Source organism: Erinaceus europaeus, chromosome 3 (genome assembly GCF_950295315.1).
Source record: "Erinaceus europaeus chromosome 3, mEriEur2.1, whole genome shotgun sequence".
Classification (NCBI taxonomy): Eukaryota; Metazoa; Chordata; class Mammalia; order Eulipotyphla; family Erinaceidae; genus Erinaceus; species Erinaceus europaeus.
In genome coordinates, this window is record NC_080164.1 from 179,676,685 (window position 1) to 179,965,042 (window position 288,358).

The 288,358-nt window shown below is 42.7% G+C and overlaps 2 protein-coding genes across 8 annotated transcripts; both read left to right on the forward strand.

Annotated features, from left to right (window-relative positions):
• The first annotated feature begins 8,312 nt into the window (after window positions 1-8,312).
• Window positions 8,313-12,766, forward strand: NKX3-2 (NK3 homeobox 2). The gene is made up of 2 exons (XM_007528107.2): window positions 8,313-9,094; window positions 10,604-12,766. The coding sequence occupies exons 1-2, from the start codon at window positions 8,695-8,697 to the stop codon at window positions 11,140-11,142; spliced, it is 939 nt and encodes a 312-aa protein (XP_007528169.1). The 5' UTR covers window positions 8,313-8,694; the 3' UTR covers window positions 11,143-12,766.
• Window positions 12,767-74,281: 61,515 nt separating this feature from the next.
• On the forward strand, window positions 74,282-216,081 carry RAB28 (RAB28, member RAS oncogene family). Of its 7 annotated transcripts, XM_007528106.3 has the most exons (8): window positions 74,282-74,609; window positions 79,985-80,081; window positions 86,523-86,611; window positions 96,967-97,096; window positions 143,406-143,509; window positions 147,320-147,397; window positions 152,892-152,988; window positions 154,203-155,146. In XM_007528106.3, exons 1-7 carry the CDS (start codon window positions 74,535-74,537, stop codon window positions 152,979-152,981), a joined length of 663 nt encoding a protein of 220 aa, XP_007528168.1. In that variant the 5' UTR covers window positions 74,282-74,534; the 3' UTR covers window positions 152,982-152,988; window positions 154,203-155,146. The 7 variants fall into 7 exon arrangements, with proteins under 7 accessions (XP_007528168.1, XP_060044314.1, XP_060044313.1 ...); XM_060188331.1 differs by lacking the exons at window positions 152,892-152,988; window positions 154,203-155,146 and adding an exon at window positions 215,172-216,081; XM_060188330.1 differs by lacking the exons at window positions 152,892-152,988; window positions 154,203-155,146 and adding an exon at window positions 191,289-191,357.
• The last annotated feature ends 72,277 nt before the right edge of the window (window positions 216,082-288,358 follow it).

Below are 288,358 nucleotides of genomic sequence, written 5' to 3' on the forward strand. Positions count from 1 at the left end.
ATACTTTGTTCATATTTGGGAGCTACTCTCTGTCCTAATTCAGCTTTCTAGTCCTATTCTCAATTCTGACACCATCTTCCCAGACAGTACTTTTAGTGCACCTGCATGTTAACTATTGAGCTCAAGAAAAAATTATTAGAGTCACAGGCCACATGGAACATACCTAAAATACACTTCCTAGCTTCTTCCCACACAAAGACCACTAGTTTCATTTGCTCTATTCCTACTTTTGGGTTCCTGTTCATTGAACAATTTGCTTTATATCTTACTGCCATTCAGTGACCAAGTTGCAGATACTACCATGATGCCATCCTGACCTTTCCGGGCAGACAAGAAGACTTCACCAATGTGTCCTGGAACCCCACCTTCCCAGAGCCCTGCCCCACTAGGGAAAGACAGAAACAGGCTGGGGACATGGATCCACCTGCCAATGCTCATGCCCAGTAGAGAAGTAATTCAAGAAGCCAGACCCTCTACCTTCTAAACCCCCAAAAGATCTTTGGTCCATGCTCCCAGAAGGATAAAGAACAAGGAAGCTTCCAATGGAGGGGATGGGACACACAAAACTGGTGGGAAATGTATAGAGTTGGACCCCTGTTGTCTTACAAACTTGTTAGTCATTATTAAATCACCAATAAAATTTTTTAAAAAGAAAGAAATGGAGAGGATTTCTATTGGCTCCAATAAAGCATGTGCCTCACAGCTTATAGAGTAGCTTGCCCTGGGGCCTTAGTGATGGCTCACAGGAGGAAGCAAATATGAACAAGGAGGTAAGCGGGGAAGTTCTCTGGTTCCTCCCAACACCCACACACTCACATGTACACAGCTGTTGCACTCATATTCTGTTCCATCTTCCCCCTCTTTCCTAAGCCCTTGAAGGAGAGGGAGCCTTCAGTGGAGGATCTGGACTGTGTCTGGTTGAGGTTTTTTTTTTTTTAATGGAACACCTCCACTATTAGATCACCAACAACGTGAGACTGTGGAAATATAAAACCAGGAGCCAAAATGTTGGGGTTTGTGAATTTTTTTAACTTCAATCCGAGCTCCACACCCGCAGGGCTGCCCGCTAGGTGGCGCTCGTCCTCCACTGTAATCGAACAGGCTCACCAGTCCGTCCACAAGAGGTGATGGCCAAACCTATTTTATTTTATTTTATTTTATTTTATTTTATTTTATTTTATTTTATTTTATTTTATTTTATTTTATTTTATTTTATTTTATTTTATTTTATTTTATTTTATTTTTATTTTTATTTTATTCTTTGCAGGTGAAAACAACTAAACACCAGAGCCAGAGTGTCTTCTGTAAGGTCCGTTCGCTGCGTCGCAGGGCTTTGAGGAAAACCCAGGTTCCCACTTTCGGAGCCATCACCGAGGTGACCCTCCTCCTCACATGGGTTAATTTACTGATCTGACTAATCACCGTGCATCTCCTTCTGTGTAAGGAGGGCCAGGTTTAGACCTGAAGGTCTTTGTCATCAAGTGCACAGAACAGAAAAAAAACATTAAAAATCTTCCCGTTGTGGTCCGAGAGGTGGCGCAGTGGATAAAGTATCGGACTCTTAAGCATGAGATCCTGAGTTCAATCTCTGGCAGCACATGTACCAGAGTGATGTCTGGCTCTTTCTCTCTCCTATGTTTCTCATTAATAAACAAATAAAAATTTTTTTAAATCTTCCCGTTTGGGGCCGGATGGTGGCGCACGTGGTTGAGTGCACATGTTACAATGAGCAAGGACCTAGGTTCAAGCCCCCAGTCTCCACCTGCAGGAGGAAAGCTTCACGAGTGGAGAAGCAGTGTTGTAGGTGTCTGTCTTTCACCCTCTCTTAACTCCCCATTCCCTCTCGATTTCTGACTGTCTTTATCCAATAAATAAATAAAGATAATTTAAAAAATTTAAATAAAAATCTGGCTGGTAGATTAAAGTATGTATAATCTTTCCATTTGCCCACTTGGGTTCTCTTTCAAGTTCCAGGATCCTTTTCTTTCTTTCTTTCTTTCTTTCTTTCTTTCTTTCTTTTTTTAATGTTTATTTATTCCCTTTTGTTACCCTTTTTATGGTTGTAGTTATTATTATTGTTATAGATGTCATCATTGTTGCATAGGACAGAGAGAAATGGAGAGAGGAAGAGAAGACAGAGAGGGGGAGAGAAAGACAGGCACCTGCAGACCTGCTTCACCGCCTGTGAAGCGACTCCCCTGCAGGTGGGGAGCCGGGGGCTCCATCGGGGATCCCTACCACCGACTCCCTCCAGGTTCCTTTTCTAATGGAGGAGCAGCAAGTGGGTGAGGACACAAAGTTTAAGGAAAGTTTGTAGAGGTTTATAGGGATGAAAACAAACAAACAAACAAAAGGGCCAGGCAGTGGTTCACCTGGTTGTGAGCACATATTACATTATGCAAGGACCCAGGTTCAAGCTCCAGCTCCCCACTTGCAGAGGGAAAGTTTTGCAAGTGGTGAAGCAATGTTGCAGGTGTCTCTCTGTCTCTCTATCTCTATCTCCCCTTCCCTCTCAATTTCTGACTGTCTCTATCCAATAAATAAAAACAATTTTTTAAAAAAGGGAGTCAGGTGGTAGTGCAGTGGGTTAAGTGCAGGTGGTGCAAAGCAAGGACGGGCATAAGGATCCCGGTTCGAGCCCCTGACTCCCCACCTGCATGGGAGTCGCTTCACAAGAGGTAAAGCAGGTCTGAGGGTCTCTATCTTTCTCTCCCTCTCTCTGTCTTCCCCTCCTCTTTCCATTTCTCTCTGTCCTATCCAACAAGGATGACATCAATAGTAACTACAACAATAAAACAACAAGGGCAACAAAAGGGAATAGATAAATAAATAAAATTTTTTTTTAAAAAAACCTACCTGGGTTGAGATCAAAGTTTCCTGGTCTACCCTTTGCCTGACTCTATTTCTACTTTGCTGTAATTCTTTTTTAATGTTTTTTTTTATGTTTTATGTGTTTTAATGACAGTGAAAGATAGAGGAGGAGATGGGAGGAGAGAGAGAAGGGGGACAGGAAGAGAAAGAGAGGAAGGGAAAGGGAGAGGGGGACAGGAAGAGAGGAAGAGAGAGAGGAAAGACAAACAAGAACACTGCTTTGGTGCTTGTGGTGGTGCTGGGGACTGAACTCGGATCTTTAGAGTCTCAGGAGTGCATCTTCTGTAAAACCACTGTGCTGTCTCCTCAGCCCCTGCAGTGATTCTTAAGCCCTAGCTGTGGAAAATACAAGATGAAATGTGGTCTATTACTAGGGACTTCCAAAGATGAAGGTACGAAAGGATGGAGAGGGACAAAGGGAGAGGAGAGAGAGAATGATAATTTGGTGGAGGGTAAGGTGTGTAAATCAGCATTCCCCTAATTTACATTTATGTACATATGATTATTTATATTTATTACATATAAGAGAGAGAAAGTTTTGCATGCAGTGGGGGTGGAAGAGAGTGCACATTACATACAATGCACAAGGATTCCAGTTCAAGTCACTGACCCCCCCCACCTGCAGTGGGGGAAGCAGGTCTGGAGATGTCTTTTCTCCCTCTCTATCTCCCCCATTCCCTCTCAATTTCTCTCTGTTTCTATGAAATAAATAATAAATAAATAATCTAAAAAAAATGACAAAATAAAATTCACTGAGCTCCTTCAACTGTAAATGGGAGGGAGAGGCGTAGTAATATTTGCTACACAGCACTCCTTTGAGGGCCTGGAGATAAAACGGTAGAGCCAGTGGAAGCTCCTGCCACTTGTCTGTGGGTGACACTGATTTAGCCACTGATTTAGTACCTTCCAGCCTGACTGATAAACTAGCAGCAGCAGGGATGAGCGGGGAGTATTCTGGGGTGGATGTCCACAAGTTCCAGCCAGTCCTTTCTGCCTTTTAGAGTTTCCTTTGAGCAGTCAGCTGACCATCCTGCAAGATCTTCTTTTCAGGTGATTTTCTGTGTCTCTCTTTACAGAAAACTGAAAAATGCAAAGTGCTTCATATCTGACTCAAAGCAAGAAAATATCCAACAAAAAGGGCCAGGCAGTGGCATATCTGGTTGAGTGCACACATTACAGTGCAGAAGGACCTGGGTTCAAGCCCCTGCTTCCCATCTGCAGGGGGAAAGCCTCATGAGTAGTCAAGCAGGTCTGCAGGCATTTCTCGTTCACTCTCATTCCCCCTTCCCTCTCCTTTTCTTTCTTCTTCTACCCCAAAATAAATAAAGTTGGGGGGGAAGATTTTTTAAAAAAGAAAAGTCCACGGGTGGAGGGTAGATAGCATAATGGTTATGTAAAGAGACTCTCACGCCTGAGGCTCCAGAGTCCCAGGTTCAATCCCTCCACACCTCCATAAGCCAGAGCTGAATAGTGCTCTGGTAATAAATAAATAAAATTAAAACTCCAGTGACAAAGAACCTGAGGGCTTTTAGCAGAATTGAGGTTTTCAGAGGAGCTGGAGGGGAAGGGGAAGGGAAGGTGTGTAGGGAGCCAGGGGGAGCTGGAAGGTGGAAAAGGTTTCAGTGCAAGTCTAGGTGGTGGCAAAGGTACCTCTAAAACCTTTGCAGCTCTGTACAACACACAAGAACCAGGGTCTGGACTCAAGGCCAGGGATCACCTGCAGGGGTGATGCTTCCTAAGTGGTGAAGAAAGTATTGCCGGTCTCTCTCTCTCTCTCTCTCTCTCTCTGTCTCTCTACCTTTCCCTCTCCCTCTCCCTCTCTCTCTTTCTTCCTCCTTGCTTTCCCCTCTCCCTCGCTACCTCCTTCTTGCTTTCTCAATTTCTTTATTATCAAATAAATAAATAAATAAGTAGTCGGTTAAAAATATGCACTGTTAAATTAACTATTTATTTAATGAGAGGGAGAGAGAGACCAGAGAGCATTGCTCAGTTCTGGCTTATGGTCGTGCTGGGGACTGAACCTGGGACATGGCGGGAGGGGGGTGTCTCAGGTATGAAAGTCTTTTTGCATAGCTATTATTCTATCTCCCCACCCTGTACAGTTAAATTAAATATCAGCAGCCACTGTCAGGGCTTCTGTCCGGTTCTGTTGGGCCTGAGACTCGCGCCTGCAGAAGCGCGCGAGCCTCCCGCGGCCAGGATGCTGTGGGAGCCTGGGGTGCAAGCAGCGTCTCTGGGGCTGCGGGACCAGAACCCGGTCAGTCCCCGCGCAGTCTCGCCTCCACCCGCACCGATTCCCTTCCCAAGGGCTGGGGGCCGCGGTCGGGGGGAGGCAGGTGACCACAATCCAGTCCACGGTCTCATGGAGCGTCGCTCCGCAGGGCGGCCCCTGGGGCGCTCCCTCCTGCTAAGCAGGGCTCCCACCCCTCAGACCCAGGCGGCTGGGGGCCCAGAGGTGCCTCGTGCGATGGGGGGGGGGATGGGGATGGGGCTCGGGTTTTCTGGGGACACGTCCCAGCCTGTGCACCGAATTGCGGGCGAGCCAGAAGACCCTCGAATCCCCCAGACTCCCGGACTCCCTCCTCCCCACTTCACCCCAAGCAGTGGGAGCTTCAGAACCTTGAGGGGCACAAAGGACTCCAGGAGGAGGTGGAAGGAGGGATCGAAACACGAGAAGAGGAGAGGAGAGGAGAGGAGAGGAGAGGAGAGGAGAGGAGAGGAGAGGAGAGGAGAGGAGAGGAGAGGGAGGAGAGGAGAGGAGAGGAGAGGAGAGGAGAGGAGAGAGAGGAGAAGAGAGGAGAGGAGAGGAGAGGAGAAGAGAGGAGAGGAGAGGAGAGGAGAGGAGAGGGAGGAGAGGAGAGGAGAGGAGAGGAGAGGAGAGGAGAGGAGAGGGAGGAGAGGAGAAGAGAGAAGGTGTTGAGATGGAGATGGAAGAGACAGAGGAGAAAAGAGAAAGGGAGAAGAGAAAGAAGGAGGAGAAGAGAAAAAAAGAATAGGTAGGGAAGAAGAAGAAAAGGGAAAATGGAGGAGAGATCGAGGAGAAGGAAAAGGAGAAGGGGAGGAGGAAAGGGAGAGGAGGGAGGAAAGAAGGAAGGAAGAAAGAGGAGGAAGGAAGGAGAAGGAATAGAAGGAGGGAAAGGAGAAGTGGAGGAGGAAGTCGAAGGAAGGATGGAGGAAGGAGGAGGAGGAGAAGGAGGGAGAAGGAGGAGGTAGGGAGAAAGGAAGAAGGAAGGAGGAGGAAGGAGGAGGCATAGGGGTTGGGGGGAGGCAAGTACCCTCCCGGAGCGAGGACCAAGGCGGCCCAGGTGAGGCGGCCCCCGGCTCCCAGCCGCCGGGCCTCTCCGGGGCTCAGGGGATGGCCCCCTCCGGCTCCCCGCTCCCCCGGCCCAGGCCGCCAGGAAGCTGCACTCACCCCTCGAGACTCGGCCGCGGGTCCCCAAGCCTGCGCGGCCCACCAGACGCTTGTGGGAGCGGCTTCCGCTGGCAGCTCCAGGCCGCAGGTCCTCCCCGCCCGCCCCGGGCTCCGCGGCCTCCCCCAGGAGACGCCCAGCAACCCCGAAGGGCCGCGGAGAGGCCGGGAGATTCCACCAGCTCCGGGTCCTCGCAGTGTACCTGCTCGAGTTCTGGAGAACTTGTATCTAATAAGTCAGTGGCAAGGGGTGTATCTTGCTGTCATTTGGGAATAATGATAATAATAATATTCATTAATAATAATAATTTATTCTCTTTGTGTTGACAGACTGGGGCCCTCCTGGCACACCTGCCCACTTTTCAAGGGACCTGTCCCAGGTCCTTCTCGCCCTGCAGGAACGGGGAGAGGGGACTCGGGAGCAGCACGGAACGAAACACCCGGTTCCTTCCCCCTCTCCACCCCCTCTCTGCGCCAGGAGACTCCAGCCCCTTACCCTGTCCCGGTCTGATGCCGAATTTAAATAGTTTTCCATCAAAAACGGACGTGATGGCAAAGCGCTGTTAAGTTTTTTTTTTGTGTTTTGGGGTTTTCTTTTGTTTGTTTTGTTTTGTTTTGTTTTTGCAAGAGTGAAATTCCTACACACACACACACACACACACACACATATACTGGGGTGCAGATCAGGCAGTTTATATGGGGCCAGACGCGTCCTGTACAGTCAGTCCAACATCCGAGCAGATATTGATGAACTGTTCTTCCTCGGAGCAAAAGAAGTTGAAGTGGTGGTTCTATTTCTCTCTTTGTTGGGGAGCAAGAAAGCCACCCGGGTGGCGTGACTTGACTGAAGGACACCGAAAATACTCTCCCCCCCCCCCAAGAAACTTTTTTTAATCGTCACTCCTTATATTTATGTAAGAGTTCGAATGTGTGATGGGTATTAACATTAAACAGCTTGTGAAATCAAGGAGGGGGCAGTAAATGTCTTGAAGAACAAATGACAAGTAACACATATGCCCTCACTGTGTGTGTTCCTTAGTTTGTCTCCTATTAAACACAACCCAGTATTTCTTGTTGTAAATTCGAAGTCGTTTCTAGGGTCATTCTCAGATGTTCTTTTCAACAAACCCAACCCTTCCTAATCTTAATCAAGGCTCTCTCAAAGAACACTTGGGTGTTGCGGAGACAGCATAATGGTAATGCAAAAAGACCTTCATGTCTGAGGCACCAAAGGTCCCAGGTTCAATCCCCAGCACTACCCTAAACCAGAGCTAAGCAGCGCCTGGGTCTTTCTACTCTCTCTCTGTGTGTGTGTGTGTGTGTGTGTGTGTGTTTCTCTGTATTTCTCACATTAATAATAATAATTTTTTAATTTCAAAAAAAGAGAAAGAGGACATTTTAAACTTTTTTTAAAAATTGTTTTTCCTGGTGTCTAATTTAACAACTCCAACTCAATCCAGCAACGACCACGCCGGAGAAATTATCGTATTTGGAGAACCCCTCTCAGGCATGCCTTCCAATTCCTCCCTCCTGGCCGTTTGGTTCTAACCCTACCAAAGTTTCCTTGTCGACTCCTCTCTACAAGTAGAATCACCTCCAGCACCGCGGAGAAAAAGACCAACTATTTCTAGCGGGCTCTGAATTCACTGCTTGTGGTGGCGGAAGCCCGGACAGGGTCCCAGGCGGTGTGGGGTTGCCTCGTAGCGATGACGGGGAGGGAAGGGGTCCCCAAAGCCCGAGACCCGTTATCTCGCCTTCTCTCTTCTGCGGAGTCTCAAGCAGCTGACCCCACCGAGGCCCAGGGCAGAGGCTGGGGGAGCGTCGGGGCGGGCGGGGCAGTGCGCAGTGCTGGGCGGGGCTGAAGAAGCCTTAAGCCCGGCCCCCCAACTCCGGGTTCTCCGCAGTCACGGTCACCGGCCAATCGAGGGCCGAGGGCGTAGGTCCGCCCCCGAGGAGGCGCGTCCTGCGGCTGTCACTCAGCACCCAGCATTGACCCCCGAGCTGGCTGGGAGCGACGGGGGGGTGGGGGGGCGCGGCGGAGCGCCGCGGAAGGAAAGAGACAGGAGATAGATAAAACCCGGGCTGGGGCGAACTGGGGGGACCCCGTGCCCCTCGGCATCCAGCGCTTCCGCGCCAGGAGGGAGCGCAATCCGGCGGTCCGGCTGGAGGCAGCGGCGCTGGAGAGCTGGGAGCCCGGGCGCGCTGGACAGCACTGCGGTGGCCCGGGGGACCCCACGGCCCCTCCTTTTTCCGCGCCCCGCCTGGGGGGCAGCCCCCGACCCGCCTCCCCGGCCCTGGGAGATGAGCCTATCGGGCTGAGCAGGGAGCAGAACGCGCCCGGCGCGGGGGCTGCGGGCGAGGGGCCTCGGAAGTGGGGGGCTGCGCCTGAGTGGGGTGCAGGGCCCGCGGCGCAGATGGCCGTGCGCGGTGCCGCCACCCTGACGCCCTTCTCCATCCAAGCCATCCTCAACAAGAAGGAGCAGCCCCCGCCCGACGGCCGGCCGCTCCAGGGGGGGACCGGGGGGCCCGGGGCTTCGGGCTGTTGGCGGCTGTGCAGGGCGGCGCGGGGGGGCGCCGAGGACCCGTTGCGGGGGTCCCCGGGGGTCCCCGGGCCGGGAGCGGGCTGCTGGGACTCGGACTCGGCGCTAAGCGAGGACCAGGATTGCGGGCGGCGCTGCGCGGCCGGGCGGGGGTGCGGTTCGGCCGGGGTGGCCCTGGGCCTGGGGGCGCCCGCCTGCGAGCTGCCCGCCGCTCCCGAACTGGAGGAGGACGCCGCGGGCCCGAGCGACAGCGACATGTCGGCCAGCGTCTCAGGTTGGCGGCGGGCAGAGCCGGGGCTGGGGGACTTGGGGAGGCTGGGTCTGCGTCCCGGGATCCCCGAGACAGGCTCGGACCCTAGGCCGGGCACCCTGGCGGGGGCCGCACCGAGCCCCGGGGGGACTGGCTCCACGGGCGGGGCCGGGGGAGCTGGGGCCTCGCGCGCTCCCTTGGCCAGGCTTTGAGAGTCTCCAAGTCTGGAGGAAGGGGACAGTGGGGTGCCCTGGGAATGAGAGGCACCGAGGAGAAGGCAGAGTGGGGGGCCCAGGGCACCTGGGGGGGGGGCGAGAAGAAGACAGAGAGTGGGGGGGCTCGGGAACCCTTGGGGAAGGCGAGGAGAAGGCAGGGAGTGGGAAGCCCTGACTCCGCGAGTGTCCTTGCCCTGAGGGGACTGCCCCCCGAAAACGCTAGCGATGAGGCCAAGATCCGGTTGAGCGCTCGCGAAGCGGGGCTGCGGGAGAGGGGTGCCTCGGGCGGGCTGAGCCTCCGAAGCGGGGATGGCGGAGCAGCGCAGGAAAGGGGGTGTTCTGGGCTCTGGGGACCCGGCTCCGAAAGTCAGAGGCAGGCAGCGGGCGCTGTGTCCAGAACTGCCCGGCCAGGGGCTGCCCGGCCAGGCTTGCAGAGCAGACTCGACTCAGTTTCTTCAGAAGCTCGCCCGAGGTGCGCTTGGCTGAGCGCAGCCGCGGAGCTGGAGGCAAAGCCCGGGTCCTGCACGGAGGCTGGGCTGGGGTCCTGCCCGAGGGGAGGAGGGCTCTTAGGTTCCGGGCCGGTTGGTCGTTTGTTCTGAAAGGTACCCCATGCCAGCCCTTGAGTGTGGCGGTGGTGGTGGTGGCAGGGGGGACCCTAGGCACACGGTACGGAGCAGAGGCTGAGCGCTTGACTTCTCTGCTTGGGTGCCACGGAGAGGAGGCCAGACGGGTTCCAGAAGGGGTACCCTCTCCTTGGGAAAGAGAATGAGAAGTGCTCACCTGAGCCTGGGCACACGAATGAACGGCGCAGACAAGGGTGGCTGGGGGTGGAGGCCCCCTCGCAACCTTTTCGCCCCGGGGTTGGGTCCCCCTCCTGCCTTTCTGTACAAGGGAAACGGGTGTGAGGTGAGGACTCTCCGGGCGTTTTTTTCTTGGGGGGGGGGGTGTGAACTCAAGGAGGGAGGTGAAAATGTACTCGGGTACCCCTAGGACTCGTCGCGGGGCCCCAGAAGGTTGGCCCGGGTGCTGTGGTCTGGAGCCCCGCATAGCCAAAGGAAATTCGGGAGACCAGAGAGGGCAGGGCGCAGGCTCGGAGACACACAGCGCTGAGACTATGCCGGTTCCTGGCTGGGGTGGCGGAAGGGCGGGGGATAGACACTCGCTGGAGACGGGTTCTGAGACAGGGAGAGCCGGCCCTTCGAAGGGTATTTCGGCTCCTTCCACCCTTCCTCCAAGGTAAGGCCAGGACCCTCGCTCCCCTCGGGAGTTGACCATCTACTGTTTCTCTCCACCCCACCCCCCGCACTTGGGGCCGCAGGTGACCGCAGCCCGCGGCCAGAAGACGATGGCATAGTCCCTGGGGGCTCCCGAGTGCCCGCGTTGTGCAGCAACCCCCAGGACTGCGACGGCGAGGGCGGCAAGCCAGCCGGCTGCGCGAAAGAGGAGGAGTCACCCGCGGCGCCCAAGCCCCGCAAGAAGCGGTCGCGGGCCGCCTTCTCACACGCCCAAGTGTTCGAGCTGGAGCGTCGCTTCAACCACCAGCGCTACCTGTCTGGGCCCGAGCGCGCAGACCTGGCCGCATCGCTCAAACTCACCGAGACGCAAGTGAAAATCTGGTTCCAGAACCGGCGATACAAGACCAAGCGCCGGCAGATGGCCGCGGACCTGCTGGCCTCTGCGCCCGCCGCCAAGAAGGTGGCGGTCAAGGTGCTGGTCCGAGACGACCAGAGACAGTACCTGCCCGGCGAGGTGCTGCGGCCGGCGTCGCTGCTGCCCCTGCAACCCTCCTATTACTACCCCTACTACTGCCTCCCGGCCTGGGCCCTGTCCACCTGCGCCGCGGCAGGCACCCAGTGAGAGGCAGTACCCTAAGTGGGGAACCCACCCACCTACACCAGCTCCCCAGAGGATGCCTCCCCCCAGGACGTGCGACCTAGTGGGCGAGCCTGTCCAGAGGAGGTGCCTCGTAACAATTCCAATACAACCCACCTTATAATAGCCTAGGGGACTGGGGGAGGGTTGCGAGGGTGTGTGTGTGGTGGGGGGTCTTGCTCCCCCTGGCACCTGCTTGGAAGCCCTGCGACTCTATTTATTACTGCGATGTCGTCTGATGAGGATCGTGGCCGCTTCTCCCCTCCCACCACCTCAAGGAAGCAAACTCCTGGAGCACACATTGCCTGAAGCCTACTCACCCTCAAGCCCACCCTGTCCAGAATCCTCAGGCCCTCCAGGAGCCGCGAACGCTAGGCCACGTTAGTTCATGGTATCCATGCTGCTGTTCTATGTGTATCTACATAACTGTGCAGGGGGCGGAGGGGGTGCTTTTGGTAACAAGTGTACAGACTGCGGGGTACCCTGGCAGCCCCCCTTCTCGAAAGAGCTCCCAGGCCAGGGGTAGATGGGGATGCAGAGGGTTCCCCCCCTCTCCTCGCTTGTCAGAGCTCCAGTGGGGACTCCTAACTGGGTGAAGAATGTACAGAGAAGGGGTACAGGGAAAGATAGCTTCCCACCCCATCTTCCCTCTGGAAGGCTGCTCAGGACCAGCGACCCACTGGGACCCCCAACAGCAGGAGGGAACAGCACCCCCTCCCCCAGCCCTCCCCCCAAATCTCCCTTTGTTTCTTTTTTATTTGTAAAGGAGGTTTGAAAACGTGTAGCACTTTCCAGTTGTTTGTATTCAAATGACGGTTATTTTTGTATTCAATGTGAATATTCCTCCCCACCAGCCTGACTTCTTTCCTGTCCCTCTCCTGCATTTCCCACCCTTTGGGGCCCCCTTTTCTCGGGTCTCTGGGTGAATCCTGCCACCTTGACCCCTGCCCACCTCGTCCAAGACAGATGCTTCTGATGACCTGTCCATCCCTCCGCCTCTGGTCTCCCTGGAGGCACCTGCACTCAGCTAGGGCGTTGACTTTGAAACAGATTTGTGAAGTTTGGAAGCTCTAATTTTTTCTCCTTTCCTTCCTTTAATTTATAAACGTTTAGTTTAACCCGCCGTGTTGGACGCTCTGTGTTTTCTCTGGGCCTCTTTCTGTCTGGCTTTGGGGGAGGCCATGACAGGGTCACTGTTTGGAAACAGGGGGGCCCTGTTTCCAAACTTGCTTGGCCCCAGATGGGGAGGAGGGAAGGCTGAGAACCCAAGAGACAACACTTAAACCCGCACCTCTCAGGGGGATCTGTTTCAGGAACCCTGTGGGAGGCAGTTATAAGCACATTCCACTAATCGGAGCAAGAACTTAGAACTTTCTTTTTCATATTTCTATCAATATCTATTTCTCTCCCTCTCTGCCTCCCCCCTCTGATTTCCAAGTCCAAGCAGCCATTTTCATTAACCCCACCCAAGTCAGCAGGACCCCCCCCCAACCACCAACAAACTCTCTGCTTTCGATTTTGCCAGCCATTCTCTGAGAGATTCTGGTGTTATTTCGCGTTTATTTCATTTGGAGAATAGACCAAACTAAAATAAAATAAAATAAAGTTATTGCTGACATTCCAAAGTGATTGGGAGCAAATAAGGCTTAGTGAGTTGTCTCCCAGGGAAGGTCCCCGATGGGTAACGAAGGTGCTGGACCGATATTAAGATAGCTTGGCTTCCTGGGCAGAATCAGGGGTGTTTGTTGTCCCCTTTTACAGAAGAAGACTCCCTTCCTGCATCTCCAGACACTCCAGAAAGTCAAACATCCTGGGCCACAACACCAAAACTGAGGCCTCGGTCTGGTCGGGAACTCTCTAAACCCATGCGGGGCTACTTTCAATTTCACCCAGAGGGGAAGGGCCAGTTAGTCTACTTCCTTCCCAGTCCCTACCATCTCCAACCTTGGAAGCCCCCACCCGAGCCCCATCTCAAGGCTTCTGAACCCCAAAGACCTCAGGCTGCTGCTGCCCCTCTGGGGTGAGAGGACATTGATTTTCAAGCAGTGGTTTGGGAAACCACCTCTGCAAAAAGCTGAGAAAAAGTAGAGGCTGTGTTGGGTAGACACACCCTCACTCCCCAAGCCTACCTAAAACCAAAATGGTTCCATCGGTCATTTTGTTTCTTTTTGACATCTTTAATGATTCCAGAAACATTGTACAATTAGCCTGGATGTTTTTTCCGTGCAGAAAATCACAGTTCAAGGGTTCCTGAAAATGCTAGAATGTTTCTCTCCCCCCTTCTCTCATGCTGAGTTTTTTCTTTTCTTTGGGGAGGGGGGAGCGAAATTTGTTCCCCTCCCTTTCTGAAACTATTGTCTGTGACCAAGTCCTAAGTGGATAGTTCTCTTTCCATGCGGGTTTGGAAGCCAGAGAACTGAGCAGTGGGCTGGCTGTCACTCCTGCCTGTCTCCCCCTCACTGGTGCTCTGACTTGGACCTATTTTGCTGAGTTGGATCCAGAAGCCTAGGAAAAATGATTTGGCCGATTCAGTTGGACCTGCATTCCTGCTTTTGCTCTGATGTACTCCGAGGGAGCCTTGAGATCCAATTCAGGAGCAAGGTTGCCTCCCCAGACTTCCCGCTGCCTTCCTTGTTTCAAGACTTCATCTACAGGGCCAAAAAAACAAGGCTGCTCTGTGGGGAAAAAAAAATCTCTATTTCCCCCCCACCACCACCCCCTTCCAGAGTTATCACCGGGGCTCAGTGCCTGCATTATGAATCCACTGCTTTTGGCAACCATTTTTCCCCCCATTTTATTGGATGGGACAGAGAGAAATTGAGAGAGGAGGGGAAGACAGAAAGGTAGAGGCAGAGAGAGACCTGCAGACCTGCTTCACAGCTTGTGAAGTGTCCTGCTACAGGTAGGGAACAGGGACTCAAACCCAGATCCTTGTACAGGTCCTTGTGATATATATATATAATTTTTTGCCTCAGGGTTAGTGCCTGCACTATGAATCCACTGCTCCTGGGGGCTATTTTTTCCCTTTTATTGCCCTTGTTGTTTATCATTGTTGTTATTGTTGTTGCTGATGTTGTCATTGTTGTTGGATAGGACAGAGAGAAATGGAGAGAGGAGGAGGGGAAGATAGAGAGGGGGAGAGAAAGATAGAGACCTGCAGACCTGCTTCACCGCCTGTGAAGTATACTCTGTGTGCCACCCTGTCCCTCCATTTCCTTTTCCATCCCCATCCCTTCACATTCCCCTGCTCCTTTTTTAAAAGAGCAGAAACAGCTCAGCCCTAGGCCTGGTTTCTGCTCAATGGCATCTGTCCTCCCTCCCTGTGCACCAGAGCTCCACTGATCCCACCTCTCCAGCACCAGCCCTTCAAAACTCAGACCCTGGTCTCCCTCATTTCTCAGCCTCCAGTGGACAAAGCTACCCTCTGAGGTCAGCGGGCTCTGGGTTCTTCTACCCTTCGTCTTAATACTCTCAGAGCTGAACTTGGGAATTGTGGTGTCCAAGTCTTAGAAGAGATAATGCTAGGTAGGAAGAGTGCCTGGGAAAGGGACAGGGTTGTGATTCTCTTACCTCTCAGCCCCAAGGACTCAAGCTTAGTCACTTTGAATCTGACTACTTTGGGTAGACTGAGGGCTGGGGAGAGAGCACCCAAGATCTGAGGCCCATTTCCCTGTCCCACCATAAGCCGGAGCTGAACCCGTGGTAAAGATAAATAAATGAATAAATAAATAAATCTTTAAAAATAAAAGTGTATATTTGGGAGCTGTATCTTGCCAGGTTGGAGAGAAAGAAAGAGATGGAGGGATGGAGACCACCCAACTCCCAGGGCCTTGAATGATTCTAAGCTGTTGTCAATCCAAGCCACTAGGTTTGAGTAGGCACCCTAGGAGTGCCAAGGGGTGGGGCTGGGGAGTATTCCTTGTCAGAAAACAAATGACTTCTGGGTGCTTGCTGCTCTTTCATGTTGGAAAGGAGAAAGGAGCAGATCTGACTTTAGGATTCCAGAAGGGATCCACCACTTCATCTCTGCACTGTGTGGCGGTCAGTGTGTCCAGAACCCTGCAGGCTAGACCACCTCCCCCCTTCATGGGGAAGTAGGGTGCACTTACAGCAACTAAAACACCTCACAGAAAAAAAAAATAATAACCTCACCCAGGGCCCCCACTGGCGTGCTTGAGGACAAGGTTCCGTGGACTCCCAGCGGGCGATTAGGCCAACACTCTACCCAGGCTTTGTCTGGAGCTGGCCAAGAAAAAGCACAGTCTAGTTTCCCTAGTCCGTGAAACTCAACTTGACTTACAGAAAAGCCTCCCGCTTTGGGGGGAAACCACCACCACAGAGAAGAGGGCTTGGGTAACCTGAGGCAACAGAGGCTCAGAAAGGAAAGACATGGGATGGGGGTGGGGGGTGCTACGATGGGGTTTCAGAAGCTGCTTTGGCCTGGAGGCTGAGAGGAAACAAGTGGAGTTTGGATCGAGTCAGGGAGTCCTAGAAAGGTAGTAAAAACTGTATACCTAGGACTAGCCTAATGACAACCTCTCCATTCGTTTGTCTGACATGTTGTTTACAAACAAATATTCCAGAATCCTGTCCCATAGACTTACTTCATTAGCCCAGTGGACCTCTAATTTATTGGAATAAAAACTGAAACTCAAGTGTCATGAGCCGTTTGAGAGGCTGAATCTGGATTGTCCAAAGCTCAGACATTTTTCTTTATCCACCCCACCACTCACACTTTTTTGTCTCTGGGGGGATAACATAACCAGCCTCAGCTAGCTGGCCAGTCTCCTGACCAATGGACATTTAAAATGAATCAAGACCAAAGCACACGGTTGCAAAACTAGAATCGTGCTCTATTGTAAAGCGTTACATCATTCCGTAGTTACTCGGAGAAGTTATTCACCAGGAATAAGGTTCCACTTATTAAAGCATTTATAAAAGATTGAGTCCCCAGGCACTGTGATGGAGGGTGGTCCACAATGAGGTCGAAAGCAAGCTGAACAACGAAATTCATAGAGACCTATTAGGTGTGTCTCCCAGTACGAAAAATGTCAAACCTCTAAAGCCAAGCAAGTTAGAGAACCGTGCAAACAAACAGCCACAGAGCTCACCCTGAAGGAGGGGAGGGGGAAACCTTCCTAAGCTCGCTGCTCCACTGCTCCGGACTAGGAAAGGCATAGGGTTCTGGTGGACCCAGGGGTGGGGGGGTGGGGGGGTGTCTAGCTGGGCGAAGAACACTTCTTTCTCTGTTCTTGTCAAGTTCAAAGGATTAACTTCCCATAACTGCTGGAGAAGGGACAGTCACCTTCACCCTGCCTTTGAGTAAGTACACTTGCTTCATCCAGTGCACACACATTTTGCACTGATGTGCATGACACACTCTTCCGACCAATATTCACACACACACACACACACACACACACACACACACACACACACACACACACCTGCCTTTCTCAAGCACCCTGCTTTTTCTCCCACCATGCCCCCACTCACAGTCCAGCACCCTTAGGGGTCTCTGCAGTTGTAATTTGAACTCTCTGGCCAGAGGCTCCATTCTAAGGTGGAAGGAACCCTTAAGGCTTCTGGGTGAGTTCTTCCTGTCCCCAGCAGGGCCCCCCATGATATTCAACTTGGGCCTCCTACCAAGGCATTGCTGCAGGCTGTTTGTCCCAGTGCTAGAGGGGGGTGCTCTGGGCCTTCCTTCCTTCCTTTCATTTATTTTCTTCTCTCTTTCTTTCTTTCTTTCTTTCTTTCTTTCTTCTTTTTTTAACCAGAGCACTGCTTAGCTCTAGCTTATGGTAGTGGGGGTGGGGTGGGGGGGTTTGAACCTGGGACTTTGGAGCCTCAGGCATGAGAATCTCTTTGCATAACTATTATGCTATCTACTCTCACCGTCTTCTTTTTTTATTTCTTTCTATCTTCTTTTCTTCCTTCATTCCCCTTTCTCTTCCTTTCTTTGCTTTGCTTTTGTTTCTTTCTTTTTTTAAAATTGTGAGATGCTTCTTAAGACTCCTCCTGGGTCTTGTTTGATTTGCAATCAACTCTGGCTTAGTTTAGAGTGGGTCATTTCCTCCTGAATAGCTTTTTTTTTTTTTTGAGGCAGGGTGAAGTCCTTATTATTCTGGTGTGTGTGTGTGTGTGTGTGTGTGTGTGTTTAAAAAGACTTGAGTTCCCCCAAGTTGCCACCCCACAGGCCAAGCTCTTTTGAAAAGCCCAGCATTTCCTCGGGGCCAGCTGGTGGTACATCCGGTTGAGTGCACATATTACAGTGCTGAGGACCCAGGTTTAAGCCCCTGGCCCCCACTTGCAGGGGAAAGTTTTTTGAGTGGTGAAGCAGGGCTTCAGGTGTCTTTCTTTCTTTCTCTCTATCTCCCCCTAGCCTCTTGATTTCTGGATGTCTTTATCCAACAAATAAAGATAATTGAAAAATTAAAACAGATATGAAGATCTCTCCCCTCCCCTCCCCTCACCTCTAGACTCTGGTAAAAGGAGACCTGTGCTCCAGAAAGTACCCTGCCCTTAGACGGAAAACATTAACAAACAACAATGATGGTGATGACCTTTCAAGTACTTTCTGTCCTGTTTCCTGCCAGAAGAACAAGGGTGTGCATTCACAGTTAAGCCAGTGCAAACAGAGCTGCTTATTTCTTTAAATATTTTTTTACTATCTTTATTTATATTTTTTGATAGAGACAGCCAGAAATTGAGAGGGAAGGTGGAGACAGAGAAGGATAGAGACAGAGACACCTGTAGCCCTGCTTCACCACTTGCAAAGCATTTCCACTGCAGGTGGGGACTGGGGACTTGAACCCAGGTCTTTGCACATCGTAACATGTGTATTAACCAAGTACACCACCCCACCCCTTTTCCCCCCTAAAGATTATTTATTTGTTTATTATTAAGGTAGGAGGAGAGAAAGAACCGGACATCACTTTGGTACATGTGCTGCTGGGGATCAAACTCAGGATCTCATGCTTGAGAAACTAATTTTTTATCCACTGTGCCACCTCCTGGACCACCAGAGCTGCTTATTTCAATAAGCCTGTTGACATTTTTTTTGAATGGCTCCAACACACTAAGCCCCCAGGGTGGCTTTGCCTTGAGAGCATATACTTAGCTGCCTGGAGTCTGAGTTCTCAGAGGACATCCACTGGTCTGGTCCTAAATGTGTCCCAGGATTGCCTTTAAAGGCTCAAGGGACCCAAAGGTGTGGGTTTTGTCCTGCCTGACCATACTTTTGTTTGTTGGTTCGCCCTTAGCAAGGATGGAAATCCAAGGATTCAAAAGCCAAGTATTAACCTTCCACACCTGCACAGGTGTCACTGTACCAGCAAGTCCACGTGATTACCATCACTCCTGGACAGGCTGCAGGTGTGAAATCAGGATGATTCACGTCCAGGAACTATCCTTTCTTTCTTTCTTTCTTCCTTCCTTCCTTCCTTCTTTCCTTCCTTCTTTCCTTCCTTCTTTCCTTCCTTCCTTCCTTCCTTCCTTCCTTCCTTCCTTCCTTCCTTCCTTCCTTTCTTATTGGATAGAGGCAGAGAGAAATTGAGAGGGGAGGAGGAGATAGAGAATGAGAAGGCAGAGAGACCCCTGCAGCGAGGCTTGAACATGGGTCCTTGTGCACTGTAGTGTGTGTGCTTAACCAGGTGTGCCACCTCCTGGCCGTGACACCCCCCACCCTTTTGCTCTGGAAAGAATGAGGGGTTGAGTCAAACATCCTTGCCCTCACTCTGTTGTGGAAAAGGAAGCTAAATGCCCACATACAAAGTGGCCAGGAGAACTAGGAAACCAAGGGGCTGGGTGGTGGTGCACCTGTCTTTGCACATGCATTACAGTGCACAAGGATCCAGCTTTGCAGGGCAAAGCTGAGCCATGAAGCAGTGCTGCAAGTGTTTCTCTCCCTTTCTATCCCCATTCCCTCTAAATTTCTCCCTGTCCTATCAAATAAAAAGTGCTTTTTAAAAAATAGATGAGAGAGATTGAAGAAGACAACATAATGGTGCTGTGAAAGACTTTCATACCTGGGGTTTTGAGGTGCCAGGTTCAATCCCCAAAACCACTACCAGCCAGAGCTGAGCAGTGTTAATTCTCTCTATCTTTTTATTTATTTAATTTATTTATTCCCTTTTGTTGCCCTTGTTGTTTTACTGTTGCAGTTATTATTGTTGTTGACGATGATGTCATTGTTGTTGGATAGGACAGAGAGAAATGGAGAGAGGAGGGGAAGACAGAGAGTGGGAGAGAAAGATAGATACCTGCAGACTTTCTTCATCACCTGTGAAGCTACTCCCCAGTAGGTGGGAAGCAGGGGGGCTTGAACTGGGATCCTTATGCAGGTCCTTGATCTTTAGGCCACTTAACCCACTGCCCTACCACCTGACTCCCTCTCTTTTTCATTAATAATAAATAAATAATATATTTAACAAAGGAGCAAGATATCACAGAGTCGTGACCTTCAAGGACATAAGGCAGGTGAAATAGAAAGCAAAAGGAAATGATTGGCATGATCAATTCAGCTGCGTCTCCTAGATATGAATTTTCAGTTCTCAGGCTTTCACCAAAGATCTTTACAAACAGGAACATCCTATGTCTGTTCCATCACCCATTCCTGGTCACTGGTCACTCATCACGTGATAACTGGCACTGATCTACACTGGGCTCTGATGTCTCTGAGGACTTCTGGGAAGGTCCCAACATGACGCCAGCACCCAGCGTGAACCTGTATTAGTCTGAAATCCTTCCACATCTATCAGTAGTATTCCTGGAAGGGCACCTGGATGAAGACTGGGATTCATCAGCTCTACGTCTGTCTCGTTCCACACTGAGTCCCAGGAGAGCCCTTCCAAGTGTTTCATCCTCCCTCAAGGGCCTGGCAGGCTTCAGGGTCAAATGTCTGGTTCTCAGGATCAGATATATCTTGGTGCCTCAGCCTTGTACTGGTTTGTGAGCAAACACCACAGAACTTCTAGTTTTTCAAAACCTTTTTAAAATTTTTCTTTTTATTTATTTATTCCCTTTTGTTGCCCTTGTTGTTTTTTTATTGTTGCAATTATTGTTATTGATGTCGTCATTGTTGGATAGGACAGAGAGAAACTGAGAGAGGAGAGAAAGACAGAGAGGGGGAGAGAAAGATAGACACCTGCAGACCTGCTTCACCGCCAGTGAATCGACTCCCCTGCAAGTGGGGAGCCAGGGGCTAGGACCACCTGCATTGTGCTTTGTGCCACCTGCATTTAACCTGCTGTGCTACCGCCCGACGCCCCCTACCTTTTTCAAGTTTTATTATTGGATACAGATGAAGAGAAATTGAAAGTGGAGAGAATGACAGAGAGGGAGAAAGACAGAGAGACACTGGCAAACCTGCTTCACTGCTTGAGTGAAGCTTCCCCCCTGCAGGTGGGAAGGCTGGCCTTGGACCCAGGCCCTTATGCACTGTAATGTGGGCATTTAACTGGGTGTACCACCTCCTGCCCCCCACTACAGAGCTTTTAGATCATTGTGTGTGTGATCCCGGGCTCTGGGATTTTGTCTGGTGGGGGTGGTGCCTACTTCACAGCTTTCTGGCCTTTGGGCAGACCTCTTGAGGGGATCATCCTGGGTTTCTCTGTTGGAATCATGAAGGCACCCAGGTTGGCTGGGAAACCAAGGGAGATCATAAGAGAACAGAGCCCTTTGGAGCTGGGGCTTGGCACTATTTATTTGCAAGTCTGCAGGATTTAGGAAGGGGGAAGAAATGAGTCCCTCACCACACTCTATCAGGGAAGCATCAATGCCTTTTAAGGTTTTAAATCTGGAGAGACAGCATTAAGGTGATGCAAAAAGATTCTCATGTCTGAGGCTCTGAAGTCAAAGGTTCAGTCCCCTGAATCACCATAAGACAGAGCTGTGCAGTGCTCTGGTAAAAATAAATAAATAAAAGGGATATTTTAAATCTTATTATTGTTATTATTTTAAATAAACTGCAGCCTGCTGTCCTGCTCTGATGGCTGGAGCAGGCAGTGGCAGTGAGGCAGATATCTCAGCTCCCAGCCCCCTCTTCCTTCCTAGGACGATGTATAGAGGACTCTCCTCCAAGCATGTTAATATTCCAAGTTCTCCCCTCCTCCATTTTCAGAGACCTTGGCTCTCTTTTTAAGCACCCAATGCCAGGCAAGCTACTTAGCTCCCCTTTGTCCCTTTAATTCTGAAGTGTCTCTCTACTCCTTCCCAGACCATATCTGATCTCATTTAATCTTTTTCAAAAATATTTATTTATTCCCTTTTGTTGTTTTATTGTTGTAGTTATTATTGTTGTCGTCTTTGTTGGATAGGACAAAGAGAAATGGAGAGAGGAGGGGAAGACAGAGAGGGGGAGAGAAAGACAGACACCTGCAGACCTGCTTCACCTCTTGTGAAGTGACTGCCTGGCAGGTGGGGAGGCGCTACAGCCTGACCCCCTCTCATTTAATCTTTTAAAGGAACCTTCTCTCCTGCCAGAAGTGGGTGAGATTATCTCACCTTTGCAGAGGAGGGACCAAAGCTCAGAGAGGTCAAGTGAGTAGAGCAAAGTCACACAGCTTGCTAGCGACCAACAGGGAACTGGCCCCTGGAGGCAGTTAGGACTTCAAAGCTTGAAGAAGTCTAGTGAACTACTCCTGTCCAAGACCATGGGGTCTGGGCGGTGGGGGTGGGGAAAGAAACAGGGCTCCACCCCAGGGCCCAGCAGCGGTATTCACTCTCTGGCTGTCTCCATTAAGAAAACACCGGCTGGGAGCCCGGGTCTGCCTCCTCCTGGGGTCCCCTCTTGGCCCCCCGAAGGCGAGGCCTGTATATTTGTAGTTTGATTCCGCCCGTCAAGGCTAATTTCTCCCCACGACTTAATGGACTGGGCTTGACGTGTGTAATGATCGCTAATCACAGACATTATTTTCGCCAGTGCCCAGACATGTTCCAGTTGTTGTGACAGATCGCGTTTCAGCCGTAATGACGGAAAATTACCATTTCTAATTCTCCGGTTTTTGACACCTAAATCCACAGACCATATGTGGCAGCGGGAAGCCGGGGTCCCGCGGTCCCCAGTCCAGAGAAGCGCCTCCTCTCCGCTCCCCTCACTCACTCTGCTGCACCCATCTGGGAGGAGCTGGAGGGCCCTGGGGTGCCCCCCACCCCACCCAGATGATCACTTCGCCTTCCTGCCGCTTCCTCCAACCCCAGCGCCCTCCCCCACCCCAGTCTACAAAGGCTTGGAGCCGGCCTCAAAGAGGAGGCCCTTTCCTTTCCCTTCCTTTCTTTCCTTTCCTTTCCTTTCCTTTCCCTTCCTTTCCTTCCCTTCCCTTTCCTTTCCCTTCCTTTCCTTTCCTTTCCCTTCCCTTCCCTTCCCTTCCTTTCCTTTCCTTTCCTTTCCTTTCCTTTCCTTTCCTTTCCTTTCCTTTCCTTTCCTTTCCTTACCTTTCCTTTCCTTTCCTTTCCTTTCCTTTCCTTTCCTTTCCTTTCCTTTCCTTTCCTTTCCTTTCCTTTCCTTTCCTTCCCTTCCCTTCCCTTCCCTTCCCTTCCCTTCCCTTCCTTTCCCTTCCCTTCCCTTTCCTTCCTCTCCTCTCTTCTCCTCTCCTCTCCTCTCCTCTCCTCTCCTCTCCTCTCCTCTCCTCTCCTCTCCTCTCCTCTCCTCTCCTCTCCTTTCCTCCTCTCCTCTCCTCTCCTCTCCTCTCCTCTCCTCTCCTCTCCTCTCTCCCCCTCCCTTCCCTCCCCTCCCCTCTCCTCCCCTTCCCTTCCCTTCCCTTCCCTTCATTTCTCTTTTCTTCCCTTCCTTTCCCTTTCTGTTCCTTCCTTTTCCTTCCCTTCCCCTCCCTTTTTCCTTTTTTACTCTTCTCTTTCCTTTCTCTTCCTTCCTTCCTTCCTTCCTCCTTTTTTCTTCTTGCTCTCATCCTTTCTTTTCCCTTCTTTCTCTTTCTTTCCCCCCCTCTATTTCTTTCTCTCTTTTTTCTTTTCTTCCCCCCAGGGACCCATTTTACAGCTGGGGACTAGAAGGGGCAAAACAAGTTTTTAAAAAAGGGGGTATGTGTATGTGTGTGTGTGTGTGTGTGTGTGTGTCCAACTTGTCCACAGTCTTGCTGCTGGTCACTGGAGGACTTGAATTGATTGATTGATTGATTGATTCAGAGTCATTCAGGAGTTCCCAGCACCCAAAAGAAGTCACTTGATGTGTAATTTTATTTAATTATTTCTTCAAACTTTATTTTATTTGACAGGACAGAGAGAAATTGAGAGGGAAGGTGGATAGAGGAAAGAGTGAAGGAGAGGCAGAGAGACACCTGCAGGCCTGCTTCACCACTTGTAAAGCTTCTCTTCTTGCAGGTGGGGACTGAAGACTTTAACCCTGGTCCTCGTGCATGGTGACCTGTGCACTTAACCAGGAACACTACCATCTGACCCCTTGATATGTCATTTTGTGCACAGCCTCAAATCCATCCAGGAGTGAAAATGGGGGGTGGGGAGTTGGGGGGGTGATTAAGGATAGCAATGAGCATAGATAAGTGTGGACAAAGAGCAGATAGGAGTTCAGGTCCAGAGCGGCCAAGGAAGTTGCCTGGGGGCACAGGGTGGTTGGGGCTGGGGTCTAAGCTGGGGTCAAAGGTGATGCAGAACCCACAGAAACTGGGTTTGGCTTATCATCTCCCCCTTTTGTTTTTGCTGGGAAATTGGGTCCATTAGAAGAAAGTGGGATCCAGATTCCCAAGTTTGTGCCTTGCTCACTTCAGAGACCCAGGGCCCCAGCCAGCCCCAGTATATTTGCTTATAAACCCACTTCTCCTGCCACAGCACTTCCAGGAGTGGATCTGGAGATCCACAAGGGGGGTGGGGACACACAGGGCTTCACAATGCATGCTCCTCAGTTTGCCCCAAGCTCTCGTTCTATGGAAACATCATAACCCACGGCAAGAAAAGTGTCTGCTCACAAGTGACCATCCCTGCCTTGGGACAGTGTCCCAGAGCCTTGGCAGCATGGTCTGTAGGTTTGAGGTTTCAGTACTCCTCCTTGATGGAAGTGGCTGGGAGCTTTGGAGGCCTCCAGAGTCTCAAAAAGTACCAGGGCTTCCACCTCTCCTCCCCAGTCACACCTCAGCTTGTCCCTACTCCTGACAAGGCTGCTGGCAGGACTCTGCAGTTGTTAAGGGGTGTGGCCCCACCCTCAGGTAAGGGACCCCATCTTCCCTGGAGAGTACAGGTGATCTGAGCTGATCCCAGTCTCTGCTGAGTGACTGGGGACCAGTGAGTCCTCTTTGCCCAAAAAGGAGTGCTGTTTGAGATTCAGGGTTCTTCACAGAGATTGCCCACCCGGGAGGGAGGGAGAGCTAGAGCACAGAAATGGGGAATCCAGGCCCCAGGGGTGCCAGGCTCCTTCTCCACCCCACAGGCTGTGCACCAAGCCTCATCCTGGCTTCTCCGTGCCATGGAATGTGGAATCCAGCGGTGTCGCTTGTGCAAGCCCCACAGTCAACAAACCAGGGGCCCCATCCCTGGCTGGCCACTGGATTGTTATTTTGACTCAAAAGTCTTGGAAGATGGGAGTGCAGGGGTGGGAAGAACCTGCAGCCAGCATGTGGCCACCTGGAGAATGCTGATGTGGTGGAGCCCTTGGCAGCACTGGCCACAGCTCACTCTGAGTGGGGCTTTGTGGGGGGGACAGAGAGAGGTCTCTGGGCGAGCGACTGTCTCCAGAAGTGAAGAAAGTGGAGGCTCCCACTGAGGGAGACTGAAGATACCTTGCTTTCAGGAGACAACAGAAGTCTGGTCTGCTCATATCTCCTGTGGTGATATATATATATATATATATATATATATATATATATATATATGATTTAATAATGATTAACAAGATTGTAAGAAAACAGGGGTACAATTCTATACAGTTCCCACAAGAGTTTTATGTCCCAGCCCCTCCAATGGAACCTTCCATATTCTTTATCCTTCTGGGAGTATTGACCGAATATTTTAAAATCTTATTTATAACATAGAAATATTAACAAGAGTATAGGATAAGAGAGATACTCTGCTATCTACTCCCCTCCCTTGATAGCTTCCTTATTCTTTATCCCTCTGAGAGTATGGACCCAGGATCCCTACCCTACTAGGGACCACAATTGTTTATGGGGTGCAGAAAGTGGGAGGTCTGGTTTCTGTAACTGCTTCTCCACTGCACATGGTATTGGCAGGTGGATCCATACCCCACAGCCTGTTTCTCTCTTTCCCTAATGGTGCAGGACTCTGAGGAGGTGAGGTTCCAGGACACTTTGGTGAGGTTATCTGCTCCCTGGTGGGTTTTGATGCCAAAGAGGGTCTTGCCCTGCTCAGTTCTGGTGTTTCTGCTCCTTGGTAAATCAGAGATAAAGGGATACCCTTCTTGCCATGTTTATCTACTAAGGCACAAAAGGAAGTTGTTTGTTAAAACATTCGGTAGAGGGGCTGGGCCGTCACTCACACATTCCCAAGCTAAAGGACCCAGGTCCAGACCTCAGGTCCCCCCACCTGCAGGGTAGAAAGCCTAATGATCAGGGAAGCAGTGCTACAAGTGTCTCTTTCACCCTCTCTCTCTCCCTTTTCCCCTTTCATTTTCTCTCTGTCCTGTCAAATAAAATAAATAAATATTAAACTATTTAAAACATTGAATTTAATAACAAAAAAGAATCTCAGTAGATTGAACCAAGAGCACTAGGATATATGTAGAGCTCAAAGGTGGCAGAGAGCCTCCCACCCCAACCAGGCCTTGTCTTTCTGATTCTGAGCATAGTTCTCAACCCCAGACCCTTAAGAGCTGCATGCGAAGCTGAGGCCAAGTCTGGGGGCAGTGAGTGACCCTCCTGTCTTCCAGAGGCTCCTGAAAACTTGTAACACACAGGGAAGCCCCATCAGAGGTCTTGTTCCATGAGAGTTGGAAGCTAGATCATGGTGTGGAGTACAAATTTCTATATACATATATACGGGAGAGAATCATTTGCAACCAGCTCTGCACCACCCCCCCCTTTACCAACCCCAAGACCTTCTCACGCACGGAGCTTTGCTAGGTGTTTTAAGTCCCTTAAAGTTCCCAAGAAACTTAGAATAGTGACAGGCAGTGGTAATAAGCTTCCCACCGCTTTGCCCAGTATATAGGACCCAACAAGACATGGTGGTAGTTGTTTCTAACCCCACCCCCACCCAGCCCTGTCTCCTGTGCAAAGGAGCTCCAGGTCTGTATTTGGGTTTCAAGAGTCAATAGAAGTCCTGTGACATTCTAGAACATGAAGAACCCTGCAAAGAATTTTTGTTAAGCGTGACCCTTGGAAAAGTGGCCAGTATGTCAGCATCATCTCTGTGACTTCCTGCCAAGTTGAAATGAATTTCTGCTTGAGTAAAATGAGAAAAAGACACCTAAAGCATGTATCTCACTATCTAACAGTCCACATTAGATATTGCCAGCCTGTAGTCCTTTAAGTGGCAAGAAGGAGATGACCACACTTGTGACTGAGGGACAAAGACTTCAGGAATGGTGTGTTCAGTCTGACAAGCCCAGTGGCTTATGGCATGGGGGTTTCTGAGCCTACCTCTCTGAGCCAGCTGTCACGGTTTGGAAAAAACCATTTCCTGGTAAGAAGGCTTGGTGTCTGAGCACTTTTGAAGGCTGATCTGGCAGGAAAGGCTGTCTCTTCCCTTAGACTGAGTGTATGATCCCTGGGGAGGAAAGGAAGTTGGGAAGGAGGGAAGGTAGAAGGGAAGAGAAGGGAGGGAGGAAGGAAGGGAGGGTGAGAGAGACTGCAGACTGAACTACTAGGCCAAAGGGCAAAATGTTATGCAAATGTGTGAATGTATAATTCCCTAGGTGTGTGTGTGTGTGTGTGTGTGTGTGTGTGTGTAAGGGGGAGGGAGACCACATGAAGTGAGATACATGCTTTAAGTATATTTAAGTGTATACATGCTTTAAAGTCTGATTAGGGAAGCCATGTAGTGGCATATCCTGTAGAGTGTGAATGTTACAGTGTATAAGGACGCGGGTTCAAGCCCTTGGTTCCCACTTGCAGGGGGAAGCTTCATGCCATGTGTGCTTAACCTGCTGCTCTACCCCCATGCCCCTAGTAGTGAAGCAGTGCTGCAGGTGTTCCCCCCCCCCAACTCCTTTCCCCTCTGTCTTATACAAAATAAGTTTTGTTTTTTTAAAAAAATTATCTTTTAAGTAAAAGACTCTGGGGTAAGAGGAGGCCTCAGATCCTGGAACATGATAGCAGAGGAGGTTGAATTATTATATGGAAACTTGAGAAATGTTGCACATGTACAAACGATTGTATTTTACTGTAAGCCATTAATCTCCCAATAAATAAATTAAAATATGTCTTCTAAAATAAAGTCTGTTTAGGAAGTGAGGTAGGCTTGCTTTCTATTTAGTCCTCCATAAATACCTTTTTGGGAATGAGTGCTGATCAGACATCCTGATTATTCTCTCGTCTAAAAAATATAATATTTATTTATTTATTTATTGGCTAGGGACAGAGAAATCAAGAGGGAAGAGGGGAGACAGAAAAAGAGAAACAGAGACACCTGCAGCACTGCTTCACTGCTTGTAGAAGTTCTCCCCTGCAGGTTGGGAGAAGGGGATTTGAACCCAGGTCCATTTGCATGGCACTTTGTGTACTCAGCTAGGTGCACCACCACCTTGTCCCAAAGAGAGGAGTCTGTACTTCTGTCTTGTCTATCTTCCCTCCCCCATTCTCTCTCTCCTCTTCTCTCTTTTCCTTCTCCTCTCTTCTCCTTCTCCTTCTCCTTCTCCCTCTCCTCTCCTCTCCTCTCCTCTCCTCCCCTCCCCTTCCCTCTCTTTCCCTCCTTCCCCCACCCTCAGAGCACAGGTCAGCTCTGGCTTATATTGGTGCCCAGGATTGAACTTGATACCTCAGAGAGTCTTTTGCAAAAACCACAATGCTGCCTCCCCTCCCCCACCCATTCTCTCCTTCTGAGCACGTGCCAGATGTCTGCCAGGCACCACAAGGGCCCCAGCCTCCCGCACCTGTTTTGTTCATTTAGAACCAGAGCGTGTGAACATTGAAATCTTTTCTCCTGGAAAATATCCAGGAGATATCTTTTCTTCTGGAGCCCCACTGTTCTTGGGGCTCCCTAGAGGGGGTGAGTTCCTTGGGTGGGGTGAAGGAGGTGGTGTCTCCAGGCTGCCATGGAGGGCCTGGGAGTTCTTCAAGAGTTAAGTAGTTAAGTTTCTTTGTCTTTGGAGAGGGCTGGGCACCTACAAAGGGAGTGCTGGCTTCTTCTGAGCTGTCCCACTCTGCACCCCTCTCCTCTGAGCAGTTGGGGACCCCCTGCAGCATTGAAGCCAGATGGGGGTGATTGCTGACACAGGCGCATGGTGAGTGATCTGTGCCTAAGAAACCACCTGTCACATCCATTCTATGAGGGAAATATCCAGCTTAACCCTATTTTATGGCTCAGAGGACTGAGGTGAAGCTGTAGGGGAAGGGAAGCTCGGTTGGTAGAGTACAGGACTTTCCTGTCTCAGGCTCCTTGTACCCTTTCTGGTGCTAGATCTGCTGGAGAGGTAATCTGACCTGGACTTCACCTTCTCCCTCCTCCCCTCCTCCTCTCCTCCCTCCTTCTCTTCTTCCTCCTCTTCCTCCTCTTTCTTCTTCTTCCTCTTCCTTTTTTCCCTCCTCCTCTCTCTCATGTGGAACTATTTCATATGAAGAAAATAAAGTAAAATAAAATCTTTAAAAAATAACATAAAACTAAAAGAAAAGATTTTTTATGAAATGGGAATATATATATAAAAATATAGACAGATAGTTGTAGAAATAACAGTATATGTGACCTTGGGAGAACCACTGCAGTTTCCAATGAAAAGAGTGGAGACACGGAACTCTGGTGATGGGAATGGTGTGGAGTGATACCCTTGTTATCTTATAATCTTGTAAATCAATACTACATCAATAATAATAGAAAAAGAAAAGACTTTTGTGCCTGAGGCTCTGGGGTCCCAGGTTCAGTCCCTCTGCACCATCGTAAACAAGAGCTGAGCATTGCTCTGGTCTCTCAGTCTCTCCTTTCTCTCTCTCCTCTTTATATCTTTCTTTCACTGAAAAATAATACATGAGGTTTTTTTTTTAGAAGAATATAGGACTGAGGTAACAAAGAACTGAGCGTCTCTTTAGGCCTGCAGTCCAGCCAGCGATGAGGTGTGAGGTTGAACTCTGCTACCACACCCTTAACCTCACATCTAGGCTGCTTTCTGTTGTGTCTCCAGGGACCAAAGCGACCGGTTCTCTGAATATTCGTGCAAAGAGGGGGACAGTGTGACTGTCACCTACTGCTCCAGGTGACACCAACCCCCAATGCTATGTGCCTTTGGGTGCCAGCATGGTGTGTGTGTGCGCGTGCGCGTGCGCGTGCGTGCGTGTGTGTGTGTGTGTGTGTGTGTGTGTGTGTGTGTGTGTGTGTGTGTGAATTAACCACCCCAGCTGTTCCCCTGATGTAGACCAAGGTGTAATTGAATTCAGCTTCTCCAATCCCTGCAGACGCTGATTTCCTTGAGTTTCTGGGGGTGCTTCAATCTCAAGGCCACCTCCTTACTTCTGGTCCCTTTTCCTCAGACACAAGGTGACCAGTTCAATGTTCTGGGGCAGGTGTGTGAAGGTGGGTTTTCTAGGGTGGATGGCTGAGGGGTACAGGCAGGGTAGGAGGAGGGTGGCCCTGGATTGGGGAATGTACCCTCCCGGGATGGGATGGGGCAGGGGCCTCAGACAGCTCAGGGCTGCGATGAGGGGAAGTTGAGGGGTGCAGCCCCAGCTGTGGGGGAGGGTGCCTGCCCCTCCATGCAGGCACAGTGGAGCCAGAGCCCCCCTCCCCCATCTTCTATCCAGATTGAGTCTCCTCTGCCCTTCCTTTGCACCACGCTAACTATTGCCTTTCTTGGGGAATCAGCAGTGGGGTTGGGGGTGGTCAGATGGAGGCACTAGCTGGTCAGAGTACGAGGGAAAGGGTGGATTTATCAAATCCAGGCATTGGGGAATCCTAGGTGAGCAAGGGGCTTTGGAAACCCTCAATCAAAACCAATGATGTCTCCTTCCCTGAAGAGATGGGGTGCTTGCAAAATGAACTCGCTGTGGTTGGAATCTGAGCCCAGAAAACCTCGGATTTAGCCAGGGTGTGTGCGCCCTCAGTGTGCGCCTCACACAGTGGAGTGGTCCCTGTGGCTCTAGGGGTTTGGGACCGCCCAGGGAGACTGCTGGAGGGCTGGAGTGAGGGCTGAAGGGTGGGGGCCTGCCCTCGGAGGAAGTGACAGTTTAGTAATTGAGTCAGGCCTGACACCAGAACTCTGGTTTTATTTTATTTTATTTAATTTTATATGGTGGTTCTAGAGACTGAACCTAGGACTCTAGAGCCTTAGCCATGAAAATCTTTCTGCATCAGCATTATGCTAATTCCTTTGCACTTTGCATTCACTTTGATTGTGTTTATATATATATTATTTATTTATTGTGTATTTATTGGATAGAGACAGAGATTAAGGGGGAAAGGAGAAATAGAGAGGGGGAGGGAGATGGAGAAAGACAAGATAGAGAGGGAAGGGGGGAGACAGAGAGAGAGAGACCTGCATCACAGGCTTCACCTTTTGTGTGTGAAGCTTTATTCCCTACAGGTAGGGACCAGGGGCTTGAACTGGGTACTTAAGTGTAGTAATGTGCACAGTCAACCAGGTGCACCACTGCCTGGGGGGGTCCCCCATTTTAATTACTATTATTATTTTTTAAAATACATGATAAACTTTATTAGAGACTTGCACTCCTTACTCAAGTGGTGGAACCATTTCACTTTTGTCACTAGCAGGGTAGGCTAGTGAAAGATGTTCTACATGTATGGTGTAGAAAGCTTTTTAAATTCATTTTAATTATTTTAAAGACATGTTTCTTTGTTTAATGGGAAAAGAAAGAAGACAGGAGAGTGAGAGGGAGGGGGTGAGTGCCTCAATTCATCCTGAGACCAGAGCATTGTTCTATTTGTGCTGGGGAGGGAGGATCGAACCTGGGGCCTCAGATTTACAAACATGTGCTCTAACTGCTGAACCACCTTACGGAGGGTAGGACCTTGCATCACGGCTGAATCTGAAGTATCAAGTCATGGCCTGGAGACAGGAGGGGTGGAATCAGGAGGAATGGAGTACAGAGTGGCTCAGCCAACCTTGCCCCATGCCTCCCCCACCCCAGGCTTTATTGGGGTTGGGGGGGTTCCCCAGGCATTGGCAGGAGTCTTTGCAGCTGCCTCGTGGAGACAAAAAATCCTTTGCCAGTTTAGGGAGTGGGAGGTTGGGAGGGTGGGGGTGGAGGGCTGCCTCGCAGCTGGGGAACGTGGGGGGTCGGGCTTTTTCTAACTCAGGTCTTGGGGAGGTTTGCCCCCAAGTGCTGGCACGAGTTCGTGGAGAACTGGGGTGCTGTTTCCTTTCAGCAAGGCTTGTGTGGGGGGGTCACATCAGGCTTTCCAGGCCCACGAGTTCGCACCCTACGGGGCTGCCAGGAGAACCACCTGTGAAGGCCTCTGGCGAGGGCCAAGCTGAACCCACACTAGGAAGGCGCCCTGCACCAGCGCCCAGCTCCAGGCCCTCCTCTGGCCGGTTCCTTTGGGTGCAGGGCAGTGGAGCTGTCAGAGGTTCACAAGGAAGCAGTGTCTGCTGGCCTCATCTCTCCAGGTGAGTTATTTGCGGTGACTTATTTCCTTCCCCGCACAGGAAGCCCCTGAGCTTCCATCTCACCACCTTTTTCTTTCCTTCTCCCTTTCGCTTACATGCATCAGGGAAATGGATGGAAAAACATCTTGGGGACTTTAGGCTCTCCTAGAAAAACAAGACTAACCCAGACCTCACAAGTCAGAGTGACAACTTTAAAATTCAGCTGCCCACTCCGCACCACCCCTTATTCAAATTGAAGATTCCAACGTGCTTGGACTTGCAAATCCCTGACTGATTTCAGGCTCTTCTACTGAGACCACAGACGTGAGGTTGAGAAAGGGTAGGAAATGTGAAATGATCGCTCAGACAGATCTGGAGTCTTCTCCCACCCCTTCTCCCCTTCCTTTTTTTTTTTTTTCCTGGGTGATCGTGCTGAATTTGAACGTTGTGTGTCAATGTATTGACTTTTCAGGGGGTGGGCAGGGGAAGAATATGAAACTAAAGAAACGCATTAAGAATGCCATGTGCATTTTCCTTGATTCGTCGTCATTACTCCTTGGTTTCTTTTACGTGGAATTCCATATAAAATATAAGCAATTTATATGAAAGTTTTGCAATGTTCCACTAACCAAAAATTCAGGAATGAAACAATTAAGGAGCACATACGGCCGTATTAATGACCCCACCTTGCACATGAAGCTGCGTGTTGGACATGGCATGTTTTCATTACTACATGAGCTGTTAAATGTATAAAGTAGGTACATTTGCGGGCACATTAACACACTATGAGAACTTGAACTTGTTCATTTCCTGGCTTTTATAGGCCTGCTTGAACTGTATGGGTTTGCTTTACACATGCTCACAGGCTCTGAACTCCCATTGACTTCTGCTGGACCAGCCTCTTGGGCAGAAGAGCAGAAAGTGGCAGGGTTCTGTCAAAACTGCCCAGATCCAGCCTAGTATCTACCTAGCATGAACTGCACCCCACCATGGCCTTGCCCCTGGGGTCTGCTTGTCCTTCTTCCTTCCTTTCTTTCTTCCTTCCTTTCTTTCTTTCTTCCTTCCTTCCTTCCTTCCTTTCTTTCTCTCTTTCTTCTTCTTTTTTTAAATATTTATTTTCACTTTTGTTGCCCTTGTTTTTTTATTGTTGTAGTTATCATTGTTGTTATTGATGTTGTTGTTGTTGGATAGGACAGAAAGAAATGGAGAGAGATGGGGAAGACAGAGAGGGGGAGAGAAAGACACCTGCAGACCTGCTTCACCGTCTGTGAATCGACTCCCCTGCAGGTGGGTAGCTGGGGGCTCGAACTAGGATCTTTAGGCCAGCCCTTGCTCTTTATGCCACGTGCCCTTAACCTGCTGTGCTACTGCCCAACTCCCTGCTTGTCTTTCTGAGACCATTTGTCTTCTCAGAAACTAGCATGGAATGTCTACCATTGCATTGGAGGTATGGCCTCTTTTTTTCTCCTGTCCTTCCTCCTCCCCTCATTCTTTCCTTCCATTCCTCTTGTCCCTCCTCCTCCTCTTCCTCTTTCTTCTCCTCCTGGGTTGCCTGGACTGCCCTCCCAACTTAATCTTACAAAAGACAGTGACAGAATACTCTTTCCAACTGTCTTTCTCAATGCAAACAAATTGAAAACAATTCTCACCCCTCCTCCCCCACCCCCCTAAAAGCCACCTGTGACTTTTATCTTAGGTTTCTGTGCCCCTTCATTCCCAATGATTGAAAATCGTTTTACTGTATAAAATATTGTGGATGTGTGATTTCACAGTGTCAGGCTATTTTTAAAAAACCTTCCTCCTTTTTATTTTTTTAAAATATTTTATTTATTGCATAGAGAGAAACTGAAATGAGGAGTAGTGAGATGGAGAGGGAGAGAAACAAAGAGACACCTGCAAGTGCTTCACCGCTCTTGAAGCTTTCTCCCTACAGGTGGGGACCAGGAGCTTGAACCTGTCTCCTAGTGTATGGGAACATGTATGCTCAATTGGACATAGTGTACTACCAGCCAGCCCCTCCTGTTTACTTCTGTTTACTTTTTCATTCACGGAAAGAGAGAGGGGAGGTGAGAGAGAGAGCAAAAGAGAGATGGAAGAAGGAGAAGGAGGAGGAGGAGAGGAAGTGGGGGGGGAGGGTGGGGGAGGTGGAAGATAGTATAGTATCAAAGCTTCTTTTAGTGCTGTGGAGGCTGGCCTCAGATCAGGCAGCACACATGACAAAGCCTGCTGTACAGGTGAGTTATTTTTCTGATCCCTCTGAAAATAATTTTTTATTTCCTTTTGTTGCCCTTGTTGTTTTATTGTTGTAGTTATTGTTGTTGTTGCTATTGATGTCGTCATTGTTGGATAGGACAGAGAGACATGGAGAGAGAAGGGGAAGACAGAGAAGGGGAGAGAAAGACAGACACCTGCAGACCTGCTTCACCACTTGTGAAGTGACTTCCCTGCAGGTGGGGAGCCCGGGGTTCGAACCAGGATCCTTACTCTGGTCCTTGTGTTTTGCGCCACATGCACTTAACCTGCTGCACTACTGCCTGACTCCCTGAAAATAATTTTAAAAAAGATAGTTATATCTCAAGAAATGAGCTACTCAGCAAAGAACTGGTGGTTGGTATAGAAATAAGTGTAATGGATTTTTAAAAAAAATATTTATTTTCCCTTTTGTTTCCCTTGTTATTTTTTTTATTGTTGTTGTAGTTATTGTTGTTACTGATGTTGTCATTGTTGGATAGGACAGAGAGAAATGGAGAGAGGAGGGGAAGACAGAGAGGGGAAGAGAAAGATAGAGACCTGCAGACCTGCTTCATAGCCTGTGAAGCAACTCCCCTGCAGGTGGGGAGCCAGAGGCCTACAACCGGGATCCTTATGCCAGTCCTTGCACTTTGTGCCACATGCGCTTAACCCTCTGCGCTAGTGTAATGGATTTTCATTATTACCATTTAATTTTTTTTACTCTATTGGGGCAGTGGCACACTCACTTAGGCATACAAGCATACATATTACTAAGTACAAGGACCCCTGTTCAAGCCCCCTGCTCCCCACCTGCAGGGGGTCTGCTTCACAAGCAGTGATACAGGTCTGCAGGTGTCTGTCTTTCTCTCCTTTCTATTTTGCCATCCTCTCTCAATTTCTCTTTGTCTTATCTAATAAAAATTAAAAAAAAAACTTTATTATTTTATTTGATAGGACAGAGAGAAACTGAGAGGGGAAAAGGAATGTAGAGATAGAGATAGATAGATAGATAGATAGATAGATAGATAGATAGATAGATAGATAGATAGATGATACATAGATAGATGGGGGAGAGAGAAATTGAAAGATACTTGTAGCCCTGCTTCATCACTCATGAAGCTTCCCTCTTGTAGATGGGGAGTGGGGGCTTGAACCCAGCCCATATAAACTTATTTAAAAGTTTTTTCCTTTTCTTTTTTTCTGACTGATTAATTAATTTTTATTTATTATTGAAGAGAGAAATTGAGAGGGGAGGGGGAGATTGAGAGGGAAAGAGACAGAGAGACACCTGCAGCCCTGCTTCACCACTTGGGAAGCTTTCCCCCTGCAGGTGGGGATGTAGGGCTTGAACCTGGGACCTTGTGCACTGTAACATATGTGCTTTAATCAGGTGTCCCACCACCCACTCCCCCAACTTTTATAATCCAAATTTTGTTGTTGATGTTGCCAGAGTTTCACTGCTCCTACCTAGCTACTTCAGTCTGAAAGAGAAACCGAGACAGAAAGTCAGATGGAGAGAGGAAGCAACGCCACAGCACCAAAATTTCCCCCGAAGGCCAGGCTCAAAACTGAGTTTTGGACCTGGGAAAGCAGACACCCTCCTAGGTGAGCTATCTTGCTGGACCTAGAATAAAATAAACAGATCTGGGTCTGATGGTTGTTGCAGTGTAAGAGAACTAGTTTACATTACCGATACGGAGAAAAAAAATGATGCAACTGTGAAGGCAGCTGAGTACTTGCATGAGGCCCTGGGTTTAAGCCATGGCACTGCATATGTGCTCTGGGCTCTCTCTCTCTCTCTCTCTCTGTCACACACACACACACACACACACACACACACACACGCACAAATAAAATCTTTTAAAATGTTCTTTGTCTCTGGGGTATATAGCATAACATACAAAGAGACTCTTTAAAATTTTCATCTATTTTTATATTTTTACCAGAGCACTTCTCAGCTCTGGTTTATGGTGGTGCAAGGATTGAACCTGGAACTTAAGAGCCTCAGGCATTAGAGTTTCTTTGCATAACCGTTGTGCTGTCTACCCCAGCCCCTGCAAAGAGACTCTTAAGCCTGAGGCCCCAAAGTTCCAAATTCAGTCCCCTTCATCACCATAAACCAGAGCTGAGATGTGCTCTGGTAAAAACAAAACAAAAAAAATAAACAAACAAAAATGTTGCTTTGAATTTTTTTGTCATATATATATATATTTTTTTTTTCATTTTTAGCCTCCAGGGTTATCTCTGGTACTCCATGCCAGCATTATGAATTCACTGCTCCTGGAGGCCATTGTTTTCCAATTTTATTGGATAGGACAGAGGGAAATTGAGAATATAGGGGGAGATAGAGAGAGAGAGGCAGAAAGGCACCCGAGGACCTGCTTTACCACTTGTGAAGTGATTCTTCTGTAGGTGGGGAGCCAGGGGCTTGAACCGGTGTCCTAGCTCGGGTCCTTGCACTTAGTACTATGTGCACTTAACGCAGTGAGCCACCCACCGCCCAGCCCCCTACTTTTTATTTTTTTACCAATAAAAAATGTAACAAGTGGTCCGTGAGGTGGCAGAGTGATAAAGCACTGGACTCTCAAGCATGAGGTCCTGAGTTCGATCCCTGGCAGCACATGTGCCAGAATGATGTCTGGTTCTTTCTCTCTTCCTATCTTCCTCATAAATAAATAAATAAAAATCTTTTTAAAAAAGTAACAAAAGGGTGGGGAAGACAGCATCATGATTATGCAAAAGACTCTCCTGTGTGAGGCTTGGAGGTCCTTTCTGTTTCACCATAAACCAGAGCAAAGTAGGGCTCTAGTGTCTCCCTTTTTCTAATAAGTAAACTATTTTTTTTAATGTAGCAAAAAAGTAGCTTATTCAAATCTGAAATTAGAATGAAGAGCAAGCTGTGAGAATCCTTCTTCATAGCAGAGTAGTGAAAGAAAACTTCAAGTCAGCTCCAAAATAAATCTGAAAAGAAAATACATTTAAATTGTATTTGCTTTACATTTCAAGCATCAGAAGAAATAGCATCACTTTTTTTTTTTTTGTAAGTTGGTGAAAAAATTTAAAGACAAGTGAAAAAAGTGATTGGTCATTTCAGTGTCCTCTTTACAGGAGCAGACAGCTAGACATTTTTGTGGGGGTAAAACCTGGCTATTTCTTTTAGTTGTGGGAAACAGACATTTGAATAATCCAGGTTTCACTTGTATCCAGTGGTGTGGGCAGTCTTCGGGGGATACACTGAAACTTGAGCTGAGTATTGATAATACTTTAAGAAATTTGACTGGACATTTGGTTTTTGTTATCTTAAAAAACTATTGCACTTAATAATCATTAAAAAAAAGTGATAGTAAGCATGGAGCTAGAAAGTTATCTTCCTTGAGACCTTGCACAGATTATTTCCTTCCTTTCTTATTCTTTCTCTGTTTCTTTTTTCTTTCTCTCTCTCTTTTTTAATTTCTTTTAAAAAATTATTTATTTATTTATTTTCCCTTTTATTGTCCTTGTTTTTTTAATTGTTGTAGTAGTAGTTGTTGTTATTGATGTCGTTGTTGTTGGGTAGGAAAGAGAGAAATAGAGAGAGGAGGGGCAGACAGAGAAGGAGAAAGAAAGACAGACACCTGCAGACCTACTTCACCTCCTGTGAAGTGACTCCCCTGCAGGTGGGGAGCCTGGGCTCAAACCCAGATTCTTAACCAGTCCCTGCGCTTTGCGCCACTTGCGCTTAACCCACTGCACTACTGCCTGAATCCCTCTTTCTCTCTTATCAAAGTTTTTGATATTATTTTCACTTACTGGATGAGAATATCAAGACATAGAAAATAAAAGTAACTTCCTTACAGTCACACAGACAGTAAATGGTATAACTGAGTTCAGTTAACTTGAAAATTCCATTTTTTAGCCACCATGCTAAGCTACATCTCTTTGGTGACATGATTAGCATATTTTACCATACAGACTTAAATTCATGGGGCCTTGTAATTAAAAAAAAAGCTTTACTAGCTAAAATGATTCAGGTTGAATTAATAGGATTGGTTATGAACTTAGACTTCAAGGAAAATTCACTGGTTTTTAAGAAGGTGGTCTTATTTGAGAGACCTAGAATTGTTTCACTTTACTGTTCTGTTTTGAAAAGTTAGTTTTTGGGTATGGACATGCCAGTAAAGGAAGAAATGTAAGGAATGGCCCAGCTGGAAAGCAGAGGAAGTCCACTGGGGAAGTTAATATGCATATCAATTTCATATCAGATAATTTCATATGTCTGAGAGATCCCCATGGCCTCTTTCTGTTGAAAACATTTTTTTTAAACACTTGTTTGCTAAAAAGTGAAACTCCAAGGTCCAAATTCCCTGACTTGTGTACTGAAGATACTTAGATATTTTTCTTCCTCTGAGTGTTAAGAAGAGCTGTGAATTGATCCTTGAGAAAAATTCCTTCTATTTCCAAGTCTGCCAATGCAGAATTTTCATAAAGGATAGTAGACTGAGGAAATTCAGCTTCTTTTTACTATGCAAATGTAAAAAAAAACAAAAACAAACAAACAAAAACCCTCCTCAAAGCAAAATTTTGAAACAGGAGAAATGTTTCTCCACTTTGGAAACATATGTTCCTTTTGGTGTTGATACCTAAGTAAGTTTCAGTTTATTCTTTCTTATTGTGGGATACTGATTTTTTTTCTCCCAACCCAAGAATGATATTATGTAAAGAAAATTGAGAAGTTCAATTACAATCTCCAGTTCTCTCAAATTGAAATAAATTGCCATCAAGGTTTGGAATTTTAAATTTAATCCTATATAGCCCTCCGGATTTAGAAATAGCAGAATTACTTTGTCGTGGAAGAGTCCGTATTTAAGTTTTTATAGAATGTGGTGGGTGTTGGCTCTGCAGGTTAATGTGCTGCCTTCTTAATAGGGAGTTATTGCTACTGCATTATCTGCCATAAGGCGGGCACTTGGAGTTGTTTTTCAGTGCCGTGAGCACTAATGAAGGCCAATTTCAAGCAATTTTCTGGCAGATTGCTGCTCAGCCCTGTCTGACTTGTAATTCCAACACTTACGCCAGGCAGTGAGAGGTTAGTAAATACAATTATATTCATATTGATGTTATTTTAGTTCCTGAGAGTTTGGTTATCTTGGCGGCAACCGGTCAATTAATATTGACCCGGTAACTGTCAATGCCCACATTACACCAGTGAACCTCACATTGAAACAGACATTGAGACCCAGTAAGAAAGGGGTGAGTCGATGTTATTCATGCCCAACCTGAGCTTGCTCTAAGCTGATGAAGGAGGGCAAAAGATCCTCTTCCACTCCCCCCCCCCACCCCTGCCTTGCCTTCAATCTATATATTAGTGGCATTTATCTTGGTTATATTGCTCCTTGCTGTAATAATTTATAGCGCCTATTACTTGGAGAGGTGAAGTTATTCTTCTCTCTTGTACATGTTATTTCTGTCCACATTTTTCTGAGCAAGGTCTTTTTTTCTTCTTTTTCTTTGCAGGATGGCCTTATTAGCATAGGACTGTGGATGGTAGGAACTGAGAAAATTCATGCACGGGCTAGCTCCTGATCTTTGCACAGTGAAAACTCTGAGGGTCCTGCTAGCTCAGTGACTTCATTACTAGGAAAATAACAGAGAAAAGAGGACTTTTACACAGTCTCCTGTCATTTGGCAGCCCCTCAGCCATTTTCAGGTTTCACTTTTCATTTTCAAAACAAAATTTCGGAGGCCACCTTCCAAACCATTCAGCTCACTTTTGGCAACTGAAAAAGAAAAATGAAGCATTAATTGCTTTTGAAAACTTAGCAAGAAAGGTGACTGTATTACTGAACGTAATCTTCCATAGGACTTAATTGGGCATAATGTAATATTTTATACCCGCCAATGCCATGAGTGCAAAAGGAAAGAAGTTCCCAGAGGGGAAAAAGTTAAATAATCTTAAGGACAATGCTTAAAAGATAATTTTATAAAGTAGAATATGTTCTCTCTGTCTCCTAACTTTGAATTATGTAACCTCATGTGAAAGGAGATGCAAGTTTAAGGAGAGGAAGGAGACTTAAGGATATCTAATTTGCAGTAAAAGCCAGTCCACTGATATTTGTAAATTTTTATACAGTTTTTGAACTGTACAATAGAGATCTATTGTAGAGTTCATTTATTAAAAACTATTTCTGTGGGACTTGTATTAAAAAGAAACTCAATGGGGCATACTATACAAATTTTGATATTTGAGGGCAGTTACTTTTTTCTTTTTATTATTATTTATTTTTTTTAAAAATATTTATTTATGTTCCCTTTTGTTGCCCTTGATGTTTTTCATTATTGTTGTTGTTATTGATGTCATGGCTGGATAGGACAGACAGAAATGGAGAGAGGAGGGGAAGACAGAGAGGGGGAGAGAAAGACAGACACTTGCAGACCTGCTTCACCACGTGTGAAGTGACTCCCCTGCAGGTGGGGAGCCGGGGTCTTGAACAGGGATCTTTATTCTGGTCCTTGCGCTTTGTGCCACATACGCGTATCCCACTGTGCTTCTGCTCAACTCCCTATTTATTTTTTAACCAGAACACTGCTCAGCTCTGGCTAATGGTGGTACAGGGGATTGGATGTGGGACCTTGAAACCTCAGGCATGAGAGAGTCTCTTTGCATAACCATTATACTATTTACCCCAACCCTCACTTTTTCATTTCCAAATCTTAATACTCATATCAACAATTTTCTTTTTTAATTTTTTTATTTATAAAAAGGAAATATTGACTAAACCATAGGATAAGAGGGGTACACCAGAGCTCTGTATCCCTTCCCCTCCCCTGATAGCTTTTCTATTTTTTAACCCTCTAGGAGTCTGGACCCAAGGTCATTGTGGGATGCAGAAGGTGGAAGGTCTGGCTTCTGGAATTGCTTCCCTGCTGAACATGGGCATTGACAGGTGGATCCATACTCCCAGCCTGCCCCTCTCTTTCCATAGTGGGGAAGGGCTCTGGGGAAGCGGAGCTCCAGGACACATTGGTGGGGTCGTCTGTTCAGGGAAGTCCAGTTGGCATCATGCTGGCATCTGGAATCTGGTGGTTGACAAGAGAGTTAACATACAAAGCCAAACAAATTGTTGACCAATCATGGATCTAAAGGCTGGAATAGTGCAGATGAAGAGTTGGGGGGAGGGTTCCTCTGTTTTATAGATAGCTAGTAGGCTTCATATCAACATTTTAAAGTGCTCTCTTTTATATGGATGCCACAATGATGGAGGTGATCCAAGTAAACTTTAGAATAAGTCATAGTGTTTTGCTGAATAATTTAGTTTTTTCCCATTTAAATAGTGGGAAAATAAATTGGGAAGAACATTTTACTTAGGACTCTTTTCTCCAGCTAGTATTTTGACTTACATGCAAACAAACAACAACATCAACAGCAAAAACTTAAGACTTTGAAATACTCAGAAGTGATTTTTCTTTTCTTTCCTCTCCTCATCTTTTCTTATTCTTCTTTTTTTTTTTTTTTTAACAAATGCAATGAGTATTTTTTTGGTGCTCACTTGAAAAGGTCATATTCAGACTGTAAGCATGCCTGCAACTTGAAGAGATTTTTATTAACATATGACCTTTATAAAATCCCAAGAGCATCCCTCTTCCTCATAGAGTTTCTCTGTGTATTTCTTTGTATGTGAGAAATAAGGAAGTATGTGTGATTTACTACTATTAAGAAACTTTATGAACAGGCTTTCTCAGATTTCCCCCTTGGAAGCCATTAGATAATCTGTTTTTGCAATACTGAGTCAAACATTGGATTTAATATTCCTTTGCAGAACAGACCACATCATCATAGGATTCTTAGCCATCTCATAATTTTCAGAGGTGTCTGAAATCCATGCACGTTTTCTCCAGTGCTGGTTTTCCTAAAGTCACAATCTTTCATTCCGGTCTCGAAAGCAAACAAACAAACAAACAAAAAATGTTACCCAAGATACACATCAAACATGCATTAAAGGCATTTCCTACTCTATGGTTTTTTTTTTATTATCCCTCTACCGTACCACCCACCAGTATTGTGGATTTAAGAGAGTGGATATAATTGAGTAAGTAAATTACCCCAAGCCTAGGCAGCGGCAACAGACACCTAGCCATTTCTGGGTTCTAATGTTCTTGTATTAGCACATTAAGACAAGCAGAAAGGGGGCTCTTAATTATGCTCTGCTTTATGGGAGCCCAATAAATTCCTTTTGCTGACCTTGTTGCAAACTCAATGGTGTTTTTGTGCAGTGTTGCATTAAGAGATATCAAAAGTCATTGACTGAGGGATTATTCTACGCATTTAAGGAACGTATGTGAGTAGGTTGTAATGAGCCCTTGGTATGACCAAATCTGCTCGTCTGCATTCGAGAAAGTACCAGTTATTCAGCTTTTCAGACTGACAGCTTGTAAATGTACATTTTATTAAATGCATAGCAATAAAAATTTGTAGGTTTCTGTCACTTTGAATTTTAGTGGCTTGAAATGAGGCCTCAAGCCTTTTAAATCACAGCAGGTAAAAGCAGAACTCTCAAGTATTCTGCATTTTAAAACTGGAGGTTTTTTTTTTTTTAAAGTTTGACTCTGTGCATTTACTCACATAATATCCTTTACAAGATTCAAGAATGGATGTGTTATGTCACTTAACAGGCCTGCATTTTCCACCGCCTTTCTATCACAGTTCACAAAGTGTTTCTCTCATAATCCTACGAGAGAAGGTAGTTGTGGTTAGTGAAGAAGATGTAAAAGACTAAGAGGGAACAAAAGGATAAAAAAATAGAGGAAAAGAAAATAGAGGTAAGAAAGACATTGAAAATAAGAAATACAGCATTTCACAACAACATCCATTGATGCTTTTTTTTTTTTTTTTGCCTCCAGGCTTATTGCTGGGACTCGGTGCCAGCACTATGAATCCACAGCTCCTGGAGGCCATTTTTCCCACTTCATTGCCCTTGTTGTTGTTGTTATTGTTCTTATTGCTATTGTTGTTGGACAGGACAGAGAGAAATTGGGGGGGGGGGCAGAGAAGGGAAGAGAAAGACAGATACCTACAGACCTGCCTCACAGCTTATGAAGCAGCCCCCCTGCAGGTGGGGAGCTGGGGCTTGAACCCGGATCCTTACGCTGGTCCTTGTGCTTTGCGCCACTACATGCGCTTAACCTGCTGTGCTACTGCTAGCCTCCTGATGCATTTTTTTTAAATTTTTAAAATTTATTTTAAAAAGGAGACATTAACTAAACCATAGGATAAGAGGGGTACAACTCGACACAGTTCCCACCACCAGATCTCCGTATCCCATCCCCTCCCCTGATAGCTTTCCTATTTTTTAACCCTCTGGGAGTATGGACCCAGGGTCATTGTGGGATGCAGAAGGTGGAAGGTCTGGCTTCTGTAATTGCTTCCTCACTGAACATGGGCGTTGACAGGTGAATCCATACTCCCAGCCTGCCTCTCTCTTTCCCTAGTAGGGTGGGGCTCCAGGGAAGCAGGGCTCCAGGACACATTGCTGGGGTTGTCTGTCCAGGGAAGTCTGGTCGGCATCATGCTGGCATCTGGAACCTGGCAGCTGAAAAGAGAGTTAACATACAAAGCCAAACAAATTGTTGAACAATCATGGACCTAAAGGCTGGAATCGTGCAGATGAAGTCCTGATGTATTTTTAAGCAAGTCATGCTGATGCTCATGGAATGATGGAGCAGGTATAGTCAAGTCAGAAAACAAACCTTTACTAATCAAATATCAAAGAGAATACAACTTTGGTTAACAACTGCAAAATCCTAGCTGGACGACTGAGAGCATGTGTAAACCAGTGCTCAGTTCCTTAACCAAAATGATCATTGGCTGTTCATTCAAGAAATGCCCAGTGCTAGATTTAAATAACACAACTGATTTCTGTGTTCTAATGCCATTGACAAAAGCATTTCCCCCTTATTTTAAAAAAAACTTTATTTTTATTATTGGATAGAGACAGTTTGGGGGGGAGATAGAGAGGGAGACAGAAAGGCACCTGCAGCCCTGTCTCACCACTTGTGAAGCTTTTCCCCTGCAGGTGGGACCAGGGGCTTGAAACTGGGTCCTGGTGCACTGTCATGTGATCGCTTAACCAGGTGCACCATGGCCTGCTCCCCATTTTTTTCCTTTCCTTTTTTGTTTTTAATTAGTGATTTAATCATGATTGGCAAGATTGTGGGATGGGGGGGGGTACAATTCCATACAATTCCCACCAACAGAGTTCCATATCCCATCCCCTCCATTGGAAGAGAATATTCCTCCCTCCATGTGATAATCTAGGATACCTTTCCTTCACATATTCAAACCCATGTTCTTTCGTTTTTTCCTTTTTCCTCCAGGGTTTACACTGGGTGTCAGCACAATGATTCCATTGCTCCTAGCAGCAATCACTCTATTGGAGAAAAGAAAACAAAGAATTTTTTTATTTTTCCATTCCTTTTGTTTCCTTTTATTTTATTCTATAGGACAGAGAGAAATTGAGAAGGGGAGGGTAGATAGAGAGGGAGAGAAAAATAGACACCTGCAGAGCTGCTTTACCCGTAGCTGGAACCCAGATCCTTCCATAGTATTATGTGCGATTAACTGGGTGTGCTGCTGCCCAGACCCTGAACCCCCCTGTTCTTTATCAAAGACTTGTGTGAATCAGTTAGTGTCCAGTAGAAGCTATTCCAATTTTCACAACTTTTGCTAAGGTTACATCTCCTGAAATGAAACTTTTATAAGGGATAGGGGACATAGTGGTTCAGTACCAGAGAGGTGGCTGTGTACTCATTATTTGCACGTGTGACGCCCAGGGTTTGACCCTTAGCACCAGCCTTGCTCTGGTCTAATCTCATAAAACAAACAAATCTTTAAAAATGAGAGGCGGGGGGGGGGGGGTGCGGGGGGGGGGGGAGTCAGGCGGTAGCGCAGCGGTTAAGCGCACGTGGCACAAAGCGCAAAGACAGGCGTAATAATCCGGGTTCGAGCTCCCGCTCCCCACCTGCGGGGGAGTCGCTTCACAGGCTGTGAAGCAGGTCTGCAGGTTTGTCTTTCTCTCCCCCTCTCTGTCTTCCCCTCCTCTCCACTTCTCTCTGTCTTATCTAACAACAACGACATCAGTAGTAACTACAAGAATAAAACAAGAAGGGCAACGAAAAGGGAAAATAAATATTTTTAAAAAATTAAAAAAAAGAGAGGCGGGGTGGGAATGGTCAGTCGCGCAGCAGGTTAAGCGCACATAGCACAAAGCACAAGCAAGGAGTAAGGATTCTGGTTGGAGCCGCCAGCTCCCCACCTGCGGTATGGATGGGGGAGGGGTAGCTTCACAAACAGTGAAGCAGGTCTACAGGTGTGTCTATCTTTCTCTCCTCCTCTCTGTCTTCTCCTCCTCTCTTGATTTCTCTCTATCCTATCCAGCAACAACAACTATAACAACAATAACAACCCCAACAAGGGCAACAAAATGGGAAAAATAGTTTCCAGGATCAGTGGATTCGTAGTGTTGGCACCAAGTCCCAGCCATAACCCCGGAGGAAAAAAAGAGAGGCATCCACTGTTGACAATATTTCTATTTCCGGTTTCTCACCTTTCCTGATTGCTGCAGCTGCCTCACAGCAGTGTTTTTGTAGATCACTGTTAGAGGAAAGGAGACACTTGAAGGAACTACTACAGTTTCCACTAGAGGGGATGGGGGACACAGAACTATGGTGGTGCAAACAGTGTTGAATCATATCCCCATTATTTCATAATTTATTATTATTATTTTTGTTTATTGAACAGGGATAGTCATAAATCAAGAGCAAGGTGGAGATAGAGGGAAAGAGACAGAGAGACATCTGCAACCCTGCTTCACCACTCATGAAGCTTCCCCCCCTGCATGCAGGTGGGGACTAGGGGCTTGAACCCAGGTCCTTGTGTTTGGTAACATGAGTGATCAACCATATGTTCCACTTATAATTTTATAAATCAATATCAAATCACTAATAAACATTAAAATAATAAAAAAAATACATGTAATAAAAAAAAGGAAAGGAGATGGAATAGAACTGGAGGTGAGGTCTTACACTCATGGACTGACTTTCTGAATTGGAATTTTGGCATTCATTCTTAGTCACCACATCTTAATCAGTTCCATATTTTTTTAAATTTTAAATTACAAGCAAAATATGCAGCTATTAAAAAAAACACATAAAGTGCATAAGACGAAAAGGATCTGCTTCTCCTCCTGCCCTCTCCTGCTCTCTCTCAATTCTAGAACCTTCCCAGTGGTCAGGGCTCATGTTTCTTTTTGTTGTTGTTGTTATTTATTTATTTATTTATTCCCTTTTGTTGTCCTTGTTGTTTTATTGCTGTAGTTATTATTGTTGTTGTTATTAATGTCAAGCCCTGCTTTCACCACTCGTGAAGCTTTTCGCCCTGCAGGTGGGGACCAGGGATTTGAACTTGAGTTCTTGAGCATCATAATGTGTGTCCTTAATCAGGTGTGCCACTGACTGCTCCCCACTCCCACCTCCAATTTGGGAATTCAAAGACTGGGTTCCTTACTTTGATTTTGGGGAACTTTGAGGCTGCCAATTATGTAGCAGTTCCAGAACATCTTGTAGGATGGCCCAGATCCTAGTTGCTCTCATGTTTAGCTTTTTCCTGTCTCCAATATGGACTTCCGTGCAGAGTGTCTCACCCGAGGACTCCCCAACTAATATTCTTCAGGCAGTTCTCTGACCCAGAGTCTGATTCTGGGGTATTCATTTCAAGACATCATATGACTTTTCCTATCTCACTTCTGCATGTGAACCTGGGAATTCAGAGGCAGGGCAAGAAATGTTCAGAAATGAAAAGTGTCAATGAGATCTGTCATTCCGGCAAGTTTTAGGTCTATGTCTAAAAACTTGAGACTAAGCTACAGAAATGGATGTTCAAAGGAAAACAGTCATGGAGTGCTGGGCTAGCATGAGGGTGTTTCTTCCCTGGCACGTGCTCTCTGGGTTGGAGAGAACTCTACCAGAGCTAAGCTGGGCTGCTGCTTACTTAGTGACGTGGGAGAGGAACCAGGTACTCGTGGCTGAGCGGGAACGCAATGAAATGCCTTTATTGATCAGAGACAATGTTTTTTATTTCCTTTTGTTGCCCTTGTTGTTTTTATTGTTGTTATTATTGATGTCATCATTGTTGGATAGGACAGAGAGAAACGGAAAGAGGAGGGGAAGACAGAGGGGGAGAGAAAGACAGACACCTGCAGACCTGCTTCACCATCTGTGAAGCAACTCCCCTGCAGGTGGTGAGACAACGCTTTTTATATATCTCTTTACCTGGAAGTGGCAAGTTGGTAAAAGAAATGGCTAGGAGAGGGGGTGGAGAAAAGAAAAGAGCAGTAACATAGAAAGCTTCCATAGCAGCTGTTGCGAAGGTTCTAACCAATGGGATAAGCCAATATCCTGCAGGCAGGGTGGGTCTCAGGCAAAACAGTGATTACGTAAATAGACCATGCCATCAGGCAATGCAGCAGGGGAGGGAGCTGGCATAATGCCCAACAATGGAGAAGAAGATACAGACATGAGAGTATTATCATCGTAGGACTGAACTTAGATTCACGGGCCTGAGTGGGAGCTGAACTCAAACACAATAGCACTGGTACTTAAATAGAATGAGATGAACAGATCTGTTTAGACCTGGCTAAAACAAAAATGGGAGAGTAATGTCTCTCAAATCCATTCTACTAGGGAGAACAAAGGCAAGACATTTTTTTTTCAAAGATTTTATTTATTCATGAAGAAGATAGGTAGAGAGAGAAAGAACCAGACATCACTCTGGTACATGTGCTGCCAGGGATTGAACTTGGGATCTCACACTTGAGAGTCCAATGTTTATCCACTGTGCCACCTCCTGGACCACAGGCAAGACATTTTATTTTTATTTTATTTTATGATTTTTATTAGTGATTTAATATTGATTTACAAAATTACATGTCAACAGGGATTTAATTCCCACCACCAGAGTTCTGAATCTGAAGTCCCTCCATTGCAAGCCACAGTATTTCTCCCAAGGTTGCAGATATGGGCCAGCCATCATCTCCACAACTGTCTACATTTGTACATGATTGCCCCCTTTTCTTCCAGGTCCAGTACTCTCTCCCCCTCCAAACTACACATAACTGTATTACTACATCTAAATGTCCCTCCCTTTTTTCTCTTCTTTCTCCAGGTCCTGATGGAAATAAGTCCTCTTATCCTCTTCCTCCTATCACTTCTCTCTTATTGGGAGTATGGATCCAAATTGTTTTGGGGGAGCAGAAGGTTCTGGCTTCTGTAATTGCTTCTCTGCTGGACATGGGCATTGGCAGGTGGATCCACACCCCCAGCCTGCTTCTGTCTTTCTCTAATGGGGTAGGGCTCTGGAGAGGGAGGTTCCAGACACATTGGTGAAGTCATCTGCCCAAAGAAGTCAGGACGGAATCATGGTAGCATCTACAACTTGGTATCTGGAAGGCGGCAGGACATAAAGTGAAACAAAAATGACTAATGAACCAAAAAGTAGTAACAGAGCAGATGAGATTAAAGATCTTAAAGTGGAAGAAAACTAGGAAGACCATTTTAGGCATATTTCTAAAGGCCCATGATTATAGTAGTTTTTGTTTGAGTTTGACAGCTAGGATGAAGTTTGATAAAACTATTGTTTGAGAAAAGGTTTCATGTCAGGTTGCATCGAACTCAACCAGAGCCAACCTGGGCTGCTGCTTACTCAGCGATGTGGGAGAGGAACCAGGAACTGAGCGGCTGAGCGGGAATGCAATGCAGTGCCTTTATTGATCAGAGAAAACACATTTATATCTTATGAAATGGAAGTGGCAGGTCAGAAAAGGAAATAGCTAGGAGAGGGGGTGGAGAGAAAAAAACAGCATGAAGGTAGCAAGCTTCCTTAGCAGCTGTTGCGAAGGTTCTAACCAGTGGGGATTAAACCAATACCCTGCAGGCAAGGTGGGTCTCAGGCAAAACAATGATTATGTAAATAGACCACAGCATCAAGCAATGCAGCATGGAGCAGGGGGGAGCTGGCATAATGCCCAGCAGTTTTAGAGTAAAAAAGGGCTAGAAAGTTGGATTTGGGCAATGAGTATCTACCATTCTTGAAAAAATTCTCTGGATAGAATTAACTATTTACTTTCATCCATCTGACCCAAGGTGCATGTATATATATATATTTGCATCAGAGCATATGTAAATACTGAGTCCTTATTGGTCTGAGCTCACAGTTCATGGTCACAGCTAGGAACATTGCAGGCTGCACTCATTTCAGGACCAGTCTTCCTCGAGTGGCAGGATATCCTAGCCTCCCTTTGGAGACGGGGGCAGTCCCTACCATCACTGCTTTATGGTGAGGACAAGGTCCTGGGAATGCCCACAAGAGGGCTTATGATGATGTTCCAAATGGAAATGACCAGTGGTGGTGCAGAGAGGGGACCACTAGAGGTCTAAGCCCAACATATTTGTGTGAGGATTCCAAGGATTCCCTAACTAGGGTCCCAGATGAGGAAGTAATGTGATCCTGACCAAAAGGGTCATTATTAAGTGAGGCAGTCTCTCAAGGAAGACATTTTATAGGTCTGGAAAATCAGGAGGAGGAACTTTGGGGGTGGGATTTACCTCACTTAGTATCAAGTGTGAGAGCCCAAGTTCAATCCCTGGCAGTACATATACTAGAGTGATGTCTGGTTCTTCCTCTCTCTCCACATATCTTCTTCATGAATAAATAAAATCTTTTTAAAAAATGGAGAAATGCAGAGAGGAGGGGAAGACATATAAAGGAAGAGAAAGACAGACACCTACAGACTTGCTTCACTGCCAGAGAAGTGACTCCCCTGAAGATGGGGAGCCAGGGGCTCCAACTGGTATCCTTACACTGGCCCTTGTGCTTTGTGCCACCTGTGCTTAACCCACCATACTACCTCCTGACTCCCAAGACTCATGTTTTTAGAAAAACTTTATTTTTATTTGATAGGACAGAGAGAAACTTAGAGGGAAGGGGGACAGAGAGAGACTCTTTCAGCCCTGCTTCTCTACTCATGAAGCTTCCCCCCCCCTACAGGTGGAGACCGGAGGCTTGAACTCAGAGGTCCTAGTGCACTATAATGTGTGCTCATAACCCGATACACTATTGCCCGGCTCCCAAGATATCCTTATAAATAAAGAAAATGTGGTACACATATACTAATCCATTTACCATAGTTTGTTTATGGTAAATAATGCTACAAGGAACATGGGAATATAGACGTCTTAGAATGTATTTCTTCATTGGCTTCGAATAAATTCTCAGAAGTGCAAAGAAGTAGAATGTAACTTGAGCTAGACTCAGGAATTTGCTTCTGGGAGCCAGGTGTGTTCCACACAACCGGATAACCAGAATAGGGTTAAGCTGTAGGAAAGACATGGGTCCTAGAAACCTAGTAGGAAGTCATAGTGCTGCTGTTGCTCTGGCTTTTTTTCTGTGCACATAGTTTATTCTCTGTGCTCTCTTTGGCTTGGCTTCATCTGTTTCCTTGTCCTGTCCTGGAAAACAGCCAAGCCTCAGCTCGCAGGCCTATATGACTGAAATTCCCTTTGCATGCAGAGATTAATTCTCTAACTGTGAATCTCAAAGTCCAAGTAACTCAGTGACTCAGACGGGTTCTGTTTGGTTCAGGGTCCATTCCACTGGAGGGGAGGGTGACAAGACATAGAACTTTGTGTGGGAGGATGCTTCAGTTGACTTTGAACTTCTTACCTCCAACCACAGGTCTTTCTGTCCTCTGCCTTTCTGATTTATTTCACATTTCGCATTCACAACAGTTTGGAGTTTGAACTTCAACATCTCCTTTTTAAAAACAAAATTGCATGTAAGTGTGTGTCTCACTGTTCTGTGGGCAAGTGTTTTGCAGACTTTGGATGTTGTAGATCTTATCTTCCAAAGAGGGTATCAGCCATGTTTTCTACCCTGCAGATTGTCTGCAGGATGTCTTTGCTGTTCTTTTAACACGTGGATTGCAGTTCTGCGTTCCCGGGCTAAATTTAGTGACTTACTGTAATCAATATAATGCAGCAGAAGAAACCATATGACTTTTGAAGCATCATCAGAAGAAACTTTGCAAGCCTTTGGCGATGTATTTTGTGATCACACTTGCTCAGAACACTCTCTCCAAGTAACACAGCCACTGTGTTGTAAGAAGCTCAAGCCACATTGAGAGGCTATATGACAATCTCAAGTCTCCAAGCCATCCTAGCACAGGATCCAAACACTGAATGAAGAAGCCTCAGGATAACTCCAGACTCAAGGAATTTGTGTTATTCCCACGCACTTGAGTCTCACCAGCTGTGACCCCAGACACTGCAGAGCAGAGACAGCCATCTTCTGCTGTGTGCTACTCAGATTCCTGATCTGCAGAATCCCTGAACACAATCACATGGCTGTTCAAGGGTTTGGGGTGATTTGTATTAAAGCAATCGTAATTGGAATAGTGGGCCATTACTCACTAATGGGTCCTACAACGAATTTAGAGGGAGCACTAGAATTACAAAGCATTTTTTTTTGCATTTTTCAGTCTTGACACCTTATATAAAAATGAACATTAGGTAAATTTGCTATTAAAAGTGGCCAAGCTCTATCACTGCAGGTTGGGAAGTTGTGCTTGTAAGATACAATTATTCAAATTAAATAGCCAGCAGAAAAGAGGGGTAGGGAAACCCACCATCTCAAGCGTGAGAGACTATGTCAGTGGAAATGAAGAGAAAGAAAGATAAGCACTTGTTATGGTATAGACTCTGTGGTATAGATAACCTGAATGGTAAGAGGAGTGTGTCTTAGATAGAATATGATGAGAAGGTCAAGTGGTGACTCACCTGGCTAAGCACACACATTACAGTGCACAAAGACCCAGGTTTAAGCACCTGGTCCTCACCTGCAGGGGGAAAGCTTAACGAGTGTTGAAGCAGGGTTGCTGGTGTCTTTCCCTTTCTGTTTCCCTTCCTCTCTCAGTTTCTCTCTGTCACTGTCCAATAACAATTGAACTTAAAGGGAGTTGGGCAGTAGTGCAGCGGGTTAAGTGCATGTGGCACAAAACACAATGACCCACGTAAGGATCCTGGTTCGAGCCCCCTGCTCCCCACCTGCAAGGGAGTCGCTTCACAGGCAGTGAAGCAGGTCTGCAGGTGTCTATCTTTCTCTCCCCCTCTCTGTCTTCCCCTCCTCTCTCCATTTCTCTCTGTCCTATCTAATAATGACGACATCAATAATAACTACAATAACAATAAAAAGCAAGGGCAACAAAAGGGAAAATAAATAAAATATAAAAAATATTGAAAATAAATAAATAAACTTAAAAAAAGATTTAAAAAAGACAAATCATAATATGATTGTGAACACTGATAAAAGGAAAGAATTTATAGCAGTTTTTAAAGAGGCCTCTGCAGGATATATTGGCATGGCTGAAAGCTCTGTCCCAATAACTTATCTAGTTAACTCTAGGCAATTACATCAAGAATCTAAAATTCAGTATTTTCTTTAAATTTTTTAAATATTTATTTATTTTCCCTTTTGTTGCCCTTGTTTTTTTATTGTTGTAGTTATTGTTTTTATTATTGATGCCATCGTTGTTAGATAGGACAGAGAGAAATGGAGAGAGGAGGGGAAGTCAGAGAGGAGAAGAGGAAGATAGACACCTGCAGACCTGCTTCACCACCTGTAAAATGACTCCCCTGCAGGTGGGGAGCTAGGGGCTTGAACTGGGATCCTTACACATGTCTGTGTGCTTTAGGCCATCTGTGCTTAACCCGCTGCTCTACCACCCAACTCCCTCCTCATGAGAGTTCTTGCATTCTTTTTCTTTTAGATGGGTAGATAACACACACACACACACACACACACACACACACATACACACACACATACACACATACCACATCACTCACCATCTATGGAGTTTACCTCAGTGCTGTGGCGTTCCAATATGGTGTCAAGCATGATCTCAAGCACGTAACTTCTCTACTGGGTGAGCTATGGCCAAGTCCCTGTGTTGATACTTTTATAATACATATAAATAATTGGGAAAATGAGTTGATTTGGTAAGCAGAATTCTAATCTGGTTTCCACATTTCTTCCCACTAGTGTACATACTCTGCATGTGACCGTATATATTTTTTTAAACTTTAAAAAAATTTTATTTGAAAGAAGTAATCTCAACCACATGCCATAACAAATCCACACATTTAATTTCCCAAGAAAAATGAGCAGTTAAAAAAAAAAGAAAGAAAAATGAGCAGTTTAAAAGAAATCTCTGAGCAGAAGGAAATAAAGCATCAAATAATCTGAAACTAAAAGGCATAATAAAGGAGGCATTAAATGACTATGGAACTATTAATACAGATTTGAACGGTATATGATTATGTTTAAAGAAGGAAAAGGCAAGTGTGCATTTACTAAAAACAATATATATATATATATACATATATATAATTGGTGTTTTATAAGAACAAAATATATTAACATAAACATCAAGATTTTTGCTATTGAAAAACAGAAATGACATAGATGGAAAAAGAATCAGGAATCAGAAGATAGGTTTAGGGTTTTTCTTTGTGTTTGTATGATTCTACACTTTCAGTGGGCACTTTTTTTCTTTTAAGTATCAGATATAGAGACTAAACAAGGGGTAGAGAGGCAATCACACACACACACACACACACACACACACACACACACACAAAATGCTATAGTACTGCTCTATCACCTATGAAGATTCTCCTGTGTATAGTGCTCCCATGTGATGCTTTGAACTGGGGTCCTAATATTTGGTAAAATGTGTACTCTATCAGGGGAACTATCTCCATGCACCATTTAAATAAAATTTTTTGGTGAAATAGAAAATTCATATTTTTTCTTTTTTTTAAAAATTTTTTATTTATAAAAAGGAAACATGGACTAAACCATAGTATCTCTCTTTCCCTAGTGGGGAAGGGCTCTGGGGAAGTTGAGCTCCAGGACACATTGGTGGGGTCATCTCTCCAGGGAAGTCTGGTCAGCATCATGCTAGCATCTGGAACTTGGTGGTTGAAAAGAGAGTTAATATACAAAGCCAAACAAATTGTTGACCAATCATGGACCTAAAGGCTGGAATAGTGCAGATGAAGAGTTGGGGGGGGGTCCTCCATTTTGTAGATAACTAGTAGGCATATTTTAGTTATATTCCAAAGGGCTTGTAGCTATAGTTTTTTAAAAAAATTTTTTTAGACCATGTCTCATTTTTCCTGAATGGGTCTTATCTCCATGTGCTCAGTGTGTTTTTAAAGCTTTCCAAGCCATCTGGTTAATTATCCATTTTAGAATTTGGCTAGAGAGCTATGTTCTTCTTCTAGCGTTTGCTCTTCTTCCGTAGCCAGGCAACAGCGTCAGGTTGAGCCTGATGTAAAGTTTCGAGACCTCCTTTGAATCTGGAGAGGTGGCAGTCGTTGACTATGTGGGTCATAGTCTGTCTGTAGCTGCAGGGGCAGTTCAGGTCGTCTCTGGCTCCGCAGCGATGGAACATAGCGGCGCACCGGCCATGTCCTGTTCGATAGCTATTGAGGAGGGCCCAATCATAACGAGCTAGGTCAAAGCCGGGTTGACGCTTGCAGGGGTCTGTGATAAGGTGTTTGTTTTTTACCTCAGCTGACTGCCAACTCTGTTTCCAAGAGACTGGAACAGAGAAGTTCAGTGTAGGCATAGGGGACCAGATTGGGTGACTAGACGTCAAGCGTTGGACAGGTTGGGCGAAGATATCCGCGTATATTGGCAGGTCCAGTCAAGCGTAGATGTGGGAAATGAACTTAGATGATGCCGCATCCCGACGAATATCTGGCGGGACGATGTTGCTAAGAACTGGCAGCCATGGAACCGGGGTGGAACGGATGGTTCCAGAAATTATCCTCATGGAGGAATATAATTTGGAATCGACCAAGTGGACATGGGGGCTACGGAGAGCTATGTAAAGCATATCTATCTATGGTTCCCAGAATCCATTCTTTTTTTTTCTCATTAAATAATTAAAAACATTACCTAACCTTCTATTCTGGAACACCTTGAAACTTCCAGGATTACTCAGAGTGTATAGGCAGTGATGGAGATTGTCTGCAGCACCTTTTGTCTGGGTGTGAATATGGGAGAGGGGTTGAATATAAAGAGCACAGATTACTTTATTGCTGTCAATGACTTCAAGACATGTGGTTGAAGCAACACCAGGACCCACTCTGTTTAAAAAGAGGTATTTGTTGGAGAGAGATTTTTTTTTCCTTTTTCTTTTTGCCCCTGAGCCTGAAATCTGATATGCCTGTGGATCCAAGTTATTGTCTATGAAGATGATATCATGGCTGGAAAAAGGACCAGAAAGCTGGATCAGGGAAGAGAGTAGCTCCCTAATATGGGAAAGGGGTATATATATTATTGACTGTAAACTGCATTGATTTGATGTGATCCAGGGCCCATAACCAGCTTAGGAGTCTATGTGACCTCTGCATACCTCTAGATCTGAGCTCACATTCTGTGGTCATGAGTAGGAACATTCCATGCTGCCCCAATATCGACCTATCTTCCTCAGGTGTAGCATAGAATATGTTGTCCATCCTCCCTTCAAAGGATGGAACATTCTCTACCATTGTTGATCCAAGTTGGGGGCAAGGTCCTATGGAGGCCCACAAAGGGGTCTATTGTGTTCTTCCTGATAGAAATGACCAGTAACAATGGAAAGGGATTTATTTGAGATCTAGGCCCATCATGTCTGTTTGGGAATCTCAGGACTCCCCGATTAGGGCCCCAGCTGATGGGGTGGCCTGAGAGTGACTAAAGAGTCATCATTAAAGTCTGCCAGTCTCTTGCACTTACTCAACATTTGCAGTTCTTGCTTTGGTAAGGACTTTTGGTTAGCTTTGGAGTGAGTGAGAGAACTGTAATAGGAAGTAGGTGAGGAGGGTATCTAAGTCTAAGTAGACACTATTTCATTATGAACTTGATACTGACTCACTATAGACTATTGTGTATTTTTGCTTTCAGGTATGTATTTTGCCCTACTTTATGGACATGTGAACACATGCTCTATCTTATGGGACATGGTCTATGTTTAGGTTTGGGGACTTTGTTAGGAAGTGAAACTCCTGGAATGGAATTAGAGAATACCACGAAAGGGAAGGTATCTCCTGAGTAATGAGGGTGAAGGGTGGACATTCTATGTCTGACACATGGACATTTTATGTCTGGACACAGTCTGAAGTGAAGCATACTGAGGTGGTACTCATTGCATTGATTAAGTTGGCATCGACGGCTGCAATATAACTTGGTATGACTTGAGAGAAGCATGCAGGAAAGTGAGCCCCACACCAGAGGTTCCAGGACTGGGGGACAATATAGGCTCTGTAGAGGAAGAGAGAAGTTCCTGCTGTCTTAGGGTTTAAGAATACAATAGATAGTTATTGCTATAAGCACATTATTTGGCAATTGGGTTAACTTTGAAAAATCCCTTTGTTAGCATTTGCTGTATCATACACACCATCACCATATTTTATGTCCTTTGACATTATTTGTATATAGCTATGTGACCAGTTGCTTCTGTTCTCCCTGAACTAAGCTTTTAAGAGAGTCAACATATCAAAGATCCATCCTATATATTAAAAAGACTCTGAGCTTTAAAAAGATTGAGACATTCAGTTTTTCCCCTCTTATATTACTTAAATAGTGATTTATATGACTAAATTTATAGAAGTGTACATAAACACCACTCCCACCAACAAAAGACTGTGTCCCATCCCATCCCCCATCCCCTCCCTCCCCCCTTGAAGTTGATCATCCATCTTCACCTTCAGCCCAGGGTGTTTACTTTGGTGCCCTACTCCAAATTTAGTCAGATCCTGCTTTGAGTTTCCCTTTCTGTTATTCTTTCTCAACTTCTGTTGATGAGTGGGATCATCCCATACTCATCTTTATCTTTCTGACTTAGCTCACTTAACATAATTCCTTCTAGCTCCATCCAAGATGGCTCAGAGAAGGTGGGTTTATTGTTCTTAAGAGCTGCATAGTATTCCATTGTGTATATAAACCACAGCTTTCTCAGCCACTCATCTGTTGTTGGGCACATGGGTTGCTTCCAGGTTTTAGCTATTATTAATTGTGCTGCTATGAACATAGGTGTACACACCTCTTTTTGGTTGGATGTTATGGAATCCTTGGAGTATATCCCCAAGAGAGGAATTACTGGGTCATATAGAAGGTCCATGTCTAGCCTTGTGAGAGTTCTCCAGACTGCTCTCCACAGAGGCTGGACCAATTTACATTCCCACCAGCAGTGCAGAAGGGTTCTTCTGTCCCTATAGACTCTCCAGCATTTGTTGCTGCTGTCCTTTTTGATGTATGCCATTCTTACAGGAGTGAGGTGATATCTCAATGTTGTCTTTATTTGCATTTCTCTGACAATCAGTGACCTGGAGCAATTTTTCATGTGTTTGTTAGCCTTTTGGATCTCTTCTGTAGTGAATATTCTGTTCATATCCTCTGCCCATTTTTGAATGGGGTCATTTGCTTTTTTGTTGCTAAGTTTGCTGAGCTCTTTGTATATTTTGGTTATTAGTCTCTTGTCTGATGTATGGCATGTGAAGATATTCTCCCATTCTGTGAGGGGTCTCTGTGTGATAGTTTCTTTGGCTATGCAGAAGCTTTTTAATTTGATGTAGTCCCATTGGTTTATTCTGCCTTAGTCTTCTTTGTACTTGGGTTTGTATCATCAAAGATGTCCTTGAGGTTTAGGTGGGAAAGTGTTACACCAATGTTTTCCTCTAAGTATTTGATAGTTTCTGGTCTAACATCCATGCCCTTGATCTATTTGGAGTTGATTTTTGTTTCTGATGAGATAATGTGGTTCAGTTTCTTTCTTCTGCATGTTTCAACCCAGTTTTCCCAACACCATTTATTGAAGAGAGCCTCCTTCCTCCATTTAATACTTTGGGCCACCTTATTAAAAATTAGATGTCCATAGGTGTGGGGGTTTAGTTCTGGGCTTTCAATTCTGTTCCACTGGTCTGTGTGCCTATTTTTGTTCCAGTACCAGGCTGTTTTGATGATGATGGCCTTATAATATGAGATCTGGGAGTGTGGTGCCTTCATTTCTGTTTCTTTTCCTCAAGATTGTTTTGGTGATTCTAGGTGTTTTCTAGTTCCAGATAAATGATTGTAGTTTTTGTTTTATTCTCTTAAAGAAGCTTGGTGGAAATCTGATGAGTATCACGTTAAATTTGTATATGGCTCTGGGGAGAATATTCATTTTGATGATATTTATTCCAATCCATGATAATCGGATGTCTTTCCAGTTCTTGGTATCAGTTTCTATTTCCTTGAATAGTGACTCATAGTTTTCAGTATACATGTCTTTCACTTCTTTAGTGAGCTTTATTCCTAGGTATTTTATTGATTTTGCTGCAGCAGTGAATGGGAGTGATTTCTGGATGTCTTCTTCTTCAGATTTAGTGTTTGCATAAAGAAATGCCGCTGATTTTTGTACATTGATTTTGTAGCTTGACACCTTGCTATATTGCCTAATAACTTCCAGTAGTTTTCTGCTGGATTCTTCAGGTTTTTCTATGTATACTATCATATCATCTGCAAATAGTGAGAGCTTTACTTCTTCCCTTCCAATATGTATTCCTTTGATTTATTTCTCTTGCTTGATAGCTATGGCAAGAACTTCCAATACTACATTGAAGAGTAATGGTGATAATGGACAGCCCTGTCTAGTCCCTGATCTGAGAGGGAATGCTTTCAGCTTCTGTCCATTGAGTATAATGTTGGCTATATGTTTGCTATATATGGATGCCACTATCATGAGGAATTTCCCATCTATTCCCATTTTTTATAGTGTTTTGAGCATGAATGGGTATTGGATTTTGTCAAAGGCTTTCTCTGCATCTATTGAGATGATCATGTGGTTTTTGGTTTTGCTTTTATTGGTGTGGTGAATAGCATTGATTGACTTATATATGTTGAATCAGCCCTGCATTTCTGGGATAAATCCCACTTGGTTGTGTTGAACAATCTTTCTGATATACTGCTGTATCTGGTTGGCCAGGATCTTGTTCAATATTTTGGCATGTATTTTCATCAGAGATATTGGTCTGTAGTTTTCCTTTTTTGTTGTGTTTCTATTTGCTTTTGGTATCAGGGTGATGTTGGCTTCATAGAAAGTGGAAGGAAGTGTTCCTGTTTCTTCAATCTTGTGGAAAAGCTTTAGAAGTATAGGTATTAACTGTTTCCTGAAGGTTTTGTAGAATTCATTTGTGAAGCCATCTGTTCTGGGAATTTTGTTATTGGGAAGATTCTTAATAAGTGTTTCGATTTCTTTGTCCATGATTGGTGCATGTAGGTTTTGTAGTTCTTCTTGGTTCAGTTTTGGAAGGTTATATGTGTTTAGGAATTCTTCCATTTCTTCCAGATTCTCTAGCTTGGTGGCATATAGTTCTTCATAGAAGTTTCACATGATTTTCTGGATTTCTGTGGTGTCAGTTATGATATCTCCTCTATTATTTACAATTCTATTTATTTGAGTTTTCTCTCTCTTTTTTTTTTCTTTTGTGAGTCTGGCCAGGGATTTGTAAATCTTGTTTAATTTTTCAAAGAACCAACATTTGGCTTCATTGATCTTTTATATGGTTCTCTTTTTTTCCACGTTGTTTATTTCTGCTCTAATTTTAGTGATTTCTGTTCTTCTCTGTTGCTTTAGGGTCCCTTTGTTCTTCCTCTTAAGGTGTTCAGTAAGGCAATTTATTTGAGCTTTTTCTTGTTCTCTAATATGTGATTGTATGGCTATGAATTTCCCTCTCAATACTGCTTTAGCTGTGTCCCAAATATTTTGATAGCTTGTGTCTTCATTTTCATTTGCTTCCAGGAACATTTGAATTTCTTGCTTGAGTGTCTCTCTGACCCTGCAGTTCTTTAGTAGTATGTTGTTGAGTTTAAAAATTATGTGACTTTTGGTAACTTTCTGTTTGTTGTTAAATGTTAGCTTTACTGCATTGTGGTCTGAGAAGATACCTGGACAGATTTCAATGCTCTTGAATTTGTTGATAATGTCTCTGTGGCCTAACATGTGGTCTATCCTTGAGGACGTGCTGTGTGGATTTGAAAAGAATGTGTATTTCAGTTTTGGGTGGTGAAGGACTCTGAAATTGTCCAGGAGGTCTAGACTGTCCATCTCTTCATTTAATTCTCTTGTTTCTTTGTTGATTCTCTGATTCATTGATCTGTCTAAGTGTGAGAGTGGGGTCAGCTTCAGAAATAATCAACAGATTTCCTTTCTTTTTCCTCCTGGCCTCCATTTTCTAACCCAAGAGTGAGCTATAGGACCCCTCCTTGGTGTCACACTTAGGACCCCTAATTCACCCTCCTGCTGATGGCCCAGTATCCTACCCTATCCAGAGAATCCTAGGTCACAAACTGCTGCTTGTTGGAGCTCATGCCTGCAGCTACCTCCAAGTCATCATCTTGGCTCTGCCCCCTCTGGTCTAAGCTTTTTCATACTTTTTTCTTTATGTCTATCAGGTTGTCCTTGCATCTTTTACTAAACTGCCCATCTTTCCTCATAGATTTGAAGTACTGTATTTACATGACCTAATTTTCTCACATAATTCTTGAATGTATTTTGTTTCTCATTACCTTATGCTGCTTCTGTTTATTTGTGAATAATATATTTTTTCTTTATACTTCCTAGTTGATTTAGTTGGTGCCTAGGAATACCATTATTTTTTTGTATGTTTACAATGTATCCAGCAACCTTGATGAGCTCTGTTTAATGCTATGAGTTTATTTGATTTTCATAGCTTTATAAAGTTGATAATATTATCTTTAGAGTTGGTTTTGTGTTTCCCTTTTATTTTTTCCACTTTTACTTTTAAAAATTAATTTAATAAAGATTGACAAGACCATAGGATAAGAGAGGTACAATTGGGAGTCAGGGGGTAGCGCAGTAGGTTAAGTGCATGTGTTGCAAAGCACAAGGACCAGTGTAAGGATCCCAGTTTGAGCCTCTGGCTCCCCACCTGCAGAGGGGTCACTTCAAGGATGGTGAAACAGGTCTGCAGGTGTCTATCTTTCTCTCCCCCTCTGTCTTCCTCTTTTCTCTCCGTTTCTCTCTGTCCTATCTAACAACAATGACATCAATAATAACTACAATAAAACAAGTAGACAAAAGGGAATATTTGCAGTCAGTACCCCCCGACACTTCATCTCCATTATTCCAACCTTTGGGTCCATGATTCTTCAACAATTTGTTTGGCTTTGTATGTTAACTCTCTTTTCAGCCACCAGGTTCCAGATGCCATCAGGATGCCGGCCAGGCTTCCCTGTACTGAAGACCCCACCAATGCGTCCTGGAGCTCCACTTCCTCAGAGACCCACCCTACTAGGGAAAGAGAGAGGCAGACTGGGAGTATGGATCAACCAGTCAACGCCCATGTTCAGAGGGGAAGCCAGACCTCCCACTTTCTGCAACCCACAGCGACCCTGGGTCCATGCTCCCAGAGGGATAGAGAATGGCAAAGCTATTGGGAAGGGGATGGGATATGGATATTGGGTGGAGGGAATTGTGTGGAGTTGTACCCCTCATCCTATGACTTGTTAATGTCTCCTTTCTTAAATAAATAAATTAAAATGGGGGAATAAATAAATAGAGAGGTACAATTCCCACTACCAGAGTTCCACATCCCATCCCATACAATGGACATCATCATCAACAACAATAATAATAACTACAACAACAATAAAAAACTAAGGGCAACAAAAAGAATGGTACTTAACTGGAATTAATTGATATATATGGCAGTTGAATGGTTGTCCCACAAAGGATATGCCCTTATCTTAATTCTGGATTTTTTTTATTAATGAGAAACATAGGAGGAGAAAGAAAGAACCAGACATCACTCTGGTACATGTGCTTCCGGGGATTGAACTCGGGACCTCATGCTTGAGAGTCCAATGCTTTATCAATTGCATCACTTCCCGGACCATAATTCTGGAAATTTTTAATGCAGTTGTACATAAGTTAAGAATCTCAAGATGAAGGCAGGGGAAAATAGCATACTGGTTATACAAAGAGACTTTCATGCTTGAGGCTCTGACGTTTTAGGTTCAATCCTCTGCTCCACCATAAACCAGAACTGATTAGTGCTCCTGTAATAAAAAGGAAAAAAAATCTCCATAGGAGATTATTCTAAACTGTGTAGGTGAACCCTATATCCAATGACAAGTGTCATTCCAAGAGGCATACAGAGGAGATGATACAGGGAGAAGAAAGTCACATGTTTAATTTATTGTTTTTCTTAGTCACAGACAAGAATTTTGCTGGGTTTTTTTTATATGTATTTTTTAAACAGGATCCCCACTCAGCTCTGGCATAGTGTGGTGCCTGGGATTGAACCTGGGATCTCAGAGCCTCCGACATAAAAGTCTGTTGCATCATAATTTTGTATTTATAAATATTTCCCTGGAACTAGAGAGTAAGTAACTAAGTAGTTCATATTCTTTGCCACACACCAGGCCCAGGCTTGGTCATCAGCACCTCAGAAGAGTACAACTGATGTAGAGTGACAATCATCATTATACAACTGATCTGAAGTGTCTCTCCCCCCACCCTCTGCCTCTTTAACTCAATGAAAAATTGAATGACTGAAAAATAAAATTGTGTATGTGTGAAGTTCAAAATCTGAACAAAAAATACATAATATACATATTAGATAGATATTTTCCTTTAAGTTGACTTTTTTCCTTGCAAATATCAGATAATATGATATCACAACCTAGTAATAGACGTATCCAGCAGTTCAGAAATTAAGTGCATTATCTAAACAAATTTATTTTTAAAATTTCTAGGGAGGTGGAGGGTGTGGTGAATATACACTGACCATGCAAAGCTGTGAAATCATACCCCTGAAATCTTATACTTTTGTAAAAGCTCTGTGAAGTCACGAATAAAAAGGAGAAAAACAGATTTCTAGGATAGCCATTAAAATGTCACTACTCTTTAAAAATATGAATCTTCTTCCACTTGGGTCACCAAGAAAGACTCTTCATGTCCATTCGCCACATGATAAATATATATTCTCAATGACATATAAGAAAACCGATTTTTCAGGGGGAGAGATCTGAAGTGGCGAAGCAGGAGTCTGTTAACACAAAGGGTCCTAGCCTGCAGCTCTGAGACCTGTAGTCTACCAGTCCCTGCAAGTACTTTGTTGTGACCTTAACTACTGGAGTTCAGTTTCAACATAATTGCAGCACAGCAAGGAGCCGCTTCTGGAAACCAGCTGTGTGATCAGAGATTCATTTATCAGGAGGATTATGGCCACAAACATTTTCTCTAGACTGTTGTGGCCATTTAAAGGAGGGAGAAAAAAAAAGAGGAGTCTGGGGAACTAATTAGGAAGGAGTGGTTCCCCTCTGAGTCTTGACCTTAACCCCACAGAGAAAAGTATGGGATTTACTTCACCAAAGTAAGGTAAGAACATAAATACTTGGCACAAATTCTCTGTGGCATGAGTTTCAGCAGGTAATGAGTTAGCCTGGTGGGCGGGGGTAGGGTGGGGGGGGCAGGTTAATAAACCCAAACAAAAACTTCTAAGATAGTGATTAAATTCAGCGTATCTTTATATACATTATCATGCACTTTCCATTACAAGAAGGTATTAATTTGAGTCTATGATGTGCATATTTAGAATATAATATGATAAACATGCTTTTTTGGGGGGGGGTCTTTGGAAAGTTTTGAATGAGTCTGGATGTCCCTCTCGAATGTCTTGCTACTATATTCGTTGTAATGCCTTCTCCAACTTTTGTTTTATGTTACATCTTCTCATTTTCTGTTTCTTTATTTTTATTTTATTATTATCCTTTAGTTTTAGTGAAAGAGAGAGACTAGAGCACTGCTTGGCTCTAGTTTATGGTGGTGCTGGGATTGAAGCTGGGACCTCAGAGCCTCAGGCATGAACACCTTTTGCATGCTGTGTCTCCAGCCCTAAATCTTATTTTCAGTTTGTGTATCACAAAGCTGAAGCTAAGTGATTTATTTAAGACCTTGGAGTTAGAAATACATACAACTGAAACCACACCCGTGTCTTATGGCTCTTATCTTATTCCACCATTCCCCTGTTGCATATCCTTAAATATGTTTATGTGACTCGGCAACGAGTTGTTAAGGAAGGGTGTGCCTTACATATCCCACAAATATATACAAAATTAAACTTTCTTTGAAACAAACTTTCTAGGCTTAGCCCGATTCAAAATAGCTCAAAATGTTTCCTATGTAGATGACAATTTTTTTAATAATTAAAAAAAATTTATTAGAGTCGGGCAGTAGCGCAGTGGGTTAAGCGCAGGTGGCGCAAAGCTCAAGGACCCTCGCAAGGAGCCCAGTTTTAGCTCCAGGCTCCCCACCTAAAGGGGAGTCGCTTCACGGAAGGTGAAGCAGGTCTGCAGGCGTCTATCTTTCTCTCCCCCTCTCTGTCTTCCCCTCCTCTCTCCATTTCTCTCTGTCCTATCTAAAATAAATAAATAAATAAATAAAATTATTTATTGGATAGAAACAGCCAGAAATCAAGAGGGTAGCGAGAGAAAGAGAGGGCGAGAGAAAGAGAGATACCTAAAACCACAGCTTCACAACTCATAAAGCTTTCCCCCTGCAGGTAGGGCTCTGAACATGCATACTCAGCCAGGGGCACCACCACCCGGGACCCTGGTTTTGATTTTTTCCCCCAGACTCATCTCTATTTCTTTACACATTTTGTGTCCATCCCCACATTTATTTATTTTCTATCTGGGCATTTCTTCTTTATTTTTATCACTCCTTTTAGGATCTTATGTACTGTCAAGCAATTAATATGAAATTAATTAAGATCTTGTGGTCTGGGAGGCAGCACAGTGGGTGATGTGTTGGACTCTTAAGTTTGAGTTTCTTACTTCAGTCCTACAGCATCACATGTGCCACCATGATGCTCTGGTTCTCCCCATTCCAAATAAAATAAAATAAAATAAAATAAATAGATGCTAAAGAGTAATTGAAGATCTGTTTCTTTTGTAATGTGTTAGATGACAGTGAGGAGAAGTTAAATAATTATGCCCAACTTCCTCAGCAGGTCTCTGGTTCATCATCAACACTTATAGAAAAATTGGGGTTGGTAATCTATTTACTTACAAAAGTAGTGCAACTTCTAGTCAAATGTGTTGCCTTTAAAGTATATGTCAGTCAGCATTCTCCAGAGAAGCACACATGCGTGTGTGGGGGAGGTGGTAAAAAGATTTTATTTATTTATTTATTTAAATATTTATTTATTTAAGAAAGGAGACATTAACAGAACCGTAGGATAGGAATTGTTCAAGTTGATTGTAGGAGACTGGGGGTCTGAGAACTCTGGAGTTTGAGGGCAGGCTGGCAGACTGGAAACACAGGCAGGATTTCTATGTTATAGCCTTGAGGTAGAATTTCTTCTTCTTCAGGAAACCTCAGTTTTTGAAAATTAGCCATCACACAGTGTGCAGTATTAATCCACGACTTTGGTGCTGAGTCTATATAAAATATTTTCACTGAATTCAGTGAAGTTAGTTTTTTTTTTTAAAGAAAACATTTCTCACATATCAAACCAAACTTTATCCATAGTCAAAAATCTTACTTACTCTTACTCTCTGTGCTTTCAATCACCTTCCAAAAACAATATTTGGAAAATATTAGCCTCATTGGCTTAACTCTGTAGCTTGCCTTGAAGATTTCTTTAGAGGGAAAACCACCAGAATATTTTTTTTATTCAAAAAGGGAGACATTATCAAAGCCATAGGATAAGAGGGGTACAACTCCACACAACTCCCACCACCAGATCTCCGTATCCCATCCCCTCCCCTGACAGCTTTCCTATTCTTTATCCTTCTGGGAGTATGGACCCAAGGTCATTGTGGGATGTAGAAGGTGGAAGGTCTGGCTTCTGTAATTGCCACTAGAATATTTTTACTATGTTTTTATATATAAAAAAAACTAGACAATGCAAACTGGACAGGATATACACAGCTCTGTGTTTACAGCTATATTATTATCAATAGTCAAGATATGAAAGCCACCTAAATGATCAATAAATGGTGACTGGATAAGGAAGTGATGGGATATAGAGGCAGTGGGACACTACTCTGTGATTCTATGAGATGAGAACGTATCGTTTGGAATCAAATAGATAGAACTGGAGGGGATTTTGCTTAATGAAATAAGCGACGAGGTAAAGGACAACTACCAGGTAGTTTTGCTCATACACAGAACATAAATGACTAAGATAAATAGAATTGAAAAAAAAAAGTAACAGACTATCTTGGAGCTTGTGAGAACTATGGTGGTTACGGAGGGGAAGGGGACATACAGGTCTTTGGTGAGGGTGCGGTGACTTACATTGACCACGTATGGTTGTGAAATTATACCCCTGGAATTTTATAAAACCGTGTTAAATCAATAATAAAAAGGGAGAAAATGAAATTAGATAATAGGCCTTGATACAGCATTTCTGTTGTACGAAACACTGTGTATCATCAGTAAAGTACTTCTTATACTGTAACCTCTTTATTTTTCAGTTTTTATTTATTGGATAGAGACAGCCAGAAATTAAGAAAGGGTAGGAGAGATGGAGAGGAAGAGAGAAAGTGAGACATCTACCGCCTTGCTTCACCACTTGCAAAGCTTTCCCCCTGCATGTGGGGATCCGGCCTCAGACTGCATGGGTTCCTGAGCACTGGAATGTGTGCTTAACCAGGTGCACCAGCGCCTGGCCCCTGTAATCTCTATGTTATAGGGGAAGCAGCTGAAATACAAAGAATTTGTCTACTTATTTATTTAGAGGAGAGTTGGGAAATTATTTGTATTTTGTCTCGTGTTTGATGTCATTTTATTTTTTAAATTTTTTTCTCTTTTTTATATTTATTTTCTCCCTTTTGTTGCCCTTGTTTTATTGTTGTAGTTATTATTGATTTTGTCGTTGTTGGATAGGACAGAGAGAAATGGAGACAGGAGTGGAAGACAAAGAGGGGGAGAGAAAGATAGACACCTGCAGACCTGCTTCACTGCCTGTGAAGCGACTCCCCTGTAGGTGGGGAGCGGGGGCTTGAACCGGGATCCTTATGCTGGTCCTTGCGCTTTGCACCACCTGTGTTTAACCCGCTGCGTTACCGCCCGACTCCTGTATGATGTCATTTAAAGTCATTGTATAAATGCTTTCATTTTGCTTCAGTTTTTCCTGTTATCATTGTCAGCTTTTTAAATTTTCTGTTCTAATGTTATCAGATAGGACAGAGAGAAATTGAGAGAGGTGTGGGAGATAGAGAAGGGGAGAGAAAGACAGACACCTGAAAACCTGCTACACCACTTGTGAAGCGTCCCTCCTACACGTGGGGAATGACGGCTTGAACCCAGGTCCTTGCAATGGTCAGGCCCTTTATTGTCATCTTTACAGGAACTTCTAAAACTACTGGACAAGATTTAGTAACACAAAATAAGCTTGTTCAAACTCCCCAAAGCAAGAATCACAAGACACATCAAAAGTTTTATATTAAACTGTTTTATAAAGGGTGGTTAAATATGCACCTACAGAAGAAAGCTTCAAGAGTGTTGAAAAGGTCTGCAGGGTCTCTCTCTCTATATATATATATCTCTTACCAGCTCTACTTTGCCCTCCCTTCTCAATTTCTATCTATTCTATAAAATAAAAAAAGAGACAGCAACAACAAAAGCAAAAATGGTCACCAGAAGCAGTGGATTCGTCCTGCAGGCATTGAGCCCCAGCAGTAACCCTGGTGGCAATAAAAATAAATTTAAAAAAGATAATAAAAAAGCATAGGGACTATCAAGTTAGGTTTGACTTTTTTCCCCTTTGTTTTTATTTGTGATTAATAGTGGGCTCTAAAATTGTCAAATTACAGGGAATATTTCCATACTGCATCCACCACCAAAGTTTCGTGTACCCATCCTTCTACCTCCCAAACATAGCACCATCATTCTCACAAAAATCTTAAAAACAGTTTGTTTGCTTCTCTTTTTTGTTTGTACTTTTTTTTTTGCAAGCTCATGTGTATCAGTTCTCTAAATTTCACACATGAGAGAAACCATACAGTAGTTGTCTTAGTTGTCTTTGACCTTGTTATTTATTTTACTAAGCAGCATCACCTCTGGTTCCATCTATTTTGTCTCAAGGGACACAAAATTTTCTTTTTTGATTGCAGAGTAGTATTCCATGGACTCGATACCCCATAACTTCTTTCTCCAGCCATCAATTGATGTTTTTTTCTTTCTTTCTTTCTTTCTTTCTTTCTTTCTTTCTTTCTTTCTTTCTTTCTTTCTTTTTCTTTCTTACTACTTTCACTCTTTGGCTATTGTGAATAATGCAGCTCCAACATAGGGGTGTTTATGTCCCTTCAAATTAGAGAAACACATAGAATTTACTTAAGGGAAGTCTTAACATGATTATAAATAAAACCCACATCTGGATCTAAGCCACTATTTAGCAATTCATCTACTTGTTGCCCTTGTTTTACTGTTGTAGTATTATTGTTGTTATTGATGTCGTCATAGTTGTTGGATAGGACAGAGAGAAATGGAGAGAGGAAGGGAAGACAGAGAGGGCGAGAGAAAGACACCTGCAGACCTGCTTTACTGCCTGTGGAAGGGATTTCCCTGCAGGTGGGGATCTGGGAGCTCGAACCAGGATCCTCATGCTGGTCCGGTCCTTGCGCTTTGCGCCACGTGTGCTTAGCCCACTGTGCTACCTACTGCCTGACTCCAGATATTGATTTGTTTTTACCGAAGCACTACTCAGCTCTGGCTAACAGTGATGCAAGGGGTTAAGCTTTGGTACCTCAGGCATGAAATTCTTTTTGCATAACCATTATGCTATCTCCCTGGCGCCTTATTTATTTTTCAAATAATAATGACCACAGCACTGAGAAGACTTTAAACACATTCTTGCCAGGAGATTTGACACACAGATGGCCAATAGGCACATGAAAAGATGATGATCACTAATCACTCCTATTTCTGAGTGTGGTGAACTCAACTATAGGTAATTTCCCCATAGTGGGGTAACTACAACTGCTTTCAAAATCAGAATAACAATTCATAGAACTAGTGCCACCCCCCCCCCCAATTTACTTTTTCAGAAATGTTATCTCAAGAGAAAAGTGACACTTTATAGTAGCATCTTAGTGGCTGGAATGTCTTAAACCTAAATTTTAGAAAGTAGATCACCTGGAAGTCCCAGTGGGCCATCAGTTTCTTTTCTTTTTAATATTTATTTATTCCTTTTTGTTGCCCTTGTTTTATTGTTGTAGTTATTGTTGTTGTTGATGTTGTCGTTGGATAGGACAGAGAGAAATGGAGAGAGGAGGCAAAGTCAGAGAGGGGGAGAGAAAGATAGACACCTGCAGACCTGCTTCACTGCTTGTGAAGCGATTCCCCTGCAGGTGGGGAGCCGGGGGCTCGAACCGGGATCCTTACTCAGGTCCTTGCACTTTGTGCCATGTGCGCTCAACCTGCTGTGCTACCACCCAACTCCTGGGCCATCAATTTCTTAAACTAAAGTTATAAATATAGACGTACATGATTAAAAAAAAACAATTTAAATTCCTTTTCAGTGTTTATTTTAACGAGGGGGGCGGCTAGAGCACTGCTCAGCTCTGGTTTACAGTGGTGCTGAGAACTAAACCTGGGACTGCAGAGCCTCAGGCATGAAAGTCTTTTGCAGAACCATTATACTGTATTCCCAGCCCTATATACATGCCTTAATGTGTATGCATCATAACATTAAACACAGGATAGAAACCACGTAGACACCAATAGCAGTGGGATTATCAAGAACTGCCACATTTCATGCTATGGATTTCTGCTTTGTACTCATTTCACAGTGGTTACGAGTACATGTGGTAACCAGAAACAAATGAGGACAAAAGAGTATTTCGCAGAGCTTGTTGTGTTGCAGAGTGGACCTGTGTAAAAACCAAGATTTTAGGAGCGGTCTCCTCTGTATGTCTTTGCACCACTTCTATCCCATGGATCCTGGGAATGAATGACTGTATATTCTATGCTGGCTTTTGAAGGTCAGGGAAATTTACAGTGCCAACGTTCCCACAACAGAGCCTCAAATAATTTTTTTCTGTTTGCACCACACCATCTATTTTTCAGAATGATTCCCCACATAGTACCTTATTTAAGCATGCCAGTCTTCCTGGTCAGTCCTGATAGGTCTGGTTTTCACAGCTGTGGAGGTGATTTGAGAACACTCCTGCTTTACCCATTTTGGGTTTTGTCTAGAGCTATGCTTTAGGAATCACTGAAGCACGTCTGAGCAATGAGGCAGAACCATGGACAGCTGGGAAGTTGCAGCTCACACTCTGCTACCAGTAAGGGAGGTACTTTTTGTTTTTCTTCTCTTTTCAAACAAAGACTCTAAGAGGTTTATGAAATTAACAAGTTTTCTATATCAGAGAGTTCTACTCATTAAAGTTTTCAACTGCTCACTGTAAAAACAACCTCAGGTCTTTTGTTTTTACTGTTGTCTTTTTATTTTTTTCTCCTCATGGTAATTCCTATTCAAACTTACAGTAAACACCATACAATATAGAAGTGAGTGACACAAATTGTGGTGGTTCTGGAAAAAAAACTCACTACTGTTCATGGCTACTATAACTTGGCAGATATTCTTGTGGATTCAATTTTACTATACATGTACTATAAGCTATAGATGTATATATCACTTTTAATTTAAGACAACCATACAGAAAATTGCATGACATCATGAGACCTTGTGAACGGCAAGACAGTAGACACAACCGTGTGAATTCAACCACCCAAGTAAGAAAAGAAAATCAAGAACCATCAGTTCTGCAAGAGTTCTCCACCAGCTCTGCTCTAGGCTCCTGTCCTTTCCTCTTCTACAGATGTTACCATGATTTTGATTTCTAAGGACAGAGAGTCTTCCTTCCTTCCTTCCTTCCTTCCTTCCTTCCTTCCTTCCTTCCTTTCTTTTTTTAAAAATGTTTTTTATTTGCCCTAGTTTTTTAATTGTTATTATAGTTATTGATGTTGTTGTTGTTGGATAGGACAGAGAGAAATGGAGAGAGGAGGGGAAGATAGAGAGGGAGAGAGAAAGATAGACACCTGCAGACCTGTGAAGCAACTCCCTTGCATGTGGGGAGCCAGGCTTGAACCGGGATCCTTGCGGTCCTTGCACTTTGCGCCACGTGTGCTTAACCCGCTGTGCTACCGCCCGACTCCCCCCCCCCTTCCTTCTTTCTTTCTTTTTCTTTCTTTCCCTTTACTTTATAGAATGGAGTGATGGAAGAGGAACATACTTGTATCTGGCTTATTTCATTCCACACATTGATGAGATTCTTCCATATCAGAACATGTAATAACTCATTCACTTTCATTACTACTTTTTTTTTTTTTTGCCTCCAGTGTTATCACTAGGGCTTGGTGCATGCACTGCGAATCCACTGCTCTTGGTAGCTGCTTTTCCCCCATTGTTGCTGCTGTTTTTGACAGGACAGAGAGAAATCGAAAGAGGAGGGGAAGATAGAGAAGGGGAGAGAAAGAGAGAGACACCTGCAGACCTCTCTCTCTCTCTTTTTTCTTTTCTTTCTCATCCTCCTCCCCTCCTCCTTCCCTTCTTTTGGAGAGCACTGCTTAGCTCTGGCTTATGATGGTGTAGGGGACTGAACCTGGACTTTGAGCCTCAGGCATAAGAGTCTCCTTATATAACCAGTATGCTACCCTCCCAATGAAGAAGCTAAGAACCAATTTATGAGGGCAGGTTTTTGGTATACCCAGTAGAGCAAACACTTTTGTGAGAGAGGAAGGGAAGACAGAGAGGGGGAGAGAAAGACACCTGCAGACCTGCTTCACTGCTTGTGAAGAAGCGACTCCCCTGCAGGTGGGGAGCTGGGGGCTTAAACTGGGATCCTTAACACCAGTCCTCGTGCTTTGTGCCATGTGCACCTAACCAGCTGCGCTACCGCCCTACTCCCCACAGTCAGCTAGTATTACAATGTTAGGATTTACCACACTCAGCTGAAAGTTTCAATCATGTTATTTATTGGACAGACAACAATTCTTAACTGCCTTTGACTCAAGGACCCTTCCATACTCCTTAACAGTTATTATGGGCTCCAAAGAGCTTTTGCTTATTGGATGATAGCTAGTGTTGCTACGTTTGATAAGGAGAAATCTTTACCACAGAATGATAAGCACATACTCCCCTTGCTGCTAGAACGAGAATGATACACACCATGTGCTCTCTGGAAGACTCCCCTGCATATCTATGAGGTAAGGAAGAAGAAGAAGTAGAACAGTAAAGCATTTGTCTGTTTTTTCCTCTTTCTTTCTTCCTTTCCTTTTTTCTTTTATAGAGACAGACAGAAATTGAGAGGGGAGAGGGAAAGAGAGAGACACCTGCATCACTGCTTTACTGCTTGTGAAGCTTCCCCCCTTACAGGTAGGGGCTGGGGACTTGAATCCGTGTCCTTGCACATGGCCATGTGTGCAGTCTACAAGGTGTGCCACTGCCCTGCCCTGTAAGTTATTTATTTTGTGCACTGAAAAAAAAATCCCACTGTCTCACTGCTCTTCTGAGATGTCTCTATTCTAGAGAAACTGTTAAGTCAGTGACTGCAGAGGCAAAAGAATAGAAAACAAAATTATATTAGAACTGAATTTGATTTGTGGCACTGTGGCCCTACATGTGCTAGAGTGATGTTGTGGTTAAGAAAAGAAAAAAGGAAGAAGAAGAAAAAAACAAACAGTGGCTTGCTAGGTGGCCCAGTGGGTGGAGCTCCAGAGTTGCAAGGATGAGATCGCCTTGTCTTCACTATGGATGTCAGAACGGTGCTGATTCTCTTTCCCCTCCTCATAAACAAAGCAAACCAGAACAAAACAAACAAACAAAAATCAACAACTCAGTTTTTCTATGAAGATTCCGTGCACAAGGTGATCACTCTTTTTGTCCTTTGCAAGCTCTTAAAGGAACCAGGGATACACTCTACAGCCTGGGCTTCACAGCTGCAGAAGCATCTCCACAACAGAAAGAAACCTTTGTCTCAGTGTTTGCACTATTTCCACAAACAGGTGAATCAATCTTTGCAAACTCTGCATAACAAGAACTCTCTAGCTGACACTGTCTATGACTTTTTTCCTCTTTCAGAGAGTGTCTCCCTTGTCTCTGCTAGAGAAATCACGTCTTCCTTTCTGTGCATGCAACCTACCTCCACTGACTCTCAAAAACTGAGAGCAACAAACACTTCAGAAGAGCGAGGTCAGCACTCAGGGAGCTCAGACCGTTCTCTCCACGTTGGAATCCTGTCTTTGCTCTGTGTATCTCTCCCATTAAGAAGTCCCTCTTTGAAAAGCTTCGCAGTCGTGATTCTTTCCTTTCCTTTCTCCTCTTCTCTTCTTTGGGGGGTGGTGGTGGTGGGGAATTAATGGTTTACAGTAAATGTGATTATTTTCAGTGGACAGTGTTATCATACAAATAGCTCAGCCTTCTCCTGGTCCCTCCAGAAGTCCACCCTTTTGAGTATGACTTGCTCCAGAATGGTGTTGGATCAAGGAGCCCTAAGCTTTCACAATCAGAGCAGGAAATCCAGGGTTTCAGAGGTCCACACAGGAGGAGATGCAGAGCTCCATCAATCTCCGTCCAGCTCGGGCAGCGATCCCCCCGCCCACCAAGCCTGGGTGGCTTCTCCGGGATGGGACCTCCCACGCCTGCACCCGCTTCGGGCCCCGCCCCCTCCCCTTGGTAACTGGCCTCCACAGCGCCACCGCAAGCCCCGCCCACAGCCGCGGGTTTCCATGGCAACCGAGACTCCGGCTCCAGCGTCACCCCCGCCCGGGCTGGTCCAATATCATTCGGGATTTTTTCGGGAGCTGAGTAGGGGCAACAGAATTTTGTGACATTTCGAAGAGCGACTCTAATGAGTTTATCCTGCGTAATTTGTATGACGCAATTGATTTCATTTCTCCGTCTCTGATAGGTGCTGCGAGGGTAGCGCAGAGTCCGGCCAGTTCGCCTGCATGACCTCCCCACATTTGTTCCACGAATGGTTTGTTCCGACGGGGAGGTCCACGGCCGGCGTTGATTGGCTGAGCGGAGGGGGCGCGCAAGCGACGTCATCCCCAGGAGGCGGGGCCTCCTGTATGGGGGGGCGGGAGGCGGGCAAGATGGCGTCCGGCGAGTAATTAGTCCCTGTTTCCTTCAGCGAACGCGGAGACTCCGGGGCGGGGGAGGGGGATCGTGCGCCTGTCCAGACGCCCTTCTTTCCCTCCTTCGCCCCCCCCCCCCCAGAGTCTCCCTCGTTCCCCCCGCCCCCGCCTCCCTCGCTGTGCTTCCAGGGGCCGGTGGTGGTGTGGGGGGAGGAGGCGGGCCTGGGCCCCGGGACACCATGTCGGACTCTGAGGACGAGAGCCAGGACCGGCAGCTCAAGATCGTCGTGCTGGGGGACGGCACCTCCGGGAAGGTCAGTCCCGAGCGGGCCCGGCAACCCCCCTCTCTGCCCCCCACAGCCTGCCCGCCCCCGGGGTGTGTAGAAGCCGGACCTGGAAGGGGCGATGGGTCCAGCCGGCCTGACGTTGGAAACAACAAAAATAAATAAAAATCAGAAATCACTTCCCCAACTCCTCCCGGCCTGCATCGCCAACTCCTTCCTTCTCCACCTTCTCTTCTTCCATGGCCTCCTTCCAGCATCCTCCCAGCTATCTGATCTCCCTCCCTCCCTCCCTTCACTTGAAATCCCCGCTACACTTATTTTATTTTCTATTAGTAATTTAATACCCATTTTTACAAACTTATAACAGGGGTGTAAGACCATCCCGCTGCCATCACCAGAGTTCTGCGTCCCCATTCCCTCCATTGGAAACAGCAGTGGTTCTCCCAAGGTCACAGATGTGGGGTTGGCTATTATTTCTATGACTTGTCTATTTGCTCATCTTTTCATTTCTTTCTCTTTCTCTTTCTCTCTGTGTCTTTTTTTTTTTTTTTTTTTGTACCAGAGCACTACCCAGTTCTGCCTTATGGTGGTGTGGGGCATTGAACCTGGGACTTGGGAGCCTCAGGCATGAGAATCTCTTTGCAGAATAACCATTATGCGGTCTATCCCCAGCCCACCCCCACTCCCATTTTGTTTTTGTCTTTATTTATCTTTCCTACAGCCCCGTCTGTCTTCTCTTCCATTTTAAGTCAAACCTGCAACAATTTCCTTTTTTTCCTCTTCTTTCTCGGGGTCCCGATGGGAGTTGGAGTTCAGAGCCCTCTGGTCATCTTCCCCCTAACATCCCTTCCCCCTCCCAGGAAGATGGACCCGAATTCTTTATGGGGAGCAGAAGGTGGGAGTTCTGGCTTCTGCAATTGCTTCCCCGCTGGACATGGACGTTGGCAGGTCGATCAACATGTCCCCAGCCTGTTTCTGTCTTCCCTGGCGGCGCAGGATCTGTTCTGGTTTTTTTTTTGTGCGTTGAGTAGTGCCGACGCCCCCTCTGCTCTGGCCGAGATCAGTGGATCTCAACAGCCCCCTCTCGCCAGGGGTTGGGGAGGGGAGAGGCACGAACAGGTGAGCTCCGTGCCCTGCAAGCACCCCCCCCCCCCACCTAGGTGCTGGAGGGGTCCCCTCATGCTCCCCCACCCAGGAGCTTACCTCTGGCCCGATGGATCCCGTGGGTGAACGATGGGGACCCCTCCAGCACCTAGATCGGGGTGCTTGTGAGTAGTGGGGACCCCTCCAGCACCTAGGTCGGGGTGCTTGTGAGCCATGGGGACCCCTCCAGCACCTAGATCGGGGTGCTTGTGAGTAGTGGGGACCCCTCCAGCACCTAGGTCGGGGTGCTTGTGAGCCGTGGGGACCCCTCCAGCACCTATAGGGGTCGGGTGCTTGTGAGCCGTGGGGACCCCTCCAGCACCTATAGGGGTCGGGTGCTTGTGAGCCATGGGGACCCCTCCAGCACCTAGGTCGGGTGTTTGCAGGGCAGAGCGCTCACCTGTTCGTGCTCCCCCCCCCATCCCCCTGGCGGGTGGGAGCTGCTGAGATCCACACGGGGCTCTCTGAAGCTGGTGGGTACCCCCCCCCCCCGCCCTTGCCACCTGCTTGCTGGTCTCTGTTCCTGGAGAGGCACCTGCCCGCTCAGGTGCTCAGCCAGCACAGCACAGCAGCTCTGGAGGTAGAGCTGCTAGCAGGGCGCCGGGACCCCCCTCCCCCTTAGCTGAGGGGACTGCATGGTGAGCGTGTGGGCAGGCGGACCCCGCTCACCTCTCAGTTGCAAACCCAGTCTTGTGGAATAAGCCTCACCCTGGACAGACTCTTTGCAGTCGGCCCAGGGGATCGCAGAGAGGCCACCGAACCCCTTTCAGGCCCCCCACCTCCTGTCAGATGAGCCCCTGCCCCGGTGTCCTCAGACTTTGTGATGCAGGGACCAGTTCTGTTGTGCTGGGGTGGGTGTTGCTGAATTCTGTCTCCTTTCCTCCTCCGGACTTCTTTTTCCCAGCCAGTCTTCAGAAACCAGGTTATTGTCCTTAGCAGTTTCCGGCTGCCCCCGCTGCTGCTTCCCGGGCCCGGGCCGGGATGCTGCTGGTCAGGTCTGGACCCCGGTGTCTGGACCCCGGTGTCGGTGTCTGGGCTCGGCAGCGGTGCTCCTGCTGGCTTTGCTGCTCAGACCCCTCACGCAAAGTTTGGGAAGAAAAAAGAAAATCTGTGAAATTCTCTCTTGCTTTCAGTACTTTGTCATGGATTTTTTAAAAAAAGTATTTGTAGAGGAAGGACTACTTCTTGCTCTCTGGTCACTTTTCAGCATTTTTGGGAAAAGCTGATATAATGAGAGTTTTTGTACCGTTAAAGCAAAAAAAAAAATAGTGGATGAATTGTTTGTAAACAAACGAGCACTGTTTCTAACGCTCTTATTCAGTGCAAATTTTAAGTTATATTTTTTCTCTAGATTTTCATTTTCTAATTTTTTTTTACAGGCTACTGAAAACTGAATTTACTTGCCATTTAGAGTTTTAATGCCCTATACAATGTATGCACTTGTTCAGACACAGCAATTACCCATTGTCTTACCTTCTGTAATAATTCCTTAAATTTTTCTTAATTTATTTTTTTCACTGTTTATCCATGGTTTTATGTGGATTAGCTGGGGTTTTTCTCCCCATAATTTTGTGTCTAGCTTCTTCATTTACACTACCTTGTATATTTCCCTCTTGTTAATTTAGTGTGAATGATTATAATTTTCATCTAATATTCTGTCTAGTATAGGACAAAGTGCAACTTCTCCCCTTCTGTATTGTTGAACTAGGAATTAAGATGGGCAAAATATGGTTATATAATTCTTTTACCTTTACTAATATACCTTATAAGCTTAAGAGCTTTTTCTGCCAGAAATTTCTAGACGCAAGCATCGGAGACATAACCTTTTATAAGCCCTTCACATGCTAATATGAATATAACACTTAAAATATTTTGATAGTTCTCCGTGTCTTATTCAGCGCTCCAATTATTGGCAGCTGTCAACAGCCCCTTTTCTTTCTGTCCTCTATGGCTTAAACCCCTCTTTAACTCTTATTTGTGTTCTGATTTAATTAGCTTTTTCTTTCTTTTTTTTAATTTATTAAGTCTAACTCAGGGCATTTTCCACACAAAGTTACAAAAGCCATGGCATGTTGAGATGATCTCTGACAGTTTTTTCTAAGACAAACTTAACTACCCCCCTCCCCCCCAAGTAACTCACTCCCTAAACCTTTTTTCCTCTTTGACTCATAGTTTTTTTTATTCCATATTTGAGATTTTTGAAGGCAAAATAGTCACTTTTGGGACGTCTTTTTTTTGTGATAGCAACTGTAGTGTGTTTAAACATTCTAAGCAGAAGTTCATTAAACAAAACTCTGAAGCATCACCTAAACATGTTTTAGATATGGTAAAGGGTTCATTTCATACTTGTTTAAGAACGGTAATGAATTATATACAGAGACTGATGAGGAACAGTTAAATGTCAAAGATGATATACAGGCCAGATCATTCATCACGCTGACTCAGTTTATCCTCTATTGACTTTTTATATTAAGTTGCCAGAAATGATATCAAGACCCATTTTAGTATCCTGTGTTCTCAGTGAACCTACATTTTGGACAGATTATTTCCTACTCCAGTTGGAAATTCTGGCTTTCTGTTTGCTTCAGAAGTGTGAACCTAAGGTTTCCAAAATCTGTTATTTCTGTCTCGGAGAAAAAGACCTGCTGATTTGTTTTTAATATTCACTAATTGAAAAATACTGACTGAGCATCTTAGAGTAAAATGAAGAATTCCCTCAAATGATATTATGTGTGCTTTGAGCTCCCGCTTGACTTAAAAGTGTTCCAGCCATCCATTTCTTAAACATTTTGAAATATCTGTATTTTATAGGGAGTGATCGTTATTTTTTCTCCAGAACTCTGGGTATCATTATAGATGATTTTGAGTTCTAAGTTAAACACGTTTCAGTGATGCCGTGCGAATAGGACTGAATGAAAAACAAAAGAGGCTTAAAAAGGAACGCTTCCCTTTTTAGAAATTCTGATCTCTCAGTCCTTTGACTATTGCTCCATGTTTCAAGGAAACCAGATAGATATATTCAGCATTTTCACTTAGATGCAGCTTGTTTCCTTTCCATTATCAGCAGAATAGTTTCTTTCTGTTAATACTCAGTGAATGTCTGACTGAATATTTTAGAAATTTTATTACAAATGCTGAATTTTTTAAATATTAGAGGAACTGGTGTTGGACTGTCCAATTACCACTTGTGCAATATGGTTCTTTTGCCAAAGGAAATTTGAAGTCTTTTTTTTTTTTTTCTTTAATGAAATTGACATTTGACCAAATTTTATTTTGCATTGCTGTGCTTATGTCATAATTATAATAAGCGATCTTGGAACTTTTAGCTTAAGTTTCATTATTTTATAAACAATTATTTTGATTTAACATAAAGGCCTTTTTTTTTTTTTCCCCTTTAGTCTGCCTTGAAGAATGTAAAAGCTTCATAAAGCCGCTTTCCTTATTTTGGGAGAATTTTTACAGATAATGAATGGCCCATCTAAAGTATTTAAGAAGCTTTTGTGGTACTGACTTATTTTAGTCATTACAGTAATGATATATATTTGACTTTGAGAATTAGTACTATAAAAATAGCAAAAGTGAGTTGTTTAAAAATGTACACTTAGATCTGTTCTAGTTATAATATACTTCTGACTTTCAAGCTTTATGGTTCTTGGATGGAACATATATATTTTTGCCTGACTTTATGTTATTCTTATTTAAATGATGCATATCAGTCGTTCCTTAGAGCCATGTTCATATAGAGAAAAATTACACACTTAAAAATGTCTTTCTTGTGAGGGAGTAAAAAGCTATGCATTCCTTTAATCAGACTTTTCTCCTCCTTTGTACTTACTGTGATTGAGGCTACACGCTACTCAGAATACTTGATCTCAGAATTAAACAAGAATTCTCAGAAATCTGTATTGATCTGGCATATATGAATTGGTAAGATTCAGATCTTTCATGATAACGTACTAGTTTTCTTTATTGGTAAACCTCAGTTTCTGACTTCCAGCTCGGAGAAGGACTCTCAATGAGGAGATGTAAAGAGATGAGAAGTGCTTTCCTGTTTCCAGGGATAGTTGCCTACAAGTGAAATCTACCTGGAGGAGACTTAGTCCCTCCTCCCGCATCTGAGTAGAACTGCTTAGAGTTGCTTGTTAGACTTAGAGTATCAATGTCAGGATTACTTAATCAGCTTCCAGTAGTCACATTACGCTTACATTTCTAAGACAGAAACGTTAGTTTGATATTCAGTGCATCATGTTTTTTCTCCCCAGACTTCCTTAGCTACCTATTTTGCTCAAGAGACCTTTGGGAAACAGTACAGACAAACCATAGGACTGGATTTCTTTTTGAAAAGGATAACATTGCCAGGTAAGAGACTAAAATGTCTTAACACAGAAAATTGTACAGCTCTTGCAATAAGAGACATTGGCTGACATGTGTAATTTGAGGGTCTCTTTTGCATGAAAACATTTGTGATCTGGGGGCCAGGCAGTAGCGCACCTAGTTGAGCACTCACATTACAGTGTGTGAGGACCCAGATTCAAGCCCCTGGTCCCCACCTGCAGGGGGGAAGCGTGATGAGTGATGAAAGAAGGCTGCAGGTGTCTCTCTGTCGCTTTAACTCTCTATCTCCCTCTCCCCTCTCAGTTTCTCTCTGTCTCTTTCCCTTTCTATCTCCCTCCCCCATCTCAAATTCAGTCTCTATCCAATAATAAAATAAAAATATTAAAAATATATGTGCTATCTGTAAATTTATCTTAGAGAGGTTAGCTTTCATCAGCCTCTGACATGAAGACACATTGTCCATGGTTCTAAGAAAAAAAGTTTATAACTCCCTCCCCCACCACCACTCACTACATTTTCTTTTGAGGAGAAGCAATTGTTGCTTATAAAATTCTGACAAGTTTTTTAAGAATTCAATTGCTATACAGTTACCAACAGATACTGCAGTAATGAAATTGCAAAGACTTGAAAGGATTATTTTTTAAAAGATCATTCTGGTTAGCTTCTGCTTCGGTTTTTTGTTTGTGAGAAAGTTGGAACAGAAGTATAATGTAACTGTGGAACTTCTGCACTCTAATATGTGAATGCTGTTTTATGCAAGGCAGCATGAAATTGCTGGCATTTAATAGACCACTAAAATTTAGGGTCCCTAGGCACTCATAAAAATACAGTTTGAGCATTCAAGATGTTTCAGTTCACCATGCAAAGAAACTATTTAGATGCCAGTTGCAGCACATTTTGTGGGAAATACAGGGAAATAATAACAAAAAAAGAGTGGTTTCTGTTTTAAGTTCGTTTCTGAACAATTGGGGCTTTAAAATATTCTGTCTTTAAATATTTAAAATATTTGTGACCAGAAAGTTGTATGCTTTAAGTATTTTATTAAATACTTTTTATCTTTTTATTTATTCCTGTTTTTTAATTTTTTAACATTATACTTACATTTATTTATTATTGGATAGAGACAGAGAAATTGAGATGGGAGGAGGGGATAGAGAGGGAAAGAGAGAGACACCTGTAGCGCTGCTTCACCACTTGTGAAACTTCTCTCCTGCAGGCGGGGACCAGGGGCTCGAACCTGGGTCCTTACCCTCTGCAGTGTGTGCATTCAACCAGGTGTGCCACCCCCTGGCCCCAGTGCTTTTTTTTTTTTTCTTTTTTCCCTTCCAGGGTTATTGCTGGGGCTCAGTGCCTGCACTACAAATCCACTGCTCCTGAAGGCCGTTTTTTTTCCATTTTTGTTGCCCTTGTTGCCCTTGTTGTTATGATTGTCATAGTCATTTGCTGTCCTTGTGCTTCACTGCTTGTGAAGTGACCCCCCCTGCAGGTGCTTCACACCATGTGCACTTAACCCACTGTGCTACCGCCAGGCCTCCTGGCCCCAATGCTTTTTATCTTGATGGACTTTATAGATGAGTCCCTTCCTTTCCATTTTGAGGAAGACACAGTTGAGTCGAAGCAGTTGCAAGTGTCTTGTCAGAGGCGTCCTGGAACGTGAGTGATCAGTGGGGAGGGGTGTGATAGATTCCAGTTGGAATATGTCAGCCCTCTGTCAGACTGCTCTCCATGGAAGCTCTCCAGCAACTAATGACAGTTTTTGGCAACTGAAGGTACTTTGCCTATCTCACTAGTAGTGGACTCTGGTAAATTAGGTGGTAGTCCTCATTCAGCAACCAGTGAGAATTAGCTGGGAGATAGAGCATGAGAAAAGAACTCTAATTCTGCATCACTAAGTTCTTGTTCAGCAAGAGGTTTAATAAGAAACATCTGAGTATTTTGCCTCATTTTAAAAATGGATCCAAATGTGAAAAATCTCATTTAACTTTTATTATCCTCATTTATGGACAGGCTACAGCATATTCAGGATATTTATAATAGTCACTGGCGGTACACATTCACAGGCTGAATACTGATTTTTGCACAAGTCTGCCCTCCCCCCCAAGCCGGCTGTTGTACAAAAAGCTTCAATAGAGTGTTCATTTACTACCTTTGTTGCTTCATCAACAAAAGGACCAATGTTTTGTATCGTTCATCTTTAATTTTTGTGGTTTAGCAGTTTGCTGTAAGGAGCAAACACCTATCCAGATGTTAAAGAAAGAAAAAAAATCTTAGGACTGAGTTTTATTTGCTATTTTATGAATGTGGTATATGTGCTGACTATTGATCTGTACTGCACGATACCACCAACTTCGAACATTTTTGATTTGAAGAATGTCTGTAGTATTTTTGAAATCTAAATGCATGTTGTATTTTTGCGTTAGAAAATCCTGAGTTTAAACAGTGACATTAGGAGTTGTCTATCGCTGAGGAATGTGTATTCTACTTTTCTTGATTAAATTTTTATTTTTATGGGCAGACCTGCAGAAAATTCTTTCTTTTTTTAAAAAATTATTTATTTATTTATTCATGAGAAAGATAGGAGGAGAGAAAGAACCAGACATCACTCTGGTACATGTGCAGCCACGGATCGAACTCAGGATCTCATGGTTGACAATTCAGTGCTTTATCCACTGCGCCACCTCCCGGACCACAATTACTTCTTTTTTTTAAAGGTAGTTGGTTTCATGCTACTTAATGGATTCAAAATTATGATTGTAATTTCCATGAGGAAAAATTATTTCAGTATACCTTGATTTTATATAACCAACTGGTACATTCAGAATAAGGTGAATCGATTCCAAAGTTCATAATACACTCTTTATATATTTTATTTTTAATTCATTAAAAGTGTCAAATGTGGTGTGCATATCTATTCCATTTGCTGAAACTTTATGGGTTAGTAGAGGAATATAGTATCTGCTCGTAGTTAGTCTAGTCAGTCTTCTGTCTGTCCATATTGTTAGGTGTAATCTGCATCCCATCCATCTATTCACAGTCTCTTCATGCAGGTTTTCAAGGTCAATACTTTGAAAATACTCATCCATTTTCACGATCCAGCATGCTGTATAGCCTGGATGCAGATTTGACTACTGAAAATAGTGTATCTGTTCGTCAGAGATTCTGCTGATAGAGCTTCTTAAGAGCCTTAGTCAAAATACTTCCAGGAAGTTTGCGGGTACAGTCCAGTAAACAATGTTCTGCTGTGAAAAGGATTTCTAAGTCTTCAGCACCAGAAGTGGGCAGACTTGTGTTTTTAGTTCCATCTTGACTATGCAGCACTTTAAAGGAAGGTTGACCAAGGCACCAAGAACACTTTCACAAGGTCACTGTTGAATCCTCTTGGTGGCTTTGATTCATACCAAAAGCAACGTATCTGTATTTTGTCACCTCATTTATTTTATTCTCCCTTTCTCCCCACTCAGAGGAGCAGGAACCTTACTGTCTTTATTTTCGATCAGATTGCTGACAATTCCCTTCATGGTCTTCATTAGCTACATTTTATGCTGTTTGGATCCTTGATTTTTAATTTTTTTCTAATTCCTATTTAAATGTTTGTATCATCTTGAGAATATATGAGGATGTTTGTTATATATCTGGAAAAAAACCTAAAATGAATAGTGATTTGAATTCCCTGTCTTTATGTGATTTTGTTCTTCAAATAGGGGAACCCTCAGTTATTTTCACTTGTATGTGTTAAGTATATGGAAGTTACAAAATATGTTTCTAGATACGTGAAATACCTGTAAGGCCAATATATAGGCCAGCTTTGTGTCATAGTGGGCTGACAGTAATGAATAGCAATGATCCGGAAGGGTCTTTTATATATATTTTAAGTAGTTAGCAGCAACATATGATGACTATGTACTAAGGTGCGGTTTTAGAAAGTACCCTAAACAAATGAATATAAATCTCTCAGATGGGGGACAATTGAAGAAATGGGTTCACATTTTTAAATGATTGTAGTCAGAACCTGAAAATGTGATGAAGGTCACATCTCTAAGTTTGTAGTGGCAATATTCACAACACTTAATGAATTCAGAGAGGATCTTACTGTCAGAACTTCAAAGGGCAAAAGCACTTGCTATTTTTTGAGATGAAGATAGTGTTGACTTTGAGGTGCATGGGATTAGATACCTTTAATTAAATGTTGCTTAAAATTTAATCCTAAAGCCATTAATGTTGTGGAGACCGAGTTTTTGGGATCAACCAATAAAATCTTTTGCAAGTCAAGTAATAAAGAATTCTGTAAGTAAACAAAATAGAACACTACCTGTTTATCCAGGATTGTCTAACTCTTCATTGAGACCTCTGCAAGTGACAGGCTAGCCTGCTTTTGAAAAGCTGTTTGATTGCAGACGGCATCATACGGGAATGACTCCAACTTCCACTTTTAAAAAGTGGGGCTTTAAGAAACTGGGTTCATGCAAGTTAAGTTGTTGAACAAGTCGTAGTGTGTGACATTTTGATCTTTGTATTCACAAAGCTTTAAGAACATTTTGGTCGTTATTTTGAGCTTTGAAAGCATGGATCTGTGGAATGAGGATGCACAGTAAACTTCAGTAGCTCTCATTAATGCTAATGGGAGTTCCTCCTGTCAACCCTCAGCTGGAAAGATTGTGATACAAACCCGGCACAACTTGGAGTTAAGGGTACAACTTAGCTGCTTAATTTGGTGTAGTGCTTCTTTTGCAGTTGCAAAATTAAATGGTGTGACCAGTATTCTTCAATTTTCATATTTTACATTGGTATAAAAGTCACATCTATTCATTTAATTCATTACTATTATTATTATTTTTACCAGAGCACTGCTTAGCTCTGGGTTGTGGTGGTAGGGGGAAATTGAATCTGGGACTGTTTGCGTAACCATTATGCTATGCACCTACCACCCCTAAAATGGTCTCTTCCTTTTTTTGTTTTTTACAGTAGGATGATTTTTTTTCCTTTTGTCTCTAAAGTCCTATTCTGAATTAATAGTTTGTAGATCATTTAGAAAGATAATGTGCTTTGTTGATGTGGAAGCTTATTTGAAAAGGTATTGATTGAAGCTTTGTCTCCCTTTGGAGAAAGCAGTAATTTGAAGGAGAAATAATTTTATGTGTTAAAGTGAAAAGCATATCAGATGAAGCCTTTGACATTTGTCTTCAAGTCTAACTGCATTGGTAATAGGAAATAGTGTAACTTGTAGACTTTTGCATCAACCAAATATTTTGTAAACTGGGAAAAAGAATTTATTAATTTTTTCACCAGCGATTTAACAGTGTTTTACAGAATTATATGATTCCAGGAGTATTTTCAGACTCACATGTTGCATGTAAGTCATTACCTTTCAGCAAAGCTCTCTGCTTACTTCCAAGCCTCCTTAGTTCTCACAAGTCCAGAGATATGTGTGTGTGTGTGTGTGTGTGTGTGTGTGTGTGTGTGTGTGTGTGTATGTGTGTGTTCAAGAAATGTTAAAGGTTGCCTTGTGAGTATTTTAGAATGCTTCTGTTGTGGTTGCATGGGAAGAAAACTTGTTACACCATTTTATGAAGACTTTGAAACATACAGTGTGTTTCAACAGGAAACAAGCAAGTGTGAATGAACACATCTTAGTATTTACTAACAAGTCCGTCTGTGTCCCATGTCAGCTCTGAAGAGGACTATCAAATAAATGTATAGGTGCTCCAGAGGTTATATTTGAAAATGTAGGTTTCTTTCTTTTTTTTTTTTTTTTTTTTTTATTATGTTCATCACTACCTACCCTAGTTGATAGTAGAAATGTTAAAATTTGAAATCATTTGAGCTGAAAGATTGGGTGCATTTTTTGTAGTCTATGTGAGTTTTCGAAGTTAGAGAATTTAGAACCTAGACCAAAAGTCATCTCACCGTGTACAATAGGAACAATTGGTGGAGAAAGTTCAATTTTAATTTTTCAGTTTTTTTTTTTTACCTGCCACACAATTAAGAAAAAAAATTTTTTTGTTGCCGGGATTTCACTGAGCTTTTTTTTTTTTTCAGAGAGAGAGAGACAGACACCAAAACAAGGAAGCTTCCTCCAGTATGGTGGGGTCCAGGCTCCAGCCTGGGTTGTGTGTATGACAATAGGTACGCTATCCAGTAAGCTATTTTGCTAATCCCTCAACCCCCTTTTTTTTTTAAAGCTCAAGAGGATTTATGAATTAGAACTTTATTTTGTTTTTATTTTGAATGTGATTCCTGTGGAAATGTGGTTAAGCTGTTAACCCACATTCTCCATTTTGGGGGCAACATTGTTTCATAAATTCAAATATATGACCATAAACATTAGCTGGAAGAATAAAAGGCAAATTAGCTGCAGAGTTTACATTGTGACTTGGTGTTTTGTGAAATTGTATCGTTATATTGATACTTCCTTTTTTTTTTTTTTGGTAACCTTATTTTATATCATAATTGTTATTTTTATTCTAGGAAACTTGAATGTTACCCTCCAAGTTTGGGACATAGGAGGACAGACAATAGGAGGGAAGATGTTGGATAAATATATCTATGGAGCACAGGTATAAGACATACATTCTCCGGTTATTCACGTTGAAAGTACTTTCTTTCTATTTTAGTCTCTCTCCCACTCACTTGACTCCTCCCCCCCCCCCATAGCCTAATTTTACAATTTGTGCTAATCCTTTGGTTTTATGCTGCCCAGGGTTTTAAAGAGATCATATTTGAAATGATTTGGGAGGAGGAACTACTGTCACTCTTGATAGATTTCATGTGTTTCTTCAAGCAGCGGCTAACTGAGGTGAAAAATGCTATTTCTTAGCTAGCTTGGTTATAGTGAATATTTTCAGATTACATAAAGTGAACAAATGTTTAGAAGGGGAGAATTCAATTTCATTTTAAGTTTTCAGGACAAAAGGCATTTATTTATATGCTTCAGTTTTTTGTGCTACAATCGAAATATTTCTAGTTCTTTCAATTTAGTAGGTATACCACCGTATTGTATCAGGGACTAAGTATGACTGTAGGCTTGACTAATTGTATATGTGAAGTACATTTAAGATTTACCATTATATATATCTATTCCAGAAGGAAAATATAGATAGTAAGAAATACTTGAATTATTGTTTAGCAAAAATTCTTTGGCAGTACAGATTGACACAGAAATAATTTGTAGGGTTTTCAATGAAATTATGGGACAATTAGGAAATATAAAAGCTAGTAAGATATTTTAAAAAGTTAATTTCTGACATGTCTTTTTTTTTTTTTTAATTTGCTTTCACTTCCAATGTCTCTTAAGTAAGACATTATTAATTTGCCATTGATTTACAGATATAAGGTCAGGGGTGCTGTTGTACACACGTGTAGGAACTTCCATGCACCGTCACCACCATTTTCAGTGTATTCCCGCTTTTAATTAGTATGAATTTTTCAGCTCATGAGGCATGGGGGGATAATCTTTTTTCTTCCTCTTTCTCTTCCTCCCCTTCATTCTCCTCCCTTCCTCCTCCCCTCCCTTTTTACTTCCCCTCCTTTCTTCCCCTTCTTTTTCCTCTTCCTCCTCCTCTTTCTTCTTCTTTTTTTTTTTTTTTTTTCCTTTTCCCAGAGCACTGCTCAGATCTGGCATATGGTGGTGCAGGGGAATGAACCTGGGACTTCAGACCCACATGCCTGAAAGTATTTTTGCACAACAATTATGCTGCCTTCCCCACCTGGGGATAATACTCTTTATTCTTATTTAGTTTTTTACTGGAGCTTCATGTCTTAAGTGGGAGAATCATAACCCGGATATATAGAATTATGTTGCTCATACAAAATGAATCTAGAAGATGAATCTTGTCAGTGAAGCTTGATACTTGCCAAATACTGTTGCCTTAATTTTGAGTGGGAAATAGATCTACATTTTTATTACATATTTAGAGAAGGACTAGGGAAACTCTTACGGTTCTGAATCATGGAGAAAGACCCTGGAGTTTTATTTTTTATATTATTTGTCTGTAGATAGATTTGGTTCTTAAAACTTTTTTTCTTTGTCTCCTGCAAAATTCATTTTGTGCATTTAACTTGTTACTTGTGACCAGATGACCTTTTTCTTTTAAAAGGTCCATCTTAGACTTTTTGTGTCTGGCTTGTCTGTTGTTTAATATTTTTCTGACTTAAATTGGCTAAATAGGCTTAAATTGGATATGAAACTAACAAAAAGTTGCTGTAGCCAGAGAGGTGGTTCAGCTGGTGGACACAGGCGATGCAAAGCTGAGGCCCCAGGTTGGATCTCTAGCACAGCCCATGGCCAGTGAGCTTGCTGGCCTTCCTCTGTCTCTCATTAAGAAAATAAATAATTGAAAAAAAATGATGCACAGAGATTTGTGGGGAGACAAGTCCTTGTTTCCCTCTCCTGGTTTGTAAAATGTGATTTGAAAATAGCACTCTTTTCCCCTCGTCATTAGAATCAATATTCAGAGGTCACAAGTTAGATATTCTTAAAAATGGAAATTAGGCTAGCCAGGTTTTTAATGATATTTAACTTAGTTTATGATTCAGAGTTATAACAGGAGAACAGGAAGACTATGCACCCCACCTTAGAAATAGAAAATTCAATGAATAAATCTTCACTTAGAATTTTGGAAAATATAATATTGACTTTTTTGATTGTTTTAATTTTTACCATCAGAATATTAAGAAATACATTATTTCTATAATGTGAATTTATTTGTTCGTCCAAAATTGAGATTTTGTACAAATTGTTGTTAATTTGAAATTCACGTAGTATGAAGCTGAGTATTAAATTATACAGCCAGTGGTACTGAATACATTTGGTGTGGTATGACCACTTCCCAGATTAGTGCTTTGTAGTGTGTATTTTATGCTGTTATGTAGCAACTTATATTCAGCAGTTCATGAGCAGATTTGTAGAAATTTGGAACATTTCTATCTTCTCAAGAGTACTTGAGTTTAGAAAATGTCTCTATTCTACTCTGATGTATATCTCATGTCTTGGAAGGAAGAGAATATCCCTTTCTTAGAATTTCTCATGTAAGGTTTCTATTTTGTCAAAATAAAAAAAGTTAATTTGAAAGCACATGTTAACTTTTTTTTCACCTTCATTTGATCCCTTCTATTGTTTAGATTTTACAGTTTCTGGGAATGTTAGTAATTTATCATCTGTTTTATCAACAGCATTGTAGTGCAGTCTTTCTGAGAAGTTCGTGGACATTTTTAGAAAGTTAACCCAGGAAGATGGAAAATCTGAGACGATGAAAATGAATTTCCATAAATTAGTGGTAATAGAGTAGACTTTCTCTGTAAAATACGCACATGGCATTTACCAGTATCTTTTGTTTAGGTATGTGTGGATTTTTTATTCAGACCAGAGACTCTCTGACTGGTATAGTTTGCTCTGATGAGAAAGAAGTGTTACTTTTTGAATTAAAAAAAAATCAGATAACACTTGAATATATTTAATTACAGTCTTGTGTATCTACTGTTTCTGGTGTTGTTGGGCATAATATGTGTTCATCAGCTCATAAATACTTTGAACTTCTGTGTGCTTATTATCATATAGAAATCTTTTATGACTAATGTTTTGATAGGCTATTCTGAGGGGATCCACATAATGTGCTGTATAGGGATTTATTTCAGATGCTCCAACTTTTGTGTTGTGTATAGAAAGAATTATACATATCTGGGATCTTAAGCTAGCGTGCTTTTTTAAAACCCAAGAAGAAGCTTACTGTAGGCGAGGAATTTACTTACATTAAAACACATCTGATTATTTTTCCCTCTTTCTGTTTTATTCTCAAGTAGTACTAGAGATTAACAATAGTCTATTGAATAGTGCTGGTTGAAACAAAATCGACTTGACACCCAAGAAAGAATTAATGAGTTATTTTGACAAGAACTAGTTCTAAGAATTAAAGTATGTCCTAGTTAAATTCCCAGATTTGAAATTAAGTTAAAATTTCCTAGGAGTCTTCAAAAAGATGTTCTAGGCTATTTTTCATCGTGGTTAGGAGCAAACACACAGCTCGTAGTGTTTAGTGCCCTGGACCCTGTGGCTAACAGAGGCTAATAACAGACCTCAGAGAAGGACTGGATGTTTCATTTTTGTAGCTCTTTCCATCCTGGAATCTAAGTGGTTTGCAAACACTGCCCTACTGAGCATAAACTCCAGCGAAGTGTAGTCATTTGTGAGGTAGAACATAACCACTATTGTGTGCCGGTGCCCCACACAGATGAGGCAGCCTGTGAGCCAACCCCCAGGAAAAGGATTCGGTGCCTCTGTGACAGCCAGGAGAGAGCACATCTCAAAGCTGGACCCCTAAGGCCCTGTGCTGTGCTCTGCTATGACTTTGGCCACTGGCTATTTGCCAGCTCACAAAGCTGATGATGCCTAGAGATTGCTTTTGCTTTACTGTTTCTTCTCACAAGTTGTACTTGCACTGCAGAGTAGATGCTAGGACTGTTCCATATCCTGCAAGATTTAGTTCAGGTCTATGTCAAAGCTAAGGAGGTTGTTTGTCAGAGAGAAAACTGAGCGTTTTGGGAATGGGCAAACTTTCCTTTTCAGGAGGGCCAACTTGTTTACCTCCCCTTTAAAACTGTAGAATTTACTGCACGAGATGCCTCACAAGGGTGTTAAGGGTTGCCGTCAGTGACTGCTCTTTCAAGCCTGCTACCACAGCACTGCAAGTGGCAACACTCTTGAATAGGGTCTGTATTGATAGCAGTCCATTCGGTTTAATGTCTCGCCACGCTTGTGAGATGTGGTGATAAGTGAAGTGGACGAGAGCAGAGTACTGTGTCCAGTAACAACACAGCATTTACTAACCGCCTCGAGGTTTACAAAGTGAAGGGGTGTAGTGCCCCCTGGGAACTGTAGTGGGGAAGTGAAGTCAAGGCTGAGAAGGTGGAGGGCGTTCTTTCTGGAAGAACTTGAAGATATTTTACAAGTACTCATGAAACTTGAAATCTGAATTTCCAAAAGTCAGGGCCAAAGATTTAGGATGAGGTGGAGTGTAAATTAGAGCAGGGGAGCACAAGACAGGGAATAGATTTCGGAGAAGGGGAAGGACAGACAGGTGCAAACAGCAGGTCAGGGCTGTGTGGTAAAGTGGTGATCCAGGAGATTGTCAGGAAACTGTATTTCCAGAGTTACTAGTAGATTCTTCTTACTGCAGTGGTTGTCAGGATGTGTTGCATTTCTGATTTTCTGAAAGGATTGTACTTTTTTTTTAATATTTATTTTATTCCCTTTTGTTGCCCTTGTTGTTTTATTGTTGTAGTTATTATTGTTGTTGTCGTTGTTGGATAGCACAGAGAGAAATGGAGAGAGGAGGGGAAGACAGAGAGGAGGAAAGAAAGATAGACACCTGCAGACCTGCTTCACCGCCTGTGAAGCGACTCCCCTGCAGGTGGGGAGCCGGGGTTCGAACCGGGATCCTTAGGCCAGTCCTTGTGCTTTGCGCCACCTGCGCTTAACCCGCTGTGCTACAGCCCGACTCCCTGTACTTTTTTTTTTTTTTAAATTTATTTATTCCCTTTTGTTGCCCTTGTTTTATTGTTGTAGTTACTATTGTTGTTATTGATGTCATTGTTATTGGATAGGACAGAGAGAAATGGAGAGCGTAGGGGAAGACAGAGGGGGGAGAGAGAGGTAGACACCTACAGACCTACTTCATGCCCTGTGAAGTGACTCCCTTGCAGGTGGGGAGCCGGGGGCTTGAACCGGGATCTTTACACGCCCGTCCTTGCACTTTGCACCACATGTGCTTAACCCACTGTGCTACTTGCCCATCTCCCAAGATTGTACTATTTATTTATAAAAAGGAAACACTGACAAAACCATAGGATAAGAGGGGTACAACTCCACACAATTCCCACCACCAGAACTCCGTATCCCATCCCCTCCCTTGATAGCTTTCCTATTCTTTAACCTACTGGGAGTTGTGACTGAGAAGATCTTAGTAATTTCCCTGGGGACTCAGAGATGTCTGAATAGATTGATGGAGTGAGGAACTTAAGGCATAGCTGATCCTTGTTTTGCAGGTTCAAGCTGATGGGCAAAGGACCTGAGAGTGAAAAGATGTTTGAGTGAGTCTTGGTAGCTTGTGTCTTTCAAAGACTTAGTTCATGCTCATTGGTGTTATTGAATTTTTGACCCAAAAGTATTCATCTTAGCCTTTACCACCCTTATTCAAGCTGTGGATCAGTAGTATTGGCTTATAACTCCTTTCTGATATTGATAATTTTTTTACTGGTTATGTATTTTAATAACACTATTACAGTGCGCAAGGAACCAGGTTTGAGCTCCCGGTCCCTACCAGAATCACTGTGTTCATCAGTGTCTTTAATATATACATTGAGTTTTTCTCTTTATTGTTATTTTTATTGGAAGGTTAATGGTTTGATATTGATAACCTGTGTATTTCTCCCCCTCTGGCCTAGATTACTGGTGTTTAACTTTTATTCTATAAACTAGATCAATTTAATACTGGCCACTGGGGATGATAGTAACGCTTTATTTGTATATACTCTGTCGTGTTCAACTCTTTAAACATGTCAAGATGAACATTTCATGTGTGAATTTTAGAGTTCCAAAATCTTAAGATTCAGTCACATCTTTGATGAAGTTTCAATTTATGGGTAAAACCACCTCCGCATTGCTTTGCAGCCATGGTTCTGACTCAGAATAATAAGAAACAGTTGCCAACAGTTGTGCAGTGTGCTAATTGTTAAGTAACTCTGTTTCACTCAGTCATTTAGACATGGCAAGTGTTTAAAGGTGGGGCACTTAGCATTGCTGAAGGCCAACCTGTAGGAGGGCCAGGATCACAGCCCTCCTTCAGTGCACTGGCTTCAGGGCAGAACTCCTTCAGCCCCTTCTGCTCTCCCACTCCTGCCAGCTGGAGGTGAGGTCACCAGACTGAAGATTAGTGTCCTTCCGAGGTCAGTCCTGGAGCATTATTCTTAGTAAGGGATGTTGGATTATGCTTATAGTTTGAAGTCGTTTTGTATCAGGCATTCTTTGAGAGCATTTACGAAGACAGAAACAAACGTCTGAGTTACCAGAATGATTCAGACAGTGACTCTGATGAAAAATCAGTGTATTGAATCTGAGAGTGATCTTAGGTACCATTCAACTTAGTGACCTCGCGTTCGAGGCAGACAACTTGAAGCCTGGAGAAGTGACTTGGGGGGAGTCGGGCTGTAGTGCAGCGGGCTAAGCGCAGGTGGCTCAAAGCACAAGGACCGGCATAAGGATCCCGGTTCAAACCCCGGCTCCCCACCTGCAGGGGAGTCGCTTCACAGGCGGTGAAGCAGGTCTGCAGGTGTCTATCTTTCTCTCCTCCTCTCTGTCTTCCCCTCCTCTCTCCATTTCTCTCTGTCCTATCCAACAACGACAACACAATAATAACTACAACAATAAAACAATAAGGGCAACAAAAGGGAATAAATAAATAAAATAAATATAAAAAAAAGAGAAGTGACTTGGGGTGGTTGTAGTTTAATTTCGGGGCATGCAGCAGGTGCATGACTAGTAATCCGAGAGCTTGGCAGAATCAGTTATTCGGCTTTCAGAAAAATTTGTGATCCAGTTGTTGTATTTCTTTATGACTCAAATTTTGATAAAAACTCAGGAATCATATTAAAAGCAGAGACATAATGTTCAGAATGCTTCTCTTACCTAGTATTTGGTCTCTTACGCATATTCTCTGTGCTGTTGGGGTTATTCTCACCACGCGTGAGGGTGCTGTGCTGCTGAACCTTTTCATTCTGTGCAGTGACAGTGATAGCTTGAACACAGCCAGAGGGTACTGTTTGCTTTATGGAAATTGGCACGGATACTAACCACACTCTGCCTTCCTCCTCCCCAGCCCAGCTGTGTCCCAAGCCACTTGATTACTATTTCTCAGTGTATCACTGACTGTGACCTCCGTGTTATAGACTTGTCTGTGTGTGGGTCAGACTTTGCTGTCAGGCAGCGAGTTTCCTGAGCTTTATACCTCTCTAAATCCCTGACACCCAAAACAATGCTTTGCACATAGTTGGCAAATAGATGCTCTAGAACAAATGAGTCCACTTTATATCCATTTAGTCTCTGATTAAATTCTGACTCTATCTATCCCTTATTTAGCCCCCCCCCCCCCCACACACACACCCTCTAGGCCCACATAGGCCTTTGCTGGGGGTTCATGCCTTTGTGATTCCAGGAAACTTTCTTTTTTTCCAGATAGAGGGTGTAAGACAGAGTTGGGGGGCGGAGAGATGAGAGATATCACAGTATTGTTCCATCTCTCGTGAAGCTGCCCCTTGGCATACTGCTTCTTGTCCCGGTTCCTCTCACAGGGCAAAGTGGGCCTTACTAGGTGGGGTGTCTCCATTGCTCTCCATCCTCCCCTCCCCGCCAGCTTTATCTATTTATTCATTTATTCACTTAGTAAACTGGGGCCTGCACACGTGCAGTTTCACTGCTCTGACCACTTTTTCATTCAGGCACAAAGGAGGACAGAGAGAGAGAGAGAGAGTAACTACAGCACAGCACCTAAGCTTCCTCCACCGCCACCACATCTCCCAGGCAGTTGCCCTCATGGCAGCACAGCACCCTATTCAGCAAGCGATCTCTCCAGCTCCTAGCCTGACCTCCGCTAAAATGAGAGAAGTGTCACCAGCCTTGCATGACTATGGTGAGGGTCCATGGACAGGTGTAGATATCTGTTTGGCACATAGTAGGTGCCTAAAAAGCAGTCAGCATTGCCCCGACATTGTTGTGTCCTGGGAGAAGGAGGTGTAAATGCTACTTGGGGTCGGCTTACCCAGTGTGGAGGGCTTTGCATTAAGTATTTGTGCACAGACTGGATGAGAATCAAGAATGCATATTCTTATTTTTGTGTGTGGACACATTTCTTCACACACAAAATAATGGGATATTAAAAGGAGGAGAATGGGACATAAGAGGCAGGAAGCAGTCCTTTTGTTTTATTTGGCTTTGCTCAGTCACTTATTACGGTATCATATCCAGTCTTATATAGCTCGTTTTAAAGAGGATGTCAAAAAGCTATATGCAGTGTATCCTGGGAAGAACCAACAACTATGATTAAAGTAGAGAAAATAAGTCCTTTGAGGCAAGTTTAAGGAATTGAGTTTATTTGTTCTGGAAAAAGAGATGGAAAAGGAGTTACTTAGCTGTCTTCAAATCCATGAAGGTTATTATAGGGAGGACACTCTCATGCTGTTCTCTTAATGCACAGAGGAGCAAGGGAAGAAATCAATTGATTTCATTTAAGGAAAATTGTGCTAAACACTGAAATTGACTATCAGGGGATGTCCTGGAATCTTCAGTTTGAAAAATGTCTAAAAAGAGAAGTGGCAGATGGCTAGTTTTGAGAGGTTTAAATGACCACATAAAAGAGGCTGGCAGAATTGAGCCTTCAGCTCTCTCCAGCCTGTGGTACACATTTGTCATAGTTATCATAACGTAACAGGCGTATCCCAGATATCTGATTAAGGGCCATTTAGTATGTGGTAAGACTATTCTCTAGTTTTCACCGTGTCTTAAATGTTGGGTTTATCTGCCTAAAATCATTCAGTATTTGTTGACAAGTGGTCATTTTATGAAGTTAGTTTATAAAACTAAAATATGCCTACTAGCTATCTACAGAATGGAGACCCCCTCCCCCCCAACTCTTCATCTGCACTAGTCCAGCCTTTAGGTTTATGATTAGTCAGCAACTTGTTTGGCTTTGTATGTTGACTCTCTTTTTTTTTTAATAATTTATTTCTTTATTGGGGAATTAATGTTTTACATTCAACAGTAACTACAATAGTTTGTACATGGATAACATTCCCCAGATTCCCATTTAATAATACAACCCCCACTATGTCATTCATCATCTTTCATGGACCTGTATTCTCCCCACCCACCCACCCACCCCAGAGTTGTATGTTGACTCTCTTTTCAGCCACCAGGTTCCAGATGCCAGCATGATGCCAACCAGACTTCCCTGGACAGACGACCCCACCAATGTGTCCTGCAGCCCCACTTACCCAGAGCCCCACCCCACTAGGGAAAGAGAGAGGCAGGCTGGGAGTATGGATCCACCTGTCAATGCCCATGTTCAGCGTGGAAGCAATTACAGAAGCCAGACCTTCCACCTTCTGCACCCCACAATGATCGTGGGTCCATGCTCCCAGAGGGATAAAGAATAGGAAAGCTGTCAGGGGAGGGGATGGGATATGGAGTTCTGGTGGTGGGAATTGTGTGGAGTTGTACTTCTCTTATCCTATGGTTTTTGTCAGTGTTTCCTTTTTTAAAAAAATTTTTTATTTATTCTCTTTTGTTGCCCTTGTTTTTTATTGTAGTTATTATTGTTGTTATTGATGTCATTGTTGTTGGCTAGAACAGAGAGAAATGGAGAGAGGAGGGGAAGACAGAGAGGGGGAGAGAAAGATAGACACCTGCAGACCTGCTTCACCGCCTGTGAGGCAACTCCCCTGCAGGTGGGGAGCTGGGGCCTCAAACCTGGAACCTTACACTGGTCCTTGTGCTTTGCGCCACATGCTCTTAACCTGCTGCGCTACCGCCCGACTCCCCAGTGTTTTCTTTTTATAAATAAATAAATAAATAAAAGGAAACAACACAGGATCAGGGTCGTGTGGTGATGCTGCAGTTGCACACAGATGTTACCAGGCACAAGGACCCAGGTTCAAAGCTCCTGCTCCCCCCCTGTAGGGGGGAAGCTTCATCAATAAATAGTAAAGCTGGTCTGCAGGTGTCTCTCTTTCTCCCTTTCAATTTCTCTATATTGAAAAAGAAAAAGAAACATGTATGTTTATACTCTGACTGTTTTTGAAGAGTATTCAGCATTACTGTACTTGTTAACATTGTATGTTACAAATATCCCTTAACTCTTTTTAATAGGGGATCATCTTGGTCTATGACATCACAAATTCTCAGAGTTTCGAGAATTTAGAAGACTGGTATACAGTGGTAAAGAAAGTGAGCGAGGAGTCAGAAACTCAGCCTCTGGTTGCCTTGGTGGGCAATAAAAGTAAGTTCTTCATGCTTATTTACGCACCGTCAAGTTTATGTGCCTATCTCGTAGCTTTATTCCTAAACAGAAAAAAGAAAATCATTGTTTAGAAACATCAGTAGATCCATTTTTCCTGAAGTAAGCAAATTGTGTAGGTAGCAAGTTCCTAAAGATATGTATCGCTTTTTTAAAAAATAATATTTAAAATTTATTATTAACAATTTGTTACAGGATTGTAAGATTACAGTGTCTGGTTCCACACCACACCCACCACCAAAGTTCTGTGTCCTCACCCTCCCAAAGAGAACAGCCAAACTTCTCACAAGTCTTACAGTTTACTTGCTTTTTGTTTGGAGGCTTTTTTTTTTTTTTTTTGGCAAGTTCATGTAAATCAGGTCTCTAGATTCCACATATGAGTGAAACCATCCGGTAGTTGTCTTTCATCTCTTTACTTATTTCACTAAACATCATCACCTCCAGTTCCATCCATTTTGTTCTAAAGGACACAATATCATCTTTTTTGGTTGTAGAGCAGTATTCTGTGGAATATATATTCCCCGTAACTTCTTTAGCCAGTCATGTGTTGATGGGCAGCTGCTGGAGAGGTTGCAGAGAAAAGGGAGCTCTGCTACACTGCTGGTGGGAAAGCAGACTGGTCCAGCCCGTTTGGAAGACTGCATGGAAAACCCTTAAACAAATGAAAATGGAAGTACCTTATGACCCAGCAATACCACTCTTACCAAACTAGTTAGAGGAGACATACGCACCCCTGTGTTCATAGCTGCATTATTCACAATAGCTAGAGCGGAAGCAGCCTAAGCGGCCATGAACAGATGACTGGCTAGAGGGGATATAGGGTGTATACTCCATGGAATCATACTCCGTATGGCTTTTGAATAACAGTTTTGATGCCATGTCTAACATAACTGCTCTGCTGCTCTGGCCAAATCCTGGCAAGGTAAGTTCAGTTCTGACATTGTGTGTTTGGTCTTCCTGTGGTCGAGGAAGCAGCGGGAGCCAGGGAGAACAGTAACACAGCTGCACATTTCCATGGCACTACACTGTGGCGTCAGCTCCGCCTCAGATTCTGAGAGAGACATTTCACTGACTGATCCCCCATTCTAGGGAAGGGAACAGTGTCTGTATGGAATTTTGTGTGCAGTGTTTCTTGTTCTCTCTCTCTGAAAATCCTTTAATGAGTTTTTGAGGTCTGTTCTGAAATACAGAATTTTTTTTTTTTTCTTCTGCTTCCAGGGTTATCTCTGGGGCTTGGTGCCTATACTGTGAATCCGCTGCTCCCCGAGGCCATTTTTTTTCTGTTGTTGTGGGACAGAGAGAGAAACTGAGAGAGGAGGGGAAGATAGAGAGGGGAGAGAGAATGATAGACAGCAGCAGACCTCTTCCGTTGTCCATGAAGCAACCACCCTGCAGGTGGGGAACCTTGATCCTTGCGCTGGTCCTCGGGCTTCGCACTGTGTGTGCACTTGAGCCAGTGAGCTACCTCCTGCCCCCCAGGATTTTCTTTCTTTCTTTTCTTTTTTCTTTTTTTTTTTTGGTGCATTGTCTTGAAGGAGGAATAGTGCTTGGTGAAAATGTTGGATAAGTAGTTTTGGAGATCTTTTGGGTTGTAGTATATAGTATATAAAAACTGTAGGGCTGTTAACTTAGTTCACAGTCTGTAGTTAACTAGAAAAGGAAAGCGGAGGGTTTTCAAATAGATGTCATGTCATGATATGAGCTAATCTTCACAGCTTATCTGAGGTCAGGAAAAGAGAACATGAATTCAAAGTGTACTATGGAAGATGTAGGCCAGCAACTACTTCCTGACTGCAAGCATTATTAAACCAGTACCCAGCATAATACCAAGAGAACTGCCTTCTCCAGAGGTCTGAGCAAGTCAGGGCCTTTTTAGGTGTGTGTGTGTGTGTGTGTGTGTGTGTGTGTGTGTGTGTGTGTGTGTCCTGTAATTGTTTAGGAAATAGGACTTCCTGAAGGACCAAACCAAGATTCCTGCAACCTGTGGTTTTGCACACTCAGATGAACATTTAATAAATCCAAGCCTTATTTTAACATCATTACCAAACAGGTGTGAATATCACGTCTCTGAAGAGCTAAAAGTATAAAATCACATACTGTCCAGAGAACAGTTTACTATTTCACAGTGTATGGCTTGGATAAAAGTAAATAGCCTTTGTGGTCTGGGTGGGAGGTGGCACAGTGGATAAAGCATTGGGTTCTCAAGCATGAGGTCCTGAGTTCAGTCCCCAGCAGCACATGTACCAGAGTGATGTCTGGCTCTTTTTCTCTTCCTGTCTTTCTCATAAATAAGTAAATAAATTCTTAAGTAACTTAAAGTAAATAGCTTTTTTTTTTTTTTAAACTTTAGTTAGATTTTGTTTCTCGTTCGGTGATTCTAATTGAGTGAATGGGTCACTTTTAAGTTTACCGAGCCCTCTGCTGTACATCCTGGGTTTGGATGCTGTGTTTGAGCGCAGCTTTGTAAGAGCCCACTTCTTAGTTGTCCCGTCACAAAAGTGTTGACTTAACATTACGATCACATTTGTGCCTTACTGGATGTTTCCCATCATCTTTTGGGAAATTATAGTGATGGCATGTGTGTGTGTTTGGGGGGGGGGTGTTGGGATTTGTTTTGAATTCTTTGAATATAATCTAACCACCATCTGGAGTAATGGTGTAATGGCATATAATCATATACATCATGCTGAGTGTTTATGCTATCGTGTGAGACATCTACCGTTGGTCACTGTCAGAGACAGGATATTAGACTAGAATGGACTATTGGACTATGCTGGCAGTACCACTCCTTGGTTTTAAAAACAAACATTTATATAAGCTATATGAATTTATGCAAAAAAGTCACGCAGTGTTATGTTTGAGATCTAATAGCATGAAAGTCAAGACATTTTTCTCTTTTGCCTTAGCTCTAACCTCTTTCTTGTGTGAATTCATGTAATGCTTTCTTTCAGGATGAGATCATATGAGAAAGTGCAGTCATCCAGAATGCTATATATTTAACGTGAAGAGATTATACATGAACACTTTCTTGGATATTATTTACTGCAGAATATGTCATAGGCCTGATTTCATGCGATTACATAGTGAAAGGTTTCACAATTTATGCTCCCAAGTTGATATTACATTAGTATAGTAATAATGTACTCATTTTCTTTCTAGAGGGAGATAATTATGTCAAAAAGCAAGGGAATTAGCAAATACTTTTTATATTGGTTCAAGGCAAAGCAGTATGGGTCACGATGGGAAGACATCTGAGACTGGATTATTATGCTCATTCCCTACTCATAGTCATCTTCTGTCTAATGCTGTCTTCCTTATTCGTCATTGGTGGCTGTTCTTTGCAACTTGAATAGAAAGCATTATGTGAAAAGTATGTGTGGGCTGTGGGAATTCTGGCAGCAACACCAACTCTGAGCTGAAGTAGAACAGAAAATCTCCATACAAAGTGTGTTTCTGTACACATAAGAAAGAATTCCTTCTGTGCTAAGAGTGTATAATTAGTAAATTGTAAAATCATTTCACTTTTATTAAAATATAGTCATCTCAGAAATTTGGGGTGAGGTTAGCTTTATTTAAAGGTGAATTGTGGGCTTCTTTTCATAAAGATTGAGTTTTATTATGTTTAAGTATAAGGGATAATTAGGATAAGTTAATGAGATGGCCAGTAGCTATAAACTCGCTTTAATGAAATGATTAATTATTTAATTACTTTAGCATGTGTGTTAAAAGCACATAATACTTAAGACAAAATGAATTTTATTCTGTATTCTGTTTTGAAAGATGACCACACTACTTAGTGTTGTTCTGCTGTTTTAGATTTTAAATGAGGTATTACGTTGTGGTTAAGATCATAGGACTTTGATTTTAGATAGGCTTTTCTTTTTTTTTTATTATTATTTATTTTCCCTTTTGTTGCCCTTGTTTTTTTCATTGTTATTGTTATTGATGTCCTTGTTGTTAGATAGGACAGAGAGAAATGGAGAGAGGAGGGGAAGACAGAGAGGGGGAGAGAAAGATAGACACCTGTAGACTTGCTTCACTGCCTGTGAAGCGACTCCCCTGCAGGTGGGGAGCCAGGGGCTGGAACTGGGATCTTTATGCCGGTCCTTGCGCTTCACGCCACGTGTGCTTAACGCACTGTGCTACCGCCCGACTCCCTAGATAGACTTTTCTTACAAGTCCATTTTTGCTCACTTAACAGCAGTGTCCTATGAGGACAGTTTCTATCTTTAGACCTCAATTTCTTCATCCGGAAATAAGGATCATATTTTTTCATCTGATGAAATTGTTTAACAAGTAAAGAGGATAATGCATGGAATGCACTTAACATGTGGTCTTACACTTAATATGTGCCCAACAACTATTAGTTGTTACTAACTATAATAGCCTTTTAACATTGCCAACTGTAGCTTTAATTTGAATGATCACACACTTCAAAGTAGTAGGACTGAAATAGATATTTTCACAAAAACGGTCTTGAGGGAAAGAGTCTAGAGAATTCCTGTGTCCCGACCTTAATCCACCCTCCCCTCTTTTCAGATCGATAGTTCTCATACTGGTGTTGGGTAGGGTGGTTCACTCAGCAAACATCCTTTTTTTCACCCCTGACCCAAATCACTTTATTATGTGTGTGTGTGGGGGGCGTAGTTAATGGTTTACAATACAGTTGTTGACATATGGGTACAATTCATCACCCCCACCCCCACCCCCCATGATGTGTGTGCGAAACGTTCTCACCCCCAACTCATGTCATTTTCTGCCATCATGCTCCAGGGCCTCTGAGGTCCCCTTTATCCTGTTCTTCCCCCTCACTCCCCAGATTTCTTTACTTTGGTATAGTTCACTGTACTACTCGGACTTTCACCCTGTTTTTCCCTTTCTAGCATTGTTCCTTAAGTTCCACCTGTGAATGAGATCATCTGGTATTTGTTCATCTCTTTGTGACTTCCCTCACTTAACACAATTCCCTCAGACTCCATTCAAAGTGGCGTAAAGGGAATGACTTCATTGTTAGCACCTGAGTAGTAGTCCTCCGTGTATATACACTACTTTCCTAGCCACTTATCTGTTGTTGGACATCTGGTTTGCTTCCAGATTTGGGCTACTGCAAATTGTGCTGCTATGAATATAGGTGTGCGGAGTTCTGTTTGGATAGGCGCCTCAGCTTCCTTCGGACATATCACCAGGAGAGGAATTGTTACGTCCATTTCTGGTGTTCTGAGAAATCTCTAGACTGTTCCTACAGGGCTTGGACCAATTTATATCTCCACTGGCAATATAGAGGAGTTCCTTTCTCTCCCATCCTTGTCGACACTTGTTTCAGTCTTTTCTAACTTAATGACATGCTCACAGGTATAAAGTGGTATCTCATTGTTGTCTTTTTTTTTTTTTTTTTTGCATTTCTCTGATCATAATGACTGTGAACATTTTTTCATATGTCTGTTGGCCTTCGATCTCTTCTTTGGTAAAGGTTCTGTTCATGTCCTCTCCCCATTTTTTTTAATTGTTTTTTTTTTTGTTGTTGTTGTTGCTGAGTTCTTTATAAACCCTTTAAAAATTTTTTCAAACTCTTTTTTTAAAATTTATTTATTTTTCCCTTTTGTTGCCCTTGTTGTCTTTTTATTGTTGTTGTAGTTATTGTTGTTGTTACTGACGTCGTCATTGTTGGCTATGACAGAGAGAAATGGAGAGAGGAGGGGAAGACAGAGAGAGAAAGAGATAGACACCTGCAGACCTGCTTCACCGCCTGTGAAGAGACTCCCCTGTAGGTGGGGAGCCGGAGGCTTGAACCGGGATTCTTCTGTCAGTCCTTGTGCTTTGCGCCAAGTGCGCTTAACCCGCTGCGCTACCGCCCGACTCCCTATAAAACCTTTTTATTTGTTTCTTATTGGTTAGAGACATAAATTGAGAGTGGAGGGAGAGATTGAGAAAGAGAGAGGTAAGAGGGACACCTGCAGCCCTGCTTAACCACTTGTGAAGCGTTCCCCCTGCAGGTGTGGACCAGGGGCTTGAACCCAGGTCCTTGTGCACTGTAATGTGTGCCCTTAACCAGGTCTGCCTCTCCCCCCCCCGTTTTTTTTTATATTTTGATTATTAGGCATTTGTCTGATCTGTGGTATCATAGGGAGTCTCTCAGTTTTGGTGGTGATTCCTTTTACTGTACAGAAGCTTTTCAGTTTGATGTAGGTCCTTTGATTTATTTTCATTTTTGTTTTGTTCAGAGTTAGACTTGAGTTGTTGAAGATGTTTTCAAATATGGAAACGTGTTCTGCCAGTGTTTCCCTCTAAGTATTTGATGGTATCTGGATTGACATTCAGATATTTCATCCATTTAGAGTTGACTTGTGCATGATGAAATATAGTGGTCCAGCTTCATTCTTCTGCATGTTTCTTATTTATTTATTTATTCCCTTTTGTTGCCCTTGTTGAAGTTATTGTTGTTGTTATTCATGTCGTCTTTGTTGGATAGGACAGAGAAAAATGGAGAGAGGAGGGGAAGACAGAGATGAGGAGAGAAAGACACCTGCAGACCTGCTTCACTGCCTGTGAAGTTACTCCCCTGCAGGTGGGGAGCCGGGGGCTCGAACCAGGATCCTTATGCCGGTCCTTGGGCTTCGCACCACGTGTGCTTAACCCGCTGTGCTACCACCCGACTCCCTCTTCTGCATGTTAATATCCAGTTTCTTCAACACCATTTGTTGAAGGGACTCTCTCTATTTAATGTTTTAGACCCCCTTGTCAAAAATCAGACGCCCATAGGGTTGATTGGGTGCCATTTATGGACTTTGAGTTTTCTTCCACTGGTCTGTGTGTCTGTTGTGTGTGCCACCCTACTCCAAAAGACCCAGCCACTCCTATGGTCGTCTTCCCATGAAAGGCACAGGCAGCTGCCCCACTTGGTGAACACCATCCCAGCCCAGTCATCTTACAAGGGAGTTTGGGAGTCCTTTGCGGGAATTCCACCCTTTGCAGCTGATAGATTTTGCAGAAGTGGGAGCAAACATTCTTCAGTTGCAGCTATGTGTTTTCAGCTAAACTGTGTTCATTTATAGAAAGACTGAGCCAAAGAGAGTTCTTCAGGAGACCTGCCAACCCACGTCTTGAGGTCTTTTTCGTTACCATCTTGTTTTCTAAAAATTTGACTGCCTTCGTTTTGCTGTGCCTGTTGATCTGTTGATATTAATATTAAACTTAATGTATATGTAGAAAAAATTAGTCCTTACGAATGAAGTACATTTACTTCCATATCCTCCAGGGAGAACTTTCTTTTCTCCCAGTGAGGTACAATTCAATCTCTGATGTGTAACTATCAAACTGGGAGAGGGTGAGTTACCTACTAACTCCTGGGATTTCACAACAGTTCTGCTGAAGTTTGAAGATGCTTGTAACACGTGGAGTGATCACCCAGAAACAATTCTGTCATCCTCTAAGGCAGCTTCTATGCTTCAGGTAGTTAAATCTCCCAGGGCTCGTGCCTGCTCTCATGACCTTTTTGGCCTCACCTCCCCAGCATGGGGCACTGTCATGTGACTAAGAGCGGACGGAGTCTCCATTTATGTCTGGTGGACCTGGACATACCACTGCTTACAAGAACTACTGCTGTGACCACCCCCCCCCCCCAGCTGTACTTCCTGCCTCCAGCTTTGCCCTTCCGCAATTCTGCTTCCAAGCGGGCAGCTGTATGATAGGAGTTTTCTGCTCAAGACACAATAGTGTGTTCTCATGACACTTATAAGTGAAGTCCAAACTAGTTATGCAAGTGTCCCACACAGTAGGTGATCTGCCTCCACCAGATTCTCATCTGCTATTGTTACGCGGGTGCCTGCTCACCTGTGTGAAGAAGGCACATTTCTCTATCTCTCTCTCTTTTTTTTTTTTTTTTGCGTCCAGGGTTATCGCTGGGACTCAGTGCCTGCACTACGAATCCACTGCCCCTGGAGGCTGCTTTTTCCCTTTTGTTGCCTTTGTTTATCATTGTTGTTATTGCTGTCATTGTTGTTGGATAGGACAGAGAGAAGTGGAAAGAGGAGGGAAAGACAGAGAGGAGGAGAGAAAGAAAGACACCTGCAGACCTGCTTCACCGCTTGTGAAGCAACCCCCCTGCAGGTGGGGAGCTGGGGGCTGGAACCGGGATCTTTACACCCGTCCTTGCACTTTGCACCTTGTGGGCTTAACCCACTGCATCACCGCCCAGCCCTCAAGTGTTGGTATGTTTCTAAATTCTGCTTATAAGACCTGTTTTGATCATCACATTAGGTTCCCTTGTATTACTTACGATGTGGTCTATTTACATAACCACTGTTTTACCTGGGTCCCGCCCTGCCTGCAGGGTATTGGTTTAATCCCCACTGGTTAGATGGAAGCTTTCTATGTTCTGTTCCTGGCTCTTTTTTTTGCTCCGCCCCCTCTCCTAGTCATTTCCTTTCCCTTGCCACTTCCGGTGAAGAGACGCATAAAAGGCGATGTATCTGATTAATAAACGAGATATTGCTTCCTAGCTCAGCCATGAGTCCCTGGTCGGCTCTCTACCGTCCATGAAGCTAGCCCAGCCTGGCAGATGGCACCTTGAACAGGGACTGGCACCTGAGAAGGCACATTTGTGTATCCTCCCCTCCCCATTTCTAGGGCATCCCAGCTTAACTTGCACATTACAGTTTCTTCTATTTGAACTGCCTCCTCCTTTGCTCTTTGTTTGACTGACTCTGTCTTGTCATTTGGACCTTGTCTTCAATGCCATCTCCTTGGTCCTATGAACTGAAGCCAGCTATTCTTTTTCTGCTGGTACATTCTGATTCAGTTGTGTGTTTAGTCATCTTTGTCACTTAATAATTCTTGTTTGTCTTCTCCCCCCCCCCAATGCTAACTATCTGAGCTGTATGAAAGCTAAGGACCACACCAGTTAGAGCAGTAGGTGAATGAAAAAATGAATTAATGAATGAGTACTATTGAAATTGGAAGTGTTTATGGCCCAGGATATATTCAGGGAAAATGAATATTTTCTTAATGAGGAAAAAAATAACAAACACAGATACAGGGAATGTGTGAGGTATTCTTCAGGCCACACTGGCCTGTTGTATTCCACTCTGGTGAATAATGCCAGCCGGAGAGTCTCTGGGATTATGCTGAAGTTTAGTATGCTGGGTCATGCTTGAGATAAAAGTTCACAGACTGAATGTTAGATTTTTAGATTAACTGTACAAGTTTTAGAAATGCCGGTGGAAACTTACACTTTTGACTTTTCATTAACATTTAATTTTTCTGTTCAATTAAAAAAGTCATAATCTGCACTGAAGTTTAATTTTTTATTCTGTGCTTCAGCGAAGGGTCAATTTGAAATGGACATTCAAGAATATTAATGCTTTTAAAGATTAGTTTTAGATTCAGTCCACATTTTACAACATGGCGTTTTGATTTGGCATTTTGTTATTTTCTGTCTTTAAGCTGTCCTGTCTGTTTCCCTACTATCTGATCCATCAGCTAGTTGCTCCCCTGACTAGCCAACATTCTCAGTTGGATGAATTGTAAACAGAAATTAACAGGGGTTGCATAGGAGCTGCCCTTGTCCTGATTTATAGCTTCTTAGTTAGTAGAGGGGTGGTGGTTATCAGTAACTTGTATTGGGGGTAGGAATTATCATGCTCTGGGATAGAATGGATAGATGAATGATTTCTGCTCTTAAAGATATTAACCAGATCCTTTCCCAAATAAAGACTAATAACTCAGATTTTTAAACAATCTTCATGACAGATGAGGGCATAGAGGAGAGTGCATCAACACTAATTAACACGGTTGAGTGTATATTCTTCCTAACAGTGACAGATTGTTCTTGGAGTACTATCTCTGGCCAGGAAGTGATGTTTTACACTGTGAGGGTCAAAGGTTACATTTTAATGTACCCTGTAAGTTGTGTTCCCTGAACTCCGTGGAAGTGTACTAGTAAAACAAGTAGATTTCAAGTTGAAATTTTTTTTCCTGTTGCTTTCAATGAAATTATCACCAGACCTGTAAAAGACTGGTCTTTATTTGCAGTAAAAAAGAAGTATAACTGGTTATATATACATGGCTTGAAAAACAAATACGAATGAATGTACTTGGTTATATACTATGACTTTTTATTCAAAAAATCCCTTTTTTATCTGGAGAATAGATATGTGAAACTATGACATAGGAAATCCCTATTTTGAAGGATGATATCATTTATAAAAGTTATCACCTACACTATTATAACAAAGTATACAAGTGAGTCATTATTATCAGTTTAAGAGAGCTTATACTTTATAAAACACAAGCAAAAACTCTTGAGAATCTCAAAAGTTCATTCTGTTTATACATTTTAGATTGAGACATTCTCCCCTGCCCACCCCCTTTTAATACTCTGGCTCTTTTTTTTTTGTTGTTGTTGTTGCTGTAGATAAAAGTAACCTTAGAATATCAGATCCAAGTCAGGTTTTTTTTTTTTTTTTTTTTCCAGATGGGTCTAATCTCTCTGTTTCTGTTGCTTTTTTTTTTTTCTCTTTACATATAAATTTGTCAAGCAGAGGTTTGATTATTTACTTACTGGGAGATGCTGGCAGCATTTTTGTGTGTCCAGTCAAGAGTATTGAATGCGTACACTTAAAGCTGTCTTTGATATGATACTTTACCCTCTTGCTGTACTTTCAGAACTTGCTGATAGATTTCAAGTTTGATTGGTTGAATATTTTTCCTCAAATTAGATGCATAAGTTTTCATTTGGATTGGTGTGGTAATTGATAACTGTTGGGGAAGAAAATGTCAGCTATGTGCTTTTTCATAATATTAATGCAGATTAATAGTTGTTGCAGTGATGTTATTGTGTCATTTTATAATTTATAATTTTATAATAATTTTAGCTGATTTCAAACAGTGTTGACAGTATTCCAGTTTATGTAGCCTAAGTAGGGTTTTGTGGTTTTATTTTGTTTGGGAGAAGTCCCATGAGCATTTTGGACATAATGTTTATAGATCTGGCCCATATTTCCTTTGTCATGATTATTGAATTTTTTCCTTTGTCCTTTGATTATTTCCTTTGTCAAGTTTATTGAATGCTAAAGGAGGCATAATTGGTCTTTTGTGATGGGACTCTGATCTTAAATATAAAAAGAATTTAAATATTACATTTATATAAAATATTAAAGAACACAGAAATAAACTGATTCCTTTGTAGGGAGGGGATTTGAGTTCTGCAGTTTAAACCCTTCTAATAATTCATTCTAATTTTATTTTTTCATTGGTTGTAGAACAAATCCAGTTGAGATTAAAGGACACTGGGTGAGGATCTGAAAGTTGCAGCTTTCTTCCTATGCTGTCATGTTAGTGAGTGTTATGACTTTGAGCAGTTCAGTCATTTACAGTCATCCTCACATACCGAATGCAGGGAATGTCCTAGGAAACTGTAAGCGTTGCCCATGATTGCTTTTCATTAGAAGTGTGCTTACTGAAACATATTTATAGCTATACAATTTAAGAGGGTTTGATGTTAATTTTATGTGCAGTTTATACCTTGTTTTCATGTCTTTACAGGAGTGACTTCTTAGGCTTACCCGTCACTATGTTTGATTATCCAGAATTTTTTTTCTATATCCACGATAAGTGCATGCACCTATAACAAACATAAAGTCTAGTTAAAATTTTTGTTCTTTTTTTATTTTTAATTTTTTAAAAATATTTTATTTATTTTCCCTTGTGTTGCCCTTGTTGGTTTTTTATTGTTGTTGTAGTTGTTGTTGTTGTTGTTATTGATGTCGTCGTTAGATAGGACAGAGAAAAATGGAGAGAGGAGGGGAAGATGGAGGGGGAGAGAAAGATAAGACACCTGCAGACCCTGCTTCACTGCCTGTGAAGCGACTCCCCTGCAGGTGAGGAGCAGGGGGGTTGAACCGGGATCCTTATTCCGGGCCTTGCTCTTCACTCCATGTGCGCTTAACCTGCTGTGCTACCACTGACTCCCTAGTTAAGATTTTTGAATTCTTAAGTTTTGCCAGATATCTTGGAAATATGGACAACTTTGGGTTGTTTTTTTTTTTAAGACCTTAAAGAGAGTATTTCTTCTTAACTAAAATGGTTTTGTATATAGAATTTCTTTTCATTTTATGTGACACTGTTTCTAAGACTTTACATGGATATCTAATTTTTGCAGTACAGATTAAGTAGTTCAGCAGGTGTGTTCTTGTCTTCTTTCATTCATTCACATATCCATTCAGTCAGTGGCTTTTTAGCCTGTACTTACTTAGATGTTAGGGCTACAGAAGTAAACAGACAGACAAAAATCCGTATCCTCCTCTAACTGTTCTATTAGAAGATAAGCAATAAATCCTGAGGTGTCCCACATGAGATAGAGGACTGATAACCAAAATATACAAAGAATTCATCAAACTCAGCAATTCTTCTTCTTCTAGCGTTTGCCCTTCTTCCGTAGCCAGGCAACAGCGTCAGGTTGAGCCTGATGTAAAGTTTCGAGACCTCCTTTGAATCTGGAGAGGTGGCAGTCGTTGACTATGTGGGTCATAGTCTGTCTGTAGCCGCAGGGGCAGTTCGGGTCGTCTCTGGCTCCCCAGCGATGGAACATAGCGGCGCACCAGCCATGGCCTGTTCGATAGCGATTGAGGAGGGCCCAATCATAACGTGCTAGGTCAAAGCTGGGTTGACAATTGTAGGGGGTCTGTGATGAGGTGTTTGTTCTTTACCTCAGCTGACTGCCAACTCTGTTTCCAAGAGTCTGGAACAGAGAAGTTCAGTGTAGGCGTAGGGGACCAGATTGGGTGACTAGACGTCAAGTGTTGGACAGGGTGGGCGAAGATATCCGCGTATATTGGCAGGTCTGGTCGAGCGTAGACGTGGGAAATGAACTTAGATGATGCCGCATCCCGACGAATATCTGGCGGGACGATGTTGCTGAGAACTGGCAGCCATGGAACCGGGGTGGAACAGATGGTTCCAGAAATTATCCTCATGGAGGAATATAATTTGGAATCGACCAAGTGGACATGGGGGCTACGGAACCATACTGGGGCACAGTATTCTGCAGTGGAATAGCATAATGCCAGAGAGGATGATCGTAGTGTGGAAGCGCTCGCGCCCCATGAGGAGCTGGCTAGTCTTGCAATGATGTGATTCCTCGCGCCCACCTTTGCTGCAGTTTTTATGAGATGTTCGTGAAATGACAGAGTGCGATTGAGAGTAACGCCAAGATAGACTGGCTGGGCTTCATGCTGGATTCTCGTATCGCCAAGCTGCACATTAAGCTCACGCGAGGCCGAGGCATGGTGTAGATGGAAAACAGATGATACCGTTTTTGCAGTGCTAGGGATTAGTCGCCATTTGTTACAGTAATCAGATATCAGAGACATGTCTTTCGTGAGTGTTTCCTCGAGGATGTCGAACTTTGATGCCTGAGTTGCACAGCAGATGTCATCGGCGTAGATGAACTTCCTTGAAGAAGTTTCTGGGAGGTCATTGATGTAAATATTAAATAGCGTAGGAGCCAGAACAGAGCCCTGGGGGAGGCCACTTGAGACAAGTCTCCATCTGCTAGACTTGTCACCCAGATGCACCCGGAATCTTCTATTATGGAGAAGAAACGATATAGTGTTGGCTACCCATGGAGGCAGGCATCTTGAGATCTTGACTAGGAGACCATGGTGCCAGACCATATCATAGGCTGCTGTGAGATCAACAAAGACAGCACCCATCTTTAAATTCTTCTAGAATCCATTTTCAATGTAAGTTGAGAGGGCCAGGGCTTGTTCGCAGGTAGATCTTCCTGGGCAGAAACGAGCTTGGGCGGGTGATAGGAATTTCTCTGTAAGATGAGAAATTCGTGACAGAAGCAGCCTCTCAAGGAGTTTGTAACACACGGAGAGGAGAGAAATTGGTCTATAGCTGGCGGCCAGTGTTGGGTCTTTCTTTGGTTTCAAAACCGCTATAATCTTTGCTCGTCGCCAAACTTTGGGCATAGACTCAGATTCCAAGATGTGGGACAGGAATGAAGCGAGCCACTTCTTTGCCGCGGGACCCAGGTTAAGAATGAGTTCTGGGGTGATGTTATCATAGCCAGCAGCTGTTCCCGGTTTAACCCTCTTCAAAGCGTGTTCCAGTTCAGACAGTGTAAAGGGAGAGAGTTTTGGAGATGGACAAGATAACCGGAAGTGGGATGACCACTCATGGGAAATTTCTCTTTTCCAGACTGGGTCGATCTTAGCACGTCCAACTTGAGTTAGGTGACTGGCCACTGAGTTTGGAGATACGGGAGGATGGGAGATGGGAAGGGGTTGGCTACTGGCACCCAGTCTGTGAAGAAGCTTCCAGGCCTTCCTACTTGAGTGGGTGAAGTTCAGACTTTCTGTGAGTTGTTGCCAGTGGGCTTGGCGTGCTGCATCCAGGGAGGCAATGAGATGGTCAGCCACATCTGGGTCGCCCGACTCATCATACTGCTTTAGTAGTTGCTCGCATTCAGCATCAAGACAAGGCGTATAGTTAGCACGTCTCCCACGAGGAATGGCTTGGGAAGCTGCTTTGAAGATGGCTTGGCGGAAGCGCCTGTAGGAATCTTCAGAGGGGATAGAGTTAATTGGAATTGCAGGAATAGATTTGTTGGTAAGATCACTGAACAGATGCCAGTTTGCTTTCTGAAAGTTCCATCTTAGTTTCTCCGAGCACAGAATCAGTGGGAGCTGGAGACCAATGTGGATGATAGCTAGGCAGTGATGACTGTGCGGGAAGATCTTGAGAACTTGTCTCGTAGCAGGAAAGGCTTGGCCGTTGACTATGCTAATCCAGCACAGGTCGGGTGACGAGTCTTTATTCCATCTAGCACTGTGAATAGAGCCTGGCTGTTTGGGATCGAATAATAGGGAGAGGTCATTCGCTGAAGCCCAGTCGGCTAAGATAGAGCCGTCAGCACGAGTGGAGGAATATCCCCAGTCTTGGTGATGACTATTAAAGTCTCCAACGTAAACGGCTGGGTGATTTGGGCTAGGCAGGACCTCATTATCCCATGAGGCACTGGGAGGCTTATATACATTGACGAGCTGAATAGTTCCAATAGTAATGGAGTCGTAGAAGGTCGAAGAGGCCGTATGGTAAACGTCCGCAAGACACGATTTGGCATAGATGGCTCGGCCGTGTTTAGGATGGAGATTATAGCATATTAAATCGAATCCACTGATGGTGAATCGAGCAGCTTCATCGACTGCTATATGTGTTTCTTGTAGGCAGATAACATCTGCCTGATGCTGTATCTATCGCCAAATGACCAATAAGAACGCGTTTGGCAAAGGACAGCCCCTCAACATTAAGTTGGAGGACTCGAAGAGCAGGACCAACAGCTTGAAAGCTGGCAGGAGCTGCTTGTTGCTGGCTTTGAAAGTGACTGGGATCCATGTGGATTCAGTCGGCTAGGAAGGATCGTCAGTTTCCCCAATGAATGGGTACTCACGAGATGTACCACGGCAAGGTCGATCCAATGCATCCCATTCATTCCCCTGAACCACCATAAACCAGAGTTGAGCAATGCTCTGGTAAAACAAACAAAAACAATAACAACCTTATTAAAAACAGGGGCAGAGTGTGTGTGTGTAGGATATAGGCGGGTTCTTTCCAAGAGATCCAAAGGGCCAAAAGACAAAAATGAAAAAAATGTTCAACATCACTGATGATCAGGAAAATACAAATAAAAACAGCAATGAAATACCACTTTACAACTGTGAGAATGTCACATGTTAGAAAAGACAGGAGTACCACCTGTTGGAGAGGCTGTGAGAGGAAAAGGACGGTCTTATGTTGCTGGTGAAAATGTAAATTGGTTCAACCTCAATGGAAAACAGTCTGGAGATTCCAGTGACCTCCAGAAATGGACCTACCCAGGGAAAATCAAAACACCTATCCAAAAATGCTGGGCTAGCTTTGCCAGAGAGAGAGATGAGGAACTCGTGGCAGCATGGTAATACAATTCTTTATTCGTGTGGGTGCCCCAGAGTCGGCCACGTGGAGCTAGCAAAATGGCCTCCCGCTATGCACGCCAGCCCTTCTCCAGGTCTTGACGCGGAAGAGAAAGAGAGAGAGAGAGATAGATAGAGAGAAAAGAAGAAGAAGAAGAAGAAGAAGCAGAAGAAGAAGCAGAAGCAGCAGCAGCAACAGAAGAAGAAGATGAAGAAGAAAGAGTGGAAACAGAAGAGACTTTTATAGGAGAATTCCGGAAGTGGCAAGTTGGGACAGAATTGGCTAGGGTAGAGGGTGGAGAAAAGAAAAAGGCATTCTGGGAAGGTAGAAAGCTGGTGGGATTAGCAATACCCTGAGGGGATTACGTGGTGAGGATATGTAAATAATACTTGCATGGAAATATAGTGGTTTGTGGTCCCTGCCAATGTTCAACCACATCTGCACAATATCCCAACACAAAAAGACCTGTGCACACCAAGATTCCTAGCAGCACAGTTTGTAATTGCCCAGCGTTGAAAGAAAACCAGTTGTCTAGTGACAGATGAGTGGCTAAGAAAGCTATGCTACATATATAATGGAATACTATGCAGCTGTTAAAACTACAAGGCCTTATCCTTTGCAACTTTGTGGTCAGAATTTAAAGGCATCTTATTGCGTGAGACAGGCCAGAAAGAAAAAGACCAACACTTACTGCTCTCATGTTTAGGCAGAACTTGAGAACAAAGGACACGCCCACCTGTAGGAGGACATTTCACCAGTGGTGAAACAGTGCCGCAGGTCTCCGTCTCTCTATTGTCCTCTGTACTCATCCCTTCCATCTCAATTTCTCTCTGTCTCTATCCAAAAATAAATAAAAAATTAAAAACAAGAATAAAGGACAGAAGGTAGGACAGAAGATGAAACAGCATATTACACCAAGACAGAGGGCTCTGGGAAGGAGGGAGGGAGTCCAGGATGAAGGGACACCCAGTCAAGGGGGGAGAGAGGTTGTGCCTTTGTGTTAAACGATCGTGCTGTAAAACACGACGACCCCCCCCCCCCCCAATAAAGTCAAAGGTAAGAAGATAGGCAATAGAGAAACATGGTGAAACTGCCAAAAAGTGCTTTCTAGATGGGTAAATCCAGAAAGGCAGGAAAGAATCCTGGAGAAGGTGTCACGATCCCAAATGTGTTTGTCCTGGCCCCACAGGTGGCACAGTGCTGGGGCTCTTGACCCTTCAATATGAGGGTCCATGTTTGATTCATGACTTAGGGACACCGGAGTGCTGCTCTGACCTCTCCCTCCCTCCCTCCCCTTCTCTCTCTGTAACGTGAAGTTGAAAACTTGTTAAGGTAAAATGTGATCATCAGGGAAAGTCCGAGACATTACATTAGAGCAAATAATAAAGAAAGACACACAGGTGGCCTGGGAGGTAGTGCAGTATGTAAGTTATTGGACTCAAACCTGAAGCCTCGAGGTCCATCCTTGGTGTGACATGTGCCAGAGTGATGCTTGGCTTTCTCTCTCTGCCTCAGAAATATTTAAATCTTTTTTTTTGTTTTGTTTTGCTTTAAGTTTTTTATATTTTATTTACTCCCTTTTGTTGCCCTTGTTGTTTTATTGTTGTAGTCATTATTGTTGTTGTTGGATAGGACAGAGAGAAATGGAGAGAGGAGGGGAAGACAGAGAGGGGGAGAGAAAGATAGACACCTGCAGACCTGCTTCACTGCCTGTGAAGTGACTCCCCTGTCAGTGGGGAGCCGGGGGCTGGAACCAGGATCCTTAGGCTGGTCCTTGCACTTTGCTCCACATGCCCTTAACCCGCTGCACCACAGCTGGATTCCTTTTTTTTTCCTGCCTCCGGGGTTATTGCTGGGGCTCAGTGCCTGCACTATGAATCACTGCTCCTGGAGGCTATTTTCCCCATTTTGTTGCCCTTGTTGTAGTTGTTATTGTTGTCATAGCTGCTGTTGTTGGATAGAACAGAGAGAAATCAAGAGAGGTGGGGAAGACAGACAGGAGGAGAGAAAGACAGACACCTGCAGACTTGCTTCGCTGCTTGCAGAGTGACCCCCTGCAGGTGGGGAGTTGGGGGCTGGAACCAGGATCCTTATGCCAGCCCTTGTGCTTCGCGCCACCTGTGCTTAACCCACTGCGCTACCGCCCAGCCCCCAGATATTTAAATCTTTTTTTTTTTTAATTCATGCACGGAACTGCTGTGTAGTTAGTCTGCAATAATGTGATTCCACTGAATTCTTCAGGTCAGTATCCACTGAGAGAGGGCAGTACCATTACCTCATTGCTTAGTGCCTATGTGCTATCCACAAGCAATATTTCAAATTCAAATATCGCCCTGATTTATAAGTATTTTTTCTTTTATTCATTTATATTGCATTTTTAGTTTATTATTTGATGGGCGAGTTATAATACACTTGTTGACACATAGGTACAATTTCTTTTTATATTCATTTATTTTCCCTTTTGTTGCCCTTGTTTTATTGTTGTTGATGTCGTCATTGTTGGATAGGACAGAGAGAAATGGAGAGAGGAGGGGGAGAGAAAGACAGACACCTGCAGACCTGCTTCACCGCCTGTGTAGCGACTCCCCTGCAGGTGGGGAGCCGGGGGCTCAAACTGGGATCTTTATGTGGGTCCTTGCGCTTCGCTCCACTTGTGCTTTATGCCACGTGCGCTTAACCCGCTGCGCTACCGCCCAACTCCCAGTATTTAAATCTTAAGAGGAAGATTTAATGGAACAAACACTAGAGGCTATTTGAAGTGTTATTCACGTAGACCAGGCAGAGTTGGACAAAGGATTTGGGAGCCACAAGGAGCATGGATGTGTTCCTTAGCTGTGTGTCCAGCTCTGCTAGCCATAGTGAATGGAAGGAGTAGTAGCAGAGTTAGAAATGGCGGGGGTGGAGGAGCAGTGGATTCCTGGTGCAGGCACCGAGCCCCAGAGATGACCTTGGAGGCAAAGGGGAAAAAAATAAAAAAACAAGAAGGGAGGAAAAGATCTTGGAAGAGGGCAGAGGGAAGATTTTGCAGGCGGGTTGCTAAGTTTTGACTTCTGTTCAGCGCCAGATGGAGAATTGCTGGCGGGTTGGGTAGAACAAAGTGACTGCACTTGTGTTTTGGAAGGATCACTACAGTTGTTACTTGGAAGACGTTCTGTTCTACAGCGGGTGAGATGAGAAGCAAGGTAAAGGGAAGGTGGTCTCACTCCAGGTGAGTAATGGTGTTGACCAAGGTATGAGCAGTGAAGGTAGTGAGGAGGGGGGGGGGCTCTGGATACATTTGTTAGGTTGGAGTGAGGATGTTCCTTATCAGCTTGCGGAGTACAGGAGAGAAGGAGCAAAATAATAGCAGGAGATTGGAGTCGGCTTGTGTTGATTGAAATGAGAAAATGTGCAGCAGGAAAGATCTGGGGTGAAGATTAAAACTTTGGCTTTGACAGTTACAGGAGAGTTTCTCTCCAGTGTGGGCTGTAGGCAGTTACAGGAGAGTTTCACTCAGATGTGGGGTGTAGACATTCAGAGCCGATGAACTTTCCAGACATCCCAGACTGTCTCTTACGAGGGGATGCAAAGAACTTTGGTAGTGTGTAATTTAGAGTTTTGTAAACCATTATTAAAACACTAATAAAATGAATACAAAGAGCTTAGGTTTGGGGCCTGGGTGGTGGTGCAGCTGGTTAAGGGCACATGGCAGTAAGCGTAAGGACCAGTGTAAGGATTCCAGTTTAAGCCCCCAGCTTCCCACCTGCATGGGGGTGGGGGTCACTTCACAGGCGGTGAAGCAGGTCTGCAGGTGTCTGTGTTTCTCTCCCCCTCTCTGTCTTCCCCTCTTCTCTCCATTTCTCTCTGTCCTATCCGACACCAAGGGCAACAGCAACAATAACAACAACAAGGACAACAAAAGTGGGGGAAAATGGCCTCCAGGAGCAGCGGATTCATGGTGCACGCACCAAGCCTCGTTGATAGCCTTGGAGGAAAAAAAACAAAGCTTAGGTTTGAGGTGGCTAATAAGCATCTATGTGAAGATGTTTAGTAGACAGTTGTTATCTACAGCTTTGGCGTCTAGGAGGTAGAAATGAGGATTTGGCAGCATATCAGTGATACTTCGTAAATCTCAAACCAGGATGGACTTTACTAGCAGTACACAGTGAGAGGAGAGGCCGGATGAACTGTTCACTCACACCTGCTTTCCAGCATCTGGGAAAATGCAGTGAGATCAGCAGAGGTGTGAACACGTGGCTAGTGGGGGCAGGAGACAAGTGTGAAGGTGCTTGACGGAGGGACCGACCACAGAGCAGAGCAGGGCACAGTTATTAGATCCAGGCAGATGGTGGTGAGGTTGGCATGCAGCTTCATTGGCAGGGTGAAGGGGAAAGGTGAGTAGAATCAAGTCAAGAGAAAGGAAGGACCTGGGTTGCAGACGGGGCATCAGAAACTGGGATAGCAACTGGGGCTGGCATGGCTCTGGCATTCCTAGAGCGTCTTTAGAGGAAGGAAGGTATTATATACCCTGTGTTATGCGGATGATAGGAGGTAGCCTAGGCAGGTGTTGCCAGGGGCCAGCCCCAGCAGGTTATTAGGGTATCCTGAAAGATGAGGGGCGTTGGCGCAGAATGAGGAAGAATGAGAGACGAGTGTGTTGATGCTGAATCAAGCTCAAGCAGAACTTCATTTTTATAGTCTCATAAGGCTATAGATCATCAAAACAAAATCACCTAGGTATAGATTATTAAAACAAAAATCACCAAGGCTTTTATTATTAAAACAAAAATCACCAAGTAAGAACAGCACAGGTAGGGAACACCTTCTGCTTTGTGGAACATTCACATTCCAGGAGCACTTTGCTCCCGAGAGATCACATCACAGTTCCTTTATCTTTTGTTATTCCTGTACCTGTGTGCTAGGCAGATGTCCATTTGATTAAGATGAATTTTCTACCTGTATGTTTATGCCATCTTCTTGCCCCTATGCATTAGAAGCCATGGTTCCTAGAAAGTTCAAGCTTGTTATGTTTCTAGGGACCTTAAACAAATTGAGCAGCCCGTTTTTCATAAAATCTGTTCCGTTGTTTGATCAAGGAGTTTTGTTTTGTTCCTTACTGAGAAGGCACCAAGGTGGTGCCAACCTGGCCAACCTCTCCATAAAGTTCAGCTCTCTAGCTGGAATCCATCTTCCTTGTCTGCTCCCTATGTGACCTAGGCTCTCGTGTACTATTCCTGCATAAGGAATTGGGAGCATTGTGGTGGGTGGTAGATTAAAAGGCCCATTGTATCTAGGCAGGTACCAGAGCTTTCCATTTATTAATTATGCTGTGTAAGGTGGCCCCCTCCACTGTGGGAACCGCCAATTTTTCTCCAATTTTAGGGGGAACACTAAAGGAAGTGGTGTAGATAAAGGGGGAAACAATTCCTCTTCTAGGAGTCTCCTGAAAAATTTTGCATCACTGATGTTGCTTGTTCCATTATGATCAGTCTTACAGAGTGCAGTGTAGGTTTTGTCATTATTTTTGTTATTGGTCAGGCTCTGAGCCTGGCCATAGGTAAAGATTATAAAGACCACACAGAGCTTAATCCCATACCCTATACACAGCAGAAGGCAGGATAGTTTTAGTTTGGCCTGGAGAGTCCGGCCGTATTGAACTCCCTATGAAGCTGATATCGTGTCAAGCAGCTCGCATGGCCGTGCCTGCGCCAAGGCGTAGATAGCGTAATGGTTATGCAGAGGACTGTCACACCTGAGGTTTCAAAATCTCAGGTTCAACCCCCTACACCACTGTAAGCCAGAGCTGTGCAGTGCTCTGGTCAAACAAACAAACAAACATTCTAACCTCAGTGGTGTGTGTGTGTGTGTGTGTGTGCGCGCAGACACCTGACAGCATCAAAATTCATGTCCTTAACAGCATCTTCTCCAACATTTCTTGAGCCTTTCTTCTTTTTATGTATTTCAAGTGAGTCACCTCCACTTACTGTGACATCTGTTACATGGATTCTGATGAGGGGAACGGACGTTCTGGATCCTTAAATCTTTTCTAGAAGGGGAAAGGAAATGAACAGGTCAAAGTGGCTAGGGAAGAGTCCTAGACAGCTTCTCATTTGGTTCATGATTACTGGCTGTATTCTGTTCTTTATATGATTCTTGGACAAGTCACCTTTTAATTTTGTAATTTATTCTTCTTTCTTTGAAACACGGTATGGGGGATTGAGCCCAGGGCTGATGTCCTGCTTTCAATTGTACTATTTCATTGATTTGTAAAACTCTGAGGCCACATTTTTCATTGGCAAGAGGGGTTTAATAACAGCCTCCCTTGGTGCTTAGGAGTGACTTACTATGTAAGATCAGGTCAAAAGGAGTTTATATTATATAGATAGTTCTTTTGAACAGCAAACTGAGTTCTAACCTTTAGTTTTTATTCAAAATTTAAATTTTGGAAAAGTGAGAAATTGTATTTTTTTTCTGATGTCATCTGTCTTTTTAAGATTTACTTATCTTTCTGAGAGAAGAAGGAGGTAGGGAAGGGAGGAGGGAGAGAGAGGAAGGCCAGAGATTCCACATACTCTTTGTCATATAGTGCCAGGGATTTAAGCTGGGACTTCAGTTCTATATATGCTGAGATATTTCCCAAGCCTATATTTATTCATTTTACAGTGTTTTCTAGCACTTCAATATGTATTTTTAAATTTATTTTATATTGGTGATTTAATATTGATTTACAAAATTGTAAGATAACAGATAACTCCACATGGTCCCCACCACCAGAGTTCTGTGTCCCCACTGACTTCACTGGAAACTGCAGTAGTTCTTCCAAGGTCACCAGTAAGGGCAGATTCTACAGCATTCTCCCCCCCCCCCCCCCATTTATTTATTTATTTATTTATTTTTACCAGAGCACTGCTCAGCTCTGGCTTATGGTGGTGCAGGGGATTGAGCCTGGGACTTAGGAGCTTCAGGCATGAGAGTCTCTTGCATAACCATTATGCTATCTACTCTCCTCACCATTTTTTTTCAGCATCACCTTTCATATCTTTAATATAGGAAGACAGTAAGGTAGTGGGCAGTGACACTTAGACTCGCTTATTACCTATGTGATCATAACATCTTCCTGTGTCTATTTTATCTGTTAAGTGGGTATACTAATAGCACCCACTTTTTAGGGTGGTTATGAGTTAAATTATAAAGAGCTCCTGGAGCCTTTCTTATTTGGTATATCATAAGTGCTATAGGTATTATTTGTTTATTTATTTTTTAGGTCTTATTTCTTATTACTGTGCTTTCCACTTTTTTTTTTTAAAGTACTTGTTTATTATTGGATAGAGAAAGAGAAATTGAGAGGGGGAGAGGCAGAGAGGCACCTGCAGCCTTGCTTCACCACTCGTGAAGTTTTTTCCCTTGCAGGGGCTTGAACCTGGGTCCTTGTGCACTGTCATGTGAGCACTCAACCGGGTATACCCCCACCTGCCTCCTGCTTTCCACTCTCTCAGTATTCTGTCACGTTGGAAGGGGAGTGTGGGAAGTCACTGCTTCTTTTCTTTTAAGAATTACAAATTATAAATTGTGTGAAATGCCTTTAGAACCCATAAATAATAACAGTTTTTTTTTGTGATTGTTCAGAAGCCAACTTTCATTTAACATACAGCTAAAAAATATGTATTTTTTTAAACACATTAATTCTGAAGCATTATTTCAACTCAGTTGCTGGACGTGATACAGTCTTGATATCCAATCTGAATGCTGAAAGCTCATGTACAGTTTCCATGAATTTTTATCGCAAGTTTATTTTGCTATGCAGACATGTGTCTAATAAAAAAAAAGATGCTGCATAAACCACGGCTTGGGCTTGAATGCGCTTCTGTTTTTAGTTGAGGTATAAATGTTATTTCTGGCCGTGTCCTTCATACTTAGCTCTTCTTACAACAAATGGAAAGGCCTTAATTGTACCTGAGGGAATAGTTAACCCACAGTGGACATATGGTGGACAAAAGCCGAGTCTAGCAAATGAAATAAAATTATAAATGGTAAACATGTGAATGCTTACAGAGTCTGGCAGCTATGAAAGATAGAGTATTGTTTGAAATAACCAGATCTCGTGCGCAGCATAAAAATAACTCTTGTTGGCATTTTGTACAAGTGTATATAAATCTGATGAAAAGACGTGCTCTTAACTTATTTGTAAAATACATTTATCTTTTTTACTGTTTATTGAGCTTTGTGATGCAACTGCGATGTCAGTAGTGAAGGCTGATGAGCTCGTATTCTGCAGAAGTTCCTGCTCTTGTGACTGTGGGCAGTTAATTAGCACTAACCCAGAACCACTCCTTGGACCTTCTGGGTTTTAGTGTTACATGTGGTCGCACCGCTCCAGCAAAAGGTTAAGTATTAATGGAAAATGGTCACAGCCCTTTTACTAAAAGAAAACATGTTCCTTGTAAGTTTTCTTTTGATTTTCCTTTTACAGTTGCATTGAATGTCTTCATTCATTTAGCCATCCATAAAGCAAACATTGCTGCACATGCGGTGGATAATACGTCTTTTTAGGACTACTTGTGTGGTATGTCACAGATCATTAACTGCAAGTAACCACCTGACTTGAGGGGTCCTGGAAGCATCATTATAGTGAAATAAGCTTTTATGTAGGTATCACCACAGCACTCTGATTTATAGAAATGTCACCATTGCTGCTGTGGAAATATATATTCTCATTATCATTATCTCATTTAGGGAATGGTAGGTATTAATTGGCTATAGCCTGTAAAAGAGATACATTGCCAACAATGGAATAAAAATAATAAATGTTATTGTGGCCTCTATTTCATCTGGGCTCACTTTTAAATAATTACGTGACTAACTAGTTGTTTCTTGAGGACACTTTGAAATCTGTACATCTTTGTAGGATAAGAAACACCTCTTTAAACAATATTAAAAGGGAAAGGTATCTTTTTGAATTGGGCGGCTAATGCTTTAAAGTACAGTTGATGACACGTAGGTATAGCCCCTCACCTCACCATGGTAGGTGTCTTGTCTTAAGTGTCTAGGAGACACTTGGTACCCCGACGTAGGGTGCCCTCCCCCTCCTACACCAGGACCCAATGTCTGTTTGCTCTGTCCTTATCCTCCCTTTGCCAGAGTATTTGGGAAAATGTACCTTCCTGTAGCAGTTTAACACAGTCAACTGTGAATTAACTTGGGGAGTTCTTTCTGTGAGTACATGGCTGCTGCCTAGGCACATAAGTCACGATCCTGAGTTTAGAAATCTTAGTCTACTTTTGTAAAGTAAAATAATATAATAGGCAGAAAAAAAAAAGGAAAAGAAAGAAACCCAAGCAAAAGTCAGCCTTTAATTTAGTACTGTTGTATTAGTTAGGAGGGAAAATTGACAGCTAAGGATAAAGAGGAATGTGAAACTCAGGCTGAGTCTTTGCAAGACTGGTAGGGTTTGTATACAGAAACAGGACTGAATCTCAGGCACAGTGTATGACAAAGTATATTTAGAGAAAGACGCATAAAATTGTTTTTAGGTATTTGGTTTGTTAACTTGAGTTGATGGGCAGGCATTTACTGCATTTTTTAAAAGCAGTATAAGCTAAAGTTTTAAGTTTTTGTGTGAGCTTTAATACTCAATGCCATGATAGTAAAACTGTAAAAAAAAATTAGACGGTAGCATTCTATCTGAGCTTTTTTTCTTCAAGCAGCCTGAGGTAGCTTGCTAGTCCCGTGCACGGTACAGGGTTAAATACATTGGCAGATGACGTCCACCTAGTTGTGAAACATTATTTGTATGACAGGTGTCATGCTAGATGCTCTCTCTTTGTAAGGCTCAAAGAGCCGATTCTCAAGAGAATCATTTACCAGTTGTTAAGTAATTGGGAGGAGACAGAGTCAGTCTTTGAACCCAGATGTTTCCCCCAAAGCATTTCCACTGTTTTCCATCTTAGAGTTAAGTCCAGAGGCAATTCAAGGGTGTCTTTTCATTTCAGATGTAACGTTGACACTGTTGTCCTTCAGACACCAAGCAACAACCATAACACAGTGCTAGTAGTAAGTTAACTTTCGCATGAGGAATATAGGATTTACTGTTAAAGTCCTGCTGTACCCAGAGTTGTTCTGTCTATTGGAAAGGAAGTCTGGGGCTTTGCTATACATTTGCATTTTCAAATAACTCATTTTAGTGTTTCTTGAAACAGGAATCTATATTTTGTTGGTTGTTCCCAAGCTATTAACAAATCAAAGCATTAAGATAACTAAAATCACGAGTCTGAATTAGATTGCTGGGGGGTCGTGATAAAGTACCTCACAGGGGTGATTTCATGATTATGAAGGCTGGACGTCCAAGATCAAGGTGCTGGCAAAGTTTGTTTTTTAATATCTCTCTTCTTGGCTTGCCTGCCGCCTCACTTTTTCTGTATTTGTTTATTTTTACTGGGGAATTAATGGTTTACAGTAAACACAGCTGCTGATACATGTAAAATTTCTCAGTTTTCTGCCCAGCACCCTCACCCCACCCTAGGTCCTCCTCTCCATCATGCACCAGGACCTGAAAGCCCCACGCACCTCACTCATGTCCCCGTACTTTGGTGCAACACACCACACCCAGTCCAAGTTCTGCTTTGCGATTCCCCGTTTTATTCCTATTTCTCAATGTCTTTCTATGCTGTGATCATCTCATACTCATCCTTCTCTTTCTGACTGACTTAACGTGATTCCTTCCAGCTGCAACCAAGATAAAGTGAAGAAAGTGACTTCATCATTATGTGTATTTCTGTGCCCTCATCTCTCCTTATAAAGACAACAGTTGTCCTGGACTAGGGCCCACTGGCTTCACCTTAGTTATTTTTATAAATTTCCTATGTCCAAACAGATGATTTTTTGGCAGGTAGAAACAGCAAGAGACTATGAACCACATCGTCTCTCTAGCATATGCAGTGCAAGGAATGGAAGGCTGGCCTTAGGCATGCAACCCTGTGCTCTCCCTGGCAACAAGGGGTTTGAAATTGATTATGTAATTCATTCATTGGATGTGTGTAGCAGTTCTTACCTGAAATGTAAATGCAAGCCTCAAGTTGAACGGTGCGATGTGAATCCTGCCAGGTGTTGACCAGTGCTGCTCTAACATGGGCATATAGAGAGGCAGTTACAGAGACCCCACCTCACACTCCACTGTAGAAGTTCAGAGGGCTAAATTTCCTTGGATTAACTCCAAGGACTGTTATCATCCTCTAGAACTGCCCTTCCTTTCTTAACACCTTTGTAGCACCTTGAGATTTTGGTATGGGGCCTGCTTTTCCATCTGGTGGCATTGTACTGTGCCAGCTTGGCTAGACCAGAAGTCACTTGCCTTGCCTGTGTTGTTCAGGTCAAGCAGTGTTCACCAGATTCTGCAAACGAATTATAAAGAGAAAGTGATATGGCAGGCTTGCCTTGTGTGTGACTCTCTGAAGCACTGAGTGCTGAGTACCAGGCAGTGTGCCAGCTGTCATCCGGTGCTGTTGAGCCACTCGCACACCTTGAAGGTGTGGGACTGCACAAGCGCCAGCATCTCCTGGCTCCTGTGAGCGCCCTGTTCAGCCCCGTGGAGCAGTCTCCCTGTGTATAACAACACCCTCGCGAAAGAATGGCGCAGCCTTCTTCAGAGGTTCCCTTGGCATCCAGGATCAGGATGAGTGAGCGAGAGACGCAAGGCCTGGTTTCTGCCTACCAGTTCCCATTGTCCTCACAGGCTCACTAGTTCCTATGGGCTGTATTTGTCTTCCTGCCTGCAGCACCTCCCTGTGGTTTGTGCTCGGTCTACAGCTGCTTTTCTGACTGGAGCTCTGACAGCCCCCAGAGTTCTGTTAGACCTTAGCCCTGCAATAAAGCCTTTATCTGTGTGAAGGCGAAAACTGAAATTCAATGAAATACTTACACCCCTGTGTCCATTCGCAGTGCTGTTTGCGATAACAACGTTTAGGAAACAGCCTAGATGCCTCTGATGGGTGATCCAATAAAGAGTGTGTGATAGACAGACACGAAGGAATATTCAAGCCTGAAAACACTGCCATTTTTTACAGCTGTGTGCTGAGTGAGTTAAGTCAGATGGAGAAAGACAAACACCACGTGATTTCACTCAAGAGTGGAAGAGAAAACAGAAAAGCCAAACAAAATGGGAGGGAGAGCTGGTAAAGGGCCAGTTTACCAAAAGGAGGGTGAAATCCAGTCTTCTGGTGGCAAGCGTGATATAGTCTTCTTCCTCTTCCTCTTCTTCTATTTATTTATTTTTTACCAGAGCACTGCTCAGCTCTGACTTATTATGGTGGTGCGGGGGGGATTGAACCTGGGGCCTTAGATCCTCAGAAATGTGAGAGTCTCCTTGGCTAACCATCATGCTATCTACCTCTGCGACATACTACATATTGATGCGAGATTGTGATGCTGTGGACCTGCAACCTGTGCATTGTTAGAAACCAGCACTACTTCAGTCGTAATAGAAGGTAGATAAGTAGTGTTTCTGAAAAATTCCACTTCAGTCGTAAGTGGAGAAATGAGCAAGCACCTAAGCAGTAGAAATCTTCTTCAGGACAAAGCTTTAAAAAATAAGCTTTAAAAATAACTGTAGAAACAGATTTTGCAACATCTTATTCTTTCTTTAAAATTTGTTTATTTACTCCCTTTTGTTGCCCTTGTTGTTCTATTGTTGTAGTTATTATTACTGTTGTTATTGATGCCATCATTGTTAGATAGGACAGAGAGAAACGGAGAGAGACAGACACCTGCAGACCTGCTTCACCACCTGTGAAGTGACCCCCCCTGCAGGTGGGGAGCTGGAGGCTCGAACCGGGATCCTTATGCTGGTCCTTGGGCTTTGTGCCTCATGCGCTTGACCTGCTGCGCTACTGCCTGACTCCCAGATTCTGCTAAATCTTAAGTGGAAAAGATATGTCTGAAAAATATTAAAAGCATTCATACCTACCTTAACAGTAATTGGCTCTATGAGGTGGAATTTGGAGAGATTTGTTTTTCATCATAGGTTTCTGAATTTTCCAAATTGAATATATAGTGATTATTTAAAAAAAATTAAAACATACTTACCGGAGAATAATTCATGAATAACTCTCACTTCAACCACATCTTGGAATGTATTACACATATTTTAGTAAATCTGTGCAAATACTTGAGCATATCAAAGTATTTTTAAGCAAGTGTGTCACACTTTAGACCATTACAAAGTTATTCTAATGATAGCTACATTTTTTCTCCACATTTATCATTCATTTAATGACTTTAGAAATTTTACCTGTCCCCCCCAAGAAAATGCTTAGCTCTTTCAGTATATGAGATTTCCTGGAAAGTTAAATTGGTCCTTATTCAGAACTTTTCTCTAACTTATTATGTAAAATTAGACAAGTTTATGCCTCTCTATATGATTTACTATTTACTTAATATTCCTATTAAGTAAGAGCTAAGCTAGATGGTTTCTGAGACACCTTCTATTTCTTTTCTTTCTTCTTTTTTTTTCTTTTTTGTCTCCAGGGTTATTGCTGGGGTTTGGTGCCTGCACTATGAACCCACTGCTCCTGGAGGCCATTGTTTTTCCATTTTATTGGTTAGAACAGAGAGAAATTGAGAGGGGAGGTAAGAGATAGATAGATAGATAGATAGATAGATAGATAGATAGAAAGAAAGATAGATAGATATAGAGAAGGATAGACACCTACAAAACTTGTGAAGCATCCCCCAGCAGGTGGGGAACAGGGGACTTGAACCTGTATCCTTACGCAGGTCCTGATAGCTACATTTTATGAAAGCTTACAGAGCTTTATGTTTTTCCATTTGGAATTTAATTCATTCAGTAATAACGTTGTCCTTATATGCAAGTGCCTTGGAAGAAAGTGGAATGCTACAGTAAAAATTCACTTCAGGTCGAAGTGGTATCAGTTAACCTCAGTGGCTACAATTATGCCTACTGCCAAAATAACAAAGTCAGTTTCAAAAATCAGAATCTATCACCTCTGACAGTATACGATCATCATGAAAGTGTGCAGGTGCCAGTTCCAGTGAAGCATCACATGCCACTGAAACACAGAGGCATCTAAACTTTAAAAAAATTTTTTTAATTTATTATTAATCTATTTATTGGATAGAGACAGTCAGAAATCAAGAGGGAAGGGGATGATAGAAAGGGAGATAGACAGAGACAGCTGCAGCCCTGCTTCACCACTCGTAATGCTTTCCCCCTGCAGGTGGGGACCAGGGGCTTGAACCTGCGTCCTTGCCATTGTAATATATGTGCTTAACCAGGTGTGCCACCACCCGGCCCCGGTATTTAAACTTTTAAGTGGTCCCCAAGAAGTTCTGGGTTTTCGTTATGAAGGCTGGGGTGTATAGCATAGTGGTTATGCAAAGAGAATCTCATGCCTGAGGCTCTAAAGATCCAGGTTCAATCCCCTGCACTACCATAAGCCAGAGCTCAACAGGGCTCTTGTAAAAAACAAAACAAAAAAAATCAATTTAGCATAGTAGTTTTCTTTTTTATTGTATTTATTTATTTATTTAGTGGATAGAGACAGCCATAAATTGAGAGGAGAGGGAGAGAGATAAAAGGACACCTGCAGCATTGCTTCACCACTCACAAACTTTTCCCCTGCAGGTGGGGACTAGGGACTTGAACTTGGGTCCTTGAGCATTAGAACATGTGCGCCACCACCTGGCTCCAGTGTAGTGGTTTATTTTCATTATGACTGACCATACTACATTATAATCTATGTAAACCTGTGGCAGGAAAATGCAGGTGACTGTTGTCAAACAGCTCATTTTGTCTCTGCTGTCATACTCAGTGGGCAGCACTGAGCTGTTTTCTTACTCAAGGCTATTTAAATGGAAGCATTTGTTTTGCTGTCTTTGTACAGTTTCATGCTCTCTTGTCTTGCTATATGTTTCTATGGTAAGAAGACAAGCTGATTTTTGAGAGTTTTGTTATGCCTGTTTAAATGCCTTTACAACTCTATTGTAAGTACAACCAGGATATTTAAATCCAAGCTGTGCCAAATGAAATATTGACAGAGAGAAAGCATATAAGACTGAAAAATAAGTAAGGAAAATATCTCAAGAGTAGAAGAGAAAAAACATTTATGGGTGATAAAATGAGCTAGGAGAAATATCTTTCTAGTGCCTGGTAGACAGCAGGCACTGGTAATGGCTCTGTGAAAGACTTTCATGCCTGAGGCTACAAGTTCTCAGGTTCAATCCCTGGCTCCACCAGCACTGAGTAGTGCTCTGTTCTCTCTGTATCAGTCTCTCTGTTCCACTGTCATTTAAATAAAATAAAATAAAATATCCTTTAAAAAGATATGATTTTCTTTTTTAAAAATATAATTTATTTATTCATTCATGCACTTTCTTGTTGCCCTTGTTGTTTTACTGTTGTAGTTATTATTAATGTCATTATTGTTGGATAGGACAGAGAAAGGGAGAGAGGAGGGTAAGACAGAGACAGAGAGATAAAGATAGATACCTGAAGACCTGCTTCACTGCTTGTAAAGCGACTCTCCTGCAGGTGGGGAGCTGGGGGCTTGAACTGGGATCCTTACTCTGGTCCTTGCATTTTGCGCCATGTGTGCTTAACCTGCTGTGCTACCACCTGATTCTAAAAAAGAGGTGATTTTTTAAATGCAAGATCTAATATAAAAGACTTCTAGTATGAACCGTGGGATAGCTAGAATGTGTCAATTAAGGTTCCATATAAGAAACCAAAATAAATGGGAGTGTGGGGTTAGATAGCATAATGGCTATGTAGAGACTCTCATGCCTGAGGCTCCAAAGCCTCTGGTTCAGTTCTTTGTCCCACTCCACTCCACCAGTTCTGTGTCCCACTCCATTCCACCATAAAGCAGAGCTGAGTAGTTCTCTGGTAAAACAAACAAACAAAACACCGACACTTGTGCCTTACTTTTTTTTTTTAATTTCTTTATTGGGGAATTAATGTTTTATATTCAACAGTAAATACAAGAGTTTGTACATGCATGACATTTCCCAGTTTCCCATGTAACAATATAACCCCCACTAGGTCCTCTGTCATCCTTCTTGGATGTGTATTCTCCCCACCACCCTAGAGTCTTTTATTTTGGTCCAATACACCAATTCTAGTTCAGGTTCTACTTGTTTTTTCTTTTCTGATCTTGTTTTTTAACTTCTGCCTGAGAGTGAGATCATCCCATAGTCTTCCTTCTGTTTCTGACTTATTTCACTTAATATGAATTTTTCAAGGTCCATCCAAGATGGGCTGAAAACGGTGATGTCACCATTTTTTATAGCTGAGTAGTAATATATATATTCCACAACTTGCTTAGCCATTCATCTGTTGTTGGACACCTGGGTGGCTTCCAGGTTTTGGCTATTACAAGTTGTGCTGCCAAGAACATAAGTGCACACAGATCTTTTTGGATGGGTGTGTTGGGTTCCATAGGATATATCCCCAGGAGAGGAATTGCAGGGTCATGGGGTAGGTCCATTTCTAGCCTTCTGAGAGTTCTCCAGCATGTTCTCCACAGAGGTTGGACCAATTTGCACTCGCACCAGCAGTGTAGGAGGGTTTCTTTGACCCCACAGCCTCTCCAGCATTTGCTGCTATTACCTTTTCTGATGTATGACATTCTCACAGGAGTGAAGTGATATCTCATTGTTGTCTTGATTTGCATTTCTCTGACAATCAGAGACTTGGAGCATTTTTTCATGTGTTTCTAGGCCTTTTGGATCTCTTCTGTGGTGAATATTCTGTCCATGTCCTCCCCCCATTTTTGGATGGGGTTATTTGTTGTCTTGTTGTTGAGATTGGCAAGTTCATTATATATTCTGGTTATGAGCCTCTTGTCTGATGTATGGCATGTAAAGATCTCCCATTCTGTGAGGGGTCTCTTGATTTGGGTAGTGGTTTCTTTTGTTGTGCAGAAGCTTTTTAATTTTATGTAGTCCCATAGGTTTATGCTTGTCTTAGTCTTCTTTGTAATTGGATTCGTTTCATTGAAGATGTGTTTAAAATTTATGTGGAAAAGAGTTCTGCCAATATTTTCCTCTAAGTATCTGATAGTTTGTGGTCTAACATCCAAGTCCTTGATCCATTTGGAATTTACTTTTGTATTTGGTGAAATATAGTGGTTCAGTTTCATTCTTCTGCATGTTTCAACCCATTGTTTCCAACACCATTTGTTGAAGAGAATCTGCTTTCCCCATTTAATAGTCTGGGCACCTTTCTTAAAGATGTCCATAGGTGTGGAGGCATACTTCTGGGCTCTCAGTTCTATTCCACTGGTCAGTGTGTCTATTCATGTTCCAGTACCAAGTAGTTTTGATGACAATGTCCCTATAACACAATTTGAGATCTGGGAGTGTGATGCCTCCGGTTCTGTTCTTTTTTCTCAAGATTGTTTTGGCAATTCTAGGTATTTTCTGGTTCCAATTAAACATTTGTTCTATTCTCCTAAAAAATGTGGTTGGGATCTTGATGGGGATAGCATTAAATTTATAGATGGCTCTGAGTAGTGTATTCATTTTAATGATGTTAATTCTTCCAACCCATGAACATGGACTATCTTTCCACTTCTTTGTGTTTTTTTTCAATTTCCTTGAGTAATGACTCATAATTTTCAGTATATAAGTCTTTCACTTCTTTGGTTAGGTTTATTCTGAGATATTTATTGTCTTTGTTGCTATAGTAAAAGGAACTGATTTCTGGATTTCAATTTCTTCTTAGTGTTTGCATAGAGGAATGCCACTGACTTTTGAATGTTAATTTTGTAGGCTGACACCTTACTGTAATGCCTGATGATATCCAAAAGCTTCTTGCTAGATTCCTTAGGTTTTTCTGTGTATATTATCATGTCATCTGCAAATCAGGAGAGTTTGACTTCTTCTCTTCCAATCTGTGTGCCTTTAATTCCTTGCTCCTGCCTGATTGCTATGGCAAGAACTTCCAACACTATGTTGAATAGTAATGGTGATAGTGGGCAGCCCTGTCTAATACCTGATCTGGGTGGAAATGCTTCCAGTTTTTCACCATTGAGTATAATGTTGGCTGTAGGTTTGCTATATATATACTTCACTATCTTCAGGAATTTTCCATCTATTCCCATTTCTTGTAGTGTTTTGATCATAAAGGGATGTTGGATTTTGTCAAAGGCTTTCTCTGCATCTATTGATATCATCATGAGGTTTTTGGTGTTTTGTTGATATGGTGGATCACATTAATTGATTTATGTATATCAAACCAACCTTGCATGCTTGGGATAAACCCCACTTGGTCATGATGAACAATCTTTGTAATATACTGCTGTATCCGGTTGGCTAGAATTTTGTTCATTATTTTAGCATCTATGTTCATTAGAGATATTGGTCTATAGTTTTCTTTTTCAGGTTGTGTCCCTGTCTGCTTTTGTTATCAGAGTGATGTTGGTTTCATAGAAGCTGGAAGGGTGTATTCCAGTGTCTTCAATCTTCTGGAAGACTTTTAAAAGTAGAGGTATTAGTTCTTCTTTGAAGGTTTTGTAGAATTCATTTGTAAAACCATCTGGTCCAGGACTTTTACTTCTGGGAAGAATTTTATAAATGTTTCAATTTCATTAGCTGGTTTCAATTTCATTAGCTGTGATGGCCCTGTTCATGTTATCTACTTCCTCTTTACTTAATTTTGGAAGTTGGTAAGTATCTAGGAAATTGTCCATTTCTTCCAAGTTCTCTAGTTTGGTGGCATATAGTTGTTCATAGAAGCCTCACATGATATGTAGAATTTTTTGTTGTCTGTTGAGATATCTCCTCTTTCATTTATGATCCGATTTATTTCGGTCTTCTCCCTTTTTTGCTTTGTGAGTCTAGCTAAAAGTTTATCGATTTTGTTCACACTTTTTAAGAACCAACATTTACTTTCATTAATATTTTGTATGGTTTTCTTATTTTCAGTGTTATTTATTTCTGCCCTAACTTTAGTGATTTCTGTCCTTCTGGTTGCTTTAGGGTTCCTTTGTTCTTCTTCTTTTAGGTCTTTAAGATGTGCAATCAGGCTGTTTATTTGTGCTTTTTCTTGTTTCCTAATGTGTGCTATGAACTTCCCTCTTAGTACTGCCTTAGCTGTGTCCCAAATATTTTGATAGCTTGTGTCTTCATTTTCATTGAACTCTTGAAAAATTTTGATTTACTATTACAGTATTAATTAAGAAATATCAGAATGTTTCCTTAAATTCTGCTTATATTTGGGGCATATAATGGGAAGGAAAGTTGTCACCTTTTCTGATTAAAAACTTGCTTCACTAGACAGAAACAGGCTAGGGTATGTGGATCGACCTGCTAATGCCCATGTCCTGTGGAGAAGCCAGAAGCCAGAACTCCTTGGCTTTTGCACCCCAAAAAGAATTTTGGTCCATGATCCTGGAGGGGGGATATGTTAGGGGAAGAGGACCCAAGGGCTCTTAACTCCACTTGGAATCAGAAATGTTTGTCACCAGGAGTCTGTTTTTATGCCATCACTGGAAAGGAAGCAAATCTAGAAAACACCAGAGGAAGCCAGGTACTGTTTCTCTTATGTGAGAGAGAAGAAGAAAAAGGAAAGACACTCAGAAGAAATAATAGGTGTAGTTGTGACTTAGAAAGAGGTGAAAATAAGACCATAGGAAAAAATGGGCAAAGAAACCCAAATTACATAGAGAGAGAGAGATATAGATATAGCCAAAGAGCTGTGTAGATACAGACAGATAGAAAGTCAACCCGTCCGTGACCTTGAGTCTGCTGGGAGGGGAAGGAGACACAACTCTGGTGTCTGGAACAGTATTAAATTAATCACTAATTAAAAAAAAAAAAAAGCTTGTTTCCCTTGGAGTAATTAGGAGTCAATCTTCTGACAGTTTCTTAGTCAGATGATTCACTAGCATAAGAACACTTACCTAGTCAAGAAACTAGTTTCCAGCTGGGTTTTCTGTAGCTTTCCTTACAGTATGTGTTACATAGGCTGACAGTCTTCTGTTGCCATTTCTGGGTGTAAACTCACTTGTTAATTGTTACACCCATGAGAGGTGCTTTTCAGGTTTAATTTTAAATAATAGGCAGCATGTGCTATGTTGGAATGTAGTGTATCGTTTAGTAGTATATTTTTTGTTACAAGTTAGATTTTCTGAGATTAGGATTTTGATTAATGAAAAAAGTCAAATCAAGCCAGAAGCTTTTCAGTTATCTTGTCAACATGAGTCACTTACTGTTTGCATATGGGTCTGCTGATTCACTGGGAGAAGGAATCTATATAGAAATGGTGGCACTTTGGAAATGAATGCCAAAATGTGGGGTTTTTATTAATCTTCAGTAGTGTCTATTACATCCCATTAAAAAAATGTTCTGTAATTTGGTACTAGCCAAAAAAGTGCAGAGTGGTCAGTTCAGTCTGAACAAAAATAAAACGTGAAGTTTTTTAAAATAAACAAAACCAAGCTAGTGTTATTAAAAGTTATCATCTGAATTTGTCCATTTTAGTTTCAGTAAAAAAGCGGTTTTGGTCTAAAACTGAACACCAAAGATGGCTGTATAATTTTGTTTCCTTTATCCCCTCTTATCCTCTACCACTGCATTTATATCCATAAAGTTATATTTTGACATGATAATTTATTGAGACTTTGAACTGAATTCTTTGCCACTGGAGATTAATGTTTTCTCAGTTTGTAATTAAGCTCCTTCTTTCTTCAGGGTATTTCTGTTTCTCTCTAAAGCATTAGAGATCACTGATCATTATTCTATGGCAAGAACTGGTGAAAATTAATTAATTTTTGCATTTTCAATTCAGGAATGAAGTTTTTTTTCCCCCAAATTAAATTTTTCTTCACTTTTTTTTTTTTAATTGCCACCAGGGTTATCACGGAAGGCTTCGTACCTGCACGAGAATCCACTGCTCTTGGTTGCCACTTTTTTTTCTTATTTGATAGGACAGAGATAATTTGAGAAGGAAACGGGAGACAGAGAGGGAGAGGGAAAGACACCTGCAGCTCTGCTCTTCCACTCAAGAACCATCCTCACTGTAGTGGGGGTTTGAACTCTAGCCCTTCCCATGGTGACATATTTACTCAGCCAGATGTACTCAACCTCCTGAACCCTCACATTTTAATTTTTAGTGGGGCAACATTGGTTTACAAAACTGTATGCTTCAGGGCGGTGCTTGGTACACAGGGGTCTTTATAGCAGAAGTAAATACTCAAGCAGAACTTTTTTTTTTTTTGATTAAACATTGGTTGACATTAGTATATGATTTTAGAAGTATAGTTTCAAAACTATAGATATGTCTACAGGACGTTTCGATGGTAATGCACAAAACAGACCCTCTCCCCATCTGGTAAGGAGGATTCAAGGATACACCATCCAGGGAAGGGCAAGAAAGGACAGTCCAAGAAGAAAGGGAAGGATTAATAAAGGCATAGAAACAAGGAAATAGCCTGAAATTTGCAGAATTTTGTCACAGCTGGAATTTAGGGTGCAAAGCATTCAGATTTTTCTCACAAGATCTGTAGAAAAAGATTGAAGGTTCTTGTTGTTGCTGCTGCTTTCTTTTTTCTTTTTTCCCAAGCAGTAGTTTTGAACAAGGGCTAAATAACTACAATCCATGGCCATTTTTTTTTTTCTGGTCTTATTATCTTAAAATGATCTTTACATTTTACTTATTCATTTTTGTCTCTGGGGTTTACTACTAGTGAGGCTTACTTTTTCAGAGAGGAGAGAGAGAGAGAAAGAGAGAAAGGAAAAATACTACCACAGCACTGACATATACCCCCAGTTTAGTAGGAACCAGGATTGGACCTGGTTCATTGTAGGGCCAAACAAGTGTCCTACTTGGTGAGCTATTAACTCAGCCCATGTTTACAGTTAAAATATTCAAGTTACTCTGTTAGGGGAAATCATGGATGACAACACAGTCGTCGTGTCCGTTACTTGTTTTCCTGTGATAGATGCCTGTGCACTACTTCAACCTCCAGCTGAAATCTGCCTCTACTGCCAATCACTGGGGCCTCAACACTCCTACTCCCCTCTTCCTGCCCTCTCTGGAGTCCCTTTTCTGATTCCGCCTGTGAGTGAGATCATCCAGTACTCACCCTTCTCCTGGCTTCTCTGACTTCAAGTTCCATCCAGGATGTATGGAAGGACAGCACTGCAGCATTTCTTCCAGCGAAAAAGTGTTCCCTTGTGTGGACGGTATATGCTGCCACTTTCTCTCCTCTTCGATCCCCTCACATTGGGTTGTTTATAAATTCAGGCTATAACACATAGACTCCTTTGGGTTGTTTATAAATTCAGGCTATAACACATAGACTCCTTTGGATAAGTGTTTTTGTGTTCTTTGGATAAATTGCTAGGAGTGGAATTGCTAGCTTGTGTGATAGGTCCATCTTCAGTGTTCTCATCTCCAGGTTCTCTTCCATGGGGGCTCAAGCAGTTTACATTCCCACTAGCTGTGTAGAAGCTTCCTTTTTGCACACTCCCTCAGCTCTTGTTGGTTCTGTCCCTTCTAATGTATGATGTCCTCACAAGTGTGAAATGCTGTCTTGTTGTTGCCTTTATCTGCATTTCTCTGGTAGTGACTTGAGCATTTTTTTCATATGTCTGTTGGCCATCTGGTTATCTTCTTTGTGTGAAGATTCTGTTCATAGGGCCTCTTCCCATGTTTTTGTGAGTCTGTCAAGTTTTTTAATTTTATTTTATGTATAAAAAGGAAACACTGACAAAACCATAGGATAAGAGGGGTACAACTCCACACAGTTCCCACCACCAGAACTCGCTATCCACCCATTTTATTTTTTTAATGGTGGTGTTTGTTTTTTGTTGCTGAAGTTTGTGAGTTTTGTTGTTGTTGTTGCCACCCTTTTTTAATGTATGATGTGTAGCGATCTCTCATTCAGCAGAGTGTCTTGCTGTTTTGGTGTTGGTTCCTTTTTCTGTGCGGACACTTTTCAGTTTGACTGTGGTCCCATTTCATTTGTTTACAGAGCTTTTTTTTTTTAATTTCCTCATTGACGGATACACTTCCTTTTTTTTTTTCTTCCTCATGCAAGTCTATATATAATCGATCACTTGCTTGTCAAGTGTTTGAAGTCCTGACCAGGTTTCTGATGAAATCTCCTGGCATTCCATCTCTCATCACCTCTCTCAGTTTCTGTCTCATTCTCACAGCCCATTGGCACACACTGCACTAGTGTTTTTTCCTGTAAGTATTTGTACTTTATTGTACACCTGAGAGTAGAAGCTCCTGTATTTTTAGCACAGTACGGTGAACACTGAACTACTGAACAGTTATTATTGCTTTTTAATTTCTTTATTGGGAATTAATGTTTTACATTCAGCAGTAAATACAACAGTTTTTTAATTTTAATTTTTTTTTTCCTTTACTGGGGGATTACTGTTTTATGTTCGACAGTCAATACAATAGTTTGAACATGCATAACATTTCCCAGTTTTCCACATAACAGTACAACCCCCACTAGGTCCTCTGCCATCATCTGACCAGTTGGTCAGATGTGTTAATTTTAAAATATATTAAAATTTTATAAGTGGTGTAAAGATGATAATTAAACTGTCTAAGAATGGTTGGTGAACTCTACCAGAGCAGTGCATTGCAATTAAAATTCTGGTAAGGGCTAACTCTTCGTTTACTGATAGCTTTGTTGACTGACCGGGTTCCAGGCCACTAAGGGAAGATTACCTGTCAGCCTGGAGCCTCTGTACCAGTTTGGAACTCGCTAGTGAGAGTGTCACCAGTACTTGGGAGCTAGGTCAGTGCCTTTAGCACTCTCTTTACCTTCAGAGGCAATTGCTCCTCTCTGCCCTGGTCTTTTTCTTGTTGTCCTTTTTTTTTTTTTTTTTCTTTTGGTGTAACCATGTGTATATGCTTCACTAAATAATACTTGGTTCTGTCATTCGAACACTCCACAAGAATGTGGCCTTTGCGGTCAGTGATGGGCACACAGGCACGGGGGTGGGGGTGGGGTGACCCCTTGGACTGTTTCTGCTACTCAGCATGTGTTTCTGATGTGCATCCCCAGTGTACATGTGGCCCTAGCTCAGTGGCTTTCTGGGCTGTGTACTCGCATATAAAATGGATGAATTTATGTGATTCTAGACTAGTGATGATCTCTCTCTCTCTTTCTTCTTTTCTCTCTTTCTCTCTTTCCCTTCCTTCCTCCCTCCCTCCCTCCCATTCTTTCTTTCAATTTTCCCTACTGAAAAAAAGAAAGAGGAATGGGGGCCCGGCGGTAGCACAGTGAGTTAAGCGCATGTGGCACAAAGTACAAGGACCGGCATAAGGATCCTGGTTCGAGCTCCTGGCTCCCCACCTGCAGGGGGGTCACTTTACAAGTGGTGAAGCAGGTCTGCAGGCGTCTATCTTTCTCTCCCCCTCTCTGTCTTCCCCTCCATTTCTGTCTGTCCTATCCCAACAACAGCAGCAATAACAACAACAATAATAACAACAAGGGCAACAAAAGGGGGAAAAATAGCCTCCAGGAGCAGTGGATTGGTAGTGCAGGCACCGAGCCCCAGCGATAACTCTAGAGGCAATAAATAAATAAATAAATAAATAAATGAGAGAGAAATATATTAATAATATGTATACCTCTTGTACTTATGAGAGCGACCTAGAAATTGTAAGATCATCTAAGATTGCCATCTGATTTTCAGCCATTCTTTAGAAAACCTTGGCAATCTTAGATGATCTTACTTATAGATGGACTCTGAGGAACAAAGCAAAGGCCAATACAAGGCAAATCTCCAATGGACCATAGTGTATTACAGCAGAGTGGGGAGCCCTCCTCCAGTGGTGGAGGTGGAGTGACTAAGGGGAGGATGGGCACCTAAATGCTTGTGGTAGAGTAGGATGATGGTTTGGGTGAGGGTGACATATACCTGACGTGGGAATGTGTGAAATGTACCCTTGGAACAACAAAAATTATGTACATCAGCATTTACTCAATAAAGTGATATTGAAGTTGGAAAAAATTTTAAAACACACACACACACACACACACACACACACACACACTCTCTCTCTCTCTCTCTCTCTCCCCCCACCCTTGCCTCCCACCCCTCCACCCCTCCACTCCCCCCCCCCCAAAGGCTGGGAGAGGAAGGAGAAGGTCACTTAGATGCCATTAAGAAATTGGAATATTTTATTTATTCAATAGCTAATACTTTGTGGGTGACTGTTTTGTGCTGTTGTGTGTGTGGTATTTTTTTTTTTCCAGAGCACTGCTCAGCTCTGGCTTATGATATTTCGGGGGATTGAACCTGGGAGTCTGGAACTTCAGGGATAAGAGTCTGTTTACATAACCATTATGCTGTTTGCCCCAGTTGCTATTATGTCTTTATAAAAATAAAGATGGCAAATACACTTAACTATAGAAAGTGTGTTCACAGACTGGTAAGATATACACTGGAAGCACAGCAGAAAAATGGAAAAGAGAGATCTTTCACAAAGAGACATAAAAATAATACCTGGCTGTTACTTATTATACTTGAGAAGTATTCGCTGATAACAATCAGTCACAAAGCAGAGTCTCTTTCCACCGTAAAATAAGACATTCTTTGCCTTAACACTTGGAGATGTAATTTCTTTTACAGAGCAAGCTGTCCACAGAGATTGTGAAATTACATGATGTTTAAAAATAATTCAGATAAGACAAGTAAAATACTCTCAATAATTCATCAGCTTTTATTCATATGCTTGAAATTATGTGTATGTTTGGACACCCAGAAAGCACACACTTGGTCTGATAAACCAAGACAAGTTCTCCTTTTTGGTCCAGTTTGCTTCCTGGCCGTCAGGCACACCCACATTGCAAGTTTTTATTTCATCTACTTAGAGGATAACTGACGTAAAATAGAATAGTCTTCAAAGATGTTGTTTCAGATGTGATAAGTAGCTTAAAAGCTAGATATACAACATGCATAATCATCGTGGCTACTGACCAAATCAAGTAGAAAAAAGTTTTACGTAAAATTTAAAAATTCTGAGAAACTTTACTTTTTATAACATCTATCTGACTTTATAGTAGCTGGAGGCTTTGTAAAATTTCTGTTTTCTTAAATACTCATTTTTCAACTTGAGAAAGAAAGGTGTGTGATTTTTTTCATTCAAATCAGAACTGTTCACATTTTTTAAAAAAGAGAATGTGGTGTGCTAATTAACTGTTGTTTAGTGCCTATCACAAAGAAAACATTAAAAGTACAATTTTTTGTGTGTGTCTCTGTCCATATATACAATAGTAGAAACAGATTGTAAAATGTCAAGGTCTAAATTAAAGAGTAAAAGCAAAATACAAATATAACACTTGTACAGATTTTCACAGTAATTTCTAGGTTATCAAGGAAACATCTAGAGTGTTGATCTGGTTATGCTCAATTCAAACAAACTCCTTGTCACATTAACTACCTCCAGGAAGTTACTCCAAACACAAAATAAACTGTTTATGCCCCTACTCAGATAGATATCGTGACAGATTGTTATTAGTTGAAGACAGATGAAATACATTAATTTGATTGTGAGCATGTGTTTAATTTTACCCTGCCATGTCCACACTCTAATGCTGTCTTTCTATGATGGCATAGTAAATCATACTGTATTAGAAGAATTGCTAACACAAGAAAATAAAAAATTACCAGACCTTGAGTCAGACTTTGTAGATTCTTAAACCAACATTCTTAAAATACACGGCTGATAAAGCATAGGTGTCACAAAGTATAAAAGGAAACTGAATTCTAGTATTACTTTTCAAGCTTAAGTGCAATTTGAGTTTTCTTGTATGTGATTTTTGGTGTTTCTTTGTGAAACATCTCCCCTTTCCACTTTTCTGCTGTGCTTTAAGTATATGTCTTACCAGTTTGTGTAAATACATCCTATGAAAAGCATATTTGACATATTTGTTTTTAAGAAACAGACAAAACACAAGATAGCCATCCACAAAATACTAGCTGTTGAATAAATATTTCTAATCCTTAAAAGTGTCCAACTGACCTCCCTCCTCACTCAACCAAGCCCAGAGTTTTTTGTTTTTTTTTTTCCATATTCTTATTTAAAAAAAAAAATGTTTTCCAATTACATTGCCACTTTATTGAGGAAATGCTGATTCATAGGATTTTTGTCTGTATATCTGTCTTCTTTTAATTGAAACTGTAAATAAACCAAACAGATTTAAATTACTCTGAATAAAGCCATTAGACTGTGAGGTTAGGGTTTGCCTTAGACTTGTGACAAGACCCCAAAGTGTCATGTGAATTTTGAAAGCTTGGGTTGCTTGGGAAGTTTCCTGGGGTGGCTTCTGTAGCTCTGCTTTGCCCTCTCACCTCTTCTTTCCTGGTGGCAGCCAGAGCCATTAGTCTAAAGCACAGAGTACACAGTCTCACTGGCCGTTTTGCTCCGGTGGCATTGCACTGCAGTGTCTGAGTGAACATACATGTCCTCTCAACCTGCACCTCCCCAGTCTTGTTTATTGTGCTTGTCTTCCTCAATTGCAGTCGGTCATTTTCCTCTTCTTGATGGTTGTCCTTAGTTGTTCTGCTGACTAAAACAAGTATCTATGACAACCTCTTGGTTTTTTTTTTTTTTTTTTATCCTTTAGATTCCAGATGAGGGAAATCTTCCACAGTCACGCAATATAATAAGAGTTATCGTTTGTTCCTGTTACTCTGTCCTGCTCAGCCCTCTCAATATTAGATCACTGTCATTGTTACATGCCTCTGTGCGTTTTAGCTTTGCTTTACGTGTGTTTATACATGTACTTAACTTATCCCTTATTAATGTGAGGACAAGAATAGTATTCTTGTTAATAGTAATTTGTTACTTTTGCTTTGACACATAAAAAATATATTATTGAAGGATTAATTTTTTAAAATTTATTTATTTTCTCTTTTTGTTGCCCTTGTTCTTTTTCATTGTTGTTGTAGTTGTTATTGATGTTGTCGTTGTTGGATAGGACAGAGAGAAATGGAGAGAGGAGGGGAAGACAGAGAGGGGGAGAAAAAGACACCTGCAGACCTGTTTCACCGCCTGTGAAGTGACTCCCCCACAGGTGGGGAGCTGGGGGCTTGAACCTGGATCCTTATGCTGGTCTTTGTGCTTTGCGCCACGTGCGCTGAAGGATTAATTTTAAGGTATTGCGCTGTGTAACCTCTTAAAAGAAAGTACATGGACCATTCTTTTGAGTGCCTTGCTTGTCCTTGGTAACCTGTGGTTTTCTACATCCACACACACAGTTCTTATCTGAATCATCTGTAAGCTCTCTAATGTGTGGGACTGTGCTGCCACTGGGGGGAAACTGCATGTGTTTAAGTGTAGGATATTCCCACTCTTCTGTTTAAGGTTGTGACACAGTGACCGTGCACAAAGGTGGCTAAACAAAAAAAGATTGTACTCATGAAACTTGTAAAAATACTACAATTTCATCATTGACAATTTTTTTTTGAGTAGTTAGTGACTTTAGAAACTGCATAGTTGGTGAAGATGCTCTGAATCAAACAGAAGCAAGTAGAGACTTTTCTGTTATGTCAGCAACCGAGACTTCTTTTTTGGGCTTTATGTTTGTCTGTGCAGACTGGAAAGTGAATTCAGATGGATGAAAGCTACTATGTAGATATTTGCAGGTCAACATCTGAGCATCCTGTTAAAGATCCTCTTGCCCCGGTACTGCTGATTTCACCAGCTCTGAGTAGCTTGGTTCTTTAAGTTTCTTTTTAATTAATTTGTTTATTTTTAATATTTATTCCCTTTTGTTGCCCTTGTTGTTTTATAGTTGTAGTTATTATTGTTGTTGTTATTGATGTCATTGTTGTTGGATAGGACAGAGAGAAATGGAGAGAGGAGGGGAAGACAGAGAGGGGGAAAGATAGACACCTGCAGACCTGCTTCACCTGCTTCAAGCGACTCCCCTGCAGGAAGGGAACCGGGGGCTCGAACCGGGATCCTTATACCGGTCCTTGTACTTTGCACCACCTGCGCTTAACCTGCTGTGCTACTGCTACTGCCCGACTCCCTTTAAGGTCCTTTTGCGTGCACGTGTGTATGTATGTTTTTTTTTTCTCTCTTTTGCTAAAGAATATGTATTCTCTCTGCTCCCAAAACTGTCTGGGTAAAGGTCCCTCATCCTTCATCCATGAGTCAAAGCAGTTTCAGAAATGTTCTTTCTTTATGTAGACCTCTGTTGTCCTCTAGGTATTTGAATATCATCATGTAGGACAGGTTTTCCTCGTCTGTCTAAAAGTGGAGTGAGCATTCCTAAGAAACATTTCGTAAGCTGCAACGGCATAAAGTATACAAACAATAAGCATGGACTTAGATTAAAAGTATTTCAATACTGCTGGGTGCACCCCCAGCCCCATAGGACCTAAAGCAACACCAACACATAGTAAAAGCAGGAATATAAAAAATACAGACTCTTGATAAACTAGTTCCTGAGAAGGTGCTTGGGAGGGTTCCCATCTCTGATGTGTCTGCTGGAAATCAAATGCTGAATGCCATTTGAGCTTTTTACCTGAAGAGCCAGACTCCTCCTCAGATTCCTTTTGGTTTCTGGACACATTGTGTTAACACAACAAATTTTTTTTTTTAAATCCATGTACCTGTTGACATTTGTTCATTTCTTTTCTGTTTTTATTTTCCCCTGCTGAGCCAAAGCCTCACGCAGACGAGATTTCAGATAGAGACGGAGAGAGGCACCAGGGCAGCAGAGTTTCACGTCACCTCAGCCACTTGCATGTGCGGCCCTGCCGTGTACAAGAGTGCCTTGGTCCCCAGCCCTAACAGCACGTTTCATCACGTTTAGATAGTAGCCAGACCGTGTCCTTGCTAGACAATAATTTAAGAATGTAAAATCTGTAGAATGGAAATTTCTGGATTGGTTATAAAGCTGTATTCCTACTGAATTCAGAAGAGGTCTTTGCAGGAACCATTCCGTCAAGAAAGACGAGTGCATATGCATTAAGTGGCAAAGGTCAGGGGGTTGCTTTTGAATTGGATAGTGATTTCACTGCGTAAAACTGCCAGTGCTCAAAGTACTGAAGCTCTCAAGCCAGCTCAGGTAAGTGCGTCTTGCCTTCGGTTGATCACTGTCTCTAAACATAATAAATATCCTCACAGAGGCTTACCATGTGCTTTGTACATGGGTAAAATTCTCTGTGTAAGGTTGATTTCTCATTTCCAGTTTTTAGATTTAGAAACTAAGGCATGAAGAGGCTAACTCCACTGTGCAGTGTATTTAGCCCCCGAGGCGGGGTATGATATTGGAAAGTAAATCACATTTAAACATGCTAAAATGTATTGGTGACACTAAGACTGAATTTTGCTCTCCCTTTGTCCTTGGCTCTCTAGTTGATTTGGAGCATATGCGGACAGTAAAAGCTGAAAAGCACTTGCGGTATTGCCAGGAAAACGGTTTTAGCAGCTACTTTGTCTCAGCGAAGACAGGAGATTCTGTAAGTAAAATAACGGATACTGAATATTCCAGGTGAATTTTAATTTTTATTTACTAATATTCATACTTGGCATCCTTTTAGTACTTAACCGTGGGACAAATAAATTCCTGTCGAAAGGATAAACTAGATCGATGATAGTATATTATTCTGTTTACACATAAAATGTCACGTACTATGGGTTTTTTTTCCCTTTTTTAAAAATATATTTATTTAATTTATTCCCTTTTGTTGCCCTTGTTGTTTTATTGTTGTAGTTATTGTTGTTGTTGTTGGATAGGACAGAGAGAAATGGAGAGAGGAGGGAGAGAAAGACAGACACCTGCAGACCTGCTTCACCACTTGTAAAGTGACTCCCCTGCAGGTGGGGAGCCGGGGCTTGAACCGGGATCCTTACACCAGTCCTTGTGCTTTGCGCCACCTGCGCTTAACCCGCTGCGCTACAGCCTGACTTCCTTTTTTCCCTTTTTTAAATATTTATTTACTTTCCCTTTTTGTTGCCCTTGCTTTTTTTTTTTATTATTGTTGTAGTTATTGTTGTTGTTATTGATGTCGTCATTGTTGGATAGGACAGAGAGAATGGAGAGAGGAGGGGAAGACAGAGAGGGAGAGAGAAAAATAGACACCTGCAGACCTGCTTCACTGCAGGTGGGGAGCCGGGAGCTTTAACTGTGATCCTTATGCCAGTCCTTTTGCTTCGTGCCATGTCCGCTTAACCCACTGCACTACCGCCCGGCTCCCCATGTACTATGGTTTTATGAATTTGAAAACAGAAACAAAATGTGCCTGTTTTCAAGTTTTCTTTCTTTCCTTCCTTCCTTCCTTCCTTCCTTCCTTCCTTCCTTCCTTCCTTCCTTCCTTCCTTCTTCCTTTTTTTTTTTTTTTTGCCTCCAGTGTTGCTGCAGAGGCTTGGTGCTTGCACTATGAATCCACTGCTCCTGTGGCCATATTTTCAATTTTTTGGGTAGGACGGAGAGAAATTGAGAGGGGAGGGGAAGATAGAGAGGAAGAAAGAGGACGATAGACACCTGCAGACCTATGTCACTGCTTGTGAAGCGCCCCCTCTGCAGGGGGGGGAGCTGGGGCTTGAACTGGGATCCTTGCACTTCATACTATGTGTGCCACTGCCAGGCCCCCTAAGTTTTCTGTCTTTGTTGCCATCACTAAGGATGCACTGTGGGTGTTCCAGCCAGGGCGACTCCTCTACTGTGCACTGCTCGCAGGCCTCTCTGTCTGTCAGTGACTATTAGCAGTTCTCTCTCATTCTCGCATCATCATTTGTCTGGCTGCTGGGTTCGTCCCCATATTTCATCCAAACTGCCACTTTTAAGGTCACTTAATGACTTCACTTTTGCTATATCTGGCAGTCAGTTCTTATCCCTCATCCTATTGTAGTTGAAACATAAATGAATGAATAAATAAAATAAAAAATAATGGAATAAATAAAATAAAATAAAATAATGGCTCAGTTTCTACTCTTTGTGATTTGTTTCTTGACTCAGTTTCCAGGACACTACTTTCCTGTCTTCTTCTTCCCTTGCTAACTACTTTCCTCTTAGTCGTCTCTGCTGATTCCTTCTTAGCTCCCCAACCACTAAATACCAGAATGAACACCTTAGGACTCCTGTCTGTGTCTCGACTTCATCCCTTAATGGCTTTAGCCAGTCACATGACTTTGACTGGGTTGACTAGTATCCTTGCTGGCTCCCTTTTTCTATCCCTGGCCCTCTGGGGGGCATACTCAGTGTAGTCGTCGAGTTAACCACATCATGTCACTCTCTTGGCTTCCTTTTTACTCAGAGTAAGGAGCACAGTTGTTCTGGCCGCCCATCAGCTTTTATGTGTCTTCTGCCCTTTGCTCACCTCTCATAACTCCCAACTTCTCTCCATTCCCATCACACTAGCTTTCCTGTTGTTTGCTATGTATCATTCCTGGGTTTTGTTTGTTTGTTTGTTTGTTTGTTTTTTGCTTTTTCCCTCCATTGTTATTGCTGGAGTTTGTTGCCTGCACTACAAATCCACTGCTCTGGGAGGCCATTTTTTTTTCCTTTTGTTGCCCTTGTTGTTTATCGTTGTTAGTGCTGTCACTGTTATTGGATAGGACAGAGAGAAATTGAGAGAGGAGGAGAGAATAGAGAGGGGAACAGAAAGATAGACATCTGCTGACCTGCTTCACCACTTGTGAAGCAGCCCCACTGCAGGTGAGGAGCTGGGGGCTTGAAGCAGGTCCTTACGCCAGTCCTTGCACTTTGTGCCATGTGTGCTTAATCTGCTGTGCTACTGCCCAGGCCCCTTCCTGTTGTTTTTAAATAGTAGTCATCAGTGAATTAAAAATCAGTGCTTAAATTTTTTTAAATTTTAATTTATTGGATAGAGACAGAAATCGAGAGGAGAAGGGGAGATAGAGAGGAAGAGACAGAGAGACACCTGCAGCACTGCTTCACCATTCACCAAGCTTTCCCCCTGCAGGTGGGGACTGGGGGCTTGAACCCGGGTCCTTGAACATTGTAACTCAAGCAGGTGCACCATCACCCAGCCCCTATGTTATGCTTTTTGAGGCGCAGATCACATAAGGCTCTCAGAGATGCATCTCTGTTATTGGAAGTCCAAGTTGAAGTAGTGGGGCTGAGATGTGGGTCAGTGGTAGAGGGCATGTTTCACCTGTCTGAGGCTGTGTGTTCTGTCCTGGCGCCGTGAAGGCAAAGCTAGTAAGGCTGTGGTGGACGTGCAGTAACTAACCAGGAAACAAATAGCAAGAAGAGGATGATGGGATAGTACATGCATTTATTAGCTGGGCCAGGCACAGCTTTTCTGCAGGGAATGCTTTTCAGAAAGTTGTATGTCTTGCACTTACCAGATCAATAAATCATGTGGTCGAAATGCATCTTGCTACCAGAAAGATCTATGATCGGACAGTTATGAGGCAATGACAAATTATGCATTGTGGGCAGTGTCTGCACTGGAGCTCTGGGATGATTAGCGGACTCAGTATAATCCAAGTATGTGTGAGAGGTTGTTTATAACCAAGTATTTGCAGACTTTGGTTTATAGTGGAGCAGACTGCTTCTTTACTCTGAACTAATAAAATACAACGCAGAGTACTAAAATTGTTTTGCCCAAGACATACAGAAACTATTTTGAAATCGATGGAGCCAGGATGGCAAGTAACGCCTGTTAAGATAGACTAAAGCCAGATCAAAAGAACCAATATAGAACTGGCCTGAAAAACCCAGGCAGTTGCATTTAGAGTAATCTGTTTGCATTTTCTTCAGGACATGTAAAACATTATTATTCAGTAATTTTTCTTTTTTGGCGCAGTAGTTGTAGTTGTCTTGTGTTGAGGTCCTAGAGATGTAATTTTAGTCTCTGAGTTCTCAGGTTTAATCCCCAATACTACCATAAGCCCGAGCTAAGCAGTGCTCTTGTGTGTGTGTGTGTGTGTTTGTCTGTCTCTCTCTGTATGTATCTCTCATTAAAATAAATAAATAAAATAGTTTACAAAAAAAGGAAGTTAATCCTAGCCTTTGTAACAAACTCTCTAAAAATATAAAATTTAAAGTAAATGTGTATATTTTACACCAATTCATTGAATTGTACATACTTTCAAATTATGGTTGAAATCATATAAAAATTATTACACTTAAAATGTTGCTTTATTTGGCAAATAAAGCTAATTTTGGAATCATCTGGTTCATTATATTTTCATGATTCTTGCTGTTCATCTTTTTTTTTTTTTTTTTAGAAAATTCCATTTATTTGAAAGTTTCCTAAGCATGTCTGTTTTAAATCATTTAAACCTATTTCTTTATGTAGGTCTTCCTGTGTTTTCAGAAAGTTGCTGCTGAAATCCTTGGAATCAAATTAAACAAAGCAGAAATAGAACAGTCACAGGTAATTATTTTGAACTTTATATTTAAAAAATAATTTGTTTCTAAAAAGATATTAGTTTCACCTTGAGTTATTTCACGTGTGTGTGTGTGTTCTCTGTGCATGACCCTAAAAGTCTTGGAAATAAATTACATGTTTGAATGGTTGTTTAGTGGAAAAGATGGAAAATGTCAACTTTTTGCCAAACGTCCTCCCTGCAGGTGGAGAGCAGGGGCTTGTACCCGGGGCCTAGTACTTCACCACCTGGCCTCCAGAATATTCTTTGTTATACTACATGTAAATCCCAAGTTTAGTGGTTTTCTTTTTTCTTTCTTTCTTTTTGCTCCAGGGTTTCAGTTGCTCTGGATTTAGTTTTCTTTTAGCTAGGAAGAGAGATAGAGGGGAAAAAGAGAGAGAGAGAGGAGGGATGGGAGGGGAGGGGAGGAAAGATACCACAGGACTGGAGCACCCAGCAGTGCAGTGGATACTGGGCTAAGACCTGGCTCGCAAGCTTGGCATGACATAGCAGGCACCTACTTCAGGAGCTATTTTGCTGACCCAAGTTTTTACATTTTTAAGTTTTCTATCAAGTCACTTTATTGGGGGCGGAGGGGGCATGCTGATCAGAAGGCGGCTGTGGTCACACGAGTACAGTTCCTCCTCTCCTTAAGAGAAGCATTTGCCACCGTAGCCAGCAGCAGCTGAGGTCTTCATACCCCATCTTGCACTGGGCTCTCAGGGTTTAGTCTGATCGTGAGGATCGGCTCTCTAGCCATCTACCGTTTCCTGCTTTAGGAAAACTTTTTTTTTTTTCTATTTTATAAAAGAGTGTGCTGTTTCTTCCCATTCCCAAGCCTCTCACATTAATGATACTGTTTCTTTTTATTTTAGTGTTAATTTAATAATGATATCCATTACTGGGAGTTTCTGAGTTTGTCAGTATGCACGGAGTCCAATATGTCTGGTGTTTTGTCATCACTGCTCCAGGCTGACTTTCTCAGTTAGAAAGACAGAGGGAAAAGACAACACAGTGAGTGCTGAAGGTTCTTTCAGCCCAGTGGAGATTGAGCTTGAACCCGGTTTCTGCTCATGACAAGATAAGAGTAGCATCTAAGTGACCTACCTTGCCACGCCTGGTGTATAACCTTTTTTTTTTTTTTCAACTTAGTGTTGAATCCAGCTTGTGAAGATTTGTTCCGGATCTTAGCATCTGTGCTCATTCATCAGAGCTATTGGCTTGTAGTTTTTCCTTTGTGTATTGTCTCTGTCAGCTTTTAGTAGCAGGGTGATGCTGGTTTTCTACAATATGTTAGGCATTATTCCTGACATCTTTGATTTTTTTTTTAAGGCCTTGAAATGTGTAGGTGAATGGACTTTCTTGAAAGTTTAGCAAAATTCATTGATACAAGTTGTCTGATTCTAGACTTTTTTTTTGGGGGGGGTGTTATTATCACTGTTTAAATGTCTTTGATTATATTTGGCCTATTCATGTTTTTTAGTTCTTCCTGATTCAGTCTTGGAAAGTTGTTAGATTCTAAAAATTTATCCATCTCTTCTAGATTCCCTAGCTTATTGGCATATGTGTTTGTAGGAATCACTCACAATCCTTTGAATTTCTTCAGTATTCATTGTGATCCCCCCCCCCCATCATTTATAGTTCTCTTAATGAGGGTTCCCCCTAACCCCTCCCTTTTCTTCTTGTGAGTCTGATTAAGTATCAGGTTTTTTTTTTGGTCTTAATTTCATTGACTTTGTTGTATGGTTTTCACTATTGCCTCTTCTCTTATTTTTACTATCCTCTCCTCGTTTTTTTCCCCCCTAGATCCTTCAAATGTGGAGTAAGATTATTTATTTGTACAGTTTTTTGTTTCCTGGTGTGGTCCCATATTGTTATGAATTTCCCTCTAGCACTACCTTTGGTGTGTGTGTGTGTGTATGTGTTTCCATTGCTGTTATTTTATATATTTAGGGAGCTTGTGTCATTTCTTTTATTTCCAGAAAATGTTTAATCTTCTCTCTGGTTTCCTACTTCACCCAAAAGTTTAGAAGCATGTTGACAGAGGATGAAGACCAAATAAGTAAGCCTGAAGATGAAGCAGAGGACACTCTCCCAAATAGAACAACCAGACAGAAAACTACTAAAGAAACAAGAGCCCTAAATGAGGAGCTAGGTAGACGGGGCCCCTAAACACCTACAGAATTGTTCACCCCCCAAAAAAAAGTAGAATATCCTTTCTTCTCATGCCCACCTGGAGTGTTCTTTTTTTTTTTTTTTATTTAATTTTTTATTTAAGAAAGGATTAATGAACAAAAACATAAGGTAGGAGGGGTACAACTCCACACAATTCCCACCACCCAATCTCCATAACCCACCCCCTCCCATGATAGCTTTCCCATTCTCTAGCCCTCTGGGAGCATGGACCCAGGGTCGTTGAGGGTTGCAGAAGGTAGAAGGTCTGGCTTCTGTAATTGCTTCCCCGCTGAACATGGGCGTTGACTGGTCGGTCCATACTCCCAGTCTGCCTCTCTCTTTCCATAGTAAGGTGTGTCTCTGGGGAAGCTGAGCTCCAGGACACATTGGTGGGGTCCTCAATCCAGGGAAGCCTGGCTAGCATCCTGGTGGCATCTGGAACCTGGTGACTGAAAAGAGAGTTAACATACAAAGCCAAACAATTTGTTGAGCAATCATGGATCCCATGGAGTGTTCTTAAGGAGAGATCATATGCTGAGCCACACAGACAGTTCAGTACATTCAGGAGCAGTGAAATCATTTCAAGCATCTTCTCAGGCCACAGTAGAAATGAACCAGTAACCAATGACTAAAAGAAAGTCAGGAAAAACGCAAACATTGGGAGATTCAACAACATGCTTCTAAACTTTTTGTCATTTTCCTCAGGGTGTCGATGACATTGCAGTGGGATTTCTTTCTTATCCTAAATCTCTCTTGTCTTACTGGCCTTCCCTTACCTACTTTGTCCATAGCCATTCTAATTCTCAGGTATTGAACATGCTCAATGGAATTCCATGTCATGTCCCATTTTTTTCCCCTCATATAGTTTGAAAACCAAAATTAGACCTCAGAGATTTACCTGGAGTTTTGAAGACTAGAGAGGCAAAGTAACTTTCTCAGAGATATGAATGTTTCTATATTATACAGAGAAATCTTTCTTTGTGCTCCTGTTATATGTAAAGCATAATTAAAAATATATACATGCACTAATAGTTGATAGTCATGTCACAATTTGAATGCTTAGTGTTCATAATATACCTTGATTGTTTTCACATCAATTTTCTGTGCTAGATTCTTGTAGATCTCAAAAACAAGAGGTCAAGTGTTATTTATCTGGATGGCATCTCCAAAGTCTCTAGAGTACTGGTTGCCACTGAGTGATATTGATGAGGATATTAACCCTTGAGGTGTGTTTATTGCTGTATTCTGAGCATGGCAGACCGTGACCTGTGTAATGTAAATATATGTTAGCATAGTCTGGGCAAGAAACTTTGTAAAATTTGGCCAATCTATCTTTGGCATCTTCCTAAGAGTTGACTTAACATTCCTAGTTTAGATCTACCATAATTCCTAGGTTCCTTTCCTGATTACCTTTTAGAAAGCTACCTCTTGTACTCCCTGAATCCACTTACAAACTATATTTGACAAAACAAGGATTAAGCTGATGTTCAACAAAACAGCTTTTTCCCCTCATTTGTGAGAGAGTCACTTCTTATTTTCACTACATTGCCTCATGGCAGAGAATAATTGTATGTACTTTATGACCCCATTAGGTAACCTTTCCTCAGTGAATAACTTTTCAAGGAGACAGCTATTGTAAAATCATCTACTGTGAAGTTGATGGCACAGATTATTATTTTTTTTTCTCAAAGAAATCAAAATTTTGAATCTGCAGAACCCAGGTTGAGAAACTTTGCACAGAGCTTTTTATGTCAAATGGCCTAGATCCGCAAGAACGATGTTGCCTAGTTAGACCTTCATTAACTTGATGGAAATTAATGGTGAGAATCTGAGTCACTCACACTAGTCAGTACTCTGACCAGATGTCTTGACCACAGGTCAGTAACGTAGTTGTGTTTATACACCAACATGTTGAGGATTAATGAGTTGCTTACTGATTACAGACCTTCCTTCTCTTTATTATAACCCATGAAACAGTCAGGCTTGGGGAAGTCAGATAATGCTGGGCCACTTTTCACTCCCACTTCTGAGCCCCCAGCCCCCTTGGACCTTTTGTGGTAGTGGTAACTCTTCTGTTGATAGTGTCAGGCAGAGTGCCTAGTAAATCACAAGTCTTGTCCGGAAGTTAATACTGCTTGCTTCACAACTGGGGCAGAGTTCTTCCAAGCTAATTTGCTGTTGTTTATCTGTTCTTTATAGCTGCTGTCACAAACACAGCTCGGCAGGTTTTTCTGTAGGTTTGAACTACTTAATAGATGCTATTTTGATGGGAGAATTTTCTGAAAAACGATATTTGAAAGCACTTAAAAAAATGAGGATAGTTTCAAGTCTGAGACACTTTGGGGAAGCTTGTTTTCCTCTGCTGTATTTTGGTTCTCTGTGTGTTATTTTCATCTTGAAGTGTTCTAGCAATCAAAAACCTCCCAAGGTAGCTTTGATTATTATTTAGCAAAATTCTTGAATATTTAAGAGCAATTACTGTTGTATTTAAATATTGTGTGACATGATTTTTTTTTTTTATGACAGAAAACTGCCATTGAACTAGTGTGGTTGTCGTCCCCCCCCCCCCCACACACACACACATTTAAAAGCATAGAGGAGTGCAGGGTTGGAGGGTTGGAGGGATGGGGAGTGAACATTTCAAGGGAATGGTTGACATGCAATAAATACTGTTCATTGTAGGAAGTGTAAATGGCACATGCGTTTTTTGTGATTTATGGATCCTCTTTCCACCTTCAAAAGAAATGACTCTCTTCTGCATTCCTGAACCTTAGTAGAAACCCACTCTTAAAACACTTATCTTGTATGACAGTTAGCTTCGTGGAAGTGCTCATCAGTAGGCCCACAACATCTTGTGAAGGGACCCTGTGTACTTCACCAACACCCTCCCAGCATGAAAATCTGACACACAGGAGACCATCAGTGATGTTTGCTGGAAGATACGGAATTGATACTTTTACTACGGCTGCTTTTCAGCATGGACGTAGTTTTTGTGGTTTTTTTTTTTTTTAATTGTCCTATGAAATATTGGATATTCTATTTATTATGTGTAGTTATGATATGAAAAATGAGCTTATAACTTGGAAGTTTGAGAAGACAATTGAATTGTAAAGAAGAATGTTTCTTATGTTGTATGTTCATTTCTTCCCTTTTTGTATGCTATATTCTGCTGTTTCTTCTGTGGTATGTTTAAATTTGTGTGTTACTTTTCTTTTTCTTTTTTTTATTTTGCTGTTCCTTTCTATTTTCAGTCATTGAACATTCTCTGTTTTTTTCTTTCCTTCTTTTTGCCCCTTCTTCTTCATCTTGTTTGTGTGGAATTGACAGCATATTGTCAGGGCAGAAATAGTGAAGTACCCGGAAGAAGATAATCAACATTCCCCATTCAACAAGAGTAGAATCTGTTCAGTACAGTAGAGTGCAGGTATTCAGGGCTACATGGCTGCATTTGGGGGGTGGGGGTAGGGGTGGGGGAAACCAGTGAATGCTATCGTTTTATTTCTTATGAAAAGAGAAATTCAAATGATCATTGTATATTATTGGGAATTAATACAGCTCGACTCATGTTACAGAACTTGGCAACACTGACCCTCTGCTAGGAGACTTAGGAATTTAAACAAGAAATCAGGAACAAACTGCAATAACACTTCAGTTACTTTCACACGTATTTGTCTTTACGGCCGTGTTTATTACATGTGCACTCAAGTGGAGAACTGAGGCAGTTATTTCATTATTCACCCGAACTTTTCCTTAAATAGCCTGGTAATTGAAAGAGTATTTTTAAAATTTGCCTTGAATTGCCTTTCTTTGTCTGCCTGTGTGTGCAGACTTAGTAAAAGAGTTGGAACACAGTAAAGGATTTGTTTTAAATTATTACTTAGTGATGAATTATTAGGGCATGTTGCTAAATTCATCATTTAAGATAGTTCTTGAAGGTGGGTTGGAAGGAGAGAAGGGAGAGGTAAAAGCGTGTTTTGGTTTAGATTACTTTAAAAGCACAAATGTGGGATAGTTTTCTAAATTTCTCATTCCCTATCTTACTACAGTTACCACTTATAACCCAGTACTAGACTGTTCAGAAGTTGGGGTTTCAGGGGAAACATTTTAGAAATTGAGAAAGTTTTAAAAATTAAGTTGCTAAAAGCTTTTCACCTTTTAAACGGCTCCTCTTTAACTTTTATATCTCTCCTTCACAAATTTCTATACACATTCCAAAAAAGAAGTTATGACTAGACTTAATGGCTTACAGTTAAGCTGTATGCTAGTGACACTTTAAGATTTTTGAAATGAGGTATTGTCTGTGGACCAAAATGTGTGAACGGCTCATGTAACATTATAACCAGGGTTTAATTTTTCAAGTTGACTTGTCATCTCCCTATTAGATGTGAGAACTTCAAGTTAATGTCATAAAACCAGGGAAAACGCAGTGAGGAGTCAGTAAGGACTCAGTCATCCTTAAAAAGCACCCCCACTCTGCCTCCCCCCCCCCCATTCTACATCAGTCTGTTCAGGTGGATTCATTTAATGTCAGCTGCTGCATAGTTTTTGATGTCTGTTAGAATATAAAAATACACTCCAGTGAGCTGTTTCTCACTGTGCCGCTATCCTGGTAGTAACTCTCGTTTTCTTTGATGGTAGCGAGTGGTGAAGGCAGATATCGTAAACTACAACCAGGAGCCCATGTCAAGGAGCGCTAACCCTCCCAGAAGCTCCATGTGCGCTGTCCAGTGAGCTGCAGGCTTCCTTGTGTGTGGATATCCGCCTGCCCTCCACCTCTGCGCTGCGGGCGGACGCAGGGGCCCGGAGGGGCTGGTCGCATCAGAGGCAGAGTCTGCGGCCCAGTGCTCGCTCGCCTCCCTCCGCCCACCGCAGCCCATGGCGCCTTGGACTGGGGGCGGTCCACCCCCCGGCACCACTCACCTGGAGAGCAGAATGCAAAGCCCATCTTCCGGAAGTGGACTGCTTCACTGAAAACGAATAATGGCTGCTCTTTAAGTTTTCACCTCTTTTTTTTTCTTCTTGATGTACATTTTTTTGAAAACTAGCCAAGTCTCAGTCACCACCCAGGATTTTGCCACCAGCTCAATTTTATTTTTATCTGAACTCAGACATAGCAGAATACACACACACACACACACACACATATACACACACACTTCAGAGTGACAACATTTAAATAAGTTATATATTTTATCTACAGATACTTAAAAAGGCATACTTTTGCTACTTACTGTGACTAGGACTCTGTAAAGCTTTGCGTAAGGGAAAACGCTTGAAATAAAGCTGTAACAAATATTTACCCCCCTTTTTTTAAAGGACCCAATTGATTTATATTGTCGCTGTAGCTCTCAGACTTGTATTTGATATTGTATTTTTATGACTGTATCATGCTCAGTGCGGATTGTGTAAACTCAGGTTAGATGGCTTCATGAGCCTTGAGGAAGAAATAAATACCCAGCCCGTGCTACATGGTGACAGCCTCCTACAAGCTGCGGAAGACCTCTCCCAGATCATTGTGCGTCAGATTGTACCTGATATTCAGAGGCTCCCCCTCTCCCCCTAAATAAATCTATTTAAATTAACTTCTCTGGGAGGAATTTTCTTCTGATCACCTTCCTCTCCATTACGGAAAAAAACAGTGCATCTCAGCATAAAATCAGTGATCATCACCAACTTCACAGCTGCCCGGTCACTTTGTGGGATAATTTGAATCCAGACTCCACCACCTGGCATCCCAGGGGCCGCACATTAGCTGTGTCCCACCTCATGACCCCCTGCCCCCTCCCTGGGGTGCTGTGCCTTCCTGTCTGCACGGCTGCCTCTTTGTGGAACATCGCCCTCCTTCCTAAACATCTCCCTGCTGCCACCAGCTGTAGGCTTGGGCCCTGCAGTGTGTCTCTGTCCTGATGGGCACGTTCTTCCTCCATTAAGCCCATCCAATGCTTCGCTGCTGAAGGTTCGCCACTGAGGAGTTCTTCTCAGGTGGACAGTGCCCCTTCCTGGCATGGTCCTTGTGGTTTAGTACCTTGTGCCACCCCAGCCCCAGGGTCTGTCCTCACTTCCGCCCCAGCGGGAGGCCTCTCCCTCTTAGAAAACTTGCCACAAGTGTCACAGACTCTTGGACACTTAATGGTAGAGCTGCAAGGGATTCTAGCAAATGTGTTAGGTTTGTTTATTGCCTCTGGGGTCATCACCAGCACCACAGATCCACTGCTCCTGGTGGCCATGTTTCCATTTTCTTAGATAGGACAGAAATTGAGAGAGATGGATGGGGAAGATGGGGAGAGAAACAGAGAGATACCTGCTTATCTTCCTTACCTCATGTGAAGCATCCTGCTGCAGGTGGGGAGTGGGGGCTTGAACTCGGGTTCTTGTGCACTTAAACCCGGTGCACCACCACCCAGCCCCAAAAATGTGTTTTCTTACTGCTGGGAAATTGTGCCGATGCAGTCACATCTGCCATGTTGTCCCCTCAGGCTACTGCTAGTTCCTGCAAGAGTTGGTTGGGACATTCTCGGAGTGCCTGTTCAGCCATGTTGTGCCCTCAGGGCATTGTCTATATCCCCCGCGATATTTGGAGTGCTTTGGTTACTCCTCCCCCCTTCCATTCTCGCGAAAGCTACTCCTATAAAAGCCCTTCTTCTTCCACACCTCGCTCTCTTGCCAGCGCTTCACTCCGGTGTTCAGACACAGGAAAGGTTACTGCGTGAGGCAGCCATTTTCACTACCTCCACGTGGCCCAACCTGCCTCTCTAGCACCCAACTCTGAGGTGCCAGTGCAAATAAAGATTTGTGTTTCCTCTTCGCTCCGGACCCCCTCTCTTCTCCGTGGCCCACGCACAACATCTGGCGCCCGACGTGTCCGCACTCACGCCCAGCCTGAGGTCCAGAAAAGCCGCCCAGACACAGGTAAGTGGCATCCACCCGCCTATGCACAAGGCCTCCTGCCAAGAGGTTAAGTGACCTTGAGGCTGAGATACAGGAGTTAAAGGATATTTGCTTAAGACTTAAACACCCTAAGCAATCTGCAGTCAGCTCCAAAACCGCTGCCTCCGGAGACACGTGTTTGGTTTCTCCTGTGGCAGCTTCTGCTTCCACGACCCCTCCCCCCACTGCCCCTGGAGACACGTGTCTGCTTTCTTCTGTAGCAGCTTCTGCTTCCTTGACCCCTCCCCCCACTGCCCCCGCAGAGACGTGTTTGGCCGCTCCTTTGACCCCTCCCCCAGCTGTCCCCACAGATTCATGTTCGGCTGCTTCTCTGACTCCTCCCACTGCCCCCACAGACACTGGTTCGGTTTCTCTTGCTGCGGCTTCCACTTCTTTGACTCCTCCCCCTGCTAATACCTCATCATTAAGAGACCCTGTGGCTTCCTATCCTTCAACTCCTCCCCCTGCTGACACCTCATCATTAAGAGACCTTGTGGCTGAGATACGAGAGTTAAAGGATATTTTTTCAGCATTTAGGGACCTTAAACCATTTGCAGTCCACCCCAAGAGCTCCATCTCTGTAGATAACTGTTCAGTTTCCCCTGCCACTACAGCAGTTTCCACGGCACCTTCCACTTCCGTAGATCTCTCCCCAGTGTCATCGAACCAAATCCACACCTTCCCGGTAAATGTGGCCCCAACTAGACAAAATCCTCAGGTGTGGCATCCATACTCCTCTAAAGAGCTCAGGAAACTTAGACAAGCCATGAAGGAGGACGGAATTCATGCTCCATGGACCAAGTCCATTTTAAGAAGTTTTTACCAGCGCCTTAACACCCCCCAGGACTGGAAAGAACTGGTTTGTGCTGCACTCCCAGACCCCCTCTACCTACAGTGGACAGCTTACTTCCGTGATGAATGCTCTAGACAATCTCAGGAAAATAGTAACAAACAGCATGGAATTTTGATACATTGTTTGGAGCAGGAGAGTTTGAATCTGGAACTCGGCAGGCAGAAGCCAAGTTTCCAACCGGTTATTTTGAACAGGTATGCATCTGCGCAACACAAGCATGGGAAAGATTAACCCCAACCACAGTAGAGGCCTCAGTCCCTATTAACTCTCTTCACCAAAACACTGATGAAACCTTAGCAAATTTCATCTCAAGGGTGAGGCAAACCTTAGAGAGAAAGGTTTATAATCCTGAAATCCTCTTTTTCCTCCAGCGTTCTATTGTCTGGGATGGCATGATACCACAATTCCGTCAGGCATGCCTTAGTCTTAAACACCTACACCCAGATAATTGGAGTTTAGCAACACAGGAACTTACATCAGGCAATTATGGGGCACCCGCTACAACACAGGATTATGCAGTTACCCCATGTAATCAAAACGGGGCCTGCTTTCAGTGCGGTCGGCAAGGGCATTGGCGTAACCAATGTCCAGATAAGCTGTGACCACACCTCCAGTTAGAGCTACCACGCCTCCAGTCAGGGCAATCCCGCCTCCAGTCAGGGCAGTCCTGCCTCCAGTCAGGGCAACCCCACCTCCAATCAGGACAACCCCGCCTTCAGTCAGGGAGCCAGAAGCCAAGTACCATCTGTCCAAGATGTAAAGGGTTTCACTGGAAGAGATTGTTGGTCAAATTTTCAAAAAGATGGCACGCCCCTGAATGGTACAAATTCAGGGCCTGAGATTTTGTGGACCACCCCTGTTTTAGAACGCCTACTATGACAGTAAAGATTGACAATGTTCCTTTTAAATTTTTGATTGACATGGGGGCAGAAAAGACGATTTTAAGGCAAGCAGAGGTTCCCCAAAATTGGGAACTCCTCCCGGGACCTCGTATACATGGCGTTGGAGGGGTGACCCAATCCTTTCTCACACGAGATTCGCTCATGTGGGAGGACCCAGAAGGTTCTACTGGACACTTCTACCCATTGGTAGCTGATATTAGCACCAACCTATTGGGCAGGGATCTTCTAGAATGTCTTGATGTTAGGATATCCACAGATGCCTCTGCAGAGCGTAACACCCACTCCCGCAAGACCAGGTCTAATCAGCACCCCCAATACTAAATGCCACTGTTCATAGCCAAACACCCCGCTTAAGCTGGCTTTCTAATGAGCCTGTCTGGGTGTAACAGTGGCCTTTACCTAGGGATAAACTAGAAATTTTAAAAGAGCTCGTCCAGAGCAGTTGTCCTTGGGACACATTTGTCATTCTCGAAGCCCATGGAATACTCCTGTCTTTGTGATTAAAAATCGCTCAGGAAAACGGTGCCTCCTCCAAGATCTCCGTGCAGTTAATAAAACCATGCAGGTCTGGGGCTCCCCCCAAAGGGGTTTGCCTCTTGCTTCTGCAATTCCCACGGGAACTCCAATCATAGCTATTGATATACAAGATTGTTTTTTCTCTATTCCCTTGCATCCGCAAGATTGTAAACGTTTTGCCTTCTCTGTTCCTTCTATTAATAACACCAGCCCTACTGACAGATTTGAATGGGTGGTGCTGCCCCAGGGCATGGCCAATAGTCCTACAATTTGTCAAGAGGCTGTTAAATCTTCCCTTTTTCCATATATCCATAAGGGCCTTAATGTTTTTCATTACATGGATGACGTATTAATATGGGGAAAATCAGATGCAGATCTCTATGCCTTATGTGATTTTCTCATTCCTGCATTAAAGAAAAGCGGCCTTACTGTGGCTCCTGAGAAGATACAGCTAATTCCTCCAATATCTTTTTTAGGTTCAGAGATTTCTTTAACGCAAATTCATCCCTTAAAACCTAATGTCACCTTTCCTTCTAACCTTACTCTTGCTTCTTTACAAAGTTTTCTAGGAAATTTAAATTGGCTTAGGCAGTATCTCTATCTGCCTACAAGTTGCCTCCAACCACTGTTTGACCTGTTGAAAGGAAACAAACAGCCCTCCTCAAAACTTAAATTAACTCCCGAGGCCTCCTCAGCACTGGAGAGGGTTAACCAAGCCCTCCAGGACATGCACCTTGTTTGATTCCCCCCCTGACAATGGACCTGTGTTTACCAGCAAACAATTTAAAGATTTTTGTTCCCTCTGGAACATTACTCATACCACAGGCATTCCCTATAATCCACAGGGACAAGGCATTGTCAAGAGGGCCCATCAAACCATTAAGGCTCAATTAAATAAAGATAAAGGAGGAATGTACCCCCCCAATATCCAGCTAGCAAAAGCCTTAACTACGTTAAATCTCTTTAATATTTACAATAACTTGGACTTAACTCCTATTATTCTTCACTGGTAAACACCATCTTCTCTCCCATCTATTAAGGTCAAATATAAAGACCCACTTGATAAAATTTGGAAAGGGTCTGACCCTCTATTGACCATGGGAAGAGGTTTTGCATGCATTTTCCCACATAATTACTCTAAACCTGTCTGGGTTCCTGCCCGCCATGTCCGACAATACCCTCATGATGGCACTGTTATCCCTGAAGAACAAGAAATACAAGAGGACTAGCCGCAGGATACATCCCAGGATCCATAATATGACATAGCAGAACCTACAAAAGTTGGCTCACAGAGCCCTCTCTCCTACCCCTCCCCTGAATGTCTTATGTTATGACTGGCCAGTTGTGTTTTGTGAGTGAGTGTGTTGAATGATGAAAAATTTTTGTATGACCCATCTGCTCAGATTACTCTAAATGTTAAAACCATTGTCACTAACATGCATTAACTCTCTAAGTAACCTGAGTCTGTTTATAGTCCAAAGTCAATTATAGTAAACCTCTAACTTGTTACAAGTTTTATTTTTTTTTCACAAGTAAGTGATTACAGCTATCAAGCCTTCATATGAAGAATAAACTGTAAGAAGTTCCTCCATATTCAACCTATGTGAATTAACAACATTCACATATTCTTGTACACTTAACTGGTGTATCTTGTCTTGCCACCATAGGCCTGCCTTCGTCAGCCAACAATTTATAGATGTTTCCCTTCATAACATCACCCATGCCACGGACATCCTTTACTACCCCCAAAGACAAATGGCTGTTCCCCTGGACATCACATCCACTGACTGCTTCCCTTAGACTTAAGATATGATCCCACCTCTTCATACCAATGGATACATTCCCCCTTCCTTACCTGTCTACACTTAGTTGTGGGACACTAGCTTGTTTTACTTCTTCTGCTCACAATAGGTCCTATAATTCTTTTCTTTTTCAACATTTTAATTTATTTATTAATGAGAAAGAGAGGAGGAAAGAGAAAGAATCAGATATCTTTCTGGTACATGTGCTGCCAGGGATTGAACTTGGGACCTCACGCTTGAGAGTCTGACTCCTTATCCACTGTAACACCTCCCAGACCATGGTCCTATAATTCTTAACAAGCTCATGGCCTTTTTGCGGCAACAGATTGATGCCATAAGGATGCAACCTATACAAACTCACTATCATAGGCTGGACATGGCAGAATATTGAGTTGCTGTGGAGGATTTGCCCCCCTCCATGAGAACGTCCACCATGTAGAGGGCTGGCTAGCCAATGACGGGTAAGAGGAAACTAGCGCTATCCAATCAACCTAAGACAGGGCACCTGATACTACTGGGCAAAAATGACCAGGTGTTCCAATGACGAGTAAGACGGAAGGCTGATCTCCAACCTAAGACAGGCACAATCCGCCCTGCCACAAAACAAAGTCCGCCAAACATCAAAACATGATATAACAAAGGGGGACATGTGGGGAGCCACATGTGCCCTCAAGGTTGCTATTGGCATGGCCATAGAGTTTTTGTTAAAAGATAATTCCTGGGAATCGGGCAGTGGCACAGTGGGTTTAGCGCAGGTGGCGCTAAGTGCAAGAACTGGCTTGAAGATCCCAGTTTGAGCCCCTGGCTCCTCATCTGCAGGGGAATCACTTCACAGGCGGTGAAGCAGGTCTGCAGGTGTCTCTTTCTCTCCTCTTTCTTTCCCTTCTCTCCATTTCTTTCTGTTCTATCCAACAACCACAATATCAGCAATAACAACAATATAATTACAACAATAAAACAACTAGGGCAACAAAAGGCAAGATACCAGAAAAAAAGGGGGGGGGGAAATAAGATAGTTCCCGCTTCCCTACACCTTAGAGTCTTTGTTAAAAGATAAGTTATTTTTCCCCATGAATATATAATAATAAATGAATAGGAAAGATACATCCCCCAATACTCAGTTGGCTAAGGCACCAAACCTCTTTTTCTATAAAGCATTCAAATCAGATGCCCTGCTAACCACGAGAAGCAGATTGTTTGTGTTTCTTCCACAGGAATCCCAGAAAAAAACATCTGGACCCCTGCACACCCTGACATCACCCACTAGATGGCACGACTACAGTGGCACACCCCCCCGAAACCCTAGATGTCACCTGACGCGATCTGAAGAACCTGATTCACAGACTCCAAGGACAGAACTTTTTTACTGTCTGTCTCCCTTTCCTGCTTCTGCTTTGCCTGTCACGTTTTGGCAGTTCCAGCTCACAATCTACAGAATAGTGGAATTCCAGAGGCTGACCTTCCTCATGCAGCATTTCATCCCCTGCCATTTCTCCTGCTAGTCACCTACTTTGGACTGAGACTTCTATTGGACTTGCTGGTATACCCTTTGGACATTTTAGACAATTTTACAGCAGCTTCCTTCCCTTCACGTTGCTGGTTTTTCATAGATTGACCCTGAGTAGTTCATAGACTTTACACACTGTTGCCCTGGGCATTAGATAAAAGGAAAGGGGGAGATGCTGGGACATTGTGCCAATGCAGTCACATCTGCCATGTTGTCCCCTCAGGCTACTGCTAGTTCCCGCGAGATTTGGGACATTCTCGGAGTGCCTGTTCAGCCATGTTGTGCCCTCAGGGCATTGTCTATATCCCCATGATATTTGGATTGCTTTGGTTACTCCTCTCCCCTCCCATTCTCAAGAGAGTTATTATCCTATCCTGGAGTGATGTGGTTACTCCTCCCCCTTCCCATTCTCACGAAAGCTACTCCTATAAAAGCCCTTCTTCCGCACCTCGCTCTCTTGCCAGCGCTTCACTCCGGTGTTCTTCTTCTTCTAGCGTTTGCCCACTCTGGTGTTCAGACTCAGGAAAGGTTACTGCCTGAGGCAGCCATTTTCGCTACCTCCACGTGGCCCATCCTGCCTCTCTAGCACCCAACTCTGAGGTGCCAGCGCAAATAAAGATTTGTGTTTCCTCTTTGCTCTGGACCCCCTCTCTCTCTTCTCCACGGCCCGCGCACAACAACATCTCACTTCGTTGTGTGGATAGAGAAACTGAAACTTGGAGAGAAGAAATTTATATATAATGCGATAGATCTAATGCTTCTCTTCTAATACTTTATTTAAGATAGAGACAAATTAAGAGGGGATGATGCGAGAGAGAGAGGGAGAAAGAGATAGACAGACACAGACTTGCAGCACTATTTCACTGATTGGAAAGCTTCCTTCTCTTGCAGGTGGGGACTGGGGGCTTGAACCTGGGTCCTTGCACCCTGTAACATATGTGCTTGACTAGATGTCCTACCACCCAGCCCCAACCTAATGTTCCTCTACTCTGAAGTCTATATTTTTTGTAACAATGAGGCAGCTGGCCTTTCCAGGTATAAGTCAATCAAGGTAATTTATCCTTTTCAACATCCTCCTACCAAGTCATGTCAGTTCTGCTAAGGAAGTGTCTATCCTTCCTCTATTTAAAGCAATGTTATTTATTTGTTTATTTTTTATTTATGAGAGAAAGAGAGGGAACCAGAGCCTCACTCTGATACATGCGATGTCAGGGATCAAATTCAGGAACCTTTATGCTTTCAAGTCCAATGCTTTATCCACCACCACACTATTTCCTGGGCCTCTCCCTCTATTCTTAGGACAACGGAAGTTTCCCTAAGAGAGCTCAGCCCTCAAAGATTTATAGTCTAGTAGGAGAGGTGCTTATTGTGATGACTTCTGTTTTGAAAGTCATGATTGATTGATTGAAGCCAGCTCTTAAACTTTGCCCAAGTTTTTGCATCTCTTTAAGGATGGGGCTGTACTCTGATGTTTTACTTTGACATGGATGGTACATCTGCATTATTGTTTCTACATCTACATGAATACTTGAAAATTTTCAGAAGTCACCTTTTCTTTTCAATTCAGGTATTTCAGTAGTAAAGGTATTCACACACACACACACACACACACACACATACACACACACACGTGCGCACACACACTTGTGCAAGCCAAGTGCTACACACTTCCTAGAGGAGGCAGGGGGGAAATTACAGAAGGTTTAAGATCAGACATCTATAGTCAGAGCAGAGAACGGACTGAACGGGGTGCAGGGGACAGAATGGCTTTCCTTGGCAGGTTTGCTATGTCCCAGACATTCCCAGGCCTTTGCCGCATGAGCCATCTTATCACACCAACCTACAAAGTGGGTACCTTTGTCCCCATTTTGCTTGAGAGACCACTGAATCTGAGTGTTTCCTCTGGTCCCCTCCTTGAGGAGATGCCTGAACTCGGGAGGGATGAGGCTGGATGCTGATTTGGGTGGACTCCGTCAGTCAAGCTCACACAAGTCAAGGCAGTTCTTCAGAGAAGTGCCCACTCACTTTCACACCTACCACTTGGACCAGAAGTCAAAAGAGACTGTGCCACTGTGCCTTCTGGGCACAGACAATGCCTCCCCCCCGCCTGCCTTGGTCTTGTTGATTTAGTCTCTCCAGGGCCAGGCTTGACCACTCAGTGGGAGCCCTTTGGGTTAAGGGAAGCAGACACCATCAGAAGCTTGTAGAATAGCCAATGGCCAAAGCTGATTTCCAAATTCCATCTTGCAATTTTCTCCATACCTTGGGTTTTATTTTGGAAACAGAAGCACAGGGCTGGATGGTTATTTTACTTTGACTGTTAACCTCTCCTGTCTCTGGTTTTTAATTAAAAAAAAAATACAAGTCTTTCCGTCTAGTTTTAGGCCCTTTGTCTCCCGAAGACACACGCTATAAGGTTTCACACACATTGCGGTGGCTCCTGCTGCATACTGAGCTTTTGAAAAACACAAAAAAGTTTTTAGCCAGAACCGGTCATTGAATGCTGCCTTCCGAGAGCCCCCTCTATTATGTGTGGCAAACCGCTCTGGAGTGGTTTGTGGAGAAGCCCACAGAACACCTGTGATCACTTTATTATTCCAGGAGGAGGTAAGCCAGGGCCTTTTAAAGTCGATGACTGAAACAATGTGATGGGATTGGTGTGTGTGCCGATTAAAAATAGAAATACTTTCTGATGCGAACCCGTTGCTAGTTATTGCTGCAACACTGGACAGCCTGAAAAGCCATTGCAAGACTGGAAGTTAATGGAAACGCAGACCTATCTCACCCACTGGCTGTCTCTGCAGCCACCACATTACTGGTTCTGTCCACAGTTCCCCCATGAGACCCTCTGCCATCTCCAGCCACTCACAGCTCTAAGAGGATCTGAATTTCTTCTCACCTTAGCGATTGGTTCAGAATTGGGAGGGTAGTGGTGGTGGTGACACAGGATGCTTCCAGCAGAGCTAATGAAAGTAGGGCAAGGGAAGAAAGGGAAAAGGGAAGAGAAAGAGGAGCAGAAAGTGTAAGGAAAGGAGGAAAGAGCTCCCACCCATTAACATTTGGAAATAATGTTGCTTCCTTTGCTTAAGTGGGCAAAGCTGTAGATTTGAGCAACATGGCAGCCATCTTGGGTCTCAGGGAGAAACTGCCTATGCTGATGCTGTTGATGCCAAGGGAACAGAAATAAGACCTGAGAGAAAGAACCCCACCCCCTTGGCCCTGTGCCTCAGATCAAGACATGCTGCCCAAATTATTTCTTTTCATTATCTTTATTTAATGGATAGAGACCTAAATTGAGAGGGAATGGGGAGATAGAGAGGCAGAGAGACACCTGCAGTGCTACTTCACCACTCCTCAAGCTTTCCTCCTGCAGGCAGGGACCAGGGGTTCTTGTGCAGCATAACGTACACTCAAGCATGTGCGCCACCACCCGGTTCCCACAATTTCCAAGTGATAATCAAATGATTCTGCTTCCTCTATCACCAAGGCTCATTTTTATTTTATGATTTTTGCTACTCGTCGTATAAACAACTCTAATGTACCGGGATCCCTGCTTGGTACCAAAGACACACAACCTAGTTTCTGTCCTCAAGATCTTAGTCTGGGCACAGGTTTAACACATCAAAACGCATAAGACTGTTACTTGCTTCGCTAAAACTATCCTGTGGGGGCAGGGCTGGTGGTGGTGCAGCGGTGAGCACACATATTACTATGTACAGGTGTTACTATGTGCAGGGACCTGGGCTCCAACCCACATTCTCCACCTGCAGGGGGAATGCTTCATGAGCCATGAAGCAGGTCAGCAGGTGCCTTTCCTCGCTCCTTCTTCATCACACTCTCTCCTCTCAATATTGGCCTATCAAATAAATTTTAAAAAAGAAGATAGAATTCTTTTTCATGGGGAGTCGGGTGGTAGTGCAGCGGTTAAGTGCAAGTGGCACAAAGCGCAAGGGCCGGCTTAAGGATCCCAGTTCGAGCCCCCGGCTCCCCACCTACAGGGGAGTCGCTTCACAGGCGGTGAAGCAGGTGTGCAGGTGTCTATCTTTCTCTCCCCCCTCTGTCTTCCCCTCCTCTCTCCATTTCTCTCTGTCCTAGCCAACAATGATAACATCAATAACAACAGCAACAATAAAAACAACAAGAACAACAAAAGGGAAAATAAATAAATATAATAAAAATAATAAAAAAATTCTTTCTCGTGGAAACAAGGTTTCAAAGGGATGCTGATGTCAGTTTTCAAGGCATGGAGTATCATGCTTTAGAAAAAAGATTCAATTTTTAATCTAGAATCTAGAAGACCCCAGAAATAGAATGGATGTAAAAGTTATTAGAAGATTGTGATCCAACTTGGGAAAGCCCCTTGCCAACATCTGCTTCCCCAAAAAGAAAGAGATTGCAGGGGGCTGAGTGGTAGCACACCTGGTTGAACTCATACATTACAGTGCACAAGGACCAGGGCCCACGCCCTCAGCCCCACCTGCAGGGAAGAAGTTTTGTGCATGGTGAATCAATGCAATGCTCCAGGTCTCTCTCTCCCTCTGTCTCCTGCTTCCCTCTTAATTTTCTCTGTATTCAAAATAAGACATATATCTATGGCCAAAGACAGCTAAACATGGCCTGGTTTTTTCCTCAAGATCTTAGTCTAAACACAGATATAATACATCATAGATTGTTACATGCTTCGATAAAACCATCTTATGACAGGGTTGGGGGTGCATCTGGTGAGTGCACGCATGTGCACACAAACACACATATATGTAAATATATATAAAAAAATAAGGCGCAGGGCTGAGTGGTGATACACTTGGTTGAGTGCACATGTCATAGGCACAAGGATCTGAGTTTAAACCCCTGGTCCCCCACCTGCAGGCAGAAAGCTTTACAAGTGGTGAAGCAGTGTTAAGGTGTTTCTCTGTCTCTCTCCCTCTCTATCATTCCTTTTCCTCTCAGTTTCTGGCTGTCTCTATCCAATAAATAAATAAAGATAATAAAAAATAAGTAAAAAAGAAAAGATAAAATCTTGCCAAAAGAGAGACTGCTTTAGAGAGTGTGTCATGTCACTGGGTTGCAAATTCATGTGATGTGAGGGTCTAAGCAGGTGAAAGAAAAAAAAAACTGAGAAGCAATCTATCTTGTCATTGATTTTCCACATAGGGAACTGGAAAGGTGAAGAAAGGCAGGCTACTTGCTGTCAAGTCGGGTTAGCAAGCCAGTGTTGAATGTTCTTTATCCTCTTATGCTGGAGGGTGCAGTGGATCAGGGCTGGACAGAGGGAGGCAGACAGATTGGTAAAACCTACCTGAGCCTTGTGACTTGGCCTCCTTCATTCTTTTTTTTTAATATTTATTTATTTGCTGGGCTAGCTTCGCGGGTGGGAGAGAGACGACCAGGGACTCATGGCTGAGTGTGACGCAGTTCAATCTTTATTGATGAAGAATGCAGTGCAAACTATCTAATCTAATCTTCATTAGAAGGTCCTGTCCTTTATATCTCCTGAGGCAGAAATGTCAGGTCAGAAGAGGATGTACATAGGATAGGTGGTGGGGAGAAGGAAAAAGTGCGGGAACCAGTGGGGATTAAACGGTGGAAAACAGGATGTGACTAGGAGAGGGGGCGGAGTGGAAAAAGAGCTCGAACCAGTGGGGATCAAACCAGTGCAAACAAAACAATGATCATGTAAATAGACCAGTCAAGCAATGCAACAGAAGGGGTCTTAGAAGCAGAATTTAGAAGCAGACCAACATTTACTTATGTATTTATTCCCTTTTGTTGCCCTTGTTGTTTTATTGTTGTAGTTATTATTGTTGTTATTGATGTTGTTGTTGTTGGATAGGACAGAGGAATGGAGAGAGGAGGGAAAGACAAAAGGGGAGAGAATGATAGACACCTGCAGACCTGCTTCACCTTTTGTGAAGCCACTCCCCTGCAGGTGGGGGGCGGGGGGACTCGAACCAGGATCCTTATGCCAGTCCTTGCGCTTTGCGCCACATGCGCTTAACCCGCTGCTCTACCGCCCTACTCCCCATTCTTTTTTTAAAAATATTTTTTAAATATTCATTTATTTATTTTCCCTTTTGTTGCCTTTATTTTTTTTTAAATAATTGTTGTAGTTATTATTGTTGTTATTGATGTCATCATTGTTGGATAGGACAGAGAAATGGAGAGAGGAGGGGAAGACAGAGAGGGGGAGAGAAAGATAGACACCTGCAGACCTGCTTCACCACCTGTGAAGCAACTCCCCTGCAGGTGGGGAGCCAGGAGCTCGAACTGGGAGCCTTGTGCTTTGCGCCATGTGCGCTTAACCCACTGCACTACCACCCAACTTCCAGCCTCCTTCATTTTTACAGGACTCAAATCCACAGCATCACGGGAACTCAATTTCCATGTCCTGGTGTCGGGGGTCCCTTCTTTTCCATTGCCTCTGTCCTCACCCAGTGACATCAAGTGATTTCATAACTGTGGGGATGAACTTATAAACCTAGGAACCTGACTGGAAGAATTAGAGTGCCTCTCCTTCCACCCCTCAGCGGCTCATCATGACCTTTAGATATTTTTTAACTAGTGATTTAATAGTTATTTACAAAATTATAAGTGAATGGAGGTATGATTCCACATAGTTACCACCACCAGTTCTATGTCCACATTCCCCTTCAGGGGGAAAGTACAGTTGTTCTCCCAAGGTCACAGATATGGATTGACTATATATCTAAACCATCTATATGACTGTCCATCTTTCTTTCTGTCTATCTATCTATCATCTACATTTTATTTTTGCCCACTTTTACTCACAAGTATGGCCCTGCCTTCACTTCCTTTCCAAGTAACACCTACATCTGTTGGTATGCTTCTAAAAACCCCTTCTGTTTCATTTAGTTTAAATCCCCCCTGCTTAACACTGCATTCTATTTACATAACCACTTCATTCTATTTACATAACCTCTGTTAACAAGCACCACCTTCCCTCCAGGGCATTGTTGGTTTAGTGGTAGAATTCTCACCTGCTCCTCCCCCTCTCCTTGTCATACCCTGATTTTCACCAGTCACTTTTCTCTCCACCCTCTCTGCATCGCATCCTGTTCCCACCCTACTGGGATAGTATTTTTATAAGGACAAGATTGTTTGTAGTTAGTTTAATTTAGCTTAGCTTGGTATAGATTGTGCTGCGTCCTGCATGAATAAAGAGACATTGACTTAAAAAAAAATGCTGGACGCAGCCATGACTTCTAGAGACATCCAGAAACAATCCAAAACATTGTTTTATCCCTCCTTTGATTTCTTTTTTTACATCTTGGCATAAATCTGAAACGTTTAATCCTGAAACGGTATGAGTTATGGGTGCGGCAGATAGTGCAATGATTATGTTAATTATTCTCATGCCTGAGGCTTTTAACTGTGATTCTTCTGTTTACCTTTCCACATTTTATTGAGTTTAAACTGTTTCAACAACCTTAAAATCATACTAGAAAGGACTTCCAATTATAATGGAGTTATCAGTTATTGTAAACTTTTAATCTGCTACAAGTTTTGTTGGGCAAGTAAGTGAATTTCAGCTGTCAAGTCTTCACATGAAAAAGCATCTACTCAAATGGAATTCCCAGAAATAAATTTGGATCCCGTTCTCTGACATCACCCACAAGATGGAATGACTACAACACACCCCCAGAAACCAATGATGTGACCTGGCAGGACCTGAAGAAACAGATTCACAGACTCCAAAGATCACTCTCTACAGAAAAGCAGAATTCTGGTGGCCGACATTCCCCATCAAGACAGACATGCAGCATTTCATCCCTTGGCATTTTCTTCTGTGGTCAGCTACTTTGGACTGAAACCTCCATCGGACTTACTGGTACACGCTGCTGTGTTTCTCAAAGACTAACTTAGGCCAGTTGCCTTGAGACTTTATAGACCATGTCCCCTCACCTGCAGGCTCTGTCCCCAGAGTCAGAAAACTCCCCCTCCTTATTAGGTTATGCCCACAGAGGCAGGAAACGCCCTTTGAGTCAAGAGATGCCCCCAGAGGCATGAAGCGCTCCCAGAGGCAAGAAATGCCCTTTCGCCTGCTAGGCCTTGCCCTTTGAGGCAAGAAACGTTCTCCTTGGCATCACACTGGTTATTGCTGTTCGCCTATTTTGTTTTCCATGTCTTATGCCAGTTCTTTTGAAAATGCCTGTACGATATAGGTTTCTGTTCACCCCGCAATCCCGATACTATGACCATTAGTTAAAAAGAAAGGGGGAATTGTTGGTATGCTTCTAAAAACCCCTTCTGTTTCGTTTGGCTTAAATCCCCCCTGCTTAACACTGTATTCTATTTACATAACACTGTATTCTATTTACATAACCTCTGTTAACAAGCACCACCTTCCCTCCAGGGCATTGGTGGTTCAGTGGTAGAATTTTTGCCTGCTCCGCCCCCTCTCCTTGTCATACCCTGATTTTTACCAGTCACTTTTCTCTCCACCCTCTCTGCTGGGAACATCCTGTTCCCACCCTACTGGGCTAGTATTTTTATAAAGACAAGATTGTTTGTAGTTAGTTTAGTTTAGCTTAGCTTGGTATAGATTGCACTGCGTCCTGCATGAATAAAGAGATACTGCGTACAGCTCAACCATGAGTCCCTGGTCGTCTGTCTTCTGTCAATGAAGCTCAGCCCGACATACACCTATTACACTATGTCTCAAAGTCCTTTTTTCTTCTCTCTCAGATAAATGAAAAAGTGCCTGACTTCCTCTAGCGTTTTCAGATTCACTTCTTTTTCAGTGATCGTATAAAAACAAAGATTCCTGGCGGCAAATGTTTTGGGTCCCAATGGAATTGGGATTCAGAGATCTCTGACCATCTTCCCCTAACACCCCCCCCCCCAGGATTATGAACTAAAATGCAGGTGGTGGGAGGTTTGGCTTCTGTAATTGCTTCTCCCCTGGACAGGGGCAGTGGCAGGTGGATCCATACCCCGAGCCTGTTTTTTTCTTTCTTCTTCTTCTTCTTTTTTTTTTTTTAAATTTTTTATTTATAAAATGGAAATGCTGACAAAACCATAGGATAAGAGGGGTACAATTTCCACCACCAGAAATCCATATCCCATCCTCTCCCCTAATAGATTTCCTATTCTTTAGCTCTCTGGTAGTATAGACCCAGAGTCATTATGAGGTTCAGAAGGTGGAAGGTCTGGCTTCTATAATTGCTTACCTGCTGAACATAGATAGGCATTGGCAGATCGATCCATTCTCCCAGCCTGTCTCTCTCTTTCCCTAGTGGGACAGGGCTCTGAGGAAGTGGGGCTCTAAGACACATTGATGGGGTCATCTGCTCAGGGAAATTCAGTTGGCATCATTCTAGCATCTGGAACCTGGTGGATGAAGACAGAGTTGACATATAAAGCCATACAAATAGTTGATGAATCATGAATCTAAAGGCTTGAATATTGCAGATGAAGATTTGGGGTTTCCATTTTGGAAATAGCTAGTAGGTCTATTTTAGGTATATTCCAAAGGGCCTATGACGTTGTTAGTTTTTGCCTGAGCCTGACCTCTGATATGCAGGCGGACCCAAGTTATTGTCTGAGGAGGTGATGTCATGGCTGGAAAGAGGGTTAGAAAACCTGTTTCTGTCTTTCCCCAGTCAGGCAGGGCTCTGGGGAGGTAAGGTTCCAGGACACAGTGATGCTGTCCACTCAGGGAGCTCAGGACTTTATGATATTTTCCATCTGGGTCTTCCTCAATCTGAAGGACAGATGTCCTGTCTTTCCTTCTGAGATGTGTGCTTCTCTTTACCCCACACTACAAGTGCCACCATGCCACTTACAGCCAGGAGGCTCTTTGTCCCTCTCCCCTACAAACCAGGAAGGCACGAAAGCCAAGAGACATGTTTGGTTCTGTCTGCCCATTCCCTCAAAAGCTTTGTTGAAGGAATGATGCCTGTTCCTCCTGAGGATTGTCCTGGTTTGTTGTTTTTGCCGGGCTGGCTTCATGGGCGGGTAACAGATGACCAGTAGGGTGGGAACAGGATGCGATGCAGAGAGGGTGGAGAGAAAAGTGACTGGTGAAAATCAGGGTATGACAAGGAGAGGGGGCGGAGCAGGCAAAAATTCTACCACTGAACCACCAATGCCCTGGAGGGAGGGTGGTGCTTGTTAACAGAGGTTATGTAAATAGTATACAGTGTTATGTAAATAGAATACAGTGTTAAGCAGGGGGTATTAAACTAATGAAACAGAAGGCGTTTCTAGAAGCATACCAACAATTCCCCCTTTCTTTTTAACTAATGGCCATAGTATCGGGATTGCGGGGTGAACAGAAACCTATATCGTACAGGCATTTTCAAAAGAACTGGCATAAGACATGGAAAACAAAATAGGCGAACAGCAATAACCAGTGTGATGCCAAGGGGAACGTTTCTTGCCTCAAAGGGCAAGGCCTAGCAGGCGAAAGGGCATTTCTTGCCTCTGGGAGCGCTTCATGCCTCTGGGGGCATCTCTTGCCTCAAAGGGCATTTCCTGCTTCTGTGGGCATAACCCAATAAGGAGGGGGAGTTTTCTGACTCTGGGGACAGAGCCTGCAGGCGAGGGGACATAGTCTATAAAGTCTCAAGGCAATTGGCTGAAGTTAGTCTTTGAGAAACACAGCAGCGTGTACCAGTAAGTCCGATGGAGGTTTCAGTCCAAAGTAGCTGACCTCAGAAGAAAATGCCAAGGGATGAAACGCTGCATGTCTGTCTTGATGGGGAATGTCGGCCACCAGAATTCTGCTTTTCTGTAGAGAGTGATCTTTGGAGTCTGTGAATCTGTTTCTTCAGGTCCTGCCAGGTCACATCATTGGTTTCTGGGGGTGTGTTGTAGTCATTCCATCTTGTAGGCGATGTCAGAGAACAGAGGTCCAAATGGATTTCCAGGAATTCCACTTGAGTAGATGCTTTTTCATGTGAAGACTTGACAGCTGAAATTCACTTACTTGTCCAACAAAACTTGTAGCAGATTAGAAGTTTACTATAATTGATAACTCCATTATAATTGGAAGTCATTTCTAGTGTGATTTCAAAGTTGTTGAAACAGTTTAAACTCAATAAAATGTGGAAAGGTAAACAGAAGAATCACAGTTAAAAGCTTCAGGCATGAGAATAATTAACATAATCATTGCACTATCTGCCGCACCCATAACTCATACCGTTTCAGGATTAAACGTTTCAGATTTATGCCAAGATGTAAAAAAAGAAATCAAAGGAGGGAAAAAACAATGTTTTGGATTGTTTCTGGATGTCTCTAGAAATCATGGCTGCATCTAGATTTTTTTTTTTTTAAGTCAATGTCATACAAAAATTCAGTCATTCAAATCACTCTCTTACGAAACAGATCTCACCATGTAGCATTATGAGTCCCTGGAGGGCGTCCTAGTCCAAAAAGCTCCTTGAAATTCCATTTAGGGTGCTTCTGACTGTTCCTGCTATATTGCTTCAGGCATCTACTTTTAAAAGTGTCTTCCCATCAAAGAAAGAATCCAATCAGGAGAGTAGAACTAACCATGTGTCTCCATTCTTGGGGACTGCCAGGGTACTGGAGAACGCTCCTCAAATTAGAGTAGTCCTTCTCCATGGGAAACATGCGAGAAGTCCAGAAAGTCCTAGTGGAAATCCCCATGCATATCCCAAGGTCTATGATCACGGTCATAAAGAACCAAATTGTGGCCCAGAGCAAAATGTAGTCCTTTTCCTCAGGAAACATGGGAGAGGGAATCCAGAAAGTCCAAGGAGAAATCTCAGTCCATCTCCCAAGCTCTATGATTAGGGTCACAAGAAACCAAAGTTCCCGGTCAGGGAAACAAAGTGTGGCCCAGAGCAAAATTTTCCAGAGACAGAGTAACTGTCTCATGATGAAACAGTAGAGGCTTTGGCAAACCTCTTCATAAGTAGAAGAGAAGACCATAGTGCATAGGTAGGCAAAGTCTTCACTTATTTGGGAGTTGCGCAGGTCTGGTCCCCCGTTGTAGGCTCCGTATGTTGTTTTTGCCGGGCTGGCTTCATGGGCGGGTAACAGATGACCAGGGGCTCATGGTTGAACTGTAGGCAGTATCTCTTTATTCATGCAGGATGCAGTGCAATCTATACCAAGCTAGGCTAAACTAAAAACTACAAACAATCTTGTCCTTATAAATATACTAGCCCAGTAGGGTGGGAACAGGATGCGATGCAGAGAGGGTGGAGAGAAAAGTGACTGGTGAAAATCAAGGTATGACAAGGAGAGGGGGCGGAGCAGGCAAGAATTCTACCACTGAACCACCAATGCCCTGGAGGGAGGGTGGTGCTTGTTAACAGGTTATATAAATAGAATACAGTGTTATGTAAATAGAATACAGTGTTCTTCTTCTAGCATTTGCCCTTCTTCCGTAGCCAGTCAACAGCATCAGGTTGAGCCTGATGTAAAGTTTCGAGACCTCCTTTGAATCTGGAGAGGTGGCAGTCGTTGACTATGTGGGTCATAATCTGTCTGGAGCTGCAGGGGCAGTTCGGGTCGTCTCTGGCTCCCCAGTGATGGAACATAGTGGCGCACTGGCCATGGCCTGTTCCGATAGCGATTGAGGAGGGCCCAATCATAACATGCTAGGTCAAAGCCGGGTTGACGCTTGCAGAGGTCTGTGATGACGTGTTTGTTCTTTACCTCAGCTGACTGCCAGCTCTATTTCCAAGAGACTGGAACAGAGAAGTTCAGTGTAGGCGTAGGGGACCAGATTGGGTGACGAGACGTCAAGCGTTGAACAGGGTGGGCGAAGATATCCGCGTATATTGGCAGGTCTGGTCGAGCGTAGACGTGGGAAATGAACTTAGATGATGCCGCATCCCGACGAATATCTGGCGGGGTGATGTTGCTAAGAACTGGCAGCCATGGAACCGGGATGGAAAAGATGGTTCCAGAAATTATCCTCATGGAGGAATATAATTTGGAATCGACCAAGTGGACATGGGGGCTACGGAACCATACTGGGGCACAGTATTCTGCAGTGGAATAGCATAATGCCAGAGATGATGATCGTAGTGTGGAAGCGCTTGCACCCCATGAGGAGCTGGCTAGTCTTGCAATGATGTTATTCCTCTTGCCCACCTTTGCTGCAGTTTTTATGAGATGTTCGTGAAATGACAGAGTGCGATCGAGAGTAACGCCAAGATAGACTGGCTGGGCTTCATACAGTGTTAAGCAGGGGGTATTAAACTAATGAAACAGAAGGGGTTTTTAGAAGCATACCAACACTGGTTGACTTCCTACAGCCCACTGGCCGATTTGGGAAGAGCTTTGGAGACTGTCAAAGTAGGACTATTTTCCCCCACTGGGGCTGTAGGCTCCTGTGACAATTTTCTGGCACTTTCTTTTCCTGTTAATTTCAGCAATGAAGGGGAGGGAGAGAGAGACACACAGAGAGAAAGGAAGTAAAGGAGGGAGGGAAATCCCATTCTTTTTCTTCTTTTGAAAATAAATATTTATGAGAGAAAATGAGAGAGAAATAGAATATCACTCTGGCATATTTGATGCTGGGGATTGAACTTGTGAGTTTGGGCATGAAGAGCTGGTTTTATATATTCCAAGAAAAAAAAATCACCCTCATTTATTTCTGATTTGGGGATGTGTGTGTGGGGGGGGCTAGGGGTGGGGGTAGGTTGTCTCTTTCTGAAGACACTATGGTCTGGAGCCAACAGAACCATTTTCATTCTCCACACCCCCACTTTCTCCTGACTCTCTGACGCTTTCTCAGATTTGTCTTCCAGGTTGGCAGGTGGCCAATAGCAAACTGGCTGACTGCCCTGTGCTTGGGCCAGGGGGCTGGGGTGAGGCTGCCAGGAACAGACAGAGAACTGAGCAAACCCAGGTGTGCTGCCTCCTCATCACTCCTCCATAGTTACGTGCTGAAGGCCCTAGTTCTCATTGATTGGGTGGGGGCCTTGCTTTCTTGAGAGACCCAGACCTGATGGTCACTGCAGGCGCAGAACAGGAGAAGCAGGAGTCAGGTGGTAGCGCAGCAGGTTAAGCGCACATGGCGCGAAGCTCAATGACCAGTGTGAGGATCCGAGTTCGAGCCCCCTGGATCCCCACCTGCAGGGGAGTTGCTTCACAGGCAGTGAAGCAGGTCTGCAGGTGTCTATCTTTCTCTCCCTCTCTCTGTCTTCCCTTCCTCTCTCCATTTCTCTCTGTCCTATCCAACAATGATGACATCAGTAACAACAACAATAATAAGTACAACAATAAAAAAATCAAGGGCAACAAAAAGGAAATAAATAAGTATTTGGAAAAAAAACTTTAAAAAAGAGCAGGAGAAGGATGCTGGAGGCAGGGCTCCAGAGGCTTCTGGGTTTACAGTTTTGTACTAGGTCATAGGCTGGGTGCTTTTTATATACTTCTTTATTTATTGGATAGAGACAGCCAGAAATTGAGAGAGGAGGGGGTGTCAGACAGGGAAAGAGACAGAGAGACACTTACAAGATTGCAACACCACTTGCAAAGCTTTACCCTTGCAGGTGGGGACTGGGGTCTCAAACCCAGGTCCTTGAACATTGTAACATGTGCTCAACCAGGTGCACCACCACCCAACACCCTTTGTACATACTTTAAAAAACTGTATTAGTGATTTAATATTGATTTACAAAATTACATGTCAACAGGGGTATAATCCCACACTGTTCCCACCACCAGAGTTCTGAATCCCCAACCCCTCCACTGCAAGCCATAGCAGTCCTCCTAAGATTGCAGACACAGGTTAATTCTCATCTCTATAACTATCTGTCTAGATTTGTACACAATTGCCCCCCCCCTTTTCTTCCTGGTCCAGTCCTATCTTCTTCTCCAAGCCACACATAACCCTATTACTACATTCAAATATCACTTTCTTTTTCCTCCCCTTTCTCTGGTTCCTGATGGATCTGGAGTTCAGAGCCCTTTTCTCCTCTTTCTCCTATGACTTTTCTCCTACTGGGAGTATGGATCCAAATTGTTTTTGGGGAGCAGAAGGTAGGAATTCTGACTTCTGCTTCTCCACTGGATATGGACGTTGGAAGCCTATTTCTCTCTTTCCCTAGTGGGGAAGAGCTTTGGAAAGATGAGGTTCCAGGAGACATTGGTGAGGTCAACTTCCCAGTAAAATAAGGACAGAATCGTGATAGTGTCTGCAACTTGCTGTCTGGAAGGTGGCAGGATATAATGTGAGACAAAATGGTTAATGAATATGAACCAGAAAGTAGGAACAGAATAAATGGTAATAAGGATCTTAGGATGAAAGGAAGCCTGTTTCTAGGAGCCCATGGATATAGTGGTTTTTGCTTGAGCTTGACAATTCTTTGTACATACTTCTAATGACAGTCAAGCTCTTTCCCCTCTCCTCATATCTAGGTTCTTGTGTATGAGTGATTCACTGCTCCTAGGCTTATTCTTTAAATTTAGGCAGAGAGGGCTATGTGGAGACACAGGAGATGAGGCCAGAACTTCCTCTAATCTTGCCACACTCTCAAGGTGACTCTAGGGCTTGTACCTGACCTGTGTGCTTATCAAGACATGCACCTTACCTAGGGAGATCTCTCTCTAGTCCCCAGTAGTCAGAGAACATAACGTCATTTTGCCATGCTATTTATACAAATCCCCTAATGCAGCCCTGGCCCTGAGTTTCAGTGGAGTTGAGATTTTCATTGTGTAGATAAGCAAGCTGAGACCACTCAATTTTTAAAGATTTATTTTGATTACATTTTTTAAATTTATTGTTGGATAGAGACAGAGAGAAATTGAGAGAGCAGGAAGAAGTAGAGAGGGAAAGAGACAGAGAGACACCTGAAATCCTGCTTCACTTTTGAAGCTTTCCTCCTGCAAGTGGAGACCAAGGGCTTGAACCTGGGTCCTTGTGCTCTGTAATATGTGTGTTTACCCAGGTGTGCCACCACCTGGCCCCAAGAGGAGTCCATTCAACATCACATGGTCAGTCAGAGGCAGACCCATGACTTGAACCTTGTTCTCATGGACTCTGTCCTCTATCCTTCTACCACTGTGACTCTATCTTGAGTCAATTTCCAGGGAAATACTGGCACATAGAATGGGATTTTTTTTTTTTTTTAAGTTTCTGGAGCCCAGATTATTTTAGTGTTAAGTCTAGGGAAAATGTCAACTTAGATTCCCAACAGACCAGGGATGATAAAGTATATATTTGTCAAATAAAATTCTTTGCCATGATCCAGTAAATCATCCCCCGGTTTTGTTAAAAACAAAACACAGCAAAAGGAAACATGAGGCCTCCCTTGAACTGTTTTCACTGCAGACCCAGCTAGTATTTCTGTTATCTCATTGGGGATTGCAATGATGGATGCCTGCTATTCGCCTCGTTAAGCCCTTCAGGGGATGTGTGAACACACAGGGTACCAGAAGTCACAGGGAAAGGAAACATGGTCTGGAAAAATTCTGAGGGTCTGACAGATTGGGTTGGCATCTTTTTCTCTGCCATGCTGGACCTCTGCAACCTTGCTGGAGTTATTTTCATTTTATTTTATTAGTGATTTAATAATGGTTAACAAGATTGCAAGATAACAGGGGTGCGATTCCATACAGTTCCCACCACTAGAGTTCCATGTCCCATCCCCTCCACTGGAAGCTTCCCTATTCTTTATCCCTCTGGGACTATGGACCAACATTCTTTGTGTGGTGCAGAAGGTAGAAGGTCTGGTTTCTGTAGTTGTTTCTCTACTGAAACATGGAAGTTGGCAGGTTGATCTTTACTTCCCTTGTTGGAACTCTTGAGCTTCTTCTATGGGTCTCGACTCCTCATATGGAAAATACAGATGTGGACACTGTCTTCACTGGTATATGAAGGAGGGAATATGGTGGCATAGACAAAGCACTTTGCCCTGCACAGTTGCTGGTATGAAGCAGAGACATAACATTAAGGAACACACACAATAAATCATGATCATTATTCAAACAGCTATTAGGGGAAGGCATTGGATGACATGAGAAGTCATTTTGAGGTTAAATAAAATCAAGGTAGGGAAAGAAGTTGACGTAGATTAGGACTCTGTCCATGTTAGTCAGTGTCCTTGGTCGTTGGGTTTTTCAGAAGACACAACAGGGCCTCCTGACTTGTCTGATGTGGTTCTGACTTGAAGACTTGACCAGACCAACTCCAGTAAAGTTCCTTTTGTTGCTTGGACAAGGATCTTGGCAGAAAGTTGAATAGAAAGGAGCTGTGAGCAGGGCTGAGTAGGAGGTTTTTGATGATCCTGCAAGAATGAATGAGGTGTGAGTTCTGGCTGATTCTAGAGTACATAAAAGCCTGTGGAACCCAATGTTTAACTGTTTAATATAAGCCCTGGGCATTGCTAACCTCCTTCCTGTGGGCCCAGTGGCCTCTTTATCTGCTATTGAACAGGAAAAGAGTCAAGTGGAAACCATCAGTTCATGGAAATGGACTTTCGGATCACAGGAGGGCTGTCAATCTGTTCAAAATGGCAAAGTCCCACATCTGCAAATTTTCCTCTATAAACTTCTTGTAGTGTATACAGTCTAGGGGAATGATTGGCATGCCAGCAGCTGTATGGAGTCAGTGTATGCCCGTGTTTGTCCAGAGGAGCTCTCACTTCATCTTAGCTCACCCCAATTCAACCAATGAACCAGAACCACCTGAGTTTTGTGATGCTTCTGGTCTGGAGGCTCTAAGCAGGGGTTGGTATGGAACACCATCTTGAAATGGCTCAGAGAAAGGTGAAGGAAGGAAGTTCAGGAGAATGCCTGATCCAGAAGTGTGGACTGTAGAACCAGACAACCCTGGACCTAGATCCTGGTTCTCAAGCTTAGCACTGTGTGGCTTTGGAAAGTTACCAAGTCATATCCTATAAGTATATAATTTTGTAGACTTAACTCCATGGACTTGGCATAAGAGCATGAGAAGAAGCCACTCAGAAGAATGTGAGTGACTTTCCTGTAAGTCCATTTGATGTCTACAGCCCCTGTAGTGACATAGAGATGTCAATCTGTGGTCTAAGTCAGCTTTGGTTCTGGTTGACTTTCTGCCATGAACATCTTGTGTTGAATGTGACTAAGTATTCAGTCAATGCTATTTGACTACAGACTTTTTTTCCCCTAGTTTGTACATTAAAAAAAATTTTATTTATAAAAAGGAAACATTGACTAAACCATAGGATAAGAGTGGTACAACTTCACACAGTTCCCACCACCAGAACTCTGTATCCCATCCTCTCCACTGATAGCTTTCCTATTCTTTATCCCTCTGGGAGTATGGACCCAAGGTCATTGTGGGATGCAGAAAGTTGAAGGTCTGGCTTCTGTAATTGCTTCCTCGCTGAATATGGGCGTTGACAGGTCGATCTATACTCCCAACTGACCTCTCTCTTTCCCTAAAACCCAGCTATGGGGTAGGATGGAATTCCATTCAGTCTTTCCAGTATGATAGTGGTACAGCACAATCAATTATATCATTGTTCTTTTCTTTGTTTCTTCCTTCCTTCCTTCCTTTCTTTCTAAATATTTATTTTTTCCCTTTTGTTGCCCTTGTTGTTTTGTTGTTGTAGTTATTATTGTTGTTGTTACTGATGTCATTGTTGTTGGATAGGACAGAGAGAAATGGAGACAGAAGGGAAAGACAGAGAGGGGGAGAGAAAGATAGACACCTGTAGACCTGCTTCACAGCCTCTGAAGCGACTCCCCTACAAGTGGAGAACTAGGGGCTTGAACCAGGATCCTTATGCCTGTCTTTGCACTTTGTACTACTTGTATTTCTTTCTTTCTCTTTTTCTTTCCTTCTCTCTCTCTCTCCCTCTCTCTTTCTTTTTTTGTTTCCAGAATTATCACTGGGGCTTGGTGCCTGCACTACGAATCCACTGGTCCTAGAGGCCATTTTTCCGCCTTTTGTTGCCCTTGTTGTTTATCATTGTTGTTATTACTATTGTTGTTGGCATTGCTGTCATTGTTGTTGGATAGGACAGACAGAAATCAAGAGAGGAGGGGAAGACAGAAAGGGGGAGAGACATGGACAGAATAATCACCACAGAAGAGATCCAAAAGGCCGAGAAACACATGAAAAAGTGCTCCAAGTCTCTGATTGTCAGAGAAATGCAAATCAAGACAACAATGAGATACCACTTCACTCCTGTGAGAATGTCATACATCAGAAAAGGTAGCAGCAGCAAATGCTGGAGAGGGTGTGGGGGTCAAAGAAACCCTCCTACACTGTTGGTGGGAATGTAAATTGGTCCAACCTCTGTGGAGAACAGTCTGGAGGACTCTCAGAAGGTTAGAAATGGACCTACCCCATGATCCTGCAATTTCTCTCCTGGGGATATATCCTAAGGAACCCAACACACCCATCCAAAAAGACCTGTGTACACATATGTTCTTGGCAGCACAATTTGTAATAGCCAAAACCTGGAAGCAACCCAGGTGTCCAACAACAGATGAGTGGCTGAGCAAGTTGTGGTATATATACACAATGGAATACTACTCAGCTATAAAAAATGGTGACATCACCGTTTTCAGCCCATCTTGGATGGACCTGGAAAAATTCATGTTAAGTGAAATAAATCAGAAACAGAAGGATGACTATGGGATGATCTCACTCTCAGGCAGAAGTTGAAAAACAAGATCAGAAAAGAAAACACAAGTAGAACCTGAACTGGAATTGGCATATTGCACCAAAGTAAAAGACTCTGGGGTGGGTGGGTGGGGAGAATACAGATCCAAGAAGGATGACAGAGGACCTAGTGGGGGTTGTATTATTATATGGAAAACTGGGACATGTTATGCATGTATAAACTATTGTATCTACTGTTGAATCTAAAACATTAATTCCCCAATAAAGAAATTTTTTAAAAAAATGAAGTATGATGCGACCTGTCAACATCCATGTTCATCAGGGAAGCAACTAAAGAAGCCAGACCTTCAAACTTCTGCATCACACAATGACCTTGGATCCGTACTCCTAGAGGGTTAAAGAATAGGAAAGCTATCAGTGCAGGGGATGGGATACAGAGTTCTGGTGGTGGGAATTGTTCGAAGCTGTACCCCTCTTATCTTCTGGTTTAGTCAATGTTTCCTTTTTATAAATAAAAATTTTTTTAAAAAGAAAGGAAATGAAGGCAGGGCCATAGAAGTGACCCCAAATCTTGGGTCTTGAATGCTATATAGTTTTGGTATACAACTGTTTTTCTAAAATCTACTAGCCTGATTAGAGAAGTGACCCACCCAAGTTTTTTTCCAACCAAGTTTTTAAACACTCAGATAGCTTTCACTGAACCTAATTAAGCATTGGTTCTTATTTTTTACCCTTAAAATATTCTTGTTACTGGTATTTCCATGTATGCATATGTATGTGTTTATATACACATTTGTCTTGTCATCTATTGACTTATTTTTCTGGTCTTATTAGTTGTAAATGTGTCAACATAACTAAATGACAGATCAACTCACGTCATTAGTGCACAATAATATCATACAAGAACAACTTTAAAGTAATGACTTAGAATATGATGATGTTCCTTATCCAGCTTTCTAGTCCTTTTTCCAGCCATGACATCATCTCTCCAGACAATAACTTGGGTCCACCTACTTATCAGAGGTCAGGCTCAGACAAAATCTAATAAAGTCATGGGCCCTTTGGAATATACCTAAGATAGACCTACTAGCTATTTCCAAAACAAAACCCCAAATATTAATCTGCAATTCTCTAGCCTTTAGGTTCATGATTAATCAACAATTTGTATAGCTTTATATGTTAACTCTGTTTTCAGCCACCAGGTTCCAGATGCTACCATGATGCCAACAGGACTTCCCTGGGCAGACAACCCCACCAATGTATCCTGGAGCCCCACTTCCCCAGAGCCCAGCCCCACTGGGGAAGGAGAGAGGCAGGTTGGGGGTATGAATCAACCTGTCAATGCCCATGTTCAGCGGGGAAGCAATTACAGAAGCCAGACCTTCCACCTTCTGCATCCCACAATGACCTTGGGTCCACACTACCATAGAGTTAAAAATAGGAAAACTATCAAGGGAGGGGATGGGATACAGAACTCTAGTGGTGGGAATTGTACTCCTCTTATCCTATGGTCTTGTCAGTGTTTCCATTTTATAAATAAATTTAAAAAAAAATAAAGGGGGAGAGAAAGACAGACACCTACAGACCTGCTTCACCACTTGTGAACTGACACCCCCCCCCCCCCTGCAGGCAGGTAGCCAGGGCTTCAAACCCAGATCCTTACTCCAGTCCTTATGCTTTGTACCATGTGTGCTTAACCCACTGCTCTACTGCCCGGCTCCCATCACTGACCTTTTCTAAGTAGGAGGTTCCATGAGGAAGGATTCTGACTTGTCTCCCTTTTTGCCCTTCTCTCCCTTTCTTTTCTTCTTTTTAAATATTTATTCATTCCTTTTTGTTGCCCTTGTTTTATTGTTGTAGTTGCTATTGATGCCTTTGTTGTTGGATAGGACAGAGAAAAATGGAGAGAGGAGGGGAAGACAGAGAGAGGGAGAGAAAGATAGACACCTGCAGACCTGCTTCACCGCCTGTGAAGCGACTCCCCTGCAGGTGGGGAGCCGAGGACTCGAACTGGGATCCTTACACCTGTCCTTGCGCTTTGCACCACGTGCCCTTAACCCACTGCGCTACTGCCTGACTCCCCCTTCTCTCCTTTTCTAATACTTACTAAATCTACAGTCTGTGCCTATCTGCTTCTCTCTTCCCATCCTTAAATGGAAGTGGAGACAGACAGGATTTCATTGTGTCTCATCCTCTAAGTTAAGCCGGCCAACTCTATGGTTAGTTAGTTCATTCTGTAAGATTTTTAAATTTAGGGTTGAATCATATGAGAAAGAAATGAAAGGTGACTTAAAAATGAAAGATAGAGACAGGAGTTTTTGATGACATTAAACTCCCTGATCTTAATATATCTTGTAGCTCAAGTACCTTGAATGCTACCCATAATGCTTAGAAGAAGCTCTTCAGATTCCCGAGGCCAATTAAATATAGGTTTCAGTTACTTGCAACCAGAATAGTTAAGCAACCCAGTGATTTAGGTGAGAAAATGTTCCCATTTCACTTAGATCTCAGGTTCAATATAGACTCATGGGTAGTGACTCACAGGCCATCCTGTCATAAGAATGAATTCTGTTGAGAAATGTTAGCTACAGAATGGAAGCAATCCATTGATAGTCTTGAGCTTGGGCAATCATTGCTTGAGTTGAAGTTGATGCAACTATATTTTCTAGATGAAAATTTCTAAATATTTCAGGCACCTAGCTATGATGCTCTCTGCTCCTCGGCCATGACTTAAAAATCAGATGAAATGTAGAGACCATTGGCTGTGAGTTTGCTCTCAAGACTGAAACACCTATTGCAATTTGGGAAGCATGCTTCAACTTCAGTACTCTGATTCATTCTTACCTAGGTCATAACACTCCCATTCTATTGCTCTGATGAAGCCCAGCCAAAATAATTTAGAAGGCAACATGAGTCTGAGATTTTAGAAGAACCGAACTTTAATTTTTCTACCTGATGATGAAAATTTTGCTTTATCTCTCTGGGCCTCAACTTGCCACTTAAAAAAAAAATAGACTTACTAGATTTTTTTCTAAAGGGAAGACTCCAAACCTCATCTGCTATATTCTTCCATTTAAGTTCCTGATTATTAAGCAATCTGTTCTACTTTATATCTTAATGCTGTTCAGCCACCAAGTTGCTGATGCTACCATGATGCCAATCTGACTTCCCTGGGCAGAAGACTTCACCAATGTGTTCCACATCCCCTCCATTGAAAGCTTTCCTATTCTTTATACTTCTGGGAGTATGGAGCCAGGATCATTATGGGGTGCAGAAAGTGGAAGGTCTGCTTTCTGTAATTGTTTCTCTGCTGGACATAGGCATTGGCAAGTTGATACATACCCTCAGCCTGTTTCTATCTTTCCCTAGAGGGGAGGTGGGGTTCCAGGACACATTGGTGAGGTTGTCTGCTCAGGGAAGTCAGGTTGGCCTCATGGTGGCTTCTCCGTTGACAGGTGGATCCATACTCACAGCCTGTGCCTGTCTTTCCTTAGTGGGGTAGGGCTCTGGAGAGGTGGGAGTCCAGGATACATTGGTGAGGTTGTCTGTCCAGGGATGTCAAGTTGGTGTCATGGTAGCATCCGTAATTTGGTCTCTGAAAAGCATTAAGATATAAAGCAGGACAGATTGTTTAATACTCAGGAACCTGAAGGTAAGAATATAGCAGATGGGATTTGGGGTCTCCCTTTTGGATAAAGTTAGGAAGTCTATTTTTTTTTAAGTAGTAAGTTGAGGCCCAGAGAGATAAAGCAAAAATTTCATCATCAGGAGAAAAATTAAAGTTCGGTTCTTCTAAAATCTCAGACTCATGTTGCCTTCTAAAATACTCTGGCCGGGCTTCATCAGAGCCACGGAATGGGAGTGTTATGACCTAGGTAAGAATGAATCAACGTACTCAAGTTGAACCGTGCTTCCTAAACTGTAGTAGGTGTTTCCACCAGATTCATTACATTGTTTTACTTTATTGTACTTTGCAGATTGTGCCTTTTCATTTTTTATTAATTGAAGCTTTGCAGCCTCCCTTCATTGAGTCTTTTAGCCCCATTTCCCCAACACCATAAACTCACTTCCTGTCTCTGTGTCACGTTAGTAATGTACACTGAGTTTTTAGACATAATCTTATTGTCTGATTGCTAGACTACATCACTTTAATTTGCACTAGGAAATCTAAAATGCTATAGTGATATGTGAACTTTTCTATTTATTTATGTTTAACTTAAAAGGACAGAGAGAAATTGAGAAGGGAGAGGAGATAGAGAGGGAGGGAGAAAGAGAGATACCTGCAGACCTGCTTCACTGCTTGTGAAGCCTCCCCTGCTGCAGGTGAGGAGCGGGGCCTGGAACTTGAGTCCTTGTGAATGCTGATATGTGTGCTTAACCAGGTGTGCTACTGCACCCAGCCCCCAAATTCTTCTTTATACTAGCCTTCTCCTAATAAGAAGATGTGGAGAGTGTTATGCCCAGAAATTTGAGTCCTGATCTCATGCAAAGAAGACCAGAATCACATGCAGTTGCAAGAGCCTTTATTGGGAAGCTTAAGCTTCAGCTGCCGACACCCTTCCAAGCAAAGGGAGAGTCTGCGACCTCGATCACTTCTCGTCCCACCTTTTTATAGTTATTACAAGGTGGGCACAGGTGGAAACATCCACACGGAACAAGAACAATTGACTTCAAGCCAACAGCTGCTCTCAATATTTGGGGCCCCTCTCCAACCCCACAGAGAGCTGTACATTCCTACCCCTGAACTCTCCCACTAAAAGTTCCCATCTTGATTGCCTTCTCAGAATCAGGAAAAACTTTAGGTGGAGTGTCCAACAAGCTTGTGCTGACTTCAGGTTTAACGGACATGGCAGCCAGCTGCCCCGAGGTGAGGACAGAAGCTTTCCTGCAGGTTGGACGTTCCAAAGCAAAGCTGCCTCTCACGCCAGCACCGAACTTCAGATCCCCCAGGGGGACGTCTATGAAGGAAAAGGTGAGAACTAAGTGATGACCATGTGTCACTTGAAAAAGAGGAGCAAGATTTCTAAGCCAGGGAATGGCTTTCTGTAGCTCTGATCCGTAAATACCTTAGTAGAGGTAGTGGAAGGGGAGGAGGACTATATATATAGCCTTTAGGAAAACTTCATTATCATCAAGTGAGTATTGTATTACCTTGATTTTTTTTTAATTTTCAAAATAAACTTAATGAACTTGTGGAATATCTAAAGCAAATGACTGAAACCTGCCCACAAAGTCTCCACACCTTCATGTGATCACAGTTAATGTCAACATTCTAGAACACTTTCTGAAGTCTCTTTTAAAAATCATTGTGACTCCTTTATTGGAGATAATTTGTGGGGATAATCCCCCCCCACAATATAAAATTCTATAGGATTGTCCAAATGACTCTCCAGTGGGTATTGAATTGGGACTTCACCTTTGACCTTCTGAATTCCCATACCCAGGCTCTGAGTTTGAGACCACAGCAAAGCTCTCAGCATTTCAAGGCACTGGACAAACTCTGTCCCACAGATTAATTTTAGAGTCATTGAAATTCCGCCAGCTCTGGGGGGGATGACAGGGAGCCAGACTAACAACCAGCAACGCAGGAAATTACTCTGTGTCTATTTCAAGATTAGAGCATTGTGACCACGGTGCCTCCCCCTAGTGATGCTGTTCGAAAAAAAACATAAATTTAATACTTTCATGAAACTCAATCTTCTAACCATAAGTGTTTCAGGACTTGCTTTGATGTTCAGGAGAAGTAGCCTGGCGCCAAGGCCTTTTGCACATCTGGTGTGAAAGGCATCTTGAACACGAGTCTTGCACATCTTGAGTCCTCAGCTCTTTGGAACCAAGAGTTAACTTTGGTTCAGTAATTCGACAAATGTTTACTTAATGCCTGCAGTCTTCAAAATACACTATGTTGCCCGAGAGTGAGCATGGATAAAAACGTGATCAAATCTGCCCGTGACCCCTATTTGAACATGCATCTTCAGTTACTTTCTTCCCTGAGCTCCAGTTTCTCCTTGTGTAGAGTAGTTATTTTTTTTATTTTTTAAGTCAACCTTTCCACAGTAAAGGAGGAATTCTTTGAGGTATAATAAGAGTGAATTAGCTTTTCCCAGTGTTTGGGTACCTCAGTTATTTGAAGAGAAGTGAGGAGAGTCTATTTATTTTTTAATTTATTTTTTATTATTGGATAGAGACAGAGAGAAAGGGGAAGAGGGAGATAAGAGAGGGATAGAAACTGAGAGATACCTGCAGACCTGCTTCACCACTCGTGAAGCTTTCCCCCCTGCAAGTGGGGACCAGGGGCTTGAACCTGGGTCCTTGTGTACTGTACTGTGTTGCTTAACCAGGTGCACCACTACCTGCCCCCTCTTTTATTTATTTATCTATTTTTTTAAATTAAGGAGAATCTATTTCTTTACATATCTAATTTGAATTGACAAGGCTGTGGGTCTTCTTAGTGTAAGTAGCAATAAAGAACGCCAGGGATGCATCAATGAAAAATACACTTGGTCACAAAGTGACAAAAACCATGTAGATTACTAAGGATTGACAAAAACCATGTACATTACTAAGGATTGACTTCAAGGGGGAAAATATCAAAGCATGATTAGATGTGCCTGCAAATTTCCATGGAAATACAACATGACTGATTTCCACTGATCAGGGAGATGCCGTTGAATGTGGAGCTGGGAACATGGAATCGAGGGAAGATTCCACTATGATCTTCAGTAGAGAGTTGAGAAACTCGGCAATAGTCTCTACACTGTTCTGGCACAGTTCTGGCCTCTCAGTGTAGAAAATAGCTTAACTTAAAAGTATTTCAGGAATTTGGTGTACTTTAGGTATGCATCACCTTTCAGAATTCTGTCTGTTTATATTTTTGGACATACCAGGGTCTCATTTGTAGACTGTCCTGGGCTGATAATTTCCCCCATTCTTTTAACTTTTCCATTATTTTTATTTCAAAGAGGCAGATAGAAAATTACCACAGGAGGATGCCATCATTCTTTGGCCTTCCTCTAGCTTCATAGTGCTCTCATGTGGTAACAGGCTTCCAACTCATGCCTTTATTTATTTTTTTTGATTTATATAAAAAGGAAACATTGACAAAACCATAGGATAAGAGGGGTAAAATTCCACACAATTCCCACCAAAAGAAGTCCATGTCCCATCCCCTCCCCTGATAGTTTTCCTATTCGTTAACCCTCTGGGAGTATGGACCCAAGGTCATTGTGGAAGGAGGAAGGTCTGGCTTCTATAATTGCTTCCCCGCTGAACATGGGTATTGACAGATCAATCCATACTCCCAGCCTGCCTCTTTCTTTCCCTAGTAGGATGGAGCTCTGGGGGAAGCGGAGTTCTAGGACATATTGATGGGGTTGTCTATCAAGGGAAATCTGGTCGGCATCATGCTAGCATCTGGAACCTGGTGGCTGAAAAGAGGGTTAATATACAGAGCCAAACAAATTGTTGACCAATCATGATCCCAAAGGCTGGCATGAAAAGTTGGGGGGGGTTCTTCATTTTGTAGATAGCTAGTAGGCATATTTTAGTTATATTCCAAAGGACCTGTGGCTATACTAGTTTTTTTTTTTCTTTTTCCCCTGAGCCTGAAGTCTGATATGCAGGTGGATCCAAGTTATTGTCTGGGGAGATGATGTCATGGCTGGAAAAAGGACTTAGATACCCTCCTCACCTATTTCTATTACAGTTCTCTCACTCACTCCAAAGCTAACCTTATCAATGCAAGGACTGCAAAAGTTGAGTAAGGGCAAGATACTGGCATACTTTAATGATGACTCTTTAGTCACTATCAGGCCACTCCATCAGCTGGGGCCCTAGTCAGGGAGTCCTGAGATTCCCAAACAGACATGATGGACCTAGACCTCGAATAAATCTCTCTCTCCATTGTTACCAGTTATCTCTATCAGGAACAACAACATAGACCCCTTTGTGGGCCCTCCATAGGACCTTTCCCTCAACTTGGATCAACAACATGTAGAGCATGTCTTTTTAAAATAAATTTACTAGTTATTAATAGTATGTTACAAGATTATAAGATTATAATGTATAGTGCCACACCATAACTACCACTAAAAATCTGTATCCCCACCCTACCACCTCCCAAAGATAACAACCAGAGTTCTGACAAGTCTTACAAATAGTTTGCTTACTTCTGTTTTGTTTGGATTTTTTTGTTTTGTTTTTGGTAATTTCATGTAAGTCAGATTTCTAGATTCCACATTTCTAGAAACCATCTGGTAGTTGTCTTTTTATCTCTTCACTTAGTTTGCTAAGCATAATCACTTCCAGTTCCATCCATTTTGTTCCAAAGAGCACACTAACATCTTTTTTTTTTTGATCACGGAGTAGTATTCCATGGCATATATACCCCATAACTTCTTTAGCCAGTCATCTGTTAGTGACAATTTAGGCTGCTTCCACTCTTTGCCTGCTGTGAATAGTGCAGCTATGAGCATATGGGTACTTATGTCTGTTTTAATTCGTGTTTGAGTGTCCACTGGATAAATGCCCAGGAGTGATATTGCTGGATCATAAGGTACTTTTATGTTTATTTGTTTAAGGACTCTCCATACAGCCTTCCAAAGGGGCTGCCCCAGTTTGCATTCCCACTAGCAATGGAGCAGAGCTCCCATCTCCCCACAACCTGTCCAGCACCTGTCTTTTCCTGGTTTGTTGATGTCAGCCATTCTCAGGTGTGAGATAGTATCTCAGTATAGTTTCAATTTGTATTTCTCTAATGATAAGTGAAGTGGAACATTTCATCATATGTCTGTGGACCATGTGGACAATTTTCCTTAGAAAAATGTCTGTTAATGGCCCAAAGAAGACAGATCCCAAAAACCTAATTCTGGCTGGGCTCAACAAATGATACTCAATGTCTAAACAACTGAGAGAAAGTCTAAGATCATCAGATAAAGAGAGGACTGCAAACATTGGATAAGGGCAAGAGACTAGCCTACTTAATAATGGTCTTTTTGGTCACTATCACACCACCTCATTCTCTAGGGCCCTAGTTAGCGAATCCTTGCATTCCCACACACATATGATAGACCTCTAAGGGATCCCTTCTTCCACCACCGCTGGTCACTTCTATAAAGAACCGCATCGTATGGGTCCTTTCAGGACCTTGTCCTCACCATAAAACAACGACGGTTGGGACAGCCCTAGTTTACCTTCTCTGGGTAATTCTGCCTTGCCACTTGAGAAAGACTGGTCTTGAAATGAGTGCAGCCTGCACTGTCCCCGGCTGTGACCATGAACTGTGAGCTCAGACCAATAGGGACCTAGAGGTTACACAGGCTCTGGTGCTAACTGTAAATAATATATATGGGCCCTGGGTCATATAGATGGAGGTCAATAGTTTATTTTAGCCACAGATTTTTTTTCAAGAATGGGAGCTACTCTCTGCCCTAATCCAACTTTCTAGCCCTTTTCTCTACTCTGACACCATTCTCTCAGACAATATTCTTATCCAACTTCAGGCTAGCTATCAAACTCAAGCAAAACTACCATAGTTGTGTGCCCCCAGGAACATACCTAGAATGTTTCTAGATTTCTTCTACCCTAAAATTCCTAATCTTATCTGCTCTAATCCTATTTTTTGGTTCCTGGTCACTAACTGTCTTGTCTCAACTAAGGTCATGCCACCTTCCAGACACCAAGTTACAGATGCTACCATGACTCCACCCTGACTTCTCTGGGCAGATGACCTCACCAATGTGTCCTGGACTATCACATCTCCAGAGCTCTGCTCCACTAGGGAAAGATGGAAACAGGCAAGGGTTATGGATCGACCTGCCAATGCCCATGCTCAGCGGAGAGGTAATTACAGAAGCCAGACCTCCTACCTTCCGACACCCTAAAAATAACCTTGATCCATACTCCTAGCAGGGGAGAAATGATAAGATGAAGATAAGAGGGCTCTGAACTTTAGCTCCATGAGCACCCAGAGAGAGAGAATGAAAATGAGAGGGACATATGGAGGTAGTTATGTTGTCATGAGTGGCTTGGAGGGGAAGAGAGGATTGAATCAGGAGAAAAAGGGGGCAATTATGTATAAATGTGGACAGATAGTTGTAGAGATGGTGGTTAACTCTTGTCTACAACCTTAGGGGAACTGTGGTGGATTGCAGTGGGGAGACTGAAGATTCAGAACTCTGGTGGTGAGAATGGCGTGAATTTAAACCCCGTTGACATGTAATTTTGCAAAATAAAAAAAAAAAAGGAAAGAAAACTGTCTGTTTAGTTCTTTGGCCCACAACCCATGTTTTAGAGCATGGGAAGGCATAAGAAGCTACCTCCTAGTCCTTACACCACCACCTCCACTCGTTTTAATATAGGTTATTAGATTATAAAATTGCTTTACTGAATTACTATGAATGTTCATAAGTAACAACTGGCTCACAAAGTCCCAGAATGTTTAATAATTCTCTCTCAGGAGATTGTTGAGTGAGCTCTGGCACACCAATGCACAAAGTCCTACTCTATTGACTTAGACATGGTGTGTTTTGTTTGTCTCACACAACCAGATGTTCTGGGATAGGAACTCCACAACATCACCAGGAACCCAGAGTCTCTACTCAGTCAACCTTAACAGGAGCCCTTCTCATGAGTGTGGAAATAAGATTACAAGGTGACTGCCACCCTCCAAGCTTTACTTTTCCACCAGAAAACACACAAAAACAGTGATGTTTAACTGTTCGGCAAACAACACTATTAGTTTCCAATTACTGCTGTAACAAGTACTGCAAACTTAACACACACACACACACACACACACACACACACACACACACACACACACTGATTACAACGCAATACACATTTACTGTCTTATAGGCAGAAGTTTGCAGTTACCCTTGCTAGACTAAAATTAAAACGTCAGAAGGGCAGGAGGCTCTAAAAAGTACTTCAGGGGCAGGGAGGTGGCACACTTGGTTAAGCACACATGCTACAATAAGCAAGGACCTTGGTTCAAGTCCCTGGTTCCCACCTGCAGGGGGAAAGCTTTGCAAGTAGTGACCTCCCTGGGCAGAAAAACTCATCAGTGTGTCCTGGGACCTCACCTCTCCAGAGCCCTACCCCATTAGGGAAAGACAGAAACAGGCTGGGGGTATGTATCCATCTGCCAATGTCTATGTCCAGGGGAGAAGCAGTTACAGAATCCAGACCTTCCACCTTCTGCATCCTATAAAGAATTTTGGTCCATACTCTCGTGGAGATAAAGAACAGGGAAGCTTCCAATGAGGGGATGGGACAGGGAAGTCTGGTGGTGGGAATTGTGTGGGATTGTACCCCTGTTATTTTACAATCTTGTTCATCATTATTAAATCACTAATAAAAATTAATTTTTCTCCCCTTTCTTCCTTAGTCTGGATTGTTTGTATTTTGCTCAGCTTGATAGCTATACATGTTTCATCCACCTTTGGGACAAATAGGTGAAGCAAAATAAAAGTAAAAAACAATGTGGCCCAGGAAGTGGTGTAATAGTAAACCTTTGAACTTTCAAACATGAGGTCCCAGTCCCTGGCACCACATACGCCAAAGTGCTATTCTGACTCCTTCTATCCTTCCATCCTTCTTTCCCTCCCACCCTCCCTCCCTTCCTTCCTTCCTTCCTCCCCCCCTCCCTCCCTCCCTCCCTTCCTTCCTTCCTTCCTCCCACCCTCCCTCCCTGCCTTCCTTCCTTCCTCCCCCCCTCCCTCCCTCCCTCCCTCCCTCCCTCCCTTCCTTCCTCCCTCCCTCCCTTCCTTCCTTCCTTCCTTCCTTCCTTCCTTATCTTCCTTCCTTCCTTATCTTCCTTCCTTCCTTCCTTCCTTATCTTCCTTCCTTCCTTCCTTCCTTCCTTCCTTCCTTATCTTCCTTCCTTCCTTCCTTCCTTCCTTCCTTCCTTCCTTCCTTCCTTCCTTCCTTCCATATCTTCCTTCTTTATCTTCCTTCCTTTCTTCTCTATCTTCCTTTGTTCTTTCTTCTTTTAAATTTTATTTTAGTGATTTAATAATTGATTTACAAAATTATGAGATAACAGGGTTATAATTCTACATTGTTCTCACCACCAGAGTTCTATATTCCCATTCCCTCCATTGGAAACTGCAGTGGTTCTCCCAAGGTCATAGACTGTTATTTCTATAATTATCTATATATTTTCCCATTTTCTTCTGTGGTCCTGACTTCTCTTCCTTTCTAAATCACACCTATACCTATTGCTACTTCCAAATATCTTTCCTTCTTTCCTCTTCTCTCTCCAGATCCTGATGGAGTTGGAATTCACAGCCCCCTGGTTATCATCCCTTATCATTTCTCCCCCTCTGGGAGTATGGGCCAGAATTCTTTATGGGGTGCAGAAGGTGGAAAAGCTGGCTTCTGTAATGGCTACTTTGTTGGGCATGGGTGTAGACAACTGACCTCTTTCTACCTATTTCTAGGTCATGAAATAAACTTAAAAAAATGAGTTAAGAGCAAGCAAGAAGAAACTTAGAAAATCAGTTACGGGTGGGTGGGCTGGGGTGTGTGTCAAAGGATTCAAGGACATTCAGAAGCTAAGAATACACACTGGCCTGGCTGGCCACAGAAATGGGGGCGAACCAGATAAACACTTGACATCTCTACAGAATTCTGAGGTTGGAGAAGGCCCAGGAAGGAATTTTTAGAGAAGAGCTATTCTGGACTAAGAAACTTGCCTTTTGAGCCTCTGTAAACAAGGGCTTCACATGCATATAGAGTGGTGTGGTTTTTGTGTGACTGCTGCTTCTTTCTGTAAGCCACATGGGCTGTGAAGTGAAGCCAGCATCTCTGAGGTGGAGCGGAGTGGGCTGAGAAGCTAGTTGAGGAGCTGTGACCCTCCCACCCTCTATTCCCCACCCCCCATAATGCCCAGGAGGCTTTGTGCCTCTAATGGCCCTTTCAGCCACCCGAGGTGACAGGGGCTTAACATTTTGACACCTGTGTCCCATTTTTCTCAGTCCTTCCTGTTCTCTGCCACGTGGTGGGAGCCTGACTTGCAGAGAATTTTGTGACTCCACTTAGTCATGTCTGCAAATGGAAGCCTTTGGAGCGTAAACTTTATTCATTAAGGTGATTTAAACCACAGCTTGATGACAGGACATCCGTCTTAACCAATGGCATGGGGCCCACAAAAAAGCCCAAGACTCCAAAGGAGGACTTGGTGACCATTGTTCAAAGATACGAGGTATAAGGGAAGTATGCATTCTTTTTTAAAAATAGTGGTAAGATACATAACAAAACTTATCATTTTAGACATTTGTAAATGTGTAGTTCAGTGATATTAAGTATACAAACTACTGTTATTCAACCACCTAATTTTTATTATTTGCTTTTTATTAATGATTTAATATGGATTTACAAAATGGATGTAGGTATGGATGGTAGGTAGTGCATCGGGTTAAGTGCACATAGTACAAAGCTCAAGGATTAGTGCAAGGATCCAGGTTCAAGCCTTAGGCTTGAACTTGCGGGGGGGGGGATTGCCTCACAAGAGCTGAAGCAGGTCTGCAGGTGTCTGTCTTTCTCTCCCCCTCTCTGTCTTCCCCTCCTCTCTCCATTTCTCTCTGTCCTATCCAAAAATAGCAACAGCAACAATAATGGAAAAAACATGGCTGCCAGGAGCAGTGGATTCATATTGCAGGCACTGAGCCCTAGCAATAACTGAGGAGGCAAATAAACAAACAAATTAATTAAATAAAAAATTCTAAGATGACAGTGAAACCACACTGTTCCCACCACCAGAGTTCTGGATCTCTCAACCCCTCCACTGTAAGCTACTGCAGTTCTCCTAAGGTTACAGATATGGGTTGACTCTTATTTCTACAACTATCTGTGTGTATTTATATATATTTGCTTCCTCCTTTTAAAGTCTCACTTTATCTTCCTTTCCAAGTCACACATATACCTATTACTACATCCAAATGGCCCTCCCCTTTTCCTCCTCCTCTCTCTGGTTCCTGATGGAGTTGGAGTTCAGAGCCCTCTGGTCATCTTCATGCTATAATTTCTACCCCACTGGAAGTATGGATTAAAATTCTTTTTGGGGTGCAGAAGGTGGGAGTTCTGACTTCTTTAAGTGCTTCTCCATTGAACATGGGTATTGGCAGGTGGATCCATACCTGCCCCCCTCCCCCAGCCTGTTTCTATCTATCTCTCCCTAGAGTGGCAGGGGCTCTGGAGAGGTGAAGTTTCAGGACATATTGGTGAGGTCGTCTGCCCAGGGAAGTCAGGATGGAATCATGACAGTGTCTGCAACTTGGTGGCTCAGAGTAGGCAAGATATAAAGTGTGACAAAATGATTAATGGATAGGAACCAGAAAGGAACGGGGTAGGGTTGGGCGATAGCGCAGCGGGTTAAACGCACATGGCGCAAAGCGTAAGGATCCTGGTTTGAGCCTCTGTTCACCACCTTCAGGGGAGTTGCTTCACAAGTGGTGAAGCAGGTCTGCAGGTGACAGTCTTTCTCTCTCCCTCCCTGTCTCCCCTCCTCTCTCAATTTCTCTCTGTCCTATCCAACAACAACATCAATGATGACAACAACAAGGGCAACAAAATGGGAAAAAACGGCCTCCAGGAGCAGTGAATTTGTAGTGCAGGCACTTTCTTCTTCTAGCGTTTGCCCTTCTTCCGTAGCCAGTCAACAGCGTCAGGTTGAGCCTGATGTAAAGTTTCGAGACCTCCTTTGAATCTGGAGAGGTGGCAGTCGTTGACTATGTGGGTCATAGTCTGTCTGTAGCTGCAGGGGCAGTTCGGGTCGTCTCTGGCTCCTCAGCGATGGCACATAGCGGTGCACCGGCCATGGCCTGTTGGATAGCGATTGAGGAGGACCCAATCATAACATGCTAGGTCAAAGCCGGGTTGACACTTGCAGGGGTCTGTGACGAGGTGTTTGTTTTTTACCTCAGCTGACTGCCAACTCTGTTTCCAAGAGTCTGGAACAGAGAAGTTCAGTGTAGGCGTAGGGGACCAGATTGGGTGACTAGATGTCAAGCGTTGGACAGGGTGGGCGAAGATATCCGCGTATATTGGCAGGTCTGGTCGAGCGTAGACTTGGGAAATGAACTTAGATGATGCCGCATCCCAACGAATATCTGGCGGGGCGATGTTGCTAAGAACTGGCAGCCATGGAACCGGGGTGGAACAGGTGGTTCCAGAAATTATCCTCATGGAGGAATATAATTTGGAATCGACCAAGTGGACATGGGGGCTACGGAACCATACTGGAGCACAGTATTCTGCAGTGGAATAGCATAATGCCAGAGATGATGATCGTAGTGTGGAAGCGCTCGCACCCCATGAGGAGCTGGCCAGTCTTGCAATGATGTTATTCCTCTTGCCCACCTTTGCTGCAGTTTTTATGAGATGTTTGTGAAATGACAGAGTGCGATCGAGAGTAACGCCAAGATAGACTGGCTGGGCTTCATGCTGGATTCTCGTATCGCCAAGCTGCACATTAAGCTCACGCAAGGCATGGTGTAGATGGAAAACAGATGACACCATTTTTGCAGTGCTAGGGATTAGTCGCCATTTTTTACAGTAATCAGATATCAGAGACATGTCTTTCGTGAGTGCAGGCACTGAACCCTAGCGATAACCCTAGAGGGGAAAAAAAGCCACAGCCTGCATCTGTGAAGTCAGAGAAACTAGCAGGAAGAAAAGAAAAAACAAAAAACAAACAAACAAAAAAAGAAAAAGAAAAAAGAAACAGAAAGGAATGGAGCAGATGAGAACAGGGATCTTTGGTGGAAAGAAGGTAGGAAGTCCATTTTAGGTATGTTCCTAAGGGCCCACAACTATCATAATTTTTTGCTTGAGTTTGATAGCTAATATGGAGTTGAACAAAAATATTGTCTGAGAAGATGGAGTCAAAGAAGGAAAGGGGCTAGAAAGTAGGTAGGGCAGAGAGTAGCTCCCATTCTTGAAAAAAAAAATCTATGAAGAAAATTAACTGTTTACCCCATCCACCTGACCTAGGGCCCATCTATATATTTAATTTACCAAAGGACCTTGTGTGACCTCTGAATCCTTATTGGTCTGAACTCACAGTTCATGGCCACATCTGGGAACATTCTAGACTGCACTCATTTCAGGACCAATCTTCCTCAAGTCATAGAACAAGACTACCCAGCCTCCCTTTGGAGAGTGGGGCAATCCCTACTACTGCTGCTCTATGTGGAAGGCAAGTCAACCATCTCTTTTACCCTCTCCATTTCCCCTTCCTGTAACCTGTCCTAACCACCATTATGCAGCATTCTACCTTCTGTGTCTATGGATTTCACTACTCTAGACCTACCTACAAAGAGTCATATAGTTTCTGGTCCTTAGGATCTCATTTATTCTGCTTGTTATAGTATCTTCAACATCCAGCCAAGGCTGTAGTAGTTAATTCCTTTTTATGATCAAATAATATTTCATGGTACATATATACTCTGTTTTTGTTTATCCATTTTTTTCTTTTGTGAAGCAGTATCTCATTGTGTCTCTGATTTGCATTTCCTTAGTGAATATGAAAGCTGAAAATTTTTTCATGCACTTATTGGCCATCTCTGTCTTTAAAAAAATACTTTATTTATTTTTTTAGTCAAAGAGAGAGAAAGACCAGAATATTGCTCAGCTCTGGCTTATGGTGGTGCTGGGAATTGAACCTGGGATCTTGGTGCCTCAGGAATGAAAGTCTTTTGCTTAGCCACTAAGCTGTCTGAGACACTTTTATATGTTCTTTGGAGATAGATCTACCCAGGGCTCTTGTCCCTTTTTTAACCAGGTTATCTGGCTTTAGTTGTTGAGTTGTATACAGAATGGATTCTTGAATAACAGGTAACAGTGCTAACTGTAAAGTTTAGAGTATTAAGTCACCAGTATACACATGGAATAACCCTTCTCGTCCTTCAGGTCCAAGGTTTTCAAGCATCACAAGTCCCACTTGTAGCAATATTAATTTCAAATATCATCACTGACATGTCTCTGGAATATTCTGATCTCATTTCATCACCTTGGCAATGAGTGGAGGTGTCAGTTAAAGGTCTTCCTGCAGATGGTGTAGCATTGTTTCAGAAACAGAGAATCCAGACAGAGAAGAGTTGGAAATCTGGCAGCTGGTCATAGTTTGAATTTATAATTCATCCTGGGTAGAGGGCCTGAGCTGGTATAAAACAATTCAAATGTGCCATGTTCTCATGATCTTCTGACCATTTTGGGGGCAAGGCCCTGTTTTCTTTTTTTTAATTATTGGCACTTCTGCTGTGGAGGCTGTACCATCTGGAGGTGAAGCATTACTTTTCTTCCTGCATAATATGTGCCAGATTATAAAAATAGATCTGGTTTTACCAGAAGAGTATGTGGAAGAGAAGGAAGAAACTCAATCCTCCAAGTACTCCTCAAGGTCTCCTAAATGGCTTGAGAATTGTGGGAAATGGGTCCCTCTAGGAGCTTGCTTCCTGTTTTGAAAAGATTATGTATGAGAGAGAGAATGAGAGAGAGAGGGGATATTAGAGCATCACTCTGGCATTTGAGGTGCTTGGGATTGAACTCAAGACCTCATGCCTACGATCTACAGCTCTGTTCCACACACCATCAACCAAATCACAGAACTAGTCTTTCTGGAGAGTTGAATAGCTTGAACCTTGTTTTTTGACTACTGTGGATTCATGAGCAGTCAATCTTCTGGGTACTGTTTGCCACAGCTTTCACGGGGTCCCTGATAGTTACCGGCTCACCGGTGTCTGCTTCAGGTCGGCTGAGACTAGACTCCCATGCACCAAATTTAACTGTTGCTGTGACTGTTGGCTTCGGGTGACTGGTAGCATAAACTCTACTCCTTTGAGGTAAACATGTTAATCTGATCAAAATGTATCAAAGAGATTACTCACAAGTATGTTTTTACTCACTCTTATTTTCTTCCTTATTAATTAACTAATTAATGCCCAAATGTGTCTCTATCATTGTCAACAGTGAATAGATCTCAGGATGGGTATGGCTGAGGCTCGGATTCCATGGCAGCATTTCCAAGAGAAAAACTATGTTTTGGCTACAGTTTCCCACCTTCCCATTTTGTTCTTTGAGGTGATTTCAGTTCAAGGGTATATATATATATTTCAGGGGGCAGTGGTGGGAGAGGTTAATGGTTTACATAATAGTTGTTAACTCATGGGTACAATTTCCCATCTTGCTATCATAAGTGTCTGCAAAATACTTTCACCCCCAGATTACATTCATTACTGTGCACCAGGACCCAACCCCCACACCCCTGGCTCCCTTCCCAGAGTTCTCTGCTTTCATGCAATGTAGCCAACCAGTCCAAATTCTTACTTTGTGTTTACCCTCTCTGTTCTTATTTATTAAGTTCTTCCCATGAATGAGATCATCTCATAGTTATCTTTCTCTTTCTGGCTTCTCTCACTTAACATGATTCCTTCAAGCTCCATCCATGATGAGGTGGAGAAGGTGAGCTCATCACTTATTTTAATAGCTGAGCAGTATTCCATGCAGAAGTTTTTTTTTTTTTTTTTTTTGCGTAAAGGTATTTCTAAGCTTCAGACTATGAGTTCTGTAGACTAAAGATGGCTCAACTGGTAGAGAACATGCCTTACCACAGCTTGGGTTGAGCCCCAGAGCCCAGCAACAGCTCCAGGAATGGTGGTGTAGTGCTGTGGTGTCTCCTCTATCACTTTTCTCTCTGTCAAATAAAGAATAAGAAAGTGGTTTGGTAAGGGTGCTTCCCAGTGTTATTATGCATGCGGGACATCTTGGGTTCCTCCCTTAATGCCATCTAGAAAAATTGCAAGACTTAAATTTTTATCCTTTAGACTGGGGAGATAGCATAATGGTTATGCAAAAAAGACTTTAATGCCTCAGGCACCAAAGGTCACAAATTCAATCACCAGCACCACCGTAAGCCAGAGTTGAGCAGTGCTCTAGTTAAAAACAAACAACTACAACAAAAAGCTTTAAATTTTGTCCCTCTAGTGAGAATATCCTCATGTATTTTGGCATTTGGTCTTAAACAGTTTGATATTAAATATGTGTAGTATATGTGCAGTGCACACACACACACACACACACACACACACACAATGCATATTCATTGCCCTGCAAGATTGCATCCAGAGAACTTAATTGAGTTTGACGTCTTCCTAGAATAACTCAAAGAACAGCTATTAGAAGCGAATGGACTGCATGAATTATTCTGCTAAGCTCTTCTGCATATTATCCTAATAAACAGCTCCACGGAGAACTCAAAGTCAGTCTGTATAATCCTGGATCTCACAAATGGGGGAAGGCAATTCTCATGGAAGAAATATTTTCTCTTTGGACTTGGCTTTAAATAGCATTGTAATAAAAAATGGAAGAAGCACTCATAGTTAATTGAACAGATCTGTTAGTGAAAAGACCTCTGGAAATATGTCCAAACTTTATACTGTATAAACAAGGAAACAGCTCAGACGGGGAAAAATGACTTGCTTGAACTCCAAGTCTAAGAGCCAAATGTCACTTGTCCATCGTCTGTGGCCAATAATTCTAGGCAGGTCGTTGTGAATCCTATGTAGTCATTACCCTCGGTCTGTTTGTTAATGGTTGCTACTGACTAATGGCTTGTGATATTTACCTTTGCAGAAGCTAACATTTAACATGTACTAGAGCCTCAATGCATAGGAAGGTAAAATAATAGTAAAATCATCTTACTCTCCAACCATCACACAAACTGAATGGGCAGGAAATTTTGCTGTCTGGGAAAGACTTCAGCAGCCTCGGTCACTTGGTAGATTATTTCATGCATGGGTAGGTCATTTGGAGTTAACTTTCATATATGATGAAATTTGGTGGTCTGGTTCATTCCTCTGTGTATTTCCTTTTTTCTTTTCTTTCCTTTTTTTCTTCTCTTATCTTTTTGTTATTTTTATTTTATTAAATTCTTTTCTTATCTTTATTTATTAGATAGAGACAGCAAGAAATTGAGAGGGAAGAGGGTGATGAAGAGGGAGAGAGACAGAGAGACACCTGCAGCCCTGCTTCACCACTCGTGAAGCTTGCCCTCTGCAGTTGGGGACACTTAACCTGGCATGCCACTACCTGGCCTCTCCTCTGCACTCTTTTAAAAATTATTTATGTTTATTATAGAGAGAGCAGTCAAGATAGAGGCAGAGAGACTCCTGCAGCGCTGGAGATAGAGGCAGAGAGACTCCTGCAGCACTGCTTCACCACTCTTGAAGCTTTCCCCTTGTAGGTGGCAATCAGGAGTTTGAACCTGGGTCCTTGCTCATTGTAATGTGTGCACTTAACCAGGTGTGCCACCATCTGGCCGCTCCTCTGCACCTTTCAACCCCAGTTTCCCTAACACCGTTTCTTGAATAGGCTCTCCTTACATCATTTGATGGCTTGGGAGCCCTTGTCAAACATTAGTTGAGCACAGGTGTGGGGGCCTCTGCCAACAAATTGTAGAAGTACTTGATGATGGTAAGCCACAATCGTCTGTGGTGATCTGCACAAGTATGTATTTCTTCTGCTTTCTTCTCTGCAAATAAAGATTGTGTTCCCTGGCTCATGGGGGCTTACTGACTGTTCTGTAGTAGCTACTGTGATGGACCAGGAGCTAGAAAACTCAATAGGGTTTCCCCAAGAACTGTAACACACTACACTGAGTCTAGGTACCTGCTTTCCCTTGGTGCACAGTAAGCCACTAGGTCTTCGCTAAGAGAGTGGGAACCTGCTTCTCTTATCCTCACAACACTATGGTATGTATCTCACTTCTCTCTCTCTCTCTCTCTGTTGGTCTGTCTGAAATGAAAAAAACAAAAAAAGGAACTCCACTGAGTGTAGTGTGGAATTGTAATCTGACCTACTATTAATTACAAATAAAAAAATTAACTTTGGGGTGGCAAAATTATGCATGTGTGAGTGTGTAGTATTGAGCCAAAAGATAAATTCAAAGAGCCTGTGATCACAAAGATTAAGAGCCAGTGGTGTCTTACCAGCAAAGGTCCAACTTCTTCTAATGTAAGAAGCTAGAACATTTGGTTTTTATACAGGAACACTTGTGTTTTGTTTTGTTTTGTTTTATCCACACAAGTATGCTTCAAGTTCTCAGTCTGGAAGGAAAATGTGTTTGTGGTTTTATGGAAAGCAGATTGTGTTTGGGTTCACTTTATCTGTACAACCTGCTGGTAAGTTTGCTGTCAGTTTATTTTCTTGTAAATAAAGGTAATTCTGTTCTGGGTGAAAAGTAGTTTGCACACAATACATCTTTATTGACACCTGGCCATCTGTGACTGTGTATCCTTGAAGCAGTTGCTCAGGAGAGTCCTGATTAGGCATGTCTCAGTCATGTTTGGTTATTTATTTATTTATTTCCATCAGGGTTATTGTTGGGACTCAGTGCCACCACTATGAATCTATTGCTCCTGGTGGTCATTTTATCCATTTTTATAAATTTCATTTTTATTTCATAGGACAGAGAAATTGAGAGGCGGGGAGGAATATAGAGAAGGATAGAGGAATATAGAGAAGGATGCAGACCTACTTCACTGCTAGTAAAGTGCCCCTCTGCACATAGGTGAGAACCTGGAGCCTGGACCCAAGTCCTTGTACATGTTAATGTGTGCACTCAACCAGGTGCACCACTGGCCAGATCCCCCATTGTTTACTGCCTAGGGACCAGAGGCTTCAATCTTTTATTTTTTTTAAATTTATTTATTTATTTCCCTTGTTTTTTATATTATTGTTGTAGTTATTATTGTCGTTGTTGTTGGATAGGACAGAGAGAAATGGATAGAGGGGGGAAGACAGAGTGAGGGAGAGAAAGACACCTGCAGACCTGCTTCACCACCGATGAAGTGACTTTCCCTGCAGGTGGGGAGCTGGGGCCTCGAACCGGGATCCTTATGCCAGTCCTTATGCTTTGCGTCACCTGTGCTTAACCCGCTGCGCTACTGCCCAACTCCCAGGCTCCAGTCTGTTATACAATTACCTGACTGTCCAATTTGCTTTGTCTTTTGAATGAGAAATTCATTCTGAAAGGAGGGATTAATTTTTCCTGAAATAGATAGAAAACAACTCTCCACAAGGGTGGAACTTAGACCATATTTTATATAAACAGATGCCGCCCCCAAGCTGAAAGGAACTAGATAGAACGATAGCTTAGTAGGGAACTTGTTTTAATGTCTCACCAAGCTCTTATGAAACAAAAGAGGTCATTGACAGGATTATTAAATTTAAGGGCTTTCTTTGTGGAAGGTGAAGTGGGATGAGAGGGATATGATGTTAGAAGAGAAGAGAAGGAAGAAGAAAACGTGAATGTTAGGAGTCCTGGTCCATTGTGGACAGTCTTCTTATCTGATGGGGAATCAAAGTGGATCACGAATCTACCAGTTGGCCATTCCACCTGTTGCGTTCCCCCAGGACAACTGTAATGCTCAAAAGACTGGGAGATCAAACGGTTCTACTCAAGATATTACACTGGGTCTGTAGGAGAATCTTCATAGCACTGCAGTAATGGGGAAGGGAGGATATCACAGCTCTAACTCGAAACTTAAAAAGGGGCTTTATGCAGCAGCACACAAAGGTTTGACTGCAGGGCACTGGGCATGGGTTTAAACAATACAAGGTTTATTAGGGCAGTACAAAAGTATGGGACACATATTTTAGGTACTGAAAAATAAGCAATTATCATCAGGGGCTAAGAGTACGCTAGGCCCATAAAGTCCATGAATAGTTATCAAAAGTTCAGGCCCACAAAATAAACAAGTACCAGCCGAAGTATAGGCTGCTCATGGCTGTAGGGGAGTCTTAGAGTTTACTGTCTAGCTGAGTCACACATGTTCAGTTCCTAGGAGAAGTAGCCATGGCGGACACCTGGAACAGCTTCTGTCAAGATGCGTCTGACTAGGAGAAGAAGCAGCAGTCAAAGAGAACAGACTTCCGGCTGGCTGTGCTTTTAAGTCTATTCAGTCCACTCACAATGCCGTGTTGATCCCACACAGACTGGATCCACCCACAGTTCACCATGTACCTGTGCAGATCAGCTGTCGCCAAGGCTGACGTCAGCCGAGCTCTGTGTTGGTACTTCCATGGTTGCTGGTCTACTGTGTCGCCACAATTCCCACTTCTAGTATAAAGATGAACAAAATGCTCAGAGTCTGAGCATCGAAGAAATAAGCAAATCTTCAGTGATTCTAAGGTTACCTCTGCAAGCTCTGCCTTCACCCACCACCCCCCAACCAAGTGCGAGGGCAATAAATGTGTATCAGATAAGGCCTTGTTAGCCTGAAGACCTGTGCTTTGGTATCTGTGTCTAACCCAGAGATGGTTCATCACTCAAGGAATCTCAGAACAGAGTCTTAAAGATGTCTCCCCAAGTTCAAGTGGCTCCTGGATGTCAATCATGGCATATCTTGGGTGTTATTCTTTATCCTATAAGATCCTTCTACCCCTTTTTGTCTGCTCATATGGAGATGAATTCATCAAGTAGTAAACAAAACTTGTCTGTATCTTTTGGGGCTAAGTTTTCCATGGCATCCCTAAGATGCTCAGTAGACAATTAGTCAACAGCTGAGACCTACAACCCAGACATAGCTACAGGAAGCTGTTTCCTTATTCTTTTTTTTTTTTTTTCCATTTTTTTGTGTGATTAATAGTGGGTTACAAGATTGTAAGGTTGAAGCTATATAGTTCCACATCACATCCACCATCAAAATTCTGTGTCCCAACCTTCCCATCTCCCAAAGATAACCACCATGGTTTTTGTTTGTTTGTTTGTTTCTTGCCTCCAGTGTTATCACTGAGGCTTGGTGCCAGCATTACAAATCCACTGCTTCTGGTGGCCAGCTTTTCCTTTTTATAGGCTAGGACAAAGAGAAATTGAGAGAGGAGGGGGAGGTAGAGAGGAAGAGAGTTTTGTGCTATGTGAGCTTAACCTGGTGTGTCACCGCAGGGCCCCCATCCACCAAGTTCTCACAAGTCTTCTTTGTTGTTAAAATTCGGAGGACTCTAGCCAGCCGGGCTAGCTTCATGGGTGGGTAACAGAGATGCGGAGACAATGGCTGGGCAGGGAAGCTGTATTTCTTTATTCAGGAACAACGATTCATAAACTAAGACAAACTAATCACCAAACAGAACTCTGCTGTCTCTTTGCGGCGGCACAAGCACTCTCTCTTACTCTGGAACTCAGGAACCCAGGAACTCTGTCACTCTGGAACTCTGGTGGGTTTCCTAGGGGCGGGGCCAAGCGGGCCCGTGAAATTAACAGGACTGATCTAATTCTCTTGGCGGGGGAGAACTAGAACCCAATGTAAAGCATACAACAATTCCCCCTTTTCTTTTAACTAAATGGCTACAGTATCAAGGGTGTGGGGTGAACAGAAACATATATCATACAGGCATTTTTAAAAAGAGAAACTGGCACAAACATGGAGAAACATGTAAGCAAGTAACAAGAACCAGCATGCAAAACTTTATCAGCTTAAAAAAAACATTTCTTGCCTTTGGGGGGTGTACTTTCTCGAAGGACATTTGCATGGGGGCGGGGAACGGCCTAGAGTCCCAAAGGCAGCTGGCTGCAATTTACTTACTATGAAACAAAACTTGTTATTAGCATATTTCTAAAAGAGAAGGAACTTGAGACTTTTACATATCAACAACGTCTTTTTAACCTTTTGTTACACCCATTCAAGATGGAGTCAGGAAAGGAAACCTCAGGCATGAGAATAATTAGCATAGCCATTGTGCGATCTACCATTTCTAATAGAGAAGGTAATGGAGAGTTTTACATATCAACAGGTCTATTTAACTTTTTGTTTAGCCTAACTTAGTTAAAATATATTGATTGTTAACTAATTTTTTCAGACTTTAAATGTGAGTTAATTTTATCTTTATGAGAATTACATTGAAAACCTTTTTCATTTAACTTTGTCTAGTAAGAATTTAGCCTTAAAGTTACTGTTTACCAAACTTTAAACATACACATAAACATGGTCATTAATACACAAGGAGAGAAACCTTTGTTACGAAGACATGTCATTTTAAACACGAATTTAAATCTATACTGTCTTAGTTGTTGGGGGGGGTTCACCATCCGGAGGTGGCTTCCCGCGCAGCTTCACTTTTAGGAATTGCAGGTCGCGATCACTGCACAAATCTCTGCGTACTCCAGCTTGTCTGTCTTCAGACCGGACCAGCGGCTGGAGATCTTGTGTGCCCAGTTTTGGCAGGGAGCCCGGGGGTCCGGGAGGCCCAGGATCATTCCAGAATTCATAGCAAGAGGGCAGGCAGGCCAGGCTTGTAGAAGGTGTGGGCCTAGGTGCCCAGGGGTGGCAGCCATGATAGGCCGCCGTGGCCCTGCCCCATAGCCCTGACATGTCTGCTGCCCTGTTCGCAGTGGCCGAGCAGTGTGGAGGGATCACGCGTCCAGTGCCCTGCGCCACGCAGTGGAGAGCCGGCTCCTGTGGGCTGGCCTCGGGCTCTTGCGTGTTGGCATCGGGCTCCAGCGTGTTGGCATCAGGCTCCAGCATGTTGGCGTCAGCCTCCTGCAGGCTGTGGGGCTCTTGGGGCTCTTGTGTGCTGGCTTCGGCCTCTTGCGGAATGCGGGGCTGCGGGGCTGGGGGCGCAGTGCGCGGGGTTGTCTGGGCGCAGCTGGCTGGCTGGCTGTTTAACCAGGTGGAAACAGCAGCTCTGCACCTTGCCTCCCGCCCGCTGGCTCTTCCCGCTGACTGTTCTGAATTTGCCCGAGTGAGTGGGAACCACAGAGTGGTCCAGAGATAAATGTTCCAGAAACAGCGAAACAGTCTCATGAAGAAAGAGCAGAGGCCTTTGGAGATCTCTTCACAAGCAGAAGAGAAGGTCATAGTGCATAGGTAGCCAAATTGTCTTTACTTATCTGAGAGATGCGCAGGTCAGGTCCACGTGGGCGCCATTTGTTGTTAAAATTTTCGGAGGCTTTTGCTGGCCGGGCTAGCTTCACGGGCGGGTAACAGAGATACGGAGACAATGGCTGGGCAGGGAAGCTGTATTTCTTTATTCAGGAACAACGATTCATAAACTAAGACAAACTAATCACCAAATAGAACTCTGCTGTCTCTTTGCGGCGGCGCAAGCACTCTCTCTTACTCTGAAACTCTGGAACCCTCTCGCAAGCACTCTCTCTAACTCTTGAACTCAGGAACTCTGTCACTCTGGAACTCTGGCAGGTTTCCTAGGGGCGGGGCCAAGCGGGCCCGCGAAATTAACAGGACTGATCTAATTCTCTTGGCGGGGGAGAACTAGAACCCAATGTAAAGCATACAACACTTCTTTAAATATATTTTTACGTATTTATATTATTGAAGAGAGACAGAGAGAAATTGAGAGGGGAGGGGGAACAGACAAGGAAAGAGATAGTCACCTGCAGCCCTGCCTCACCACTTGTGAAGCTTGCCCCCTGCAGGTGGGAACCAGGGGCTTGAACCTGGGTCCTTGCACACTGTAATGTGTGTGCTTAACCAGGTGTGCCATCACCTGGCCTCATTCTCATAAGTCTTAGAAATGGTTTTCTCTCTCTCTTTTTTTTTTCCAAGTTCCTGTGCATCGGTTCTTTAGATGTCACAAAGGAGTGAAACCAGTTGGTAGTTGTCTTTAATCTCTTATTTCACTAAGCATCATCACCTCCAGTTCCATTCATTTTGTCCCCAAGGACAAAATGCCATCTTTCTGCCTTTTAAAATTTATTTTAATTAATTAATTGATTACTAGAGCATTGCTCAGTTGTCATCTATGGTGGTGCTGGGGACTGAACCTGGGACTTTGGAGCCTCAGGCTTGAAAGACTTTTTGCATAACCATTATAATATTGACCCTAGTCCTCTGCTCTTCTTCTTACACACACACACACACACACACACACACACGCACACACACACTTAACCTAGTACTCTAGAGAGGACATTAGATCTTTTGCTCAGTTCTTTCTTTCTTTCTTTCTTTCTTTCTTTCTTTCTTTCTTCGCCAGAGCACTCCTCAGCTTTGGCTTTCTTTTTTCTTTTCCTAAATAAGTAACCATTCCATTAAAAATATTTAAAAAATCATCTTTATTTATTTATTGGGTAGAGACAGGCTTCTGTAATTGCTTCCCCGCTGAACCTGGGCTTGACTGGTCAATTCATACTCCCAGCCTGCCTCTTTCTTTCCTTAGTAGGTTGGGGCTCTGGGGAAGTGTAGCTCCAGGACGCATTGGTGGGGTCATCTGTCCAGGGAGGTCTGGTTGGCATCATGTTAGCATCTGGAACCTGGTGGCTGAAAAGAGTTAACATACAAAGCCAAACAAATTGTTGAGCAATCATGGACCTAAAGGCTTGAATAGTGCAGATGAAGTGTTGGGGGGTACTCACTGCAGACTATTGTGTACTTTTGCTTTCAGGTATATATTTTGCCCTAGTTTATGGATACGTGTGAACTCTATCTCAGGGGACCTGGTCTATATCTAGGTTTTGGGACTTTGTTAGGAAGTGAACTGCCTGGAATGGAATTAGAGTATACTATGAAAGTAAAGGTCTCATCCGAGTAATGAAGCTGAAAGTTTGTCATTCCACACCTGAAGTCTCTGGACACAGTATGAAGTGAAGTATGCTGAGGTGGTACTTGTTGCCTTGATTAGGTTGTGATTGGCAGATGCAATATTATTTGATATGAATTGACAGGAGCATGCAGGAAAGTGGGCCCCACCCTAAGGTTCCAGGAGTGGGGGAAATATAGGCTCTATAGTGGAAATATGAGGTTCCTGCTGTCTTAGAGTTCAAGAAGATGATAGTTATTGTTATAATCACATTATTTGGTAATTGGGTTAACTTTGAAAAATTCCTTTGTTGATTTACTGTATAATACCCAACATCACCATAGTTTATGTCCTTTGACATTATTTGTATATAGCTTTGTCACCGTTTGCTTCTGATTAACCATCTTTTTGATATACTGCCGTATCTGGTTGGCCAGGATCTTGTTCAATATTTTGGCATCTATGTTCATCAGAGATATTGTTCTATAACTATCAGAGATAGTTCTCATAAATAATTTTTTATTTAATAACTTAAAAATTCTTTTTAAACATTTTTTTTGCCTCCAGATTTATTGCTGGGGCTCGGTGCCTGCACTACAAATCCATTGCTTCTGGTGGCCAATTTTCATTTTTATTGGAGGATAGAGAGAAATTGAGAGAGGAGGGGGAGATAGATAGGGAAAGAGACAGAGAGACACCTGTAGCCCTGCTTCACTATTTCTGAAGTGACTTCCCTGCAGGTGGGGAGTTGTAGGCTCAAACAGGGATTCTTGTGCTTTGTACTATGTGCACTTAACCCGGTGCACCACTGCCTGGCCCCCAACATTTTAAATTTCTTAAAATTTCTTTTATTTTGTAGGACAGAGAGAAATTGAGAGGAAAGGGGGGTATAGGTGGAGAGAGAGACAGAAACAGAGACATCTGCAGCACTGCTTCACTGCTTGTGAAGTTTTCTCTCTACAGGTAGGGGCCAGGGGGCTTGAACCCTAGTCCTTGTGGATGGTAATATGCACACTTAACCAGATGCACCACCACCCAGCTCCACCTCACAAAATCTTAAAGACACTTTGATTCTTTTTTTTTTCTAGTTCACATAAATAAAATTTCTAAATTCCACATATGAGTGAAACTATCTGATAGTTGTCTTTCATCTCTTTATGTATTTTGCTAAACAGTCACCTCCAATTCCATCCATTTTGTCCCAAAGGACATGCTATCATCTTTTATGATTACAGAGTAATATTCCATGGAGTATATATCCCATAATTTCTTTATCCTGTCATCTGTTAATGAGCATGCATGCATTTTTAGAAGATTGTCATCCAAAAGAAAACACACAATTTAAATAGAAATTGAATTGGGAGGATGGGATACGGAGTTCTGGTGGTGGGAACTGTGTGAAGTTGCGCCCCTCTTTTCCTATGGTTTTTGTCAGTGTTTCCTTTTCTAAATAAAAATTAAAAAAAAAAAAGAAATTGAATCTGGAGAGCAGTGATCTAGATGGCATCTGAGTGTAGAACTTCTGTTTTTATTCTACTTATTCTGTGATTATTTTGATGATTACCCTTTGATACATAGAAAAGGGATATCCAGAGAGAATCCTTTGTAATTAAAGGAAGTGGCTGTAGGAAATTGTTGGGAACATGTGTGAGCCTGATAGAGCTTAGGGAGAACCACCCCCATCTTTGGATGGAGGTCTGAGAAGATAGCCTCTTGGTAAGTCTCTCTCAACCGAGGTGAGCATAAGGGGGGAAACTCAGACTTGGTTCTTTCCTTCTTGACTCTCAGGCCCACAGATACCCCAGTACTTCCCTCCATTAACTGCAGGCTACATGGCCGCAGATTCACTTATTCAAAGTCACCTTCTGATCACAGAAGAACACACCTTATCACACACTTCATCACACACCTCAGAGCCCAGACAAGAGAAATGCCAAACTCTATGGCCTTTTGATATCCATCTTCTCTCTGTCTCACCCTATGGGTTTAACCCCTATGCTTCTCTCAAATACCTTTGGATAATTAAGTTGCTTGTGTTATGGAAAATAACTGTCTTGTATCTCATCAATTCCTGTCATACCAACCCCCTACCTTAGGGGCATGCTGACTGTTAAGAAACCTGTAATTTCTGTCATATTTCAACAATAATTACCTCCATTGCTTTTCTATTTAACTCATGTCCACTTTGCCAATAAACGGACTCTAGGATTCTGGGACTCTAAGGACTCAGATTCTAGATTCACGCTAAGAGTCCCTTGGTGTCTTTTACTTCGTGTCACCCCTGTCGTGAGCGAGAAAGAACCAGCTCATTACCTTTCCCCTGGAGGACACCCTTACGGAGAAGGAGAGAGACACCCCGAAAGGAAATGTTAATTTATCAGAAAGAGTTGGCCTCTTTGGATATCTTGAACCAGCTTCTGAACCTCAAAGACTAAAGTCCAGACTCTAGTCCTTAATGCACCCCACAAGGACATACCTCACTCAGGGTCACCACTTCACTGGTGATGCCATCTCCTTTGCATTTCTTGTAATCTTCCTTTCAAAGGCCAGTGGCTCTCACTGTAACTAAAATAAACAGACTATATCTTACTGTCTTTTAGCCACCAAGTTGCAGACACAACAATGACATCATCCTGACTTCCCTCTGCAGACCACCTCATCAATGTGTCCCAGAACCTCACCTCCCCAAAGCCCTAACCCAGGAGGGAAAAATAGTCTGGGGGCGGGGTATGAATCCACCTGGCAACATCCATGTCCAGTGGAGAAGCAATTACAGCAGCCAGACCTACCACCTTCCGCACTCCATCAAGAATTTTGGTCTATACTCCCAGAGGGATAAAGAACAGGGAAGCTGCAAGTCAGGCGGTAGCTCAGCGGGTTAAGTCCACGTGGCGTGAAGCACAAGGATTGGCGGAAGATTCCCGGTTCCAGCCAGGCTCCCTGCCTGCAGGGAGTCACTTCACAGGTGGTGAAGCAAGTCTGTAGGTGTCTTTCTCTCCTGCTGTCTTCCCCTCCTCTCTCCATTTCTCTCTGTCCTAACAATGACAATATCAATAATAATAACTACAACAACAATAAAAAACAATGGCAACAAAAGGGAAAAATAAAAAATAAATATTTAAAAAATCTAAAAAAGAAAAAAATATTTTTAAAAAAGAATAGGGAAGTTTCCAATAGAGGAGTTTAGACATAGATCTCTGGTGGTGCGAACTGTGTGGAATTATTCCCGTTACCTTTATTTTTTTTAAATTTTAAATATTTATTTATTTTCCTTTTTGTTGCCCTTGTTGTCATTTCTTCTTTTGTTGTTGTAGTTATTATTGTTGTTGTTACTGATGTCATTGTTGTTGGATAGGACAGAGAGAAATGGAGAGAGGAGGGGAAGACAGAGAGGGGGAGAGAAAGATAGACACCTGCAGACCTGCTTCACCGCCTGTGAAGTGACTTCCCTGCAGGTGGGGAGCCGGGGGCTCGAACTGGGATCCTTATGCTGGTCCTTGTGCATTGTGCCACATGCACTTAACCCATTGCGCTACCACCCGACTCCCTTATTCCCCTGTTATCTTACACTCTCATTATTCATTATTAAACCACTATGAAAAAGAAGCAAAAAGAAGACAGAGCATATTGCATTGTATCAATAAATTTGGTACAGAAAACACACTAGGTGTTGTAATATTGTGTGGTTTCATGTAATTCCACTTTTTTTTTTCCCTCCAGGGTTATGTCTGGGACTAAGTGCCTGCACTAAAATCCACTGCTTCCAGCAGCCATTTTTTCCATTTTATTGGATGGGACAGAGAGAGATTGATAGAGGACGGGTAGATAGAAAGGGAAAGGGAAAGAGAAAGAAAGACATCTGTAGACGTAGTTCTCCATTTGTGAAGTATCTCGCCCCCTACAGGTGGGGAATGGGGGCTCAAACCTGGATCTTTGTAAAGGTCCTTGTACCACCACCCGGCCCCTTTTAATTCAACTTTGTATAAACATTATTGTTACTTAATTTTATTTATTATTAATAAATTGTTAAAGATTGTAAGTTTACAATGTATAGTTCCTCATCACATCCACCACCAAAGTTCTGTATCTCCATCCTCCCACCTCCCAAAAATAACCACCAGAGTTCTCATAAGTCTTACAGTGTTTTTCTGTTTTGTTTAGATTTCTTTTTGGCAAGTTCATGTAAATCAGATCTCTAGATTCCACATATCAGTGAAACCATCTGGTAGTTTCTTTCTTCTCTTTACTAATTTCACTAAGCAGAATCACCTCCATGAACATTACCTTTATCTTTACTGTAGATGTGAATAACCTAAGCCATATCTGCTTCACACCAGAATGGCCTTGAATTCTGGATTCTCCTCCCGTGCATTCCTGCCACCACAGCTGAGCTCCTAGCAACCTGATGGAGGACAGGAAATGGAGCTTGAGCCTCTCAGTGAAAGGGCTCTTGTTAAGCAGCAGATATGAACTCAGATAATTCTCCTGAAACATTCATCCTCTTGGGCTTTTGGCTTCCATTATCCAGAACATTTATTTAAAAAATAAAAGCCCTTTCCAAGTCCTCTTGTTGAGTACTTACGGAGCCTTTGAGAGATTTGTCTCAAGATACTTGTTTCTACTGGAATCCTATCAACAAAAGAGCCTTTTATTCCCAAAGGCTCTCCAGTCCTGGGGTAATGGGGCCATCAAGTCACATCATGGATAATCTAAGGGAGCAGAAGCTGGTTCTCTCCACAGATATGCACACATGCAGGGTACAGTTCTTCTCAGTCTTTGCTCAGCTGTCAGAATGCCAGAGCAATGGTGTCTTTGCTGCTGTCTATAAGAGATGCTAGCCAGACACCTGGTTTGATTTGGGATTAAGAAACTGAGCAGTTGTCATCTCCCCCAGAAGTTCTGGTCCCAGGAACTGTGGATGGGTTGCTGACAATAAGTAGAGGATGCTACTGAGGAGAGGTATCCCGGGAGCATCACATGGGGTGTCTGTGCTTGGATGACGAATGCAGGTCAACATGGTCTCCAGTCTGTTGTTGTCTGCCTTAGCTAAGGTATTCCAAGAAAGACTTAACTAGGCTTGTATATAAACAGAATTAAAGTTCAAATAACTAGGGCTTTACATAGTTAGAAAGACCATCAATTCCCAGGTCTCAGGCAATGAGAGAGACAATTATCTCCCTTTCATACCCACTTCTTAGCCCCAGGGAGAATGTAGATGGAGGACCTCTCAGGAGCCATCAGGAGCCATCAGGAGCCTGGATCAAAAATGACTAGATTGCTTCTTAAGGAACTGAATGTAGCTTCTTGGGGCAGGTGACTCTTGTTAGTGTGGGCTACCAGTGTCTGCCACCTTCCCTTCCTGGAGTGAGGGGATTGGTTACAAGTATCTTGTCCTTTCCCAAAGACGAGCTATTGGATAAAGAGCAAATATCTTGTACCTTGAGTCCACAAATCACGGAGTCAAGTACTGAAGACATATTTGTATTATCTTTGGCGGATGCACAGGGGATCTGGGAGAGGAAAAAGCTACATTCAGCAAAGGTTATAGAAGTAAGAGTTAACAAATAGTCACACTCTAGTCTGGGATATGGAGTGGTAGATAAAGCACTGGACTCTTAAGCATGAAGTCCCGAGTTCAATCCCTGTCAGCATATGTACCAAAGTGATATCTGATTCTTTCTCTCTCCTCCTATCAGTATCCTGAATAGATTAAAAAAAAATCTTAAAATAAAGTCATGCTTCCCTGACCCAGCTTTCTAGTCCTTTTTCCAACTCTGACATCATCTCCCCAGACAATGAATACCTTTAGCCCATCTGCATGTCAACTATCAGGCTCAGGCAAAAATGACTAAGTCATGAGCTCCTTGGGAGAAAGCTAAAGTAGAACTATTAGTTTTTTTCCAGGATGGAGACCCCAAATCTCATCTGCTCTATTCTTACCTTTATGTTTGTTCCTGACTATTAAACAAATTGTTCTGCTTTATATCTTAATGTTTTTGCAGATGCTACCATGATACCAACTTGACATCCCTGGGCAGATGACCTCACCAATGTACCCTGGAACCCCACCTCTCCAGAGCTCTGCCTCACTAGGGAAAGACAGACACGGGCTGAGAGTATGGATCCACCTGTTAATGGAGAAGCCACCATGAGGCCAACCTGACTTCCCTGGGTAGACGACCTCACCATTGTGTCCTGGAACCCCAGCTCCTTAGGGCCCTGTCCCACTAGGGAAAGACAGAAACAGACTGGGAGTATGGATCCACCTGTAAATGGAGAAACAATTACAGAAAACAGATCTTCCACCTTCTGAACCCCAGAATTATCCTTGGTCCATGCTCCCAGAGGGATAAATAGGAAAGTTTCCTGTCCCGTCCTGTGGGACCTTCAACGTGGGTAAACCTAGGAGAGGGAGTGAGGACAAAGGAGAGGGAATGGGGACAAGAGACACAAGAGAGAAATGAGACAAGACAGGATTCTGATCAAGTCTGTTTATTATCACCAAAGGTGCTGTTTTTAAGGCCGGGGTAAGGGGGAGGTTAGCAGCTGGGGGCAGTTGGTTGATGTGGCATGTTGTCATGGTGATCAGCCATTATCTGGAAGGTCCTGGGTGATTCATAAGGAGGTGGGTGAGTTACCTGACTTACGAGAAACTGTACAGTGGTGACAAACAGAAACTTTTCTTTGTCAAGACTCTAGTTAGGAAACAGAAACTTATCTTGTAAGCAAGGCCTTCTGTGAACAATGGCTATGTGGCCATGCTAATAGCAACCTTGAGGGCACATGTGGCTCCCCACAGTTTCCCATGGAGGGATGGGATGTGGAACTCTGGTTTTGGGAATTGTGTGGAATTGTACCCCTCTTATCCAATGGACTTTTTGATTATATTTAAATCAATAAAAACAAATAAAATAAAGACCAGTAAAAAAAATGTCACCAAGAGAAAGGCAGAGAGAAAAAAAGCAGATATCTCCCTCGAAAGTGAGACAAAGAGAGGGCCAATTGCCTCTTGAAAATTGTTTTTACTTGCTACAGATTCTTTTCTAAGCATAAGACATCTCCCCAGGCTAGCACACCCAGCTTAGAGTATATGCTACCATGTGCAAGATCCCAGGTTTGAGCCCTCTCCCCCCACCTGCAGTAGGGAAACTTCATGAATGATGAAGCAAGTCTGAAGGTGTCTATGTTTCTCTTTCCCTCTCCATCTCTGCCTCCCCTCTCAATTTCTCCCTGTCCTATATAATAGAAAAGAAAGGAAAAAAATATTTCAGAAAAATGGCTGCTGGGAGTGGTGGATTTATCCAGCATTAACCCTGGTGATAATAAATGAATAATGATAATTAAAACAGAAAAGAAAGTCTTCTTCTTCTTATTTTTTTTTGTACTTAACTGTTTTGTTCTCCTGTGGACTTCTTGTTCTGATCGTGGGAAGATGACCACCTTCAAAGTCTTGGGTTTTTAACTTTTCAGCCACAGTCACATCTGAATATCTCCTTCTGCGGACCCAATAGCATAAAGCTGTGTCTTCCACTCTTTCTGTTCCTGGTCCACATCTAGAATCTACCAGGATACCAAAGAGTAGCTCAAACATTTGCAACACCACTTTATGATGAGAACAGCTCCTTCCCTTTAGCCTTGAGGTTTATGGCCATCAGCAAGAGCTTTGAGATTCATTCTGATGCAGGTGATGAAATTCCATCCACAGTGTTTCCACCCTTAGGAATCAAAAAGTTGCTCCTCTCTTCTCTGGAGTGACACTGAGAATGGTGCAGTGTAGAAACTCCCATCAGGGAGCACAGTGAATGCAGCCTTTCTGGGAAGGTGCTTGTATTGGATCCATGGGATGAGGATGTTTTGCTGGTAAGTGGATGAACTTTTTAAGTAGTTGTGTATTGGTTGTTCATTACAAAAAATATAGATGACCCAGACCTATGATAGTAAGTAGGTATAGAGACACACACTAGGTCACCATGTTTTAAATAATAAAATAAGTAATATCAAGCAGTGGTAAAAATTGTGAAGATGGTATAGAAATGAGATCAGCAGAAACAGGCTGGGGGTATGGATAACCTGCCAATGTCCATTTCCAGTGGAGAAGCAATTACAGAAGCCAGACCTCCCACCTTCTGCACCCCATAAAGATCTTTGGTCCATAATCTCAGAGGGATAAAGAATAGAGAAGCTTCCAATGGAGGGGATGGAACACAGAACTCAGGTGGTGGGAACTGTGTGGATTGGTACCCCTGTTACCTTACAATATTGTGAATCATTATAAAATCACTAATAAAAATTCAAAAAAAAGAAATGAGACCAGCTTGCAAATTTTACTGATGAATAAACTAAGGCAAAATAGATAGGTTTTTTTTTTTTTTAAACTAAAAACTTTTTTTTTGTTATGGTTGTAACTTCACTGCCCAAGCTTAATATATATATAAAGAAACGAGAGAGAGAGACAGACAGAGAGAGAGAGAGAGAGAGAAACCACAGCACTGAGGCTGCACCCAGTGTCCCGTGGACAGGGCCAGGACTCAACCCTGGGTGACACACATGGCAGAGTAGGTGTGCTCCCAAGTGAGCCATCTTGTTAGCTTAATGGTGAGGGAGGGAGTTTTTTTTTTTTCCTTTTCTGTTTGAGACCTCACATCTTGACAGTGGCCAAGCGGGAATGAAGTCTCTGACCAGCTGCAAAATTTCTGGGTTGAGTTCTTAGTTTCAAGGGGTTTAGAGGGGGACAGGATGGAGGGTAGGAATTTTAGCTTGGACACCAGGTGGTCCATCTAGAGTGTGGATGAAGGAAGAATCCAAAGGGAACAGAGGGGGGCTGGGCTGAGATAATTAGAGTTCATTTCAGTCTGGGGTTGCCCACAGAGCTGGGTGGCCTCAACTACTACTCTCTGCGGGGGTCACTTCAAGAGAAGCTGCTGCCCTTAGAAGCCTGTGAATGCCAGTGGATTCTGGAAACAAAAAAGGGATTCTTTTTTATTCATGTGCAGACAGTGTCTCTTTTGAACTTTGTTACACCGTAGAGTACCCTTTGGTACCTTGGAGTGGAAATATGTTCTCCTCCCACTGCCAGGAACTTTGCTTTGGGGAGTAGAATGGACCTGATAGAGGAATCCTTCTACGGAATCCACTGTCCTTCTGTGGGTTCCTCCCTAACCCAGCCCACCCACGCCACAGGCTGCAGGAAAGAGCAGACTTGGCTCTACCCAGAGCTAGTTCATGAGAGATTTCTGACCTTGTCTGTAGAAGGACTTGTAAGCTATTAGTGGGCCGTTTTTTTCTTCCAGGGTTATCACTGGGGCTTTGTGCCTGCATTACAAATCCACTGCTCCTGGCAGCCATCTTTTTCCCATTGTTGTTGTTGCTGCTGCTGTTTTTGTTAGATAGGACAGAGAGAAATTGAGAGAGGAGGGGAAGACAGAGACGGGGAGAGAAAGACAGACACCTGCAGATCTACTTCACTGCTTGTGAGGCGACTTCCCTGCGGGGGGTGGAGGGGGAGCCAGGGTCTTGAACCAGGATCTTTAAGTTGGCCCTTGCACTTTTTACTATGTGCACTTAAACCGGTGTGCTACCACCTGACTCCTTATCCTGGGTCTCTTGATTTCCTTGGAAAGATATCTTTCTTTCCCTCTCTCTTTCTTTTTTGCTTCTGTTTTATTGAATTAATCAATTAATTGATTATTTTTGCAGGTTCATGTGTTTCAATTCTCTAGATTCCAAGTATGAGTGAAACTATCTGGTAGTTGTCTTTCTTTACTTATTTGCTAAGCATCATCACCTCCAGTTCCATCCTTTTTGTCCCCCCAAAACAGTATCATCTTTCTGAATTGCAGAATAATATTCTGTTGAGTATATATCTGGTATACATTTAATCCAGTCATCAGTTGATAGGCATTTTGGTTGCTTACATTCCTTGGCTATTATGAATAATGTAACTATATGCATAGGAATGCATTTACACCTTCAAATTAGTGTTTTGATGTTCACTGAATAAATGCCAAAAGTGCTATTACTGGATGATCAGGCATTTATTTCCATTTTTCTTTGTTTGAAGACCCTCCATATTGTTTTTATTTTGTATTATTTTTTTATATATCAGCAACATACACTTTCAAAAATATATAATTATTTTGGGTAGAGACAGAAATTGAGAGGGAAGTAGGGGTGAGTAGGGAGAGAAAGAGAAATAAAGACATCTGCAGCACTGCTTTACAGCTTGTGAAGCTTCCCCCCGGCAGTAGTTACCAGGCGTACCAATACCACCCCTGCATATTGTCTTCCACAGGACCTGCACCATTAGCCTTTCCACCCATAGTATAACAGGGCTATTTATTTACTTATTTTTCTCTACAAGAAGGCTATCTTCATGAATGGTTGGATCTAAGATCCAGTGCTATCTTGGACCTTGTAGAAAGCAGTCAAGGTCCCTGCTCCTTCCTCACTAGTGAGGAGATCTCAGTACACCCTGTCAGGGCAAGAGTCAAACTTATCCTGGCTCTTGTGGAGGAGAGAAACGATGGAGATGGGTTAGAGGAAGACAGGAAATGTCTATTTTAGAAGGATGGGTAGAGCAGACTCACTGGAGGAAGTGACTGGAGGCTGTGGAGACTAAGAGAACAAGGAAGCAGCTGCCATGTGGAAAACTGGAGGTGGAGTCCTCCAGACAGAGTGGGTGAGAAGAAGGTTTGGAGGTTGCACAGAGGTTGACTCCTTTCCGGAAGGTCACTGTGGCTGGACTGTGTGAGGTTAAGTAGGTGGGAGGAACAATGCAGGATCCACCTCATGTTGGTGGTTAGGATGTTGGACTTTCTTGGGATAGTGGTGGGAAGCCACAGAGAAGCTGAGCACCACTGGTCAGGGTTAGTGTTCATGGGACAGGAAGCAGTTAAGATGGCGCCTCTCTCAGTTGATTCAAGACCAAACATCAAGTGTGTGTGCATGTGTAAAAAAAGTTATGTGGATTACAAAAGAGCACAATAAGGATGATTTTGAAGATCTGAGCTGGTGATATGGAGGATGGAGGATGGAGTTGACATGAATGGGAAGAAGTTTCTGGGAAGGGCCTTATCAGAGGTTGAGTGAGCAATTGTGTTAGGCTTGGATACTTATCAGCCATTCCCAGCAGAGATGTCCGGAAAACTGTGAGGCAGAGTTCCCTATTGTAACTCTGAACCTTATTTTGCTCATCTCTGAACTGGACATAATAGTACATTTTAAAATTTGCTGTTGTTGCTGCCACTGAGGTTATTGCTGGGACATGGTGCCTGCACAATGAATCTACCAGTCCAGATAACCATTTCTCTCTTTTCTCTCTCTCTTAAAATTATTTTATTTGCTTATTATTGGGTAGACAGAGAGAGATTGAGAAGGAAGGGGGAGATAGAGAGGGAGAGAGATACCTGTAGCTCTGCTTCATTACTCGTGAAGCTTTTCCCCTGCAGGTGGGGACCAGGGGCTTGAACCTGCCTCCTTGCACACTGTAATGTATACACTTAACCAGCTGTATCACTGCCTAGCTTTCTCTCTCTCTCTCTTCTTGCTTTCTCTTTTTCTTTTTTTCCTCTTTACCTTTCTCTCTCTCTCTTTCTTGACATGACAGAGAAAAATTAAGAGTGGATGAGATAAAGAAGGAGACAGACAGAGACCTGTACCATGGCTTCACCAAGTCAGAAGCTTCCCTCCTGTAGGTGGGGACCCGCGGATTAAACCTGGGTTCTTGTGCATGGTAATGTGTCACCCAGCTTGGTGCACCATTGCCTGGCCCCTACAACAGTGCCCTTCATTGGAGAGAGAAGCAGAGAAAAGGTGAAATTGCTTTGTGCGGATTCCATTGGTTAAAGCTATTTTTCCAAGCAGCCATGTGTCAGTGAAAGCAGATGGGGTCAGGTTAGGGCTATGCTTTCAAAGTGCATCCTAAGGTCCATTCAATGCATCTGTCCTAAGAAATGCAAATTCTTGATTCATTGTAGATCAAAAGAACGAGGATTGTCAAAGATAGGATCTTAATTTTTCTATTGCTCCCCTCATCTATTCCTCATGGACCTGGTACTTTGAAAACCATAGACTTAAGAAAAAACACTGTACCAAACCATAGACTTAAGAAAAAACACTGTAGGCAGATCTTAGGCTCTTCTTACAAGTTATCTCAGAATCTTGGTTGTAAGTCATGCCAGGAATTGGTGGGGCATATTTAGACTGCAGCCAAGTTATAAAATTTAAATTAAAATGGAAAAAGTGATAAGAGGTTGGACAGTGCAGGGGAAGTTTGGTTTGGGAGCAGAAAGCTCAGCTAATATCCCTCCCCCACTGTCCTGTGACCATCTCCTCTTTCTGCCCCCAGACCTCAGGCTTTGGTTTTATTTGACTTTGTTTCTGTGCTTGTTTATTTAGCTTACATAGAAGTGTGATGGTCCTGTGTGTGTCCTTCTCCCTCAGGTTGACTTCTCTTAGTATAGCCCCCTCCCTACAGTTCCATGTCACAGAGAAGGTCAAGATACCATCCTACAAAACAAAGAAAAACAAAACAGATCTTCAGCTGATGTAAAAAAGCATTTGATCGAACTCTATATCCCTATATACCCTATATGATACGTGAATACTCAGTCCATTGGGATGGAAGAAAATGTCCTTTAAGTATGATAGAGATATTTGTGACAACCCAAAGTTGGCACCTGATTCAATGGTGAGGGACAGAAGGTCTTTTCCCTAAGACCAGGCACAGAAGAGACATGCTCACTTTACCCACTACTAAGCTCCCACATGCCCTGAATTTCAGCAAATTGAGAGAGTCTAAGATGGCCTCCAGGAATGGGCTAGAGGGGGCCATTGGTATAGGCTTGTATGGTCCTCCAGGGACAAGATGTATACAGTAGAAGGGGCTGGTTTAATAACTGGAGCATAAGCTTTCTGAGGGTCAAGTTCTGTATGTAGGGGGTGATCACACAAGAGATACAGGGTTGACTCATCGATTCCTGTCTAGCTCTAAGCCTGGGAAGGGACCTGCTGAGGCCATTCTCTCCCTGCATGACCAGTCTTCCTTTGTTTTCACTAGCCTCTGCCCTCTTGCTTCTGAATCCTCACCACCATGTAGGTGGCAATTGATCTGTAATGGACATGTTTTTATTAGAGTAGTGGCACCACTTTCTGCAGAAAAGAGCAAGGCAATTTTGTTAATGAAAGTCATGTGTCGAGACTGGGGTGGATGGGAACTTCTGGATCTGGTTTGGCCACAGCTCAAAACCTTCCGGGAAAACACAAACTTTCAGGGTTACACCCAGAAAGTCCCATTTACCTCTGTCAGGCCCAGCTGCTTTGCATTAGAGCAATAATAACAGCCCTCTCCCAGTGCCCTTTCATAAATATAAAATGTGTAATAAAATGGTTATTAGAAGGTAATCAATGGTGCTTATGTTTTCTTTTGTCAGAGCATTGATGGTCAATTTATGCATACTCTCATGACTACTGCAAGGCATCCATTTAGCATGGCTGGCCAAAGTCCATTTTGTTTCTTGGCCCTTGGTAGACCAGAGGGCTTGTCCCCTGGGAGTTCCCTCTTATGCCAGGATCTGTGGATCCTCAGAATGGAGAAGAGAGAGAAGACAAAGTCCAGGACTCTTCTAGGGAAAAAAAAATCTGCTTTAGAGCTCTGAGGTTGAACTGAGTGAACTTATATTTATTAAGGGTGAAAATATGATGGATTTCACGGTACCATGACTTATCACTACCCGCTGCCCATACCTTCCCACCTTGTTTTGCATGAATACCTCAGGGAAATTGATAGCATATTAAGGAGATTGAAGGTGTATAAAAAAGGTCAAATGTACTTATTTTTTAAAAATTATTACCTTGAAAATAATGACACTTGTCCTTATCATTAGAAGAGGCACAGATTTTTTCCATGTCTATATTTTTGATACTTGGCACAGAACTAGGTTCTTCTTACTATATTAATCTGTGTTTATTGATTGACCTGTTAACTTAATCCCCCTTTTTACCATACAGTAAGCCTTTATTAACTGATATTATGATAGAGAGAAGTGAAATGGATAGAATGAAAGTAGCAAACACCTTTTTTTCTTCTCATTTATGAAGGTTATTTCAAAATTGATTTAATAATGATTGACAAGTTGTGGGAAAAGAGGGGTACAGTTCCACACAATTCCCACCACCAGAGTTCCACATCCTATGACCTCCACTGGAAACTTTCCTATTCTTTATCTCTTTTGGAGTATGGACCCAGGATCATTATGGGATGCAGAAGGTGGAAGGTCTGGCTTCTGTAATTGCTTCTCTGCTGGACATGGGCATGGTCAGGTTGATCCATACTCCCAGCCTGTTTCTATCTGTCCCTAGTGGAGCAGGGCTCTGGTGAAGTAAGGTTTCAGGACACATTGGTGAGGTCATCTGCCCAGGGAAGACAGGTTGGCATCATGGTGGCATGTGCAACTTGGTGGCTGAAAAGCATTAAGATACAAAGCAGAACAAATTGTTTAATAATCAGGAACCTGAAGGTAAGAATATAGCAGATGACATTTGAGGTCTCCATTTGGAAAAAAAAAAAACTTTGGAAGACCATTTTAGGTATATTCAAAAGGGCCCATGATTTTACTAATTTTTTCCTGAGCTTGACAGCTAATATGCAGGTGAGCTAAGGGTATTATCTGGGGAGATGGTGTGAGAGTTGAAAATAAGACTAGAAAGCTGGATTAGGGCAGAGAGTGGCTCCCCAATATAGGGAAAGTATATAAATACTGTTAACTGTAGACCCCATCAACCTGATCTGGGGCCCATGTCTATCCATATTCAGCACAGGAGCCTAACAAACAACTTTTATGAACCTACTTCATTGTAGATTCATTTACAGCCAGTCTATTCGATAGCCATCCACCCCAAATATGCTTGCTCTTGTCTCATTCAGAGCCATCTAAGCACTTCCAGCTACTCCAAGAGTCCTAAGCATGTCAGACTTACAGCTCATGAAGTAAGAGTGGTCCACTTCACTGAACCACCCTTGGTTATAACAACTGAGTATAGCTATCTAGTAAATAGAGGAGGCCTGATTTCTGCTCTCAAAGGACTGCCCATGGGATCAAGCTGGGTGTAGGCTAGATTAGTAGTAGATATGTTCCTATTAGATGATGTCCATGAGAAAAATAAAAGGTTATGGAAGCAGCCAAGCACCAGGTACTCAGTGTCCTGAATTCTGCAGGAAAAGTTGGGCTAGCTGACCTTCTAGAAATTTCATAGGATGAAGCTCCCATTCTCAGAGATTTTATCTTTGCTATGATGGGATCCATCTTTCCCTTCTGAAGTCAATCAGCACAGGTGATTGACTAAATCAAGGAACCTCAGAGTTGGTGACTTACCAGATGTGGTCAGGCTTCCAACCAATGCCCTGACCCTGCCATTCACTTACACTTACATACTCTCAGGGGCCGTGCACCTGGTTGAGCACACATATTACAGTGTGCAAGGACCCGGGTTCCAGTCCCTGGTCCCCACCTGTAGGGGGAAAGCTTTGCAAGTGGTGAAGCAGTGCTGCAGGTGTCTCTCTGTTTCTCTCCTTCTCTACCTCCCCCTTCATCTCAATTTCTGGCTATCCTTATCCAATAATAAAAAAAATCAAAAAGTGTTACATACTATTAGTGCTAAAGACCTGCTTAGATGACTTGACCAGCTGTCCCATTTCACCATTGGGCAACTCTACCACAGAATACCATTTTCTTTAATACCATTTGCCCACAGCATTGACACGATGGATGGTGTCCTGTCTTTTTCCATTGTTCAGCCTTTTTTGGGTTTCCTAAGTCTTATCTAAGGCAACAACAAAACATTATTCGAGAGATTATCAAAGAACACAATTTCTAGACTTCATTTATTCATTCAACACACACTAGCATGAATATTGAAATACAATCATGGTTTAAGTCTTGTCCTGGCTCTCAAGGAATTCATGGCTTTGGGTTGGAGCAGCAGAGTCCCTCACGGTTTGATGGGCACTTCAGTGGCTTCTTGAGCAATGTCCTAGAGGAGAGAGAGACACATTGGTACAGGAAACATATGTGCTGTGGGCACAGGATGGAACTGTGAAGATCAGAGTCTAGGAGCCGGTGGCAAGATAGCTGTTTAGACCCTGAGACCCTTAGTCAACTTGCTGAGGACTTAGAATGCATCTCTTGAATTTCCTTGAATTAAAACTTCTTGAACTAAAATATCTTCTAGCATTTTTGTATGAAGTAAAATCTGGTCTTACAAGATCACAGAGCTCAAATAAATTATTAAAAATATCTAGCTCACTGGGGGTGGGCATTTTGTGGAAATGTGTCTCTCTTACCCTATAGTCTTGTCAGTATTTCTATTTTATAAATAAACATTTAAAAAAGAAATGGAGATCCAATGTCCTTTTAGAGCAGAAACTTTAGCCTATATCTGACCAGGACACCCACTCTGGAGAAACAGATCCAGAGTCTTTTTGACTATTCGAAACAGAAGATCTAGGTCAAGCATCTCAATTTTCAGGCGAGGAACCAAGGATCCAAGTCCCTGAGTATCAATAGTCAAGTGGCCATGGCTGGAGTGTAGATGCCAGCTCATTGCTCTGCACAGTGGGTGTGGGTGGGTACGTGGCAGGATTGTTCCTGACCCCCGGCCTGAAATTAACCATCAGGTGTAGGAAGCAATTATATTCTGCCATAGGGAGATTTGCTGGTCCCATTCTCTCTCCCTCCAGGCTCTGTCAAAACATGAGGGCAGGATCCTGCTTCTTCTCACATTTTAAAAACATACAATGGACTTGTGTTTACAATAGCATGAGGGGATATGACGTGAAACAGCAGAGCGCCCCCCCTCCCCTAAGAGCAGCCCTGTCTTCACCAGGATTCTGCCTCCCAGACCACAAACTCCTCCTGCAATACTTTCCTCTGGGCTCCAGTTCTGAGCATCTTGCCAGGGGATGCCTTTGGGTTTCAGGCCTTAAACAGCATTGCCTATTGTGCAAACAAACAGCACCCATGATGATCTGACCCTTGGAGCAGCGCCACTGCTGTCTGCCTGGGCCGCTCAGCCAGGGATGCTTGCAGTGGGGCATGGAGGGAAAGCAGGGATGGCGTTTCCAGCTCTAGATCCAGTTTTTATATTCGTGATTTAATACTGATTTACAGGATTATAAGATAACAGGGGTACAACTCCACACTGTTCCTACCACCATGATTCTGTGTCCCCACACCCTTCTATTGGAAACTGTAGTAGGCCACAGATAGGCACCCCTTTTTTTTTGCTTCTGTGAGAGTACCAGTGGGATTAGGTGCCCTGCTACCCTCAGTTTCTCCATCTAAGAAATGGCAAAGAACAAATAATTTATGTCTTGTTTGTTATGCTTTGTGTGTTGCAGTGAAATTTTTATTTATTTGTTTTGTAGAGCCAGGACCTCACAGATAAGATAGATAGATAGATAGGTAGATAGATAGATAGATAGATAGATAGATAGATAGAGAGAGAGATGTAGAGCAGGAGAGAGACCACAGCAGTGGGCCTTCTCCCAATTACCATTCACTTGCTATGTACTGCCAGGGGTTGAACCTGGGCTTGTCCTTGCTAGTAGGCAGGTACGCTACTTGATGAGTAATTTCTCTGGCCTTATGAAATCTTTTAGAGATGGAATCTTACAGGTAAACTTAAAATCTAAAGCAGATGAACATCCAGCCCTTCTGGTTCAGGAAGGAGTAAAGGGATCTTGGTCACCTTAACTCTGTTCTCCACATGTTTGAGGTTCTCAGAATGAGGTTGGATTCCACTTGGTCACATGAGTGCTCAGGCTTTTTCTGGTCCCAGTACTCAAATGATACCAAAAATAGATGTGAAAATCAGGGTGACTGTAAAATGTGTGTATTTGAAAGAGAAAGCAAGAGAAGTCAAGTAGTAATAGAAAAAGAAAATATGAAGGGAAACTTGGACAAAGTGTGGTGCATTGCAACAAAGTAAAGGACTCTGGGGAAGTAGGAGGAAGGAGAGAGGGAGGGAATAGAGAGGGAGTTGGGTTCCTGGTGCATCACAGTGGAAAGGATTTAGGTTGGGGCCAGGTGGTGGCACACTTGGTTGAGCACATGTGTTATAGTGCTCAGGGACCCAGGTTTGAGCCACTGGTTCCCACCAAAGCTTCATGGAAAAGCTTCATGAGAGGTGAAACAGGGCTGCAGGTGTCTCTCTGTCTCTCCCCTTCTCTATCTCCCCCTTCATTCTCAATTTATGGCTGTCTATATCCAATAAATAAAAATAAAGATAATAATAAAAAAGTTTTATTTATTTATTTATTTATTTATTTTCCCTCTTGTTGCCCTTGCCCTTATTGTTTTTTATTGTTGTTGTAATTATTGTTGTGGTTATTGATGTAGTAGTTATTAGATAGGACAGAGAGAAATGGAGAGAGGAGGGGAAGACAGAGAGGGGGAGAGGAAGATAGACACCTGCAGACCTGCTTCACCGCCCGTGAAGTGACTTCCCTGCAGGTGGGAAGCTGGGAGGCTGGAAGCGGGATCCTTCTTTTTTTTTTGAATCGGATCCTTATGCTGGTCCACATAACCTCCTGTGCTACCACCCGACTCCAGATTTAAAAAAATTTTAAATAAAAAAAGAAAAAAATTAGGCTTAGGGAGAGAGTGTTTTGCTAACACCTATCATGGGGAGATGAGAAATAGTAATGTCAACCATTAAGAATCCTATAAAATGATAAAAATATTTATTTATTTATTTTCCTTCTTTTTAAAGCAGTGATTTACAAGATTACAATAGAGGTATAGTACCACACTATTCCCTCCCCCAGTGATAGCCACTATAGTTCTTCCAGTGGAGAGGATGGGATGTGGAACTCTGGTAGTGGGAACTGTGTGAAACTCTTCCCCTCTTATCCTACAGTCTTGTTGATCATTATTAAATCAAGAAGAAGAAGGAGAAGAAGGAGAAGGAGAAGGAGAAGAAAAGAGAGAGAGAGAGAGAGAGAGAGAGAGGGGGGGACTTATCTCTAAAGTTCTTTCTAGCTCTCCAGGGAGACCTTGGTCATTGATTGTCCTTTGGTCTCTGAAAAGTACTCCCCATCAGCTTTCATTTCTCTCTGGCTAGAGTATCAAGTGGAGGAACTGTCATGGCTAGAACTTATTTGCTGTTAAAGCATGCCTACGGGAGAAAGAAACCTTTACCATCTTCCAACCAGCCAAGCGAGTGGGCCTCTCCCACCTGTCTCCTAAACTGGATTCCCCCTTCCTGAGAAACTTTATTGGTGGCAGAGTCCAGAAGAGCAAGATCTCACCTGACTTTTATTTTTCCCTTTAACATGATTGCATTACTAAGAATGAATATTACTGACTACAATCAAGAAAAAAGATCAGTTAGAAATACAGTGTGGAAGTCTGGAACATGAAAAAGACAGAGCACAGAAGACAGTTCAGGGGCATGAAAATATTGTGCCTGACTCCAACTGCTGAGACACCTGTCACTGTATGTCACTTCAAACCTCCAAGACCACACACCACCAAGCACAAACTGCAGTATGGTCAATGAATGAACTTGGAGGGATACTGATCTATTGATGAAGGTTCATCAGTGGCAGAAAAGCACCTCTCTGGTGGGGAATTGATGATGAAGGCAAGGTTGTATGCACACAGGGACAGGGGGCATATGGGAAGTCTCCATGTCATTCTCAGCTTTGCTGAGCACTGTGAGTTTATCCCTTTGGAAGTATGGACCCAAGATCATTGTGGGGTGCAGAAGGTGGAAGTCTGGCTTCTGTAATTGCTTCTCTGCTGGACATGGGCGATCTGTCACTTTCCAACCCCATAGTAGGGATACTTAGGGCTAAAGAGGGAAAGAGACTTTTCTCAGGTTTTATAGGAAAGTGCTTCCAGGGGGAACCCAGGTCCCCTAGATTTAGGATCAGGAGGAAAAGTCGTGGAATCTTTCTTAGCCTCATTTTCCCTGTCTGAAAGATTGTTGTTATAAAGCCAGTTCTTCCTGTGTTACTGGGAAAGTGGCAGTAAAATATTACTTGTGAAAGTGCTTTGGAAAGCTGTGACTATCTGATTATTGTCTGTTATCAATCTGTCAACTATATGTCATCTATCTATCTTCCATCCATCTATTTATCATCTATCTATCATATGTATCTATGTTTGCAATATATATCTTATCGCCTCTCTATTAATTTACCTGTTATCTAACACTTATCATACAGGTACATTTGTATAAACTATCTATCATCTACCATTTGCCTATCTACCTATCTTTCTCTTCTTTTGATTTTACCCCTTTTAAATTTTTTTCTTTTAATAGTGGTTTAATGATCAACAAGATTGTACATTTGGGTACAATTCCATACAGTTCCCACCATCAAAGGTCCGTATCCTATCACCTCCACTGGAAAATTTCCTATTATTTATCCCTTTGGGGATAATAAATAAAATAAATAAAAATTATTTATGCACCAAAATTCTTTTTGGGGTGCAGAAGGTGGAAGGTCTGGTTTTTGTGATTGGTTCTTTGCTGGATACGGGTGTTGACAGATTGAACCATACCCCCAGCCTGTTTCTATCTTTCCCTAGTGGGGTAGGGCTCTAGAGAGTTGAGGTTCCAGGACATATTGGTGAGACTGTCTGCTTAAGGCTGTCAGGATGGCATCGTAGTAGCATCTGGCTGAAAGGCAGTAAGATATTAAATAGGACAAATTATCTAATGAACAGGAACTCAACCTACCTATCTTTCTATCATTTATATATTGAGCTATCATCTGTGTGTTTAGCAATCATTAAGTTACCTCTCATCAAATGTCTATTATCTGTCAGCTTGACCCATCTTTCTATCATCATCTATCAAGTTCTAATCCTGGCATGGTTCCAAAGTAGCTGGGACAACTTGGGCATGCCATCCCGTAGCCTGGCCTCAGTTTCTTTATCTGTCAAAGGAGTGTGCAAACCCCTGCCCTCTAATGCCCTGCTCTGCAATTCAGTGATGAACAAACCTCAGTCAGACTCAAGTCTTTCATGGAGCTGGGCTGCAGGCAGGAGGAGCCCCCAGTCCACCCAGGTCCCCACAGAGTGATCCGTCTGCCGGCTCCACAGACACCAGTCAAGAGAGAGGGTCTGCTTTTTCTTCCCGGGGACGCAAGCCTTCAAGCCTTTGGACACAGTGCCAACAATAATTCATCAGGAACGTTTTATGACTTGGCATTATGTGTTCTGCTTGGAGACAGCTCGCCCTCAGGAAGGGCTCAAAGGAGGAAACGCTCAGGGCTGGTGACCTCCAAATGATTAATGATTTTTCCTAGGGTGAACTCTGTCCTCCATCTCCCCTATGCTGTATGCAGCCCCTTCCCATCATTTGCAGGGAAGTGGGGAGGGGTAGGTAGGGTTCAGTGTGTATTCTGCAAAGCACAAAGAATACGCAGAAATGAGAGCTCTGGGTTGGAAGGGCAGGTGTGTTTCTTCCTCCCAGTCCTCCTCCTAATCCTCCTCCTCTGTTTCCTTTTCTCCTTCTTTTCCCTCTCCTCCCCCTCCTCCCCTCCTTCCCTCCTTTTAAAATTAATTTACAAAAGTATAAGATAATAAGGATATAATTCCACACTGTTCAAACTACCAGAGTTCTATGTCCCCATATAGTTCTATGTTTACTATAAACTGCAGTAGTTCTAAGGTCAGTCACAGGTGTTAGTTGACTTTATATCTGTCACTATCTATCTGTATCTACATGGATATAAATATTTCTTGCTCATTTTTTCCCCTACTGTCCTGCCTTTACTTTCTTTCCAGGTGCCTTTTTTTGTTTTTGGTTATTTTCTTCTGTCTTAGATAAGATAAACAGTGTCTGACTTCCTCTGATGTTTTCCAGAATCTCTTCCTATTCAGTGATAATATAAAAAGATTTCTGGTGACATATAGGTCCAGGTGGAATTGGGATTCAGAGCCTTTTGGTCATATTCCCCTATCAGTTATTCCTCTGGGAATGTGGACCAAAATTCTTTTTCTATGGTTTTTTTTTTATTAGTGACTTGATATTGATTTACAAGATCATAATGGGTATAATTATAGTAGGGTGTGATTCTTTTTTTTTATTTAAGAAAGGATTAATTAACAAAACCATAGGGTAGGAGGGGTACAATTCCACACAATTCCCACCACCCAATCTCCATTTCCCACCCCCTCCCCTGATAACTTTCCCATTCTCTATCCCTCTGGGAGCATGGACCCAGGGTCATTGTGGGTTGCAGAAGGTAGAAGGTCTGGCTTCTGTAATTGCTTCCCCACTGAACATGGGCGTTGACTGGTCGGTCCATACTCCCAGTCTGCCTCTCTCTTTCCCTAGTAGGGTGGGTCTCTGAGGAAGCGGAGCTCCAGGGCACATTGGTGGGGTCTTCAGTCCAGGGAAGCCTGGCCGGCATCCTGATGACATCTGGAACCTGGTGACTGAAAAGAGAGTTAACATACGAAGCCAAACAAATTGTTGAGCAATCATGGACCCAAAGCTTGGAAATGCTAGGGGGGTACTCACTGCAAACTCTAGTGCACTTCTGCTTTCAGGCATATATTTTGCAGTAGTTTACGGATATGTGTGAACATATGCTCTCTCTCACAGAAACTGGTGTATATCTAGGTTTTGGGACTTTGTTAGAAAGTGAACCACCTGAGATGAAATTAGAGTATACTATGAAAGGAAAGGTCTCACCCGAGTAATGAAGTTGAAGGGTTGTCATTCCACATGTGAAGTCTCTGGACACAGTCTGAAGTGAAGCATGTTGAGGTGGCAATCGTTGTGTTGGTTAGGTTGTGATCGGCAGATGCAATATTATTTGATATGGATTGGGAGAGGCATACGGGAAAGTGGGCCCTATCCAAGGGTTCCAGGACTGGGGGAAGTAGAGGCTAAATAGTGGAGATGTGAGGTTCCTGCTGTCTTAGGGTTCAAAAAGACAATCGATAGTTAATGTTATCATCACATTAATTGGTAATTGGGTTAACTTTGAAAATTCCTTTTGTTAGGGTTTGCTGTACAGTATCCAGTATCTTGTATATAGCTGTGCTATTGGTTGCTTCTGATCTACTTGGTCTAGGCTTTTGAGAGAGTCTGCATATCAATTACACAGCCTATATATTGAAAAGATTCAGTTTGTGTTTTGAAAAACTTCGAGACATACAATTAATTTTCCCTCTCTCATATTAATTAACTGCCGGGATAGCCTGAGGGTACTTCTTCCCGAGCTAGTGCTCTCTGGCTTGGAGAGAACTCAACTGGAGACGATCTAGGCTTCTGCGTGGGAGAGGGATCAGGAACTCGTGCCGCACTAACTTCCGCAGGAGATACACTCTGGAACTCTCGGAGCTGGAAAGCAATTTCCAAGTGTCTTTAATCAGAAGAGCAGCTGTTTTTATACTCTCCAAGTAGGGTGGAAACAGGATGTGATATAGAGAGGGTGGAGAGAAAAGTGACTGGTGAAAATCAGAGTGTGACAAGGAGGGGGCGGAACAGGCGAGAATTCTATCACTGAACCACCAATGCCCTGGAGGGAGTGCTTTATGTTAATGTAAAAGTGATTTATGTAAATAGACCAAAGCTTTGAATAGGATCAGTAAATCCCTATATAGGCATATGGTTAAGCAGAAGCCAGGGGGAGGTGGCATACTACCCAACAATTAACTAGTGATTTATATGACTACATTTTACTAGGAGTGTACATAGACACCATTGCCACCACCAAAAGACTGTGACCCATCCCTCCTACCTGCTCCCACCCCCACTGGCCCAGGAAGCTGCATGTCTACTCCTCACCACAGGGTTTTTACTTTGGTGCCCTACTTACAATTTGGTCAGGTCCTGCTTTTAGTTTCCCTTTCAGATCTTCTTACTCAACTTCTGTTGATGAGTGGGATCATCCCATACTCATCTTTATCTTTCTGACTTAGCTCACTTAACATAATTCCTTCTAGCTCTGTCCAAAATGGGTCAGAGAAGGTGGGTTCATTGTTCTTGATAGCTGCATAGTATTCCATTGTGTATATATACCACAGCTTTCTCAGCCACTCATCAGTTGTTGGGCACCTGGCTTGCTTCCAGGTTTTAGCTATTATGAATTGTGCTGCTATGAACATAGGAGTACACACCTCTTTTTGATTGGGTATTATGGAGTCCTTGGGGTATAACTCCAGGAGAGGAATTACTGAATCATATGGAAGGTCCATGTCTAGCCTTGTGAGAGTTTTCCAGACTGCTCTCCACAGAGGCTGTTCCAATTTACATTCCCACCAGCAATGTAAAAGGGTTCCTCTGTCCCCACAACCTCTCCTGGATTTGTTGCTGCTGTCCTTTTTGATGTATGCCATTCTTACAGGAGTGAGGTGGTTTCTTAGTGTTGTCTTAATTTGCATTTCTCTGACAATCAGTGACCTAGAGCAGTTTTTCATATGTTTGTTAACCTTTTGGATCTTCTCTGTAGTGAATGTTTTGTTCATATCCTCTGCCCATTTTTGGATGGGATCATTTGCTTTTTTGGTGCTAAGTTTGCTGAGCTCTTTATATATTTTGGTGATTAGTTTCTTGTCTAATGTATGGCATGTGAAGATCTTCTCCCATTCTGTGAGGAGTCTCTTTGTTTGTTTAATAGATTTTTTGGATTTGCAGACGCTTGTCAATTTGATGTAGTCCCATTGGTTTGTTTCTGCTTTAGTATTCCTTGCAACTGGGTTTGATTCATCAAAGATGTCCTTGTGGTGTAGGTGGGAAACTGTTTTACCAATGTTTTCCTCTAAGTATTTGATTGTTTCTGGTCTGACATCTAAGTCTTTGATCCATTTGGAGTTGATTTTTGTTTCTGGTGAGATAAAGTGGTTCAATTTCATTCTTCTGCATGTTACAACCCAGTTTTCCCAGCACCATTTATTGAAGAGAGACTCCTTCTTCCATTTAATCCTTTGGGCCCCCTTATCAAAGATTAGATGTCTGTAGGTGTGGGGATTTATTTCTGGGCTTTCAATTCTGTTCCACTGGTCTGTGTGCCTATTTTTGTTCCAGTACCATCCTGTTTTGATGATGATGGCTTTATATATAGTTTAAGATCTGGGAGTGTGATGCCTCCATTTCTGTTTCTTTTCCTTAAGATGGTCTTGGCAATTCTATGTGTTTTCATGTTCCAGATAAATGATTGTAGTGTTTGTTCTATTCTCTTAAAGAAGCTTGGTGGAACTTTGATTGGTACTGCATTAAATTTGTATATGACTCTGGGGAGAATATTCATTTTGATGATATTTATTCTTCAAATCCATGAGCATGGGATATCTTTCCATTTCTTGGTATCAGTTTCTATTTCCTTGAGTAGTGACTCATAGTTTTCAGTATATAAGTCTTTCACTTCTTTGGTCAACTTTATTCCTAGGTATTTGATTGATTTTGCTGAAACAGTAAACGGGAGTGATTTCTGGATGTCTTCTTCTTCAGATTTAGTGTTTGCATAAAGAAATGCCACTGATTTTTGTACATTGATTTTGTAGCCTGATACCTTGTTATATTGCCTAATAACTTCCAGTACTTTTCTGCTGGATTCTTTAGGTCTTTCTATGTATACTCTCATATCATCTGCAAATAGTGAGAGCTTGACTTCTTCCCTTCCAATCTGTATTCCTTTGATTTATTTCTCTTGCCTGATTGCTATGGCAAGAACTTCCAATACTATGTTGAAGAGTCATGATGATAGTGGACAGCCCTGTCTGGTCCCTGATCTGAGGGGGAATGCTTTCAGCTTCTGTCCATTGAGTATGATGTTGGCTGAAGGTTTGCTATATATAGACTCCACTGTCTTGAGGAATTTCCCATCTATTCCCATTTTTTGTAGAGTTTTGAGCATGAATGGGTGTTGGATTTTGTCAAAGGCTTTCTGTGCATCTATTGAGATAATCATGTGGTTTTTGGCTTTGCTTTTATTGATGTGGTGAATGACATTGATTGATTTATGGATGTTGAACCAGCCTTGCATTCCTGGGATGAATCCCACTTGGTCGCGATGAACAATCTTTTTGATATGTTGCTGTGTCTGGTTGGCCAAGATCTTATTTAATATTTTGGCATCTATGTTCATCAGAGATATTGGTCTGTAGTTTTGCTTTTTTGTTCTGTCCCTATCAGCTTTTGGTATGAGGGTGATGTTGGCTTCATAGAAGGTGGAAGGGAGTATTCCTGTTTCTTCAATCTTATGGAAAAGCTTAAGAAGTATGGGTACTGTTTCCTGAAAGTTTTGTAGAATTCGTTTGTGAAGCCATCTGGTCCAGGACTTTTGTTTTTGGGGAGGTTCTTAATAACGGTTTCAATTTCTTTGTCTGTGATTGGTGCATTTAGATTTTGTAGTTCTTCTTGGTTCAGTTTTGAAAGGGCATATGCTTCTAGGAATTGTTCCATTTCTTCCAGATTCTCTAGTTTGGTGGCGTATAGTTCTTTATAGAAGTTTCGCAGGATTTTCTGGATTTCTGTGGTGTCAGTTGTGATATCTCCTCCATCGTTTACAATTCTATTAATTTGAGTCTTCTCTCTTTTTTGTTTGGTGAGTCTGGCTAGGGGTTTGTCAATTTTGTTTAATCTTTCAAATAACCAACATTTGGCTTCATTGATCTTTTGTATGGTTCTTTTATTTTCGATGTTGTTTATTTCTGCTCTAACTTTAGTGATTTCTGTCCTTCTGGATGCTTTAAGGTTCCTTTTTTCCTCTTCCTCTAAGTCCTTGAGGTGTGCAGTAAGGTCGTTCATTTGAGCTTCTTCTTGGTTTTTAATATGTGATTGTATGGCTATAAGTTTCCCTCTCAGTACTGCTTTAGCTGTGTCCCAAATATTTTGATAGGTTGTGTCTTCATTTTCATTTGTTTCCAGGAACATTTGAATTTCCTGCTTGAGTGAATCTCTGACCCAGTGGTTCTTAACGAGTATGTTGTTTAGTTTCCAAATTCTGTGACTTTTAATAATTTTCTGTTTGTTGTTAAGTGTTAGTTTTATTCCACTGTGGTGTGAGAAGATACTTGGGATGATTTCAATGTTCTTGAATTTATTGATGTTGTCTTTGTGGCCTAACATGTGGTCTATCCTTGAGTATGTGTTATGTGGATTTGAAAAGAAGGTGTATTCCAGTTTTTTGGGGTGCAGGACTCTGAAATTGTACAAGAGGTCTAGTCTGTCAATCTCTTCATTCAATTCTCTTGTATCTTTGTTGGTTCTCTGCTTTGTTGATCTAAGTTTGAGAGTGGGGTATTGAAGTCTCCCACTATTATTGTATTACTATTGATATATTTTTGAAATTCTTTCAGTAAGTGCTTGACGTATTTAGATGGTCCCTCATTGTGTGCATAGATGTTAATCATTAAGTCTTCTTGGCTGATTGATCCTCTAATCATTATGTAGTGTCCTTGCCTATCTTTTATTACTTTATTTAATTTAAAATCTATTGTGTCTGAGATGAGAATGGCTGTTCCTGCCCCTTTTTGTGGTCCGTTAGCCTGTATGATTGTTTTCCATCCTTTCACTTTAAGTCTGTCTTTATCTTGTTGTGACAGATGGGATTCTTGCAAGCAACATATGGTTGTATTATGCTTTCTGATCCATCCCCCAACTCTGTGCCTTTTGATGGGTGAGTTTAAGCCATTGACATTTATTGATATTATGGATTTAATGTATTGTAGTGCCATTGTTCATAAACAATTTTTAAAAATATTTATTTTATTTATTTATTCCCTTTTGTTGCCCTTGTTGTTTTATTGTTGTAGTTATTATTGTTGTTTTTGTTGTTGGATAGGACAGAGAGAAATGGAGAGAGGAGGGGAAGACAGAGAGGAGGAGAGAAAGATAGACACCTGAAGACCTGCTTCACCGCCTGTGAAGTGACTCCCCTGCAGGTGGGGAGCCGGGGTTTGAACCAGGATCCTTATGCTAGTCCTTGTGCTTTGTGCCACCTGTGCTTAACCCGCTGCACTACAGCCTGACTCCAAAAATTTTTTTTTGTTTGCTCTGATATATTGCCAGTATTATAGTGATGTTCTTGTTTATAAGAGGTCTTTTAGAACCTCTTCCAGGGCCGGTTTGGTGATGGTTGCCTCCTTTAATTGTTGTTTGTCTAAGAAGGTTTTGATCCCTCCATCTAGTTTGAATGAAAGTCTAGCAAGATATATTATCCTTGGTTGAAACCCTTTTTCATTCAGGGCTCGATAGATATCTTGCCATTCTCTTCTGGCTGTTAGAGATTGAGTGGAGAAATCTGCAGATAATCTTATGGGTTTTTCCTTGTATGTGACTTTTTGTTTCTCTCTTGCAGCCTTTAGGATCCTTTCCTTATCCTTACTTCTTCTCATTGTGACTATGATGTGTCTTGGTGTCTTCAGGTCTGGGTTGATTCTGTTTGGTCCTCTCTGGGCCTCTTGAATCTTGATGTCCTTTCTGTTATTCAGGTTTGGGAAGTTTTCTTCCATTATTTCCTCTAGAATGTTTGCTTCCCCTTCCTCTCTTTCTTTCTCTGCCAGACCAATTATGCTAATTTTACTTCTTTTGAGATCATCCCATATGTCTCTGTTGTTGTTTTCAGTGTCTCTCAATCTCTTTTTAAGCTCTTTCACCTCTTTCTTTGTTTTCTCTAACTCATCCTCTGTCTGACTAATTCTGTTTTCTGCTTCTGTTAGTCTGCTTTCCCTTGCCTCAGCTTCTTTCTTCATTACAGCTATTTCAGCTTTCAGTTCTCTAATTGCCTCAAGATAATCAGTATTTTCCTTGGGGGGTCTCAACTGTTGTTTCCCTAATACTGCCATTCCTTTCCTCCAATGTTGTTTTCATTTCTGTGATTAATAAGTTTATTATTGCTTGCATACTTTTCTTATCTATGGTTACTTCTTGCTGATTTGTAGTTTCTTCTGGGCTATTGTCTTCATTCATTGGAGTAGCAGTTTTATTTGTTTTTGATCTACCCATTTTTTTATTTATGTGTTTCTTTTTTTATGCTCTGTTGTTCCTCAGTTGTTGTGTCTTGAGCACAAGCAACACTGTTCTAAATACCTTTATGACAATTGCACTTACCAACCTCAGGAATTGCAGTAGCAACTGAAGCAAGTATTGAAGCAGTTTAATCACTACCAGTTAGCCAAACAATTTCTCCAGTCCATGAAAAAATATTAACCAAATACCAGTGAAGAAGAAAGAGAAAAGAAAGAAGGGATAGCAAGAATAGACAGTTATGCAAATCTACTATCCACTGTATAGTCTAGGGGTAACAAGAGGGGAAAGGGAACTAGAGCAGAGACACACACATAGAGAGTCCACTCTGAGTCAGATTTCTTCCCCCAAATAATTCACAAATTCAGAAAGGCAAAGAAGAAGGAAGGAAGAAGTGTATGACAAGATAAAAAAAAGAAAAAGAAAAAAAAGAAAAAAGAGACAAGTGAGAGAAAAGGGAAAAGAGGAGAAAAAGAGCTGTAATTAAAGAGCAGTGAAAAGAAAAAAAAAACCTCAGGACTAGACAAGGATGGCTGAAATAGACAGTTATGCAAATCTACTATCCACTGTATATTCTAGGGTTGGCTAAAGGAGGAAGGGTAGTTGAGCAGAGACACTCGCAGTGAGAGTCCACACTGAGTCAGAATTCTTCCACAAAATAATTCCCAAATGTGTATCAGTGGATTCAAAAATGCACACTGTTTGGTGGTATGGGGGCTGGGGCCTGTGGCTTTGGAAGCTGTAGGATTAAGGAAGAAAGGATGAAAAGAATGAGAAAAAGAAGAAAAAAAAAGAAAGAGAGAGAAAAAAGAAAAAGATAAGAAAAAGAACAGTCATAAAAGAGCGGTGAAAGGAAAAATTATTTATTTATTTATTTATTTATTTTTAATTATTTAATTAGCTATGCAGGCTGATGTGGGGGGGTTGGCTACTTAGAAAGAAAAAAAAGGCTAGAGGTTTCAGAAGGGTATAGACTTAGAGTGAATGATACTCCCTAGTGGGACAGGAATTTGGTAAAGACAGAAGCTCAGCAGGGGAGCCTGCTAGGAGCTGGTCCCCAGGGACTAGTTATGGGGGGTTGGGGAGGGGGAGGAGGTGTGCTTTATAATTAAATGGAAAAAAAAATTTCCCCCTTTTTTTTTCTACTCTATTTCTTAACCCAAATTAAATTATAGTCACCTCCTTGGTGTCACGACAAGGACCCCTTATTTACTGGCCTACTGAAGGCAGAAAATCCTACCGTTTCCAGAAGGTGTGGTCAGAGCTCAAGCCACTAGCAGCTTCTCAGTCTGCCATCTTCCTGGAACCTCCAAGATTTTTTTTTTTTTACAGCATTGCAAATATTTAAGACTCTTAAGCTGAATATGGGCCCCAGATCAGATCAAATCATTGGGGTTTACAGTCAACAATATTTATACACATTTCTCATATTTCAGAGCTACTCTTTTCCCTGATCCAGCTTTCTGGTCCTTTTTCCAACCATGACACCATCTCCCTAGACAATCAGTAGGGTGTGATTCTATACAGTCCCCACCACCAGAGTTTCATGTCCCATCCTTTCCATTGTCCATCCTCTATTCTTTATCCCTCTGGGATTAGGGACTAAATTTGTTTTTTTCGGGGGTGAAGGTGGGAGGTCTAGCTTCTATAATTGCTTCTCTGCTAAACATGGATGTTGGCAGATCGATCCATACTTCCAGCCTGTTTCTACTTTTCCTTAGTGGGGTAGGGGTCTGGAGAGCTGAGTCTCCAGGCACACTGATGAGGCCATCAACCCATGGAGTTCATGATGGAATCATAGTAGCATTTGCAGGATGATAGCTAAAAGACAGTAAGATATTAAGCAGTACAAAATGTTTAATAAACAAGAACCAAAAGGTAGGAATAGAGTAGATGAGAATAAGGATCTACCTTAGGATAGAAAGAAGTTAGGAAATATATTTTAGGTAAATTCCTAGGGGTCCATGACTCTAGTAATATTTGCTTGAGCTTGATAGCTAATATGCAGGTGAACTAAAAGTATGGTCTGGGAAGCTAGGGTCAGAGTTGAAAGTAGAGCTAGAAAAGTGGGTTGGGGTGGGTGAGCCAAGATGGTGACTTTGGAGCCAAAGCTGCCCTGAGCTCCAAGAGGCAGCCTGCCTGCAGCCCAGATTCCACTGGACCCAGTAGGATATTGGGCTGTCTGTAAGAGGGTGAACACAGGCTGGTCAGAGTGACACCAAAATACAGACCTGCGGCTACAGACAGACTATGACCCACATAGTCAACGACTGACATCTCTCCAGATTCAAAGGAGGTCTTGAAACTTTACATCAGGCTCAACCTGCCACTGTCAACTGGCTACGGAAGAAGGGCAAACACTAGAAGAAGAAGACAGACCTATAACTCTCTTTTGGGCTGACAAACGGAGGTCAAGGGAACAAAGGAAAATCCTTCACTTCTGAGCTCACTCCCTGAACCCAATACTAGCCCAAAGGGGCAGCTCAGCCATTCCTAGCAGGCTCCCCACTGAGCTATTTTCTTTAAAACGATTCCTGGCTCATCAAGGGTTTCATTCCAACACTCTTTCTTAACTTATCTCTTTTATTTAAGTGGCAGGAGCTCTGTTTGAGTGACAAAATACCTGACCAATCAGAGCCTCATCCCTGCCTGGGAAAGAATACCTGGAGGGGGTTTTGTATTCCTCTCACAATTGGCTTTCTTTTTCCAGGCTGTCTGTAGCCAATTGAGCAGTCCAAGCTGCAGACTGACTGTTAGGAGTTTTCTACTCTGTTTTATTTTATTTTATTACTACTACTATTATATACACGTATCCCTTTTCCATCCACCTTCTTCAGGTTGACCAAAATTAACCATTGTTTTTTCCATTGCTAGGCTACCGATTGTTCTATCCATTGTGAGAGAAACTTGTTTCTCTCTACCTCTTCTCTCTACTCTCCTTTATATCTCCAACTAGCTAATAAAAACAAAACAAAACAAAAAAAAACCATTTTGCTTTCACAGTTTTCCTTTTTTTCTTTCTTTCTTGCTTTCTTCTTTCCTTATTTATTTATTTATTCTTTTCTTCCTTCTTCCTTTTGTTTTCTGAATTCATTGATACTCACTTATGAATTATTTAGGGGAAGATATCTTAATCGGAGTGTATTCTATGTGTGGGGGTCTTCTTCTCTACTTCTCTTTCTCCCCTTTATATCCCTAGAATTTATAATGGACAGTAGAATTGCATAATTGACCATTCTTGCTCCCCCTTTTTTCCAGTCTCTTTCTTTTGTTTGGTTGCTATTTTTTTCTTGGACTGGAGGTATTGTTTGGCTAAATAGTATTGATTGTAATTTCTGAGGTTGGTGACTGCACTTGTCATAAAGGTCTTTAGTATAGCATGGCTTTACTCAAAACACAACAACTGAAGAATGACAGAACAGAAAAATAAAAACCACACCAATTAAAAAAAAGGTTAAATCAAGAGAAAATAGAACTGCTGTCACAATGAATCAGGACAGGAGCCCAGAAAAAACTCCAAATCAGTCAGAAGTAACCATAGATAAGAAAAGTATGCAAGCAATAGTAAACCTAATAATCACAGAAATGAAGATTACTATGGAGGAAAGACCTATCAGAATTAGGGAAACAGCATAGGATAACCTCAAAGACAATAAAAGCTACCCTGAGGTAATCAGAGACCTGAAAGCTGAAATAGCTGAACTAAAGGCCAACTAGCAAAACAAGCTAATGCTATAACTGAACTGAAGAAAGAAGCTGAGGGAAGGGAAAGCAGACTAACAGAAGCAGAAAACAGACTTAGTCAGACAGAGGATGAGTTACAGAAAACTAAGAAAGAAGTCAAAGAGCTCAAAAAGATTGAGAGACACTGAAAACAACAATAGACACATATGGGATGATCTCAAAAGAAGTAACATTCATTTAATTGGCCTACCAAAGGAAGAAAGAGAGGAAGGGGAAGTAAATATTCTAGAGGAAATAATGGAAGAAAACTTCCAGATCTAAACAACAGAAAGGACATTAAGATTCAAGAGGCCCAGAGAGTCCCAAACAGAATCAATCCAGACCTGAAGACAATAAGACACATCATAATTAAAATGAAAAGAAGTAAGGATAAAGACAGGATCCTAAAGGCTGCAAGAGAAAAACAAAAAGTCACATATGGGGGAAACCCATAAGACAACCAGAAAACTTCTCCACTCAAAATCTAAAAGCCAGAAGAGCATGGCAAGATATCTATCAAGCCCTGAATGAAAAGGGTTTTAACCAAGAATAATATATCCTGCTAAACTTTCATTCAAACTAGATGGAGGGATAAAAACCTTCTCAGAGAGACAACAGTTAAAGGAGGCAAAAATTATCAAGCCTGCCCTGAAAGAGGTACTAAAAGACTTCCTATAAACTAGGACATCACTATAATACTTGCCGTATATCAGAGCAAGTAAAGAATTGTGAATAATGGCACCACAACACATTCAATCCATAATATCAATAAATGTCAGTGGATTAAATTCACCCAATAAAAGACACATAGTGGAAGGATGGATCAGAAAATACAACCCAAACCTATACTGCTTGCAAGAATCCCACCTGACCCAACAAGACAAACACAACTCAAAGTGAAAGAATGGAAAACTATTATACATGATAATGGACCACAAAAAAGGGCAGGAAAAGCCATTATCATCTCTGACAACATAGACTTTAAATTAAATAAAGCAATAAAAGATAGGCAAGACCATTATATAATGATTAGCGGATCAATCAACCAATAATATTTAACAATTATTAACATCTATGCACCCAATGAGGGACCATGTAAATACATCAAGCTCCTACTGAAAGAACTACAAAAATGCATCAATAGTAATACAATAATAGTGGGAGACTTTAACACCCCACTCTCACACTTAGACAGATCAATGAAGCAGAGACTCAACAAAGAAACAAGAGAATTAAATGAAGAGGTGGACAGACTAGACCTCCTGGACATTTTCAGAGTTCTTCACCCCAAATAACTGGAATAAACATTAGTTTCAAATCCACATAGCACATCTTTAAGGATAGACCACATGTGAGGCTGCAAAGACAGAATCAACAAATTCAAGAGCATTGAAATAATCCCAAGTATCTTTTTAGACCACAGTGGAGTAAAGCTAACATTTAACAACAAACAGAAAATTAGTAAAAGACACATAATTTGGAAAATAAACAACATGCTCCTTAACAACCACTGGGTCAGAGAGTCACTCAAGCAAGAAATTCAAATGTTCCTGGAAACAAATGTAAACACAACCTATCAAAATATTTGGGACACAGCTAAAGTAGTACTGAGAGGGAAACTCATAGCCATACAATCACATATTAAACAACAAGAAAAAGCTCAAATGAACGACCTTACTGCACACCTCAAGGACTTAGAGGAAAAGGAACAAAGGAACCCTAAAGCAACCAGAAGGACAGAAATCACTAAAATTAGAGCATAATAAACAACATCGAAAATAAGAGAAACATACAGAGGATCAATGAAGCCAAATGTTGGTTCTTTGAAAGATTAAACAAAATTGACAACCCCCTAGCCAGAATCACTAAACAAAAAAGAGAAAAGACTCAAATTAATAGAATTGTAAACGATGGAGGAGATATCACAAATGACACCACAGAAATCCAGAAAATCATGTGAAACTTCTAGCCACCAAGCTAGAGAATCCGGAAGAAATGGAAGAATTCCTAGAAGCATATGCCCTTTCAAAACTGAACCAAGAAGAACTACAAAACCTAAATGCACCAATCACAGACAAAGAAATCGAAACTGTTATTAAGAGTCTCCCCAACAACAAAAGTCCTGGACCAGATGGCTTCACAAACGAATTCTACAAAACCTTCAGAAATCAGTTAGTACCCACACTTCTAAAGCTTTTCCATAATATCAAAGAAACAGGAACAATCTCTTCCACCTTCTATGAAGCCAACATCACCCTCATACCAAAAGCAGATAAGGACACAACAAAAAAGGAAAACTACAGACCAATATCTCTGATGAACATAGATGCCAAAATATTAAACAAGATCTTGGCCAACCAGATACAGCAGCATATTGAAAAGATTGTTCATCACGACCAAGTGGGATTTATCCCACGAACGCAAGGTTGGTTCAACATACGTAAGTCAATCAATGTCATTCACCACATCAATAAAAGTAAAGCCAAAAACCACATGATTATCTCAATAGATGCAGAGAAAGCCTTTGACAAAATCCAACACTGATTCATGCTCAAAACCCTAAAAAAAATGGGAATAGAGTGGGTCAGGCGGTGGCGCAGTGGGTTAAGCGCATGTGGCGCAAACTGCAGGGACTGGTGTAAGGATCCTAGTTCGAGCCCCCGGCTCCCCACCTGCAGGGGAGTTGCTTCACAGGCGGTGAAGCAGGTCTGCAGGTGTCTATCTTTCTCTCCCCTTCTCTGTCTTCCCCTCCTCTCTCCATTTCTCTCTGTCCTATCCAACAACGAATTGCATCAACAAGGGCAATAATAGTAACCACAACGAAGCTACAACAAGGGCAACAAAAGGGGGAAAAAATGGCCTCCAGGAGCGGTGGATTCATGGTGCAGGCACCGAGCCCAGCAGTAACGCTGGAGGAGGAAAAAAAAATGGGAATAGATAGGAAATTCCTCAAGATAGTGGAATCCATATATAGCAAACCTACAGCCAACATCATACTCAATGGACAGAAGCTGAAAGCATTCCCCCTCAGATCGGGGACTAGACAGGGCTGTGTCCACTGTCACCATTACTCTTCAGCATAGTGTTGGAAGTTCTTGCCATAGCAATCAGGCAAGAGAAAGGAATCAAAGGAATACAGATTGGAAAGGAAGAAGTAAAGCTCTCACTATTTTCAGATTATATGATAGTATACATAGAAAAAACTAAAGAATCCAGCAGAAAACTACTGGAAATTATTAGGCAATATATCAAGGTGTCAGGCTACAAAATCAATGTACAAAAATTTCTTTATGCAAACACTAAATCTGAAGAAGAAGACATCCAGAAATCACTCCCATTCACTGCTGCAGCAAAATCAATAAAATACCTAGGAATACAGTTGACCAAAGAAGTGAATGACTTGTATCTTGAAAACTGAGTCAATATTCAAGGAAATAGAAACTGATACCAAGAACTGGAAAGAAATCCCATGCTCATGGATCGTAAGAATAAATATCATCAAAATGAATATTCTCCCCAGGGCAATATACAAATTTAATGCTAAACCCATCAAATTTCCACCAAACTTCTTTAAGAGAATAGAACAAACACTACAATCATTTATTTGGAACCAGAAAACACCTAGAATTGCCAAAACCATCTTGAGGAAAAGAAACAGAAATGGAGGCATCATACTCCCACACCTCAAACTTTATTATAAAGCCATCATAATCAAAACAGCAATATACTGGGACAAAAACAGGCACAGAGACCAGAACAGAATTGAAAGCTCAGAACTAAACCCCCACACCTATGGACATCTAATCTTTGATAAGGGGGCCCAAAGTATTAAATGGAGGAAGGAGGCTCTCTTCAATAAATGGTGTTGTGAAAACTGGGTTGTAACATGCAGAAGAATAAAACTGAACCACTTTATCTCACCAGAAACAAAAATCAACTCCAAATGGATTAAAGACCTGGATGTTAGACAAGACACAATCAAATACTTAGAGGAAAACATTGGTGTAACACTTTCCCACCTAAACCTCAAGGACATCTTTGATGAAAGTAACCCAATTGCAAGGAAGACTAAAGCAGAAACAAACAAGTGGGACTATATCAAATTGAAAAGCTTCTGCACATACAAAGAAACTATTACACAAACAAAGAGACCCCTCACAGAATGGGAGAAGATCTTTACATGCCATACATCAGACAAGAAACTAATCACCAAAATATACAAAGAGCTCAGCAAACTTAGCACCAGAAAAGCAAATGACCCCATCCATAAATGGGCAGAGCATATGAACAGAACATTCACTCCAGAGGAGATCCAAAAGGCTAACAAACATGTGAAAAACTGCTCCAGGTCTCTGATTGTCAGAGAAATGCAAATAAAGACAACATTGAAAAACCACCACACCCTTGTGAGAATGGCATACATCAAAAAAGGACAGCAGCAACAAATGTTGGAGAGGCTGTGGGGACAGAGTAACACTTTTGCACTGCTGGTGGGAATGTAAATTGGTCCAGACTCTGTGGAGAGCTGTCTGGAGAACTCTCACAAGGCTAGACATGGACCTTCCATATTACCCAGTAATTCCTCTCCTGGGGATATTCCCCAAGGACTCCATAACACTTAATCAAAAAGATGTGTGTACTCCTATGTTCATTGCAGCACTATTCATAATAGCTAAAACCTGGAAGCAACCCAGGTGCCCAACACCAGATGAGTTTCTGAGAAAGCTGTAGTATATATACACAATGGAATACTATGCAGCTTCTAAGAAAAATTAACTCAACTTCTCTGACCCATTTTGGTCAGAGCCAGAAGGAATTATGTTAAATGAGCTAAGTCAGAAAAATAAAGATGAGTATGGGATGATCCCACTCATCAACAAAAGTTGAGAAAGAAGATCAGAAAGGGAAAGTAAAGGCAGGATCTGACTAAATTGAAAGTGGGCACCAAAGTAAAAGCCCTGTGGTGAGTGGGAGGGTGAACATGCAGCTTCCTGGGCTGGTGGGGGTGGGGGTGGGTGGGTGGGATGGGACACAATCTTTTGGTGATGGGAATGGTGTTTATGTACACACCTATTAAATTATAGTCATATAAATCACTATTTAATTAATATGAGAGGGGGGAAAATTGATTGTATGTCTAACAAAGGGACTTTTCAAAGTTAACCCAATTACCAAATAATGTGATGATAACAGTAACTACCCATTGTCTTCTTGTACCCTAAGACAGCAGGAACCTCACATTTCCACTATAGAGCCTAAACTTCCCTCAGTCCTGGCATCCTATGGTAGGGCCCACTTTCCTGTATGCTTCTCCCAATTCTTATCAAATAATATTGCATCCACTGATTGCAGCCTAATCAACGCAATGAGTGCCACCCCAGCATGCTTCACTTCAGACTGTGTCCAGAGACTTCAGGTGTGGAATGACAACCCTTCAGCTTCATCACTCTGGTGAGACCTTTCCTTTCATAGTATTCTCTAATTCCATCCCAGGTGGTTCACTTCCTAAACAAAGTCCCAAAACCTAGATATAGACCAGATTCCAGGAGATAGAGCATATGTTCACAGGTATCCATAAACTAGGGCAAATATATACCTGAAAGCAGTAGGACACTAGAGTTTGCAGTGAGTACCTTCCAACACTTCATCTCCACTATTCCAACCTTTGGGTCCATGATTCTTTAACAGTGTATTTGGCTTTGTATGTTAACTCTCTTTTCAGCCACCAGGTTCCAGATGCCATCAGGATGCCGGCCAGGCTTCCCTGGACTGAAGACCCCACCAATGTGTCCTGGAGCTCCGCTTCCCCAGAGACCCACCCTACTAGGGAAAGAGAGAGGCAGACTGGGAGTATGGATCGACCAGTCAACGCCCATGTTCAGCGGGGAAGCAATTACAGAAGCCAGACCTTCCACCTTCTGCAACCCACAATGACCCTGGGTCCATGTTTTCAGAGGGATAGAGAATGGGAAAGCTATTGGGGAGGGGATGGGATATGGAGATTGGGTGGCGGGAATTGTGTGGAGTTGTACCCCCCTATCCTATGATTTTGTCAATGTCTCCTTTATTAAATAAATAATAAATAAAATCTTCTCAGACAAACAACAGTTGAAAGAATCAACGATCACTAAGCCTGCCCTGAAAGAAGTTCTGAAAGTTCTCCTATAAACAGACCACCATAAATATGCCATATATCAGAACACTCTAAAAATCTACAAAGTGACATTAAAATATCTTCAATCTATGATATCAATAAATGTCAATGGCCTGAATTCACCTACTTAAAGGCACAGAGTAGGAAATTGGATCAAAAAACACAACCCAACAATATGCTGTCTACAGGAAACCCACTTAACTCAACAAGACAAACATATACTCAATGTGAAAGGATGGAAAACTATCATACAAGCCAATGGCCCACAACAAGGGACAGGAACAGCTATTCTCACATCTGACACTATAGACTTTAAAATAAATAAAATTAAAAAGATAGTGATAGACACTACTTAATGCTCAGAGGATCAGTCAATCAGAGGACTTGTGAAAGAGGAATGTGAAACATTAATTAAAACAAGAGGAATGTGAAACATTAATACCCTAATAAAGAAATTAAAAAATAAATAAAATGAAAATGGAAATTAGTTCAACTTGTAAAACACATATTCTGTAAAGATTTATTTGTGTATTTATTTATTTTAATGGTAGAGACATACCAGTCCCTGCTTACCTCTGGCTTATGGTGGTGCTATGGATTGAAACTGTACCTCAGAACCTCAAGATGATAATCTTTTGCAGAACCATGATGCTATCTCCTCAGCCCTCATCTGTGAAATTTAAATGGAGGAGTTCAGTGACTCATTCTATCACACTGGCAGATAGAAACCTTGGTTTTTTCCATTGGGTGAAATTTTCTTATTTATTTATTTATTTATTTTAAATTGATTTAGTAGTGATTGAAAAGATTGTATGAGAAGAGGGGTACTAGTACACACAATTCTCACTACCAGAGTTCCATTCCCGTCTCCATACATTGGACGGTTCCCTTTTTTTTTTTTTTTTAATCCCTCTGGAAGTTTGTTCCCAAGGATCATTATGGGGTGTGCAGAAGGTGGGAGGTTTGGCTTCTGTAATTGTTTCTCCACTGGGTATGGGTGTTGGCAGGTTGCTCCATACTCCCAGGCTGTGTCTATCTTTCCCTAGTGGAGCAGGGCTATGGAAAGTTGGGGTTTTCAGGACACATTGTTGAAGTCTTCTGTCCAGGATAGTCAGATTGGCATCATGGTAGCAATTGCAACTTGTTGGCTGAAAAGCATTAAGATATAAAGCAGAACAAAGTGTTTAGTAATCAGGAATCTAAAGATAAGAATAAAGCAGATGATTTTTGGGGTTTCCATTTTGGAAAAAGCTGGGAAATCTATTTCAAGGTGCTCATGACTTTACTAATATTTGCCTGAGCCCATCAGCTAACATGTAGGTGGGCTAAAGGTATTATCTGGGTAAATAGTGTGAGAGTTGGAAATAGGACTAGAAAGTTGGAACAGGGCAGAGAGTAGCTCCCCAATATGGGAAAAGTATATAAATACCATTTCCTGTAAACCCCATCTATCTGATCTGGGACCCATGTCTATTCATATTTAGCACAGAAGCCTGTGTAATCTCTGCATCCCTGTAGGTCTTAGCTCACATTGTGTGGTTATAGCTAGGATCATTCTAGGCTTCACTCATTTTAGGTCCTGTCTTCCTCAAGTGGCAGAGTATGTTGACCCAGCTTCCCTTCAGAGAGTGGGGCAATTTCTACCAATGTTGTTCTATATTGAAGTCAAGGTCCTGTAGAGGCCCACAAAAGGGTTTATGGTGCTGTTCCTGATGGAGATGACCACTGATGTTGGAAAGAGGGATATTTTAGAGTTCTAGGCCCATCATATCTATGTGGGATTCCCAGGATTCCCTGACTAGAACTTCTGAACAACGAAAGAAACCATCACCCAAACAAAGAGACTCCTCAGAGAATGGGAGAAGATCTCTACATGTCATATATCAGACAAGAGGCTAATAACCAAAATAAATAAATAGCTTACCAAACTTAGGAACAAAAAAGCAAATGAGCCAATTCAAAAGTGAGATTGCTTTTGTTCTTACACCAAGTTATTTGGATGGACAACCCTTTGGAGACCAACTAAACTCTCATAAAGGATCACTTGCCCATCTGGGACAAAAAAGACCCAGGTTGAATGAAAAATATTATCTTTTTCTTAATGGTTTCAGGAGACAGAAAGCTTAGAACTGTTTATATATATATATATATATATAATTAAAAAAATTTTTTTTGCTTCTAGTCATTGCAACTTGGTGATGGTACTATGAACCCCACTGCTTCTGGTGGCTATTTTTGGACAGGACAAAGAGAAATTGGGAGAGCAGGAGGGGAAGACAGGGAGGGAGAGAGAAAGACAGACATCTTTAGATCTGCTTTGCCACTTGTGAAGCATCCCCCCCTGCAGTTGGGGATCCGGGAGCTTGAACCTGGATCCTTGCTCTTATTATTATGTGTGCTTAACCCGTACACCACTGCCCCCTGAACCCCTCTGTTTGATCTTTATCTATGTGATGCATAGCTACTGTTACTTGTGTCTTAATATTTACTCCTGGTGTATATTTTATTTAAATAAAAATATCTTTAATCTTCATTGTTTCCTTTTGATGTAATGCATATATATATATATATATATATATTTAATGAATAAATGATTCTAGAAGCTTGGGATGGACACACACACACTTGACACTGTCCCAGCTCAGGATATGATGTGAGTTTCTACCTGATCTCTTCTGACCAACTGTATAGTGACCCACTGTGGTATTTCTCCACCCTGGGATGTGTCTAAATCTCAGGGCCCTGGCAACTGGCTAAGGCCCTCAACTAGTGCATCTCCATAGGAGACCCGGCTAGAGAAGGCTTGTGTTAGAGAGCAGAGCTGCAGTGTGTGTGTAAGGGAGATTGACCATAGACCTGGCTGGTCCTGAGAGTTACCTCTACTCCAGCTCTTCCTGTAGTGACTGAAAGGTACTCCAGCCCTGGGCTGCGCTCAAAGCATTTCCAAACTCCTTTCATGGGTGGAAGGTACCTTGTTGGCTCCAGGCTTCGTGTGTGGAATCTGGGGCTGCAGGGACTGGCTTCCATCACTCTGCATGGGCTTCTTCCCATCCCAGGGGGAACTTCTGGTTACCTCTGCTGGCTTTTGGCCTAGAACCTCACTGCCTTCCTCTTCCTACTTTTCAACGTGGTTTTCTCTTCCATGTGTGGTGGGTAGGGGTAGAGTCTTTGGAAATATCAAACTTTTAAAATTCTTTAATTGATACATCTTATTGCTATATATTTTTTCTCAGTAAATGGGTGAATATGTAATTATTAGTTAAGCCGACTGGAACAAAACAATACCCGACTCTCTTCCGGGATTTATTTATTTATTTATTATTTATTTATTTTAACAAGAGCACTGTTCAGCTCTGGCTTACGGTGGTGCTGGGGAATGAACCTGGGATTTTGGAGCCTCAGGCATGAGAATCTGTTTGCATAATCGTTATGCTACGGACCCTTTTTTCTTCCTGGATTTTATATCAATATTTGACCCTCACTCTTTTTAAAGTAAGTCAATACACTGATGCATTATTTACTTCATTTTCATTGTGTAAGAAACAGATCACATTGCTTTGCCATTCACAATGGTCCATCTATTCTCTTTTTTCTTTCTTTCTCCCTTTCTTTCTTTTTTTCTTTCTTCCGTCCTTCCTTCCTTTCTTTCTTTCTTTTTCTTTTTTTTAAAATATTTTTATTTATTTATTATTTTTTATTATTTTTATTTTTTATTAAAGAAAGGATTAATTAACAAAACCATAGGGTAGGAGGGGTACAACTCCACACAATTCCCACCACCCAATCTCCATATCCCACCCCCTCCCCCGATAGCTTTCCCACTCTCTATCCCTCTGGGAGCATGGACCCAGGGTCATTGAGGGTTGCAGAAGGTAGAAGGTCTGGCTTCTGTAATTGCTTCCTCGCTGAACATGGGCGTTGACTGGTTGGTCCATACTCCCAGTCTGCCTCTCTCTTTCCCTAGTAGGATGGGTCTCTGGGGAAGCTGAGCTCCAGGACACATTGGTGGTGTCTTCAATCCAGGGAAGTCTGGCCGGCATCCTGATGACACCTGGAACCTGGTGACTGAAAAGAGAGTTAACATACAAAGCCAAACAAATTGTTGAGCAATCATGGACCCAAAGCTTGGAAAAGTGGAGAGGAAGTATTAGGGAGGTACTCACTGCAAACTCTAGTATACTTCTGCTTTCTTACTTTGGTGCCATACTCCAAACTCAGTCAATTTCTGCTTTGCGTTTCTACTTCTTTTTTTTTTTTTTACATGCATAACATCCCCCAGATTCCCATTTAGCAATACAACCCCCACTATTTCATTCATCATTTTTCATGGACCTGTATTCTCCCCACCCACCCACCCACCCACCCCAGAGTCTTTTACTTTGGTGTAATACTCCAATTCCATTTCAGGTTCGACTTGTGTTTTCTTTTCTAATCTTGTTTTTCAACTTCGGCCTGAGAGTGAGATCATCCCATATTCATCCTTCTGTTTCTGACTTATTTCACTCAACATGATTTTTTCAAGGTCCATCCAAGATCAGCTGAAAACGGTGAAGTCACCATTTTTTACAGCTGAGTAGTATTCCATTGTGTATATATACCACAACTTGCTCAGCCACTCATCTGTTGTTGGACACCTGGGTTGCTTCCAGGTTTTGACTATTACGAATTGTGCTGCCAAGAACATATGTGTACACAGATCTTTTGGGATGGATGTGTTGGGTTCCTTAGGATATATCCCCAGGAGGGGAATTGCAGGGTCATAGGGTAGGTCCATTTCTAGCCTTCTGAGAGTTCTCCAGACTGTTCTCCACAGAGGTTGGACCAATTTACAATCCCACCAGCAGTGCAGGAGGGTTCCTTTGACCCCACACCCTCTCCAGCATTTGCTGCTGTTACCTTTTCTGATGTGTGACATTCTCACAGGAGTGAAGTGATATCTCATTGTTGTCTTGATTTGCATTTCTCTGACAATCAGAGACTTGGAGCATTTTTTCATGTGTTTCTCGGCCTTTTGGATCTCTTCTGTGGTGAATATTCTGTCCAATTCCTCCCCCCATTTTTGGATGGGGTTATTTGTTGTCTTGTTGTTGAGTCTGGTAAGCTCTTTATATATGTTGGTTTCTTTCTTTTTCTTTTTCCCTTTTTTCCTTCTTTTTCTTTCTCCCTTCTTTTACTGCTTTCTCTCTCTCTCTCTCTTTCTTTCTTTCTTCCTTTCTTTCATTGAGCCACCTTCCCAACCTACTGATCCTTTTTCCTGACCTTTGGCCTTTTTTAAACTGTCATGATACTAGTTTTCTTCTCTCTCCTTGGCTGTTCTCAGTCTCTTCATGGTGAAATTCACCCTGGCCAATTGATATTGCGTTAGCACTTATTGTTTTATTTTATTTTATTTTATTTATTTATATGTTTTTTTTATTTATTGGAGGAGATTAATGGTTTAAAGTCAATAGTAAAATACAGTAGTTGGTCCATTGTGTATCGTTTCTCAGTTTTCCCCATTAACAATTTAATTCTCCACCTAGGTCCTCCTCTGCCATCATGTTCCAGGACCTGAACACTAACCCTTGCCCCAGAGTCCTTTAGTTTGGTGCAGTATACATCACTTTTATTAGCCTACTCTCTATATCCTTGTCACTTCCTCCAACCCTGGCCACCACCTTTGCATGGCCACTAGCACTCCCAACTCAACCTGTTCAAGATCAAACTCAGTAATTTTTTTTAGTAATTTTATTTATTTATTTTGAAAGGGACAGAGGAAAATAGAGAAGGGAGGGGGAAAGTAATGGGAGAGAGAGAGAGAGAGAGAGAGAGAGAGAGAGAGAGAGACATCTGTAGCTAGCACTACTTCACCAGCTGTGAAGCATTCCTCCTACAGAAGACCAGGGACTTGAACCTGGGTCTTTGTTCATGGTTACATGCTTCTCAGCTGGGTACACCAACACCTGACCCCTCAAACTCAGTGATTTTTATCCCAAACCTACTTCTCCATCTTCATTAACTTTCATGGTCAATGATACCTGTACTCTCACTACACATTCCCCAACTATGACTGCTTACCTTTTTTTAAAAAATTTTTTTATTTATAAAAAGGAAACACTGACAAAACCATAGGACAAGAGGGGTACAACTCCACACAATTTCCACCACCAGAACTCTGTATCCCATCCCCTCCCCTGATAGCTTTCCTATTCTTTAACCTCTGGGAGTATGGACCCAGGGTCATGATGGGGTGCAGAAGGTGGAAGGTCTGGCTTCTGTAATTGCTTTCCTGCTGAATATGGGCACTGGCAGGTAGGTCCATATTCCCAGCTTATCTTTTTCGTTCCCTAGTGGCACAGGGCTCTGGAGAAGTGGGGCTCCAGGACACATTGATGGTGTCCGCTGCCCAGGAAAGTCCGGTTGACATTATGGTAGCATCTGACACCTGGTTGCTGAAAGAAGAGTTAACATATAAAGTCAAACAAATTGTTGACTAATCATGAAACTAAAGGCTGGAATATTGCAGATGAAGATTTGGGGTCTACGTTTTGAATATAGTTAGTAGGCCTATTTTAGTTGTATTCCAAAGGGCCCATGACTATACTAGGTTTTTTCTGAGCCTGACCTCTGATACTTCTTACACAATCACTCCCCCATTGTGAATCTTAAAATATTTCTGGATCCGATTTTGATCCTCTTTTGAATCCTACTATTCTGTGCTGCAAATGTGTCACCTTTCCAAAAAGAATATACACTTGGTGTTTAATATAACTGTGGTGACTTTTGGAGATACAATTCCATGGAAAACCGTAGACTTGAGACTGCCTTTATAAACTGCTTTTAAAACTTGTAAATGAATCCTAACATTTCTACTACTCACTCACATTTCTACTATTGCTGTTTGCATAGAAGTGTGTGAGTGTGATGGACAAAGAAAATTTAGAGAGATTTTTTTTTTTTTTTTGCAAGCGTAACAAATGGAAGCTTGTGTTCTATAACTTTTTGTTTTTTTCCCAGCAAGTATCTAAGCCTTGCATAGATCAACTGCCATTGAACTAGTCTCCTGTTTGGTTCTCACCATGACCTCTTGCTCTGATTGGCCACTGGGGCTTAAAGTTCTCTCTCTCTAGTTCACACAACTGTCCCTTCAGGGCCTTTGTGTTTTTCCCCAGCCTGAACTCTTTTAGACAAATGTCAGTTTTCCTTGTCATTAACCTGGTGAGAGTTTCTGGAAATAAATAAACAGTTTGGACAAGGAAACCCACTTTGGGAGTGAGAGTATGAGTCAGCTCCATGTTGGGAGGTGGTGTGGAGACAGTGAGTTTTTGCTTATGTCTTGAGTTTTGCCTATGGAGGCTGAAACTGGGAGTGGACTTGGAGCTGTTGCATCTTTCTCACATTTACTCCCTGATGGAGCTGGTCACACCAGGAAAGGGAGGATAAAACCAAGTTTAGGAGGACACTGGAATACATACTGAAATACATAAAATCCATAGATTTTTTTTTTTTTTTTTTGCCTTCAGTGTTATTTCTGGAGTTCTGTGCTGGCCCTACAAATCCACTGCTCCTTGTGGACATTCACACCCCCCCATTTTTATTGGATAGGACAGAGATAAATTGAGAGAGGAGGAAGGGATTGAGAGGGAGAGAGAAAGATAGTCATCTGCAGACCTGCATTGCTGCTTTTGAAACATCACCTCCTGCAGGTGAGGAGCTGGGGGGGGCTTGAACCCAATCCTTGATGGATCTTTGTGCTTAGTACTTTGTGCTTAGTACTATGTGTGATTCTCGGGGTGGGTCACTGCCAAGCCCTCCCCAAGATAATTTTATAATAGTGGAATTTATCAGTGGGGCAGGGAATGTCAGAATTTTATAACTACTACTATAGGAGACCCCAAGTTTTTAAATTATTTTTTAAAAATCTGGACCTGACCTATGTGCTTCCTTGTTTCTTTGCTTTGTGTTTCAACCTGCTAAGGATTTATCGTTACTGTGGTGTGCTGACTTGCTGGCCAGGGACCCTGGGGTAATGACTGTGGGGACCTCAGTGTCTTAGCTATAACATGGGGGTGGACTCCAATAGGGTTTTAAGAAGACTGCAAGGAAACAAGCAACAGAAGTCTCTATAATCTTTCATTTTTCTCTCACCAGAGCACAACTCAGCTCTGGCTATTGGTTTTGATGGGGATCAACCCTGGGATCTCTGCTATACAAATCCTTTGTGTAACCACTGCTTGTAGAAAGTTCATTTAAACTACAAATGCTGTGAGGAGAGAGAGAGAGAGAGAGAGAGAGAGAGAGAGAGAGAGAGAGAGAGAAAGTGACACACACACAGATAGAGATATGGAAAGTGAGAGAGGGAGAGAGAGAGAGAGAGATATCACTGGAACATTTCCTGGTTCTGTGACATCTTCCCTTTGTTGCTAGTGTTTCATTCCTGACTACATAGAAGGCAAAATATGTACCCTACCCAGTGAGATATCTTGTTAAAGGCCTTTTACATTTGAGCTCCAGTGATTCTCAGTGTCCCCTCAGACTCCATCAGCTCTGCAGTTGTGAATATAGTCATGGACTCATTTCTTGTCTCTGGGTTGAGTGACTAAGGTGAACAACCTGGAAAAGTCCCACCTGGGCTCAGTTGATTCTTGCCAAGGTGATTTTCATAATACAAACACAGCTTTGTCAGTCCCAAAGGGCTCCCCCAGTGTTAGTAGAAATGATTTCTGCATGGGCCCGGCAGCCTTCTGCACTCAGTAAGTCACTGCGCTCACAGGGGTCTCTTTATGGAACTCCACGCTCCCTCATTTATGAGCAAGTAACTCAGTCCAGCTTTTGGTCTGTAGGTAAATAGTTCCTGGAGAGTTTACAAAACACCCTCTTTTCCCAATACACGCAAACCTGCGAATGTTAAGGCAGAGGGACTTTGACTTCTGAAGCTCTAGGCAGTGCTGTGTAAGAGTTAGAATGCCCATTGTACAGGTGAAAAAGTGGGGACTTGAAGAAATCAAGCAACCTGTCCTAGGTAGCTTTCAACTGAGGCCCCCCACTTCACCCTCAATTCTCTCCTACTGCTGGGCTCTCGGTGGAGTCAATGCTACTTCTTGTATATTTGTAGGGACTATATGGATGGATGAGTGGGTGGGAGGGTAGATGGAGAGGTGGATAGGTGGGTGGGTGGATAGATAGGTGAGTGGATGGATAGATAGGTGGGTGGCTGGATGGCTGGGTGGGTGGGTGATGGTTGGGTGTTGGGTGAGTGGGTGAGTGAGGTGGTAACTGCAAGAGATCACACATGGTTGCGGAAGGCTATATATCACCTGGGCTTACTTTTACATTCTGGGATAAGGCTGCTTCTTTGCTATTTGTTGAACATTCTGGACAATTCTAGCAGAAGCCTACTCCTGAGTGCAGAAACCCTCCCTGCTCCCAGCCCACACAACAAGGTCTCAAATGACATACCTGCCAGAAGCACCTTCCTTCTACAGAAAACAGACCCAGAATGTGAACTGGAGGTCCCAGGAGGACACCTTTCTCCCTCTACTGTCTGCAGGACCATAAATGGGCATTTCTAAACCCAAGACAGATTCTAAGAGTCTGCTCTGTCCCACCTCCCAAGAAGTAGCATCTCAGAGCTCCAGTCTCTCCTCCTGGGTCTTAATAATTGATAGCCTGTTTCAGAGCATTACACAATGAGGCTGTGCTGTTCCACTCTGCCCTTGCAGAAGACTGTTGCTACTTGCTCTCCTGCCTCAATTAATCAGCTGCTCTGTGCATTGGAAATGTCACCCCTGTCCCCATATGCTCTGCTGGCATGTTCCTACTGGTTGATTTGCCACTATTAGACCGGAGTGCTGAAGAGGAGATTAACTTCCCTTCCTTCCTCCCTCCCTCCCTCCCTCTGTCCCTTCCTTCCTTCCTTCCTTCCTTTCTTCCTCCTCCCTCCCTTCCTTCTTTCCTTCCTTCCTTCTTTCTTTCCTTCCTTCATCCCTTCCTCCCTTCTTTCCTTCCTTTCCTACCTTCCTCCCTTCTTTACTCCTTCCCTTCCTTATTCCCTCCCTTCCTTCTTTCTTTCCTTCCTTTCTTCCTTCCTCCTCCCTTCCTCCTTCCTTCTTTCCTCCCCTCTTACTCCTTCCTTCCTTCCTCCTCATCCCTTTACTCTTTCTCTTTCTTTCTTTCTTTCTTTCTTTCTTTCTTTCTTTCTTTCTTTCTTTCTTTCTTTCATTAACCAGAGCATTGCTCCCACATGCAAGTGAAGTGTATTCCTGCTCCATTAGTTTTCAAGCAACACTCATTTCATTTTATTATTTCATTTCATCATTTCATTTCATTTGTTGTTATGCCTGTTTTCTTCATATCTGGAACATGCACATTTTGTGAAGATTAGGATAGTTGTGTTTCACCCACACTCAAGAGTCCAGGACATAGTCTGACTATCCCACTTCCCAGCCAGTTAATGACTTGAGTTTCCTTGACTGTAAAATGCCAGCTTCGCCTTTCAGCCACCAAGTTGCAGATGCTATCATGCTTCTATCCTGACCTCCCTGGGCAGAGGACTTCACCTATATATCCTGGAGCCACACCATTCCAGAGCCCTACCCACTAGGGAAAGACAGAAACAGGCTGAGGGGATAAATTCACCTGTCAACATCCATATCTACTGGAGAAGCAATTACAGAAATTAGAACTCCTACCTTTTGCACCCCAAACATAATTTTGGTCTATCCTCCCAGAGGGGGAGAAATGTTAGGGGAAAGATGATCAGAGGGCTCTGAGCTCCAATAAGGACCCAGAGAGAAGAGAAGAAATAGAGAGGGACATTTGGATGTAGTAATCAGGATTAAAAAAAAATATTTATTTATTTTCTCTTTTGTTGCCCTCATTGTTTTTATTGTTGTAGTTATTATTTTGTTGTTATTGATATCATTGTTGTTGGATAGGACAGAGAGAAATGGAGAGAGGAGGGGAAGGCAGAGAGGGAGAGAGAAAGATAGATACCTGCGGACCTGCTTCACCGCCTGTGAAGCGACTCCCCTGCAGGTGGGGAGCCAGGGGTTACAAGTGGGATCCTTAGCCGGTCCTTGCGCTTTGTGCCATGTGAGCTTAACCTGCTGTGCTACTGCCCTATTCCCAGTACTCAGTTTTTGTGTGAATTTGAAAGGAAGAAAAGATGGGACCTTTAAGAAAAAAGGGCAAATAAATACAAATATAGACAGATAATTGTAGAAATAACAGTTAATCCATATCTGCTGTAGCTTACAATAGAGGGATTGGGGATTCAGAACTCTGGTGGTGGGAATGGTGTGGATTTATACCCCTGTTGTCTTGTAATTTTATAAATCAATATTAAACCACTAATAATAGAATAAAATACAATAGAATTCCACCTTCCAGATCTGTCTCTTCTCTATGAGGCTTGACGCTGATTTTGGCTTAAATGAGTCTTGACTCTGAGAATTTTTTTACACTTGCTTTTTACAGAAGCTTTGCTTTTTCATTTGCTCCCTAACCAGTGTTAATTACAAGAAGATCAATAAGAACATAAGCAGAATATATGATGCCAACAAAAGATTAATATATTGCATATGATAATCATCTTTCACCTAAACTTCAAAACAAGATTGTGTTCAGTGATTTAGCAAACTGTCCAAGAGCAAAAATTTCTGTATATTTTCACTGGAGAAGGTGCTAACTGTATACTTGCATACAAACAGCACAAGATAGTGAATGCCCTAGTTTATGCCATTCTGATATTCATTTCCAATCATTAATTTTTTTCTTTATGGGGGGTCAATGTTTTACAGTGGACAGCAAAATATAGTGGTTGGTACAAGTGTAAGAATTCTCAGTTTTCCACATAACAATTCAAGCCCCACTAGGTCCTCCTCTGCCATCATGTTCCAGAACCTGAACCCTCCCCATGACCCTAGAGTCTTTTACTTTTGTGCAATACACCAACTCCAGTTCAAGCTCTGCTTTGTGTTTTCCCTTCTGTTCTTATTTTTCAACTTCTGCTTATGAGTAAGATCATCCCATACTCATCCTTCTGTTTCTGACTTATTTCACTTAACATGATTCCTTCAAGTTCCATCCAAGATGGGGTGAAAATGGTGAAGTCACCATTTTTTAAAATTATTTTATTTTATTTTTATTTATAAAAAGTAAACATTGAAAAAAACCATAGGATAAGAGGGGTACAACTCCATACAATTCCCACCACCAGATCTCTGTATCCCCTCCTTTTCCCTCCCCTGATAGCTTTCCTATTCTTTAACCCTCTGGGAGTGTGGACCCAAGGTCGTTGTGGGATGGAGAAGGTGGAAGGTCTGGATTCTATAGTTGCTTCCCCACTGAACATGGGCATTGAAAGGTATATCCATACTCCCAGCCTGCCTCTCTTTCCCTAGTGGGGTGGGGTTCTGGGGAATAGGAGCTCCAGGACACATTGGTGGGGTTGTCTGTCCAGAGAAGTCTGGTCAGCATCATGCTACCATCTGGAACCTGGTGGCTGAAAAGAGAGTTAACATATAAAGCCAAACAAATTGTTGACCAATCATGAACCTAAAGGCTGGAGTAGTGCAGCTGAAGAGTTGGGGGGGGGTCTCCGTTCTGTAGATAGCCAACAGGCATATTTTAGTTATATTCCAAAGGGCCTGTGGCTATACTAGTTTAATAGCTGAGTAGTATTCCATTGTGTATATAGACTACAACTTTCTCAGTCTTTCATCTGTTGTTGGACACCAGGGTTGCTTCCAGGTTTTGGCTATAAGAAATTTTGCTGCTATGAACTGTTGGTATGTTTCATATTGGTTTGCTCCCCTTCCCCCCGACCTCTGAGGGAATTGGTTTGGTCCTTGCTAGTTTTGCGCCTGCTTTCTCCCCACCCCCTATGCTAAGGAAGTCCAGAGTCTCAGCAGCAGCAGTGGAGGAAGAATGATGGGGAAGCACATGGTGTGGTGATTTGCCTGTTCCTGAATAAAGATTAAACTGCAGCTTCTCGGCCCAGCTGTGTGTCCCCGAGTCTCTGTCTCTGTCTACCGCTGCGAAGCTAGCCCAGCCTGCTGGAGCCTCTGAAACTTTAACAACAAATGGCGCCCACGTGGACCTGACTTGCGCATCTCTCAGATAAGTGAAGACAATTTGGCTACCTATGTACTATGGCCTTCTCTTCTGCTTGTGAAGAGATCTCCAAAGGCCTCTGCCCTTTCTTCATGAGACTGTTTCGCTGTTTCTGGAACATTTATCTCTGAACCACTCTGTGGTTTCTGCCCAATGCCAGCTCGCAGGAGCCCAACACCAGCCTTCATGAGCCAGCTTTCCACTGCGTGGCACAGCGCATTGGGCGTGGGCTCCCTTCATGCTGCTTGGCTGCTGGGAGCAGGGCAGCAGACATGGCAGGGCCATGGGGCAGGGCCATGGCAGCCTATTATGGCCGCCACCCCAGGGTACCTTGGCCCGCGCCTTCTGCACGGCTGGCCCGCCCGCCCTCGTGCTATGAAATCTGGATAGATCCCGCCCCCCCCCCCCCCCCCCAGAGACCGTGGGCTCCCTGCCGAAACTGGGCTCCCTGGCCGAGATCTCCAGCTTGGGTCTGAAGGCAGACAAACTAGAATACGCAGAGATTCGTCCAGAGATCACAACCTGCAATTCCTAGAAGTGAAGCTGCCCAAGAGGCCACCGCTGGACAACGCACTCCCCGAATGGCTAAGACAGTACAGATCTGAATTCGTGTTTGAAATGACATGTCTTTTTAACAAAGGTTTCTCTCCTTGTGTATTAATGACCATGTTTATGTGTGTGTTTAAAGTTTGGTAAACAGTAACTTTAAGGTTAAAAATGTAACTTTAAGGCTAAATTCTTACCAGGCAAAGTTAAATGAAAAAGGTTTTCAACGTAATTCTCATAAAGATAAAATTAACTTACATTTAAAGTCTGAGGTAAAAATTAGTTAAATATCAATATATTTTAACTAAGTTGGTCTAAAAAAAAACCTGCGCACACCTAGGGTGTGTCTCCATCTTGAATGGATGTAACAAAAGGTTAAAAAGACATTGTTGATATGTAAAAGTCTCAAATTCCTTCTCAATTAGAAACATTAGATTGCGCTATGGTTATGCTAATAATTCTCATACCTGAGGCCTTTTTCTCTCTATGGTTCATGTTTGACTTTCCACATTTTATTGTTTGAACTTTAAATAGCCTTGGAATCATGCTGGAAGGGACTTCCAATTGTGATAGAGTTATCAATTGTGGTAAATTTCTAACCTGCTACGAGTTTTGTTTCATAAGTAAGTAAATTACAGTGGTCAAGTTCTCTACAGAAAATCAGAATTCTGATGGCTGACATTCCCCATCGAGACAGACGTACAACAATTCACCCCTTGGCAATTCTTCGGTGGACATCTGCTTTGGACTTCTATCGGACTCACTGGTACACCTCGGACACTTTGCACAAAACTAGCGGCTTCCCTTTATGCTGCTGGGTTTCTGAAACACTGACTACATCCATGCCTTGGGACTCTAGGCCTCACCCTCCCCCCATGCTAGAAAATGCCCGTCGAGGCAAGTATGCCCCCCAGAGGAAGGAAATATTTTTTTTAAGCTGATAAAGTTTTGCCCACAGAGGCAAAAAATGGCCCCCTCAGGCCTTCCCTTGGCAGCACACAGGTTCTTGTTACTCACTTACATGTTTCTCCATGTTTGTGACAGTTTCTTTTTTGAAAATGCCTGTACAATATAGGTTTCTGTTCACCCCACACCCCTGATACTGTGGTCATTTAGTTAAAAACAGAAGGGGCAATTGTTGGTATGTTTCATATTGGTTTGCTCCCCTTCCCCCCGACCTCTGAGGGAATTGGTTTGGCCCTTGCTAGTTTCGCACCCCACTTTCTCCCCGCCCCCTATGCTAAGGATGTCCAGAGTCCCAGCAGCAGTGGCAGAGGAAGAATGATGGGGAAGCACATGGTGTGGTGATTTGCCCGTTTGTGAATAAAGATTAAACTGCAGCTTCTCAGCCCAGCCATGTGTCCCCGAGTCTCTGTCTCTGTCTACCACTGCGAAACTGGCCCGGTTTGCTGGAGCCTCCGAACTTTAACAACAATGAACACAGGTATACACAAATCTTTTTATGAGTGTATTTGGTTCCTTAGGATATATCACCAGAAGAGGAACTGCAGGGTCATAGGTCACTTCTAGTCTGCAAAGAGTTCTCCAGACTGCTCTCCACAGTGACCAATACCCTTCCTTACCTGCAGACCTGCTTTATGGCTTGTGAAACTCTCCCTGGGGGAGCCAGGACTCAAACCCTTGTCCTTACACATGGTGATATGTGCACTCAGTCAGTGCACCACTGTCTGATCCCTGTCCAGTATTATCTTTATTCCACAACATAAGGTAAACACCAATAGAAGAAACATCTTGTTTATCATCTTCATACATTCTCAATCCCAAAACAGTGACTGTAAATTTTATAACCATAATGATATCTTTCTCTTCTTTCCACCTCCCCCATCTCTCTCTATCTCTACACACACACACACACACACACACACACACACACACACACACACAGAGAGAGAGAGAGAGAGAAGGATAAAAGGTTTGTTGAAGTCCTGAGACTATTGCTTTTCAATTTTGAATTAAATTAACTAATGTGTTGTTTGAAGTTGCTAGTATATATTATTGTATATGACAGTAAGGATATCTGAGATGAACCTCAAAAAATTTAATTAAGTTAACATGAACTATGCTCATTTAAGCTACAAACCCAGTGATTCCTCTCTTGGCAAATCCTTTCTTGCAGAGCCTCTGAGGAAATGCATATTCAATGAGGATTCAGGCTCTGTGTTTTCAAGGTCACTCTCTCACATCCATGCAATCATTGTGATGGGAAAACAAGCCTCTGTGTGATGCTCAGGGAGGTGAGTTGACTTTCTTAGGGCCACAAGTCCAAGGAAAATCAACTGTGATCTAAACACAGGGTTATTTGATTTCTGAGTCATCATCTTCCTGCTCTTCTGTGATAAAAGCTGACAGCACACTGGAGAGCAGGGGCTTTTCAAGATTAAAGAAGGAAATATGCTGGTGACTGGGAAATTCATACCACATCTGAGGGCTTGGTATACAAACTCTTGGTGAGGAGTGGAGCAATCTGCCTCACTTCTCCATTTGAAAGCTGTTTTCTTTTTAAAAAGAGCTATGTCATTCACCACATCAATAAAAGCAAAACCAAACACCACATGATTATCTCAGTAGTAGCAGAGAAAGCCTTTGACAAAATCCAACACCCATTTATGCTTAAAACACTACAAAAATGGGAATAGATGAGAAATTCCTCAAATAGTGGAGTCCATATATAGCAAACCTACAGCCAACATCATGTCCAATGGACAGAAGCTGAAAGCATTCCCCCTCAGATCGGGGACTAGACAGGGCTGTCCACTATCACCGTTACTCTTCAACATAGTATTGGAAGTTCTTGCCATGGCAATCAGGCAAGAGAAAGGAATCAAAGGAATACAGACTGGAAGGGAAGAAGTCAAGCTCTCACTATTTGCAGATGATATGATAGTATACATAGAAAAACCTAAAGAATCCAGCAGAAAACTACTGGAAGTTATTAGGCAATATATCAAGGTGTCAGGCTACAAAATCAATGTACAAAAATTTCTTTATGCAAACACTAAATCTGAAGAAGAAGACATCCAGAAATCACTCCCATTCACTGTTGCAGCAAAATCAATAAAATACCTAGGAATAATGCTGACCAAGGAAGTAAAAGACTTGTACACTGAAAACTATGAGTTACTATTCAAGGAAATAGAAAATGATACCAAGAAATTAAAAGACATCCCATGCTCATGGATTGGAAGAATTAATATCATCAAAATGACTCTTCTCCCCAGGGCCATATACAAATTCAATGCAATACCCATCAAAGTTCCACCAAGCTTCTTTAAGAGAATAATAGAACATACACTGCAATCATTTATCTGGAACCAGAAAACACCCAGAATTACCAAAACCATGTTGAGGAAAAGAAACAGAAATGGAGGCATCACACTCCCAGATCTCAAACTATATTATAAGGCCATCATCATCAAAACAGCCTGGTACTGGAACAAAAACAGACCAGTGGAACAGAATTGAAAGCCCAGAACTAAACCCCCACACCTATGGACATCTAATCTTTGATAAAGGGGCCCAAAGTATTAAATGGAGGAAGGAGGCTTTCTTCAATAAATGGTGCTGTGAAAATTGGGTTGAAACATGCAGAATAATGAAACTGAACCACCTTATCTCACCAGAAACAAAAATCAACTCCAAATGGATCAAGGACCTGGATGTTAGACCAGAAACTATCAAATACTTACATGAAAACATTGGTGGAACACTTTCCCACCTAAACCTTAAGGACATTAATGTTTTCTTTAAAAAGAGCTATTTCACTGCAGGGTTTAGTAGTGCCTTCCTCAGAGAAGGATCAATTTCAGGGGTGCTACCTTCAAATTTCAAGAATGCCTGATTTATGTTTTTTTTTTTTAACATTAAAAAGGACTCTGAAACGTATTACACTTTCATGAGGTGTGTTGCTGACTAAATTTTTTTTTGAGCAAATAATCATACAAAAAGAGCAGACCACATACTTAAAATTAAAACCTCCAAATAAGAAAAATATTTATTAAATAAACTTATCCCAAGCCACAGTGCCATTTCTAATGGACTTTCTCTTGGCACATTGAGCCAATTCCATTCATAGGATAATTGTAATCAGCAAATTGGTGGCTCATTATTAGGGAATAATCATACTGTAAGGCATGACCTGCTGTTTAGTGAGAGAATCCTGGGATAGAAGACAGAAACTGTGATGAGTGTAATCTCATTACTCATCGTGCCACCTTGGGTAACATTATAAACTCCTTGGGGTGGGATTCTCCTTAGAAATAGATCCAGTGTCCATGCTCCCAGAGGGCTAGAGAATGGGAAGGCTATCATGGGAGAGGGTGGGTTATGGGGATTGGGTGGAGGGAATTGTGTGGAGTTGTACCCCTCCTACCTTATGCCTTTGTTCACTAATCCTTTCTTAAATAAAAAATTAAAAAAAAAAAAAAAGAAATAGATCCAGTGATGGATGCTCTCACCGATTCTAGAGGCGATCATGAAAATCAAGTGACTAAATTAAGAGCATTCTGAGCTCTGTACGCTAGTTATCTTAATGTTATGTTGATATTAATTAACACTAGTAATCAGCCCAGTGATACTAACAAGTACGTTTAGTTGCATTATACAGATTTTTTGTCTTAGAAATTCTTTTTCCTTGTCCTTCCTGTGCATTCCTTAGAGTTTTTATAACCTTTGTTGTTCTGAGAAAAAGCTCTTCACAAAACCTGATTGCTCTCGGCCCGTTTTCTCCAAGTCATCAACAATCTTTATAATTATCTAAATGATCCAATTGTAGAGTTCCCTTACCTTTTGTTTCTCTTTCTCTCTCCTTTAATTTCTCTTCCCTTCTTAATAACATCTCTCTATCCAATCCCAAAAAGGAAAGCACAGGGGCGCTAAGTGGTGTCACATCTGGTTAAGCTCATGCATCACAATGTGCAAGGATCCAAGTTCAAGTCCCTAGTTCCCACCTACAGAGGGAATGCTTTATGAGTGGTGAAGCAGTGCTGCAGGTGTCCCTCTGTCTCTTTCCCTTTCCCCCCACCCTCATAATTTCTCTCTGTATCTATTCAATAATAAGTAAGTAAATAATATTTTTAAGAAAGTGTAGGAGTGGTGGATTTGTTATGTAGGCACTGAACCCCAGGGACAGCCCTTGTGGCAACTAAAATATAACACGTTATACTCACCTCAGTATTAGTTGTTGGGTTCAGGCAAAAATTAGTAAAGTCATGGGCCCCTTGGAATATACCTAAAATAGGCCTACTAGCTTTTTCCAAAATCGAGATCCCCAAACTCATCTGCTATATTCTTACCTTTATGTTTGTTCCTGACTATTAAACAACTTGTTCTGCTTTATAATTTAATGCATTTCAGCCACCAAATTCCAGATGCTACAATGACACCAACATATCTTCCCTGGGCAGATAACCTCACCAATGTGTCCTGGCACCCCACCTTTCCAGAGCCCTGCCCCACTAGGAAAAGATAGAAACAGGCTGGGACTTTGAATCAACCTGCCAACGCCCATGTCCAGCAGAGAATCAATTACAGAAATCAGACCTTCCACCTTCTGCACCCCAGAATGATCCTGGGTACATACTTCTACCCAGAGGGATAAAGAATAGGGAAGCTTCCAATGGAGGGGATGGGACATGGAACTCTGATGGTAGGAATTTTGTGGAATTGTACACCTCTTATCCTATGGTCTTGTAGATAATTATTAAATCAATAATAAAAAATACAAAAATATATTACACAAGAACAGCAAATAAAATTCAGATAACTTATTGTAATTAATAATTAAAGACTTCACAGGAGCGAGGCTGGGGGCTGGTTTAGAACAAAGTTTGCTACATGGCAGTACAGCAATATGGAACAGTATAATTTAGGTCTAGCAAAATGTGCCGTTATTAGCAGGGATAAGACTAGACCAGGCCCATGAGTCCATGAATTACCAAAGTTTGGCTTTGCGTGCTGTCTTCTGGGATAGGCAGGTCCTGGGTAGCCCAGCTTGTCTGCCTGCATCCAGGAGAAAGAACAGAGGATAAAAAGGGCCAGACTTCTGTCCACCTGGAAGTTAAATCACTTGGTTTAAGTAAGTCCATCAGCCTTTTGGTGGTGGGAATCGTGTAGAATTGTACCCCTCTTATCCTATGGTTTTGTCAATGTTTCCTTTTTATAAATAAAAATTGAAAAAAAAAGTCAATCTATCAGCCATATGCTAAATGGGTTCTCATGGTCAGCTTATCAAGTCCCAAAGTCCTATTCTCAGCCTATGTCACAACAATACCTGTTGCTACTGTCTTTTCTTTGAAATTAATAGGCATTCCTTTGCTCTACTACTACAAGGGTTTTCAACTCAAGGATTAATATTCTTTAAAACACTTTTTATTGATTCATTTTTGCTAAGAAATAAAACCAACAGCAATGATTCTGAACTCTGTATATTGCATAAGAATTTCTTAAAAGTATGGCAAACCATAGTCATAATATTCTAGAAGTTAAAAATAATACCTAGCCATTGAGTAATATAATGCAATTGGTTAGAATTGCCAGAAATACTTAGAATTGATCTTTTAAAAATTTTAAAAAATCATCTTGATTTATTTAGTGGATAGAGACAGCCAGAAATTGAAAGGGAAGGGGAAGATAGAAAGGGAGAGAGACAGAGAGACACCTGTAGCACTGCTTCACCAATTGCAAAGCTTTCCCCCTACAGGTGGGGACTGGAGGCTAGAACACAGATTGTTGCATCTGTCACCTGCGCTCAACCAGGTGTGCCACCACCCAGCCCCGAGTCTATCTCTTTTTATTTTTTTATGCTTAATTTTTTTTTAAATTGGGAGTTCAATAGTTTACAGTACAATTGTTGTCACATGGGTACAATTTCCCATCTCACCATGATAGGCATCAGCAAAATCCTCTCCTCCCCAGCTTAGATCCTTGATCATCATCATGTACTATGACTTGAATGCCCCCTCCTTCGCTCACCCCTCTCCTTGTCCCCCCCGCCCAAGAATCCTTTGCCTTGGTGCAATGCACCAACCAGTCCAACTTTTACTCTGTGATTCCCGTTTCTGTTCTTGTCTTTTAAGTTCTGCCCATGACTGACATCATCTCTGATTTCATCTCTCACTCCTCTCTTGGACTGCCCCAGTCACTCCAGTTTTCCTGCTGCACCTTAATCACCCCAACCAAAGTTGGTCCTTATCCATCCTTAGATAGTTTCCTCATGTGTCTGGGTCCTATCAGTACTGTGCTGGGCCCTTTGAAGAGCTGAACAACTTTCCTCTCTAAATGACTCTATCTTCTCTGATACAGTCTCTTGGAAGCCCCAGCTACTTTGCTCCCTCCCAACTCTCAGTTCATCTTCTCAACTTACAGCCTCCATCTATGCTTCCTCTACATTTCATCCTGGAAGAACCTCTCCAGATAGGACATTCACTCCGTTTGCTTCTTGTCTCTCAAGGACCACCATCATTCAATGGCTTGAAGATAAGTGCTTTATATATGTGTACCCATATATTTTTAGTCATTGAAGGTGGGAGGCTAAATACTGCCCCTGTGACTCCATACAGTTTGGAATCAGAACCTTTCAGCACTTCCAAGGTTCCCCTCCTGCCTTATTATTATTTTCTTTCTAGCACTTAACAACATCTGAGACATTTGTATGTCAACTATTTATTTACTTATTGTCTGTCTCTCTCCCCTCTGAAGCTATCTAGTTATTCTATAGACATAATTCTACAAGGAGTTGGTGTTTGTTCAGTGACATACCTCTTTTAACCTAAATAGGGGGAAGATACATAGCATGTACTCAGTAGTTATTATCATCATCATTATTATCAATAATTATTATTTTAAGTGAATGAATACAGGCAGTGGATATATTAGGAAGAAATTTCCAAGGCTATCAGGCCATGGTTCTCCCTCTGTCAGAAACCCTCAGTATTAGCTGGCTCTCTGTCTGCAGACTGGGTCATTACTTAGCTTCACGACTATATCACCTCCCCAGTCAACAACACTTTGGAACACTTATTCAGACCCCTTTCCATCTCTCATAACAGGTTTTGTTGACTTACCCAACACTTGTGAACTGGATCACAACTCTGAGAAGCATGGATGGAGAGTTTTAAGTTTCTTTTAAAAATACAATCATTTTACAACCAAGCGTCGATCTGTTTCTTCTCAAAGCTCAACCTGAAGCAGCTGCTACTTAGTCCCCATTTCTTTCTTTGTATTTATACTATATATATATATATATATATATATATATATATATATATATATATATATAATATAAAGGTCCTTTCCCCCCATAAGCATGGAGGTTCAGATGGGAATGAATCCAAAGGAAACTTTGGACTCACTTAGCAGGGGTGGGCAAGCTCAATAATGACACCATTTGCCACAGACCTCCCCTTGTCATAACTCTGTGCAAGGATTTCCCATCTGTCAGTTGGTCCACTCAGCAGTTACTCACTTGAGTAACCAACGTTAAATGTGTACATATTCAAAGGTGTGTGTATATGTGAGTGTGTGTTAGAATGTGTGGATGTTTCTGGAACAATTTCTCTCTATTTTAATATCTTTCTGGAATTCATATTGGTTTCAGGACTTATGTACTGAGAGTCTCTTTCCTCTCCTGCCTTATTGACTCAGTAGTATCCTGTAGGAATCAGCTCATTCATTTTCTTTCTTAGAGGACATTTTTCTTCCTGATTAACAGAGGTTTCTTTTGATACTATCATTTAGATAGATAGATAGATAGATAGATAGATAGGCAGAAAGAACTCAACTAAATCTTGGTCTGAAATATTGGCATAATGGGTGGGATTTCAATTTTCTTTACTCCTAGACCTTGAAAATGAACAATCTATAAATTGCAAGAAAATTACCAGTCTTCTGCCCAGTGAAAGGGAGAACAAAGCTATAACTCTTTCAAAATTGTATTTCTAGAGAATTGTCATTATTCAGTCTGTCTGAATTAAAAAATTGTGATTTAATAACTATTAACAAGATTGTAAGATAACAGGGGTAAAATTTCATGCAGTTTCCACCATCAGAGTTCCATGTCCCATCCCCTCCATTGGAAGCCTCCCAATTCTTTATCTCTCTGTGAGTATGGACCATAATTCTTTATAGGGTGCAGAACGTCTGCTATATTTTTTCAGAAGATTCTGTTCTCAAGGATGTTTTTGATTCACTGATTCAGAACCCACCTAGCATTCAAGCTCTTTTTTTTTTTAAGTGACATTTATTAAAATATGTAAGGGCTTAAAACATGTTTATTTATTTATTACTGAATATGGTCAGAACAATTAAGAAGGGAGGATGAGATAGAGAGGGAGGGAAACAGAGAGACACCTGAAACCATTCATGAAGCTTCCCCCCTGGAGGTGGGAACCAAGGATTTGAGCCTGGGACCTTGCACACTGAAATGTGTACCAACTGCCCCAGAGGAATTTCTCACTGTATGTGTATTTGGATACATAAAAAATGTCTATCCTAAAATAGTAGCTACCAATTGGCAAAAATAATTGATGGCCAAAGGGTTGAAAAGGAAAATCTCAGAAATGACATGTTGATCAGAGACTTTGAAGAGCTTTGACAAAATCCTGAGCATTTAGATCCCCATGTTTATTCTCTGGCTTGTATGGATGCTCAGGAAATAAGCAAGAAAGCTCTAAACTCTCATCTGTAGCTGCCTGTAGCCATTTCTTGGGGGACCTAAGGCAATGGTTTTAAATGATTACCTCAAATATGAAGGTCCAGTTAACACACCCAAAGAACCTGTGAAGTCAAGGCCTGTGAGGCTTACTGACTTTAAGGAATTGACAGAAATCCCTATCTATTACTAGGTGCTATTTAAACTGCTAAAACATAGACTTCTGTGTTGACACATGATCCAATTCAGATTTTACAGAATTAGTCTATAAAGCTATTAAAAATGTTAACAATTAGAAATGGCAATAGAAAACCTCAGTTGAGGGAAAAAATCTGATATCCACAATTTCTAGATGTTGAGCTTCCACAGAAATTTATTAACTTTTCAAAGAAGCAAAAATCCTGTTTCTTACCCAGGAAAAATACTGCTATGCTTGTAAGTGCTTTGGAGGGAGTTAAGATAGTAGACAAACAAGATAAAGACTTTATTTAAATCATGTATTTGAATTATGTTCAAAGACCTATAACATACGTCTAAAGGATGAAGTTATGCCTTATCAAATTGACAATATGAGTTAAGGGATTAAAAATCATATAAAGCCAGGGTATCTTAGGACAGCCCCCCATAGATACAATGGGCCTAGACCTTTAACAGACCTCTCTTTGCATTATCACTTGTCATTTCTATCAGGAATATTATCTTATGTCCTCTTGTGGGTCTCTCAAGGTCCTTGTCTTCACTGTAGAGCGGCAATGGTAGGGACTGCCCTACTCTCTGAAGGGAGACTGGGTTAGCCTGCTCTGCCACTCGAGTAAGACAGGTCCTGAAATGAGTTTATCCTAGAATATTCCCAGCTGTGACCATGGACTGTGAGCTCAGACTGACAGGGATGCAGAGGTTACACAGGCTTCTGTGTTAAAAATGAATAGACATGGGTCCTAGGTCAGATTGATTTGGTAAGCAGTTAATTGTGTTTACATATTTTTATTCAAGTTTGGGAACTATGCTCTGCTCTAATCCAGTTTTCTAGTTCTGTTTTCACTTCTGACTATAGTTTCCCAAATAATATTTCTAACCCACTTCCATGTTGCTGGGCTAGCTTCGCAGGAGAGAAAGACTCTGGAACGCGCGGCTGAGAGGGAACACAATGCAATGCCTTTATTGATCAGAGAAAATGCCTTTATATCTTTTGAAATGGAAGTGACAGGTTGGAAAAGGAAATGGGTAGGAGAGGGGGTGGAGAAAAGAAGAGAGCTTGAAGGTAGCAAGCTTCCATATAATCAGTGGGGAATTAAACCAATGCCCTGCAGGCAAGGCGGGTCTCAGGCAAAACAGTGATTATGTAAATAGGCCACAGCATCCAGCAATGCAGGGGACCTGGTGTAATGACCAACACTATGTTAACTATGAAGCTCAAGAAAAAAATCACTAAAATCATGGGCCTCCAGGAACATATCTAAAAGAGACTTCCTAGCTTCTTATCATGTTAAAATTTCTATTATCATCTGCTCTATTCCTACTCTCTGGTTCCTATTTATTAAATATTTTCCCCTGCCTCATAACTTACTGCCCCTCAGATACCAAGTTGCAGATGTTATCATGATGCCATCTTGACCTTCCGGGGCAGGCCACTTTACCAATGTGTCTTGAAAACTCACCTTTCCAGAGCCCTAATCCACTAGGGAAAGATAGAAACAGGCTGGGGATGCAGATACATCTGCCAACACCTATGTCCAGTGGAGAAGCAATTACAGAAGCCAGACCTCCTACTTTCTGCACCCCATAAAGAACTTGGTCCATACTCCCAAAGGGGGAGAAATATTAGGGGAAGATGACTAGAGGACTCTGAACTCCAATTCTATCAGGATCCAGAGAGAGAAAAGGACTAAAGGATAAATATTCAGAAATATTAAGAGATTTAACTGTGACTTAAAATGGAAGAAAAGGCAGCACCATAGTAAAAATGAAAAAAAAAAGGTAGATAGTTATGAGAACAATAGTCAACCTATATCTGTGACCTTAGGGGGAATCATTGGAGTTTCCAGTGGACGGAATGGGAACACAGAACTCTGGTGGTGAGAACAGTGTGGAATTGTATTCCTCTTCTTTTGTAAGTCACTAATAAAAAATTTAAGAACCAGTGAAAATGTTTAAAACTATACAGTAAAAACTTTTAATTTGTGGAAAGACACACAAAAATTATATAATGAAATCAAATGGAAATTTATAACATGATGGGGGGGCCGGGCAGTGGCATACCTGATTAATCACATATACCACCATGCTCAAGGATCTGGGTTCGAGACCCCACTCGCCACCAGTGGGTTCACTAGTGGTGAAGCAGTTCTGCAGGTGTCTTTCCTTTGTCTCCCAATCCTCTCTCAATTTCTCTCTGTGCTACCCAGAAAAATGGAAAAATATGGCCAACAAGAGCAGTGGATTTGTAGTGTTGGCACCAAACCCCAGCAACAACCTTGGAAGCCAAAGGAAAAAAAAAAAAAGAAAAAAGAAAAAAAGAAAGACATTCAGGAGATGAGAATTACAATAACTGATGTGAAAATTCATTGTAGGGGATTAACCAATTTGAGCAGGTAAGGAGGAGGTATCAGCAGAAGTGAAGGTATGTAGTTAAAATTTTCATATCTGAAGAACAAAAAGAAAATTAATGAAATAAAAATATCAAAATAACTAGAACTTGGGAGACCTGTGGAACATGATGTACCATACTAAAATAGACACAAAGGGAGTATCAAAGGAATATGGGAGAGGAAGGAAAATAGTAGAAATAATATTTAAAGATTTTATGACTGAACTTCCTAAATATGATGAAAAACATTAATGCACACATCTGTGAAGCTAAATAAATTCTAGACAGAATAGGCATGATACACACATTTATACATTACAAAGACAAGAGGAGACCAACTACCATTCAAAAGAGGAAAGGAAAATCATCAAGAAAATACAAGACTTGAACAGTATTCTAGGGGCTGGCCAGGTACATAACTCAGTTAAATGCACATATCACCATGCACAAAGATCCAGGCTCACATCCCTGGTTCTCACCTGCTGGTAGGAAGCTTCAGAAGAGGTGAAGCAGGGCTGTAGGTGTCTGTTTTCCTCCCACCCCCATGTCTCAGTTTCTCTCTATACACAACAATAACAACAACAACAACTGAAACAACAACAAAAAGAAGGAAAACATGGCTACCTGGAGTGGTGAATCCACCATCCACTGAGACTCAGAAATAATCCCAGTGACAATAATAATAATAATAAAAAGATGAGCAATATCCTAAATCAAACAGGTATGACAAACATCTGCAGTGCACCTCCCTCCACCCAGCAACAGTGGGACACAATTAAATCTGGGGTATAGTATCAAGCAGACATAAAAATTTAAAGACCTAGGATTGGGAAAAATTGAAGTGTGAATCATAAGGTCAGTGCACACTTAAACTGAGGGGCATATAAACAGGTACTCTGTTGAGTTTTCTTTAAATTTATTTTTTAAAGGATTTTATTTTTGTATGCATATATGTTGTATGTATGTATGTACATATGTGTGTATGTTTGTATTTGATAGAGACAGAAAAATTGAGAAGAAAGGGGAAGATAGGGACAGAGGAAAAAGACACCAGCAACACTGCTTGCAAAGCTTTCCTCCTGCAGGTGGGGACCAGAGGCTTGAACCCGTGTCCTTGCAGATGGTAAGGTGTGCTCTCAACCACCTGGCCCCTTCTGTTGATGTTTTGAAAAGCATGTAGTGAAATTGTAAAAAGGACTTATGGTCAGAAAAGGAAGTAACAGTCAAGAGTGGAGTTATGAGAGTCCCTGAGATGGTAAGGGAGACATGGAAAGATATAAATTGAACCAGAACAGTCTCCCCCTCACCCTCTTTTTTTTTCTTTTCCTTATTCAAATTTCTCATTAATTTCTAAGCAAGCAAGAAAGAGAAGCTGGTTATATCTGAGTAACTACAAACTTAGATGAAAATGAAATTCATGTTTGGTTTAAAGCATGGGATCTGTTGGGGCTATGTGTAAGCCTGATAGGCATTAGGGAGAACTACCCCCATCTTTGGATGGAGGTCTGAGAAGATACCAGATACCCTCTTGGTGAGTCTCTCTCAACCGAGGTGAGCAAAGGGGAGAAGCTCAGACTTAGTTCTTTCCTTCTTGACTCTCAGGCCCACAGAAACCCCAATACTTCTCCCCATTAACTGCAGGCCACATGGCCACCTACTTTAAGATTCACTTACTCAAGTTCACCTTACCTTCTGATCACAGAAGAACACACTTTATCACACACTCCGTCATATACCTCAGACACCAGACAAGAGAAATTCCAAACTATATGGCCTTTTGATATCCATCTTCTCTCTGTTTCACCCTACTGGTTTAACCCCTATGCTTCTCTCAAATACCTTTGGATAATTAAGTTGCTTGTGTCATGTCAAATACCTTTGGATAATTAAGTTGCTTGTGTCATGGAGAATAACTGTCTTGTATCTCATCAATTCCTGTCATACCAGCCCCCTACCATAAGGGCAAGCTGATCTTTAAGAAACCTGTAATTTCTGACATATTTCAATAATTCCCTTTGTTTGGTTTTCTATTTAACTCATGTCCTCCTGCTAATAAATGAGATCTGAGCATGCGGCAGTCTCCCCGGTGTCTTTACTTCGTGTCTTCCCGTCACGAGCGAGAAAGAACTGGTCCATTACCTTTCTCCTGGAGATCACCGAACAGGGATCAGCACCTTTTTTTTTACTTTTAGTTAATTTTTTATTATCTATATTTATATATTGGATAAAGTCAGAAACTAAGAGGGAAGGGGAAGATAGGGAGGGAGAGACACAGAGAAACAGCCTTACTTCACCACTCACAAAGCTTTTCCTGTCACAAAGCTTCTCCACCTGCACATGGGGACTGGGGACACAACCAGGGTCCTTGCACGCTGTAATGTGCACTCAGCTAGGTGTGCCATCACCTGGCCGTGGGCTTGCAGCTTTGAATGAAGTCTGTCGTCACAGTCACAAATACTCCATTAAAATACTCCTCCCACCTTCCAGGCTTTACTGCAGAGAGAAACCCCAGCTGCATGAGCAAAATATTCTTTTTTAGAAAGGGGAAGACAGTGAGGGGGAGAGAAAGAAAGACACCTGCAGACCTGCTTCACCGCTTATGAAGTGACCCCCTGCAGGTGGGGAGCCGGAGGCTTGAACTAGGATCTTTACACTGGTCCTTGCACTTTGCTCCATGTGCCCTTAATCTGTTGTGCTACCACCCGGCCCCTTCAGAATTAATTTTTTTAGAAGGGTTTTTTTAAAAAAATTATTTCTTTATTGGGGAATTAATGTTTTACATTCAACAGTAAATACAATAGTTTGTACATGCATAACATTCCCCAGTTTCCTGTTTAACAATAAACCCCCACTATGTCATTTATCATCCTTCATGCACCTGTATTCTCCCCACCCACCCACCCACCCACCCCAGAGTCTTTTACTTGGGGGCAATATGCCAATTCCATTTCAGGTTCAACTTGTGTTTTCTTTTCTGATCTTGTTTTTCAACTTCTGCCTGAGAGTGAGGTCATCCCATATTCATCCTTCTGTTTCTGACTTATTTCACTCAACATGATTTTTTTCAAGGTCCATCCAAGATAGGCTGAAAACAGTGAAGTCACCATGTTTTTCAGCTGAGTAGTATTCCATTGTGTATATATACCACCACTTGCTCAGCCACTCATCTGTTGTTGGACACTTGGGTTGTTTCCAGGTTTTGGCTATTACAAATTGTGCTGCCACTGGGAGCATGGACTGACCAGTCAACGCCCATGTTCAGCGCGGAAGCAATTACAGAAGCCAGACCTTCTACCTTCTGCAACTCTCAATGACCCTGGGTCCATGCTCCCAGAGGGATAGAGAATGGGAAAGCTATCGAGGGAGGGGGTGGGATATGGAGATTGGGTGGTGGGAATTGTGTGGAGTTGTACCCCTCCTACACTATGGTTTTGTTAATTAATCCTTTCTTAAATAAATAAAAAAAATTAAAAAAAATTGTGCTGCCAAGAACATATGTATACACAGATCTTTTAGGATGGATGTGTTGGGTTCCTTAGGATATATACACAGGAGAGGAATTGCAGGATCATAGGGTAGGTTCATTCTAGCCTTCTGAGAGTTCTCCAGACTGTTCTCCACAGAGGTTGGACCAATTTGCATTCCCACCAGCAGTGTAGGAGGGTTCCTTTGACCCCACACCCTCTCCAGCATTTGCTGCTGTTACTGTCAGAATTAATTTTTAATTTATTCATTTGTTAGGAGACAGAAGATGAGAGGACAGAAGTAGGAGTTGAGTGAAAGAGAGAGAATAAACCACTATTCAGTTTTGGAATAAGGTGATGTTGGAGGTGGAACTTATACCTCTGGGGCATCAGGTATGCAAGTCCAGTGACCTAGCAGATTGAGCTGTCCCCTTAACCCCTGCAAATGTTTTTTAGTCAGTGAACTCTTAGTTAATCACAGCAGAGGGCTTTGGTCCCTGACCCCTGCACCCTCTTTTGTAAAAGGAGAAATTCTGAAGTTTAAAGTTTGTTTGCTTATTAGTAAGACAGAGAAATCGAGGTGGGGGGGAGAGTAGAGAGGGAGAGAGAAAGAGAGACAGCTGTAGCACTGATTTACCATTTGTGACGCTTCCCCGCTGCAGGTGGAAACTGGAGGCTTCAACTTAGGTTTCTTTCTTTTTTAAAAAAATATTTATTTATTTATTCCCTTTTGTTGCCCTTGTTGTTTTATTGTTGTAGTTATTATTGTTGTTGTAATTATTATAGTTATTGTTGTTGTTGCATAGGACAGACAGAAATGGAGACAGAGAGGGGGAGAGAAAGATAGACACCTGCAGACTTGCTTCACCACCTGTGAAGTGAACCCCCTGCAGGTGGGGAGCTAGGCGCTCAAACCGGGATCCTTATGCCGGTCCTTGTGCTTTGCGCCACCTGTGCTTAACCCACTGCGCTAATGCCCGACTCCCTGAACCTAGGTTTCTGTGCATTGTGACGTGTGCTCAACCAGGTGGACCACCACCTGGTTGGACCCTGACACTCCAAGTTTTTTTTTTTTAATTTTTAATCTTGATTAATTTATTGGATAGAGACAGATGGAAATTGAGAGGAAACAGGGACATAGAAAGGGAGAGAGACAGACCTCACAGAACTTTCCCTCTGCAGTTCGGGACTGGGAGCTCAAACCTGGGTCCTTGCCCATTGTAACATATGTGTTCAAGTAGGTTCACCACCGTTCACCCCCGACATTCAAAGCTTTGAACGGACTTTTGTCCTTGGACCCTCTTCTTCTACCCTGAGTCCTCTCTCCTCCCCCGACACACAGCCACCACCCCACTCCTCACCCACAGTGAACTGAACAGTGAGAATTAGCACATAGAGTATGTGTCTTCCTCCAGGAATAAGAGAACATTCCCCATTTTCTAGTGACTCTATTAGTATATAGCATACAGTTTGGCCATGGTGAGAAAGAATGAGCAAGAAGAGGTGAGAGGAATAGGATTAGAATGATATATTAGGTGAGGGTGATTGGTCACACCTTCCCTTTCACCAGTTAGAAGCTGCTGGGAGGTGTTTTACCAGCTCTGAAATATTTTTAGAAGCAGCCTCTTCTATTGGGAAAAATTCCAAATTCTAATGAAACTGTGGGCTGCTCTCAGTGACCTTGGTTCCATAACAGCAAAGTCCCAGAATGTGCAGCTTCTTCCTCACACTGAGATGTGCTATGGGAAGGATTATGTAGGCACAGCATCCAAACTGCTCATACAGTTGTAGTATGGTGCCAGTGGGAATATATAGGGAAAGGTTTAGCTTTGCACTGCATATATGGCTCTGGTCCCTTCACCTGGGGAATTCCTAAGTTACAGACTAGCACAGTGAGCTTGTTAGACACAGGCAGAGGGCATAAAAAGGACTGAGAGGTTAGCTTCTATGGAGGACACTTTTCCCTTTACTTTCCTTACTATTTCTCCCCTTTTCTTTATTTCTCATTCCTTCTCTCTTCCCAGCTCCATTTTTTTTTCTTTTTCATACATAAGTTAAGCATTTAGTCTACACCATATGACCATGTTAGGAGTGACAATTAATGGTGTAGGGGTGTAAGTTTTGTCATTAAAACATTTGGTATTGGGGGTTGGACAGTAGCATAGTGGGTTAAGCTCACATGGCACAAAGCACAAGAACCAGAGTAAGGATCATGGTTCGAGCTCCCTTGTATCCCCACCTGCAGAGGGCTTGCTTCACAAGTGGTGAATCAGGTCTGCAGGTGTCTATCTCTCTCTCCCCCTCTTTGTTTTCCCTTCCTCTCTCGATTTCTCTCTGTCCTATCCAATAATGACAGCAATAACAACAATAATAGTAACAATAACAACAATTACAACAAAAGGGAAAAAATAGTCTCCAGGAGCAATGGATTTATAGTGCAGGCACAAAGCATCTGTAATAACCTTGGAGGCAAAAAAGTGATATTAAAATTAAATTAAAATAAAATATTTGGTATTGAAATATTTTGTATTAAAATTTTGGTATTAAAAAAACTGTATCAACAACTTAAGCAATGAATGACAAACTGTCCACAGTTCCTAATCTGTAAGTGATTTCCTTTAACAAACCCCAGGCTAGCCAACAATGCACAATGTTACAGACAAAGAGATGATATATAGTAACTGAAGAGGTAACAGTTCATTATCCTAGGGCAATGGTAATTCATTAGCTAACCAATGTGGTAACAATTGAATTGGGTAGAGGCTGATTTAGAGGAACGACCTGGTAATTATTGGAACAAGAGAATGGCCAGACCAGCTGGTGTCAGATCAGCAGAAGACAGTCTTGCCTCTGGAGTTCCTCAGAATTATATCTAGCTATAGGAAGTCGTGAAGACTCAAGTGGAGAGGGTGGGCAAAGGTCTTGACTAGGCTCCCATCTCGTGAAGATGATTCCATTGGCAGTGGTGGATGCAAGGTCAGAACTTCTGGGGTATTGTGAAGGAGGAAGGTTGTATGAACCAAGACCGTGCTTCAGCATTCAAGTTCAGAGGGAAAATGTGCGCAGATGTGATGAGCTGAGATGGAGTATAGAGAAGTCATGTGGGATTTAATGCAGGCTATCAGAACAGCTGCTTATACTCTTTCTTTTGTACTTCTCCTTCCTCTTCCTCTTCTTCTTCTCCTTCCTCCTCCCCCTCCATCTTCTTCTCCTTCCTCCTCCTCTCCCCCCTCCTCCTTCTTCTTCTCCTCCTCCTCTTTCTCCCCCTCTTCTTCCCCCTCCCCCCTTCTCCTCCTTCTTCTTCTTCCTCTTCTTCCAGAGCACTGCTCAACTCTGGCAATAGATGGTGGTAAGACACACTGAACCTGGGACTTTGAAGCCTAAGACATGGGAGTCTTGTTGCACAACCATTATGCTGTTTTCCCCACCCCAGCCATCCATAATTATTATTTTTTTTAAAAAATTAATTATCTTGATTTATTTATTGGGGTCTCCATTTTGGAAATAGCTAGTAGATCTACCTTAGGTCTATTTATTGAATAGAAACATCCAGCAATTGAGAGGAAGGGTGAGATAGAGAGGGAGAGAGACAGAGAGACACCTGCAGGCCAGCTTCACTGCTGGTTAATCTTTCTCCTTGCAGGTGGAGACTTGGGGCTTGAACCGAGGTCCTTGTACATTATAACATTATAACATGTGTGCTCAACCAGGTGTGTGACTACCCAGCCACTCCATCCATAATCATGATCTAAGCTATCTCTGGTGGGTAGAAGCCATCTCAATGGAGGAGGCTGGATGACAACAGGTGGCAAATCTTAGATAAAAATCAGCACAGTTGATGTCCTGGAGGGTCTAAAATGTTTAAATTCTGCTGAATTTAAAATAACTACATTGAAACAAGGGTTTCCTGGCTACTGCGAATGGGCTTGTTTTGACAATAGACAATACAAAGTAACACTAAACTTTTATTTTTTTTCAGTCTTGGTGGTGGATGGAGACTCCAAAGAAGTTGGAGAGAAGGTCTTTAGATGTGAGCTTATCTTCTTAGCCAGACAAGCCTTGGTTTGCCCATGGGTGGGAGAAGATTCTACTCCAAATGCTGTTACTGCAGTGGCTGCATGAATATTTATTCCCTTTTCTGGGACCAACTTCTAGCAAGAGAAAGTTGTAATCAGTGACTACTTAGACTATTTTGAAATCCTACTACTGGTCACCAGGGGTCTAGCATGGTATGTATTTGAAATGCCAATAAAGGTTGGCTGGGTAGTGGAATGAATGGATGGGTTAGGGTACTTGAAAGCAACCACATGAAGCGTAAGATGCTTGCTTCAGAAATCTCTGGTGTGTGTGTGTGTGTGTGTGTGTGTGTGTGTGTAATTTCCAAGGTTTTAGGGCCTGATTTCAGGATGAAAATTCCTCTCAGTGATGGGAAAGGTAGGAAAGGGGGAAAAGAGTTGAGTCCTGAATCACGGGAAACGACCACACTGAAATCAGATCTTTGCTGTCAGCTGTAGACTTATTCCCTGGTGTCTGCCTTTGGGGCTGGGTCATCCAGCAGCTGTGAGGCTGCACAGGTTGTATTTTTTCTCTGCAACATTTGGTAGAACGTTTCAGGCTGTGGAGGGAGGGGGTGGTGGAGAGGATTATCTGAACCAGATGTTCAAGGGCCATCTCTCTGACACAATGAGTAATTAGTTTTAAGTGATTATCCATCTGAGCCGGCTGGAAGAGCTTGACTCAGGCGTGGAGGTGGGGAGCTGGGAGAGCAGGGCTGGGCTAGTTGCATGCCAAGTGCAGAAAAGAGAAGTGCCAGGGGCTGTGTGTTTATGGGTCTTTGTGCCCAGAGATGACTTCCAGAAAGTGCTTCATGAGTTCAATATCAATAACTGCATGTGGTGCTGGGTAACTCTGAAAGGTCACAGAGAGAGCACACACAGAGTCTTATACCATAGAGAGTGGGCACTAGACTGACTGGTTACAAGTATTCTGTCTAGAGATTAAGAATAGCACAAGATATTTTTTACATCACCTGGCTTTATTTTTTGCATTTTTGCTAGCCACTTAATATTGATTTAAAAAATTACAGAGGTACAATTTCACACCATCCCTACCACCAGAGTTCTCAATCCCCGATTCCTCTATTGTAAGCTACAGTTCTCCTAAGGTTGCAGATATAGGTTAACTATTATTTCTATAATTATCTGTCTATATTTGTACATAATTGCCTTTTTATTTCTTAATGTCCCATCTTCTCTTCCTTTCCAAATCATGCATAACTACATTGAAACAAGGGTTTCCTGGCTACTGAGAATGGGCTTGTTTTGACAATAGACAATACAAAGTAAAACTAAACTTTTTTTTTTCAGTCTTGGTGGTGGATGGAGACTCCAAAGAAGTTGGAGAGAAGGTCTTTAGACGTGAGCTTATCTTCTTAGCCAGACAAGCCTTGGTTTGCCCATGGGTGGGAGAAGATTCTACTCCAAATGCTGTTACTGCAGTGGTTGCATGAATATTTATTCCCTAACAAAGTGATTTAGAAAAGGGAAGGAAAAGAAAAAAAAGCCCTTTTTTACTTGGTTAGTGGTGCACCTGGTTCAGCACATGTTACAATGCACAATGGCCCAGGTTTGAGACAGCAGCCCCCACCTGCAGGAAAAAAGCTTCATGAGTGGTGAAGCTGGTCTGCAGGTATCTTTCTCCCTCTCTATCACCTTCTTCCTTCTTGATTTCTGGCTGTCTCTATCCAGTCAATAAATAAAGATAATTAAAAAAAAAAATCAACCCCTCTCTATTCCATGACACACCAGAGCTTTTGCTTGTATATGTATAACTCTTGACCTAAACCTGCAGAACTAGTGTCACCAAAGGGAGTGCTGGGTCTGGGGTTGTAGGCAAGAGAGTACTCAATGCCCTGAGGTAGAGGGGAAGGGCAGTAGAGTAATGGGAGAGGTAAACTAGCACACATTGTGAGGGTAGGATATAGAATTGTAGCCTTGAGACAACAGCAGTTCTATAAAGTTACATTAAAAAAAAAAAAAAAACCAAAGAACCAACCAAAGAATCTAGCATAAACACACACACACACACACACACACACACACACACACACACACACACACACACGAAGCAAAAAAGAAAAAAAAAGCACAAGATAAAGCATTAATAAACTGGGGCCAGGCAGTGGCATATTTGGTTAAGTGCACACACTACAGTGTTCCAGGTCTTGGATTCAAGGCGCTGTTCTCCACCTGCAGGGGGAAAGCTTCATGAGGGGTGAAGGAGAGCTACAGATACCTTTCTGTCTTTCTCCCTTTCTCTCTCTCAATTTCTCTCTGTAGCTATCCAAAAAATGAAAGTAGTAAAATGTACACATATGTTCTTAGCAGCACAAATTGTAATAGCCAAAACCTGGAAGTAACCCAGGTGTCCAACAACAGATGAGTGGTTGAGCAAGTTCTGGTCTATATACACAATGGAATACTACTCAGCTACAAAAAATGGTGACTTCACCATTTTTAGCCGATCTTGGATGGAGCTTGAAAAAAATCATGTTAAGTGAAATAAGTCAGAAACAGAAGGATGAATATGGGATGATCTCTCCCTCAGGCAGAAGTTGAAAAACAAGATCAGAAGAGAAAACACAAGTAGAACCTGAACTGGAACTGGCATATTACACCAAAGTAAAAGACTCTGGGGTGGGTCGGGGTGGGGGTGGGGGAGAATACAGGTCCAAAAAGGATGACAGAGGTTGCATTGTTATATGGAAAACTGAGAAATGTTATGCATGTACAAACTATTGTATTTACTGCCTAATGTAAAACATTAATTTCCAAATAAAGAAATTAAAAATTAAAAAAATAATAAACCCATGATATATTTCAGTTGACTTGAGTTTCCTTAAAGACACAGCTGGAAGGGGGGTGAGCTATGGTGGGGAGGTTGTAGTCCAGTGCCCTGTGCTGTAGGGAGAAGGTGGTGGGTGAGTTGTGCTGTCACTTATTTTAGGAGATGTGAAATAATACTTTGGAGACAACTTCAGTCTTACAAAACTAAAAAATGTTTGCAATACTTTTCCTTTCCTCTCTCTTTCTTTTTTCCTTCCTTCCTTCCTTCCTTCCTTCCTTCCTGCCAAAGCTTCATTGCTCCAGGCCAACTTTTCCCCATAGACAGACAGGGAGAGAGAATAGGAGGGAAACACAACATAGCATCAAGTCTCCCCTGGTGTCATAAGGGCTTGACTTGAGCCTGAGTCACATACACTGCAATGTGTGCAGCCTCTCAGGTGAGCTATCTTGTCAAACCATTATAATAAAAACACGTGGCTCCATTTAAGGTTAAATCAAAAGAGTGATTTCTTTGTAAAGTCACAGTGATCATGAAGGAGTAAGTCTAGTTAAGAAAGTAGGTAAAGTCTAAAATCTGCAACCAAACCACCCAAGACCACCTTGTGTAGAGGTTAAGTCCAGAGTCAAAACCAACAGGGGTGTGCTGCCCTGAAGGTGATCCCACCAAGAGAGAGCACTGCTCCTGAGTCCTTGTTTTTTATGCATTCCCTTCTGTGTCTCCTCCTTCTGCTAACATCATCATTCATATGATAATAGTCCCAAATCTCCTGTTGGGGTTACAAACAAACCACACTGAAAGTTCTTTTCTTTTCATTTTTAAATTTCTTTTCCAGTAAATACAATAGTTTGTACATGCATAACATTTCCCAGTTTTCCATACAATACAACCCCCACTAGGTCTTCTTCTTTTCTTTTCTTTTCTTTCTTTTTAATTTTTTTGTATTAGTGATTTAATAATGATTACCAATATTGTAAGATAATAGGGATATAATTCCATACAGTTCCTAGTACCAGAGTTCTGTGTAGCTCCTTGGAAGCACCTTTATTCTTTATCCTTCTGTGAGGATGGACCAGAATTCTTCATTGGGTGCAGAAGGTGGAAGGTGTGGCTTCTGTAATTGCTTCTCTGCTGTACATAAGTGTTGACAGGTGGATCAGTATCCCCAGCAGGTTTCTATTTTTCTCTAGTTGTGCAAGGCTCTGGAGAGGTGAGGTTCCAGGACACATTGGTGAAGTTGTCTGTCTAGAAAAGTCAGGGTGGCATCATGATAACATCTGCAACTTGGTGATTGGAAGGTGGTAAGTTATAAAGCAGGACAAATTATTAAATAAACAGAATGTTTCTTAAATGTTTATTTAATGTTAAATATTAAATGTTTATTCCAAAGGTAGGAATAGAGCAGATGAAATTAGGGGTCTTCATGTGGGAAGAAGCTTGGAAGTCTATTTAGGCATGTTCCAAGGGGCCCATGCATGACTTTAGTAATTTTGCCTGAGCCCGATAGCTAACATACAGGCAGACATACTAAAATTTCTTAATTTCCACTAGAGTCTACCAGGTAGGGAAAGTAGCTCCTACCTGGTAGACCCTGAAATTCCCAGATTGATCTCTGGGCTACCTGTGCCATAGTGGAACTATGATACCTCTGTCATGTAAAATCCTTTCATATGTAATAAACATTTACAATAATGATGCTACTCTGAAATATTTTACTTCTCCTCCTGTTCTTTCTCCACCACCACACATCTTCCCAAGAAGGGGACAGTGGCTTTTGCTAAGAGCCCATTAGAGCAGTTTGCTTTAACACCTGGAGGTCTGGAGTTGTGCACAACACCTGGCTGATGCCCATTTTCAAACTAAACATACCACTTCATTTCCGGTAAAAATGCTTTTCCGATGAATATGACAATTACAGAAGGAAATCGTAGCTGGTCAGGGAAAAGAGCCATTTGGGCTAATGTCTTTGGTAATTGGTGCAATTTTGACAAACCCAGACAAGAGTGTATTCCCATACATCCTCTTTGCCACCTACAGGTCAGGGAGCTCTGCTCTCGGCATGATGATGGCCTGAGCAAACTCCCACTCTCTGTCTTCGGGAAGGAGGCTCCATTTCATGACTCTCCAGAAACGTGTGTTTTCTTGGTCCTGCTGGGTGATTCCAAGCTCAGTGCCTTAACCCAGGAGCAGTAGAGAGCTGATCTGGGGAATTGTCTGTGGTTATTCCAGTGTAAGTTAGGTTGGGTCTTACTCTGATGACACCTGCAATATGAATCTGTTTTCAGTCTCAGAATTGGTCAACAACAGGTTGAACATAGACCAGCAGCAAGGCCTCCAGGTGAAAGAATAGCTCTGCTGGTAGAACACAAGACTGGCATGTTTGAAGCTCCTGGTTCGATCCCAGAAGTCACACATACTGAAGTCCTACTCTGGCTTGAACCCTCTCCATGTCATTCATGAGACACTTAAATCTAAAAAACACATGCTAAGAAGACAGCTCGGTGGCTGAGTAGGATATGCGTGTCTGAGACCTCAGATGCCCCAGGTTTAATCCTTTACATACCAGATGTCAGGGCCCAGTAGTGTCTCGGTCTTTCTCTCAATCTGTTTGTAATAATTAAATAAAATCGTAAGACGTGAAAAAGATTCACTTTCCTGTGCTCTCCCTGTTTGGTATTAGGGTCAGTTGTAGAAAGATTTATTTTTCTTTTAGAATAATGAGTTATCTTGTGATATTCAATATGATTGGGTGTAGGAAGTGTTGGGGAGCATAGCCAGTGGTGCACCTAGTCAAGCACACACACTACAGTGTGCAAAGACCCGGGTTCAAGGCCCTGGTCCCCACCTGCAGGAGGAAAGCTTCATGAGTGGTGAAGCAGGGCTGCAGGTGTCTCTCTGTCCCTCTCTGTCTCCCTCTCCCCTCTCAATTTCTTCCTATCTATCCAATAATAAATAAATAAATAAAAAAGGAAGTGTTGGGGACTCTGTGATCATCCTACCTGTTAATTATGGAGATGTCACTCATTTATCTGATTATTAATAACTGTGTATGGAAAACAGTACAAGTAAGAAATTTTCTGCTTTCTTTTGTCATTCTTTTCTCCAGCCTAGCTGGAGGGAGGGACCTTTCATGATGTTAGGAAGTGGTGAAAGTGCCTCTCTGCTGGCTTCATGTGGCTGAGGCTGTGACCTCAGCTCTGTCTTCTGGAGTAAAGCATCATGGGAAGATGATGGGTGATAGGAGCAGGGCTTTGGAATGCAGAAAGCTGAGCTTGGGTCAGAGAAATGCTATTACTATATTGACTATGGCAAGAGTTTGGGGAAGCAAGGGAGATTCCTGCAATGTTTATTGTGTATCAATTAATTAATTAATCAATCAATTGTCACCAGGGATATTGCTAGGGCTCAGTGACAGCACTACAAATATAAAACTTCTGGCAGCTATTTTTTCCCTTTCTACTTCATTAGATAGGATAGTGTAAAATTAACTGGTAGAAAGGGAGAAAGACAGACAGACACCTGCAGACCTGTTTTAGTGCTTGAGAAGTATCCCCCCCTACAGGGAGCGGGGTCTCAAACTAAGGTCCTTGTGCATGGTAACGTGAGCTTAATGAGGTGTGCCTCTGTACAGCCCTTATTTTTATTTACTTATTTACTTTTGTGGTACTAGGTCTACAAAATAAAACAAAACACAACTAGACTGTCAGATTCATTCTTTTTGTTCCAGATTTAGAATATATTTATTCTAAATGTGTGTGTGTGTGTGTGTGTGTGTGTGTGTGTGTGTGTGTGTGTGTAGAGAGAGAGAGGGTGGGGGGATGGATAGCACTCTAGCTTTCCCTAGCACTATTTTTTTTAACATTTTATTTATTTATTTATTTTCCTTTTCGTTGCCCTTGTTGTCTTTTTATTTTTGTTGTAGTCATTATTGTTGTTGTTATTGATGTCTTTATTGTTGGATAGCACAGAGAAAATATGGAGAGAGGAGGGGAAGACAGAGAGGGGGAGAGAAAGATAGACACCTGCAGACCTGCTTCACTGCCTGTGAAGCGACTCCCCTGCAGGTGGGGAGCCAGGCGCTCAAACCCGGATCCTTACCCCGGTTTTGCGCTTTGCGC

Excerpts from the sequence above, each read along its gene's own strand:
- RAB28 (XM_060188327.1), top strand. The coding sequence starts at position 74,535 with ATGTCGGACTCTGAGGACGAGAGCCAGGACCGGCAGCTCAAGATCGTC. Across the intron at positions 143,510-147,319 it reads CAGCGAAGACAGGAGATTCT|GTCTTCCTGTGTTTTCAGAA; the intron begins GTAAGTAAAATA and ends TTCTTTATGTAG. Across the intron at positions 147,398-182,827 it reads CAGAAATAGAACAGTCACAG|CCACCAGGTTCCAGATGCTA; the intron begins GTAATTATTTTG and ends CTCTGTTTTCAG.
- NKX3-2 (XM_007528107.2), top strand. The coding sequence starts at position 8,695 with ATGGCCGTGCGCGGTGCCGCCACCCTGACGCCCTTCTCCATCCAAGCC. Across the intron at positions 9,095-10,603 it reads CATGTCGGCCAGCGTCTCAG|GTGACCGCAGCCCGCGGCCA; the intron begins GTTGGCGGCGGG and ends TTGGGGCCGCAG.